General features: G+C 53.5%; 1 protein-coding gene and 2 long non-coding RNA genes across 26 annotated transcripts; 1 reads left to right on the plus strand and 2 right to left on the minus strand.

The window, feature by feature from the left end:
* Positions 1-18,962: 18,962 nt before the first annotated feature.
* Positions 18,963-26,376, minus strand: LOC126077394 (uncharacterized). 10 transcript variants are annotated; one of them, XR_007517730.1, is made up of 5 exons: positions 25,388-26,376; positions 22,651-22,794; positions 22,075-22,410; positions 19,624-22,026; positions 18,963-19,287 (listed from the first exon to the last, which is right to left on the minus strand). It is a non-coding gene; the product is annotated as an uncharacterized LOC126077394 (long non-coding RNA). The 10 variants fall into 10 exon arrangements; XR_007517729.1 differs by having other exon boundaries at positions 22,075-22,314; positions 22,507-22,794; XR_007517726.1 differs by having other exon boundaries at positions 18,964-19,287; positions 22,075-22,794; positions 25,388-25,531; positions 25,628-26,376.
* On the minus strand, positions 23,497-25,043 carry LOC126077398 (uncharacterized). The gene is made up of 3 exons (XR_007517733.1): positions 24,331-25,043; positions 23,707-23,754; positions 23,497-23,562 (listed from the first exon to the last, which is right to left on the minus strand). It is a non-coding gene; the product is annotated as an uncharacterized LOC126077398 (long non-coding RNA).
* Positions 26,377-51,017: 24,641 nt separating the features above from the next.
* ABLIM2 (actin binding LIM protein family member 2) lies at positions 51,018-230,913 on the plus strand. Of its 15 annotated transcripts, XM_049886718.1 has the most exons (21): positions 74,914-75,279; positions 92,316-92,459; positions 104,571-104,754; positions 112,453-112,568; positions 118,384-118,510; positions 123,328-123,421; positions 143,837-143,924; positions 151,686-151,744; positions 158,432-158,509; positions 164,217-164,363; positions 171,046-171,166; positions 173,264-173,362; positions 178,522-178,623; positions 179,103-179,156; positions 187,414-187,466; positions 191,506-191,644; positions 201,818-201,864; positions 209,143-209,197; positions 210,483-210,490; positions 210,691-210,771; positions 228,921-230,913. In XM_049886718.1, the coding sequence occupies exons 1-21, from the start codon at positions 75,267-75,269 to the stop codon at positions 229,032-229,034; spliced, it is 1,923 nt and encodes a 640-aa protein (XP_049742675.1). In that variant the 5' UTR covers positions 74,914-75,266; the 3' UTR covers positions 229,035-230,913. The 15 variants fall into 15 exon arrangements, 12 of the variants coding, with proteins under 12 accessions (XP_049742665.1, XP_049742667.1, XP_049742675.1 ...); XM_049886708.1 differs by lacking the exons at positions 74,914-75,279; positions 209,143-209,197; positions 210,483-210,490 and adding an exon at positions 51,018-51,200; XR_007517717.1 differs by lacking the exons at positions 210,483-210,490; positions 210,691-210,771; positions 228,921-230,913 and adding an exon at positions 204,671-204,842 and having other exon boundaries at positions 74,913-75,279.
* Positions 230,914-234,866: the final 3,953 nt, after the last annotated feature.

Consider the following 234,866-nt stretch of genomic DNA (forward strand, 5'->3'; position numbering starts at 1 on the left):
TGCATGCTCGTCCTCTCCCTGCCACTCCGCTCTATCACAGGGCTCATGGGGAGCCTCCTCCTTCCTCAGCCCCCAGCACTCTGCACAGCCACCCCCAAAGTCACACCCCCCCAACAACAGGGCCAGGTGGATGGGGAGCAGATGTAGATGCTGGGGTCCCCACCCCATCCAAAGCCCACATCGAGGGCCACCAATAACACCACAGGAGCCCTTGCCCTTTGACTAGTCTCCCAGGAGCCAGGAGGCCTCAGCCCAACTCCACACCTTCCCGTCCTGGCCCCTTCCCACAGCACCGTGGAGATCGGGCTTTCCCACTCTTCCCCTTAAAGTGGGGGCTCCTCTGCTCAGCCCTGTTTCCCCAAATGACCTGCCACCCCACACCCAGGCACCGGAGAGGCAGGTGCTCGAGTCTCCCCCACACGTGGCTCACAGAGGCCCTGCTGCACCCGACGCCGTCCCTCCTGCCACCATGCCCCCCCCCCGCCCCCTCTGTCCCACCCTGGGCTTCCGATCGCACCTCCACGGGGAGCACCCGCCACCTGAGGATTGTATTCCGCACCTATGTCCTACCAGCCCTGACACGGAGGTGCTCAGTAACGGGACAGCCCTGACACGGGGTGCTCAGTAACAGGACAGCCCTGATACAGGGGGTGCTCAGTAACTGGACAGCCCTGACACAGGGGGTGCTCAGTAACGGGACAGACCTGACACGGGGGTGCTCAGTAATGGGACAGCCCTGACACGGGGGTGCTCAGTAACAGGACAGCCCTGACACGGGGGTGCTCAGTAACGGAAGAGCCCTGATACAGGGCGTGCTCAGTCACTGGACAGACCTGACATGGGGGTGCTCAGTAATGGGACAGCCCTGACACAGGGGTGCTCAGTAACGGGACAGCCACGCCCTTTGCCACCAACACCGCACTGAGGGCCAGCTCTGCTGGTCGCCCTGCTGCACTGCGTCCAGGCTCCAAAGGGAGGATGGGGTGGAGTGGGGGGGTTGGGTACCTTGTTCTGGGCCATTCATCTGAGGATAGAATGAGATGGCTGGGTGTGGTACAGCCAGGTGGGATGTGCGTGTCCCCTTGGCCTGCCATGGGCACAACTGATGGGCAGGTAGAGAGACAGCAATGTTTCCAGAGGCTCAGCGGTCCCCTGCCCAGCCCCTGGCCCACCCCGAGGCAGCCACACACAGGGCAGGGGTCCGTTGCCAGCTTAGGTGAGGACCAGGGGCTCTGGTGAGAAGTCGGGAGCGGACCCCAAGACCTGGCCTCCCTGACTGGCTACCTGCCCCCTGGCCTCAGCCTCCCCTCCATGGGTGGCCCTGGGGTGGGGGCCCCCAATACCCAGCCTGTGTGCAGCCCAGGGTTCTTAGCTGCCGACTCCCTGGAGCCCAGGCTAGGCAGGGCCCCAGAGAGGCTTGGCACCACCACCATCTGTTTTTCTGGAAGCCGTGTTGACAGAGGCCCTCGCCGGGCTCATGTCCCTAAAAGGCCTGGAGACATTTCCTCTCCTGGCCATTGTCCCCCTCAGCAGCCCAGACCCTATATCCTGTTTTTCTTCTCTGCAGCTGTGCTCTCAGGCCAAGGTTGGGGGTGTTTCCAACAGTCACTCCAGCTCCGCACAGCGCCACTGTGGCCTTCCAGGACAGGGGTCTTTCCAAGCTGGGGACCTCCTGGGGGACATAGGGCCCGGGTGGAACCACAAGGCCTGCCCGCAAGCAGTCCAGCCCAAATGCTGGCCCAGCCTGTGGCTCCTGGGACGGTCTCACATCCCAGGACTCAGTTTCCCCACCTTTTAAAGGCAGAGCAGAGCTTGGAGAGCCCTCTCGGCTCAGGAGACGGCGGTGGCTGTGCTCGGCTCAGACTGCCTTGGGCCAGGTCCCTTAGCTTACTGTGCTTCCAGTGAGTACTTACAGAGCAAATGAGTTTCTCACTCAAAAAGGTATACACAAATTGTTTTGTGACATTGGTTGCAAGTCCCACAATGTGTCAGCACTCTCCTCCTTCCCGCCCCAGTTTCCCCGTGTCCATTCGTCCAGTTTTCCTGTCCCTTCCTGCCTTCTCATCTTTGCGTTTGTGCAGGCTTTTCTCATTTGGTCTCGTAGACTTGAGTGAACTAAGAAGCGCATTCCTCACGTGTGTTTTTTGTTTTATAGGCCTGTCTAATCTTTGGCTGAAAGGTGGACTTTGGTAGTGGCTTCAGGTCAGAGTTAGCAGGGTGTTGCGGGGCCATCATCTCAGGGGTTCCTCCAGTCTCTCTCAGACCAGTAAGTGTGGCCTTTTTTTTTTTTATGAATTTCAATTTTGTTCTACATTTTTCTCCCACTTTGTCTGGGACCATCTATTGTGATCCTTTAGAGTGGTCAGTGGTGGTAGCCGGTCACCATCTAGTTCTTCTGGGCTAATTCCTTTCTACCTTCATGGTCAGGGAATCCTCACCATTGCCCACCCAGAGCACGCCTGGCCTGGCCCAGCCACACAGCTCCCAGCAGCTGAACCGGAGCCCAGTTCATGCAGCCCCCAGCCACGTGCCTCCCCTCCTGCTGGTCCACCTCCGCAGCGGCCTCCCTGATGCACAAAAGTTCTCATTTTGATGACGTCCAGCTTATCTACTTTTCCCTCTCGTCTCTTGTGTGTTTCGTATTGTCTAAGAGCCCATGGCTACCCCTGGGTGATGCAAACATTGAACGCATTCAGCTGCTTGCTGGGAGACTGGAGATTCGAGTCCACCTGGAGGCTCCTAAGAAGAAAAGCCTGGCAATCCGCTTCCAAAAAATCAGCCGCTGAGAACTCCACGGAGCACAGTTCTGCTCTGACACACCTGGGGTTGCCATGAGTGAGGGTCGACTTGACGGCAATGGGTTTGGTTTTTTTAACCCTTTGGTGACCCAATTATTTCCTGGTTGAATTTTTTAATTTTTTGATGCATGTGTTTTCATTATTGGAATGCGTGCTTACTAATTGAGTATTTTTAAATTTTTGGTTGGTAATATGGATTTTGAGAAATATGATGCAGGCACCATGAAAATCTAGGGGCCATGACTGGTGGGTGCCCATCTGTCTCACTGCACATAGGTGGCAGGATTTATTACAGGTGCCTTCTATTTGGTTACATTGGGCACGTTTGGTTTTCTAAATATGACAGACAAACAAAAAACAGACCCACTAGGACTCCCTAAGTATCACACTAAACCCCTTGCTATTGAGTCAATTCTGACTCATAGTGACCCTATAAGACAGAATAGAACTACCCCATAGGGTTTCCAAGGAGTGGCTGGGGAATTCGAACTGCTGACTTCTTGGTTAGTAACCAAACTCTTAACCACTGTGTCACCAGGGCTCCAACTATCACACGGAAATCATAAATATGCTTACAATGCTCATCTAGCAGTACAAAAGCCAAAAGAGACAAGAGTTTTACTCACTCATGCTTTCTGGATACACTACTGCACATTTAACCCTTCTCCCCCAGCTACTTTGCACCAAAGAACATTACTTTCACCTTTTACCATTACACAACTGTCCACTTGAGGCTGGAAAATACTTTTAGTGGGAAATGTAGAGTAACAAGAAACCTGAGAGGTGGAAAATGTGGGTGGGCAACCCTATATCCCACTGGGCACAAATTAAGAGGCCACCGCTTATCTCTAGGCCGTGAGGTCTTGCTCTGATGTTTTCTTCTAAGACTTTTACAGTTTTAGCTCTGACGTTTAGTTCCATCAAGCCCATTTTGAGTTAATGTCTCAACTCTACAGTTAAGACAAGCAGCCAGAGACAAAGGCAGGGACGTACCCAATTCCCAGGAACCTCTGGAAAGCAAGTCCATCCCATTCCAGAGTTTTCCATGTAACCAAGCATCTGTGCCTTCCAGCCCTGGAATCTGGCTGCCATTCTTTCAGGTGGCAATTGAAGAATTAGTGACTCCCCTTCGCCCTTTGTCCTCAATCACCGAGATCAGTGGGTATTTTACTGAATGGTAACGTGCAGCCTCATCAGCTGACACGAGCCTGTGGGTGGCTTGCCCCTGCCCCCATCAGTGGTCCAGACCCCCCTGAATTGCAGTGGTTGTTATAACTCTTCTCCTCTCTCCGCCTGCCTCTTACATCAGCCCTCCCCACCCTATCTGCTGCGAAGCCATGTGAAAATAAAGATGTCAATTTGATTAGAGAGCAGAGGGGCTGCTCCCGCAGAGAGGAGTGCCTAGTTTTAGGATGTGGTCATGTACCCTACAGTTTGCCTGCCCACGGGTCTTGGCTGACATGGCACAAGTCTACATTTTCTAGAGAATATAGGTGTGATTTTATCCAAGCTGTCGCCTTGCCACCTTTCCTGGTGTTGAAGATGAAAATTAGTAACAGGCATCTTGTTGTTGTTAGGTGCTGTCGAGTCACAGAGACTCATAGAAACCCTGTGTACAATGGAACGAAACACTGCCTGGTACTGTGCCATCTTCACAACCATTGCTATGTTTGAGCCCATCATTGCAGCCACTGTATCAGTCCATCCCTTTGAAGGTCTTCCTCTCTTTCACTGACCCTTTACTTTATCAAGCATGATGTCCTTCTTCAGGGGCTGGTCCCTCCTGATTACATGTCCAAAGTACATAAGACAAAGTCTCACCATCCTTGCTTCAAGGGAGAATTCTGGCTGTATTTCTTTAAAGACACTGCAGTCCCAGGCACATTCAATATTTTTCACCAACACCGCAATTCAAAGGCATCAATTCTTCAGTCTTCCTTATTCATGGTCCAGATTTCCTGTGCATATGGGGCAATTGGAAACACCATGGCTTGGGTCAGGCACACCTTAGTCCTCAGAGTGACATCTTTGCCCGGTGCAATGCATCTCCTGATTTCTTGACTGCTGCTTCCATGGCTGTTGATTGTGGATCCAAGTCAAATGAAATCCTTGACAACTTCAATCTTTTCCCCGTTTATCATGATGTTGCTCATTGGTCCAGTTGTGAGGCTTTTTGTTTTCTTTATGTTGAGGTGTAATCCATACTGAAGGCTGTGGTCTTTGATCTTCATCAGTAAGTGCTTCAAGTCCTCTTCACTTTCAGCAAGAAAAGTTGTATCATCTGCGTATCGTAGGTTGTTATTGATTCTTCCTCTGATCCTGATGCCCCGTTCTTCTTCATATAGTCCAGTTTCTCGGATTATTTGCTCAGCATGCAGATTCAATGAGTATGGTGAAAAGATACAACACTGAGGCACATCTTTCCTGATTTTAAACCAGGTAGTACCCTCTTGTTCTGTTCGAATGACTGCCTCTTGGTCTATGTACAGGTTCCACATGAGGCTGGAATTTTTTCTTCAGTTCTTTCAGCTTGAGGAATGTCAAGTGTGTTCTTCCCTTTGGGTTATCTAACTCCAGGTCTTTGCACATTTCATTATAAGACTTTGTGTTTTCCAGCTGCCTTTTGAAATCTTCTGTTCGGCTGTTTTACTTTATCATTTCTTCTCTTTACTTCAGCTGCTCTATGTTCTAAGCAAGTTTCAGAGTCTCCTCTGACATTCATTTTGGTCTTTTTTTTTTTTTCCTGTTTTTTTAATGACCTTTTGCTTTCTTCATGTATGATGTCCTTGATGTCATCCCACAGCTTATCTGGTCTCCAGTCATTAGTGTTCAACACAGCAAATCTATTCTTGAGATGGTCTCCAAATTTAGGTGGGATATACTCAAGGTCATACTTTGGATCTCATAGACTTGTTTTAATTTTCTTTACCTTCAGTTTGAACTTGCATATGAGCAATTGATGGTCTGTTCCACAGTCAGCCCCTGGCCTTGTTCTGACTGATGATATTGAGCTTTTCCAACATCTCTTTCCACAGATGTGGTCAATTTGATTCATGTGTGTTCCATCCGACGAGGTCCATGTGTATAGTCACCATTTATGTTTGTGCAAAAGGTATTTGCAATGAAGAAGTCGTTGGTCTTGCAAAATTCTATCATTCAATCTCTGGCATTGTTTCTATCACCAAAGCCATATTTTCCAACTACCTGTCCTTTGTTTCCAAATTTCACATTCCAATAACAAGTAATTATCAATGCATCTTGATTGCATGTTTGATCAATATAATCAGACATCTTACTTTGGTTTTAAGGTTTTTCTTATCCACAAAATCAAACACAGTAAAACCTGCCAAAGCCAGAACTTGTGTAAGGTGAGGGAAGAGAAACTGAGCAAAAACGAGTGTGGAGGGCCCCCAGGGCCAGGGCAGGACAAGGGCCCAGCCTTCAGCCCAGACAACTCTGCTCCAGCTACGCAGTCTCTGAGGGCTGCCCCTTCAGAAGGCTGAGACACTGGAAGCCAAGGAGCTGCCCCAGCCACACCCCGACCCCCACACTGGCTCTAAGGGTTAGTCCACAGCTGACTTTTACTGGATAACCTCAGGAATGCAGGGGCCCTGAGGGGCCTCGGAGACTGCCCACACCCCTCCTTGGACTCTGACCTCTCCAACTGCCCTGCCCCAGGAACAAAACACCCTGGGGCCACAGCAGCTATTTCAATGTTCTTGTAGCCTCACTGAAATGTAGAAATCAGCAGGTGAGATTAATTTTAGTACACATTAACTTGCCATTCCTCACCCACCTGTCCTCCCGTGGTGGCTTGACCATTGCTGTGATGCTGGTGGCTACACCACCAGTATTTCAAATACCTGCGGGGTGACCCATGGTGGACAGGTTTCGGCAGAGCTTGCAGACTAAGACAGACTAAGAGGAAAGGCCTGGCATTCTGTGTACGAAAATCAGCCAGTGAAAACCCTGTGGGTCACAATGAATATTGTCTGATATAGTGCTGGAAGATAGCCCCTGGCTTGGAAGGCACTCGGAATACACAGTGGCTGCAGCGATGGACTCGAGCCCACCAAGGACCGTAAAGACGGTGCAGGACAGTCCTGTTCTGTCATGCATGGGGACGCCATGAGTCAGAACTGACTGGACACAACTAACAACAACAGTAACAGTAGCAATCAGCTATTTACAAAATATCACCACTTCAATGTGTAATTGTGATGAAAAACCATTAGCGAGGTTATTTACATTGATGAGACACTCCGTTTGCTGTGTGGAGCCCTGCCTGCTGCCATGTGTACTTCGCACATACAACACCTCTCTCCAGGTGGCTGGTGGCTACTGCATCGGGCTGTGCGTTCCAACAACCCGTCAGCCTCCCATCTGCTAGCCGAGGGGGTGGATATTCGGTGCTCAGCGTGGAACACAAGCAGCAACTTAGCCGTTGGCCATGTGACCTCGGCCCAGACTTGCCTCAGTTTCCCCACCTAGACCAGAGGTCAGTAGTGTTTTCTGTAAAGGGCCAGAGAGTAAATATTTTAAGCTTCACGGGCCGTGTGATCTCTGCTGACCCTACTTAACTCTGCCCTTGTGGCATGAAAGTGGACATAGACATAGCTAAACAGCTGAAAAGGGGCCCCCATGACGCAGTGGTTAAGAGCTTGGCTGCTCACCAAAAGCTTAGCAGTTTGAATCCACCAGTCGCTGCTTGGAAACCCTATGGCGCAGTTCTACTCTGTCCTGTAGGGTCGCTATGAGTCGGAACTGAATCCATGGCAATGGGTTGGGTTTAAACAGCTGGGTGTGGCTGCTTTCCTATCAAACAGGCCAGTGGGATTTGGGCCACAGGCCTCAGTTTGATGACCCCACAATGGACAGAATGGGGGCAGTAAGGAGCTACTGGGAGAAAAGCTTAGGAGCACGCTGGCAATGTAGGGGAACCCTGTGCCCAAAGATGCTTGCCGTAAGGCTGCCGCTGCAAGTACCGGGTCCCCAGCTTAGGACGATTCGAGTTAGAACGCACCGCACCAAAGACAGGCTTTTTTATTGTACGTCTTATCGTCAGTAATGTATACTGCGTAGAGTGTCGCAGCTCGTAATTTCCTGATGTTATCCTTCTCAGATGTTCCCTCGCAGGTGTTCAGTGCTATGTTTACTGTTTGAGACACTTCCGTATAGCAAGCCATGGTAATAATAATGAAAACTTTAAAAAAAAAAAAGATGCATTCCACTTACATCACAGCCAATTTATGATGGAGCCCTCAGACAGAACCCCATCGTAAGTCGGGGACTATCTATGTTGTTGGTGCCACTGAGCCGATTCCAGCACTCACACTGACCCCACGTGACAGAGTAGAACTGCCCCATAAGGCTTTCTTGGCTGTAACCTTTACGTAGGAGACCTGGTGGTGCAGTGGTTAAGAGACAGGCCACTAGTGGAAAGGTTTCTGTGTGAACCCCCCAGCTGTTCCACGGGAGACAGATGTGGCGGTCTGAGTCTGTAAAGCTTACGGCCTTGGAAACCCCATAGGGCAGTTCTACTCTGTCTTACAGCCTTGGAAACCCCATAGGGCAGCTCTACTCTGTCTGACAGGGTCACTAGGCGACTATGAGTCAGAACTGACAGCAATGGCTTAATCTTTATGGGAGCAGATCCCCAGGTCTTTTTCCCACTGAGCTGCTGGGTAGGTTTGAAAGGCCGAGCTGTTTGCCACCAGAGCTCCTTATTGCCCATATAAAGGTTCAAAATTAGGAGAAAAAGTCTAACAGGGAGTGGTAAGGCCAGCCTGGTCACGGGACATCATGGGATGGCAATAATAACCAGAGAGCTGAAGACCACTCTGCGCTGTAGAACAGGCTCTGGATACAATCCGTAAACGTTCGCCCTCCCTCCGGCCTGCCCACCGGCTGCAGCTGTGACGGTATGTTTACATGAACCCAGCACTATCATGACCCAAAACCTGGAGTAAGACAGAAGCTCCAGGTAAAGGCCGGCACAAATAACATCTCACGGGCTTGCTAATGAGGAAACTGGGGCTCTGGAGGGGCAGGGCCTTCACCCAAGGTCACAGGAGTGTCCTGGCATCCACGTGGTCCTTTCATTTTAAGAGAATCCCTAGGAATCCCATATCCCCCAGTGCCTCCTTGAGGAATTAAAGTCTTCTGGGCCCAGACCATCGTCCTGGAAACGGGCCAAGGTCCCTGCTCCCAGGCGGGAGAGGGAACACAGCCAGGGCTCAGGGTGCGGGGTGCCACCCACTCCTGGGCAGCCCACGAGGTACAGGGGGTACAGAGATTATAGCCACCCCTTTAATCATTCTGCTCATGTCTCTGCTGTCTGCAAATGGTTAACACGCTCATCTGCTAACCGAAAAGTTGGAGGTTTGGGTCCACCCAGAGACACCTTGGAAGAAAGACTTGGGGATTTCTGAAAAATCAGCCGTGGATCTCAGGGGACTCCACACCATCTGAGGTCAGGCTCGACGGGTCCCAGCCCCACCCTCTCCTGCCTGATGCGGGCAGCCACTGGTGAGGGTGCCTGCAGCTGACTCAGCCCCCTAAGTGGCATCTACCCTGGGCCCTGGCCTCAGATTCAGCATCTGTGAAATGGAGATGGACAGGCTTACAAAGCTTTCCAGAAAGAGAAGACAAACACCCCAGCCCAGACCTCCAGAGGTGGTGGTTTAGACCAGCACATTCCCGAGCCCCACCCGCAGGCAGGGATCGGTGGGAGGGGCAGGGCAGAAGCCCCCTCCAGACAGGCCCCAGGCAGCTTCTCCTCCACACACAAACCCTTGCCAGGTCTGCCAGCCCGGAGCCAGGCCCCTAGTGGGGTCGGAATGGCAGCGTGGTGAGCAGGTCTGAGCGGATCTGAGCAGATTGACCTCGGAAAGGCCTATGGGAGCCACATGGCAGGCAGCCAGCTCTGCATCTTGCCTGATACCGGCCTCTGCCCTCAGCTGCCGAATGGCCCTGACTGAAGATGAGCAGGCTCCCCCTTGCAGGAACTGCACTTTGCAAAACAAAGACATCACTCCCAACAGGCTTCCCAGAGGGACAGGCTGCCTCCCGGATGGGTGGCCTTGGGGGCCGGGGCTGCAGGAAGTGGTCAGCAGTTCCAGAGCTTCGGCCGGCTCCTGCCTGGCCGGAAAGGGCTCCGCCACATCCCATGAAGCCCAAGCCTCGTGCACAGGGACAGCGTCGCTGGCTCTGTCCTGGGTGGGTATCACCCTTGGGCCCCAGGGATCGCTGACTCCTTGGACCAGAAACGAGCTGGCCAGATGCTGGAGTATATTTGTGAGGGGGGCTCCTGGGAGTCCCTGGGTGGCGCAAATGATGAACGCGCTCAGCTGCTAATGAAAGGTTGGAGGTTCAAGTCCACCCAGAGACACCTCAGAAGAAAGGCCTGGCAATCTACTTCTGAAAAGTCAGCCATTGAAAACCATGTGGAGCACAGTTCTACCTACTACAACACTCACGGGGCCGCAGGGAGTCGGATTAGACTCCCCGGCAACCGGGCCTCCTCCAAACCGTGCCCGTTGTCTGGGGAGCCAGATCCACACATTTCTTCAGCACCCCAAATGATAGGACTAGTGCTGGGAGGAAGATGGTCAGAAAGGCGTGAAGGTTCCTTTTCCCCCACATAGGGAGTGATGCTGGGGCACCTTGTCGCAGCCTCACCGCAGCCCAGCCAGTTCCGGGACTTTCTAAGTAGCCCCTCCTTAAACACCCAGGAGGCAGGGGCCCTGAGAGGTTACGGTCACTCTGCTAGGAAAAGGCCAGCCTCAGGGGCACCTCTGCTTCTCCTGTGATTCAACAGGAATTTCCCATCCCCCAGGCCATGGGAGGGGGTGTACAGAGGGGGTGCGGGGTGCAGATGTCCAGGCTGCAGGGTGGGGGGGCATGTGGTCTGTGGCTGCCGACACTGCTGAATCAGGGTGTGGGGGCTCCCCAGGAATCCAAAGTCCTCAAAACCCAGACTCCCAGGGATCGACCTGGAACTTGGCTGTCAAAACGTTAACCCCACCCAGGGCCCACATCCCCCAGCGCCTGAAGAATGAAAGTCCTCCGGGCCCAGACCATTGTCCTGGAAACAGGCCAAGGTCCCTGCTCCTGGGCAGAGGAGGAGACAGAGACGAGGTTCAGAGTGTGGGGTGCTACCCACTCCCGGGCAGCCCACGAGACATAGGGCGTACAGGGGTTACAGCCACCCCTTTACCCATTCCACTCCTGTCTCTGCTGTCTGTCCCCCCGACCCCCACCCCACCCCATCATCTCTACGGCTTCCCTTCCAGGCCTGGCCTCTACCCACCCTTCCCCACTGCTTTCCAAAATGCCCTTGTCCCGGTCATCAACATGCTCCCTGTCTCTAAAGCCAAAGGTCACTCCCACCCTCCCCTTCTTCATCTCTGCACCAAGCGCCTCTGTCCCCCTCTTACCTCTCTGCCCCCACCTTCTCCTCCCCTCTATCCACTCCTGCCTCTGCCCTACCTTCTCTTCCCCTCCATCCCCCCCTTGCCTCTGCCCCCACCTTCTTTCCCCTCCACACCCCTCTTGCCTCTGCCCACACCTTCTCTGTCCCTTCCTTCCCAGATGTGCCTACAGATCTGTGGCCCTGGGACACCCAGGGGGAGTCATAGGACTGGGCGTGTGACACACCAGGCAGCCCAGCCCCACCCACCTGGCAGCCCAGCCCCACCTGCCTGGCCTCGATGCTGGAGGAGATGAGAACCCCATGGCACATCCCTACCTGCAGGATTCCCATGCCCTGTGTTCAGCTGTGATATTTCACATGCGGTACCTTGGCACACGGCCTGGGTATGAGTCCCAGCACCCTTACAGCCACGGCACAACCAGGGCCTGCACCCCTTCCTCTGGCGGAGCCTGCCCATCCAAACTGGCCCAGCATGCCGTGATCCAGTGCCCTGTGGTCCAGCACTGCCCACACTGGCCTCTGTTAACCACAGGGACCCGCACGGACCAGCTCTGGTGTACCCAGAGAGTCAGTGCTCGATTCTGGCTTCTAATGCCGGCTCTGTTCCCAAAAAGCTGAGGGACCCCAGGCAAGCAGCTCTGCAGCTCTGCCTGTTTCCCCACCTGTAGGGTGGGAGTCACAGCCACTCCTACCTACCAAGCGGGCCGCTGTCCCATTTCACAGACATGTAAACCGAGGCCCAGAGACCTCACCAGGAAGTGAGTGGTAGATGGAAGGAGACCAATGACAACAAATACTAACTGTTGGAGACCGGCCGGGCGGTGGGTGGGTTTGGAACTTGGTGGCTCCTGGTGGTTGTCCTGGCACCTTGTCTGGAGGGGCAGACACAAGGTCAGCAGTCCTGAGCTGCAGTGAGGTCCCACACGCCTGCCTGGCACATAAGATTCTGCTCACCTGCGTGCGCACCACTCACCTGCACCGAACCCTCCTGCCCAGAGCCATTTCTTAAAGTGGGCTTGTCCTGCAGGGCCGCCCCAGTTCTGTGGGGAGGAAGGAATGCGGGCTCCATGGGGAACACGGGGCTGGGGAGAGGGCTGAACTTTCCACGGAGCCTGGGATTCAGCAGAGTCCAACTGCTGGGACAACTGACTGACCACCACACAGGTTGGCTCCAAAGGGCCATCGAGCACTGGCCGTCGGGTCCAGGGGTAGCGCCAGGAATGCCAGGGCTGATCCCAGATGGTAACAACAAGGGCACCCCCCAAGAAGGGGTCTTGGCCTCACTGACCCCTGGGCTGGCTGAGACCCCTGACATAGCCCACAGGCATCGGGCCCTGCACCCACCAGCAGGCAGAAGGTGGTCCCTCCAAGGAGAACAATGACCATCATTACTCAGTGGGCAGGAAGGGTGGGCAGCATTCCTGGCCCCAGCCCAGCCAGTGCTATGCTGTGTCAGGACAGGGATGGACCCCGTCCAGGGGTAAAGACAGCAAAGGACACAGATGGAGACAAGGCAGCTCAGCCAATGTGGCTGTGATGGGGGCTAGGAGCAGAGAGGCTGGGGCATGCAACAGCCCCTGACCTGGCCTGGAGACATCATCAGTGGAGGCTGTCTGGAGGAGGTGGCTGAACCAGGCCTCGCTTGTGAAATAGATGCAAAATATCTTCACAGGCAGGAAATACACAGGGGCACCTTGTAGTTACAGAAAGTAAGGACATGTTTCAGATAGAAGGATGGATGGATGGATGAGTGGGGTCGGTGGGTAAGTCAATGGATGACAGAGACAGACGGACAGACAGATAGGTAAATGATCAGTTCCCACAATGACAGGTGTAAGTCAAAAGGACACAGGGAGTGGAATGAAAGAGCTCCCAGTCACCAAGGCTGAACAATTACTGCAACTAAATAAATAAAATGGCATTGGATTGTAACCCAAGGTATAAAATAAATACCGGTGAGTTCATTCTGATACACTGACAACGATAAAGGAAGACCAAAGTAGACCTGATGCATTTAAACTGTGGTGTCGGCGAAGAGCATTGAATAAACCATGGACTGCCAGAAGAACAAACCAATCTGTCTCAGAAGAAGTACAGCCAGAACGCACCTTAGAAGCAAAAATGGAGAAACTTCATCTCACGTACTTTGGACACGTCACCAGGAGGGACCAACTGCTGGAGAAAGACAGCATGCTTGGTAAAATAGAAGAAAGACCCTCCATGAGATGGACTGGCCCAGCGGCTGCAACAATGGGCTCAGACATAGCAACGATTGCGAGCATGGCACAGGACCCGGCAGAGTTTCGTTCTGTTGTACACAGGGTCACTCTGAGTTCAAACCACCTCGATGGCACCCAAAAACAGCAACAATCCTGACATGAAGAAATGATTGAATCAATAAATAAATGGGGAGAGGAGACAAATCTCCTGTTCAGAGGGTCCCCCCGTAATTGATGCAGACCCTTTGCCCTCGGGGAGAGGGTGTGCACAGTGGGTCCTTCTACAGCGCTGAGCGTGGAAAGAGAGGAAAAGAGTACGTTCTAGTGGAGAAACTGGCAAACACAACCTCGGCCAGGTGACCAAGGTCAACATCAGCAGCGAGAAGCCACGTTGGTAGCAAGTAACCTGAACACAAAGTGATGAGGACACTTCACCTCCGTGGTCTTCCTCCCCAAGACCTGTCGCCCCAGTCTGACCACAAGAAAAATGTCAGGCATATCTCCCTTCAGGGCCCTAGAAAAGCTGGTAAACGGGTAAGGGTGGTGTTTGAACATGAAGAACATGACTGATGTCACTGAATTGTATGTATGAAGAATGTGGAAATGACAAATGGTTTGTTACGTACGCATTTACCACCACCCCCCCCCCCGACACGCATGCATGCAAACCCAACAGATGCTGTGTAACAGGGGTGGAGTAGGCACGAGGGGTGAAGAGTGAGGAGATCAGCCTCTAGGTGGCCGGTAGGAGTGGAAGAGACTGTCAGGGAAGGCTTCCCAGAGGCAGTGACGTTTGAGCAGGACCTTGAAGGGTGAGCAGATGCCAGAGTGGAAGAGGCAGTCAGGGGAGCTTCCTGGAGGCAGTGATGTTTGAGCAGGACCTTGAAGGGTGAGCAGATGTCAGAGAGGAAGAGGCAGTCAGGGGAGCTTCCTGGAGGCAGTGATGTTTGAGCAGGACCTTGAAGGGTGAGCAGATGCCAGAGTGGAAGAGGCAGTCAGGGGAGCTTCCTGGAGGCAGTGATGTTTGAGCAGAGCCTGGAAGGGTGAGCAGATGCCAGAGTGGAAGAGGCAGTCAGGGGAGCTTCCTGGAGGCAGTGATGTTTGAGCAGAGCCTGGAAGGGTGAGCGGATGCCAGAGTGGAAGGGGCAGTCAGGGGAGCTTCCTGGAGGTGGTGACATTTGAGCAGGGCCTTGAAGGGGGACAGATGTCAGAGAGGACAGGGTACGCTTAGGCAGAAGTCAGAGCACCAGAGAAGGAACAGAGAGTAGGGCTGGGAAAGGAGCGGGGAGGGAGGACAGGCTGGGCCCGCGAGAAGCTGAAAAGATAGCAGAGAGTTCTCCCGTGCCCCACTTCCAGTCTCAGTGCCCCTCTTATTTACATTTTACACTAGTGTGGCCCATTTGTCACCATTAGTGACCTAATATTGGTACATAATTATGAACTAATGGCCATATTTTATTTAAGAGTCCCTGGGTGGTACAAATGGTTAAGTGCTCTACTACTAGCCCAAAGGTTTGCGGTTCAAACCCACTCAGAGGCACGTCAGAAGAAAGGCCTGGCAATTTGCTTCCGCAAGGTCACAGCCTTGAAAACCCTGTGGAGTGGTTCTGCTCTGCACACGTGGGGCCACTGTGAGTCAGAATCCACTGGACGGCAGCTAACAGCACCAACAGTGCGCTTCGCTCAGACTCCTCAGTTTTTCCCTGATGTCGCCTGCAGCCCCAGGGCCCACGTCACGTTTAGTCATCGTGTCTTCCGAGGTGCCTCTGGACTCTGCCTCTTTCTCAGGCCTCCCGTGTCCCCGTGACCTCGACACTTGAGGAGGACGGCCAGGTGCTCTGCAGACCGCTCCTCCGTTGGCATTTGTCTGATGTTTTTCTCAGGCCGTTTACTATTTTTAACAAACACATTTGTTGCTGGTTTTGATTCAAAGAGTTGGGTTAGACCTGGTCACTGCATTGAATTGAACCACAGGCGACAACCAGGCCCCCTTCCAGGGCTGGGAAGAGACGAGCAACTCCACAGCAACGTAGTGACAAGCGGGGATGAACAAGCCCCATCTCCGTACCACCTCACCTGTGTAAAGCAGTGCTCAATGCCCCCTAACCAGAAAACGGCAAAATTACCCTCAGGGTCCCTTTGTCCCCTAGCAAAGCAGCCACACCCAGACGTGGTAGGCACCGAGAGCAGGGTTGCCAACACCCACAGAACCACAATGGTGTCCCCCTGTGGCCAGAAGCCCCACTTCTGGGAATTCACGCTGCGGACTGACACCTGCCTCAGAAATGGCAGGTGCGTGAGGTTACTCACTGCAGGTGTGTTTATGACACAACACCTTGGAAGTGACCCAGGTGTCAAGCAAATCGCACTCGCTCCACACCCTGCAGATGTCACCCTGGGGAAAGCTGGCAGCACTGCCCCGGCCAGGTGATCGAGGCCAACATCCAGCGATAAGGCGCGTTGACAGCCCGGGCCTTTGATAAGGTGGGACGAGAAGGGCTTCGTGATCAGAGCCGGGATGTTCTCTGTGCACCCACAGGGCGATACATTAGGGGCAAGAATCAGGAAGCAGAACAATACGAATATATTTGTTGTTCTCCATAGCTGCTGTCCCGACTCCTGGCGACTGCAGGTGTTACAGAATAGAACTGCTTCACAGGATTTTCCTGGCTGTCATCTTTATGGAGAGCCCTGGTGGTGCAGCGGTTAAGAGCTCAGCTGCTAATCAAAAGGCTGGCAGTTCGAATCTACCAGCTGCTCTTTGGAAACCCTATGGGGCAGTTCTACTCTGTCCTACAGGGCCACTAGGAGTCAAAACCAACTTGATGGCAACAGATTTGATTTGGTTTTGGTCGTCTTTACAGAAGTAGATTGCCAGCCCTTTTCTTCAGAGGTACCACTGGGCGGGTTCAAATTGCCAACCTTTAGGGTAGCAGTTGAGGGCAAACTGTGCCACCATGGACCTTGTACCGCTATTATGTTGCCATTTATGCATTTTTTTGGCGGGGGAGCACCAAGAATACATTCACAGTTGCTTGCATTCTCAGAAAGAACTTTGGAAGGATGAATAAATCAACATCAGTGGCGGGTCGATTAGAGGAAGCACAGGGGATTCTCAGGCCAGCGAAGCCCCTCTGCGTAATGCTGTAACGAGGGGTAAGTGGCGCTCTGCGTTTGTCAAAACACACGGAACTTCACGGCACAAAGACAGCCTTCATGTGTGCACATTAAAACAAAACCATTCAGGAGGTGGGGAATCCCAGGATGGAAATGCAGAAAGTGACAAGACAATCGAACTGTATTAGTTGCAGATGTATGAAACAACCTTGCTGAGGGGCCTGGGGGTCAAAGTGCTGACCTTAGTAACTTCGGGAATAAATGGAGCCTATGGGACTGAAAGCTAAGGAAATGGCCTATCTTAGTTATCTAGTGCTGCTATAACAGAAATACCACAAGTAGGTGGCTTTAACAAACAGAAGTTTATTCTCTCACAGTCTACAAAAAAAAAAAAAAAAAAACATTGCCACTGAGACGATTCTGACTATATTGACCCTATAGGACAGAGTAGAACCGCCTCATAGGGTTTCCAAGGAGTGCCTGCTGGATTTGAGCTGCCGACCTTATGGTTAGCAGCCAAGCTCTTAACCACTATGCCACCAGTGTCCATCTCACAGTCTAGGAGGCTAGAAGTTCAAATTTAGGGTGCCAGTTCCAGGGGAAGGCTTTCTCTCTCTCTGTTGGCTCTGGGGGAAGGTCCTTGTCATCAGTTTTCCCTTGGTCTGGGAGCTTCTCTGTGCAGGGACCCCAGGTCTAAAGGATGCACTCTGCTCCTGGCACTACTTTCTTGGTGGTATGAGGTCCTTCTCTCTCTCTCTGCATGCTTCTCTCTTTTATATCTCAAAAGAAATTGACTCAAGATACAACCTGATCTTATAGATTTAGTCCTGCTTCATTAACATAACTGCCTCTAATCCTGCCTCTTTTACATCGTAGAAAACTAAAACCGTAGAGGTAGGATTTATAACACAGAAGATAATCACCTCAGATGACAAAATTGTGGACAGCCACACAGCACTGGGAATCATGGTTAGCTTAATACGGATGCAGAATGCTACACGTAGAAATAGTCATAAAACTAAAGCCAAACCCATTACTGCCGAGTTGATTCTGACTCATACCAACCCTATAGGACAGGGCAGAACTGCCCCATAGGGTTTTCAAGGCTGTAATCTTTACAGAAGCAGATTGCCAGGTCTTTTCTCCCATGGAGCAGCTGTTGAATTCAAACAGCCAACCTTTCAGTTGACAGCCGAGCACTTCACCACAGCACCACCAGGGCTCCTTAGAAATATACACAGGTACGTGTGTACTAACATAGGTTAGTACGCAGACAAATATCTCCTTGCTCTATCAGCTGAGAAGCCCTAAAAGAAATAGCATCCCGTAGCAGTGAGCACACCCAGTGTCCAGATCTTGGTTTCTAACACCATTCTCCAACAAAAGGAGCCAGGGCTTTCTAGGACTGGAGCAGGAAATATACAAGAGGAGCCTGGAGCATCTTGTAGTTCCATGTAACCATATCTATGTCTACGTCCCCACAATGATGGGGGCACATCAAAGGGACACGGAAGTTAACCGAAGGGGCTCTCAAGGGCCAAGGATGAAGCAATTTAAACAGCAAAATAAATTATATAGTATTGAATTATAACCCAAAGCAGAAAGTAAATATTCATGAGTCCGTACTGATGTAAACAAATGAATTTATCAATAAAATGGGGAGAAGAGACTAACCTCCCACACAGAATTCCACGTAACTGGTGTAGATGTTCCAACCTCAAGGACTGGCACGTAATTCCAACTCCTTAAGTGTGGGTGCACACAGTGGCTCCCCCCACAGAGCACAGTATGGAAACGGGGGAAAGGAGTCACTTTAGAGAGGAGAAAACTGGCAGGCTCTCCCTTAGCCTGTGCTCCAGGTTCACAACAACAGTCATAAATCCTGTTGACAGGTGGTGCCTTTGCTATGATGAAGTAAAAAGGGCGGGCACTTTATCTGTCTGGTCCTCCTCCCCAAACCCATAACTCCAGCCTAATCATGGAAGAAAACAAAAATCACGAAAATCCAACTTGAAGGACATTCTGCAAAATAACTGACTAGTACTGCTCAGAAAGTACTAGTATTTTTTTTTTTGTTTAGTACTGCTCAGAAAGTTATCACACACAAGGAAAGTCTGAGAAACCACCCTGGCTCAGAGTTGCCTAAGGAGACATGATGGCTAACCGTGACATGGGTCCACAAAAAGATATTAGGGAAAAACTAAGGAAATCTGAATCAAGTTGGGACCTTAGTTAATACTAACGTATCAGTATTGATTCACTAAGTGTGACAAATTGTCTTAGTCACCTGCTGCTGCTGTAACAGAAATGTCACACTGGATGGTATCTCAGTCATCAAGTGCTGCTATAACAGAAATACCACAGTGGATGGTGTCTCACTCACCTAGTGCTGCTATAAGAGAAATACCACAGTGGATGGTATCTTAGTCACCTAGTGCTCCTATAACAGAAATACCACAGAGGATGGTGTCTTAGTCACCTAGTGCTGCTGTAACAGAAATACCACAGTGGATGGTGTCTCAGTCACCTAGTGCTGCTGTAACAGAAATACCACAGTGGATGGTGTCTCAGTCACCTAGTGCTGCTGTAACAGAAATACCACAGTGGATGGTGTCTCAGTCACCTAGTGCTGCTGTAACAGAAATACCACAGGGGAGGGTGTCTCAGTCACCTAGTGCTGCTGTAACAGAAATACCACAGGGGAGGGTGTCTCAGTCACCTAGTGCTGCTGTAACAGAAATACCACAGTGGATGGTGACTCAGTCACCTAGTGCTGCCGTAACAGAAATACCACAGTGGATGGTGTCTCAGTCACCTAGTGCTGCTGTAACAGAAATACCACAGGGGAGGGTGTCTCAGTCACCTAGGGCTGCTGTAACAGAAATACCACAGTGGATGGTGTCTCAGTCACCTAGTGCTGCCGTAACAGAAATACCACAGTGGATGGTGTCTCAGTCACCTAGTGCTGCTGTAACAGAAATACCACAGGGGAGGGTGTCTCAGTCACCTAGTGCTACTGTAACAGAAATACCACAGGGGAGGGTGTCTCAGTCACCTAGGGCTGCTATAACAGAAATACCACAGTGGATGGTGTCTCAGTCACCTAGTGCTGCTGTAACAGAAATACCACAGGGGAGGGTGTCTCAGTCACCTAGTGCTGCTATAACAGAAATACCACAGGGGAGGGTGTCTCAGTCACCTAGGGCTGCTATAACAGAAATACCACAGGGGATGGTGTCTCAGTCACCTAGGGCTGCTATAACAGAAATACCACAGGGGATGGTGTCTCAGTCACCTAGTGCTGCTGTAACAGAAATAAAACAGTGGACGGTGTCTCAGTCACCTAGTGCTGCTATAACAGAAATACCACAGTGGATGGTGTCTCAGTCACCTAGTGCTGCTATAATAGAAATGCCACAGTGGATGGTGTCTTAGTCACCTAGTGCTGCTGTAACAGAAATACCACAGTGGATGGTGTCTCACTCACCTAGTGCTGCTGTAACAGAAATACCACAGTGGATGGTGTCTCAGTCACCTAGTGCTGCTATAACAGATATACCACAGTGGATGGTGTCTTAGTCACCTAGTGCTGTTATAACAGAAATACCACAGTGGAGGGTGTCTCAGTCACCTAGTGCTGCTATAACAGAAATACCACAGTGGATGGTGTCTTAGTCACCTAGTGCTCCTATAACAGAAATACCACAATGGATGGTGTCTTAGTCACCTAGTGCTGGTATAACAGAAACACCACAGTGGATGGTGTCTTAGTCACCTAGTGCTGCTAGAACAGAAATACCACAAGTGGATGGTGTGTCAGTCACCTAGTGCTGCTGTAACAGAAATACCACAGTGGAGGGTGTCTCAGTCACCTAGTGCTGCTAGAACAGAAATACCACAGTGGATGGTGTGTCAGTCACCTAGTGCTGCTAGAACAGAAATACCACAGTGGATGGTGTGTCAGTCACCTAGTGCTCCTATAACAGAAATACCACAGTGGATGGTGTGTCAGTCACCTAGTGCTGCTAGAACAGAAATACCACAGTGGATGGTGTCTCAGTCACCTAGTGCTGCTGTAACAGAAATACCACAGTGGATGGTGTCTCAGTCACCTAGTGCTGCCGTAATAGAAATACCACAGTGGATGGTGTCTCAGTCACCTAGTGCTGCCGTAACAGAAATACCACAGTGGATGGTGTCTCAGTCACCTAGTGCTGCTATAACAGAAATACCACAGTGGAGGGTGTCTCAGTCACCTAGTGCTGCTATAACAGAAATACCACAGTGGATGGTGTCTCAGTCACCTTGTGCTGCTAGAACAGAAATACCACAGTGGATGGTGTCTCAGTCACCTAGTGCTGCTGTAACAGAAATACCACAGGTGGATGGTGTCTCAGTCACCTAGTGCTGCTATAACAGAAATACCACAGTGGATGGTGTCTCAGTCACCTAGTGCTCCTATAACAGAAATACCACAGTGGATGGTGTCTCAGTCACCTAGTGCTGCTGTAACAGAAATACCACAGTGGAGGGTGCCTCAGTCACCTAGTGCTGCTATAACAGAAATACCACAGTGGACGGTGTCTCAGTCACCTAGTGCTGCTGTAACAGAAATACCACAGGGAGGGTGTCTCAGTCACCTAGTGCTGCTATAACAGAAATACCACAGTGGATGGTGTCTCAGTCACCTAGTGCTCCTATAACAGAAATACCACAGTGGATGGTGTCTCAGTCACCTAGTGCTGCTGTAACAGAAATACCACAGTGGAGGGTGTCTCAGTCACCTAGTGCTCCTATAACAGAAATACCACAGTGGATGGTGTCTCAGTCACCTAGTGCTGCTGTAACAGAAATACCACAGTGGACGGTGTCTCAGTCACCTAGTGCTGCTGTAACAGAAATACCACAGTGGAGGGTACCTCAGTCACCTAGTGCTGCTATAACAGAAATACCACAGTGGATGGTGTCTCAGTCACCTAGTGCTCCTATAACAGAAATACCACAGTGGATGGTGTCTCAGTCACCTAGTGCTGCTGTAACAGAAATACCACAGTGGATGGTGTCTCAGTCACCTAGTGCTGCTATAACAGATATACCACAGTGGATGGTGTCTTAGTCACCTAGTGCTGTTATAACAGAAATACCACAGTGGAGGGTGTCTCAGTCACCTAGTGCTGCCGTAACAGAAATACCACAGTGGATGGTGTCTTGGTCACCTAGTGCTGCTATAACAGAAGTACCACACGTGGATGGTGTCTTAGTCACCTAGTGCTCCTATAACAGAAATATCACAATGGATGGTGTCTTAGTCACCTAGTGCTGGTATAACAGAAACACCACAGTGGATGGTGTCTTAGTCACCTAGTGCTGCTAGAACAGAAATACCACAAGTGGATGGTGTGTCCGTCACCTAGTGCTGCTGTAACAGAAATACCACAGTGGAGGGTGTCTCAGTCACCTAGTGCTCCTATAACAGAAATACCACAGTGGAGGGTGTCTCAGTCACCTAGTGCTGCTGTAACAGAAATACCACAGTGGAGGGTGCCTCAGTCACCTAGTGCTGCTATAACAGAAATACCACAGTGGACGGTGTCTCAGTCACCTAGTGCTGCTGTAACAGAAATACCACAGTGGCTGGTGTCTCAGTCACCTAGTGCTGCTATAACAGAAATACCACAGTGGAGGGTGTCTCAGTCACCTAGTGCTCCTATAACAGAAATACCACAGTGGATGGTGTGTCAGTCACCTAGTGCTGCTATAACAGAAATACCACAGTGGATGGTGTGTCAGTCACCTAGTGCTCCTATAACAGAAATACCACAGTGGATGGTGTGTCAGTCACCTAGTGCTGCTAGAACAGAAATACCACAGTGGATGGTGTCTCAGTCACCTAGTGCTGCTGTAACAGAAATACCACAGTGGATGGTGTGTCAGTCACCTAGTGCTGCTAGAACAGAAATACCACAGTGGATGGTGTCTCAGTCACCTAGTGCTGCTATAACAGAAATACCACAGTGGATGGTGTGTCAGTCACCTAGTGCTGCTATAACAGAAATACCACAGTGGATGGTGTGTCAGTCACCTAGTGCTGCTGTAACAGAAATACCACAGTGGATGGTGTCTCAGTCACCTAGTGCTGCTGTAACAGAAATACCACAGTGGATGGTGTGTCAGTCACCTAGTGCTGCTAGAACAGAAATACCACAGTGGATGGTGTGTCAGTCACCTAGTGCTGCTAGAACAGAAATACCACAGTGGATGGTGTCTCAGTCACCTAGTGCTGCTGTAACAGAAATACCACAGTGGATGGTGTCTCAGTCACCTAGTCCTGCTGTAACAGAAATACCACAGTGGATGGTGTCTCAGTCACCTAGTGCTGCTATAACAGAAATACCACAGTGGAGGGTGTCTCAGTCACCTAGTGCTGCCGTAACAGAAATACTACAGTGGATGGTGTCTCAGTCACCTAGTGCTGCTGTAACAGAAATACCACAGTGGAGGGTGTCTCAGTCACCTAGTGCTGCTATAACAGAAATACCACAGTGGATGGTGTCTCAGTCACCTAGTGCTGCTGTAACAGAAATACCACAGTGGAGGGTGTCTCAGTCACCTAGTGCTGCTGTAACAGAAATACCACAGTGGACGGTGTCTCAGTCACCTAGTGCTCCTATAACAGAAATACCACAGTGGAGGGTGCCTCAGTCACCTAGTGCTGCTATAACAGAAATACCACAGTGGAGGGTGTCTCAGTCACCTAGTGCTGCTGTAACAGAAATACCACAGTGGACGGTGTCTCAGTCACCTAGTGCTGCTGTAACAGAAATACCACAGTGGACGGTGTCTCAGTCACCTAGTGCTGCTGTAACAGAAATACCACAGTGGACGGTGTCTCAGTCACCTAGTGCTGCTGTAACAGAAATACCACAGTGGCTGGTGTCTCAGTCACCTAGTGCTGCTGTAACAGAAATACCACAGTGGATGGTGTCTCAGTCACCTAGTGCTGCTATAACAGAAATACCACAGTGGATGGTGTCTCAGTCACCTATTGCTGCTGTAACAGAAATACCACAGTGGATGGTGTCTCAGTCACCTAGTGCTGCTATAACAGAAATACCACAGTGGATGGTGTCTCAGTCACCTAGTGCTGCTGTAACAGAAATACCACAGTGGATGGTGTCTCAGTCACCTAGTGCTGCTGTAACAGAAATACCACAGTGGATGGTGTCTCAGTCACCTAGTGCTGCTGTAACAGAAATACCACAGTGGAGGGTGTCTCAGTCACCTAGTGCTGCTATAACAGAAATACCACAGTGGATGGTGTCTCAGTCACCTTGTGCTGCTAGAACAGAAATACCACAGTGGATGGTGTCTCAGTCACCTAGTGCTGCTGTAACAGAAATACCACAGGTGGATGGTGTCTCAGTCACCTAGTGCTGCTATAACAGAAATACCACAGTGGATGGTGTCTCAGTCACCTAGTGCTCCTATAACAGAAATACCACAGTGGATGGTGTCTCAGTCACCTAGTGCTGCTGTAACAGAAATACCACAGTGGAGGGTGCCTCAGTCACCTAGTGCTGCTATAACAGAAATACCACAGTGGACGGTGTCTCAGTCACCTAGTGCTGCTGTAACAGAAATACCACAGGGAGGGTGTCTCAGTCACCTAGTGCTGCTATAACAGAAATACCACAGTGGATGGTGTCTCAGTCACCTAGTGCTCCTATAACAGAAATACCACAGTGGATGGTGTCTCAGTCACCTAGTGCTGCTGTAACAGAAATACCACAGTGGAGGGTGTCTCAGTCACCTAGTGCTCCTATAACAGAAATACCACAGTGGATGGTGTCTCAGTCACCTAGTGCTGCTGTAACAGAAATACCACAGTGGACGGTGTCTCAGTCACCTAGTGCTGCTGTAACAGAAATACCACAGTGGAGGGTACCTCAGTCACCTAGTGCTGCTATAACAGAAATACCACAGTGGATGGTGTCTCAGTCACCTAGTGCTCCTATAACAGAAATACCACAGTGGATGGTGTCTCAGTCACCTAGTGCTGCTGTAACAGAAATACCACAGTGGAGGGTGCCTCAGTCACCTAGTGCTGCTATAACAGAAATACCACAGTGGAGGGTGTCTCAGTCACCTAGTGCTGCCGTAACAGAAATACCACAGTGGATGGTGTCTCAGTCACCTAGTGCTGCTATAATAGAAATGCCACAGTGGATGGTGTCTTAGTCACCTAGTGCTGCTGTAACAGAAATACCACAGTGGATGGTGTCTCAGTCACCTAGTGCTGCTGTAACAGAAATACCACAGTGGATGGTGTCTCAGTCACCTAGTGCTGCTATAACAGATATACCACAGTGGATGGTGTCTTAGTCACCTAGTGCTGTTATAACAGAAATACCACAGTGGAGGGTGTCTCAGTCACCTAGTGCTGCCGTAACAGAAACACCACAGTGGATGGTGTCTTAGTCACCTAGTGCTGCTAGAACAGAAATACCACAAGTGGATGGTGTGTCCGTCACCTAGTGCTGCTGTAACAGAAATACCACAGTGGAGGGTGTCTCAGTCACCTAGTGCTGCTAGAACAGAAATACCACAGTGGAGGGTGTCTCAGTCACCTAGTGCTGCTGTAACAGAAATACCACAGTGGAGGGTGCCTCAGTCACCTAGTGCTGCTATAACAGAAATACCACAGTGGACGGTGTCTCAGTCACCTAGTGCTGCTGTAACAGAAATACCACAGTGGCTGGTGTCTCAGTCACCTAGTGCTGCTATAACAGAAATACCACAGTGGAGGGTGTCTCAGTCACCTAGTGCTCCTATAACAGAAATACCACAGTGGATGGTGTGTCAGTCACCTAGTGCTGCTATAACAGAAATACCACAGTGGATGGTGTGTCAGTCACCTAGTGCTCCTATAACAGAAATACCACAGTGGATGGTGTGTCAGTCACCTAGTGCTGCTGTAACAGAAATACCACAGTGGATGGTGTCTCAGTCACCTAGTGCTGCTGTAACAGAAATACCACAGTGGATGGTGTGTCAGTCACCTAGTGCTGCTAGAACAGAAATACCACAGTGGATGGTGTCTCAGTCACCTAGTGCTGCTATAACAGAAATACCACAGTGGATGGTGTGTCAGTCACCTAGTGCTGCTATAACAGAAATACCACAGTGGATGGTGTGTCAGTCACCTAGTGCTGCTGTAACAGAAATACCACAGTGGATGGTGTCTCAGTCACCTAGTGCTGCTGTAACAGAAATACCACAGTGGATGGTGTGTCAGTCACCTAGTGCTGCTAGAACAGAAATACCACAGTGGATGGTGTGTCAGTCACCTAGTGCTGCTAGAACAGAAATACCACAGTGGATGGTGTCTCAGTCACCTAGTGCTGCTGTAACAGAAATACCACAGTGGCTGGTGTCTCAGTCACCTAGTGCTGCTGTAACAGAAATACCACAGTGGATGGTGTCTCAGTCACCTAGTGCTGCTGTAACAGAAATACCACAGTGGATGGTGTCTCAGTCACCTATTGCTGCTGTAACAGAAATACCACAGTGGATGGTGTCTCAGTCACCTAGTGCTGCTATAACAGAAATACCACAGTGGATGGTGTCTCAGTCACCTAGTGCTGCTGTAACAGAAATACCACAGTGGATGGTGTCTCAGTCACCTAGTGCTGCTGTAACAGAAATACCACAGTGGATGGTGTCTCAGTCACCTAGTGCTGCTGTAACAGAAATACCACAGTGGATGGTGTCTCAGTCACCTAGTGCTGCTGTAACAGAAATACTACAGGCAGATGGTGTCCTAGTCACCTAGTGGTGTAAGAGAAATACCAGAAGTGGATGTCTTTAACAAGGAGAAATTTATTGTCTCAGAGTCTAGGAGGCTAGAAGTCCAAATTCAGGGTGTCGGCTCCAGGGGAAGGCTTTTTCCTTCTGCTGGCTCTAGATGAAGGTCCTTGTCATCAATCTCCCCCAGGCCCTGAGGACCCACTCTGTTCCCAGCTCTGGTTTCTTGGCAGTAGGTGGTCCCTCTCCTCTCTGCTCTCTTCTTTCTTTTATATCTCCGAAGAGATTGACTCAAAATATAACCTAATCTTGTAGATTGAGTCCTGTCTCGTTAATATAACTGCCTCCATCCCCGCCTCATCAACACAGAGGTAGGATTGACAACACATAGGAAAATCACATCAGATGACAAAATGGCAGACAATCACACAATACCGGAAATCATGGCCTAGCCAGTTGATACACATTTTGGGGGGACACAATTCAATCCGTAACACTAATGTAAAATGTTGCCTCTGCGTGGTGGGAACAGCTCAGGCACTCAGCTGCTAATGAAACGGTTGGAGGTCCAAGTCCACCCAGAGGTGCGTCGGGAGAAGCCCTGACGATCTGCTTCCAACCCCAGCCATCGAACACCCTGTGGAGTCCAGCTCTGCTCCGACGCACATGGGGCGCCATGAACCCAAGAGCAGCTGGTATACCAGCCAGCCCATGTTTTAACACACAATCTGCTCACCTGTCTATCTATCTGTCTACCTGTCTGTCTGTCTGTCTGTCTGTCTGTCTGTCTGTCTGTCTGTCTGTCTGTCTGTGTATGTATGTATGTATGTATCTATCTATCGGAAACCCTGGTGGCATAGTGGTTAAGTGCTACGGCTGCTAACCAAAAGGTCGGCAGTTCAAATCTACCAGGTGCTCCTTGGAAACCCTATGGGCAGTTCTACCCCGTCCTACAGGGTCGCTATGAGTCAGAATTGACTTGATGGCAATGGGTTTGGTTTGGTTTGGTTTTACCTATCTATCTATCATTCATCTATCTGGAATCCCAAGCAAACAAATAAACAAAAAACACATTGCCGTTGAGTCGATTCTGACTCATAGTGACCCTTCAAATGGTGAAGGCACTCGGCTCCTGTAACTGAAAGGTTGGAGGTACAAGTCCAGTCAGAGGCACCTCAGAAGAAAGGCCTGGCAACCTACTTTCGAAAAACCAGCCACCGAAAACCGCACGAAGCGCAGTTCTGTTCTGACACGTGTGGGGTCGCCACAGGTCGAAGGCGGCTGACACGTGTGGGGTCACCACAGGTCAGAGGCGGCTTCAGGGCGTGGGGCGTGGGGAACCCTGTGTGCTCCCCAGGACCTCCGACCGGCTCAGCCCCTGCCTGCCGAGAGTTTGAACTCCCACCCTAGAGATACCGAATCAGAGCCTACAGTGTAACAAGGTCCCAGGTGATTCTGTGCGCTGTAAACTGGAGAGCCACCGCTCTACCAGGGGGCTTTTTGGTTTTGGCTCTACCAGTGGTCTCAGATTTGGTCCCTCACCAGCAGCGTTAGCTTCACCTGGGAACTTGTTAGAAACGTAAATGTGAACCCGTTAGATGCCTGGGTAGTATCGTCACCATTTCCCTGTAAATCTCAAACTGTTTAAAGAAATCAAGTCTATTAGAAAAAAAAGTCCCAACCGGTTGCCGACGAGTCGATTCCGACTCACAGCGACCCTACAGGACAGAACGGAACTGCCCCATGGGGTTCCCAAGGAGCGGCTGGTGGATTTGAACTGCCAGCTTTTTTTGGTTAGCAGCTGAGCTCTTAACCGCTGCACCACCAGGGCTCCAGAAAAAGTCCTGGCAGGTGCAAACGCTTGCTGTGTGTGGAGGGAGAAGGCTCAAGGAGCAAAGATAAAGTGAACCAGCAGCGGTGTGGGGCCCCGCGGCAGGGCGACACCCTGAGCTGACGACAGAGTAATGTGCCCGGTCCGCTTCCCGTGTGGCCTGGGCGGCCGGGGCCTGCCCTCTCCCAGCGCGAGAAAGCCTTTGGGTCGGTGTCCCAGCTCCAGCGCCTTCCTGCTGGGTGGTCTCAGGCCTCGTAAAACAAGAAGGACTAGGTTCCTGAGTGGGGTCATGGCGAGGATGGAACGTGGCTGCTGCTGCTGCTGCCCTCAGCCCTCCCAGCCATAGGGGATGGGTGGCAACGTCAAGTTTATCGTACACATGGGGAAACTGAGGCTCAGAGAGGCCTCAGAGGCCCCAGAGGCTGCCTCAGCCCATGCAGTCAGCGACGCCCTTTCCATGCTGGCCCTGCTGCCCATAGCCGGCCTTAGAACCCCAGGGGCACACGGCCAAGGGGGTCCAGCACCCGCCTTCCAGTCCTCCCACCCTCTTGCTCTGCCCCCTTCTCAGTCAAAACCCGGAGGGAAGGAGAGGTTGTCCCCAGGGCCCAAGGGGACGTTGGTCCTCAGGAAGGGCCTGAGGCTTCAGGGAGGAAGGGCTGCGATGAGGGATGGGGTGGGGGTGGGAGCGGCTGGAATCCCCAGGCCCTTGGTGACCCTCGAAGCTGACGTCCAGGTTGGGAGGGGCAGCAAGTTAGAGCACGGTGACGCGGAGACCCTGGCACCCTGCCGAGCGTGTGTGAGCACGGTGCTGGGGGCCCAACACTAATGTGCTCATCTTACAGATGGGGAAACTAAGGCCTGGAGAGGCAGACTCGCCCAGCAGGAAGTGGGGAGTGGGCACTGGACCCACTGGCTACTTCCCGGGCCCTCACTGGTGGGTCTTTCCACATCACCCTAATACCTGGCTTAGCTGCCCTTGGCCCCTCCCCTCTGAGGGCAGCTAAGCCCCACCCAGCCAGGCTCCCACACCCATTTCTCAAACCTGGGGAGACCAGGTGGCCTGGCCTCAGCCCTGATACGCCACCCAAGATGATCTGAGCCTTGCTGCTCTCTGGCCAGGCCAGTTTCAGGGTGCACACCCCACCCCTGTGCAAACCCCACCCCACCTCTCCAGGCAGGTGGGCCTGAGCTGGAGGGCGGCAGCTCGTCTAGAATGGTCTAGAACTTACCCCAGCCAGGAGGATGGACACAGCCCTGCAAGGGAGGGCGGAGGGGGAGGGACAGCTCCTGGTGCTCACCTGCCCTGCCACAGTTGTCCCTGTGGTCCAGTAGTGGCCCCTCGGGTCCGCCAGCCGGCAGGAAGGCGCACACATTCTCAGGGCGCCCTGCCCTCCTGCTCCAGCAGCCCTCCTGGGCCATTGGCTCTGTCGGTGGCCCGCCCCGTGGGAAGAGGCCAAGTCTCCTGACCTTCCTCCTCCTTATCGGCCATCAGACATCGGAAGTGTCAGCAGCATTCCCGGGCAGGGCGGGGAGGCAACCTCGGAATGCAGGCCTGGCTCTGGGCTGCCTGATCTGCTGGGGGCTTTGGGGACACCAGGGCGCAGGTACCACCTCCTGGTCCCCACACTTCAGACAGGAGGAGGGGAGCCCTTGGGACATTGCCACCTCTTGGCTGGGCTGGGGAGCTTGGCTTCTCTGCTGGGGCCTGGTTTCTGTGGCTGGGCTCTGGCAGCCATCTGGGGAGTTTGGTATTCATTGAGCACCTACTGTGCGCCCAGCCCAGTGAGGCAGCGGGCAGCAAAGGAGGGCAGGATCTTTCCTGCAGGGCCCAGAGACAGTGTGGTGTCGTCAAAGTGGCAGAATCTTGGGCACACAGCTGCCAACTCCTGGTCTCTCGGCCGGCCTGGACATCTGGGCTCTTTAACCCGGGCCCCAGTGACCCTTGCAATGCGGGGACTGTGGTCCTGAAGGGCAAGTCTACTGGCACACATTCAGACAGGTGGGGCAGAGTCAGTTACTGGGGCCGTCGAGGTACCTCTGCTCCCCTCCCTGTCCCTCTGAAGACAGGCTGATGGGCCCTCTGAAGACAGGCTGATGGGCCCCCTGAAGAGCGGACCACTGCCTCCATTGCCAGCTGTGTGACTCGGCAAGTTTCTTTTCTTTCTTTTGTTTAACTGTAAGGGAAAGTTTACAGTTCAAGTTATTTTCTCATACAAAAATTTATACACACTTGTTATGTGACCCTAGTTACTCCCCCTATAATGTGACAGCACACTTCTCCTTTCCATCCTGGATTTCCTGTGTCCATTCAGCCAGCTCCTGTCCTTTCTGCCCTCTCATCTCGCCTCCAGACAGGAGCTGCCCACTTAGTCTCATGTATCTACTTGAGCTAAGAAGCACACTCTTCCCGAGTATCATTTTATGTCTTACAGTCCAGTCTAATCTTTGTCTGAAGAGTTGGCTTCGGGAGTGGTTTCGGTTCTGGGCTAACAGAGTCTGAGGGCTGCGGCTTCTGCGGTCCCTCCAGTCTCAGTTAGACCATTAAGTCTGGTCTTTTTACTAGAATTTGAGCTCTGTACCCTCCGCCCCCGCATTTTCTCCTGCTCAGTCAGGGGTTCTCTGTTGTGTTCCCTGTCAGGACAGTCACTGGTGGTAGCCGGGCACCATCTAGTTCCTCTGCTGTCAGGCTGATGTAGTCTCTGGTTCATGTGGCCCTTTCTGTCTCTTGGGCTCATAATTACCTTGTGTCCTTGGTGCTCTTCCTTCTCCTTTACTCCAAGTGGGTTGGGACCAATTGATGCATCTTAGATGGCCACTTCCTAGCTTTTATGACCCCAGATGCCACTCACCAAAGTGGGATATGGGACATTTTCTTAATAAACTTTGTTATGCCAGTTGACCTAGATGTCCCCTGAAACCATGGTCCCCAGGCCCCCGCCCCTGCTACTCTGTCCCTCGAAGTGTTTGGTTGTGTTCATGAAACTTCTTTGCTTTTGGTTTAGTCCAGTTGTGCTGAGTTCCCCTGTATTGTGTGTTGTCCTTCCCTTCACCTAAGATACTTCTTGTCTGCAATCTGGTCAGTGAATATCCCTCTCTCTCCAGCCCCACCCTCGTAACCATCAAAGAATGTTTTCTTCTGTGTTTAAACCTTTTCTTGAGATCTTATAATAGTGGTCTCTTACAATATTTGTCCTTTTGCGACTGACTAATTTCACTCAGCATAATGCCTTCCAGGTTCCTCCATGTTATGAAATGTTTCACAGATTCCTCACTGTTCTTTATCGATGTGTAGTATTCCATTGCGTGAATATACCATAACTTATTTATCCATTCATCCCTTGATGGGCACCTCGATGGGCTTCCATCTTTTTGCTATTGTAAACAGTGTTGCAATGAACATGGGTGTGCACATATCTGTTCATGTAAAGGCTCTTATTTCTCTAGGATATATTCCAAGGAGTGGGATTGCTGGATCGTATGGTAGTTCTATTTCTAACTTTTAAGGAAGCACCAAATCGATTCCAAAGTGGTTGTTCCATTTTACATTCCCACCAGCAGTGTAGAAGTGTTCCAGTCTCTCCACAGCCTCTCCAACATTTATTATTTTGTGTTTTTTGAATTAATACTAGCCATCTTGGGGTTGGCAAGTTTCTTAACCTCTCTGTGCCTCACCTTCCTCATCTTTGAAATGGTGTCACAGCAAGTCCTTGGCCAACCTCACGAGGATTACGGGGAATACAGGAGTGAATAAGTGTTGAGGGTATGCAACAGTGCCCCACCTACACACACATGCATGTGCACATGGACTCACACACATGAACACACAACACAAACATGTACTCACACATACACATGAATTCTCACACAAACACATGTGCACACACATGGACTCACATGTACACACCAACACACATGGACTCACAAGCATGCACAAACATGAACACACAAACACATGGACTAACACATACACGTACACACATGGACTCACACGCTATGAACACGCATTCCCAAACATACACATACACATGAATTCTCATACAAACACATGTGCGCACACATGGACTGACATATATGGACTCACATGTACACATATGGACTCAAGCATGCACAAACATGAACACACAAACACGTGCACACACATGAACTCACACATAGACATGCACACATGGGCTCACACATGAATACACGTGCACACACATGGACTCATACACACACACGGACTCGCATGGACTCACGTGTACACACACGAACACGCACACACTCGGACTCACACACATGAACACACACACGCACCCAACCAGGTCCACCCCTCCGCAATCTGAGCGCAGGTCCGGCACCAGCAGCCCCTTCCACACAAGGCGCTCTGTGCCTGCTGTCCTGGGAAGCTCGTCTCCTGCTGCCTTGGCCTAGGCTGACCCTGAGGATCTACAAGGTGGCTGGGGAGGGGGCTGTGGTTCCTGATGCCAGCAGAGGCCAGCAGGAGGCGCCAGAGGTGGCCTCTCAGGGGTGGCTCCAGGTGAGGGCACCTGGCTGGGGATCCCTGGGTCCTCTGAGGTGGGGCACAGTGAGCTCTGCCGGCCGTCCCAGCCTACTGGTGTGGAGACTGAGGCTGGGAGCCGTCTGCGACTCAGACAGTGCTCTCTAGGGTCCCCATGCCACACAGTGCTCTTGGGCTAGGGGCCTGGTCCTCACCTCCCCTGGCCTGGAGGGTCATCTCTGGGACCCTTTTTAGTCTAGCCCAGCTCTACTGCAGACAATAAACACCTCTCTGTGGGCCTCAGTTTCTCCATTTGCAAACAGGAAGGGGCGGGGCTGGGAGCTCTGGAACACCCTTCCAGCTAGGGCACTGGGATGACATTTAGCAGAGCAGGCACCTTTCCGGGGGTGAGGCAGACTGGGGGGCCTCACCCTGTGGCAGGGGAGCTGAGGGTGCCCACGCGTTTGTGAGTGAGTGTGTGAGCTCTGAGAATGCTCTCCACGAAAGAGTTCCACACAGCTGTCCCCACCCCCATTCAACGCAAGGCCCATGGGCCCGGAGCTCACACAGGAAGAACGGCCGTTTCAAGGGTGTGTGTAAGATGTGTGCAATCCTCTTGCTGTGGGGACTGATGCTGCAGAGCCCAAAGCTAAACCAAACCAAACTGGTTGCCTTCCAGTGGACTCCTGGCGACCCACGTGTATAGGAGCAGAGCTGCCCTGTGGGATTTTCAATGGCTGATGTTTTGGAAGTAAATTGCCAGGACGTTCTTCGGCTGTGGAGCCCAGAGCTCACTTCAACAAAACAGCCCAAGCTCTAAATTCATGGTCTCATCTTTTTAAAGACCATTTTAGGAATCTCGCTTAGAAAACTAAGAGCCAAGATTACCTTCCTTTCACCAACCTTGGTCTTAAAAGGCCCAAAGGGCCGCCCCCAAGGCAGCTTCCCCATTGCGGGGACCACAGCTTGCCTGGAGCCGTGAAATTATGTTTCTACAATGGGGGGAGCCCATGGTGGTGAGGGATGTGGTGAGGGTGAGAGGTTGGGCCAAAGAGCCCACTGAGAAGCACAAAGACCCGAGAAACGGATGAGTACCCACGGACAGATGCCAAGCAGGGAACCCGCAGCTCCTGTTCTTTCTGGGGTAAGGAAAGCTCCAGAGCTAGGCTTTAACAACAGCAGAAAAAGTGGGCAGCCTGCAGGGAGGGTGGGGTGGGGTGACCCACCAGCTCCAATCCTAATTTACAGGAGAAAGCAGGCCTGGAGGGTGGGGAACTCTCCCAGGTCCGGAATCTGGACTCCTGTCTTCTGACTTCTCCTGGGGGCTCTGCCCTCACCACACCCTGCTTGCACACACCCCAGGTGAGGTGGCCCAAGGCTCTGGCCCCCCCAAGGCCAGAACTGCGCTGTGGCTCCAGGGGTCTCCCAGCCCAGGAGGAGCAGGGGAAAGGCTGAGAAGGACGGCTGACATTGCGGCAGATATTCTGTGAGTGCGTGGAAAATCACCGTGCCTCTCCAAGGACACCACAGATGACTGGACCCCACTTTTGCTTTTCAAATGCTCTTTAGAGGAAACAGTTTGGCAGAAAAACAGTAAAATGTTCTCTGTGGGTCGTCAGGGAGATGCGTGTGGGGTGATTAAAGGTCTCATACGCTCTTCCTGGCTTTTCCAGGTGTGTTACTTATAGAATCAGAAAATCATCGTTTTTGTCATCAGAAAAAAATGCAACCAGTGCAAGGATAATGACCATTTGTTGGAAGCAAGTTGATAAACAAGTGTTTATAAACAACTTTCTAAGCAAAAGCCCTGTGGCTCCGCAAGGGGGCCACAGCCCCAGCAAGGCAAGAGCCCCAGGGGCAGGTCTGTTGTAAGGAGAAAACATCACAAAGTTTAGTAAAGCAAGACAAAAGAAGTTTTATTCAGCATACATTAAAAAAGGCAAAAGTAGGAAGCGGACAAGCCTGCGGCCAGGGCCGCGTCTGCCCAAGTCCAAGGAGCCTTAGAGAGTCCTCAGTATTTATTAGCATTACAAATGGGCAAAAACACTGAAAGCTTCACCTTTTCACAGGCTGGCTAGAAACTGTGATTCTAGTCGCTGTAGAAGGACGTCATGCTTGGCAGAGTACAGGGTCAGGTGAAAGAGGAAGACCCTCAACGAGGTGGATTGACACAGCGGCTGCAACAATGGGCTCAAGTATGACAACGATTGTGAGGACGGCCCAGGACTGGGCAGCGTTTGGTTCTGTTGTCCACAGAGGTCGCTATGGGTCGGAGCCGAGTGGATGGCACCTGACGACAACAACATTTTGAATTGCCTTTCTTAACAACCATTGGTACAGGTTTCAGTAACAACAGTCAAGAGAGTCTTTCACCGATCCAACAAATTTTCTGCTCACTGAATGCTAACAGGAAAAGATGAGTGAAAGGTCTTTCCTGTTCTGGTTTTTGCAAAAGGTTCCCTAACAGATATTTTCGAAGATTATCCTAGCAATTGTCTTTATACCTCAGGGCCAAGTTGATGTGTCCTTGTGAGTCCTTGTGAGCCCAGCTCCAGCTGGGTCACATTCTCTATGCTCACAAGGACAGGGAAGAACAACCCCAATATTATCTCCTAAATCAGGTCCAAAGTCCTTGCCACAGGGACCTTCCCAGTTTGTGAGTTTCAGGGTTGTCACCTTCTGCTCACGGTGTGTGCGTGTATGTGTGGTGTGTGAGTGGGGGTGTGAGTATGTGGTGTGTGCTGTCTGTATGTGGCATATGCTGTGTATACGTGTGCATGTGTTTACTATGTGCGAATGTGGGGGTGTGTGTGCAGTGTGTGGTGTGTGCTTGAGGTGTACGCGGTATGCGCTGTGTATATGTGTGTATGGTGTGTGTATGTGTATATACATGTGTGGTGTGTGCTGTGTATATGTGTGCTGTGTGCACACTGTACGTATAAGTGTGTGGCGCGTGTGTGTGTGGTGTGTGTGTGCGTGGTGTGTCCCCTGTATATGCAATGTATGGGTGTATGTGGTGTGTGGTGTGTGTATGCGTGGTGTGTGCTGTGTCCCCCCCACCTTCATTGTAAATCAGCAGGTGGTTGAGCCCCAGGGAGCTGGGATGTTCTCTTCCCAAGTGGCTTTGAACGGGTCTCCCCTCTGAGCCTTGGTTTCCCCACCTCTAGACTGGGTGTCAGCCCTGCTCCCCCAGGCCCTCTGAGTTTCAGGGCTTAGTCTCAGCCCCAGATCCCAGCCAGGAAGGGACGTCCCTGCCCACCACTGCCCTCTGGTGGGTACCCTGAAGATTGACAGCCCCCAGGCCCTGAGCACCAGGGCTCACCCCTGATGGCCACCACCCCCCCCACCCGAGGGCACCCTCTCATGGTCCCCCCATTCCACAGATGGGAAACTGAGTGGTGAGCTGGTCTGTCCTGGGTTCTCAGTCACATAATAGCATGGATCATTTAAAAACAGACACATGCTGATTGCTGGCTGCTGCCCCCACTGCCCGGGCTCTGCTGGCTTGGTCCTGTCCTGTAGATCAGCACCCCTGGTCACTGGGAAAGCCCTTCTTTAGTGTGATGACAAGCTAGGAGATCACAGCAGGGTCCAAGGTCACACGCTGGTGGTGGGCTGCACTGGTCCCACATCCTAGACTTGAAAGGAGCCTCCGTTGTCCCCTGCCTCGGTGGGGAGGCCCCTGCCCTCCAATGCCATACCTGTGGTCACTGCCAGCCTGCCAAGGTGGGCTCTGGCACTGAGTGTCTGCTCCTCAAGAAGAAGAAGACAGAACAGGGGCTTCCAGCTGCAGCCCTGGTTTGGGTCCTGCCTCCACCAGACACCAGAGCGTGATCTTGGACAGGTGAGCCTCACCTGTACCCAGGTGACAGGTGTGGAATTTGGGTGGAAACACAGATACCCACAGCCAGGACTCAGTGAGTTCATATCTGTAGAATGCAGATATGGCCCCACCCTCGGAAGCTCCTGGACCTATAGTCTTTCCCCACAGGTTGCCCCTTAAGGCACCCACCTTTAGAGGGGGTGTGGGGGAGAGTACGGGCCCTGACACTTCAGGCTGTATCTCCTTGAGTTGGACACTCATCCTCTCTTAGCCTCAGTTTCTCCATCTGAAAAACGGGCTCACACCTGAGTGAGCCTAGACCTGAAATCTTCCCTGTGGGCCTTCCCCGTGAACCTGCAGCCCCGCTGACACCCATGACCTCAGAAGAGACCTGGAGCCAGAGGCGCCCTGATTCCTGGCCCTTGAACACCATGAGGCGCGCCCTCCAGCCCCCATACACCCCGGGAAGATGACATGTGGGTAATGAGGGACCCAGGCGGTGAGGGCCAGAGACTTTGGCACAGGCCCTTGCAAGTTCTCTGGGTCTGCTCTGCCTTTTGCTGGCTGCTGGTCGGCCTCGGGGAGGACACATCATCTCTGTACATAGGTTTCTTGTCTGCGAATTGCAGCTTGAAACCTCAGGGGCTGCTGGAGGGATTAAACGAGGTGGTCACGCAGAGTGAACGCAAACCCTCCCGTCGCTGCCGTGCTGTGGAGGCTGCGTGTCGCAGTGGTTCGGCAGCTCTGTCACCAGTATTTCACACACCAGCAGGGCCACCTGTGGTAGGCAGGTTTCAGCGGAGCTTTCAGGCTAAGAGAGATTAGGAAGAAGGGCCTGGTGATCGACGCCCACAAATCAGGCAATGAAAGCCCCAGGGTCTGATCCACAATCCATCATGGGGAGGACGCAGGACTGGGCGGCGTTTTGTTCCACTGGGGTCTCCGTGAGTTGAGGGCTGACTTGACGGTGGCTACAACAACAACAGGAACACCAGTGCACGTACACATAAAGCGCTTGGTGACATTAGCAGGCCCTGGAGAGCCGCTCCTTCTCTGAGGAAGGAGACGCAGGACAGCCTCCGGCCTGTCTGTCCACAACTTGGGAGAGCAGATGACAAGCAGGACCAGATTTTCCGGAAGAACAAGGACCAGCGTGATTGAAAAACTGCTGCGGCAGGCCCCCTCTGTCCCAGCAGCTCACCGAAAGCCCCTGAGATCAGGGATCACAGACTTGAGGTGCTCCCACCCTGCGGATGGTGGGCTGTGCAGCCATGGGGGGCCATGCCTTCCCTGTGCCTGGGGTCCCAGCCGTGGATAACACTTGTCACCTCAGCGGGCCATGGCCCTGGCCTCATGTCCCCCCCAGCTCCTCCACCTGAGTGGAGGTGACCACCATGTCCCGGCATTATGGAATCAATCAATCAGTCAATCGGTCAATGCGTACAAAACCTCTGGCTCCTCCTTCAAGGAGCTTATCACCTGACTACCTCCAGGTCCTCCTCCCTGTCTGCACACCTTCCAGGCTGATATTATCACCCCCTGTCATGGGGCAGGAGAAGCCTAGCCACACTGCCGGCCAGGGGACCAGCTGGGCTGGAGCTAGGGTCTCTGACCCTGCCCAGTGCCCTCTCTTCAGGGGACCCAGGACACCCATTGTGGGCAGGGCTGTCTCCAGGTGGGGGCCCATGGGAGCCGGAGCCAGGCAAGGGTGGCGGCAGGGCTGGGCTGGCCAGGGTGTGATAGCCGCTGTCCCTCGCCTCTGGCTAGCCCCTGGGCACCTCTGCTCAGCCTCAGCTCTGCAGGCACAGGTGTGGGCTCCTTGCATTCCAGACCAGCCCTGCAGGGCACGTCAGCACCTCCTGCCCTCCTGCGCACACACTGTACTCCAGATGTGCCATGCTCCTAGGACACGGGGTGTGGACGGGGGCTGAGATGGGGTCCCAGCTCCGGGAGCCAGGCCAGGCCCCGCCCCGGCCACGGGGAGCACTCAGTTGTTGTCCTTGTTTTCAGTATTTTAAAAAAGAATTAATGTGCAGTGAACTTTACCGTTTTGTTGTGCAGGTCTGAGTTTTCACACCTGCACTGATTCGTGGAATTACACCACAAAATACAAGACAGTCCACCACACCCCCCAAGGCCTCAGCTGTGAACTCAGGGTCTTTGGTGGCAGGTGGCAGGCTGGTGAGGGTCAGGCCCCAGTCCTGATGGTTTCACACCGGCAGGTCAAGGCGGGTCCGCTCCTGACAGCTCTGGGCTGGCCAGCTCCAGGTGGGTCCAGCGTGGCCCCTTTGCCTGGTACCCCCATGTTCTCAGGGCCAGTCCTGGCGAGCAGCTGGGGGCGAGCCTGGGTGTCCAGGCCCCTTTCTCGAGAGCCCTCTCCTGTGTCTCCCTGACACCCAAAGGGTCCCACAAGGGCCCCTGTGACCAGTGTCAGCGATAGGGGAGGGATGAGGCCTGTGGCCTTCAAGACACTGAGAGCACTTGACAGGGGCAGGACTATTTCTGTGCCTTCCTGTGTGTCACCCCACTGATCTTCACGGCCACTGTGGGCTGCCTACAATGACCCCACTTAAGGGTGAGAAGAGGCCCAGAGAGGGAAGGGGAGCCCGCAGTGACACCTCGGGCCCCCGCCCAGCCCTGAAAACCCACCTGCTGATTCAACACAAAGCTCAAGACTCCAGGCCCATTAGTCTCAGTTTTCTGTCTCTGTCTCTCTATCTCTCTCCTTCCCTCCTTATCTCTCTCTCTCGGTCACCTAGTGCTGCCATAACAGAAACAGCACAAGTGGATGGCTTTAACAAAGAAAAGCTTATTCTCTCACAGTCTAGGAGGCTAGAAGTTCTAATTCAGGGCACCAGGTCCAGGGGAAGGCTATCTCTCTCTGTCAGCTCTGGGGGAAGGTCCTTATCATCAATTTTCCCTTGACCTGGGAGCTTCTTTGTGCTGGAAGCCCAGGTCCAAACGACATGCTCCACTCCTGGCACTGCTTTCTTGGTGAATGAGGCCCCTAACTCTCTGCTGGCTTCCCTTTCCTTTTATCTCTTGTAAGATAAAAAGTGGCGCAGGCCACACCTCAGGGAAACTCCCTTTACATTGATGTGACCTTAGTGAGCGTGTTACAATCCGATCCTAATCCTCTTTACTATAAAATTACAGTCACAAAATGGAGGACAACCACACAATACTGTGAATCATAGCCTAACCAAGTTGACACGTATTTTGGGGGGACACAATTCAATCCATGACACTGTGTCTCAATATCTCTCTCTGTCTGTCTTTTTCTGTCTCTCTAGCTCTGCCTCAATATCTCTCTGTGTCTATTTCTTTGTCTCTCTCTCTATTTCTCTGTATGTCTCTCTCTCTGTTTTTGTGTCTCAGTATTTCTCCCTGTGCCTGTCTCATTCTATGTGTCTCTGTCTCTGTCCCTCTCTCTGTCTGTCTCTCTTACTGAGTGCAAGAAGGCAGATACGATGCTGTTTGGAGAGTAGGTCAGGTTACCCTCTATCACCAAGGATCCCCCCAGACCCTCCCATTGCCCATTCACAGCCTGGGAAGGGCTTCCAGAAAGGAACCACTGCGTTACCTGCTGTCCGGGACACCTGGAACGGTCCTAGTGCTGAGCACCCGGGAGCATCGGGGAAAGAGCCCCGGGTGCGAGGCTGGGCATCACAGCTAGCACCTGTTTCCCTCTCCCGTCCCCCCAGCCCCTTCTTCTCCCATCGTCACAGCCTCTGACCCCTAGACCTCAGAAGCCAAGGAGCGAAGTCATGTCATTAAAGTCCTTGTTGAAATTGCCACTTCCTTTCCATCGCTTTGTGTTGGATGTCAGCCAAGAGCAATGTCTGCCCACCTGTTATTGTTGTTGCTGTTAGGTACTGTCAAGTCAGTTCCTACTCATAGAGACCCTGTGTACAGCAGAACGAAAAACTGTCCTGTCCTGCACCATCCTCACAATGGCTACGAGGATTGTTGGAGCCCATTGTTGCAGCCACTGGGTCAGTCCATCTCTTTGAGGGTCTACCTCTCTTTCACTGGCCCTTTATTTTACCAAGCTTGATGTCCTCCAGGGACTGGTCCTCCTGACGCGTCCAAAGTATATGAGATGAAGCCTCACCATTGTTGCGTCTAAGGCTCGCTGTTGCAGGCTGATGTAAAGGCTGGGGTGGGAGGAGGGTTAGCGCTTCCTTAGTAGTATGCTTGCAATTAGGTACGCCGCCACCAGGGGGCAGTGATGTAAAGAGAATGGTTGGCCTTGTCTTTGCACCTATAAGCCTGCCTTCCCTGAAGCACAGAATTCTGAAAAGTGTGGATGATGGCATATTTTCCCAAATACTACACTTTACTTTTCTGTTTTAAATATACCTCTTCACTAATATGACCAAGTTCCTTTTATGAAATCGTTGTTCATCACCTACTATGTGCCAGGCCTTCAGCATGTTCACAAGCACAAAAGGACAGAAGAGACGGCTGTGAGAAGCAGCCCTTTGGGACACACAGCCGTGATCGCTGTGGTTTGCACAGGACCCAGAGCAGCAGGTTTCCCAAGTCTCAGGTTGGGAACATCCAGCGCCTTCTCAGCAATTTGTTTTTTAATCCTGTGGACTCAGAAAGTTATGCAGTCAAACTTGTTCCTCTCTCTGCTTGAGCTGCTGGGATGCCCAGAGACGAGGAGGGGCTGGCCTGCTCACTGTCACAGCTGCAGGGGTGGCACTGACTTGGAGTGTGACCCGGCCCTGGCCGCCTCCTGTTCCTTTCCACATATTTTCCCTTAACCCAATTTCGTATCTACCACACGTCTGTCTGTCTGTCTCACTGTGGCGGCTTGCGCGTTGCTAGGATGCTGGGAGCTGTACCCCTGGCATTTCGAACACCAGCAGGGTCACCCGTGGTGGACAGGTTTCAGCACAGCTTCCAGAGTGAAGACAGACAGGCGAGGAAGAGCGGCCTGGCGATCTGCTTCTGAAAATCAGCCAGCGAAAACCCTGTGGATCACAACATAGTACCGTTCAGTACAGCTCTGGCTTTCTCTGTCTCTCTCTGTCCCTCCCTCTCTCTGTCTCTCCTTGACTTTCTGTCTCCCTCTCTCTGTCTCTCTTCATTTCTCTCTCTCACTTTCTTTCTCTCTTTTTCTCCCCCTTCCCCCTTCATTTCTCTGTCTCACACTCTCAGTGTCCCTTTCTCTCTGTCTCTCCTTGTCTTTCTTTTGGTCTCTCTGTCACTCTCTCCCTCTCTTCATTTTTCTCTCTCTCTCTGTCTCCCTCCATCTCTCTGTCTCCCTCCACCTCTCTGTCTCTCTTCATTTCCTTGTCTCTCTCTCTCTGATTCCTGTTTCTGCTTCACAGGTAGAAACTTTAATTCCAGGAAAGGCTCTTTGATCATCAAAAACTAAAAAAACCAAATCCATTTTGGCAAGTCGATCCTGGCTCATAGCAGCCCTATAGCACAGAGTAGAACTGCCCCCTAGGGTTTCCAAGGCTGTAATCTTTATGGAAGCAGACTGTCACATTTTTCCACTGTGGGTATGAACCACTGACCTCTCAGTTAACAGCCGAGTACTTAACCACTGCGCTACAAGGCCAAGCCCTGGAAGTGTGAGTCACTCCGAAATCAGGCCTGGACATTCCATTTCATTCCATCACTTTTCATGAACCATCTCTTGTGATTTTTCTGCGATGATGAAATGTTGCCAAGTCTCCAAGCCACTCAGTGTTAGCTGGACAGTTAAAGCTTTGGAAGACGCTTGGCTGTTATAGGGAATCAATGTGGGCAGAATTCAGGCCAGCACTGTCCCCTCCTCCCACCTGTCCAGGTCATCCAGGAGAGCCACAGGCATGAGGCTCAATGGGGCCTGCAGTGGCTGGAACACCCGGAGTGTGACTGGCCTCGGGGAGGGGTGGGCTCCAGAAGTAACCTCGCCCTCTTTTTTTCACCTGGTTTTATATGGTGTGGCTTTAAATTATTGGGCAGTCGGAGCAATCCCACAAGGAAATCATCCTTCTGACTGTGAAGTGGATCAATACCTGGGCTGTGTTTAGAGGTGAGGCAAGGACAGAGGAGGCTCCCCACTGCCGAGGCGGGCTGTCCGCCTTGGCACGTGTCTCTGTTCCCGTTTTCCACATCTGTTCTGGGCTGCAGGAGTTCTTACAACTGGTGGTCAGAGCAGATGCCTCCTTCAAGGTGGGCCCACCTTTCCAGGGAAACAATTTGGGCAGAAGCCTCTGGTGACCTGGGGAAGATCAGAAACTTGGGGCCCGGGCTCAGAAAGAAGGGTGCTGCTTTTGGGGTGGTGTGTTGTGTTGAGAGGGGGTTCGTCCCTGGTTGCTTGCTGAGTCTCTCCTGGGCCCAGACACCCCCATGAGCTGGACCTTGGCTTCCCTGGAGGCCTGAGGTTTGGGGAGGGAGCGAGACCTAGAGTGATGTGGCCAAAAAGGACTTGGGACCAGGGTGTAGGGAGGCCCTGGCTTAGCCTGGGACAGGGGTGGGGGTCTCGAAGGAGGAAATATCCAGCAGAAACCCTGAGGATGGGCTTGGCCATCAGGTGAGAATGGGGAGTGGCATGCTGGGGCAGGGACAGCGTTCTCAACAGCCTGAGGGGCAGTGACCAGGCCAGGTTTGGGGTCAGCAGGCCAGTAGGCATGTCCCTCAAGCCACGCATGCCATGCCTGAGACCAGGGGCCTCCCTAATACCCCTTGGAGGGGGTGTCAGATTCAGGAAGGCACTGGGCCTAAGGCATGGCTCCCTCTCCACCGGGTTGGGGTCTCAGCTCCCCTACTCAGCAATGATGTGTGATTGGGTTAGCTATTTACACTCTGTGCCTCAGTTTCCCCATCTGGAAGATGGATTGGATAATAAGCTGGGGCTTTGGAAAACTTATCCTGTAAGACCTGGGCTGGTGCTTCCCTCTCCAAGCTTGCAGGGTGGTGGACCGCAGTCCTGCTTCAGGGTCCTGGGAGGATTGAATCGATGGCTCATGTGAGTCCTTGGTCAGGAATAATGGGCAGAAGGTTTGGGTGGGTGAAGAGGTGTGATTGTTACGTTATGTGCCAACTTGGCCAGGCTCTGATTCTCAGTGGTTTGAAAGACACAATGTAATCATCCTCCATTTTGTGATCTGATGTGAGCAGTCAATCAGCTGAAAGGGGAGTTTCCTTGGGGGTGGTCTGCACTCAATATATATGGATGTTCTGGCAAAGCTCACCCTCTCTTGATCCTGCATCCAACTTGTCATCTTCTGACCTCTGGTTCTTGGGACGTGAGCCAAGCAGCTGCTGTCTGACCTGCCAATTTTGGGTTCGTCAGCTCCTAGAACCACATGGTTCAGAAGAAGCCTCCAGCCTGATACCCGACCCACAGATTTAGGACTTGCCAGCCTCCACAACTGCGTGAGGCATTTCCTTGAAATAAATTTCTCTCTATAAATATTTATATATGCATACACTTCGCTGGTTTGCGAAGACAATGGGGCAACAGGGCCACTGCCTGGGCACCCACCTGGAAGGGGCCTCCAGATGAGCAAGATGGGGGTCCCCTGGGGTCACTTGATAAGCCCTGAGGGGAGGGGCTGGGTCACTGCTGGGGTAGAGGACAACGAAGGGGACGGGGGGGGCGCCAGGGCCCTGCTACCTCCTGCAGCCCTTTGTCACCACCCCACCGAGGCCCACTTCCACAGTATGCACTCTTGTGTGTGTGGTGAAAATGTACACAAGAAAACATACACCATCTCAACAGTTTCTACATGCACTGTTCAGTGACATTGATGACATCCTTCAAATTGTACAACCATTCTCGAGACCCTTTTCCAGATCATTCCACCACCTTGAACATGAACTCAGTGCCTCCAAAGACCCCCCTTCCCTTTCCCCTGCACTTGAGTAACCATTGATAATCTCCGGTCCCTGTGTTGTGGTTGCTATTAGGTGCCATCGAGTTGGTTCCAGCTCATGGTGACCCTATGAACAACAGAACGAAACACTGCCCAGTCCTGAGCCATCCTTACAATTGTTGTTATGCTTGAGCTCATTGTTGCAGCCCCTGTGTCAATCCACCTCATTGAGGGTCTTCCTCTTTTCCACTGACCCTGTACTCTGCCAAGCATGATGTCCTTCTCCAGGGACTGATCCCTCCTGACAACATGTCCAAAGTATGTAAGACGCAGTCTCGCCATCCTTGCTTCTAAGGAGCATTCTGGCTGCACTTCTTCCAAGACAGATTTGTTCATTCTTTTGGCAGTCCATGGTATATTCAACATTCTTCACCAACACCACAATTCAAAGGCATCAGTTTTTTTTGGTCTTCCTTATTCATTGTGCAGCTTTCACGTGCATATGATGTGATTGAAGATACCATGGCTTGGGTCAGGTGCACCTTAGTCTTCAGGGTGACATTTTTGCTCAACACTTTAAAGAGGTCCTTTGCAGCAGATTTACCCAATGCAATGTGTCTTTTGATTTCTTGACTGCTGCTTCCATGGCTGTTGATTGTGGATCCAAATGAAATGAAATCTTTGACAACTTCAATCTTTTCTCTGTTTATCATGATGTTACTCATTGGTCCAGTTGTGAGGATTTTTATTTTCTTTATGTTGAGGTGCAATCCGTACTGAAGGCTGTGGTCTTTGATCTTCATCAGTAAGTGCTTCAAGTCCTTTTCACTTTCAGCAAGCAAGGTTGTGTTATCTGCATAATGTAGGTTGTTAATGACTTCCTCCAATCCCCATGCCCTGTTCTTCTTCATACAGTCCACCTTCTCGTATTATTTGCCCAGCATACAGATTGAAGGTATGGTGGTAGAATACAACCCTGACACACACCTTTCCTGACTTTAAACCAATCCCCTTGTTCTGCCTGGACAACTGCCTCTTGATCTATGTAAAGGTTCCCCAGGAGCACAATTAGTTCGTCTGGAATTCCCATTTTTCGCAGTGTTATCCATAATTTGTTATGATCCACACAGTCGAATGCCTTTGCATACTCAATAAAACCCAGGTAAACTTTAAACATCCTTCTGGTATTCTCTGCTTTCAGCCAGGATCCATCTGACATCAGCAATGATATCCCGGGTTCCATGTCCTCTTCTGAAACCTGCCTGAATTTCTGGCAGTTCCCTGTTGGTATACTGCTGCAGCCGTTTTTGAATGATCTTCAGCAAAATTTTGCTTGCGTGTGATATTAATGATATTGTTCTATAATTTCCACATTTGGTTGGATCACCTTTTTGGGGAATAGGGATAAATATGGATCTTTTCCAGTCAGTTGGCCAGGAAGCTGTCTTCCATATTTCTTGACATAGACAAGCGAGCACCTCCAGTGCTGCATCCATTTGTTGAAACATCTCAATTGATATTCCATCAATTTCTGGAGCCTTGTTTTTCGCCAATGGCTTCAGAGCAGCTTGGACTTCTTCCTTCAGTACCATCAGTTCCTGATCATATGCCACCTCTTGAAATGGCTGAACATCGACTAATTCTTTTTGGTATAATGACTCTGTGTATTCCTTCTGTCTTCTTTTGAGGCTTTCTGCATCATCGTTTAATATTTTCCCCATAGAATCCTTCACTTTTGCAACTCTGGGCTTGAATTTTTCTTCAGTTCTTTCAGCTTGAGAAACGCTGAGCGCGTTCTTCCTTTTGGTTTTCAATCTCCAGCTCTTTGCACATGTCATTATAATACTTTAATTTGTCTTCTCGAGAGGCCCTTTGAAATCTTCTGTTTAGCTCTTTTACTACTTCAATTCTTCCTTTTGCTTTAGCTGCTCAACATTCAAGAGCATGTTTCAGAGTCTCCTCTGACATCCACCTTGGTCTTTTCTTTCTTTCCTGTCTTTTCAGTGACCTCTTGCTTTCTTCATGGATGATGTCCTTGATGTCATTCCACAACTCATCTGGTCTTGGATCACCAGTGTTCAGTGTGTCAAATCCATTCTTGAGATGGTCTCTAAATTCAGGTGGGATAAACTCAAGGTCATATTTTGGCTCTGGTGGACTTGCTCTGATTTTCTTCAGTTTCAGCTTGAACTTCCATATGAGCAATTGATGGTCTGTTCCACAGTTGGCCCCTGGCCTTGTTCTAACTGATGATATTGAGCTTTTTATCGTCTCTTTCCACAGATGTAGTCAATTTGATTTCTGTGTGTTCCATCTGGTGAGGTCCGTGCATATGGTCACCGTTTATGTTGGTGAAAGAAGGTATTTGCAATGAAGAAGTCGTTGGTCTTGCAAAATTCTATCATTCTATCTCCAGCATTGTTTCTATCACCAAGGCCATATTTTCCAACTACTGATCCTTCTTCTTTGTTTCCAACTTTCGCATTAAAATCACCAGTAATTATCAATGCATCTTGATTGCATGTTCAGTCAATTTCAGACTGCAGCAGCTGATAAAAATCTTCTATTTCTTCATCTTTGGCCCTAGTGGCTGGTGCATAAATTTGAATAATAGTCGTATTAACTGGTCTTCCTTGTAGGCGTATGGGTATTATCCTATCACTGACGGCATTGTACTTCAGGATACATCTTGAAATGTTCTTTTTGATGATGAATGCAACACCATTCCTCTTCAAGGTGTCATTCCCAGCATAGCAGACTATATGATTGTCTGATTCAAAATGGCCAACACCAGTCCATTTCAGCTCACTAATGCCTAGGATATCGATGTTTATGTGTTCCATTTCATTTTCGACGATTCCCAATTTTCCTAGATTCATACTTTGTACATTTCAGGTTCCGATTATTAATAAATGTTTGCAGCTGTTTCTTCTCATTTTGAGTCGTGCCACATCAGCAAATGAAGGTCCCGAAAGCTTGACTCCATCCACGTCATTAAGGTCGACTCTACTTTGAGGAGGCAGCTCTTCCCCTGTCATCTTTTGAGTGCCTTCCAACCTGGGGGGCTCATCTTTCAGCACTATATCAGACAATGTTCTGCTGCTATTCATAAGGTTTTCACTGGCTAATGCTTGTTCCTGTGTGTTTGCTTATTTCAAATATGTGAGATCACACACTGTCTGTCCTTTGGTGTAGGACCTCTTCACTAGGAACCAGTTTTTCAAGGTTCATCCCTGTCGTAGCCTGTGCCACGACTTCATTTCTCTTGATGGCTGAGCTGTATCGCATTGTGTAGATGCTACCACATCTGTTTATCCATTCATCTGCTGATGGGCACTGGGGCTGTTTCTATCTTTCCATCTTTTGGTTCTGGTGAAAAGTGTTGCAATGAACACTGGCGTACGGGTTTCTGCTGGCGTTCCTGCTTTCACTTGTTCTGAGCGTGTACCTAGAATTGGGATTGCTGGGTCCTCAAGGTGCACTTTTAATCAACATGTAAAGGGCCTTGGTTTGCCTGTTGGCCTTTCCGGGGCCTCCTGTGCCAAGGAACCCCACACTCAAAGCCCTCTGACACCCTCGACCTCAGGACTCAGTGACACTGTGGCCCCTCGACCACCAGGCCTGAGGGAAAGGCAGGTGGCAGCATGTTTCTATGATGAACCGCATGTATGTTTTCCTCAGTAGAACAGTGCTGGCTCATTAAAGGGTGGTCGAATGAATGAATAACAAAGGAAATGCACATGAAAAAAGGCAGGAGGCTCCAAGGGGAGGGGATGGCATATCATCCTCCCAGTCTGTTTCAGGAGCAGTGATTACAACCAGAAGCATCACTGCCTTTGTGCCAGGCACTCTGCTGTGCTTCACTTGTGTGAACTCACCACCTCTACCAACAGCCTTGTGGGATGGGCTGTGCTGTTTGAAGGAGGGGGAAGCTGAGGCACAGAGAAGGTAAGCAAGGCACCCAGGGACACACGCCCCCACAGGTGGCTGGAGCATGAGGGGGACTGTGAACAAAAGCCTGTCTCAATCAATCCAAATCAACCAGCACCTCTTCCTTGAGTGTTATCTCCATAAGCACCAAGCCAGAAGGGAAGGCCCCCCTGCCCTGCCCCACCTGCCTCACCCACCTGGAGTTAACCTTCTTGGGCAATCAATGGGGCGAGAATAGGAGGAAGTGGTGGGCAAGGCCACAGGGGACCTGGGCCAAGCCCCACTGTGGCCACCAGCTTGCTGGGTAGCTTTGGGCAGGGTCTCCTGGGCCTTAGTTCCTCCCTCTCCCATGAGAAGAGGTCTGGAACCATGACCCAGAGTCCTTTCAGGCTGAGAACTGCAGTGATTCCATCTGCAGGGCCCACTCAGTGGCAGGCTGGCTCCACAGGAGGCCTGGGGTGGCCACAGCCTGTGGACCAGCAGGATACAGGATGCCACCTGACTCTCAGGGACACGCAGGGAGCAAGTGCCCCATGAACCTTGGTTTCTCCTCGGCCCCTCTGCCCTCCTTTGCAGATGGAGCAAAGGAAATCATGGAGCAGCTCAGCAGGCCGCCTTAGGACCCTGGGGATGTGGTGGACGTGGGGGTTCATGCTGCTGCCCAGGAAGAAGGAGAGGGTGGGAGGGGGAGCTGGTCAGCTTCACCCAGAGCTCCACCATTGGGGGTGTCACTGCCTCACAGGGTGGCAGCCCAGAGAGGCCTGTGGTCAGGGTCAGCATGAAGCTCAATGTCCCCCAGCTGGCCCCCCGCTTCTTTTCTCCATTTAGCCCACAGGTATCTGTGGAGTGGCTGCTCTGTGCCACGCCCTGTGTAGGGCACTGAGAATATTGATGATAATAATAGTATCAAAGACACAGTCTTAGTCTCTCGGTGCTGCTAGTGCAGAAATACCACAAGTGGGTGGCTTTAAAGAACAGAAGTTTATTTCCTCACAGTTCAGAAGGTTAGAACTCAGGGTACCAGCTGTTGACGTCAGCTCTGAGAAAGGTCTTTGTCTCTTCAGCTCCTGCTCCTCAGTTCTTTGCAACATCCACCTGGGGTTCATCTCCCCCTCTGTTCCTGCTTCCTTCTCTGTGCCTCATCTGCTCTTTTATATTTCAAAGGTGATTGGCTTAAAACACACCCTACACTGATGTGGTCTCATTAACATAACAAAGAGAGTCCTATCCCCAAATGGGATCACATCCACAGCTACGGGGGTTTAAGATTTACAACACATATTTTGGGGGACACAATTCGATCTGTAACAGACACATATCAATTGCTGACGAATACCAGGCCAGGGCACCCATCAGCTTATGCCATCCTGGGAGCCATCCTAGCAGGTGGGGACCGCTGTTGGGTCTTTCCAATGACAAAGACTGAGGCACCCGGGCTAAGTACTTGCACCACCAAAAGGAGAAGCCAGGTGCCCAGGGGCAGGCAGACCCCGGGCCCACTATGCCCCACTACTGCCGGGCGGTGGGCATGGCAGGGAGGTCTCTGCCCTCACCAGGACCAAGGGTTCAGATTGAAGGCTCCCAGACAATGGGAACTCCTTCAGAAGGGAGGGACTTATCACTCCACTGGGACGGAAGGGGGAGCTGGGTTGGACAGGCCATGGCCCCCACAAGTGCTCTGTGGGTTACATCACACTGTGTTCTGGGCAGAGGGCCCCAGGGGGCAGGCATCGGGGCTCTGCAGGTGCAGACATCACCGGCCCGACCAGCCTCCCCGGGTCCCCAGGTGCAGGCCAGGGTGAGCGGCCTCGAGTGGCTGGTTCTGCAGAGTTTGGCCATCCCCAGAGCCATGGTGTCTCTGGTCTCGGGTTCCCGCCCCTCTCCTGCTAGATGGTTGCTGAGGCCCAAGGAGAACACGGCTCCTGGCTCTGCTCCTGGGTCACGTATCCCATGTTCTGTGCCCTGCCTCCTGCTGACAGCACCCTGAAAACAGCCAAGCCTCAGAGCTCCCACGCAGCGCCAGGTCCCGGAGGCTCGGCCCCCTAAATGCTCCTCCAGGCCCCAACCCTCTGCATCCCCCTCGCCTGCTCTCCCCTGTTCAGGCCTCGGCCACCTGTCACCCCCGGGCGTAGTGGGGTCGCCAGCCCCTTCGCCCCTGACCCCCACCCCGGGGCCTTCCCTCTGTACCCGGATCCACCCTCCGTGCCAGCGCTTGACGTCAGCGGGGAGTCGGGCACCGCGGGGCTGGGCCCTGGACCGCGACGCCGAGCGCCACCCCCTCCCCGGCCGGTCGCCAGGAGCCTCGGCCCAGGCCCCACCTGTGCCACCGGGTCGCGCGCTGCCGCGAATCCTGCCCGCCCTCGGCCTCAGTTTCCCCCTCTGTAAGCGGGGACAAAGGGCGTTGACCCCGGCGGCCTCCAAGGCCCCCGGCAGCCCCACGAGAGCGGCACAAGCTCGCTTCTCCCTCCGCCGCCCCCTCGCGAGGCCCGAGCCCGGGGAGCGGCCACAGCCAGGCCGCGGTGACAGCTCTGCCGAGACGCGGGAGCGCGGGCGCAAGGCCGCAGCGGGCGCCGGCCTCCTGCGCCTGCGCGGGCCGCGGGGCCTGCTGGGACTCGTAGTCCTGGGGGGCGGACGGCCGCGAGCCCCAGGCGGAGCTGCGGGGGCGCGGTGCCTACACTTCCCAGGGTGGCCCGCCAGGGCTCCTCGGGGCGTGGCCGGCAGGGGGCGTGGCCGGTCGGCGGGGGCGTGGCCGGCGGGCGGGCGGGGCGTGGCCTCGGCCTGGCTGCTGCGGGATGCGGGGCGCGCGCGGATGCTGCGGGGAGCCGGCGGGCAGACCCCGGGACGGACGGACGGACTGGCCGACCTGCGGGCTCGGCGCCTGGGGCCTGGGGCGGCGGGCGGGCGGACGGCTGCGACGCTGAGGCCGGCGCCGCGATGAGCGCAGGTGAGCGCGGGTCCCTGGCTGCGGGGGCGGGGGCGCGGGGCGCACCTGCGGGGCGGGGAGCTGGCTCCACCGGCCTCGGCCCCGGGGCTCCACCGGCCTCGGCCCCGGGGCTCCTCCACCTGGGCCCCGGGGCTCCTCCACCTGGGCCCCGGGGCTCCACCGGCCTCGGCCCCGGGGCTCCACCGGCCTCGGCCCCGGGGCTCCTCCACCTGGGCCCCGGGGCTCCACCGGCCTCGGCCCCGGGGCTCCACCGGCCTCGGCCCCGGGGCTCCTCCACCTGGGCCCCGGGGCTCCTCCACCTGGGCCCCGGGGCTCCACCGGCCTCGGCCCCGGGGCTTCGCCGCCCGAGGCTCCGCGCAGCCCGAGACCCTGCCCCCGGGCACCCGCTCCGCGCCGGCTGTCTGCACCGGGCTCGGGAGGCCGGGCGCCCCGCTGCAGAGAGCGCCCGTGGGCCGGGCTAGGGTCCCGGGACCGCCGCGCCGTCGCCAACCGAGGCGTCCTGACCTGCGGGCTTTGAGGCTCACGCGGCGCTGGGCTGGGGGCGTCGCCCGCGGCAGATTTGGGGGCGCGGGGCCGTGTGTGTGTCAGGGCGGCCCGCGGCTCCGCGCTGCCGCTCCAGCCCTCCCTGAGCTCCCCACCGCCTCTCCCTCCGCGCCCGGGTCCTGGGGCTGCTGTATGACGCCTGCAAATCCCACGTCGCCGCCGCCCAGCCGCGCCAGCTCTGTTGGGGAAACTGAGTCCTGGCCTGGGAGGCGCCGCGAACCCGAGCCTGAAGCGCAGCCTGAGGGTCCCCCGTATCCGGAGCCTCCCTGGGCCGGGCACTGGGCCTAGAGCGTGTGGGCCCATTCCCTGGCAGGGAGGGGCCACTACCGCATTTTCCAGGTCGCGACAGGCGCTCAAGGGGCTGGAGTCACTTGCTGGGCGCAGCATCGGGCCGGGGAGTCAAGCCGACTCCTGTGCTCTTGCCTCTGGGCCTGTCCCCCACTGACTGCAGTATGGCCCTCGGCCACGGTGCAGAAACAAATCGGGGACAGCGATTCCCTGGGGGGCTGGGGAGGGAGTGCATTTAGACGGTGCTTAGTGTGCGCTCTGGGCCTGGGGGAGGGGGCGTGTTCTGGGGCCTCCTCCCAAGGGGTCAGTTCCCTCCCCCTCCTGGACCAAGGGAGGAGGGACAGTGCTTGCGGTCAGGGTTGGGAGTGTGGTGAGAGCAAGTGGCAGGTGGTCGGAGGAGGATTCCTCCGGAAGAGTCTTCTGAAATGGCCAACCTGTTATCTGGGGGTGGCTGGAAGCTGGGCACCCCAGGCTTGGCAGAACCTCCACCCCATGTATTTCACGGTAGGTGGGGATAATGGGTGGGTGCACACAGGGTAATTTTATGTTTTCCGTGACAGTAATTGATGCCCTTGGTAATCAGGAAAAGCTGCTGTGGTGGCAGCCCCCGTCTCTGGCATTTGTGGCTAGGCTTGTCCAGGGAGAAGGGTGTGGGCACTGGGGGCCGTTGGGGTCCTGGGTGGAAAGTGCAGGGGGACTGGAGGTTGGGGCATAGTGTCTGCCTGGTGGTCTTGGCCAATCATGGCACTTCCGGAGCTTGGCCGTGTAAAATGGGCATGGTGACGGTGAATACCCAGAGGATGTGAGATATGAGTGCTCAGAAGCTTGCGATGGTCCTGTAAGATGTACAAGTCTACCTTGTGCGTTAACCCACCCCTTGACACCGGCAGTGAGGTATTCTTCCCACCTTCCCACCTGTCACTAACGCTCCAGACAACCCCCGGCATACAGTAATTTCCACCCCTAATCTCATTGTGTGACTCTGAAGTCATCTGGCAGGTCAGAGCTTCCATCACGAACAAGGGCAGGTCCCTGCGGTGTCCCCAGGGACAACTGCCATCATTGCAGAGCTCTGGGCTTTGCTTGGTCCTGCCAGCAGCTGTGCAGATGGGACTGCAGGTGCCCGGGGCTCCTGTTCAAGGCCCTCTGTCAATGCCATGAGGGCTGAGGATGCCATCCGTCGGGTAATGTGGGGTGCTTCTGAGGCAGCCAGGAAGTGGCAGCCGGGCCGTGTGGTTGCTTCTGGGCTCTTGTCGTGTGTTGATTTCTGGTGCCCTGGAAACTTGTTTAGATTGTACCCTGGCAAGGTGGAGAGAGATGGTGCCCTGCATTACACAGGCTTGGATTCAAATCCAGCTGTCCAGCTGTGGGGCCATGGGCAGGAGGACTTAACCGCCTGTGCCTCAGTTTCCCCTTCAGCTCTTAGCCGGTGGTACACAGTGAGGCTCAGTCAGTGGCGATGACTGTGGAGGCTTCGTCACACCACTCCTAATGTGGCCAGACTGGGCCAGGCAGGGTCGGGGACAAGGCAGGAACTGGAAGGGGTTTCAGCGCTGGCTGCGGGTCCTTGAGCAAAGCTGTCCTGTCTCTGAGCCTCCATGCTCTGCCCAGGCGGTCACAGATCTGGCAGGTAGGGTGCCTCTGCAGGTCAGGGGCTCATGGGGGTACAGGACCCAGCTGGGGGCTGGGTGCTAGCTCAGTGTCCTCTATTGCCATGACACCGTGTTAGAATCATGGGGCTGGAAGTCACCTGGGCATGCTCCAGTCCAAATCCATCCACCTTACAGGGGAAACCGACTCTCAGAGGAGGAAAAGCAACTGTCCAGGGCCAAGGAGAGTCGCGGCAGAGCCAGAGCCCTACCCAGGCCCTCTGGTCCCTGGTGGGTGTGTGTCCCAGTGTTTGGAACAGAGAGAGACACATTCTTCACCCAACCCAATGTGTGAGCAAAGACCTAGCCTCAAAGATGATCAAATCAGCATTATTAACGACAGCAAAAAGTTAGAAACACTAAATGTCCAACAAGAGAGGAGTGTTGGCATATGATTTTTTTTGGTTATGTTTATCATATTGTTCAATCATTAATATTATCCGTTTCCAAACTCTTCCTTTGCCCTTGAATGCTGGAATAGTAGTGGGCCATTCGTTCAACAAACATTACCAAATGTCTGCTCTGCACCAAGAAGTCCCCGTACAATGGTGAACATGCTCAGCGGCTGACCTGAGGTCGGTGGTTCGAGTCCACCCAGAGGCACCTCAGAAGAAAGGCCTGGTGGGCTACTTCAGAAAGATCAGCCACTGAAAACCCCGTGGAGCGCAATTCTTCTCTGACACACGTGGGGTCACCGTGAGTTGGGGTTGACTTGATGGCAACTAGTTTGGTACTGTGCGCCCAGCCAGCGCTGCTCCAGGTGCTGGGAGTCCAGAGTGGACAGCAATGAACAGAAATCCCTGCCCTCCTGAAAGGTACACTCGTGTGTGCGTGTGTGAGTGTGTGTGTGAGAGAGAGAACGTTCTAGTTAAGTATATGTGTGAAGAATTTGTAATGTTAGGAGACAATGCTGGAGATAAGCTTAATGTACAGAACAGCTGGGGACAAAACTGTGCCTCACATATGATCTCAGCTCCACAAAAACAACGAAGAAGGAAATCCACCAGAGTGCCACGGAGGTTGTCTGTAGGTGGTGCGAGGAAAAGCAAGTTTCTCTCCCATGTGCATCTTCAGACTTCCCCTGGAGTTTCCAAGCCTTCTTTGTCGTGGGTGCTTTTCTTCTGTGATGAGAAAAGAAGAAAGAAGACTGCAGGGGGGACACCGAGTGTTTGTGGAGGGTGGTGGGAAAATATGGGGGTGGTTAATGGGCATTGCTGCAGCTCCAAGGAGGTGACCCTGGTTGGAATCCCTTACTTGGTAAGAAGTCCAGACGACTGAGCTCTGCCGGCTCCCTGCCCGTCTGCGTGGACGAGACGGCGTCTCCCAGTCAGGGGCATTAGTGGAGTCGGCAGAGGCGGCCACACTGCTGCCTGAGTCCCTGCGTGAGTCCTTTCTGAATTAGGTGCAACGAACAGAAGCCATCCTGACCCAGAAATCAGCTGCTTTGCATCTATAAAGGCTGTCATGGCCCGAGAGAGCTGACTAGCACTCTCCCACTGTTCAGTGTGGAAATCACCAAGCTCTGAAATGTTTCCCTTGATGTTTTAGGACGACTTGCCACCGGCTACCCCAGGCCCTTTGATTCTTTATGGTTTCTGTCAGTGGGAGTTTGGGGGTGTCATCGTGGTTAGTTGCCTTCGGGTCGGCCCTGACTCACGGTGACCCCATGTACAACAGAATAAAATGTGGCCCAGTCCTGCGCCATCTTCACGATCGTCGGCCTGCTCGAGTCCCCTGTTGAGGCCCCTGTGTATTTTGAGTGCCTTCCGACCAGCACTGTGTTAGACAATATTACATTGTGACCCATAGGATTTTCATGAGCTGATTTTCAGATGTAGATCTCCAGGCCTTTCTTCCTAGTCTGTTCTAGTCTGGAAGCTCCACTGAAACCTGTCCACCCTGGGTGACCCCGCTGGAATTTGAAATACTGGTAGCATAGTGCCCAGCATCCCAGCAACATGCAAGCCACCACAGGAAGACAAAGGGAGCTCCTTCTTGTTCGGGAGTAGTCTGGTGTCTTTTCTAAGATCAAGAGTCCTGAGTTTGGTGGGCTCTTGGAACATCCAGTCTTACTGTCCTGGAAAAGGGAGTGTGGCCCACACTAAGAAGTCTCCTGTCCAACACCCTCAGCCTCCTGAGCATCGCTGGCGGGAGAGCTGTGAGCCAGGAGAGGGATTGGCACACTGGGGAGGAAGCCGCCCCATGGAAGGGCCTTCCTGTTGCTGGTCCTTTAAATGGGTGCCTGCCAGCCCCAGGGCTGCACCAGGGTCGCTGACACCAGCAGCTGCTGGGCTCTGGGCTGCTGGCCGGATGCCTGGCCTGGAGCCTGGATTCCAGGCCCCTTCTCTGCACAGACACTCGGGGGCCCCCCTTGCTCCCCATCTCTGCCCCTGCTTTGCTGGCACTTGGTGAGGCCTACTCTGAAGTCAGATGTCTTGGGTTCAAATAGAGCGACTACAGAGCCTTCCAGGTCTACCTCCCCGGGGTGTTGTGGTAAAGATTGGAGTGTAAGTGTTAAGCACCCAGCACATGGCAAGTGGTTAACAAAAAAGAAAAAGAAAAAAAAACACCTGTTGTGTTGAGTCGACTCTGACTCGTGGGACCCTGTGTGACAGAGTGGAAGTGCAGCCTAGGGTTTTCTTGGCTGCAGTCTTTACAGACGCAGACTGCCAGGCCTTTCTTCCGTGGCACCTCTGGGGGGTTCAAACTGCCAACTTTTAGGTTAGTAGCTGGGTGCAAACCATTTGTGCCATCTGGGGGCTGGCAGGTGCTGAGGCTCACAGAAGGCAGAGAACAGCTGCAGCGTGGAAGCTGATGGATGCTGACCCCGGGTCCTGCGGGCTGCCGGAATGAGTGCATCCCCTGCCCCGGAAGCCTCGCAGCAGATCCGCAGGTTGCCGTGTCCAGGGCCGGGGCAACCCGAGTTGAGCGGTCTTTGTTTTTCCATCACCAGCTGCTAGGGTGTCTAGGGTGTCAGGAGGCTTGTGTGTCACAGCAGCCAGGCACACTGGTGTTCCCCTGGGCTGGGCACAGGGCCAGGTGCTCATATACATTTTCTCCCATGATGCTCACAATGTGTCTCAACGCTGCTGACGGTGTCTGGTTTGCATCACTGAGACATGCCCAGCAGGCTCGGGCATTGCTGGTGCCACCCCACTTCCAAAGGCAGAGCCGGGATTTGAACCCTAGTGCACTTGGCTTGGAGTCCCTGGGTGGTCCGATCAGTTAATGCTCTCGGCTACTATCCAAAGGTTGGAGGTTCAAGTCCACCTAGAGGTGCCTCAGAAGAAGGGCCTGGTGATCTACTTCTGAAAACCCAGTCACTGAAGACCCTGTGGAGCACAGTCCTGTTCTGCACACACGGGGCTGCCATGAGTCGGGGCAACTCCATGACAACTGGCTGGCTGGTGCCTGGCTCAGCCTCTCCCCGTCCGGGTGGGCTCCGTCTGTCCGTCTGTTCCCCCTCACTGCAGCCAGCTGCCGTGGGCAGTGAGCTGCTCCCTTGGTAAGGTGTGGTTGATTGCTTTGACTAGACCAGGCGTGGCCCATTGGCAGAGCCTTACAGCACTATGTTCTACGGAGCCTTACACAACCCGTCTTCTCACTCAAGAAGGAAGCATTCCTCCTGTTCCCCAGGTGTGGCACCTGCCGGCACACGGCCAGGTAGGCAGAGTTTGTGCCCGATCCCAGCCCTGTCTGGCTCTGGAATGCACACTCTTCCACTGCCTTCTGCAGGGTTCCTGTGGGGTCTTTGTGCAGCCTAAGGGATGGGGTGATCAGAGGCAGCCTTCTCCACCCCAAGACAGCCGCGGCTGTACGAGCTCTACATGCGTCCCTGATGGGGTCCCTGGTGGTGCAAAAGGTTAAACTCTCGACTACTCACTGAAAGGTTAGCAACTTGAGCCCACTCAGAGGTGCCTTGGAAGAAAGGCCTGGCAATCTACTTCCAAAAGATCGCGGCCTTGAAAACCCTGTGGAGTTCAGCTCTACTCGGCACACACAGGGTTGCTGAGTCAGACTCCACTCGACGGCAACTAACAGCTAACAACAGCGTGCCTCCCTGTCACCTTGGCCCCCTGTTCCCAGCTCTGCACGCCCACCTGTCCCCTCTGGGAGGTGGCCGTCTTGCTGTCCAGGGGGTTCCGTTCCAGCCCACAAAGCCATGCTCCCCCAGAACTCCCCGGCTCGGGTTTCTGCTGGGCCACCCCAGACTTCCAGCCCACCTGCTGGGCCGCCATGGGACCTGAGACAGTCACCTTCTCCGTGCCTTAGTGTAAAAAACCCAGCTTTGCTGAGCCAACTCTGACTCCTAGCGACCTCGTGTGTGTCAGGGAAGAACTGCGCTCCACGGGGTTTTCAGTGGCTGATTTTTCGGAAACAAACCTCCAGGCCTCTCTTCTGAGGTGCCTCCGGTGGAATCAAACTGCCAGCCTTTCAGTTAGCAGCCAAGCGTGTTAGCTGTTTGCACCACTCAGGCAGCCATGTCTCAGTGTACCCCTCCATAAAAACAGGGCCACTGCTGTCTTGGGCCTGTGACCCCACCTTCTGACAGTCCCCACCCTCCTGTGTCCCCAGAGTGATGCTCTGAGGGGTGAGGCAAGTGGCCATCCAGGAAGCATGTGGGGAGCCCTGGGGTCTTTTCACAGATGCCCTGTGGTGCAGACCCTCCCCAGCCTTTACACAGTGCCCTCTGCTGTGTGGGAGGGACTGGCTTTTATGCTGAGGTTCCCTGTGTCAATGGGGCTTCCTGGCAGGCTGTCCGTGGCAGGGTGTCTGCAGATACCTGAGCTGGGGCCCTGCTGAGCCCTGGATCTGCAGGGGGGAGTGGGGAGGGGAACAGAGGAGCTGACGGTGTACCTCTCTCTGCTCTTCCTTAGGCTGATTCAGCACTGTGAGCCCCGACTGTGCTGGGCTGGCTCCAGAAGGTTCCTGCCCTCAGCAGGCTGGTGAACCAGGCACATAAGACACAGTTTCTATTGCCAAACTGTGGGTGTGATGGCTCCATGCCCCACTTTCCCTGCCTCCCCCTCCTGCCTGCCCCTCCGCCCCCTCGACTCTTCCAGTGTCTTCCCATCCAGCCCCTCCTGCCAGCTGTTGGGAGACAGCGGGTGTGGAGCTGCACTGTTCCACTCCTGGCTGCTGAGAGACTGTCTCTGAGATGCCTCGTCTCAGACGGTGTGGCAGCTGAATAACAGCCCAAAGATGTCCCCGTAGCCTCAGAGGTGCCCATCACCCCCATGCACCCAACCACCCCACCCTTGCTGGCACCTTCTCTGGCCAGGCTGTCCCCGTGCTGGGCACTGGGGACATGGAGTAACTCAGACAGCTGCAGCTGGGAGGATCATGCCTGGTGGGGTGGTCAGGCAGATGACACCCCAACATGTTCAATGCTGTGAGGGACAGATGCCCAGGGGGCCGGAAACCAGCTGGGAGGGGGAGGGGTGTACTAGGCTGACTAGTGTCTCCCCAAAATTCACATCCACTCACAACCTCAGAATGTGACATCGTCTGGAAATTGAGTCTCTGCAGACGTCACTAGTTAAGATGAGGTCGCAGTGGATGAGGGTGGGCTGCAAATCCAGGGACTGGTGTCTCTGTAGGAAGGGAGGGGACACAGAGACAGACCACAGAGGAGACACCCTGTGAGGACGAGCAGAGACTGGAGCCATGCAGCCACCAGCCAAGGGGCACCCGGGGCCACCTGGAGCTGGAGAGACGAGGAAGGGTTCTCCCAGTCTTAGGTGTCTAGTCTCCTATAGCAGAAATACAAGTGAGTGGCTTTAGCAAACAGAAATTTATTTTCTCACGGTTTGGGACACTAGAAGTCCAAATTCAGAGCACCAGCTCTAGGGAAAGGTTTTCTCTCAGTCGGCTCAGGAGGAAGGTCCTTGTCTCTTCAGCTTGTTTCCTTGCTCCTTGGAGATCTCCGTGTGACTTGGCATCTGTCATCCCCCATCTCGGCTGGCTTAATTGGCTTCTTTTATATTTTATAGGAGATTGACTCAAGACACACCCTACACTAATCCTGCCTCAGTAATATAACAAAGACAACCCATTCCCAAATGGGATCATACCCATCGGCATAAAACAAAACAAAAACAAAACCCACTGTCCTCCTGTCCATTCTAACTCACAGCGACCCTGTAGGACGGAGTAGATCTGCCGCATGGGGTTTCCAGTGGTGTAGTCTTTACGGAAGCAGACTACCACAGCTTTCTCTCGTGGAGCGGCTGGTGGGTTTGAACGCCTGACCTTTTGGTTTGCAGCAGAGCGCTTTAACCACTGTGCCACCAGGGCTCAATTACCACAGGCATAGAAGTTAGGGTTTACAACTTTAAGGGGGCACAATCCATAACACTCCGCTAGAGTCTCAGAGGGAGTGTGGCCCTGCCGGCATCTTGATTTCGGACTCCAGCCTCCAGAACTGTGAGGGAATGCATATCTGTTATTGTTAACAGCCCCAGTGTCTGGTCCTTTGTTATCACAGCCCCGGGACGCCAGTCCAGGTGGCTCCTGCTGACCAGAAGACTTGAAAGTCGAGCTGCAGTTTGCCAGGCAGAGGAGGAGGTGACGCCATCCTGGCTGGGGCTGTGAGCAGACACCCACGCACCAGGGGTGAGTCTGCCTCTCAGGCACCCCTACTTGGGTCTCCAGGAATTCGTAAGTATAGGTCGGCGCTTTTTTGCTGGGCCTAACCTTGCTCCCCTCTTCTGGAATGTTACGGCCAAGGCTGGCATTTCTCGGTGAAGGGGTAACCCACCCTGTGAAGGAAGGTGTGACTTCAGGTCAGCGCCTCTCCAGCTGGCACCCTTGGTAATGTGGAGACCCGAGGAGCATCCAACCTCTGTGAAGAAAAGGCAGTGAGTGAGGGTCCTGCAGCTGCCATCACCAATGACCACGTGGCAGGGGGTGGTCTCAGAGCAACAGAAATGTACCCTCTCACTGTGTGGAGGCTGGGAGTCAGAAATCAAGGTGTGCACAGGGCTGTACTCCCTTTGCGGGCTCTAGGGGAGGGCCCTTCCTGTCTCTCCCAGCTCCTGGTAGCTCCAGGCATTCCTAGGCTTGTGAACACATCACTCCATCTTTAAGGCCAGAATTTCCAAGTCGCCCTCTGCTACATCTTCACACAGCTGTCTCCTCTGTGTCAAATCTCCCTGACTCTCTCTTCTAAGGGCACTGAGGGCCCACCCAGACAGTCCAGGTCTTCGCCATCTCAAGACCCTTCACGACATCACTTCTGCAAAGTCCCCTTTGCAGCAGAGAAGGCTGCACTCACAGGTTCCGGGGACTGGGACATGGACATTTTTGGGGGGTCATTTTGTGTCTGGACCGACACCCTTTCTCTCCCTGCCGGGCCTTGAGAAGGGCTGAGAGTGTGAGAGAATGACTTCTCATAGGATAACCGTTACTCTGAGTTCAGCTAAATGTGAACACCCAGATCCCGTGAGCTCAGTGCTGTCAGTCTTTAGGGGAGAGGTTGGGCAAAGTGGGCTGAGCCTTAAATGCCTTTATGCCTTTTGGTACGGTGACCCCACTCTTGGAGTCTCTTCTGCAACGCAGACATGGGATTGTGCAGAGCAAGCTGCTTCCTACTGGGTTCCTGCTGTTGAGAGCAGGTCACCATCCACCTCAAGCACCTCTCAGTCTTCCAGGGCTCAGGACACCTTAGCTCAGCATTATTGGGGGCCCCAAAGAGCTCTTGTTTAAGTGGGTGATGTTAATATTTAGCCAGAATGCTCTTAGTAAGGATGGTGATACTTTGGCTCACTCACTTTGGACGGGTCATCAGGAAAGACCAATCGCTAGAAAAGGACATCATGGCTGGTAAAGTGGAGGGTCAGCGAATACGAGGGAACCCCTCATGAGATGGATTGACACAGGAGCCACAGTGAACTCAGACACATACTGTGAAGATGGCACAGGACTGGGCAAAGCTGTGTTTTGTTACACAGGAGGTCTCTGTGAGTCGGAGCTGACTGGATGGCAACGAACAACGACATTGTGTTAGAAATTAAACTGGAGAAATTTAAAAACATGTATCCATTCACTGAAGAGAAATGCACCCACTGTATGTTAACATGGTAGCAGCTCCAGGGAACACAGTGGCCTTGTTTTGCAGTCTTGCAAATCTCGTTAGTAGCTGGCTGAGCCGGAGATGGGTGTCTGTGTTCCGTCCACTGTGAGGTCATACTGAGGAGCCTCTGGAAAACTCCATCGGACACCCGGAGAGAGTGAGTGGAAAGGAGGATCATGTCTTGGTCTTATTATGAAAACAGTTTGGACCCCACTGAGCTCCCGATAGGATCTTGGGGACCCCCAAAGGCTCCAGACCTTACTTAGAGAGCTTCGGATAAAGGGTGGGATATTACACAGCCATTAAAAGGATTATGAAGGATTAGGAAGAGATACGGTTAATGCTGGTGAGAGAAGATTACAGGATACAAAATGTTACAGTTTGATCTCGGTGAGATACACAGAAAAGAAGCTAGAAAATGTAGCAAAATGTGATGGGGTACTGGGCAGTTTTTCTTTTTTCCTAATGCTTTGTTGTTTTATTTATTTTTATTGTAGTAGAAAATATATATGTGTATTCGTGTGAGTATATATATATATACATACACAAACACAATTTTCCATTTTCACCATTTTTAAGTGTCTAACTCAGTGGCGTTAATTACATTCACCCTGTAGCACTGCTGTTACCACGATCTATTTCCAAAGCAACTTTTTTATCTCCCCAGCAACAGCTCAGCCCCCGTTAAGCAACGGCTCCCCTGTTGCCTCTCCCCAGGCCCAGTTACCCGCTGACTTCTTTTATCTCTAACCATTTGTCAGTTGTGGGTATTTCACGTAAATGGGATCAGACAATATTTGTCCTCTTTTTGTCTGACTTACTTCACTCAGTATGACGTTTTCAAGGTTAGTCTATGCTGTCGCACGTATCACAGCTTCACTTCTCTTTATGGCTGAGTGATACTCTGTCACGTGTTTGGACCACCCTGTGTGTGTGCATTTGTCTGTTGATGGGCACATAGGTGGGCACGTGGGTGGGCACGTGGGTTGTCCCACCGTTTGGCTGCCGTGGGTGAAGCTGCGGTGAACAGAGGTGCACAAGCGTCTGTTGGAGTCCCTGCTTTCCGGTCTTGGGCGGATATACCTAGGAGTATTGTGTGATGTTTTTACACTTATCCACTTTGAGAAAATGCCCATGGCAGGACTTTGCTGGCTCCCGAGAAGGAGGCCTGGTTACAGCACAGCCGTCAGAGCCGGCACCTGCCCCTGCTTGCTCTAGACATGACACTCTCTATTTTGGGAGGTGGACTTCCACCTTGGAATTAGGGCTGTGAGCAGCATCAACACGTTACGAGCACAGAAATTTAAAATATGTGCATGTGTGCTTGTGAGAAATTAGTCTACAGTTATAAGGGGGTGGAAGGCTCTGCTCCTGAGCAAATTCCACAGTTGTCCATGAGGAATTAGGAACCAGTCTAAAGTTCCCCATCCCCGGCCGGAATATCTGCCTGGCAGAGCACCAGCAGAGAGCTAAACACAGCTTGGGTGTGTGCTGCTGACCAGAGGGCAGACGCATGGGGACTGGTGGATTTGTCTAATAAAAATCAATGCCCGACATTATGGAGTGTCTATTAATGTCAGACCGGGTTGAGCGATCGTACAGGCTCCACCTCCAATCCACAAAGCCCTGTGGGCGGGCACTGTTGCTCTCGGTTACAGATGAGGGCAAAGGCGGGGTGTGGCTCCCCCACAGTCACAGGCCAGCAAAGGGGAGAGGTGGGCTTCAGGCTCGCCTGCCTGGCTTTCAGAATACCCCCCCATGCCCCCTCACCCGGGAGCAGGTGTCTCCCTGCCAGAATCTTCCAAATTCCAGGGCAAAAAAGGTCAGTAGCTTCTGTGCCTGACAGGAAGAACCCCTCTCATTGGCAGTGGAGTCCCTGGGTGGTGCAAATGGCCGACACACTCGGCTGATAATCGAAAGGTCGGAGGTTTGAGACCTCAGAGGTGCCCTGGAGATCTGCTTCTGAACAGTCGGCCGTTGAAAACCCTGTGCAGCGTGGTCCTGTTTGGACTCACGCAGGGTCGCCTGAGTCAGAGTCGGGGCCGCGGCAGCTGGCTGGCTTGCCTTTCCTCACAGCCACACCCTGTCCCTCCACAGCCAGCTCCGGACACGCCCCTGCAGCCCACCCACAGCCGCTCCTCAGCAGGGGCCGTTTCCTTAAGGGTAACAGAGGGCTGGGGACAGAAGCACCTCTAAGGCTTTGACACGTTTTACTAAGCCTGGCGGTTCTGGGAAGCCCTGGTGGCTGCTTAGTGGTTAAGTGCTACGGCAGCTAACCAAGAGGTCGGCAGTTCGAATCCACCAGGTGCTCCTTGGAAACTCCATGGGGGCAGTTCTCCTCTGCCCTATAGGGTTGCTATGAGTCGGAATTGACTGGATGGCAGTGGGTTTGGGGTTTTTTTTTTTTTTTTTTTTTTGGTTTGGTGGTGCAGTGTTCTGGAATGGGGAGGGCGGCCCCTAGAGGTGAGAGTGGGGATGTGTGCCCTCTGCCTGCCTCAGAAGCAAAGGGGCAGAACGTGTCATTCAGACATAGGGCTGTCTGAGCAGCTGGCTGGGCAGTGCCCTGTGCACTTGGGGAGTGGGGTCCAGTGGAGGGACAGACCTGGGAACAGATGGCGGGGCCTCAGGCCCTCATGGATAGCAGGACCCAGAGACTCAGGTTCTCGAGCGGCCTGGCCCTTGCTGTCCCAGTTCTGGGAAAGAGGACTATGCCAGGAATAGAACCTTCTATTTCCCACAGCACTGCCACCTCTTGGGGCCACAGCGATTCACGGAAAGCGGCACTGGGGGCTGGGATCTGCAGCCTGCAGGAGGCGGACAGACAGCCAGTGGTGGGGGCAGTGCCGGGACCACGTTAAACCAGTTTCCATCAAGTTGACTCCAACTCATGGTGACCCCGTGTTTGCTCTGGGCAAAGGTCCCTGGGTGGTACACAGTACGCACTCAACTGCCAACCTAAAGAAGCCCCGGTGGTGCGGTGGTTAAGAACTCAGGCTGCTAACCCAAAGGTCGGCAGTTCAGATCCACCAGCCGCTTCTTGGAAACCCCATGGGGCAGTTCTGCTCTGTTCTACAGGGTCTCTATGAGTCCTAATCGACTTGACAGCAACGGATATTAACCCAAAGGTTGGCAGTTAGAACCAACCCCATAGTGTCGCAGAAGAAAGACCCGGTCTGCTTCTGTCAAGATCATAGCCAAGAAAACCCTATAGATCAGTTCTATTCTGTAACACGTGGGGTCGCTATGAGTTGAAATCAACTTGATGGCAAGGAATTGCACAGAGCCCAGTACGTCTCGGAGCCCTGGACATCCATGGTCTTGTTGGAGCGTCCCCAGAATCGTCAGAAATACTCAGGGCTCCAAGGGTCCGAGTGGGCTGGGAGTGGCCAAGGTCACACAGCCAGAAAGAGACAAGGCTGAGATTTAAGCTCAGGGGTGGTGTCCCCCAAGCCCAGGCCCTTTCTTCCACCTCAAGATGTTTTGTGGGTGATTAGGTGTGTGCACCCGGGGACGAGGCTGGGGTAGGGAAAGGGCTGCGAAGCTCAGGGCAGTGGTGTCTCAGCCTCCTAGAGCTGCTGGAACACAGACACCGCAACGAATCTCTTTTCTCACGGTTCAGGGGGCTGAAGTCCGAATTCAGGGTGTGGTTATATGGGGAGGTCCTTCTGTGTCCATTTCAGCTTCTAGTAGCTTCCAGCAATCCTTGTAGGTGCATCTGTCTCCATCTCTGTCTTCCTCCCCCCCCCCCCCCCCCCGCCCGCCCCTACTGTGTTTACTCTGCTCCTTTTATAACTCAGCAGGGATTAGGTTTAGGGCACACCCTACTAGGATATGACCTAATTAAATAAAACAAAACCCCTGTTTCCAAACAGGGTCATGTTTACAGGTATAAAAAACAGTTGCCACGGAGTCGACTCCAGCTCCTGGCGACCCCACGTGTGTCAGAGTAGAGCTGTGCTCCACAGGGTTTTCAGTAGTTGATTTTTCAGAAGTAGATTGCCAGGCCTTTCTTCCGAGACACCTGTGGCTGGACTTGAACCCCTGGTTAGCAGCCAAGGGCGTTCACTGTTTGTACCACCCAGGGACCCCTTTACAGGTACAGGGGCAGGAGCTATACCTATTTAGAGGGGTGTGATTTTTTTTTTTTTATTCCATCCATACCTAGAGCAGATGCTCAGCTGATCAGGAGATCCATAGCTGGCCTTGGGGGACAAGCTGAAAGGCAGCAGGTGTGGCCACTGATTGATTCTAATGAGAAAAGGCCTTTCAGAGGCACTGTTCCCGCTGCCCACCTCCCCTGCACCTACTCAGAGCTGACTCATTTCTTCCCCTGCCATCCCCTAATTAAAAAGCTGGAAGAGATGCATTGCCTTTCTCCAGACTTGGTACCCAGCCCTTCTCTTTCCTTCCACACGCCCGGGCACCCTGCCTCTGCTGGCTGCAGGAGACCCAGCCACTCCTGGGGGGCTGTTCTCGCATCCTTCCAGCAGCAGTGGGACTGAGTCTTAAATAACATGCATGTCCGTGTTTGAAAAGGCTGGGGAGCAGAAGGGTCATTGGGGATCCCCCAACACACAGAAAGGTGGCTGCCACTGACCCTGCCACGTGTGCTCTGGTCCCCCCCTCACCTGCACACCCCACCTCACAAAGCCAGCATGGGGGGGCATGCTTCCTTGCTTTCCTTCCTGCATACCACCCTGGGTGCCCCACGGCATTAGATATTGTCCTGCGGCATACTTGACGGCGGTGTGTGGTTACCCGGGCGCGAGTGTGTGCGTGTGTGTTGGTATATGAATATGTATACGTGTGTGTGCGTGTTGGTATATGCATGTGTGTGCATGTGTGATATGTTGATTGCGTGTGTGCGTGTTTGTGTGAGTGTGTTGATGCATATGTGCTGATATATTTGTGTTTGTTCATTGTGTTTACTGATATGTGTGTGAGATGTGTACATATGTGTGAGAGAGTGGGTTGGGAAGGAAGGCAGGGGCATATTTCTCTGGGGGGGCCAGGCTGCTGGAATTTGTGGGGGGTGCATGGGGCCCTGCAGCGTGTCAGCACCTGCCAGCTGCCAGGGGACCCGTGTCGGCTGGTTGGGGGCAGAGCTGGCCCCGCTCTGAACCTGGGCTGTCTGACCGGCACTGGGAGCATGCTGCACCCGTGTCGGTGGGCTCGCAGTCAACCATCTTGAAGGCCTGTGGACCCCGTCCTGTGGACGGTGGGGTGCAAGGGTGGGCGGAGACCAGGTGGAGATACTTCTGCTCCCTGAAGGCTCTTGGCACTAGGTCCGGGCCCTGAACCCATGTCCCTGCTCCACAGGCCCTTCCCTCCTTCTCACTAACAGACCCTGCTGGTGTCGGGGTGGCTCTGGCAAGTGTTCTGAGGGTGGGTGGTCTCACCTGGCACACAGAGGAGCTCCTTTAGGCACACTCCCCTTGAATTTTTCAAGCCCCTCAGCCCAGTAGCCTCAGGTGGACAGAGGTAAAGAAGGTCCCGGGATGGTATTTCCACTCCCTGCAGTGGGGGATCAGGGTCCCTGAGGTCTGGCCTTGAGGAAGGGCCTTGAAAAATGTCCAGCTCTGGGTCCAGGACCTAGGTGGGAGCCAGCAAGGACCATCTGGGGGATGAACTGTTATCCCCACTAAGACCTGGACATGCACTGCCGGGCTGCGGCTCCAGCTTGGCTCAGGGTAAACCCACGGTTTTCAATCTGGCACCCCAAGGGGGGCCCGCCGGGTGCCCCAGCACCACCATGCCCTGACCCCGCCCATCTCCAGGCCCCACCCATGCCATGAACTCGCCCATGCCCTGACCTTGCCCTGTGCCCTGACTCCGCCCTGTGCCCCTGGCTGCACCACACCCCCCTCAATCCTCACAAGGCTGCAGTGGGCCCTTTCTAGGCCTCCTCTTCATTCCTCATACACACTGTTCCATCGGCCTCCTGCCCTTCGCCACTCTGAGTGCTAGCAGCCCCTGACCTCGCATCTCCATCACAGCCATCTCCTCCAGGGCAAGCCCACCACCCCTACCTCAGGCCGGTCTTGGTGCCCTGGAGCCCCTTCCCTGCTGGGGTGTCAGGAGAGGCGGTGCCATGGCTTACGGCCCCTCCCCTGCTGGGCTCGCAGGCTCAAAGGCTGGACCCTCTCTTGTCCCAGAGCTGGCTCCGCCCCACCTGTCCCTTAGGGCCTCTTTCCTCATCAGGAATTAGGGATACACAGGACCTGCCTCCCGGGTGGCAGCGGTGATGGTCAGATGTGGAACTCACTGAGGGCTCAGGGGCAGCTGCCCTCAGCGTCAGTGTCGTGGTCTCCGCGGGGGGCTGGGGGCAGGGAGGGTGACCTGGCAGGGACGGGGTGCTGGGCGGATTGCTACGAATAAGCGCGTGGCAAAAGTTTTCTCATTCGTAAGCGATGAGGGATGATATTCATTGCCTTGACCACAGTGTGTCCATCGCCAGCAGGCCCTGGTGGTGCCGTAGACAGTCCCTCGGCGTTTCCTGCGGACTCACCAATCCTCCGCGGTCACGGGGCGGGCAGACAGGGCTGTCCACTCACCTGACTGATGGGCCTCAGAACCGCAGGCAGCAGACAGGTCCCCTGCACAGCCCCGCTGCTCCTGGTCTGATCAGCTGTTCCTGCTGGGGCTGTGAAGGGATCACGCAGCCAACCAGAGCCTTGGGGGAGACACTGTGAGATGTGACTGTGCCGTGGGGTGCTGGCCAGCAGCCTCCTCACCGCGGAGACTTGGCCCCCCGCTCCCCAGTGATGGGTCTGCACAGACGATGTGCACCGTTAGCCGGGATAACACGCTCCCCCTGCCACCCTTCTTGGACCCCGGGCAGACTCAGAAGCTACCCCACTGCTGGGTCCAAATAGAGCTACTACAGAGATTTTAAAGTGACAAGCTCTGCAGGGGCGCCAAGGGGTCACCTAGCGGGACTGCACAGTCGACCGCCCACGGCTGACGTGCACCACCTGGGGGCCCTCCAAAGGTCACTGAGCTTTCTGAGCCTCAGTTTCCCCTCTGGTACATTGGGTTGTAGCCCCCAGCACACAGGGCTGTTGGGAGGAGTCTGAGTCTCGGAGTGCTGCTGTAACAGCACCCGTGGGTGGCTTTAAGGAAAACAGACATTTATTTTCTCACAGTTCAGGAAGCTAGAAGTCGGAATCCAGGCCCCAGCTCCAGGGGAAGGCTGTCTTGGTCGGCTCTGGGGGTAGGTCCTTAACTCTCTCGGTTTGTCTTTCTTGGTCCCTTGGAGGTCTCTCTGTTTGCTTTTGTGTCTGTTCTGTTCTTTTCATAACTTAAAAGCATTTGGTTTAAAACACACCCTGCACTGAGCCCTGGTGGCACAGTGGTTAACAGCTTAGCTGCTAACCAAAAGGTCGGCAGTTCAAATCCACCTGCCGATCCTTGGAAACCCTTTGGAGCAGCTCTACTGTGTCCTGTAGGGTCACTGTCAGGTTTGTTTGTTTTACACTGATGTGGCCTCATTAACATAATAAAGAAAACCCTATTCCCAAATGGGATTACATCCACAGCTATAGGAGTGAGAATTCCAACACATATTTGGGTGGGGGGGGGGGGGGCCCAATTCAGTGCATAAACTAAAAGCCAAACCTGTTGCCGTCAATTCTATTCTGACTCACAGTGACCCTCCAGGAGAGAGCAGAACTGCCCCATAGGGTTTCCAAGGCTGTCAGTCTCTACAGAAGCAGACTGTCACATCTTTCTCCCGCCGGCAGCCGGTGGATTCAAACTGCTGACTTTTCAGATAGCAGCTGAGTGCTTTAACCACTCCACCACATGGGCTCCTCAATCCAATCCATAAAAGAAGGATTTTGTGAGCTCATTAGTGTCAATGACCGATCTCCCCCAACCATGAGGTGCCCTTCCGGAGACCTCTTCCTGGATGCCGGCGAACAGGTGGCTCTCTGGAGCCTGGTGGGAGTCTATTTTGGTGTGCCGGGAAGGGGCTGGCCCTGCGCCTCCTCGGGCACGAGGTGCCAGCTGCCTTGTGACCCTCTGGCTGGCTGTTGGGACCTGCCGCTGGCTGCAGACCTCTCCCACTCTGCTGCTGCAGCCTCCAGGAGCACTGGCCCAGCTGCTTGGAGAGCAAGGGCCGGCCCCAAGAGGAGCCACGCCATGGGGATGCCCGGAGAGACAGGTAGAGCCCCACTGCTCTTGAGCTCAGACCTTGGCCAGGGGTGGGGGCCGTGCTTTCCTTGCCTGGGTGTGAGTGCTGTGGACCTTGGGTGAAGGCAGATGCCCTCAGGGAGTGGGCCATGTTGTCAGGGAGAGTTGCTTGTACGGGCACCAACTGTGTGCAGGGCTTCATGGACTTGCTCCCGTGGGGTGAGGGTGTTGAGTGACCCCACTTTACAGGCAAGTAACTGAGCCTTGGCAAGTGAAGGGTGTGGTCCAATGTCACACAGCAGGGGCGCCCTCCGACCCCAGTGTCTGGGCCCTCTAGGTCCACAGCCCCTCTCTCTGTCCCTCCCTCTCTGCCCTTCCCCTCCTTCCTTCCCTGTCTTCCTCCCCATTGCCCCCCGCTCCTTTCTTTTCTGCTAAGGCAGTAGTTCTCCAGCTGACATGGGTTTGCCCCCCAGGGGACATTTGTTGATGTCTGGAGACGCTTGGTTGTCACAATAGGGCAGATGCTCCTGGCATCAGGCGAGTGGGGGCAGGGATGCTGCTTAGCCCTCATGGTACACAGGACCCCCACCCCCAGAATTGTCCACAGCAGAACATCAGCAGTGCCGAGGCTGGGAAACCCTGCTTGAAGGATATTGTGAAGATTTCGGTTCTCCTGGTGGTTGATATAAACACAGGGCATATTAAGCCAACTAGATCAAAACCAGAAAAAACATTTTCCGATACGCTCAGATTCCACACATGAACAAGGTGGCTGCGGTGAGGCTGGCCAGAGCAGGGAGTTCTGAGAGGACTGGAGAGAGGGGAAAAGTGGGACAGGGGAGGAGATGGAGGCAGGGAGGTAGGGGAAGGAGCCTGGACCCCAGAGAGAGACCGGTCGGGGTGCATGGGTGAGAGTCAGTGAACCTGAGGTCACGGGGGTGCCCGGGCGGGTCTTGTGTCCTGTGGCTTCACCTCCATCCTGCAATGCTGTCAGCCTGTGGGTCCCCAAGGGCCATCAGGAGGGGTGAGAGGCTTGGTGTCCCGCAGGTGCCTCCTCTCTGGGGACCAGAGTCTGCCCCGCCCTGGTGGCTTCCTTTCTGGTGGCAGGGACTAGGAACCCATTGTCTCTACATCCCCCACCAGTGCCTCACGTGCTGGGATGCTCTGTGGGTGTTTGTTGGAGGGAGCAGCCCTGGGCTGGGGCAGTGGGCAATGGCCGTGGCCTCGAAGCTGGGCTGACGTGTGGTATGGTCAGTGTGGGATGGTCAGGCCCTCCTCTGCTTTCTGCAAATGGGGCTAGCTTTGGCATCTCCCGCCAGGGTGCTTTGAGCACACAGAGCAGAAGCTTGACTCAGCCCAAGGTGGTTGCTCTCACCCCCAGCCTGGAGGGTGAGCTGGCTTGGGGTCAGGTAGCACCTGGCCTGGTTTGTCTCCTGGATCATTCTGAAGGTTCCAGTGGGCACCAAGAGCTGTGAGCACACGCTGGTGTCCATGGCCTGGCTGGCCTGGCATGCGCCGGTGTCCGTGGCCCAGCATGCGCCAGTGTCTGTGGTTCAGTGGGGTTTCCATGGCTGACGTCGGGGGTCTTCCTGCTCAGCTGAGTACATGGTGTCCCCTCATGCCTTGGTGATGCTGGTGACAAAGAACAATGGTGACATGAAAAATGGCGCCAGGCAGCGAGGCCTCCAACTCGTCACAGGTGGAAAAACACATCTCATGATAAAAATGGCAGTGAGGTATTTCGTTTGCCGCAAAACGAGGAAAACCCTCCATGAGATGGATTGACTCAGAAGCCGCAACAATGGGTTCAGATACACCAATGATTTGAGGATGGCGCAGGACCGGGCAGCCTTTGGCTCTGTTGTGCATGAGGTCACCATGAGTGGGAGCCGACTCAGCGGCAGCTGACGACGGCAGTATAAGTGATTCTGGGGGTTCAGTGGTAGAATTCTCACCTCCCAGCTGGGAGACCGGGGTTCCAGTCCCTACCGATGCACCTCACGCGCAGCCACCGCCCACCTGTCCGTGGAGGCTGCGTGTTGCTGGGATGCTGAACAGGTCTCGGCAGGGCTTCCAGACTAAGATGGACTAGGAAGAAAGGCCTGCTGGTCTACTTCCAAAAATCCGCCATCGAGAACCCTGTGGATCGCAACAGCCCTAACTACAGCTTATCACCGGGATGGTGCAGGGCTGGGCGGCATTTCAAACTGTTGGGAGTGGGGTCACCATGAATCAGGGCCGACTTGACGACAGCTGACGGCAACAACATTATTTAATATTTAGGAGAAGTTTTACAGATATAACTATAAAACTCTTAGAAGAAAACGTAGGGATAACTATTTGTGACCTTGGATTAGGCCATGGTTTCTTAGAAAAAATAAACAAATTGGACTTCATCAAAACTAAAAACGTTTGTGCTGCGAAAGAGACCCATCAAGAAAGTGAAAAGACCCCCCACAGAATGGCCGGAAATATTTGCAAATCACGTGCCTGAGAAAGGGCAGAGTCTGGGATGGAGAAACAACTCTTGTGACTCGTTCTGTTGCACGCAGGGTCGCTGTGAGTCGGAACCAACTCCACGGCACCTAACAGCAACTTATGGCTCAGCTGGGAAATAACAAATACGCAAACTTAAAAATTGGCAAAATCTTCATAGAAGATGTAAAAGCGGTCAGCAAGCATGTAAAGAGGGCTTCATCTCATTAGCCACCAGGCAAACGCAGGCGGACCACAGTGAGGCAGCACTCACCCTAGGACAGCGGTGATCAAAGACAGACAGCAACAAGTGCTGCTGGGGGCGTGGGAACGTCAGAACCCCCATCGCTCCCCACAGGACTGTAAAACGTGTGGCCACGTGGGCAAAGATTTTGGCAAACCTTCCTCAAACGATTTAACAGACTTACCTCGTTGTTGTTGTCATTAGGTGCCATTGACTTGGTTCCCAACAGAGCTCCCCCCAGCCATTTGGACTTTTTGAAGGAGCCAGGGGTCAGCTGGACCCCCTCATGCTGAGGCCTGGGTGGGGGGCAGCTGGCGACTTTGCCTCCCTGCCCTCTGGGCCCCCACAAAGATGCCCTCCTGCACCGGAGGGTCTGGGCAGTGAGGGACTCTGCAGGGTGAATGCAGCCCTTGAGGATCCTCTTGGGGCGAGGGTGAGCCGGCCCTGGGACCAAGGAGACCTGGGTTGGACTCCTAGCTGTGCAGGTTGTCTCAGCCAGCGCTGGGGCCAGTTGAACGGTCTTGGGTAGGAACCACTGGGTGCGGTGCCTGGCCCCCAGCCTGGGCTCGGGACCTAGAAGACACTGTAGTCATTCAGATCATTAATTACCCCTACCCCACCCATGCATACGGAGCCCTACAGTCACTGAATGGCTTCCTGTGTTCCGTTGGACTTGAGGGTCCCTCTTGGGGTATCTGTTGTGTGCCAGGCCCAGAGGGAGATACCTGAAGGCTCAGGTGAGGTCGCTGTAGGTCCAGTGGTGCTGCCCTCGCCCGAGGCAGTGTGACGTTGGGACAAGCACCCTCCTGGGAGCCTGCCCTGCCGCAGACTGGCCCGCCCCTCTGGGTACTGTGGTTTCCTTTGCGTGGTGTGTGTGTGTGGATGGTCGGCCCAGATGCCTGCTGAGCCCTGGTGTTCCGGGATGCCACCTGCAAGAGTCCTTGGATGCCCCTCCAGCCAGGAAGATCTGGGCTCTTCCAGAGACAGAATAACACCCCCCGGGATGTGGGGTGGCTGAGCAGGAAGAGCCCTGGGAGTTACCTAAAGCTTGCGCTGACGTGGACCACGTTTTGGGGAGTCCACCTGGCCACCCTGCATGGGTGGAGGCCTGCCCCCATGAACACACAGGGACCACCCAGCTCTGTGGTCCTCTTCACCTCAGGACATTCTCTGTGGCCTCCTGGGCTCCCTTGGAGTCTCTGAGTGGCACAAGAGGTGAACATGCTCAGCTGAAAACTGAAAGGTTGGAGGTTTGAGGCCACCCAGAGGTGCCTCAGAAGAAAAGCCTGGCAATCAACTTCAGAAAAACCAGCCATTGCTAACCCTACAGAGTTCAGTTCTACTCTGATACACGTGGGGTCACCATGAGCAGGGGTCAACTCGATGACAACTGGTTCGGGGCTTTCCTTGCTTCCTCCGTCTGTGGCTGCTTTCCTTGCCTACCTCCCGAGTAAGGAGCTCGCTACAGCCCAAGCCCCTACGTGTAGCTGTTGCCGCCAGCACCTGGCCTTCTGTGACTGAGCGTGCTGCGTGGCCGAGGGTGACTGCCTTGCAGATGTGGACCTTGAACAATGAGCACAGACCCGCAGGTGGAGGTGGGCATGACCAGCACTCCCTGGAGAGGGAGGCGGGAGCCAAGGTTGGGGTTTGGGGTCATGGAGCAGTAAGAGGTGAGCTGGGGACTTGGTGGGCACAGTGCTCAGAGGGCTTGGGGAAGGGCCAGGCAGAGATGTGTTCAGCTGACTGTGGGAGCCATGGAAGTCTACCGAGCAGGGAAGGTGCCTGAACAGAGGTGCTGTGTGTGCTTGGGGATCGTGTCTGGGGCCACCATCGTGCTGCTGTCCCCTTGCTGTGAGCTCTGTGGGGCTCGAGGGGATACTGCCCTGCTGGGTCAGAACAGAGAACTCTCCGGACATTCAAAACCTCAGAAACCGGGCCGGTGGGTGAGGGGCTGACCCAGGGCTGTCCATCGAGGGAGCAGCCTCCCTCAGACAGCAGGACAAGACTCCCATGGCCAGCACTTGCCTCCGGCCATGACTGTTGGAACAGCTGACTGTAGCTGTGCTAGCATGTTTCGGGGCTGGCTGGCATCAGGCAGTGCCTGTCCAAGGACCCCCCCAACCCTCAGCCCCCTCCTGCTGTGCGCTGGCTTTGTCCCCTTTGATTTCTTATGTCCCTGAGAGCTCAGCATCTCTGTGGCCACCCTGGCACAGATGACAGGCTTGGGGTGGTGGCCTGCCCTTGAGCATGAAGCTTAGTGCTGGCAGCATGGTCCCTATGGCCCTTGTGGCCTCTCAGAAGTGACCGAAGCCCGTCCTCCTGGTTGCTGTGGGGCCAGCGTGTTTCTGAGTGGAACTCAGGGCTTTCGCCCTTTGGCTCGTCCTGTTGGTGACTGGGCCACAGGGACAGTGTGCTTCAGTGGACTTGTGCTTGCTGCCAAGGCCAGGCTGTTCCCGGATGTGGGGGAGGGCTCAGGGGAGGTGCCTGCCCAGGAATTGGTGGGGCCTGCCCTGGCTGGATTGGAAGCAGGCAGGACCCCCTCCTGGAGCCAGCCCAGAAGGCGGTAAACTCACCCCAGTGCCCAGAGTGCAGGGCTGCTGGCCGTGGGAGCGGAAGGAGCCAGCCGCCTTTGGGGTCAGGCCCTGCTGAGGACCCCTGGAATGGGAGCTGGTGGTGAGTGGGGCCATTATGGGTGGGGCCGTGGTGGTAGGTGGGGGCAGAAAATTGCTGGAGCTGCCTTGGACCCTGGATGGTCCGTGGGAGGAAAACAGATCTCCTGGGACTGAATCTTGGCTCTTCACCTCCTGGCTGAGTGACTTCGGGCTGCTCAGTTAACCTCCGGAGCCTTGGTTTCTAGCTTGGCCAAGTGGGCACGAGAATATCTGCCTCCCTGCCTCCCCGGGTGCCTGTAAAGACTCCGGACAACATCTCGCTAGACTTTGGGTATTTCCTTCCTGGGTCAAGATGTAGCAGACGTCTTCTCTGGGGCTTCTGGCTCTGGAGGTGGTCATTTCACTGCCTCTGGAGGGGGCCTCAGGAAGACCGTGTAGGGAGGGGAGTGGGATGGAGGGAGCCCGTGCAGGGAGGAGGGGAAAGGACCAGGAGTCGCCCCTGAGCCGCCACACCTGCCCTGTTGACACCATGAGTGGTTTACAGGAGAAGGATGAGAATACATGAAGGGCTCTGTAAACTGCACAGTGCTGTTTCAGAGAACCTGACTTTTCGCTTGGTAGGGAAGTTCCAGAAATTAGATCCAGAGCAAGCTGAAACCAGACATTTCTTCTGAGAATCAGGGTTTCTGAGCTTTTTTCCCAGAGCAGGGAAGGGGCCGTGGTTCCCACTGTGGTCCCCTAACCTTTTAGAGAGTGGAGATCCTTCTTCGGGGTCCGGAGTAAACATGCACCCTACTACTTGCAGCTGATCGTCTGCTTGAGAGAATATTCAGTAAGGAGAGCAACCGGGAATTTCCTAAGCTCGAAAGTCAGCTTCCACCTTTTTCATTTTTATTTTTTTGTACTTTCGATGAAGGTATACAGAACAAACTAGCTTCTCATTAAACAGGTAGTACGCATATTGTTTTATGACATTGGTTAACAACCCCACAACATGTCAGCACTCCCCCTTCTCCACCTTGGGTTCCCTATCACCAGCTTTCCTGTTCCCCCCCACCGCCTTCTCATCCTTGTCCCTGGGCTGGTGCGCCCCTTTAGTCTCGTTTTGTTTCATGGGCCTGTCTAATCTTTGGCTGAAGGGTGAACCTCAGGAGTGACTTCATTACTGAGCTAAAAGGATGTCCGGGGGCCATACTCTCAGGGTTTCTTCAGTCTCTGTCAAGCCAGTAAGTCTGGTCTCTTATTTTTATTTTTATTGTGCTTTACGTGAAAGTTTACAAATCAAGTCAGTCTCTCATACAAAAATTTATATATACCTTCCTGTGTACTCCTAGTTGCCCTCCCCCTAATGAGACAGCACACTCCTTCTCTCCACCCTGTATTTCCACGTCCATTCAGCCAGCTTCTGCTCCCCTCTGCCTTCTCTTCTCCCCTCCAGACAGGAGCTGCCCACAAAGTCTCATGTGTCTACTTGAGCCAAGAAGCTCACTCCTCACCAGTATCATTTTCTATCTTATAGTCCATTCCAATCCCTGTCTGAAGAGTTGGCTTTGGGAATGGTTCCTGTCTTGGGCTAACAGAAGGCCTGGGGGCCATGACCACTGGGATCCTTCTAATTTCAGTCAGACCATTGAGTCTGGTATTTTTATGAGAATTTGGGGTCTGCATCCCACTGCTCTCCTGCTCCATCAGGGATTCTCTGTTGTGTTCCCTGTCAGGGCACCATCTAGTTCTTTTGGTCTCAGGATGATGTAGTCTCTGGTTCATGTGGCCCTTTCTGTCTCTTGGGCTCATAATTACCTTCTGTCTTTGGTGTTCTTTATTCTCCTTTGCTCCAAGTGGGTTGAGACCAATTGATGCATCTTTGATGGCCGCTTGCATTTAAGACCCCAGACGCCACTCACCAAAGTGGAGTGTTTTCTCAATAGATTTTATTATGCCAATTGACCTAGATGTCCCCTGAAACCATGGTCCCCAGACCCCCGCCCCTGCTACTCTGGCCTTCAAAGTGTTCGGTTTATTCAGGAAACTTCTTTGCTTTTGGTTTAGTTCAGTTGTGCTGACTTTCCCTGTATTGTGTGTTGTCTTTCCCTTGGCATAATTGGTGAATGCCCCCTCTTTCCCTCCCCAGCCTCGCAACCATCAAAGAATGTTTTCTTCTGTGTTTAAACCTTTTTTTGAGTTTGTATAATAGTGGTCTCATACAACATTTGTCCTTTTGCAACTGACTAATTTCACTCAGCATAAAGCCTTCCAGGTTCCTCCATGTTATGAAATGTTTCACAGATTCCTCACCGTTCTTTATCGATGCGTAGTATTCCATTGTGTGAATATACCATAATTTATTTATCCATTCATCCCTTGATGGGCACCTTGGTTGCTTCCCTCTTTTTGCTATTGTAAACAGTGCTACAGTGAACATGGGTGTGCGTATATCTGTTCGTGTGAAGGCTCTTATTTCTCTAGGATATATTCCAAGGAGTGGGATTGCTGGTTTTTTAAGGAAGCTCCAAATCGATATCCAAAGTGGTTGTACCATTTTCCATTCCCGCCAGCTGTGTATAAGTGTATAAGTGTTCTAGTCTCTCTGCAGCCTTTCCAACATTTATTATTTTGTGTTTTTTGGATTAATGCCAGCCTTGTTGGAGTGAGATAGAATCTCATTATAGTTTTGATTTGCATTTCTCTAAGGGCTAATGATTGTGAGCATTTCCTCCTGTATCTGTTAGCTACCTGAATGTCTTCTTTGGTGAAGTGTCTGTTCATATTCTTCACCCATTTTTTAATTGGGTTATTTGTCTGTCTGTTGTTGAGGCTTCGAAGTATCTTGTAGATTTTAGAGATTAGATGCTGACTGGGTCTGTAGTAGCCAAATTTTTTTTTTTCCAGCCTGTAGGTTGTCATTTTACTCTTTTGATGAACAGAAGTGTTTGATTTTTAGGAGGTCCAGGTTGTCTAGTTCTTCTTCCGGTGTTTGTGCATTGTTAGTGATGGTTTGTATTTTGTTTATGCCACATATTAGTGTTCCTAGTGTTGTCCCTATTTTTTCTTCCATGATCGTTACTGTTTTAGGTTTTATATTTAGGTCTCTGATCAATTTTGAGTTAGTTGTTGTGCATGGCGTGAGGTATGGGTCTTGTTTCATTTTTCTACAGATGGATATCCAGTTATGCCAGCACCATTTGTTAAACGGGCTGTGTTTTCCCCATTTAACAGACTTTGGGCCTTTGTCAAGTATCAGCTGCTCGTATGTGGATGGATTTATGTCTGGATTCTCAATTCTGTTCCATTGGTCTATATATCTGTTGTAGTAGCAGTACTAGGCTGTTTTGACTACTGTGGCGGTATCGTAGGTTCTGAAATCAGATTGAGTGAAGCCTCCCACTTTGTCCTTCTTTTTCAGTAATGCTTGGTCTTTATCTGTGAGTTGGAATTTTGTTCTACATTTTTCTCCAGCTCTGTCCGGGACCCTCCCTGTCAGAGCAGTTGGTGGTAGTAGCCGGGCACCATCTAGTTGTGCTGGACACTTCCATCTTTTAAAATTGTGTGTGCCTCTATACTCAACTGCACAATCATAGTCCCTGTACAGGCAGTCTGCAGGACACGGAGGAGAGCCGTTCCCAAGTCTGCTCTAAGTCGAATTTTGGGTAAGTCAGAATAGGTAGATATGGTTCTTATTTAGCGTCAGTTAGTCAAGCCTATGTTTTAGTATGTAACATATATTTTACCTTTCCGTGCACATAAAACACTTATGAAGCCCTTCCAAACCACGCAGTGTTTTCATGAGCTTCACAGAGAGGTGCCTACACTCATTATTATGAACCATTGCATGTGTTTAACTTACAGGCTTTATGGCAGTTGGTTTCTAAGTACCATTGCCTCATGTTTAACTGGAGGGCTGCCTGTATACCAGATGTTGCTGGGTGCCATCCAGTCGATTTCTGACTCACTGTGACCCCACGTAACAGTAGAACTGCCCCGTAGGTTTTCCTAGGCTATAATCTTTATGGAGGCAGATTGCCAGGTCTTTCTCCTGGGGAGCCACTGAGAGGGTTTGAACCATCAACCTTTTGGTTAGCTGCCAAGTGCTTAACCATTGCATCATCAGGGCTCCTTATATACAAGACAGATTATGGAATTCACCTGCAGACAGTCATGGTATGCAAATGAATTTGCAGACTCCTCACGGAAACTCAGAGTCCCCCGGGGTGGAGAGCCAGGGACTTGGGTCACGTGTTCTTGTGAAATTGGATGTGGGTGGCAGGAGTCTGGATCCTGGTGGAACTGGGGTTGGGGAGGAGGTAGGCCAACCTCAGGGTCGGAGGGCAGGCTCTCAGCGGGGCATGATGGTGGCCCCTGGAGCTCACAGAGGTGGGCAGCAAGGAATTTGCAAAGTGGTTGTCTTAGTCATCTACTGCTGCTGCAACAGGAATACCACAAGTGGATGGCTTTAACAAAGTCCAAATGCAGGGCGCCAGTTCCAGGGGAAGGCTCTCTCTGTCGGCTGTGGAGGAAGGTCCTCGTCATCAGTCTCCCTTGGTCTGGGAGCATCTCAGTGCAGGAACCCTAGGTCCAAAGGAAGGGCTCTGCTGCCAGCACTGCTTTCTTGGTGGCATGAGGTCTCCATGTCTCTCTGCTCGAGTCTCTCTTTTATATCTCAAAAAAGATTGGTTTAAGACACTATCTAACCTTGTAGACCTCATCAATATAACTGCTGCTAATCCATCTTATTACGTCATAGTGATAGGATTTACAACACATAGAGAAATCACATAAAATGGTGGACAATCACACAATACTGGGACTCATGGCCCAGCTAAGTTGACAGGTATTTTGGGGGGATATAATTCAATCCATGACAGTGGTGTTCACATGTCACCACTGAAGTGACCTTCCAGCTTCCTATGGCTGCATGACGAGCCACCCCAGACTTCATGGCATAAAACAGCCATTCTGTTACGCTCACAAGTTCTGCAGGTTGGAAAGTCAGAGGGGACACAATGGGGTGGGTTGGTTTGTCTCTCCATAATGTCTGGGTTGCATTGGGGGTGACCAGAGGCTGGGAGTGACAATCACCTGCGGCAGCTTGGCTGGAGTCATCTGGAGGCACCTCAGGTGGTTGATGCTGGCCATCAGCAGGCATTGGCTGGCTTACCAGCCAGAACACCTCCATGTGGCCTCAGCCTGTGTTCACTCCACGTGGCTAGCTTGGGCTTCCTCACAACGTGGCAGCTGGGTTCCAAGAATGCTCGTCCTAAGAAAGTGAGGCAGAAGTGTGTGGCATTTTGTAGAAGTCACAGGGTGTCATTTCTACCATATTCTGTTGGTCAAGGCAGTCACGATGTCCACCCACATTCGGGGGAGGGGTCTCAGGTCCCCTACTCGATGGGAGCCATGTCAGTGTCATATTGTAAGAACACACGAGTAGGGAGCTGTTGCAGTGGCCATGGGTGGTTGTTGAGACAACCCTGTGAGGCACTCAGAGGGACAGGGTTTGGGGTTCCAGAAGTAGGAGGGCCACACCGTGAGATGCTGAGATGTGTGGATAAAGGTGTGCATGCCTCAGGAGGGGGGAGCAAACACGTACAAAAAGTAACAACCCAGTGTACCATGTGCTGGAGAAGACGTGCACACAGAGGGCTGTGTGCTGGTTCAACCTGCTTATTGAGTGCCTACTGGGTCACTCCAAGGACTGAGGTGCTCCTGACCCAAGCCATGGTGTTTTCAATCACCTCATATGCAGGCAAAAGCTGGACAATGGATAAGGATGATCGAAGAATTGATGCCTTTGAATGATGGTGTTGGTGAAGAATATTAAATATACCGTGGACTGCCAGAAGAATGAACAAATCTGTTTGGAAGAAATATAACCAGAATGCTCCTTAGAAGTGAGGATGGCAAGACTTCGACTCACTTTGAATACATCATCAGGAAAGACCAATTTCTAGAAAAGGACATCACGTTTGGTAAGGTAGAGGGTTAGCAAAAAAGAGGAAGACCCTCAATGAGATGGGTTGACACAGTGGCTGCAACAATGGGCTCAAGCATAGCAGTGATTGTGAGCATGGCACAGGACCAGGCAGTGTTTCATTCTGTTATACGTAGGTCACTATGAGTTGGAACCGACTCGACAGCACCTAACTGGGTGCTGGGCCTCTGGGGGGAGCCAGGAGTGAACCACCTACAGCCGCTTCAGAGGGGACAGATGCCGGGGGGATGTTCAGTGCAGGGGTGAGTGTGGGAGGTGGGTGGACTCATCCCCCAGCAGCCATTTGCTGCTGTCCCCTGTGGGCCAGCCCTGGGTGGGGCCCAGTTTGGCAATATGAGGGGAAAGTTGTCGTATAATCAGTTCCATTCTGCACACATTTGTGCCCGAGACCCTTGTCCAGTTCTTAGGACCCCAAGACAGAGCAGGGCTGACCACCGTCCCTAGGGGGAGGGGCCTACCCCCAGGACAGGCCCAGGGCACAGATGAGTGTGCTCAGAGGCTGGACACTCTCAGCTGGGCTGCGGGCAGGGAGGAAACAGCCTCACCTGGTGGTTGCCTCTTGGGGGTTTGGTGTGTAGTTGTTGGGGCGGGGGTGGGGCAGACCCTGGAAGGGGTGTCCCTGGGCCTGGAGCTCACATGCTGACAGGTGGAGTGGTTTTCCTAGGTGTGATGGTGTCCATGTTTGTCCCCAGCCCACTTGACCAGGAGCTACTTGGGGGCAGGCACTGCATTTGCGACATCGGTGGCCCAGAGCCAGCCCAACACTCAACACAGAGTGGGTCCCTGTGCCTCTTGGCTGAGTGAAGGACTGAATGAATTCCGTGCTGAGGCCTCAGGATGGCTGATCTTCAGTGTGGGAGCAGTTGGTTCTCAGAGCCCACGCTGCCCATGGCCACTGCGAGAATGGGGCCACTCCAGAGAGCAGCTGCCTGGGCTCATGGTTATATTTAGCAGGCAGCCTTTAAGTAGGCTAGGGAGGAAGCTGGTCTCACCCACGTGGTTTGGTGTGACTTTCCAACAGGTGACGCTGGGGGAGGGTGGGAGGAGGGGCCGGACTGTTCTGAAACCCAGGTCCATCTGTAAGAAGAGTGTTCCCAGGATGGGGAGACACGCCCAGCGGGTGCGTGTAAATGGATCGTTTGCTGGTACCCCTGAAATTCTAAGCGCACCTGGCCCCTTGAGCCTGATAATTCCATATCTAGAAAATTAGCCTCAAGAAGCCCGTGCGAGAGGCTGAACTGACTGCGGGAGCAGGGCCCATGGTGTGGGGGTCATGCAGTCTCCAGCGAGGAGACCAGGCAGAGACCACCCGGCCACCCACGGAATCAAGGTGGGTGTTCCAGGGCTTTAGACATGGAAGGCGGCTGGAACTTTTAGTTTTTTTTTTTAAGGTACTAGGTTAAAAAACAAAGCCAGATGAACATATAAATATATTCCAAATTTTGTTTAAAAATGATTTTTGTTAGGTACCACTGAGTTGGTTCCAGCTCATAGCGACCCTATGTACCATGGAACGAAACACCGCCCAGCCCTGCACCATCCTCACTATCATTATGTGTGAGCCCATTGCTGCAGCCATTGTGTCAATCCATCTCCTTAAAGGTCTTTCTCTTTTTCACTGACCTTCTACTTCACCAAGCGTGATGTCCTTCTCCAGGGACCGGTCCCTTCTGATAACATGTCCAAAGTATATGAGACGCAGTCTCACCATCCTCACTTCCAAGGAGCACTCTGGCTGTACTTCTTCCAAAACAGATTTGTTTGTTCTTCTGGCAGTCCATGGTATATTCAATATTCTTCTCCAATACCATAAGTCAAAGGCATCAATTCTTCTTTGGTCTTCCTTGTTCTTTGTCCAGCTCTTGCATGGAATTGAAGCAATTGAAAAGATCACGGCTTGGGTCAGGCGCACCTTAGTATCCAAACTGACGTCTTTGCTTTTTAACACTTTGAAGGTCTTTTGCAGCAGATTTGCCCAGTGCAATGCATCATTTGATTTCTTGACTGCTGCCTCCATGGGCGTTGATTAAAAAGTAAGTTGTGCATATTTACATAATCACGTGTGTACATGTATGCGTGTCTGTTGTGAACAGAAGGTGCAGGGACACCCCATCTGTGAGCCCTGAGCAGTGTCATGGGGGCAGGGCCTTCATTCCTGATTCTCCACACTTCTGCATTCTTTGGATTGTGGTCTGTGTTTGACTTTAGTCATAAGAAATCAACGGAGCAAGTGAATGAATTTCAATGGTTATCCCAAAATATAGTAAAGGAACTGAGCGTCAGGCAGTGAGGGAGGTTGGGGTGTCTGAGGGCCGCCCCCTCTTTGGGACCCCAGGTGGTGCAAATGGTGAACTGCACTGAGATGTTAACCAAAAGGTGGGAGGTCCGAGTCCACCCAGAGGCACCTTGGAAGAAAGCCCTGATGGCCTGCTTCTGAGAAATCAGCCACTGAAAACCCTGTGGAGCACAGTTCTACTCCGCACGGGGTCGCCATGAGTCGGTGTCGGCTGGATGGCACACGGGGTCGTCATGCGTCAGTGTCGGCTGAATGGCAGCTGGTGGGCAGGAAGTTGAATAGAATTGAGGGCTGGGAGAGGTGGTGAAGAGAGGAGAGTGGAAGGGGTGGGAGCTGTTGGCCCCTGGGCTTCCTGGCCCTGGTGCCCACCCCCTTCTGTGGAGCTGGGCCCCTTGTGGCCCTGGAGGTACAGCCTCAGCCTTCCTGGGGTCCCTGAGATGGCCCTGGGCACAGGACCAGTGCCACTGTGGAAGAAAGGGGGGGCTACGTGGTGGCCCCTGAGAAGGTGTATGCACATCCTAGGACCTGTGAACGTGACCTGATTTGGAAAAAGAGTTTTTGCCGATGTGATGAAGTGAGGGGTCTCGAAATGAGACTGTCCTGGGTCATTTGGGGGTCCAAGTCCAACAGCTTTGTTCTGTTGTATAGAGGGTCGCTGTGAGTCTTAATCGACTTGATGGCAACTAACAAGAAGTCCAACGGCCAGTGTCCTTATATGGGTGGGGGTATTCTGATCATTTGGAAACCTGTTTATGATACAATGTTACCTAAAGCATGAACCAACTGTGTTCAGGTGAGCCGAGGACACAGGTGCCTGGGGGCTGTTGTTCACATTTGTCACCATGCTGTCCTGTGGACTGGCCATAACCACCAGGTCAGTCCCATTTTCTTGCACACAGGCCATTCTGTCACACAGCTGCAGCAGGCGGTGGATCCAGCCCTGGCCTTGCCGGCTCCTGTCCTAGCGCTTTGCAGCACGCAGCTTCTCCTGGGCCCTGGGCCCTGGGCCCGAGGGAGAGCCACGCCCCTGTGTCTGGAAGGCCAAGCTCCATGTTGATGTCACACTCCTCTCCTTCCCCCAGGCCTGCTGAGCTGGGGTTGCATTCTCGGGGAGGTTGAGTAACGACAGCCCCTATGAGTGATGGATTCCCGCCGCTCGAGTGTACGGTTCATGTTATTATCCCAGAGGCTTGTTAAACCCAGGCTTAGAGCTTATTTCAACATGGTGGTGAAACTAACCTACTGTGTTTGGGTTAGGTCTCTGGTGTGGTCGGCTCATTTTATGTAACATCTGTACCTGGCAGGCTTTGAGCCAGGCCCTGGGGGGAGGCCTGAGATAAATCCCACCTGGCCCCTCCCTCCCATTCTGGGGCTAGGTGGCCATGCCCAGCCAACTCAGACCTCGAGCATGATGCATCCCACGTGTGGTCAGAGACGTCAGAGAAGAAGAGGAGGAGGAGACTTCTTGTTGGCCTGGGGAATATCCCAAAGGACTTCCTGGAGGCAGTGACACTCCTCAGGTGCCAGATTGCCAAGATGGGAGGGCCTTCTGCATGGATGCACCAGCATGTGTGAAGACTCCAAGGCACACAGGAGCCGTGTCTGTGACCATCAACAGGTCTGAGGGTCTGGCACCAACAGCTTCTCTCTAAGCACCTTCCTGGGTGCTGCTCAGAGCTTAGGCTGGTCTGCTGAGCCTGATCTCCGCCTCCCAGGCTCTGACTGCCCAAGGTAGGGGAGGAGGGGCTCTGGCCCGCTTTGCTCAGTCTTGATCTGTTATTTTGGAAGGCCTGTTTTCTTCAGAGGAGCCCTGGTGGTGTGGTGGCTAAGCACTTGGTTGCTAACCAAAAAGTTGGTAGTATGAACCCACTAGTAGGTCTGCAGGAGAAAGATGTGGCAGTCTGCCTCCGTAAAGATTGTTGTTGTTGTTGTTGTTAGGTGCCGCCGAGTCGGATCTGACTCATAGTGACCCTGTGCACAACAGAACGAAACACTGCCTGGTCCTACGCCATCCTTAAAATTGTTGTTATGCTTGAGCTCATTGTTGCAGCCCCTGTGTCAATCCACCTCGTGGAGGGTCTTCCTCTTTTCCGCTGACCCTGTACTCTGCCAAGCATGATGTCCTTCTCCAGGGACTGACCCCTCCTGACAACATGTCCAAAGTATGTAAGACGCAGTCTCACCATCCTTGCTTCTACGGATCATTCTGGTTGTACTTCTTCTAAGACAGATTTGTTCGTTCTTTTGGCAGTCCATGGCATATTCAATATTCTTTGCCAACACCACAATTCAAAGGCGTCAATTTTTCTTTGTTCTTCCTTATTCATTACCCAGCTTTCACGTGCACCGTGTGTCTGTCAGTTTGTCGTACTCTGGGGGCTTGTGTGTTGCTGTGATGCTGGAAGCTATGCCATGGGTATTCAGATACCAGCAGGGTCACCCATGGAGGACAGGTTTCAGCTGAGCTTCCAGACTAAGACTAGGAAGAAGGACCCGGAAGTCTACTTCTGAAAAGCATTAGCCAGTGAAAACTGTAAAGATTACATCCTAGGAAACCCGATGGGGCAGTTCTACTCTGTCCTGTAAAGTCGCTTTGTGTCGGAATTGACTCTATGGCAATGGATTTGGTCTGGTGTTGGTTTTCATCAGCAGCTATGCAGGCCTGGCTCCCTGGCTTCATGCTGGCTTGCTGGGCGTCACAGCAAAGCCTTGAGCTCCAGGGGTCTGGGGCAGTGGGGAGGGAGGCTGTGTGGGCTGGAACGAACCGCTGTCTGACCCTGCAGTCCTTGGGACCCCTTCTCCAGGGAGCGGGCTCTGCCGCTGGAGCCTCTGTGCCACGCAGGCCTCGGGCTGTACCCACAGCCGGTGACACTGCTTCCTGTCCAGGTCAACCCGTGCAGCCAGCACAGACCCGCCCTGGCCAGAAACGAGGCTGTGCAGACCAGCTGCAGGGAAAAAACCCAGGCTGGGGTGGTGCAATGTGCTGGTCCTGGCTCCCCGGCACAGCTTGTGGCGAATCCAATCGTGTCTCCCAAACGGGTATGCAGAAGTCCCCACCACTGAGCCTGAGTGGTACCTTGTTTAGAAATAGGGTTTTGCTTTGAAGGTGAGATTAGCTGAGACATATCACAGCAGGGTGGGTCCTAGTCCTAACCCCTTGTGAGTGGGTTCGGATGAAAAAGGAGAGCAGATGTGGAGACAGGGTCCCACATGGGGGAGACACATGTGAGGGTCTGCTACAAGCCAAGAAGCTCCCAGGGCTACAGAAGCTGGAAGAGACAAGGGAGCTCCTCTCCCAGCATGGGCAGAGAGAGCCCGGCCCCACCGACACCCTGAATTTGGGCTACCGGCCTCCAGAACTGTGGGAGAATACATTTCTGTTTTTACAGCCCCTGAGCTGGTGGTACTTTGTCATGACGGAGCAGGACACTCAGCCGTGGCTGCCTGCACCAGCCGGGCACGCTCCAAGCCTGAGTTGGCTGGTCAGCCCCACGCAGTGCTCACTGTGCGGAGGAGCCATCCTGTGTGAGAAGAATGTTGTTAGGTGCTGTGGAATCAGCCCCCTGCTCGTGGCGATCCCGTGCACAATGGAAGACGCCACGAAAGTGCTGCCCTGTCCTGGGCCATCCCCATGGTCAGTTGTGGATCCGACCATTGGAGTCCATAGGTCCTCACTGGCTGATTTTCAGAAGTAGACTGCCAGGCCTTGCTTCCTAGTCTTAGTCTGGAAGCTCTGCTGAAACCTGTTCAGCTTCACGGGAACAACGCACAAGGCTCCGCTGACAGATGCGGGAGGCAGCTGCACATGAGGTGCTCAGCCGGGAGTCGAACCTGCATCTGCTGTGTGGAAGGCGAGAATTCAACCACTGCCCCACTGCTGCCTCGTCTGAGCTATAGGATAAAAAAAAAAGTTGACATTAAGTTGATTCTCACTCATAGTGACCTGATAGGACAGAGTAGAACTACCCCATAGGGTTTCCAAAGTTGTAACCTTTACGGGAGCAGACTGCCAACATCTTTCTTCTGTGGAATGGCTGGTGGGTTCGAACCCCCAACCTTTCATTTAGCAGCTATGCTGTAGTGAATGACTTAATATGGCCCTTTTAGCCAGTCTTTGTGACTTCCACGCAATGATTGGGTGTGGCTATGCAAATAAGGTGTATGGAACCCGTGATGGTTAAGGTTGTGTGTCAACTTGGCTGGGGTGCCATTTTCAGTGGTTTGACAGTTATGTAATGATGTAATTTGGCAGTTATGTAATGAAGTAGTCATTTTCCATTTTGTGATCTGATGTAATTATCTTCCATTTTGTGATATGTTTTAAATTCTAGCCTCTGTGCCTGTGGTTATGGTCCATTTGGGAATGTGTTGTCTGTTACATTAACGGGATGTGTCATGAGTCACCGCCCTCCTATAGAAATGACTGAAGTCACCACCCTCACCCTGGTCACCACCCTTACCCAGTCACCACACTTACCCCGGTCACCACCCTTACCACCTTTATTCAAGTTACCCTCTTACTTGAATCATACCTTTTATCTTACAAGAGAAAAAAGAAGAGAGAAATAAGCAGGGGTAGGGGTGACCCACTACTACCGAGAAGAAGAGCTTGGAGCAGAGCACATCCTTTGGACCTGAGATACCTGTGCTGAGAACCTCCTAGACCTAGGAGACAGAGAGCTGTAACACCAGAGACAGCACAGGATGGTGAGAAGCAGCAGCAGCAGAACAAGGAGGCTGGCATGAGACAGTGAGGTGGGCTTCCCAGCCCACAGAGCAAGGCGGCTACAGTGTGTATGCTGACCCACAGAGCAAGAGAGTCGAGTGCCTTTGAGCAGGAGGTTTCTTGGTGAAGTGGGGTGCCTCCGGGCACTTATTAAAGGAGCTAAAAAGATCTATAACATTCACCGAGCAGGGCAGACACTGGACCAAGGGACCAAGGGGCCGAGGGCCAGAGAGAGAGGCCTGCCTGCCGGCACGGCTGGGAAAAAGCTATCCTGATGGAAGAACTGTATCCTGGGTCATTCCTGATCCTGAATTGTAGCCTGTTACTTCCCTAATAAACCCCATAATCATGAATGTTGTCTGTGAGTTCTGTGTGGCCATTGCAATGAGATATCGAACCAAGCAGAGAAGTAGAGGATGCTGTGGGAGGGACAGCTGGCGTCAGAATTAGTAAAGGTGGTGGAGAGAGGAGGTGTGTCTGACCTCTCCTCATAGGAATCAGCTTTGGGCTGCTGCTGATGGTTATTCTCTCTCCCCCTCGTGAAGTTAGAGGAGGTCAAACGCTGCCCCCACACCATTTTTATAGTTGGTGTCAGGAGTGGGATCATTGCAATGGCTCCAGGCTCATGGAGATATGGGACTTTGTCAGAGAAAGAAGGAAAGGGTGTGGGAAGTGAAACTTGATTCTTAGGTGGTTACTTTGGTTTTTACCTGTAAAGGCTGGAAGGAAAGTGAAGATGAAATGCTGCAGCTGAGGGGAGAAAAGCCACATCTGGAGCGACTGGGGCAAGGGCTGGGCTGGTTAAATGGGATGACTGACAGAGGGTCAGGGTCTTCTGGTCCCACCCAGTCAGAGGCCTGGGGCCATATGCGTATGAATGGGAAGATAGTCAAGGGGTTGGGAAGATGAAACTGGAATGTTTTAAAAGAGCTTAGATGTCTATCCGAATGTGCTATGGATATTGAATGTTTCTTCTACCTAGTGTCGTAAGACAGACCTAGATGCATGTCTGACCTCCACGGCACTGGAATCAACCTTGGGCTGTTGATGCTGATAATGGCTTTCCACCTCCCATAAAGCTAGGTGAGGAGGCCTGACACCGCCCGGCCTTGCACTGGGTTGCGTTGTTGTCGTTGTTAGGTGCCGTCAAGTCTGTTCTAACTCATAGCAAGCCCATGTACAATGGAACGAAACACTGCCTGGTCCTGCTCCATCCTCACACTCGTTATGCTTAACCCCATTGTTGCAGCCACTTTGTCAATTCATCTCATTGAAGGTTGTCTTAGTCATCTAGTGCTTCTATAACAGAAATACCACAGGTGGATGGCTTTAACAAAGAGAAGCTTATTCTCTCACAGTCTAATAGACTAGAAGTCTGAATTCAGGGCATCAGCTCCAGGGGAAGACTTTCTCTCTCTGTCAGCTCTGGAGGAGGGCCCTTGCCATCAATCTTCCCTTGGTCTAGGAGCTTCTCTGTGCAAGAACACCAGGTCCAAAGGATGCACTCTGTTCCCAGCACTGCTTTCTTGGTGGTACGAGGTCCCCATGTCTCTCTGCTCATTTCTCTCTTTTATATCTCAAAAGTGATTGGATTAAAACCTAATCTTGTAGATTGAGTGCCTCCTGCCTCATTAACATAACTGCCATGAATCCCTCCTCATTAGCATCACAGAGGTTAGGATTTACAACACTTAGGAAAATCGCATCAGATGACAAAATGATGGACAGTCACACAATACTGGGAATCATGGCCCAGCCAAGTTGACACGTATTTTGGAGGGACACAACTCAATCCATGGCAAGGGTCTTCCTCTTTTTCGCTGACCCTCTACCAAGCATGATGTCCTTCTCCAGGGACTGGGCCCTCCTGATAACATGTCCAAAGTACATGAGACGAAGTCTCGCCATCCTCGCTTCTAGGGGGCACTCTGGCTGTACCTCTTCTAAGACAGACTTGTTTGTTCTTCTGGCAGTCCATGGTGTATTCAATATTCTTTGGCCATACCGTAATTCAGAGGCATCAAGTTTTCGGTCGTCCTTATTCATTGTCCAGCTTTCCCATGCATTGCGCTATAGAGTACCAAAGCCAAACCTGTTGCCGTCGAGTCAATTCAACTCGTAGCAACCCTACAGGACAGGGTAGAACTGCCTCATAGGGTTTCCAAGGTTGTAATCTTTACAGAAGCAGACTGCCACAGTTTTCTTTTGCGTGGCGGCTGGTGGTTTCAAACTGCCGACCTTTTGGCTAGCAGCCGAGCACTTTAACCACTGGGCTATGCACCACCAGGGCTATGAACTGACCTGAGCACACGGACCTGCCAGCGATGGGAACAGGGGTGGGGACGGAACACTGGAGAGGGGGCAGGGGCGGGGCTTGCCATCGCTGCCCTGGCGTTCCTCGTTCCTCGCAGTGGGTGGGGGGATGTACAGGGGGTGGGGGAAGGGGTTCAGCCTGGGAGGTAGAAAATCCCCAGCCACAAACCCAGAACTGCTCGCCAGACCTACGGGGCCATTGGCCATGCGTGCAGACTTGAGCCGGAGAGAGCACCAGCCTCTGGCTGTACCTGCCCGAAGATGCGGTGTTCTCAGCCTAGTGATGGCTGCAGTGTCTGTTCCACGCCACAAGAGGACAGCAGCACGGCGGCTGGCCCCTCTGCCTGAACCCCAGAAAATGTTGGGGCTGCTTGCCCCCCCTCCCCAAAAAAGTAAACCGTTGCCTTTGAGTGAACTCTGACTCATGGTGACCCCGTGTGTGTTCATGTGGAACTGCTCCATGGGGTTTTCTTGGCTGTAATTGAGCCAGGGTGGTGCAGTGGTTAAAGCGCTCAACTGCTAACCAAAAGGTCGGCTGTTTGAAACCACCAGGGGCTCTGTGGGAGAAAGATGTGGCAGTCTGCTTCCATAAAGATTCACAGCCTTGGAAACCCTATGGGGCCGTTATACCCTGTCCTATAGGGTGCTATGAGTCTATGAGTCAGAATCGACCCGATGGCAGTGGGTTTGGTTTTCTGGTTAACCTTTACAGAAACAGACGGCCCGGCCTCCCTTCCGTGGCACAGCTGGGTGTGTTCACACTGCCAACCGTGAAGTTAGTAGTTGAGTGCAAACCACTTGGGCCACGCAGGGACTTCGGGGCTGCCCCAGGAGGCGGAATTGGGTGGAAAGACCAGGTCCTCCGAGCAGAAAGAGGGTCCTGAGTTGTTCTCCCCAAAAGAGGGACTTCCAGGAACCAGGAGCTGGTGATGGTACGCTGTGTTTTTGGACAGAATGGCAACTATTGTTTACTGGGCACGTTGTCTGTGCTGGCCCGGGGGTTGCTAGGCAATGCGTTTGCTTGTTGTCAGAGCATCCAGGTTGTGGGGACTGTGAGACAACAGGTGGAGGACACACGTTGGCTGGGGTTCTAGTCTTGCTGCAGTCACAGCCTGGACGTGGTGACCCCGAGCCCATGTTGCCCGGGAACCTGCAGCTACAGCAGTGAATGGCTGGGCATTTCTCTCGTCCTGGATTCCAGCCGGAGTCCAGCATTGTGCAAACTCATTTAAACAGGGTCTTGTTCCTGAAGTTCCTCATCTGTGAGAACAGGACAGCTTTGGGGAGCTACACCCCCACCTCGACACCCACTCTCTGAGTTAGCCCCCAGATGTGGACCAGCTGTGAGCAGGGGCCGGCTGGGGTCTCCAGCTGCAATACCAGAGCCTTGCTCTGCACCAGGCTCACCTCCCAGCCCAGAGAACGCTTGCTTCCTGCCCCTTCCCCGCGGTTTTATTAAGTAACAGGGGAGGTGGCTTCAGTGTGGGGCGAGCACCACATGGGTCCTAGGGAGAGCACCCCGCAGGGCAGCCACCATTGCTCATTACTATTATTGTTGCTGCCGATGTTGTTGTCTCTGGGGGGCAGCTGCCTTGTCCTGCTGCGTCTGCCCGCCGCCCGTCTGCCGGGAAGATTGAGTTAGCCACGGCTGCTGTAACAGGCGACCACAGGTCTTGTGGCTGGAACAGCATTTACTACTGCCTGGCTCTGGAAGCCAGGTGGGTCTCAGGGGGCTACTGTTAAGGTCCCTAACTTGCCTCCTTCTTTCCATAGTGTCGCAGCCGCAGGCGGCCCCTGGCGCCCTGGAGAAGCCGCCCAGCACGTCCGTCCTGTGCACCACCTGCGGGAACGTGTGCAAGGGAGAGGTGCTGCGTGTGCAGAACAAATACTTCCACATCAAGTGCTTTGTCTGCAAGGGTGAGTGTCCCGTGGTGAGCCTGGGCCTCCGGGGTGCCTCGGGGGAGCGCCAGTCAGGTCAGGGACTCTGCAAGGGTGAGTGTCCCATGGTGAGGCTGGGCTTCTGGGGTACCTCAGAGGAGCTCCGGTCAGGTCAGGGACTCTGCAAGGGTGAATGCTGCGCTGTGAGCCTGGGCCTCTGGGGTGCCTCAGGGGAGCCCTGGTCAGGTCAGGGTCTCTGCAGGGCAGCCCACAGTGTCCGCAGTGAGGCTGGGCCTCTGTAGTACCTGTGGGGAACTATGGTCAAGTCAGGGACTCTGCAACATTCTTGGGGAGTCCAGAACCTTGATGCATCATGTGAGCTTTTCAACGTAGCCTGCGTCCCTTGTGGGTGTGATGAAGGAGTCTGCCTGGATGGGGGATTAGGGGACAAGGGTCCCAAGGGAGGACCTTGTATGCTGTGCCCAGGAACTCAGAGCCTATGACAAGAGCCAAGTGGCCACCTGGGCGCCATAGCAAAGAAGGCAAAATCAGTGTCAGGGAGGGTGGGGGAGACAAAGGCTCAATGGTGAGGGGTACACAGGACCCACACTCGACCACAGAATGGGCCTCACCAGAGGGAAAGGGAAAATCTCAGCCTTTGTTCCAAACAAGACCTGGTCTGTCTTACAGTCCTAGTGCTGCCGGACACCGGTGCCACACATGAGTAGTTTGAACGAAAAGAAACTTACGTTCTCACAGTGCTGGAGGCTAGAGGTCCAAATTCAGGGTGCCGGCTCTGAGGGAAGGCTCTCTGTGGGCTCTGGAGAAGGCTCTCTATGGGCTCTGGGGAAGGTTCTCTCTGTGGGCTCTGGGGAAGGTCCTCTCTGTGGGCTCTGGGGAAGGCTCTCTCTGTGGGCTCTGGGGAAGGTTCTCTCTGTGGGCTCTGGGGAAGGCTCTCTGTGGGCTCTGGGGAAGGCTCTCTGTGGGCTCTGGGGAAGGTTCTCTCTGTGGGCTCTGGGGAAGGCTCTCTGTGGGCTCTGGGGAAGGCTCTCTGTGGGCTCTGGGGAAGGTTCTCTCTGTGGGCTCTGGGGAAGGCTCTCTGTGGGCTCTGGGGAAGGTTCTCTCTGTGGGCTCTGGGGAAGGTTCTCTCTGGGCTCTGGGGAAGGCTCTCTGTGGGCTCTGGGGAAGGTTCTCTCTGTGGACTCTGGGGAAGGTTCTCTCTGTGGGCTCTGGGGAAGGTTCTCTCTGTGGGCTCTAGGGACAGTTCTCTCTATGGGCTCTGGGGAAGGCTCTCTGTGGGCTCTGGGGAAGGCTCTCTGTGGGCTCTGGGGAAGGTTCTCTCTGTGGGCTCTGGGGAAGGCTCTCTGTGGGCTCTGGGGAAGGCTCTCTGTGGGCTCTGGGGAAGGTTCTCTCTGTGGGCTCTGGAGAAGGCTCTCTCTGTGGGCTCTGGGGAAGGCTCTCTGTGGGCTCTGGGGAAGGTTCTCTCTGTGGGCTCTGGGGAAGGTTCTCTCTGTGGGCTCTGGGGAAGGTTCTCTCTGTGGGCTCTAGGGACGGTTCTCTCTATGGGCTCTGGGGAAGGCTCTCTGTGGGCTCTGGGGAAGGCTCTCTGTGGGCTCTGGGGAAGGTTCTCTGTGGGCTCTGGAGAAAGTTCTCTGTGGGCTCTGGGGAAGGTTCTCTCTGTGGGCTCTGGGGAAGGTTCTCTGTGGGCTCTGGGGAAGGTTCTCTCTGTGGGCTCTGGGGAAGGTTCTCTGTGGGCTCTGGGGAAAGCTCTCTCTGTCGGTTCTGTGGGAGGTCTTGCCTCAACTTCTCCAGCCATCTCCACTCAGTGTGTATCTTCCCTTCCATTTGTGCCTCTTTTTACATCTCAAAAGTGATCAATTTAAGACGTGCCCTACACTGAGGGGACCTCACTAACAAAACACAGAAAACCCAAACCTCAAATGGTATTATACCCACAGGTATAGAGTTAGGGTTTCAACACAAATTTTGGGTAAGTAATTCAGTCTATCCAAAACTCAAAACCGTACCCGTTGCTGTTGAGTTGATATGACTCACAGCAACCCTGTAGGACAGAGTAGAGCTGCCCCATAGGGTTTCCAGGGAGTGCCTGGTGGATTCAAACTTCTGACCTTTTAGTTAGCAGCCAAGCACTTAACCATTGTGCCACTTAGTGACCTACATATATGCCTTTGCCTCACAGAGGGTGTGAGGGAGGATTGGGATGTCTGGGGCAGAGTACACAGAGGAGGTGGTGGTGGGCTGTCCCCTGAAGACAGGAGGACTCCACCAGCCAGAGAGGGGGAGCATCTGTCCCAGGGGGGCCAGGTGTGCGGAAGCCTGGCCCCTGGGATGGCAGGAGCTGGGATTGGAGAGTGGAGCAGAGATGGTGGAGGTGGGCCGGGCCAGTGAGCAAGAGAGTACTGGGACTGTGCCGAGGGCTCTTGGGACAGCAACTGGAAGGTGGGGCAGCAACGCCTTGTCTTTGTCTTACCTGTACTGGGCTCAGAATGTGTGCTCAGCTCTTTACATGGAGGGGACGGGGTGAGTGGATGAGGTGGGCGAATGGTTGTGAGTGGATGAGGGCGGACAGGGCCAGGTGGATGGGATAGAGAGGGGTGGGTGGTTGGGGAGTGGACAGGTGGAAGCTTACACTAATGAGCAGATGGAGAGTGGGCAGTTGGACAGATGGCCGGATGGACAGTGGTGCTGTCTGTGGTGTTCTGGCCCACCTCCAGCTTTGTCCTCTACCCCTGCCAAGCCTCCTGGGGTGGAGAGCCAGGGCCGCGGACAGAGACCCACAGCAGCTCTGCTTGTGTCCAGTTAACACACAGGCCCGGTTCAGAGACCACGTGAGGGGTCCCCATGTGTGAAGAGAAACACAGGAGCCACGACCGGGATGACTGCACCAAGGAGGGGGCTCAGAGCTGACCCTGCTGCCTTGGCCCTGGGGGGCCTGAGTCCAGCAGGGAGGCCACAGAGGCTGGTGAGCCCAGCCACCTCTTGGCTGAACTGGGGGCCCCTGGGAGGGTAACTTCACTTCTGGGCTGGGGGGAGGAGCTCCATGGGACCTTTGGCCTGAGGCTGACCCTCGAGGAACCAAGGTTCCGTCCATGGTGTGGGCACTGTTGGTAACATCACAGAGGACCTCTGACACCTGAGAATGACCTGGCTCCGGGACCCTGCGGATGTGATCCTGTTTGGAATTAGTGTTTTCTTTGTTATGTTGATCAGAATATGATCTCTTCTGAGGTATAAAAAGAGCAGATTAGGCACAGAGACTGCACTCAGGGAAGACAGATGCCATGTGAGGATCGTCTACAAGGGAAGAGGAACATGCAGGGCTGCTGTCAAGGACAAGATCTACACAGCCGAGACACTGATTTGGACTTCTGGCCTCCAGAAAACCAAAAAAACCAAACCCACTGCCATCGAGTCGATTCTGACTCATAGCGACCCTGTAGGACAGAGTAGAACTGCCCTGTAGAGTTTCCAAGGAGTGCCTGGTGGATTTGAACTGCAGACCGCTTGGTTAACAGCCGTAGCACTTAACCACTACGCCACCAGGGCCTCCAGAAGTGTGAGACAATACATCTCTGTTCCTTAAAGCCACCACTCGTGTCTCTGTGTTAGAGCAGCAGTTGGAGACTAAGACAGGTGGACATGGCCAGCTCCAGCGCTCCCGTCAACTACCACACGGTGCCCCTGGCCTTTCCCAGGACCATGCGCCCACCCTCCCCCCCGGGGCGCCAGGGTTCAGGGCACCCCCCCATCAGCACAGGAGGAAAGAAGTGACTCGCCCCATGAGCTCCCGTGACCCACCCGGTCACCCTGCGTCCCCAGCTCTGGGCCTGCTTCCCCTGGCCTTGGTGCGGAGATGAGACCCACTCTGACTGGCGCTCTTCTCTGTTTTCATTTAGGCTTTCCGAGGCATACTGGGGTTTTCTGGCTTAACCTCTTCTTCTGTTTGTGAAGATACATTTGGTGCTTTTCAGAAAAGCAAAAATCATTAGATTGCCCTTTCTAAAAGACAAAGGGCAGAGTGTACTTTATTTAAAAGGATTTCTGTAAGCCCAGGCTGTGGAGAGCCATAAAGTGCATCGGGCTTAGCCAATCCAGCCTGTCACCTTGTGTGACCCACAGAAGGGCTGTGGGGTGGGCACTGCCGGGGTCCCCCTCCTCCGAGTGCCACCCCGGGAATGTCACTGTGTCCTCTGAGCTGCAGTCCCCTGAGAACTCAGTGGCAACAGCTGTCACCCCTTCCTCGCTGGTGGGTGAGTGGCTAAGATGGGACAGGGCAGCTGCCGTCCCACCTGGGACTCACAGTGACCAGGGCTGCTGAGTTCAGTATTAACAGTAGTGTTGGTGAGGGTGTGAGTCTGTAGGCACGAGGCCCTGTTCCAAGCCCCTCTCGCCCTGTGCCAGGCACTGGGTCGGCCCTGGGGACGCCACAGGGAACTGGCCCTCGGTGGGCAGCAGCTCTGCCTCTCCCACTGAGAAGTGATGAGGACCAGCCAAGTCTTCTCCCAAGCTCTGAGAAAGCCTGCATCTGTGTGAGCCTGAGGATTTCATAGTCTTGGATTGGACTCTTATCCCCGCGCTCATGAAAAGACCGAGTCTCTGAGTCACCACCCCATGTGTCCGTTTGTTCCACTGTGGTACCTTGCGTGTTGCTATGAGCCTGGAAGCTCTGCCACCAGTATTTCAAACAACAGCAGGGTCACCCATGGTGGACAGGTTCCAGCACAGCTTGCGGACTCACACAGACTAGGAAGAAAGAGCTGGTGACCTGCTTCCAAAAATCAGCTGATGAAACCCCGTGGATTGCAACAGATCATCGTCGATATAGCGCTGGAAGATGAGCCAGCTGAGCTGGAAGGCACTCAAAATACTTAGTGGCCATAACAATGAACTTGAGCTTAGCAACGATCATGAAGGTGGTGCAGGACTGGGCACCATTTTGTTCTGTTGTACGAGGGGTCGCCATGAGTTGGAGCCGACTGGACGGCAGCTAACAGCAACATGAATCATTGAGGGTGTCTTTGGATGCAAAAATAAACAAAAACAAAAAAGTCAAAACAGAAGATACAGTTTTTGGGGGATTACAATTAAACCCACTACAGGTAATCAGAGTGGGCCTCATGGAGAAGGTGACCTTTGGGTGAAGACTAGGAGAAGGGGAGGGAGTTGGTCTTGCAGGTATCTTTGGAAAGAACATTCCAGCCAGGGGAAAGAGCCCAAAGCCAGGAAGGAGCCTGGCGTGTTCAGGGACCAACAGGGGAGCTGTGTGACTGGAGTGAGTGAGTAAGGTGGAGGATGGGCAGAGAAAGGGGAAAGGGCGGCGGTGGAGGGGTCAGCGTCGAACTGAGCAAGGGCCAAGAAAACTGCAGCATGGGGTCGAAGTGTGGGCCGCAGATGAAGGACCACAGGTAGCCAGGTAACATCCACCTGCGGGGTATTACTGATACTGTTAATAACAAACCCGCTGCCGCTGAGTCAATTCCGACTTATAGTGACCCTGTAGGACAGAGTAGAACTCCCTCACTGAGTTTCCAAGGAGTGGCTGGTGGATTCAAATTGCTGACCTTTTGATTAACAGCCAAGTTCTTAACCACTGTACCACCAAGGCTCCAGGCTATTAATAGCTGTATTAATAAACAGCCACACTGAGCTGCCCAGGCGAGCCAAGTGGATGACAGTGACTGGCAGAAAGCCTACCCACTTATCTTCCAGAATGTTCCCAGGCATTTACAAGAAACCGGCCAAGGACTTCCAGATTCAGAGGACTGTTGGGACAGGTGTGCCCCATCCCAGCTCCGGCCACGGCCTCCCCAGGCACACACTGTCCTTGCCTGGTCTGGGGGGTTGCAGGGCACACGGGGGTGGCAGGATCACATGGCAGAAAAACAAAAAGTCACAGCAGGAAGGAGTCTTAGGTGGACACCTGCTGCTGTCATTTACAAACCGGGAGTCTGAGTGAGCGGTCACGCGGGGACCTCGCTGCTCCAGGCTGAGGTGCACAGATAGGCGGGGTGTCTGGCTTTGGTTTGTGCTTTAATGTGAATTGGGCTCCCCTCCTCCCGCCCAGCAGTACAGCAACATACAGAGAAGGGGCTGGAAACACCGCTCCCTCCCGCCCAGCAGTACAGCAATGTACAGAGAAGGGGCTGGAAACACCGCTTCCTCCCGCCCAGCAGTACAGCAACATACAGAGAAGGGGCTGGAAACACAGCTGGTCTAACCCGTGCGGTCACTACTGACTTGGAATGTATCTTTCTAATCTTTTCCTTGGTCTAAGACTTTTTTTAACTTGAAAGCAGGCAGTACACATAATTTTGTACCCTGATTTGCTTACTTAAAACGACCACATAGCACTTCCCCATCCTGTAAATTTTTCAACACCAGTGTCAACGTCTGCCCGCATCCCCTGGGATGCCTGGACCACAGCCAGCCCCTCGACCCCTCCACCGCGGCGGGATGTTGACGCCACACCCAGCCAGGCCCCGAGCAAAGCAGTTTTCGAAGCTCATCTCATTTATTTCTGTGGCAGCCGTGGGAGACTGGTATTTGTAAACCCTGTTTCATAGAATCAGAAGAAGTAGAGGGTGGCCGAAGAGTGGAAGACCCTCAGTGAGATGGACTGACACAGTGGCTGCAACAACGGGCTCGCGCTTTAACGACAATCGCGAGGATGGCGCAGGACCGGGCAGTGTTTCGTTCTGTTGTACACAGGGTCACTGTGAGTCAGAGCTGACTCAATGGCCCCTAACGACAACGACAACATAGAATCAAATCCTGAGGTTCACAAATGTTCAGTTACTTGCCCAAGGTCATAGAGCAAGTAAGGGGCAAAGCCAGACTTAGAACCCAGGCTGCCTGACTCCAAGGCCCGGGTTTATTTGGTGCGTTACATTGTAGCCATGCCACTGGAGACATAGCAGCATCTCCATTCTGTCCCTGTTCCTGCCCTTTCCTTGGGGTGGGTTCCCAGAATAGGGATGGCTGGGTCAAACGGTCAGAGCACTTTAATGTTCCATAGAGTCTGTGCCAAGTGGTCTCCAGAAAGTGTTGCCCCTCACTCTTCCCACCATTCCTCCCACCCCTCTGGACTATCAGTAAATGACCCTACCAAACACCCTGAGAGATGGGTGCGGGGTGCCCTGCCCAGGCCAGCTCTATCTCCCATTTGTTGTTGTCCTTAACTACCATTGAGTTGGCCCCCAACTCATGGCGATCCCATGCACAATGGGATCATTGCGATCCACAGGGTTTTCACTGGCTGATTTTTGGAAGGAGATGGCCAGGCCTTTCTTCCTACTCTGTCTTAGTTTGGAAGCTCCGCTGAAACCTGCTCAGCATCACGGCAACACGCAGCCTCCACTGACGACGGGTGGTGGCTGCACATTGGCTCGAATGGAAGGTGAGAGTCCTACCGCCGAACCACCACTGCAAAATACAGCATAATAACAATATATTCTTTTCATTGGCATTTTTAAAATTGTTGGTCCATTTGAACTTTTTAAGTAGCTCTGGTGGTGCAGCAGTTAAGGTGCTTGGCCATGAACCGAAAGGTCAGTGGCTCAAACCCACCAGCCCGTCCGCAGGAGAAGGATGTGGCATAAAGGCTTCCGTAAAGATCACAGCCTTGGAAACCCGCTGGGGCAGTTCTCTGCCTACAGGATTGCTCTGAGTTGGAACTGACCCGATGGCAATGGGTTTGGTTTTAGATTTTTACATTCGGGAGACGGAGGTCTGCCATGACTGTGGCACACTCTGACCAGCAGCAGAGAGAACAGAGGAAATGGGTGCCGGCCAGTGATGGCCCGAGGGGTAGGCTGTGGCTGGAAAGTTATTTCCATGAGCTTTCTGGTGGATGGAGCCCTGCTGGCGCGGTGGTTAAGAGCTGGGCTGCCGACCAAAACATGGGCAGTTTGAACCCACCAGCCGCTCCTTGGAAACCCTATGGGACAGTTCTACCCTGTCCTGTAGGGTCAGGATTTTTCTAGTGAACAGCTAGGAAACTACTGAAACCCCTCTCCCTGTCGCAGTGGGGCCCCAGCCCCGCAGCCGCCTCCCTCTCCTTCGAGGATAGTCAGTGCCGTCGTGTCTTTTCTGGGGCCAGAGCGCTAGCCAGGACCCGAGCCCACATGCTGTCTCCTCACTCGGCCTGGCCTGGCTACAGAGCAGTGTTGAGATAAAGTACACCCACTCTCCTAAGTCGAGCCCCAAACAGCCTATTCTTCCCAAGTCAGGATAAATTTGCTTTGTCTGACTCAAGGTACAAAATTAATTTAAACGAGGATTTTCATTCTCGGATGGGGTGTTGAGTGAGAATTCAGAGAATTCAGAGCCAGCTCGGTGCTGGATTCCAGCGTCTCGGGGCATGAGTAATGGGGAGGGGGTGCAGGAAAGGGAGTGACTCAGGCCTTACCCAGCCAGTACTAGCTCCAAGAATGCCCAGGATGCCGCTGTTTACATCACTGAAATAGGTCCTATGTTCCAGGCAAGGAAGCGGAGGCACAGAGAGGTTAAGGCACTTGCCCAGGGGCACACAGCGAGGCAGGTAGGTGGAGCTGGACTCCCACCCAGGCGGTCTCGACATCTGGGCTCTTGGCTGCCCAGCTGTTCCTTTCCCTTGTCTGCAGAGCTCACTCCTGCTCGAAGGAGGAGTCCCAGGGATCTGGTGGTTGCAACCAGCACACAGCAATTTGACCCTCTGGGCCAGGCCTGCCCACCTCGCCTGGGCAGGGGGCTGAGCTGTGTGAGTATTCACTTGCGGGGCTGCTCGGAGCCCTGAGGTCACAGGTAGGGGGGTGAGGGTGGGTGATGGGCACTGCAGTAGAGGCCACCTGCCTGCCCCCTGCTCCTCTCAACCGTGTTCTATGGGACGAGGCTTCCCTAGTCCCAGAGGGGCCCGGGTAGGCGGCTTCCCCTTTGTGTCACCAGCAGCTCCCCTGGAGGGCACAGCACCGAGTGGACCGTATCCCTGGGGTACCCCGACACTCTTGGAGATTCAGCTTCCAGATTCCAAACTTACACAGGAGTGGATCTGTCCAAGATCTGTCCCCCCTTGCCCAAATTCCCCATCTGCCCTGGCTCACAGCACTCCCGGGGCACCAAGCAAAAGTGCAGTTCAAAACTTGGGGCTCCTCTGATCAGAGGCCGGGAATGTCCCCAACTCCATTGTCCATGTCTGCATTGCAAAAATTTTACTTGGAACGTTTAATAATTATTTATCAAAAAGTGTAATAGATGTGTTGTTTTCATAGCTTCGTGCTAAAAATTTAATGATCACCCTACTCTAGAACAGTTTATCAAATATTCAGAAATCGTGGTCCCAGGAATCCTTCATAAATCAATTTCAACATGTATTTGCATTTTTGTTACAGAGAACGTGAGACCTGTTGCCACAGAGTTGTTTCCAACTCATAGCAACCCTGTAGGACAGAGTAGAACTGCCTCATAGGGTTTCCAAGGAGCGGCTGCTGGATTCAAACTGCTCTCCTTCTGGTTAGCAGCCGAGCTCTTAACCACTGTGCCGCCAGGGCTCCAGAGAACATGATAGAGTGATCAATGAGAGACTTCTAGTCTGTAAAATGCTCTACGTTTGTATACGGTTCTGTGGAGGAAGTAGAACGGAAATATGATTTCAAGTCGTAAAAGGGAAAGATGTAAAATTTTTTGCTTGTTGCAAAGAGCTGGTCTTGCCTTCTGTGAACTGCTGTGGCGGTCTCACAGGCATTTGCATTCCGTTGAATACACTTACAAGAACGATGTTACATTTCAAGACTCTAATATTTACAGTGTTTGCAGTCAGTAAACACTGTGATAAAAACTTTTCGATGTCAATTTTAAAAGGTGCAAGGGCTTCGTGGTTTTTCAAAATGCTGGCTTGGGGTCTGCTGGGCTGTGGCTCCCCACTGGGGCGGGGGCTGCCGGCTTCCTCCTGAGTCCAGCAAGGAGGGGTTCTCCCTCTAAAAGTGTACGTGGCTCTCATGTGCTCCCAGGGGTGGGCGGTGGGGGGCGGCTAGAGAGCCATGGAAAGGGGAAGAGCATGTGACTCGGCAACAACCCGAGCTGGACTTCCACCTCTGCAGGGGACTCAGTCAGTCACAAAGTGCACATTCCATTTGCCATGGGGGCACTACAGGGGCAAGGCTTGGTTTCTACCCCACAATACACCCCCTGGTGGAAAAGACAGACCCCGTGATCAGATGGGGCACAGAACCCCTGGGCTACGGAGCACTTAGGAGGCCTGGCTCAGCCTGGGAGTCTGGGAGAGGAGCCACCTTTCTGGCACCGCTTGGAAGACAAAGAAGAGAACAGACTTCTAGAGGGAGGGGGCAGCAGGGGCACCAAGGCGTCGCTGAGCCAGGTGGGAGAGGCTCACCAGGTAGCTCTGACAGGGAGAGGAGCCCCAGAGAGGCCAACAGTGGAGGGGCCATTCTGAGCTGCTGGAATTTGCCAGCTCACCTGGGTGGCCTCCTGGGGCAGCCCAGGCCCTGGCTCCTTGTCCTGTGAGGCCCTTGCTCCCTTGGGGCAGAGGGAGGATAGGGCAGGCCCTCCCACCCTGGTCTTCATCCTTGAATGGCCAGGGCAGATGGGGGCACCTCAGGGATGGCTTTCAGTCTCCTTGGGCTGCATAACAAACATACCACCAGCAGGTGGCTTTAAAGGACAGGCATTTAAGGGATAAGGTTTAGGACCTACCCTACTTGGTATGACCTCACTAACATAACAAACATACCACCAGCAGGTGGCCTTATAGGACAGGTATTTAAGGGATAAGGTTTAGGACCCACCCTACTTGGTATGACCTCATTAACATAACTCAGGAAATCCCTATTTCCAAATAGGGTCATATGCGTAGGTGCAGGGGCTCAGAGTTCAACTCATTTGGGGGGATACAATTCAATCCCTAACAATGGCCTTCAGTGGTTTGCCTGGGGGAGAGGCCAAGGCCATGGTGGGGGGCTGCAACTTGGGGCCCACTGGGAACAAGGGGCTCCAGTCCTCCTGGCCTTGGGCCTCTTGCTCCCTCCCACCTCTGGAACAGCCTTAAGGGCAGGACCCTGGCTGGAGGCCCTACATCCAGTTGCTGCTCGGCCCTGAGCCCGGCTGTACTGGGGGCTGCCTGGCAGGGTGTGGGAGGATAGAACCAGATGGTTCAGAGCACCTGGTGGGGGACCTGAAAAACAACTCAGGAGAGTTATCAGTAATTTATAGCTGGTCAAGCGTGTAGGAATAGGAAATATGGCCCCTTATCTTGCCAAAGCCCTAGTTTCTTAATTACAAGCAGTTCTCTGGTGCCAGCAGCAAGAGTTTTATGGTGGTCTGCATGTAGGTTTAGATTCCAAGAATACTGGGTCAGAGGCATGCAGCCAGCCCTATCTCCTGCCTGTCTCACAGGCACTGATGTCCTGTAGCCCAGGAGCTGAGGAGGGCCCATGAGGCCAGCGGTCTTTGGGGCTCAGAACAATACGGGCCTTTCTGGTGGATGGGAGGGAGGCCAGGAAAGAGGGGTGAGTCTCTGGGCCTCCCGGGGCAAGATCCCCCTGAGCAAGAGGGCTGACTAGGACACCTGTGGGTGACAGGGGTATGGGCTTCGCTACAGAGGGGACGTTCGCACCACCCAGGCCATGTGGGTCCAGTAGGGCAGGGCTTGTGTCCTCTGTGGGAACAGGGCCTAGCACTGCCGGGGGCCTGGGGGTTGAGGTGAGGAGCTTGGAGCCTAGGCCAGGGGCTGCTGGGGGCCTGGGGAAGCAGTTAACGGGCTTGGCACCTGGGCTGAGGTCAGGTCCCTGGGCACGTGGAGGTAGGCTTTCACCTGGGGTCCCTCCTCCTCCAGTTCCCAGTTGCTTCACCTCTCAGGACCTCAGATTTCTCACAAGACTGTAGACAAAACTGGGCCCAGGAGATGGTAGTTTAGGGCCCTTGGCTGGTTCCTGGAGCCCCAGGTCCAAGTCTGCGCCTGGAGCCTGGTCTCCTGGGATCAGGGGTGCCCCCTACCCTGAGTTTGTACCGAGGCCGAGGCCGTGAGGCCTGTGTCTGGTGGGGGTGTACGCGTGGAGGGGTCCGCCCGGGGCTGTGGGGAAAGTTAGAGGCCTGTGGTGCCCCATGCTCACGCAGCCTTGACCTCTGTGCTGTCCCCAGAGTGCGGCTGTGACCTGGCTGAGGGCGGGTTCTTTGTGCGGCAAGGTGAGTACATCTGCACGCAGGACTACCAGAGGCTCTATGGCACCCGCTGCTTCCGCTGCGACCAGTTCATCGAGGGCGAGGTGGTGTCAGCGCTGGGCAGGACCTACCACCCCGACTGCTTCGTGTGCGCCGTGTGCCGGTGAGTCGGAGGTCCCTGCTCCCCCACCTCCTCCTTCCTCTCTTCCTTCTTGCCTTTCTTCCTTGCCTCCCTCCCTCCCCCATCCTGTTTCCTCCCTCCCTGCTTCCCTCCTTCCCTGCTTTTCTCCCTCCTTCCTTCTTCCTTCCCTACTTCCCTCCCTTCCTTCCTTTTTCCCTTCCTCCTTGGGTCAGCAAGGGCTGGGGAGGGGAGGTGGGGCTCAGCTGGGAGATGGCTGGTGGACCCTGAGTGCCTGCGTACCAGTCACCCCTATAGCTCCTCCCCTGAAGGCCCCTGCACCCTGCCTCCTTGTCGGCAGGGGAGCGTCTGTGGGAGCCACTTATTTCCTGGAGGACATAGAGGCCTGTCTGGTCCCAATCCTGGGAACTTCCCTCGGATGCTCCCATGTAACCCCCTAAGTGAGGGGCTTCTCCTTCTGTCCCAGCTGGGCTCTGGGTCCCTCACCCTGTTTATTACAGCAGCTTCTCTTTGTCATGCCTGAGCCCCCTGCCATGGCCAGGCTCTCACTGGGCAGCTCAGCACTGGGGACAGCTGTGCCCTCGGCCATATTTCAGGGGCCAACTCAGGGGGCCCCACAGCCTGTCCAGGTCACACAGCCGGCTGGAGGCCGAGGTGGAAGTTAACGAGAACGCTGGGGGGTTCTGTGAATTCCCCAGTGGGTCCCCAGCTGTCCCTCTCCATCCTCACCTTCTGTCTCACCACCTCCTCAGCCCCTCCGCCGAGCCCGAAATACCCCATAAGTCTCCTGGGCCATCTCCTGGCCTTGGTCCACTGCCTCCCTCCCCCACCTCCTGCATGCACTTACTTAGGTCACCCCCGTCCCCAACTTCCCACGGCCTCTTCCCGGTCACTTTCTGCTCAGCACTCCGTAGGTTCTGGTGCTGCCACCATGCGGCCTCCTTCCCACTGCCTCCTCGTCCTCAGCACAGGGCTGCTCTCCTCACTCTGCTGCTCCTCCATGGTCCTGGCAGTCCCGCTCTCACACCCCGCCCCCTGAACTGTGGGAGGTGCCACCACCCCCTCTCCAGCCACATGAGATCCAAGTGTGGGCATCTTCAAGGTTCCTCCCTCCTCACCCCTGACATCCTGTCCATCCTCACACCCTGCCCCTCTGCCTCCTCAGTGACTTCCAAACCACCCCTCCTCTCCGTCCACCCAGCTGCTCCCTCACTTGAGCCTCACAAAGCACCTGCTGGGATGGGACCCTTGCCTCAGCTTCCATGCTGAACACCTGCCTCTGCCTCCCCTCTGAACTCTGACCTCTGACATCTTCCACGTGGCCTCCATGGCCTCCAAGAGGAAATCCAAGCTCCTTAGCCTGGCTGAAAGGATCCTTGCAGTCTGCTCCAGTTCATTCATTTGCTCACTCACTCATTCATTCATTCAACCTCCTACACGTGCCCAGCTTGATAGAGGGTCAGTGAAAAAGAGGGAGACCCTCAATGGGATGGATTGACACAGCGGCTGCAACAGTGGGCTCAAGCATAGCAATGACTGTGAGATGGTGCGGGACTGGGCAGTGTTTCGTTCTGTTGTACACAGGGTCGCTATGAGCCAGAATCAGCTTGATGGCACCTAACAACAACAGCAATGAGTGCCCAGCCCAGGACTGGCACTACTGACTCGGGGCTGCGTCAGCCGAGACCCACGGGGTGGGAGTGGGGGGCTCAGCATCTAGATTCATTGTGGTGTGATCAGAGACCTTCTTCCAGCTCCCTTCCCACCCTGGAGAACAGCTTTCCCCCGACCCTCCTCAGACCCAACCTTATCCTCCGTCCCTTTCTGGGTACCACTTCATGGGGAACTCCATGAGGGCAGGCGCTGTCTGACTCCTCTCCCATCCCAGGGCCTGGCACAGACCATGTGTGACCCTCACCCGTGGCGACATGACCAGCGTGGTTCCCCTCTGCCCTGTGCCTCTGGGATCTTAGCAGGGAAATCAGCAGGCATTCTTCCCCAGTGGACGTCCTCCCTCCCTGCCTCCCTCTCTCCACAGCCCCAGACGCTTTCTTCCCAAGGGGAAGTTCCATTTCTAGAGAACAGAATGTTAAACACACACACAGAGTTTATTTGTGCTCTGTTCTCCCTGTCCTGCCACACCCAGGTTAAAGGGGATGTTTTCAGTGTTGTTTCCAAAGCAGCTCTCTGTGGTTATAGCATGTGTACAGGCAGAAACGGATTGTCATGGGGATGCTAGGGGAGGAAGCAACGATGACAAAAGACACCGCTGATGAGTGAGTCACTGTGTGCTGCTGGAACGTGCTGAGTGGCCCGGGCCACAGGGCTCCCGAGGATTATGTGAATGTTAGATTTCTGTGTGTGCAACTTAGAGATGAGGGTTGACATCATCACAGATGGTCGAAAGAGCACCTCTGGATACTCTGCTATTTAAAAGACAATGGCAGATGGACAGCCTCTGGTCATGCTGGAGTGACCAGGACTGGGCCCATCTGGCCACCATAAGCAACTAGAAAACAGCAAAATGTACGAAACAACTGCTTTCAGACATGGGACCACAGGCAGCTCAGTATTGAGAGAAGGGAGCAAATGAAACGAGTTCATGGTGCCCCAGCTTGCTGCCTGAAGACAACTTCTGGACCATAGACAGGGAGGGAGTACCGTGTAGAACGGTATTCTCACTGAGTTGAGGAGACAAGGAGCAGAGAGGCAGAGGCAGCTGGAATTTGTAAGGCAGAGTATCAGAAAAGAGAGCTATGCAGAGAGTTACAGAGGCCCTGGGTGGTGGAAACGGTTCACGTGCTCTAACTGAAAGGTTGGTGGTTTGAGTCTACCCAGAGGTGCCTTGGGAGAAAGGCTTGATGATCTAATTCTGAAAAACTAGCCATGGAAAATCCTGGAGCACAGTCCTACTCTGACACACATGGCTTGCCATGTGTTGGGATTGACTTGATGGCAACTGGCTTATGCAGAGAAATAGCTCCAGAAACCTGCACAGGGATATCTTTGACTAGATACTGAGCCACCTAGACCGAGGGAATTTCACACTGCACCTGACGACAACAATCTTGACAGAAGCAAACTGCCACATCTCTCTACTGTGAAGTGGCTGGTGGGTTCAAAGTGCTGACATTCTGGTTAAGCCAAACACATAACCGTTACACCACCAAGGCTCCTTCAGGAATGCGGTAGAGCCCCAAAATGATAATGCCTTATTAGCAGGACTAGACTAGCCCTAGAGTGAAAGATACTACAGATCTGCTTTAACCAAATATAAAAACAAGCCTCAAAAAGATTATGCTGATCCATAAATAGGTTGCTGGCCAAAGCAAAGTCCAACACTCTTTAAAGGAAGATAAGAAAATCCAGCATTCATCAACATAAAATTTACAATGTCCAATGTCCGATAAAAAAATTACTAGTCATGAGGAGAAGCTGCATAATATCACTCATATCCAGAAGAAAAATCAGTGAATAGAAATAGACCCAGGAATGACAGCAATGGTGAAATTGGATGACAGTTACCTTAAAATAAAATAGCCATTGTAAATATATTTAAGTATTTAAAGGAGAACAGAAACATAAGCAGGAGAGATATGGAACACATACAAGAAACCAGACAGAACTTCTAGAGATTACATATACCATGCTTGAGATGAAAACTTCACTAGAAGGTGTTAGCAGTTTGCCATCAAGTTGATTCTGACTCATAGCAACCCTATAGGACAGAGTAGAACTGTCCCATAGGGTTTCCAAGGAGCAGCTGGTGGATTCAAACTGTCAACTTTTTGGTTAGCAGCCAAGCTCTTAACCACTACCCCACCAGAACTCTGTTGTAAATATGTTTAAGTATTTAAAGGAGAACATAAACATAAGTAGGAGAGATATGGAACATATAAAAGAAACCAGATGAAACTTCTAGAGATTACATATACCATTCTTGAGATGAAAACTTCACTAGAAGGAATTAGCAGGAGATTAGGTACTGCAGAAGATCAGAGAACTTAAACAGATAACAATAGAAACCATTCAAACTGAAGCATAAAAAAAAATAGTGAGAAAAAAGAAACAAAGAGCCTTGGCAATTTGTGGTGTGAGATAGTTGATTGACAGACAGATAGATACCAACGCATAAAGGGGATGGGGAAGAGGACTGAAAAATATTTGAGGAAATAATGGCTGAAATTTTCCCAAATTTAAAAATGAAAACTACAAACCCCCAATTTCAGCAAACTCAGTGAACCCTAAGCAGTATAAGCACAGTGAAATCTACCAAGTCCATCATAATAAAACTGCTTAAAGCCAGTGATAAAAAAGAAAATCTTGAAAGAAGCAAGAGAAATAAAACACATTATGTACATAGGAATGAAAGAATGACTACAGACTTTTTATCAGGAACTATGCAAGCCAATTTTTTTTTTTTATGCAAGCCAAAGACAGTAGAACAACTTTTAAACGCTGAAAGAAAACTGTCAAACAAGAATTCTACACCCAGCAAAAATTATTTTAAAAAGTGAAGGCAAGACTGCTAATGGGTATGGGGTTCACTTGTCCCTGACCTCCAAAAGCAGAAATTAGCACAGATGGGGGACCAACCACACACCTGCTGAATTAACCAAGGACCCTTGAATGCCAGCACCCAAAAGTGGGGGCTACGGCAGGGTTTTATCAGGGGAAGGCATAGCAGCCTGTGCTTCACGAACTCTCTGTGTCTGCTGATCAGGAGCTGGACTGGAGCTGGTATGACCAGGCAATAGCCCAGGCAGGAGAGAGCAGCCTGAGCTAGGCCTCCCAGGGGCAAGGAAGAGGGGCCACACATGCTGGAACTTCAGTCCTTCACTTGTACTTTTGTTTGTTCATTCACTTAACAATGATCTACTAGTGCTTGGTATGTGCCAAGCATTGCGCAGCCCAAAGAGGGCAGAGGGGAGTCAGTGAAGTATTTAAGCCACAGGGAACAGTCATGTCCCAGTCCAGATAATTCTCCACAAAGCACCAGGTCCTCTGGCCGGGGTGAGCTCAGGAAGGAAAGAGGCTCAGTGGCTGTCGGGAGCCAAGAGCTCAGTAGCACCAGGTGATGGGGACGGGCAATGACCATGCTTCCCGCCACTGTCAGCAAGTGGCTTGGGCTTAGCTCACCAGGCAGCTTAGCCACCTATCAGCTGGCCAAGGGAAAGGTCTTAGGGCCGGCAGGTAGGTGGGCTGGCTCTGTGCTGCCTCCCATCCAGCCTGGTCTAGGCAGCCTCAGAGTGATAAATAGCCCTTACATTGTACTGTGACCGGGGCAATGCGGGTGCAGAATTTAAGGAGTGCCAGAAAACTCAGTAATCAAGATAAATCACATTTTAAAGCAATTCTTTAAAAAATCAAAATTAGTGCAAAAAATTCATGATGAACAAAATGCAAAGTTTTAAAATAATTTTTATTGTGCTTTAAGTGAAAGTTTATAAATCAAGTCAGTCTCTCACATAAAAACTTATATACACCTTGCTACACACTCCCAATTACTCTCCCCCTAATGAGACAGCCCGCTCCCTCCCTCCACTCTCTCTTTTTGTGTCCATTTCACCAGCTTCTAACCCCCTCTATCCTCTCACCTACCCTCCAGGCAGGAGATGCCAACATAGTCTCAAGCGTCCACCTGATCCAAGAAGCTCACTCCTCACCAGCATCCCTCTCCAACCCATTGTCCAGTCCAATCCATGTCTGAAGAGTTGGCCTCGGGAATGGGTCCCATCCTGGGCCAACAGGAGGACTGGGGGCCATGACCACCAGGCTCCTTCCAGTCTCAGTCAGGCTATTAAGTCTGGTCTTTTTATGAGAATTTGGGGTCTGCATCCCATTGCTCTCCTGCTCCCTCAGGGGTTCTCTGTTGTGCTCCCTGTCAGGGCAGTCATCGGTTGTGGCCGGGCACCATCTAGTTCTTCTGGTCTCAGGATGATGTAGTCGCTGGTTCATGTGACCCTTTCTGTCTCTTGGGCTTGTAATCACCTTGTGTCCTTGGTGTTCTTCATTCTCCTTTGATCCAGGTGGGTTGAGACCAAATGATGCATCTTAGATGGCTGCTTGCTAGCGTTTAAGACCCCAGACACCACTCTTCAAAGTGGGATGCAGAATGTTTTCTTAATAGATTTTATTATGCCAATTAACTTAGATGTCCCCTGACACCATGGTCCCCAGACCCCTGCCCCTGCTACGCTGGCCTTCAAAGCATTCAGTTTATTCAGGAAACTCCTTTGCTTTTGGTTTAGTCCAGTTCAAAATGCAAAATTTTAAGTAAAGACAGGATTTGGTTGTTCAGCGTCTTGGAATCACTCTTAATGACCAGCACTGCTTGCCCTGGGAGTTGATTCTGACCCGTGACAACCTCACACGTCAACATAGAATTGTGCTCCATACGATTTTCAAGAGCTGATTTTTCAGAAGTAGATTGCCAGGCCTTTCTGCCTCCTTAAATATCCAAGTAGGTGAATGTAAAAATGGCATGGGGGCAGTGTCTGACCTGCAACTTGACAAGGGGAAAGGAGAATCAAGACCAACAGCCCCAGGCTGATTCCTGTGAGATGGAGGTCAGACATGCCTTCTCTCTCTGACAATTACCCACCCTGACACCAACCATCCCTCCCACGGCACTATCCGCTTCTCTCCTGGGTTGAATGGTTCATTGCAATGGCTCCACACAACTCACAGACCATACTCACGATTATGGGGTTCATTAGTGAAGTAACAGGCTACAATCCAGGATCAGGAACACTCAGGATACAGTTCTTCCATCAGGACAGCCTCTTCCCAGCTGTGCTTGCAGGCACACCTCTCCCTGGCCCTCAGCCTCTCCCCAGAGGCACTCAGCTTTCTCTCTCCGTGGGCCAGGAAGCCCACTGTACTGTTTCCTGCTGCCGGGTCTCTGCTGCCAGGTCTCTACCTTCAGTGTTACAGCTCTCACTTGGTCTCCTGGTTCCGGGAACTTCTCAGTGCAGGGATCCCAGGTCCAAAGGACATGCGGGCTCCTGGGTGTTCTTCCTTGGTGATGGTCTGATCTTTTCTTTCCTGCCTCTGGTGTGGCTCATTTCAAGCCCCACAGATAGCAAAGCTGACCAATCCCCTTGGAGAGCTAGAATTACCTTACCTGCACAGTCCTGCCCACTCACCTGGGTGGGAGTTACAAGACCATGGCGAGGAAGACCACACAAAAGCAATCCGTCACACCACAGTAAATCATGGAACTTTGCAGCCAGCTCTTGATTTGAATCTGGTTCCAACACACATCAGCTGTGTGTCCTTGGAAAAGTTAATGACCTTCTCCGAACTTCAGTTTTCTCCACTATAGGAGAAGCGAATCCTAACTTGGACAAAATGCCCTAAAGTTATTAAATGAGGCATGCCGTAAGGCATCCATCCTAGGACCTGGCACAGCAGGTGTTCAGTAAGCAGGGGACATTGCCACTGTCCCTGGAGGGAAGTGGCAGAGCATCACGGTGGTCAGAGGAGGCAGGGTTGACTCAAGGTTGGAGGAGGCTTGTGGCTGCAGGTGAGGAAACTGAGGCTGAGCATCACACAGCAGGAGCGTGGCAGCAGCCAGGTGGGGAGGCCCCCATCCTCGCCCTGCGGTGCCCGCTCCCTGAGAAGAGGAGGCAGTGGTGTGGGCGTCAGTGCACTTGGTGGGGCTCCCCCTGGAGAGAAGAGCCGGACGGGGGTCCCAGCTGTACTGCCCTCTCGTTCCAGGCTGCCGTTTCCACCCGGGGACCGAGTGACCTTCAACGGGAAAGAATGCCTGTGCCAGAAGTGCTCCCTGCCCACGTCGCTGGGCAGCAGCGCCCACCCGTCCCAGGGCCTCCGGAGTAAGTGGACACTGATCAACGTGGTGGGGGACAGTGGCCTTGGCAGTGCCTGGCAGGGCTGACCACACTCCGTCCCAAAGCCTGAATCCAGGAAAAGTATCGGTGGCTACGCAGGAAACGAACCCGAGCAGAAGTCTCGGGCTCCATGTGCTGCCAAACCTTCGCATAGGCTGTCCCCTCCCTTCTCTCCCCTCCCCGCCTCCTGCATGCCTCTCCTGTTTCTGCCTCCGATTTCCACACATACATTAAGGCCCAGCTCTCACCTGCCTCCTCCAGGAAGCCTTCCTGGACTCCTCCTGGGCCTCCAGCACACACATGCGGCAGCACACACATGCGGCAGCACACACATGCGGCAGCACACACATGCGGCAGCACACACATGCGGCAGCACACACATGCGGCAGCACACACATGTATGTCCACCCTGTAACTCCAGGGTACCCCATAGCCCTTCAGGGATGTCTTAGAAGAGCCCTGAGTAGTGACCTGTGGGTTCCGTGGGGCAGGGGCTCTGGGCTTCCCTGCAGCATCACCCAGGAGCTAGACCAGGTGTCAGCAGACGGAGCCAGTTAGCAGATGTGGGGCAAGGCGGAAGCTGGGTGGGAGCAGCGGTGCCGGTGGTCCCCAGTCCCAGCAGCTGTGACATAACCAGTGCAGGGGCCGCGTGCTTGGGACAGACCTGGGCTAATACTGATTTCCAGAGGCAGCCTCTTTCTCAGGGTTGGTTTCCTAAGTGCTGTCTGCATGTGGACAGGCTCTAAAGAAGGGCTTCCCCTCCAGCCTTCGGGAGTTGTGAGGTGGCATCGTTTCACTCTGGAATGGAGTGGTGGCTTCACCCCCAGGGGGCAAGCTTACAGCAGCTGAAGGAAAGTCCTCCGTCCAAACACTTCCCTCCAGTTGACACCCGAACGGGGCTGGGGCTGGCTGAGTTTTTTAGAATTTATTTAAAAATAGTACCAGTATCAGCTGCCGCCAAGTCAGTCCTGACTCCTGGGGACCCCATGTATGCAGCTAGAACTGAGCTCCATAGGGTTTTCAGTGGCTGCTTTTTCAGAAGTAGATTGCCAGGCTTTTCTTTTGAGGCACCTCTGGATGAGCTGAAACTTCCAACCTTTCAGTTAACAGCCAAGCACGTTAACTGTTCGCACTACCCAGTAGCACCATTAAAATTAATCCCGAAAGAACAACCACAAGATCTACAGCAAAAAAAGGAGGTGCAGCGGCATTCGTTTGCACGGTTTGTCCAAAGGCTTCCTGGCAGCAAAACCAAAAAGGGAAACAGGCTGAACTAGACTCATTACCTGGGATTTCTTAAAATGTTGGCAGAAACATTCTGCCAATGTAAATTCATTTTATAATGGCAAACTTGCCTTTTGGGAAAACAAGTGTCCCCATGACCACCAGGGAAACTTCCCCTCCTACCTCCTCCAGGAAGCCCTCCTGGCCTCCTCCCAGTCCTCCCCTCCAGCAGACACACACATCTCCACCCAGGTGATCCCATTTCTATGCCTGGAAAAGGCTAAACCATATTCCCCAGCTTGTGGCCCCTGTATCAATGTCTGCAGACTCCTGTCTCCTGCCTCCTTTCATCCCGAGCAACCTTGCAGGCAGGACTTTTCTTCTTTTCCAGGTGCAGAAGGGTCCTGAGCCCAGGGGCGTGGGCATGTCTGGACTGCATGTCCAGCTCAGGGTGGTGGGGCTGAGGCTCCAGCCAAGGTCTGTAAACTGTCTGGACTCCGCCCTCCCGCCAGGAGCCCCACTGCTGTGACCAGACAGGCCTCTGAAGGTGCCTGTGCTCTGAAACTCCACACACGGAGTTCTAGTAGGTGGGGCCAGTGGAGATGCTCACAGCCCCGTGTGAGTGGGCAGGAGGGCTGCTGGGAGGAGGGGCAGGGAACAGGAGTGAAGCTGGGGAGGCTGAGGCCTGAGGGCAGTGCTCCTCTAAAGCCACACCTGGAGCTGATGGAGAGCCACAGATGGCTATTAAGTGAGGAAGTGCTGACTGAGGTCAGTCCTGTTAGGAAGATGAACCTGAGTGGTCCGGTTGGCCCGGCAAGCATGCGGGCCTGGGGGCGGGGCTGGAGCTCGTTTCCTGTGAGTGGATGGAAAGCTTCAGGTGGTTGCCTCCATCAAAGGCGTGGGCTGCCGTTCCCTGGGGGAGTGGAGAGTGACTGGCTGTTCAGGTAAGAGTGAAGCTTGGATCTGGAGGCTCTGAGCTTTGCTCTGTCACATGGTGGTGGCTGGACCTGTTGCTTAGGAATAGGAGAAACTCAGGCTGGGTCGCCCACACCGTCTCCTGAGAGGGCCCCCTCCAACCTCCACCCCAGCTCCGGCACCTCTCTTCATGCCTGGCGTTTCCCACAGTCCTTCCCGACCTGACCTACCCACTGGCACTCTGGGTGGGGGTCTTTGCCTCTGTCCTTAAAGCACAGCCCTGCTGTGCTCCCCTCCCCCCAGCTCTCCCTTCCGGCCCCCTGCCAGAGCCCCTCTGGCTCCCCAGCCCCGAACTTGCTGCTGGCCGGAGCCTCCTAGAAGCCCGATATTGTGCCGATTGAGGCAGCTCCGAGCCCAGCACCCGTGCTGGAGCCCCTCACCCATTGTCTGTGCGGCCTGGCACAGGGGTAAGCAGTGGGCAGGCAGGGTGGCATGGAGGGGAAGCTGGAGGTGGGAAAGATCGGGGCTTGGACCAGGGCTGGAAGGAAAGAAGCTCTGTCCAAGCTGAGGAGCCCCGGAGCCTGTTCTCTGTGGCTCCATCCACTGGGGGCCTGGCCTGGCTGCGGCATGGGCAGTCTTGGCACACCGGGGACCCCAGGGATGCGCAGACGTGGGGTCCTGTAGCCAAGGACGGGGCTGGGGTTCTCAGCTCCCAGAGACTTGGGGGTGCTGAGTTCTGTGGTGTGAGGCTGTACCGCACCCATGTGCTCAGGGCACAGGTGATGGGAGTGGAGGCCCAGACCCCCTGCTGGCCCAGGAGCTGAGTCCACAGCTGCCTGGGAAATAGGAGAAGCCCCCTCCTGCTGTGTGGCGGTGAGAATGAAGGAGACAGAGATGCGTGAAAAGACACCAGGGTGGGCCGGGGGCTCATGGCAACCTGGTATGTTGCGGCTTGGCCTGTCAGACGCCCCCTCACTGCCCCCAGCCCTGCACACCCACCTGTGGTACAGTTGTGGGTCTCTGTCCCTGGTTTAATGGGGGGCCCAGCCTGCTGGAGCATGGACCTGACCTGGCTACTTCTCTCCCAGGGGGCCCGCCCCCTCTCGTTCCATAGTGAAGTCACATGCTGGGTCCACTACTTCTCAGTCACTTCCAGTTTATACCCAGTCTGGTTCCTTCAGACCCAGCTTGGCCCATTTTCAAAGGTGAACCCCAGGCTTGGTTCTAAGCTAACCCCCTCTCCCCTGAGCTGAGAGTCCTGGGCTCCCACCTTGGGAGAAGTGGGAGGTCTGACTCGTACCCAGCCGCCTCTGAATCTAGCAGAGACCCAGGGTGACTGCCAGGCACCCTCAGGTCCCACGGTGAGTCAGTGGCCCAGCTGAGCTTAACCCAGTCCTTGCTTTCTGCATGACCACGCCTTCTGGAAGAGCAGGGATTGTGGGAAACCAGGAAATTGCTTGGAAGGTTCTAGAAGGGTCACTGGGGGAAATAGGCCCAAGCCCGCCTGTGGCTGTTGATGACAGAGCCAGGCCAGGGTGGGCAGCAGCCTCTGGCCCAAGAGAGAAAGCCCTTCCCAGTGACCTACTCCTGACACTGGGGACCCTGAGCCACACCCTCTCAGGGACACCCCCGTGCTGACAGACTTTCCCAGCAGGATTGTCACAAACACCTCGTGCAGCCATTTGCAAAGCCACACAGAGCTTCTTTGAGCTCCAGAGCCACAGGGAAGGATGCTTGCTGTTTCCATGGTGATGCTGGGTTCACTCCTGCACGGTGCTCTGGTCTCTTCCTGCGTTGGCTGCTCACTGTGGCGCCCGCCTTCTGTACCCCCAGTTTACAGGGAAGAGTGGGTGGTGGGCTGGGCGGGAGGCCCGATTCCCTCCTACAAATCACAGGCACAGGGCAGCTGGGACTTCGGGTCCACCACAGGCAGATGGGCCCTCCCTTGGCCTGCGCCCCATCCTGGGGTGCAGAGAAGTTGAGACAGACCCTCCCTGGGGGTGTGCAAGACCAGGTGGGGCGGGGAGGCCAGCAGCTGTCAGGACACCCCCAGGGTGTCACACAAGTCCGATGATGCTCAGAGCAGAGCAGGGCTACGTCAGGTACAGCCCCTCCCTGCGTGGTTCACTGACAAAGCCCCAATTTCCGGGGCCTGTACTGTGTGAGCTTCTGTAAGCTTCTTCACAACTCCCAGAGGCCAGCACGATATTATCCCAACACATGTGCCCGTTTCACTCCTGGGGAGGGGCTGAGCGCCTATCCCTGTCCCTCACCCACCACACTCTGCTGGCGCACACAGGGGCCACCTGGGCTCCCAGCAGGCCCACCTGGCCCTACCCACTCTCTGATCCCCACAGTAGGGGGCCCTGTGCACATGTGGAGCGGCACCCCGGCCTCTGCCCCCTGGCCAAGTTGTGATAACGAAACCTGTCTGCAGACCTCACCACATGTCTCAGGGGGTGGGGGCAAAATGGCCACCAGATCAGAACCCTGGGGTAGAACTGGCAAAAGGTACCTACGATCACCTGTGACATGAGCAAGAGCTGAGAGTCAGCAAGGCCAGGTGAACCCAGACCAGGGACCAGCTGAACACCCTGGCCTGCGGGGCCTGGAGGGGAGCAGGGAGGGGCTGTGCCCCGAACTTAAGAAGAGGGGGGTCCTCTTACCTGCTTCCCAGTCCTCCTCCCTCCATCTCTACCTTCCCTGCCTCCCTCCTTCCCCTGACTCTGGAGTGTGAGTCCGCTCTTGGATCGTTTTTCAAAGTGGCGTGTGAGAATTTAGGAAACCTAGAGCTTGACCAACACTTCTGTGGGTGTTAAATTTGTTTTTCTTAAAAAAAAAAGCGGACCCTGGCCTCTGCTAAAGAGGAGACTGAAGCTCACTTGCAAACTGTTTGCTGAGCCCCGTTTGCAGGGCCCACGGGTGGCTCACAGGGGCCTCCCATCTGCCGCGGGGAGACGTGGCCCCAGAGCCCACCTCCTCCTTCCCATCCTGGGCAGAGGCTCCCTTGGGCCCCGCTGGCTGGGAGCCTTGGCCCAGCCCAGAGCCATCAGTGGCTCAGGGGCTTCTGCAGGCTTGACGCTTCACCGGCCTGAGCGCTGCCCCCTGTCTGCTCATCTCCACCAGGCTGAGGTGGGCACGGGGGCCGGGCGGGGCCCAGACTGGGCTGGGTGCAGAGCAGAGCTGCAGGTCACTTCGGGGAGAGTGTGTGGTGCGCCAGCTGGATTGTGGAGGGAGGAACCCCTGCTGGCCCCCGGGCCTGTCAGACAGGCCTACAGGGACTGGGCTGTGTGTCCAGTGTCTTGTGTGTGGGCCTGGCTCAGACATCCAAAGACAGAGCCCACCCAGGCAGGCAGGAGGACTTCCTGGAGGGGCATCCTGGGCAGACGGGAGCAGAGGGGTCTCAGCCCTCTCTCACGAGGTGCATGGCTCTTAGGTGGGCATACCGGGACACGGTTAGTTTCAAAGTTCTACCTTCCAACAGAGGATGGGGGCCTCCAGGCCACAGGGACCCTTCCTGAGGCCCCCTCCTCCACCTTCCCCCACCCCCCACCTCCTGCCTACGAGGGCCTTGCCCCCAGGGCACCTGATGCTGGGTCTGCTCCCTGCCCTCTGCTGCAGTGGCCCCGGCCCTGCACTGAGCGTGCCTTCTCTCTTCCAGACTGTGGGGGCTGCGGCTCAGAGATCAGGAACGGCCAGTCCCTGGTGGCTCTGGACAAACACTGGCATTTGGGCTGTTTTACATGCAAGGCCTGTGGGAAGCTCCTGAGCGCCGAGTACATCAGCAAGTAAGTGGGTGGGGCATCCCAATATTGCAGGCCAGCTCCTTGTCCAGGCCATGAGGGGGGGACACGGAGTACATTAGCAAGTAAGTGGGGTATGGTCACCCCAACATTGTGTGCCCCCCTCCTTGTCCAGGCAGTAGTAGGAGGACAGGGAGTACGTCAGCAAGTATGTGAGGTTAACTCACCCCGACAGCGTGGCCCCGCTGACCAGGCGGTGGAAGGCTCGGCCTTTGTGATCCTCCTGCAGGCTGGGACTGGCCTTGGCCAGGGGAGGAGCCGCACCAGGGCCTGGGTACTGGGGGGCCCGGCCTGTGTCCTCCCACTCTTCCTTGCTCCCAGCACAGTTTGCAGAGAGACCCCAGTTCCCTTTTTTGTTGATTTAAAAGAAAACGGTGTCAACGCCTGCTCTTCTGACAGTAAAATGCCCCTGGCCCTGCCCCAGGCAGCCCCGCCCCCAGGCAGCCCCAGTGGGGAGAGTTCGTGAACCAGGAAGGCAGGTGGTCTGTGCATGGAGTGGGCTAAGAGGTGCTCGGCAGCTTGGCTGTGCCGGTGTGAGGGTTCTTGGTGGCCTGAGGGGCTGAGCCATGGCCGTCAGTGGTCGGTTAACGTCCTGGGAAAGAGCTGCATAGAGCTGAACATGTAACGCACACACGTGCACATATAGACCACACGCTCTGACATCCACACGCAGTGATGTGCACACCCAAGCACATGGACACATGCTCATGCACACACACGTGCACATACAGACCACATGCACTGACATCCACACCCACGCACATGGACACACACTCACACACACACGTACACATACAGACCACACGCACTGACATCCACACACTGACGTGTACACCCATGCACCACACGCAGTGATACATGCATGCACACACAGATGCATGCACACACAGATACATGCCCATACACATTCACACATGCACTCACACACGCACACAGGCTTACATACATATGCGTGAACACAGACACAGATGCACACACACACATAGGCACAAGCATACACCAGACACACATGCACGTGCGTGCACAGACACACACGTTCACACAAAAACCACATGTACTGACACATGCCCACACACATTCACACATGCACAGACACACACAATGCACGTATATAGACCCAGATGCACACAGCACACACATGTACATGCACACAGCACACACATGCACCTACCCACGCAGACTCACACATGCACACACACTCACACACACACGAATGCCTGTGAAACTGGGGAAATCTGCATAAACATTCTAGCTCACAAGGTTACCGCTGGGGACTCTGGGGAGAGGTGCACCCACTCTCTTACGGCTGCATGTGAATCTACAGTGATCTCAAAATCAAACGTTTTAAACCAAAGTCCTCAAACCAAGGTGAGCTCACAGCCAGGCTGGGACAAACTGCAGGGAAGGGTGAGCCCCGGCCGTTCCACTGGGTGCTGCTGCCACGTTGCGGTAAGGGAGGGAGGGGTGAGCGAGTCAGGGGACGCATCCCAGGGACAGAGTGTTTTAGACACGGTGCCCAGCCCATTAAAGCGAAGCTGGCCCCGAGGTGCAAGCTCACCCACACCATCCCTGCCCGTGGGTTACCTAGCAGCCTCCAGGACCATCCCAGCATCAGCAAGAGGGCAACAGTGTTGCCATGGAGATGTGTCCCTGAACCTCCTGGGTTGGCTGCAGGGGCCCTGTTAGTGGTGTGCCCTGAGATCAGTGGGTTTTCAAGTAGACCCTAGGTCCTGAGTGCTGTCCTGTCCTCCTCCCTGAGAGAAGACCCATCTGAGAGCCGTGAGTGGGTCTCGGCCTTGGTCAGAGGGGCGCCCCGTCAGCCTCTGCAGCCCAGCATGCCTGGCCCCACAGGGCCTCCCCTTGAGTGGGTGGTGTCCCTGTGACCAAGCAGAGGTCAGAGATTCGAGGGAAAGAGGGCAACACCCACTCAGACTCTGGAGAGAAACCTCACCTTCTGTCCACACCTGGGTGATCCCAGAGCGTCTTCAGCAATGCTGGGGGGAGACACACTGGAGTGGTGGGTGCATACCTCTGACCTCAGCCACCCTTCGGCCAGTGCTTGCCGTGCCAGGGCCTGGCCACATCTTCTCTTGTGTAATGCTTACAGAAGCACCCACTCCATAGAAGGGGAAGCGGAGGCTTAGAGAAGTTAAGGGACTTGCCCAGGGTCACACAGCCAGCCAGGACATGGCATTGAGTCTGTCTCAACCTCCTGTTATTGTTAAAAGTTAGGTGCCGTCAAGTCGGTTCTGACCCATAGTGACCCTATATACAACAGACCAAAACACTGTCCAATCCCACACCATCCGCACAATCATTGCTATGCTTGAGCCCATCGTTGCAGCCACTGTGTCAGTCCATCTCTTTAAGGGTCTTCCTCTTCTTTGCTGACCCTCTGCTTTACCAAGCATGAGGTCCTTCTCCAGGGACTGGTCCCTCCTGATAATACGTCCAAAGTACGTGGGTCAAAGTCTCACCATCTCGCTTCTAAGGAGCATTCTGGCTGTACTTCTTCCAAGACAAATTCGTTTGTTCTTTTGGCAGTCCATGTATTTTCAATATTCTTCGCCAACACCACAATTTGAAGGCGCCAATTCTTCTTCGGTCTTCCTTATTCACTGTCCAGCTCTGCATGCCTCCTGGTGCTACCATAACAGAAATGCCACAAGCAGGAGAATTTAAAGAACGAGAATTTATTGTCTCATAGTTTTGGAGGCTGGGGGTACAAATCTGGTCAGCTTTAGGGAGGTTTCTCACTTGTCGGTAGCCCCAGGATTTTCTTGGGTCTGTCTTCCCCTGTGTGTCTCTGTATCTATTCTCCTGTTTTTATAACTCAGAAATGATTAGGTTTAGGACCCACCCTACTCTAGTACCATCTCACGAATGGAACGAAAGAAAAACCCTATCTCTGTACAAGGTCACGTTCACAAGTACAAGGGTCAGGACTTCCACGTAACTTTCTGGGGGACACATTTCAGTCTATGATGAAGTACAAGCCTGTTCACTTAGCCGCGCCCATAGCACTTCCCCACACTGAGCATGGAACCCCGGTACCTCAGTGCCACTCCAACCCTCCTTCCCCCATTTGCACTGCCGTGGGACCTATAGTACCGTCCTCAGGATGAGCGTAACTGCTGTTACCTTAGCTCCTGCCAGACGCTGTGCCGACCCTCCCATCAACAGCCCTGCAAATGAGCTTGCCCAGCCTCCGATGGCCCAGCCCTTCGGGACCAGCGCCCGGAGAGACCACCTCATTTGTCACTAATCCTAATGCCCTGAACTGCACCTGGCACAAAGCAGGCACACTGCAGATACAGGTTTTTTGAAGTAGATGGTCAGGCCTTTCTTCCTAGTCTGTTTTAGTCTGGAAGCTCCACTAAAACCCATTCAGCATCACAGCAACACGCGTGCCTCCACTGACAGATGGGGGTGGCTGCATTTGAGGGGTGCTGGCTCCTTGATGTGGGACTCCTTCCTACTCAGCAGGGCTGGGCCCTCCCTGTGGGGCAGAGTGGCCATCACCTTGAGTGTTCCTAAGAGCAAGAAGTCAGGCCGTGCCCAGGGGTCAGGAAGGTCTGGTCCCACTCTTCCATGCCTGTCACATGGGCATCTTGCCCCCCTTGGCCCTGCCCCCTATGTGGACCCTCTCTGCCTGCACCCTTTGGGCTCCCATTTTTCTCAGAGCTTGGGGTCCCTTTTGGAAGACATGGGTGAGTGACAGACCTTCCCCACAGATGTGGAATGTTTGCTGGAGCCAGGAGGGAGAACCACGTCAGGGGAAATGCGTTGATTCCCTGGTTCGGGCCCTGGCCGGCCCCAGCCCCTCCACTCACCTTCTGGGCATGTGTGTGCCTCAGTTTCCCCCTCTGTGAGGTGGAGGTGACCTGGGTGGCCATGTCTCATGGGGCCAGTGTGATGGTGAATGAGGTGGTACGGGCACGTGTAAGCCCTTAACAAGCGCTACCTATCAGAGATGTGGGACTGCCACCCAAAAGGTTGGTGGTTCAAACCCACCAGCGTCTCCCCGGGAGGAAAGACCTGGCGACCTGCTCCTGTGAAGATTACAGCCCAGGAAACCCTGTGGAGCAGCTCTACTCGGTCACATGGGGTCTCTGTGAGTGAGAAGCAGCAACAATGTATGAATGTCCAAAGGTGGGACAGGTTATCCAGCAGGTCGCAGACTCGTGTGGCCCCAAGCCCGGCTTAGGAGCAGCTCCCGGCCCTGCTCCCAAGCCCGACTTAGGAGCAGCTCCCGGCCCTGCTCCCGTTCAGAATGCCTTCACTGAACAGCTCCTGTGCGTTCTCTCGTCCAGCAGAGAACAGGAGGCAGCGGGGGGTCAGGGGAAGGATTCTCACATCTCGCTTGGGAGACCCAGGTTCAATTCCCGGCCAGCACACCTCATATGCAGCCGCCACCCCTCTGTCAGTGGAGGCCTGGGTGTTGCTGTGATGCTGGACAGGTTTCAGTGGAGTTTCCAGACTAAGACAGACTAGGAAGAAAAGCCAGGCTGTCTGCTTCTGCAAACCAGCTGGTGAAACCCTGCGGATCACAGTGGTCTGGTCTGCAACCAGTCAGGGGCTGGCGCAGGACTGGGCAGTGTTTTGTCCCCTTGTGCCTGGGGCTGCCGTGATTGGGGCCGACTTGATGACAGCTGACAGCATTGCAGGCGTTGTTATTCGGGGCAGGAAGCTGGGGTTGATGGTGGTTTCCTCCTGCTTGCCAGCATCTCCACAGTCATTGCAGCCCCTCTCGTTGGGTGGGGGCGCTGTCCTGGCCCCTCCTGACGCCGCTGTCTTTGCAGGGACGGGCTGCCCTACTGCGAGGCTGACTACCACTCCAAGTTCGGCATTCGGTGCGACAGCTGTGGGAAGTTCATCACTGGGCCGGTGCTGGAGGTAAGCGAGGCCGCCGGCTTGCAGGACATGAGCAGGCCCAGCAGGGCCCCTGCCAGGCCAAGTTCCCGCTCTGGGCACTCCACAGGGCATGGCTGGTAGTTGTGAGCAGTGGGATTAGGAAGGCCTCTTGGGTGCCCGGCATTCATGTCTGTTTAAGAGTCTGCACTCCAGCCACCCCACCTTCCTCAGCCTTCCAGGGCTGCTTGGTGCTGCCACCTCCAGGCAGCCTTCCCTGCTTCACTTTACACATCAACAGGATTAAGAGGTGGGAAGGACTCTGAGATCTCTGGGTTCAGTCCTTACCTTTCTAGATTGGGGCTCCGGGGCCTGGAGGGTTTGAAGGGACCCTGGAAGGGGCGATGTGCTCATGGCCACATGGCAGGACTGTGCCAGTGCCCAGAGAAGCACTGAGAGATCAGGGGCAGGCCAGATTAAACCACAGAGATGGCAGGGTTTCTGGGCCCGGTGCTGCTGAGCTTCGTGACCCAGGTGGTGGTCCCATGGCCTGTCACCTTATGAAAAGGTCACGTGCACATGTGCCTGCCTGCCCTGTTCTCAGGAAGATGGACCACAGCAGCCAGGCTCACACCCTGCACTGCCCACCTCAACACCCTCCTTGGCCATGTACAGACCTGGAAGGGGACATGAGGGGGTCATGGGGGGCCTCGTGGAGTGGGGTGAGGGCTGAGCCCTGGGGAGGGAGCCTGGCCTGGCTGAGGGGCACGGGAGCCTGAGAAACAAGCTCTGTAGGGTTTGCTATAGGAAAGCAGGGGTGTGAGGGTAGGCTGGGGTCCGGATGATGCTGCTGGGCCACTTGCCACTATCTGAGGGGACAAGGACCCGTGGGGGGCTTTGGGGCAAGGCAGGGCCTGCCGTGTCCGTCAGACTGGCATAGAGCTGGCTCTGGGGGCCTCAGAGGCAGCTGGGGGCATTCCCCGGATCACCAAGGATTCCCGCCTCCCCCTTCCCCCCAGTGCCTGCAGGTCCTGAGGGTTCAGAACGCTTACGTGGAATCTGAAGTCGAGGTGCCTTCCTCACAATTACAGTTCACATCCCAGGCAGCTGGGGCAGAGTTGCAGCCCCTGCCTCATCCTCCGCCCCCTCCCCAGCCTGGGGGGGCGGGAGGTCACACCCAGAGTCAGCGTAGGCCCTCCCTGTCACATCACCTGTTTCCCCAGTTGGAAAATCCAGTGGGCTGGACACCACCTTGGGAACCATCCCTGGCTCTGTCCTCTTCTCCTGACCGGACTCTGGTTATCGTTGTGACTGACCACATGCTCATTGTAGGAAGTGCGGAGGGTACAGAACGGAACCAAGGAGAAAACATTACTGATAATCCAGTTAGTTACCTTAACTTTTTGGCCAGTTTCCTTTTTTTTTTTTTTTTCTATCCATGTAGTCGTAGTTTTTTTTAGTCGTAGTTGGATGTTGTTGTTGGGTGCTGTCGAGTCAGTTCCGACTCATAGCGATCCTGTGTACAGCAGAGGGAAACACTGCTCAGCCCTGCGCCATCCTCGCAATCGTTGTTATGCTTGAGCCCATCGTTACAGCCACTGTGTCAGTCCACCTCATTGAGGGTCTTCCTCGTTTCCGCTGACCCTGTACTTTACCAAGCATGATGTCCTTCTTCAGGGACTGATCCCTCCTGACAACATGTCCAAAGTACCTGAGACAAGGTCTCGCCATCCTTGCTTCTAAGGAGCCTTCTGGTTATACTTCCTCCAAGACAGATTTGTTTGCTCTTCTTTTCTGGCAGTCCATGGGATAGTCAGTATTCTTCACCAACACCTTGATTTTCAAAGGCATCAATTCTTTCATCTCCCTATTCCTTGTCCAGCTTTCACATGCACATGAGGCAACAGAAAATACCGTGGCTTGGGCCAGGCGCACCTTAGTCATCAAAGTGACGTCTTTGCTTTTTTTAACACTTTAAAGAGGTCCTTTGCAGCAGATTTGCCCAATGCAGTGTGTCATTTGATTTCTTAACTGCTGCTTCCATGGGTGTTGATTGTGGATCCAAGTGAGATGGAATCCTTGACAACTTCAATCTTTTCTCTGTTTATCATGTTGTCGCTAATTGGTACAGTTGTGAGGATTTTTGTTTTCTTTACGTTGAGGTATAATTCTTACTGAAATCTATAGTCTTTGCTCTTCATCAGTGCTTCAAGTAACCGCTTCAGGTCCTCTTCACTTTCAGCAAGCAAGGTTGCACAGCCCAGGTTATTAATGAGTCTTCCTCCAGTCCCGATACCCTGTTCTTCTTCACGCTTTCTAGCTTTTTGGATTATTTGCTCAGCATACGGATTGAATAGCTATGGTGAAAGGATACTACTCTGAAGGATATCTTTTGTGGTTTTAAGCCACGCCGTATCCCCTTGTTCTGTCCGAACAACTGCCTCTCAATCTATGTACAGGTTCCTCATGAGCACGATGAAGTGTCCTAGAATTCCTGTTCTCTGCAATGTTATCCATAATTTGTTATGATCCACACAGTCAAATGCCTTTGCAGAGTCAATAAAACACAGGTAAACATCTTTCTGGTATTCTCTGCTTGCTGCCAAGATCTGATGTCAGCAAGGATATCCCCGGTTCCACGTCCTCTTCTGAATCCGGCCTGAATTTCTGGCAGTTCTCTGTCAATATACTGCTGCAGCCACTTTTGAATGATCTTCAGCAAAATTTTACTTGCATATGGTATTGTTTGATAATTTCCACATTCTGTTGGATCACCTTTCTTTGGAATAGGTATAAATACCTGTCTCTTCCAGTCAGTTGACTGGGCAGCTGTCTTCTGAATTTCTTGACATAGAAATGAGTGAGCACCTCCAGCGCTGCATCCGTTTGTTGAAACATCTCAGTTGGTATTCTGAAAATTCCTGAAGCCTTGTTTTTTTTTTTTTTTTTTTTTGCCAATGCCTGTAGTGCAGCTTGGACTTCTTCCTTCGGTATTGTTGATTCTTGATCATACGCTACCTCCTGAAATGGTTGAATGTTGACCAATTCTTTTCGCTACAGTGACTCTGTGTATTCCTTCCATCTTCTTTTGACGCTTCCTGCATTGTTTAATATTTTTCCCATAAAATCCTTCAGTATTGCAACTTAAGCCTTGAATTTTTTCTTCAGTTCTTTCAGCTTGAGAAACGCCGAGTGTGTTCTTCCCTTTTGGTTTTCTATCTCCAGGTCTTTGCACATGTCACCATAATACTTTACTTTGTCTTCTAGAGCCGCCCTTTGAAATCTTCTGTTCAGCTCTTTGACTTCATCATTTCTTCTGTTCTCTTTAGCTACTCTGTGTTCAAGAGCAAAGTTTCAAAAGCCTCTTCTGACATCCATTTTGGTCTGTCCTTTCTTTCCTCTCTTTTTAATAACCTTTTGGTTTCTTCATGTATGATGTCCTTGATGTCATCCCACAACTCATCTGGTCTTTAATCATTAGTGTTCAATACATCAAGTCTATTCTTGAGGCGGTCTCTAAATTCAGGTGGGATATACAACATTATAACCTGCTTTTTTTTTTTTTCTAGTCACATTTCCATTTTAGCAGATTTCATTTCATTATAGACTCCTCAAAAGCATGTTTTAATGTTCCATCATATTTCATCATAGGGCTGTACCAGAATTTATTAAAGTGATCATTTAATGGTGGACATAGTGATTGTGCCCAGCTTTTCATGTAATAAATGACACTGTGGTGAACATCTTTTTTTCTAGTTTCCTTAGATTCACAGAAATGTAGCAACTCGGTCAAAAACGATGAACCTTTTAATGGTTCTTGATATTTATTGTGATGTGCTTTCCAGAAAGATTGTCCTAGCGTGCACGATGATCTCGCTCAGCTCCTAGCGGGATGTGAATGCCATCTTCCTGAAAAACCTTGGCCAATCTGATGGGTGGAAACCGCTGTCTCCTTTTCATTTGCCTTTCTTTGGTCCCTTGTGGAACAGAGTGTTTTTTGTCATTTTTAGCCATTTGTAGTTCTTGTATTTCGGTTTATCTTTCATGAACTTTGCCTGTTTATGCACTGGGACCGTCAGGTTTTTCTTACAGGTTTTTCCGAGAGGTCGTATGATGGGCCGTTAACCCGTCTGGCATGTGTCTGGCGCTCGTTTTCCCCAAGTGGCTGTCGTATCTGACAACTGTACCCAATTTCTGTGTGTCAGGGGTGAGGGATGCATCCATTCCCGGTGCCCCAAGGGTGGGCGTCTCACCTGGCCCCTCCTTTTTCCCAGCCTCACACCATTGCCCCTCTCCACCTCTCTCCTCCCCCGGCACTTGCTGGTAAACCCCAGCTCTGGGGGGTCAGCTTTCTGTGCCCCCCAGTGCAGGAAGCTTCTGCAAGCACTCAAGGACAGAGTATGAGCCCTTCAGGGCAACCCGGGCCTTCTCCGCAGCCCTCCCGCACTCTGCCGGGCTGGCCCCACAGCGTGACCTCATCCGCAGCCCTCCCGCACTCTGCCGGGCTGGCCCCACAGCGTGACCTCATCTGCAACTGGACAGAGACGTAGGGGCCCAGACACTGGCCAGGCCTGTCCTGTCGGCTCTCTGTGGGCCACCCAGGACTCTGCCCCACCTTTTCTGACAAAGGAGGACTCCCCCCACCCCTACACCCCTCTGGGCTTGGCCCCTTCCCTCACTTGCACCCGCTGGGCTGGGCTCCTCCCCTCCCCCCTACCTCCTAGACTTGGCCCCCCGCATACCCCCTGGGCTGGGCCCCTCCCCTCACCTGCACCCCCTTGAACTTGGCCCCCCTCTCCTCTATGCCCCCCTGGGCTAGGTCCCTCCCCTCCCCTACACCTCCCTGGTTTCGCCCTCCCTCTCCCCTACATCCCCCGGGGCTTGGCCCCCCTCTCACCTATACCCCCTGGGCTCGGCCCCCCTCTCACCTATACCCCCTGGGCTTGGCTCCTCCCCTCACCTGTGTCCCTCTGGGCTCTGCCCCTCCCCTCAACTGCACCCCCCTGGGCTCAGCCCCTCCCCTCACCTGCACCCCCTGGGCTCATGCCCCCTCACCTGCACCCCCCTGGGCTCAGCCCCCACTCAGCTGCACCCTCCTGGCTGCATTCACTGCCTGGTGCTCCTGGACTCTCCCATCCTGGGCTGTACTGGTTGCCTGACTCTCTGAACTCTCCCCACCCTCACCCGTGCCTGGTCCTTCCAAGCTGGTTTCTCCTCTGAAACGAAAGGGCTGCAAAGCTCGGTGAAGCCAAACCCAAATTCGGGAACCCCCATACACCCCTGGCTCCTCCCTGAACTGTCTCTCTATGAAGGGACAGCCTCACACCAGACCCCTGGGTGCTGGGCTGATTCCTCCCAGGGCCTGAGAGCAGATGGCAGAGCCAGGGTGGAAGCCAGGGGGTCCAGGCTCCCAGTTCACGCTCTTAGCCACCATCACTCAGCCTCTCCCAGTGCCCAGACGTTGGTTTTCATTGTTTAACAGAGTATCCGTGTTGTGGGGACAGTGTTGGTTCGGTGGCAGAATGCTCGCCTTCCATGCAGGGGACCCAGGTTCCATTCCCGACCAGTGTACCTCACGTGCAGCCACCACCTGTCTGTCCATGGAGGCTGGTGTGATACTATGGTGCTGGACGGGCTTCAGCAGAGCTTCAAGACTAAGACAGACTAGGAAGAGATGCCTGGCAATCTACGGCAGAAAATCAGTCAGTGAAAGCCCTGCTGATCACAGCCCTCTGAGCCTCAGCTGATCACAGGGATGGTGCGGGACCGCGAAGCTTCTCGTTCCTTTGTGCGTGGGGTTGCTGTGAGTTGGGGCTAACCGCCACCCTTGTTGTGACACTCAGGGGACTGAAGTACAGGCCATCTTAGCCCCAGGTGTGCTGACGCCCTTGCCGCTGCAGGTATGGGAATCTCACCTGTCCTGCCTCCCTGACCTCATGCCCCAGGGAGGCCAGGCCTTGGGCACAGACCTGTCCCAGCCCTGGCGGCTCTGCCCTCCCTGGCCCTGAGCAGGCGCAGCACCTCTGAGCCCCCTGGAACTGGCTGGAGTGGAGCCTCTGGGTTGGAGGAGACTTCCTCTGCCTGGCCCCCAGCATACTGCCCCGACCCAGGTCACTGCCACCCTTGGGCACCTGGCGAGTCTCTCTGCTGGTGGGTCAGGAGGGCTGGCAGGGGACCTGTGGCTGCGGCATAAGCCTCCCTGACAGTAATGCTGGGGGAGCGCTGGGCTTGGGGTCCATGCACTGCGCCACGCCCTGTGCCTCTGGTCTACAGGAGGACCCTCTTCACCCCAGGAAGAAGCAGGTCTGGTTTCTCCTGTCTGTGGTGGAGGCTGAAGGGCCCCGGGAAGATTGATGCTCTTGTTTTCCCGCTGCCTGCCTGGGCTCGCGGAGGCTGAGCCAGCTCAGGGAGCGAGCATCCTCCTGGGCGCGGGCGGCGCCGTAGGCAGGAGGGAGCGAGCCGTGGAGGGCGCAGCGGCTCGGTCTGCCGTCCTTGGGCTCCTCTGGCAGCGCCCACCTGCGCTGGGCCCCAAAGCTCCTGCCCAGCTGACCAGGGGCTGGAGGGCCAGGGAGAGGAGAAGGACCCAGAGGCTGGTTGAGGGTGAGAGGCCCGTTGTCCCTGCCCTGGCCCCGCGGCCTGTCCTGCCAGCACCAAGACGGTTTGGCTCTGGTCCAGACGCCTTGCAGGTAGGATGCCCTGGGCTGACCTGGAAGTTGGGGAGCTGTGTGAGCTGCGGGTGGGTGGTTTGCAGGGAGTGGGGACCAAGAGACGTGTGGGACCCCTGGAGCACCTGTCACCCCTGTTGTGCCCCAAGAGGCAGGGAGCCCTGTGCCACCACACTCCTGCCCGGCATGCTGCCAGCCCGGCCTGTGAAGCGTGGGGGCTGTGGGGCTCCCTCTCCCTCTCCCCCAGCTGCACCTCAGTGCTGAGCACCCCTGCTGGCCAACTGAATGTCTGAGGAGCCTACTGGAGCTGGGGTGGGTGAAAGTGCAGGTGGGCCCCTGGGGGGGCCGGGGGGCTGGTGCATATCAGCCTCCACCCCCTGTGGCCTGGGCATGGGGAGGATCTGGGACTTGGGGGCACAGGTGGGAGGTTCTGAGAGCAGTCCCCTGCAGGGTGTCCCCTCTGACCCAGAGCAGAGATGGGGTTGGAGTCACAGCAACAGCCTGGTACCAGCAACGAGGTTCACAGGGGGAGGGGGCACGTGGGACCAGTGCACCTGAAGCCTGAGCCTTCCTTTCACCCCATGCCTGCCTTCTTCTCTCTTTTCTCACCAGTGTTAGCTGGAAGCTTCCCTGCAAAGATGGGAGTGAGCAGGTGGGGGAGGGGTGCTTCTCAGCCCGGCCCTCTGTTAACCCTGACAGAGCCACCTCCCAGCCGGCTTCCCTGGTGCAGCACGTGCACCAGGTCTGTCACCATGGTGACGGGAAGCCTGGTCCCTGGGGCTGCTAATTGGTTTTTCCCTCCCTCTTCCTCCCTCCTTCTCCTCCTCCTCCTTTCCCTTCTCCTTCCTCCCCATCCTCCCCCTCCTCCCCCTCCTTCTTCCCCCTCCTTCTGTCCCTCCTCCTTTCCTCCTTCTTCCCCCTTCTCCTTCCTCCCCCTCCTACCTCTCCATCCTCCCTCCTCTCCTTCCTCCCCTTCCCTCCTTTCTCCCCTTCTTCCTCCCCCTCCTCTCCCTTCTCTCATCCCCCTCCTCCTCCCACTCCTCCTTCTCTCCCTCCTCCCCCTCCTTCCTCCATTCACTTTCCAGACCTTTCCTGAACACCCACTGTGTATCCCACCCAGGCCCTTTAGAGGCTCCAGGGGAGGGGGTAGGAGAGGGGACCACCTGGCATTTACCTCCCTGCCACAGGTGGCCAGTCAAACATTTTTCCATTTCAATAAACACATCCTGAGACTAGGGAACACTTGTGTGTGGGTTTGTTTCCTCTTCTTTCTGGGAGTCCCTGGGTGGTGCAGAGGGTTCACTGGTTCCAGCACTCAGCTGCTAACCAAGAAGCTGAGGGTTCGAGTCTACCCAGAGGCTCCTTGGAAGAAAGGCCTGGCAATCTACTTCCAAAAAACCCAGCTGTTGAGAGCCCTATGGAGCGCAGTTCTGTTCTGAGACACGTGGGGGCGCCATAAGTTGGAATCACCTCCAGGATGACCGGTGGTTCTTCTCTTTCCCATCTTATCCCATCAGCATTGTGACTCTTATCACTGCAAGAAAATGAACCCTGTGGTTTGGACCTGTAAGAGCGTTTCCTAAGGACAGGGGTGATGTCTACCTGCCCAGCCTGCAACTTCTCTTTGCTTATTTCAGTAAATATGCTTATATAAAAACAGACACACACTCAAAAGGAATACCAGTTTATTGTGAAGTAAACCCCACCCCACCCGTCAGCACCCAGAGCGACCCGTTATCACGAGAAGCGCTCCTTTGAGATCACACGTGCGGATACACGCCCACGCCTTCTTTGCATCACCGCGTGCCTGCTTTTGCCCCCAGTAGCATCAGCCCTTACCCTGAGATCTCTGTCCCCCTCACCCTCACCGGTTCACCACCTTCCTGTCAGTGTGTCTGATGGAGAGAACGCTGGCTACGGGACTCTTCAGAGCCTTGATATGCTGATACATATGGGGATATCCAAGGCAGCCCTGGTGGCCCAACGGTGAAGCATTTGGCTGCTAAATAAAAGGTTGGCAGTTCAAACCCACCAGCCGCTCCTCAGGACAATGGCCTGGCGATCTGCTCCCATAAAGATTACCGCCTAGATTGCCCTGTGGGGCAGTTCTGGTCTGTCACACGGAGTCTCTGTGAGTCAGAATCGATTTGACTGTGTGACTATCCCAAGGTAGGAGCAGGTTCACTAGCAGGTGGAAGACTCGTGTGGCCAGAAACCCCACTTAGGAGCAGCTCCCGGGTACTGTTCCCGTTCAGAACACCTTCAGTGAACACCTCCTGTGTGAGAGGCAGCGGTGGGTCAGAGGGAGGATTCTCGCCTTCCATGCAGGAGACCTGGGTTCATTTCCCAGCCAGTGCACCTCACACATAGCCCAGGAGAGAACAGCAGGCAGCGGTGGGTCAGAGGGAGGATTCTTGCCCTCCATGCAGGAGACCTGGGTTCGTTTCCCAGCCAGTGCACCTCACACATAGCCCAGGAGAGAACAGCAGGCAGTGGTGGGTCAGAGGGAGGATTCTTGCCCTCCATGCAGGAGACCTGGGTTCGTTTCCCAGCCAGTGCACCTCACGCATAGCCCAGGAGAGAACAGCAGGCAGCGGTGGGTCAGGGGGAGGATTCTTGCCCTCCATGCAGGAGACCTGGGTTCGTTTCCCAGCCAGTGCACCTCCCGTATAGCCCAGGAGAGAACAGCAGGCAGTGGTGCATCAGGGGGAGGATTCTCGCCCTCCATGCAGGAGACCTGGGTTTTATTCCGGTCCACACACCTCGTGTGAAGCCAGCACCCGTCGTCAGGGGAGACCTGCGTGTTGCTGTGATGCTGAACAGGTTTCAGTGGAGCTTCCAGACTCAGACTAGGAAGAAAGGCCTGGCCATTTACTGCTGAAAACCCTCTGATTCACAGCAGTCGGATCCCTAACTGGTCACGGGGGTGGCACAAGATGGGGCAGCAACTCGTTCTGTTGTGCAGGGGGTCGCCCTGAGTCAGGCAACTCGAAGGCAGCCGACAATAACAGTAACAACACTTGGCTCCTCGCGATCTCCAGGAAGACGTCAGGTTCCAGGTGTGACACTTAGGCTGGGTGAAGAGTGCTCTGGGCCGAGGGGACAGCAGACAGGAGGATCAGAGGGGACAGTAAGCAGGTTCTGGAGTCCGCTCAGAGCTGGGGTGCATGGCAGGGGTCGAGGTCTGGGTCTGAGGGGACGCGGCAGAGGCATGGGGCTGCAGAAGGCCTGGAGAGGCGTTTGCGCTTGTTTTCAGGGTAAAGCAGCCCCTGGGGGACGCTGAGGGGTGGCAGACGGCCCACAGGGTACTTGGAAGGTCTGGTTGGCCACTTGCTGCATTGAGCCCTTGGAGGCTGTGTCGGTGGTGTCTAAGGAGCCTTCTTTCATCCTATGAAAGAGAACGGCCTCTTGTCGGGAGGCACACATACCTTTTTACACTGTGCACTGCACTCATGGGCTTTTGATACATTTTTCATCTGAGCCATCCTGGCCCCATACATGTGGCGGCTGGGCCGTCTGCGTGGTGGAGGGGGCTCTGCTAGGTCTTTCTATGGTGGTAGGTGGTAGGACGTGGCCTTCAGAGAATGCGGAGCATGGCCCCTGGGCCTGGTGACACAGTGCACCCACATGCTGGTCCCGTCGACAGTGACCATTGGAATTGGTTTGAGCAGCACAGACACTTGTATTTCTTGATCCAAAAGGGTCCTCCGTGGCCTCCTAAAACCTGCCTATTCCCAGCAGGAAGTGTGGGGTGGGGATGGGCCCACGGTGGCTGTCAGCTGTGCCAGGCCTTATAGTTCAACGCCACCCCTGGAGTCAGTTGTTGTTGTTAGATGCCCTCGAGTCCCCTCGGACTCACAGGTGACCCTCTACCAACCATGATGTCCTTTACTAACCATTGGTCTTTCCTGATGATGTGTTCTAAGGAGCATTCTGGTTGTACTTCCAAGACAGATTTGTTTGTTCTTTTGGCAGTCCATGTTATTGTTAGGTGCCATCGAGTCAGCTCCAACTCATAGCGACCCTATGCACAACAGAACTAAACACTGCCCGGTCCTGCGCCATCCTTACAATTGTTGTTATCCTTGAGCTCATTGTTGCAGCCACTGTGTCAATCCACCTCGTTGAGGGTCTTCCTCTTTTCCGCTGACCCTGTACTCTGCCAAGCATGATGTCCTTCTCCAGGGACTGATCCCTCCTGATAACATGTCCAAAGTATGTAAGACGTAGTCTCGCCATCCTTGCCTCTAAGAAGCATTCTGGCTGTACTTCTAAGACAGATTTGTTCCATCTTTTGGCAGTCCATGGTGTATTCAATATTCTTCGCCAACACCACAATTCAAAGGTGTCAACTCTTCTTCGGTCTTCCTTATTCATTGTCCAGCTTTCACATGCATATGATGTGATTGAAAATACCATGGCTTGGGTCAGGCGCACCTTAGTCTTCAGGGTGACATCTTTGCAGATTTGCCCAATGCATTGCGTCTGTTGATTTCTTGACTGCTGCTTCCACGGCTGTTGATTGTGGATCCAAGTAAAATGAAATCCTTGACAACTTCAACCTTTTCTCCGTTTACCATGATGTTGCTTATTGGTCCAGTTGTGAGGATTTTTGTTTTCTTTATGTTGAGGTGCAATCCATGGTGAAGGCTGTTGTCTTTGATCTTCATTAGTAAGTGCTTCAAGTCCTCTTCACTTTCAACAAGCAAGGTTGTGTCATCTGCATAATGCAGGTTGTTAATGAGTCTTCCTCCAATCCTGATGCCCCGTTCGTCTTCATATAGTCCAGCTTCTTGGATTATTTGTTCAGCATACAGATTAAATAGGTAATGGTGAAAGGATACAACCCTGATGCACACCTTTCCTGACTTGAAACCACATAGTATCCCCTTGTTCTGTCCAAACAACTGCCTCTTGATCTATGTACAGGTTCTGCATGAGCACAATTAAGTGTTCTGGAATTCCCACTCTTCACAATGTTATCCATAATTTCTTATGATCCACACAGTCAAATGCCTTTGCATAATCAATAAAACACAGGTAAACATCCTTCTGGTATTCTCTGCTTTCAGCCAGGATCCATCTGACAACAGCAATGATATTCCTCGTTCCATGTCCTCTTCTGAATCGGCCTGAATTTCAGGCAGTTCCCTGTCAATATACTGCTACAGCCGTTTTTGAATGATCTTCAGTAAAATTTTGCTTGCGTGTGATATTAATGATATTGTTCTATAATTTCCACAGTCGGTGGGATCACCTTTCTTGGGAATAGGCATAAATATGGATCTCTTTCAGTCAGCTGGCCAGGAAGCTGTCTTCCACATTTCTTGGCATAGACGAGTGAGCACGTCCAGAGCTGCATCTGTTTGTTGAAACATCTCAATTGATATTCCATCAATTCCTGGAGCCTTGTTTTTCGCCAATGCCTTCAGAGCAGCTTGGACTTCCTCCTTCAGTACCATCGGTTCCTGATCATGTGCCACCTCTTGAAATGGTTGAATATTGACTAATTCTTTTTGGTATAATGACTCTGTGTATTCCTTCCATCTTCTTTTGATGCTTCCTGCGTCGTTTAATATCTTCCCCATAGAATCCTTCACTATTGCAACTTGAGGCTTGAATTTTTTCTTCAGTTCTTTCATTTTGAGAAACGCTGAGCATGTTCTTCCCTTTTGGTTTTCCATCTCCTGATCTTTGCACGTCATTATAATACTTTACTTTGTCTTCTCCAGAGGCCGTTTGAAATCTTGTGTTCAGTTCTTTTACTTCATCAATTCTTCCTTTTGCTTTAGCTGCTCAATGTTCGTGAGCAAGTTTCAGAGTCTCCTCTGACATCCACCTTGGTCTTTTCTTTCTTTCCTATCTTTTCAGTGACCTCTTGCTATCTTCATGGATGATGTCCTTGATGTCATTCCACAACTCATCTGGCCTTCGGTCACTAGTGTTTAATGCGTCAAATCTATTCTTGAGATGATCTCTAAATTCAGGTGGGAGGTACTCAAGGTCATATTTTGGCTCTTGTGGACTTGCTCTGATTTTCTTCACTTTCAGCCTGAACTTGCATATGAGCAATTGATGGTCTCTTCAGTTGGCCCCTGACCTTTTTCTGACTGATGATATTGAGCTTTTCCATCGTCTCTTCCCACAGAAGTAGTCAATTTGATTTCTGTGTGTTCCATCTGGTGAGGTCCACGTGTATAGTTGCCGTTTATGTTGGTGAAAGAAGGTATTTGCAATGAAGAAGTCGTTGGTCTTGCAAAATTCTATCATTTGATCTCCAGCATTGTTTCTATCACCAAGGCCATATTTTCCAACTACTGATCCTTCTTCTTTGTTTCCAACTTTTGCATTCCAATTGCCAGTAATTATCAATGCATCTCGATTGCATGTTTGATCAATGATATCATTGTATAATTTCTGCATTCGGTGGGATCACCTTTCTTGGGAATAGGCATAAATATGGATCTCTTCTAGTCATTTGGCCAGGAAGCTGTCTTCCATATTTCTTGGCATAGATGAGTGAGCACCTCCAGCGTTGCATCTGTTTGTCGAAACATCTCAGTTGATATTCCATCAATTCCTGGAGCCTCGTTTTTCGCCAATGCCTTCGGAGCAGCTTGGACTTCTTCCTTCAGTACCGTTGGTTTGTGATCATATGCCACCTCTTGAAGTGGTTGAACATTGACTAATTCTTTTTGGTGTAACGACTCTGTGTATTCCTTCCATCTTCTTTTGATACTTCCTGCATCGTTTAATATTTTCCCCCATAGAACCCTTCACTATTGCAACTTGAGGCCTGGATTTTTTTCTTCAGTTCTTTCAGTTTGAGAAATGCTGTTCTTCCTTTTTGGTTTTCCATCTCCACCTCTTTGCACATGTCATTATAATACTTTACTTTGTCTTCTCAAGCCGCCCTTTGAAATCTTGTGTTCAGTTCTTTTACTTCCTCATTTCTTCCTTTTTGGCAGTCCATGGTATATTCAATATTCTTTGCCAACACCACAATTCAAAGACATCAGTTCTTCTTTGGTCTTCCTTATTCATTGTCCAGCTTTCACATGCATATGAGGTGATTGAAACAGGGTCTTGAGTCAGGGGCACCTTAGTTTTCAAGGTGACATCTTTGCTTTTTAACACTTTAAAGAGGTCTTTTGTAGCAGATTTGCTCAATGCAGTGCATCGTCTGATTCTTTTTTTATTATTATTTGTATTGTGCTTTAAGTGAAAGTTTACAAATCAAGTCAGTCTCTCATCCAAAAATTTATATACACCCTGCTATGTACTCCTAGTTGCTCTCCCCCAGTGAGACAGCCCGTTCCTTCTCTCCACGCTGCCGTTGTCCGATCCTTGACTGCTGCTTCCGTGGGTGCTAACTGTGGATCTGAGTAGCCTGGAGTCAGAGAGCAGCATTATTTCCTACTATAACCCTGAGAGGGGGAAGAGTCCCCCTATTTTACAGACAGGGACGCTGTACCACAAGACAGCGTGACTCCCCAGTGTCAAAGAAAAAAAAGGCAGTGACCAGTGTTACACAGGCAAAAATACAAAAAACCCATTGCTGTCAAGTTGATTCCGACTCATAGAGACCGGATAGGCAAGAGTAGAACTGCCCCATGGAGTTTCCAAGGAGCACCTGGTGGATTTGAACTGCCGACCTTTCGGTTAGCAGATATAGCACTCAACCACTACACTACCAGGGTTTCCTAAACAGGCAAGGGTGACTTTTATTCAAAAGGATTATCGTGAGGGAGGGGAAGGGGTGCGGGAGGGAGGAGGAGACAGCAGAACTGAGCCTGAGTTGGGTCCTCTGCTGACGAAGAACTGCAGCTCTGGACGCGGAGGGCTGACACCGGGATGAGCCGGGGATAGTTGTTAAGGTTGCTGCTGGGCCCGTTTGGTGGGAACGTTTTCTTTTCTCACAGTAAGGCCACCGGGACCCTGAGGGTCCAGGGGAGGGAGTGGGGGGGTAAGGATTAGGCTGAGGGAGAGACAAAGGTTGGGGAGGAAGGAAGGGAAACGTCTATTCCAGCGGGTGCTGGTGGTTCAGCGGCAGAATTCTCACCCTCCATGTGGGAGACCCGGGTGCGGTTCCTGGCCAGCACACCTCATGCCCGGCCACCACCCGTCTTCAGTGGAGGCTTGTGTGTTGTTGGACAGGTTTCAGTGGAGCTTCCTGACTAAGAGGGACTAGGAAGAAAGGCCTGGTGATCTGCTTCCCAAAATCAGCCACTGAAAATGCTATGGATCACAACAGCCAGATCCACAACCAATCAAGGGGATGGCACAGGACTGGGCAGTGTTTCGGCGTGTTGTGTGTAGGGTCGCCATGAGTTGGGGTTGACCCAGCGGCAGCTGTCAAAGCACGGGGTGCAGTAACCTGAACACACACAGAGTGAGGGGTTTTCTTTAACAAAGGGCTCAGGTAAAATTCAGCTTTGTCACCAAGGGCTCCCACCCAGGAAGTGAGGGTCCCAGGACAGGCCAAGCAGGCACATACTGACCACTGGACTCGGGGATGGCCTGAGTGTTCACTCGTGTGGCCTGAGGAGCAGACACGCCAGTCCTGTGTCTCCACGATGGAGGGATGGTTCTGGAACTTTCTATTTGGTGTTGGTGTTGCCCTTTGCATTTACAGATAAGCGGCCCAAGCTGTGAGTGAGGTGCTCCCTCCTCCAGCCACGTGGTGGTCCAGGGAAGGGGACTGAGATGAGGCGGCCTGGGTTCAGGCTTGGCTCTAACTCTCTGTATTGTGGGCCCAGCTCCGGCCTCAGTGCCGTGAGCAGAAGGAGCTGTGGGTCCTGCGGGGGCTTCCTTCTCCACGCTGACACACAGTGGCTGCCCTAGTCAGTGCCTTTCCCTGCGTCCTCGCCCAGTGTCCCTGTTCACAGGGGGGCGTAGGAGGAGGACTGTCTGCAGTGATGATGAGCTTGCGGGGGAGTAATCCCAAGCCGCCAGCCACCAGGGCCTGCAGGGGCTTAGCTACCACTGGCTCCTCCTGCCCCCCAAGGCAGCAGGCATCTTCCCAGAGCAGGGAATCAGGGAGCACAGGCCGGGAGTCTGTCTGAGGGCAGGTGTGAATCCCGGCTCCGTCTTTGTCAGTGTGGTGGGCTTGGGTGGGTCTCCTTACCTCCCGGAACCTCGGTTTCCTCATCTGCAAAATGGGGACAGATGACAGTGCCTGTCCCCAGGGTTGTTGTGAGGATGGAATTCAGTGAAATAAGGCGTGCAAAACACTTGGCACGCTTCTCGGCGCACGGCTGGTAATAAAAAGTCAGCCATTAGTACTGTCTTGGAATCAGAGTTTTAAGGTAGAAAAGAGCCTCCAGGGGGTCATTTCTGTTGCCTTCATTTTATAGACGAAGCACCAGAGACCCACCTTTTAGGGAAAACACTTTTTTTTTTTTAATTGAAATGACCTTCACATACCATTCAACTAACTGTTTTCAGGCGGCATTCTGTGCGTTCACAGCGTTGAGCAACCACTGCCTGTCTCTAGTTTTTCACCCCAAAACGCGGCCTGCGTCTCTGAAGCAGTCACTCCCCCCGCACCCCCTCCAGCCCCTGGCCACCTCTAATCTGCTTTCTGGGTTTACCTGTCCTGGACATTTCATGTCACAGGACCATACAGTGTGTGGCCTTTTGTGTCTGTCTACTTTCTTACTCAGCGTAATATTTTCTAATTTCATCAAAGTTCAGCCTGTGTCAGAACTTCAACCCTTTCTATGGCTGAGCAATACTCCAAAGGACAGACAGAGTGCTCCTTAGAAGCAAGGGTGGAGAGACTGCGTCTCACATACCTTAGACATGTTGTCAGGAGGGATCGGTCCCTGGAGAAAGACATCATGCTAGGTAGAGTAAAGGGTCAGTGAAAGAGAGAAAGACACTCAATGAGATGGATTGACACAGTGGCTGCAACAACGGGCTCAAACATAGCAACGTGCGTGAGGATGGTGCAGGACCGGGCAATGTTTAGTTCTGTTGTGCATGGGGTCACTATGAGCCACTGTATGGCCGGACCACTTTTTGTTTATCCAGCGTCTGTTGATGGACACCTGGGTTGTTTCCACCTTTTGGCCATCCTGAATAGTGCTGTTCCAAACCTTTGTGCACAAGTCTCTGTGTGGACGTATGTTTTCCTTTCTCTTGGGTCCACACCTAGGAGTGGAATTGGTAGATCTGCTGTGCATAGGGTCGCTATGAATCGGAGCCGACTCGATGGCATCTAACAACAACAACGACAATAAGGAGCCCTGGTGGCGCAAAGGTTAGAGTGCTTGGCTGCTAACTGGAAGGTCAGTGGGTGAACCCACCGTTGCTCTGCAGGAGAAAGCTGTGGCAGTCTGCTCCCCTAAAGATTACGGCCTTGGAAACCCTATGGGGCAGTTCTACCCTGTCCTGCGGGGTCGCTGTGAGTCAGAATCGACTCGGTGGCCACGGGTTTGGAACGAGTAATGACGCTGAGCATCTTGTTGTGTTCTTGTTGGCCATTTGTGTATCTTCTTTGGAGAAATGTCTAAACAAGCCCTTTGCCCATTTTTATCGGGTTGTCTTTTTGCTGTTGAGTTTTGAGAGTTCTTCATCTATTTTGGATATTAAACCTTATCAGCATGTGATTGGCACGTATTTTCTCCCATTCTGTAGGCTGTCTTTTCACTTTCTTGTTAATAACCTTTGATGCACAGAACTTTTAAGATTTTGATGAAGTTCGATTTGTTTTTCTTGTGTTGCTTGCGATTCTGGTTCCTGGTCTAAGGATCCGTTGCCAAGTCTGACGCTTTACTCCTCTGTTTTCCTCTAGCGGTTTATATTTAGGTCTTATATTTAGGTCGTTGATCCATTTTGTGGGAAAACTTTTTTTTTTGACATGTAAGCTGCACCCAGAACACATGTAGAGAAAGGTGCTCCCACCACAGTGGGCAGTCGATAAATCCCCACGCGTGGGCTCACCCTGTCCGGCGGCACCCTGATCCAGGAACAGACACGCCCTGCCCCCAGAGCCCCCTCAGGCCCCTTGCGCTCGCTCCTCCCGAGGGGCCCCTCCCTGACTCTAAAGCGTGGGTTTCGAGCTTGGTAAGAGCGGAGGCTGTACTTGCAGGCTGGCCTTCGGTTTGTGGGGTTCCTCCGTGTTGTTTGTGTGGGGTGTGGGGAGTGGGCCAGGTGAGGATGGAGCCCACACCCAGGGGTCGAGGGCCGCCACGCCAGGCTTGAGACCACAGGATGGGGCTTCAAGGGCCGGACTGACGCTCGGCTGCCTGGGCTCCGACCTGGCCCCACCCTCCAGCTGTGTACTTCGGGCTTCTCACAAAAAATAAAGCCAAAAAAACCTTGCTGCTACCGTGTCGATCCTGACTCGTGGCGGCCCCAGTTGCTACAAAGAGCTGCTCCGTAGGGTTCACCTGGCTGTAGTCTTAACAGGAGCAGGTTGCCACGTCTTCCTTCTGCAGAGCCGCTCGGTGTCAACCTTTTGGTTAGTAGTTGAGTGCAAACTGTTTGGGACACCCAGGGACCTTATACGCACACACACACACAAACACACACAAAATGCACACATACACACACTAACACACACACAAATACACACACGCTCCAAACAGCAAATGGCTTTCCCGTGATAATCGGTTAACTGGTTACTGTTGAGTTGACCCTGACTCAGGGCGACTTCCGTGTATGAGAACTGCCCCATAGGGTTTTCTTGGCTATAATCTTTAAGGAAGTAGGTTGCCAGACCTTTCTTCCGTGGCACTGCTGGCTGGATTTGAAACCACCCGCGTTTTGGTTAGTAGTTGGTCACAAACCATTTGAGTCACCCAGGGTCTGTGAACGAGGGTCGTGATTTACCGATGAGAATTGTCCTCAGGGTCCAGACATGTCCATGTGGGTGAAGTTATTTATTGGCCACACTACAGAGATGCCGCTGCTGCGGCTGCCATTACCGGGGACTGAAAGGGAGTTTGCTTTGGTCGGGGAGGGGCGCTGTCCAGGCTCAGGGACAGCGAGGTGCCATTGGCTCTTCTCGGCTCAGCGTACCTGGGCTGGATGTAACACCTGTCCTCTTAAAACCCTCCCCATGCGTTCTCTCTCGTCCTGACCTGCCAGGCCACCAGGCCAGGGAGAAGGCCAGGCTGCTTTCTCCCTGGATTTCTGCTGTTTGAAATCATGCCCCTTGTGAAAGCAGGGTGCCCTGGGCCAGCTGGGCGTGAGGGCAGCTCCAAGACTGTGAACTCAGGGGACACATCCATTCATTCCACATGCATTCATTCATCAGGGACTGTTAGAAACGTGGTGAGGCCATAAGGACAGCTGTGATGCTGTTACCCAGTGATTTTTACTCACAAAAACATAGAACTGTTCCTGTCTTTAATTCGTCTCAGAAAAAAAGTCACGAAAATGACGGTTTTACACTCATTCCTTTTGGGAGAATGCTGTGGTGTGCCCTCCTTCCAAACAGACCCTGCAATGACTGCCTCCTGAAGTGGTCAGCTTGGGGGATGCCCCTGCCCTCAAGGGGCTCACTGTCCCCCAGGCAGAGTAATGACCAGCCCCAATGTGACCGTGGGGTTTCCAGGGCTCAAGATGGCAGAGCCTTAGGGAGGGCTTCCTGGAGGAGGCGGTGTTTGGGATGAGCAGAAGGACGTACAGGCGGGGGAAGCAGGGTACGGAGGCCGGGTGTGGGGCTGGGGCTCACTGTCCGCCTCCCCCCAGGATAGTGGGTGGTGTGGATTTGTCTGGAAGTCTGGCAGAGACGGTGACAGGCAGGCCCCTTGTCTAGAGGAGCTTGTTCTGGACTCTTCCTCCTGCTGGGCATGAAGACCTTGGGCTGGTGGTCATCATGGGGAAGGAAAGGAGAGGGAGGTGCTCGTGAAGTGAGTTTACCCACTATTGACGTTCCTTGCTTGCTCAGGACCAGTGAGCGATGCAAGGGGGCCCTGGTGGTGCAGTGGTTAAAGTACTTGGCTGCTAATGGAATGGTCGGTGGTTCGAGCCCCCAGCCGCTCCGCAGGAGAAGGTGTGCAGTCTGCTTCCTTAAAGATGACAGCCTGGGGAACCCTGTGGGGCAGTTCTAGTCTGTCCTGTGTGGTTGCTATGAGTCAGAATCAGGCTTTGATTAATTCAAGTTTGGGTTCAGGAGGTGACTAGTAAGCTTCTCATTTTGGGAAAGAGTGAAATGTGGGCATCTACCTCCACTTTTCGGCAACGAGTTTGGTTTTTTCGTTTGTACCTCTGCCTTTAGCGACAGAGTGCAGCCCCTCAACCTCAGGTCAGGACACGTTCCCCATACAGAAGCCAAATAAAACATCCACCTCCCTCCTCTCCTTCTCCCCCTCCAACTACTTCCCTCACAGCCCCCACCCCGTTCCCTGCTTTCCCTCCTCCTCTCATCTCTCCTCCCCCTGTCCCCTCCCCTTACCAGTGGAAATGGGGACACATGGACGAGACCTGGCCCTCCCTCAGTGCCCTTCTGAGTATGAAGAGGCAGACCCTGTCAACCAAGCCCCTGGCTCTGCCAACATCGTGCCTGGTGGAGGTTGGGTGGGTCTCTACTCCTGGGCAGTAGCTCCTCCAGGCGGAGGTGAGGAGGGGCAGAACCCCTGGATTCAGACACAGCTCCCTGGACAGTCATGGGGACCCCACCACACGGGGCTCTGTGCAGGGGTTGGTGGTCCAGTCTGAGCCCTGTGTTGCCGGCCCTTTTCTGCAGCCTACCTTCCACGTCCTTGATTCCCTCGCAGGTAAGGCTGCTGGCTCTGTGGGCAGGATACCTTCGGTAGACACACCTGTCTGTTCTCTCTCACAGGCGGGTGAGAAGCACTACCACCCTGCGTGCGCACTATGTGTCAGGTGTGGCCGGATGTTTGCAGAGGGCGAGGAGATGTATCTCCAAGGTAAGACAACCATGCGCCGCTTGGACCGCAGGCCAGAAGCTGGTGCTTGTCAGGTTCCGACAACACGGTGGGCATGAGCGGGGCACACCATGTGGGTCATCTCACGGGTACAGAAGGTGCTAGCCACGTGGCCAGGAGCTGGCGGGGTGGGCCTGAGCCCCGCCCTCCCACAGGGAAAACGCCCCCGGGATTGTGTGGAAAACGAGAGGTTCGCTGTGCAGGCCAGCTCAAGAGACGTTTGTCCGTCTTGATGACACTGGTGAGGCTGAGATGAATGAGAGACCAAGAGGGCTGAACTGAAGATAAAGAGCCAGGCGGTCCCAGTAGCAAAACTTTGATGAGGCAGTGTGGTTCAGTGGTAGAATTCTCCCCTTCCATGCAGGAGACCCAGGTTTGACCCCCACCCAGCGCTCCTCACGTGCAGCCATCGCCCGTCTTTCCATGGAGGCTTGTGTGCTGCTGAGATGCTGTACAGGTTTCAGCAGAGCTTTCAGACTAAGACAGACTAGGAAGAAAGGCCTGGCAATCTACTTCCAAAAATCAGCCAATGAAAACCCTGTGGACCACAACAGTCCAATCCACAGCCAATCATAGGGCGGTACAGGACCGGGCAGTGTTCCAGTCTGTTGTGTATGGGGTTGCCATGAGACTGGGTGACTCCGTGGCCGGTAACAACGACAACAAGCAAAACCTAAAAGCAAGCAAATGCAGCCTGCTAGACCCATCGTCACCTCAGGGTCAGCTGTTTCCTGGCCCTGTGCCCCTGACCTGCTGCTGCTGGAGACGGGGCCTCTCCCCTCAAAGGGGGTTGTGTAGGGGGCTGAAGAGGGGTTGAAGAGCCCCACACCCAGGTGAGGCTTTCTGATAAAGGAGAGCTTGGGAGAAAAACCAGACAGCCTCCCACAGTGTTCCATGGTGCTTGGTGGGAAGCACCCAATCCCTGTGTCACAGTAAAACGGCTCCATAGGACTTACAAGGCTTTCAGAAGCAGATTGCCAGGCCTTTCTTCCAGGTGCCTCTGGGGGGGTTGAACCTCCAACCTTTTGGCTGGTAGTCGAGCATGTTTACCATTTGTGCCACCCGGGGACTCTGCATCAATGGGGGGAGGGACAAAAGGCTATTCTTTGGATGTAGAGGGTCACACTTACTCTTCCCACTTTGGTGACTCCCCCCCTGCCCCTCGTTCGTTCTTGAGCCCTGTCAGGGATATGCCTTCGGTGAGTGCTGGGAGTAAATCAGTGAAGTGGGCAGACATGTCTGCAGTGACACTGCCCCAGCACGTGTGTGCCCACCTAGGCCAGGAGGACTGTCTGGAGGAGGTGCCCCTGTGAGGGGATGGGCAGGACTCCACCAGGTTAGCAGAGGCCCAGAGACTGGAGGCTCTGGCTCCTTGGAAAGAGTGTGCTCTTCAGCTGCAGGAGGAGCTGGGAGGCATGAAGGTGAGGTGCAGAAGGGCTGGGCTGGAGGCACAGAGGAGGATGAGCTGGGTGGGACAGGAGGGGGCTTTGAAGCCCACCTGGGGGGCAGACACTGCATGGAGTGAGGAGGTGTGGGGCTGTGCCTGGTCTAGGGAGGGAGCCGGCGGGGAGTGGGCAAGGCGGCCTGGACCCGGACCCGGGGAGGGGACCATGGAGAAGCCAGGCATGGGGAGAGGACCTGACACTGCTGGGTCCCTCTCCCCAGACGGCTGGGGAGGGGGCTGGTCTCAGGCCCCAGCTCTGCCACCATCTCTTCCCCAGCTCTGTGTCTCAGGTCCTGAGGGGCCACAGTGAAGGGCTGTGCTCCCCCTACCCCACTGTCCCCAGTGTTGGGTGACCCAGAGGCCGTGGACTGTCCTGCAGACAGGCCTCCCTTTCTGAGGCTGAGCCAGGGCAGTGATGTCAGACGGGTGGCCTCTCTCGGGTCCCCTCTATGATCCCATGAAAGGACCCTTTGGGGCCATCCCCAGCAGGCACAGGGCAGTCCTGGGGGGAGGGTTCCCCTACCTGGGGCATCCCCCCCACAAGGACATAGGGCCCTTCTCACTCCAACGAGCTGCTTTCTGCTACTCGGGGATGAAAGTGTCACCCTGGAGCCATCAGGGTACCCCAGCTGGGGGACAAAGCCACTCTTCAGGACACTGGGCTGAGGCAGCCTGATTTCTAGGCAGGTCTTCCAGAACCTGGTGGGACATTTGGGTATGTCCCCCCTGCCCTAAGACTTTCCACCTATACAGGGAAGGCAGGCAAAGCCAGGGCTTTCAAACTCTGTCCCAGGGGGCGCCAGAGTGCTGTGGTAAGGGGCCTCTAGGGTTCTCAGGTGAGGAGGGGTGCATGGACCCCATCTTACTGGTCACTCGAGATCCTCTGCTTGCCCTCCCTGGGTGTAAGGGCTCCACAGAGGTGTCATTGACCAGTGGACCCCACTGCAGCAAGAGCTCTGAGAAGCAGGGGTTCCTGGTTTTTCCCTCTGCCTGATGCTACAGGGACCACCCCTGCCTCTCTTTATTCCCTTGAGCACCTCCGAGGATTGGAGCCTTGGCTCAAAGGCTGTGCACATTTTTAGGGCTCTGAGGCTTTTTGGCAATTTCCCCATTTTCATCCCCACCCAGCAAACACAAGGCCCGTGTCCCCGCCCTCACCACCATGGGGGTTCGCCCTTCCTTGTCATCTCTGTGGTTGTGGACTCTTTCAAATAATATGGCAGGTGTTGGGGAAATATAATTAAAAACAACATCTACTCCCAAACCAGAAGACCTCTCCACAAAAGTAGAAGAGAAAGAAAAGTTTTCATATTGAAAAATGGTTAAACCGGAGCATGATGCTTCCCAGGCAAGCCACCAAAGAGTTTGCATGGATGGAAAGAAGCTTCACTCTTTATGCACCACAGCGCAGCTGCCTTCAAGTGGTCTCAGACTCCTGGCGACCCTATGTTATCAGAGTAGAGCTGTGCTCCATGGGGTTTTCAATGGCTGGCTTTTTTAGAAGTAAATTGCCAGCTCTTTCCTCTGAGGCACCTCTGGGTGAACTCGGACCTCCAAACTTTCAGGTAGCTGATCAGATAAACAATGCATTGCATTGGGCAAATCTGCTGCAAAAAAGCTCTTCAAAGTGTTAAAAAGCAAAGATGTCCCTTTAAGGACCAAGGCTGACTGACCCAAGCCATGGTGTATTCAATCGCCTCATAGGCATGTGAAAGCTGGATGATGAATAAGAAAGACTGAAGAATTGATGCCTTTGAAATACGGTGTTAGCAAAGAATAGTGAATATACCATGGACTGCCAAAAGAAAAAACAAGGTTGTCTTGGAAGAAGTACAACCAGAATGCTCCTTAGAAGCAAAGATGGCGAGACTATGTCTCACATACTTTGGATGAGACTATGTCTCACATACTTTGGACGTGTTGTCAGGAGGGATCAGTCCCTGGAGAAGGACATTCTGCTTGGTAAAGTAGAGGGTCAGCAAAAAAGAGGAAGACCCTCAAGGAGATGGATTGACCCAGCGGCTGCAACAATGGGCTCAAGCGTAACAATGATTATGAGGATGGTGCAGGACTGGGCAGTGTTCTGTTCTGTTGTACATGGGTTCACTATGAGTCAGAACCAAGCTGATGGCACCTAACAACAGCAACAAGCAGATACAACCCACTACATTGACATCTTTGTGGCAGGATACCTGAAGTTATGCTCATCTCCTTCTGGGAACCTGGGAGGTAGGGGCGTCTTAGTCACCTAGTGCTGCTGTAGCAGAGATACCACACTTGGGGAGCTTTAACAAGCAGAAATCTATTTTCTCACAGTTTAGGAGGCTGGAACTCTGAATTCAGGGTGCCGCTGTAGGGAGGGAGTTCTCTCTCTGTAGCTCTGGGGGAAGCTCCTTGTCCTTTGGCTCCTAGGTGATCTTCATATGCATAGCATCTCTCTTCCCCCATCTCTGCTTTCTTTCTTGCTTGTTTAATCTCTTTTTATCTCAAAAGAAATGGCCTAAGACACACCCCACACTAATACTGCCTTATTAACATAACAAAGAAAACCTATTTCCAACTGGGATTATAACCACAGTTATTCCAGTTGCGCATAGCAACCCTATAGAACAGAGTAGAACTGCCCCATGGGGTTTCCAAGGAGTGGCTGGGAGATTTGAACTGCTAATCTTTTGATTAACAGCTGAGCTCTTAACCACTGTACCACCAGGGCTCCTAACCACAGGTATAAGGGGTTAGGATTTGTACCATATTTTGGGCAGACTCAGTTCAGTACACAACAAGGGGTAAGATCTGCCTTGATGGTTTAATTTCTAAAGAGATGGCTTCCAGACAGCACACAATACAGGGGAAGTCAGCACAACTTGACTAAACCAAAAGCTAAGAAGTTTCCTGAATAAACCAAACACTTTGAGGGACACAGTAGCAAGGGTGGGGTCTGGGGACCATGGTTTAGGGGACATCTAGGTAAATTGGCATAACAGAGCATATTAAGAAAATGTTCTGCATCCCACTTTGGCGAGTGGTGTCTGGGGTCTTAAAAGCTAGCGAACGGCCATCTAAGATGCATCAATTGGCCCCAACCCACCTGGAGCAAAGGAGAGTGAAGAACACCAAAGACACAAGGAAAATATTAGCCCGAGAAACAAAAAGGGCCACATAAACCGGAGACTCCATCAGCCTGAGACCAGAAGAACTAGATGGTGTCCAGATACCACCAATGACCACCCTGACAGGGAACACAACAGAGAGTCCCTGGCAGAGCAGGGAAAAAGTAGGGTGCAGAACTCAAATTCTAGTAAAAAGACCTGCCTTAATGATCTTGAACTGGAAGAACCCCAGAAGACATGGCTCCTGGACTTTCTGTTAACCCGGAACTAAAACCACTCCCGAAGCCAACGCTTCAGACAAAGATTAGACAGGACTATAAGACATAAAATGATACTCGTAAAGAGTGTGCTTCTTAGTTCAAGCAGATACACAAGACTAAGTGTACAGGTCCTGTCTGGAGGTGAGATGAGAGGGCAGAAGGGACAGGAGCTGGCTGAACGGACACAGGAAATTTGGGGTGGAAAGGAGGAGTGTGCTGACATATTACAGGGAGAGCAACTAGGGTCACATAATAATGTGTGTATAAGTTTTCATATGAGAAACTGGCTTGAACTGGAAACTTTCACTTAAAACACAACAACAACAAAAGAGATGGCTTCCAGGTCTTGAGGAACATCCTTGATTCAAAAACTTTTCAAAGAGGCAGAGGAAGAATTTGCGGAAACAATTCTGAAATTTTTAATTGGTGTTTGTCCTCACATAGGTGGGGGTGGGGGTGCTGCCTCTTGATAATTATCTGGGAGACCTGGATTAGGGTTTCCAGGGGCGGCCAGTGGCTTTGAACTGCTGACCTTTCAGTTAGCAGCCAAGCTCCTAACCACTGTATCGCCAGAGCTCCAAAATAACGAGCAGGAACATTTTTCTCCGTTGAGTCCACAGTGATGACAAGGAAGGGTGAACCCCCATGGTGGCGAAGGTGGGGACACAGGCCTCGTGTTCACTGGGTGGGGATGAAAATGGGGAAATTGCTGAGAAGCCTCAGAGCCCCAAACACGTGCACAGCCGTTGAGCCAAGGCTCCATTCCTGGGAGGTGCGCAAGGGAACAGAGAGAGACAGGGGTGGTCCCGCAGCATCACGTAGACGGAAAAACCAGGAACCCACAGGAGAGGAGCGGACACACATGTTCTCCTCTCCCCACCCAATGGAGTGACGCAGAGCCCCTGAAGTTCTCGTTATAATTTCCAATTATACGAGAAAATGCTCAATGTAATTTTAAGCTAAAATTGCTGGATCTGAAACTACCTGTACAGCGGGGTCCCTATTTCATCTAAAATGCGTGTGTGTTCTGGAAGGCGCCAGATGAGAAGGGGGTGGGAATCACGGCTGGTTTTCATTCCTTGTTTGGCCTTCCGTATGGAGACCGGGGTTTGATTCCTGGCCGATGCGCCCCATGCACAGCTGCCACCCGTTCGTCCGCGGAGGCCGCGTGTTGCTGTGATGCTGAACAGGTTTCAGCAGAGCTTCCAGACTAGGACGGGCAAGGAAGAAATGCCTGGTGACCATCTTCTGAAAATCAGCCAGTGGAAACCCTGTGGATCACAACACTCTGATCTACAACCGATCACGGGGATGGCACAGGACCAGGCAGCATTTTGTTCCTTGTCACGGGGTCACCATGCATCGGGGCCCGACCCCACAGTAGCTAGCAACAGCATAATTTTAATCAGGAGCACCTTTTACCTTTATAGTTATAAAAATGAGAAAACAATAAATACCTTACACGTACACACGTCTAACCGTGGTCGCTCCAGGAGTCGGTGTTGATACAGAAGCTGTCTAGAGGGGAGGTAATAAACCACCTTCCAGATGTTAGTGCACGGGGGGAACTGGAAGGCTCTGTCCATGCTTTTGAAGCCCCTAATTGGGGGTTTCGGGGTGTGTGTGGGTGGACGCAGCCCCACTTCTTGCAGGGCGCAGCCTGGTTGGGATAGGTGGTCAAGAGGAGGACCCTAAACCATATGCAGATGGCTGGGGCAGGTGGCAGTGCCAGCCCTCTTTGAGTTTATTAAATTCCCCCAACTGCCTGATGAGGTGGGATATTCTTAGCCAGTTTTTAGGTGGGAAAAATGGAGACTTGGGCAGGTTGAGGGTGACTTAGGAAAAAACCATCCTGCCAGCAGCTGGAACCATGTGACCGTGTCGTGTTAATGGTGCTGGCTGTTGACTGGGTGACTGGGCGGAGCTGATGGTGCTGGCTGTTGACTGGGCAATGGGGTGGAGCTGATGGTGCTGGCTGTTGACTGGGCAACGGGGCGGAGCTGATGGTGCTGACTGTTAACTGGGTGACGGGGCAGAGCTGACGATGCTGGCTGTTGACTGGGTGACGGGGCAGGGCTGACGATGCTGGCTGTTGACTGGGCGACTGGGAGGAGCTGACGGTGCTGGCTGTTGACTGGGTGATGGGGCGGAGCTGACGGTGCTGGCTGTTGACTGGGTGACAGGGCGGGGCTGATGGTGCTAGCTGTTGACTGGGCAGAGCTGATGGTGCTGGCTGTTGACTGGGTGACGAAGCGGGGCTGACGATGCTGGCTGTTGACTGGGCGACTGGGCAGAGCTGATGGGAGAAGAAACTGAGTCATACAAACACCCAGAGACCCAGCAAGCTAGTGATGTGGTTGGGCCCAGCATTAGAGCTTTGTGTCTACCCACCCACCCCCTGACCTGCTCCCCACACTCTACAAAACAGACCCCCTCGCACTCTGAAGTTCCCCATCTTGTCACTCGCTAAGAGCTCTCACCCCAAAGCCATCATTCAGGCTGGTTCCACCTGTTTCAGCCACTGATGTCCGGCCTGTCCACACTTGTGGGGGGAGGGCAGGGTGGGCTTACACTGGCTGAGCCCCACTGAGGTTGGCAGTGGCCCAGGGGACCCTTTCTCTCCACTGCCCCTAAACTCAAAGCACCTCAAATGCCTTACTCTCCAAGGGCCATTCTCTGGGTGCCCCAGGCTCGGAGAGCCGCCACCTTGGGCCTCGGGACCCTGTGCTGCCACCTGTCTGAGTGCTTAGCCCACCTCCCAGGGGTGCATTTGCCTGTTGACTTTATGCCCCTCCCCCTGGGCTGTGAGCCACGGGGCCAGGACTGTGATGTATACGTGGTCATAGGCACCCTTGTTCCCACGCTAGCCTCTACACGGCCTCTGTGTCTCAGGAACACACTAACCGCCTCCTTCTCGGGTCTGTCACAGGTTCTTCCATCTGGCACCCTGCATGCCGGCAAGTGGCGAGGACTGAGGACAAAACCAAGGTGGGTGGCCTCGCTCTTTTTTCCCTGGTTGCTCCTCACACTCGGGGCATCTTTGCACAATCAAGGGGATTCTCGGCCGTTTCTGCGGCCCTTGCTCAGCCCCCTGAAGCTGCCCAGGCCAGGCTGCAGGCAGGGGCAGCCAGGGGCTCCAGGAGGTTGTCTTAGGCTGAGTTCTCTAGAACAGCAAAACCGATGAAGCGCGTCTATGTATAAAATACATATATATACACAGAATCGACTCGACGGCACCTGACAACACATACATATAAAGAGAGGTTTATTTCAAGGAAATGGCTGACGCAGTTGTGGAGACTGGCAAGTCCCAAATCCATGGGTCAGGTGTCAGGCTGGAGGCTCCTAGTGACTCACATGGTTGCAGGGGCTGACAACCCCAAGATCGTCCCATGAACCAGAGGTCAGAGGATGACGAGTTGGATGCAGGATAAAGCAAGAGAAAGAGAGGGCTTTGCCAGAATGTCCATATATTGGATGCAGGCCACACCCCCAAGGAAATTCCCCTTATGTCAGATCACAAAAAGAAGGAAAATTACGTAATACTGAGAATAATGGCCTAGCCAAGTTGACACATAACGTCAGCCATCACAGAGGTGTTAGGATGTAACAGGTGGGTCAGCTAGGTGCTGATGTGAGGTGCACAAGGGGGGACAGGGCTTCCGTGGACAGGCCCTACTGACCTTCACATGCCAGTTGGTACTGGCGGAGGTTTCCGTGGGCGCCGGGCATGGGGGTGCAGCCAGGGACAAAGCCGGCGTGATCTCAGAGCAGAAACCAGCCCGTACCCAGGAGAACAGTGTAGAAATGGCTGGTGGTAGCCAGTGCATCCAGGGAGACCAGTGGCTGCTGAAGGAGAGCGGTGAGGGACTGCTGACTTCAGATGGACAGGCAGGGAAGCCTCCAGAGAAAACGAGATTTGAACTAAGACCAGAAAGATGAGAAGGAGCGGGCCACGTAGAGCAGAGGGAGGAGGCTGGGCACGGGGCAGGGAGGGAGGGGCGGGCGACTTGCCCCGTGGTCTCGGCCACCCTGGAGGTAATTCATCTGCAGGGCCTGGCATCTCCTTGTCCCTGCTGCCCATCACGTGTGGGCTCAGTAATACCATGCCAGCCTGGTTAGCTGCGGTGAGCTGCGACCTGTGACAAACGTAGCCTGGGTGGAGTCGGGGGCTCTGACTCCCTGTGACCCTCCCTGAGGCGGAAGTGGTGCCAGGCCCTGGCCAGGCCACTGTGCTGCCCGCCATTGGACATGCGGATGGCCCACATCTTGGGCCTGTGCCCATTGTCACTGACCAAGGGCCCTGTGCCAGGTGCTGGGCGGGCTCTGGACCCTCAGGGCCAGTTTGTTCCCTGCCTCAGGCTGCTGTCAGGTGAGAAGCCAGCAGTGGGGCTGGGGACTTGCACAGAGAAGGGGACTCATGCTCACCCACCTGGAAGGTCTCCTTGATGGGTGTCCCCATGTGGAGGGGCTCCCGCAGGACATGGAGGCACGTTAGCTGCTCCTAGGCATCTGCTGAGGGTGGCCTAGTGGCAGGCCATCCAGAAGGTCCTACCTGCCGAGTCCCTAATGCACCCTTGGGCATTTGCTCCTATAGTCACAAGCACACCTATGAATTGCCAACTGTGTGTATCAGAGTTGGGCCCAGGGACACAGAGGACGAGCCCAGGGGGCCCTGGTGGGAATGGCGGACCTGTGGGGAGCAGGCTCCACGTGCCAGGGACTGTTGCCGGCTCGGCAGAGGGCAAGGTAGGGGGGAACAGCGGCTCCCAGAGCTGAGACCTGGTGGGTGAGGTAGAAGGTGGGGAATGAATGAGGGTAGTGAGTTCTAGAACGTGGGAGGAGGCAGCTCTGTCTGAACGTGTCCTGGGTGGACCGAGGACCCTGCTGCGCCCCTTTCATAGTACTAATGCTGGTGACGGGGCTGGCACCGGACCGCTGGGGCTGGGATAGCTCTGGAGTTGCAGGATATTCCTCAGTGGCCCAGGATAGCCCTCTCGGGCTGCTGTGGGTATGTGCTCAGCTGAGGGGCCTTTTCTTTTCAGACACCCAGTGCTGTTGTGTTATTCTGCTTTGGAAGAAGGGCCTTCTCTGTCAGGTCCCCCGACGGGCCCGATGTGAAGTGAAATCTCAGTCTGATCCTTGTCTGTGCTGAGCACTTAGTCCTGACTTCATCCTCAGGCCGTCAGAATCCCACGCCGACAAAGGGTTTGTTAATGTGTAAAACGTGGACACACAGTGTCTGAGTCTCCTGGGGCGGCCGGAACAAAGTACCACAAGGCGGGGCGTATAGGAACAGAAAGGTATCCTCTCACAGCCTGGAGGTGGGGGTCCGCCGTGTGTCGGCCGTGTTGGCTTCGGAGGCTCTGAGGGAGACTGGTCCTGCCTCTCTTCTGGCTCCTGGTGGCTCCCGGCGTTCCTGGGCTGCAGCTGCAGCGTCACATGGCGTCTTTGCTCTGTCTCCGTCTCTGTGTTTCTCCTCTTTTATAGGGACACTGCTCATGTAGGATTAGGACCCACCCTGCATGGGTATGACATCACGTTAACTTTACTGATAACATCTCCAAGGACTGTATTTCCAAACAAGGTCATGTTCACAGACACTGGCGTTAGGATGTCAGCATATGTTTTTGGAGACACAATTCCATCCATAATATATCATCTTCCTTCTTTTCTTTTTGTTTCCTTTTATTTCCCTTCCTTTCTTTCTCTTTCTTCCCTGTCTTTCTTTCCCATTCCCTTTCTTTCTCTCCCTTTCTTTTACTCCCTTTCTCTCTCTCCCTCCCTTTCTTTCTCTCTCTCTCTGACTCTCTCAGTCTCTCCCTTTCTCTGTCCCTGTCTCTCTCTCTGTCTCTCCCTCCACCTTCCTTCCTGCTGACATGCTGGGCCCTGTGTGTCACGTTTCACATACTCTGCCCTGCTTACTTTTCACGGTGACCCCGTGGAATCGACCGTGCTGTTACTCTTATGTCACAGATATGGAAACTGAGGCACAGAGTGTCAGGGACCTGCCCAGCATCACAACCAGGCTGCGGGGGAGCTGGGAGGCAGGGCAGAGTGGCAACCTATTTTCCACATTATAAAAACGAGGCAATATTTTTTTGGATATGTGCTATTAATTTAATTTAATTAAAAAAAATTGTTGTTGTTGAAGATATACACAGCAGAACGTATGCCAATTCAACAGTTTCAACATGTACAAGCCAGTGACACTGAGTACATTCTTCAAGTTGTGCAGCCATGCTCACCCTACTTTTCTGAGTTGTTCCTTCCCCATTAACAAAACTCACTGCTCTCTAAGGTTCTCATCTAATCTTATGAGTTGCTGTTGTCAGTTTATTGGAGCCATGGCGGTGCAGTGGTTAAAGCGCTTGGCTGCTAACCGAAAGGTGGTTCGAACCCACCAGCCGTCCAGTGGGAGAAAGATGTGGCAGTCTGCTTCTGTAAAGATTTACAGCCTTGGAATCCTTATGGGGCAGTTCTACGCTGCCCTATAGGGTACTATGAGTTGGAATTGACTCCACCGCAGTCGGGTTTTGGTTGTCAATTTGATCCCATACACGTGGATCTTAAAAGAGCGTAATTCTCAAGATAGACATTCTTTACTGGTTAAGCTAAACTATTGTTTGGTTTTGAGAAGACTTCAGGGGGTATTTTTGGTTTAAGGTTTAAAGATTATCTCAGGGCAATAGTTTCAAGGGCTCATCCAGCCTCCATGGCTCCAGAAAGTCTGGAGTCCATGCAAATTTGAAATTCTGTTCCTCATTTTCCCCCTTTTGGTCAGGATTCTTCCATAGAATCTTTGATCAAAACATTTGGTGATGGTAGCCGGGCACCATCCAGTTCTTCTGGCAAAATGAGGCAATACTTAACCATCCCGTCCCACACACAAAGGATGTCTGTCACAGCACCTCCAGCCCACTTCAGCAGGTCTGGGGATTCCAGAAGTGGGTCCAGAGCTGAGGTGACCAAGGTACCTTTATGCCAGTGAACTGGGAGCTGGTGTGGGTGCTGGCTCTGGGCATGGAGGCACAGGAGGGAGGGGCTGGTTGTAGCCATTACCTACAGAAATGCTGGGGGTGTCCTGTCCCAGGAAGGGCCCGTCTGCTGAGGTTTTCCCAGTCCAGCCTCAGTGGCCCTCCCCACAGACTCTTGGCCGCCTGCCCCTCGCTCATCTCCAGCCCTTGCTGCAGCAGCCCTGGGTCTTTGGGCAGTGAGACCCCAACAGGAAGTGATTCCATCTGGAAGTTTCTATGAGAGATTATAAGTCAGGTCGAAAGTTCTCCTCTGGCCCAGAGAGCCCAGAGCCATGTGTGTGGGAGGTACAGGCGCCAGTCCTTTTTGGGGCTTTTGCCCACTGAGACCAGGTGCTGTGTGTGGTTAGCCTGCAGCCAACCCAGGCTTTGCCCTGGCTGGGAGCTGGCTGGTGGCTTCATATCTGAGATTCTGGCACAGGTTCCGTCTTTCAGAAGCCCTGCGTGTCCCTGTCTTCACTGTGTCCTGCTAGGACTGCAGGCGCTTTGTGTTCCCACACTGCCAACAGCTCAGGGCACCATTCCACATGGCCCGCCCTGGCTGCCGGCTTCAGTGGGTGGGCTGGACAGAGTCACTGGGTGGGGGGAGGGGGGAGGGGATAGAGAGGACAGAAGGAGCCTGCCTAGAAAACGAGAGACAGAGTGGTGGAGGGCCCAGGCAGGGGGAGAGTGTCCCCACGGAGGAGGACATGGGGGCTGTAGGAAGGGGATGTCTGAGGTCAAGGCTGAGAGGCTGGGGGCCCTTTGTGGAGGTGGGGTGGGGGACAGTGTGGGTCCTGCCCACCTGGGGACCGTGGACGCCACGTGCAGGGAGGAGTGGGAGCTGAAAGAGGAGCGTCTGAGGGCCAGGTAGATGGTCAGGAACCGTCAGGGCGGGCGGAGCCGAGAGGAAGACACAGGCCACAGGAGACAGGATTCAGGGCTGCAGTGGCAATTGTGGTCTGCGGTGGCCTCCCAGGGGCTATTTCTAAGATGTCTGGGGGAGTGGGAGCAAAACTGGGATTGTTACAGGTGCTGGGGGGAGGGGCAGCACAAGGAACTTTGTTTGGGGGAAAGGGGGGTTGGTTTGGGGCACGAGGGGTCAGTCAGGATGAAGTGTGGTCTTTGGGGTGACTGTGACCATCGCAAAGGTTGATAGCAGGGACCAGCCCCATGAGACATCTGGGCTGGGGGATAAGGTGCAACAAAAGCCAGATGTCGATGAGTCGAGCCCGATGTGCGCCAGCAGGGCTGCGCTCCACAGGGGTTTTAGTGGCTGAATTTCTGGAAATAGATCACCAGGCCCTTCTTCCAAGGCCCCTCTTGATGGGCTTGAACCTCTAATCTTTCTGTCAGCAGCCGAGCACATTCACCATTTGTCACCCTGGAACTCCAGATAGATAGACGGATAGATGGACGGATGGATAGATGGATGGATAGACAGACAGAGACAGACAGATCGCGTGTGTGTTGCACGGGTTGGTCGGTACACCAGTTGCTGTCGAGGTGACCCTGACCTGCGGTGGCTCCATTCGTGTCAGATAGAACTGTGCTCCACAGGGTTTTCAGTGGCTTTTTTTTGAGGTAGATTGCCAGGCTTTTCTTCTGAGGTACCTCTGGGTGGACTTGAACCTCCAACTGTTCGGTTAGCAGCCGAGCACTTAACTGTTTACACAACCAGGGACTCCAAGTGAAACAAGGCCAACGCCCCCTCCCCCGCCCCACAATCCAGGTGGAAATAACACCCCTGGGCAGTTCAGCGGGGAGCACACGAGGACAGCCTCTGTCTCTGGATCTCGCAGAATCACTTGCTCCGCTCACTCCGAGACCACCTAGGGGTCTTTGGGGTGTTTCCAGCTGGCACTGAGCACATGACCGTTTGGCTTGTAGCCCGTGTTACCTATCGTGTCTGTCTGATGATAGCTTTTGTTGCAGAGAAAAACATGAATGCCAGTTCAGGTTAAAACAGAGAGGCGTATTAAGGTTTAAAGCAATGGCAATAGGGGAAACACGTCGCCCATTGAAAATGGAACCAGGTAGTCCCGGGGCAGTTTCGTTATACAAGTGTCCTTAAGGGCACACAGAGGAACCAGACCACGGGGAGGGCAACAGCAGGAGAAGCAACGAGCGCTGCAGTAATCACTCCGACTGGTTACTGATCAGCAGTATAGCTGTGACCACAGAGTTTCACAGGACGCCTCCATCAGGGTCACGAGAGGCTTACGTGTATTCCCTTTGTCTGTCTTGCGACAGTACCTTGTTGGCAACAGCACCCAGACGGTTCTCTTCCCGAGTACCTGTGTTCTGAGCGGTGCAGATGGTCACTTGGTCAAGATGCCTCGGGGCATATGGTTTCACATCCTGGTTTTGACCATTTTTTTCTCAGAACTGTAGCTGTTAGTCTAGAAATCCGGATAAGAATTAGATAGCGTGGTCAGCCTAGTATGCCTCTGTCCCCCTGACCGCACTGACAGCCGTCTTTCCTGAGACACTTTCTAGTCGTTCTCTGAGTCTGTGTGTTTAAGAATTCTTTCAACCTGAAAATTCAGCAAAGCACCTCGTGGGCTGGCGTTCCCAGTGGACGTGACCTGTGGTGACTACTCTCGGGAGGTTCTTGACGTTGACCCTTGTATTGGGTCTCCTCCTCTGTCTCCTTTTCCAGGAAACCAGAACCTCCTTGGAGAGCATCATCTCTATGCCTGCGTCCAGCACCTCGGGGTCCCCCAGCCGCGTGATTTACGTGAGTAGCGTCCTCTCCACCCACAGTGGGCAGGTGGGTGGTGGAGCCCTGGGGCTGGGGCCAGCTGGTAGCTCTGTCATCCCCTCGGCTCAGGGTGTGGGACAGCTGCTCCAGCTGCCTTCCGGCAGAAGTGAGGCACGGTCTCGGAGGCTGGAGTAAGGCCTTCCCTGTGGGCACACGTGTCTGCAGCAAACGCAGCCCCAGCTGCTCGATATACAGGTTGCTGTTGTCGTTAGGTGCTGTCGAGTCGGTTCCGACTCATAGCGACTCTGTACGACAGAAGAAAACACTACCCGGTCCTGCCCCATCCTCGCAATTGTTATGTTTGAGCCCATTGTTGCAGCCACTGTGTCAATCAATCTCCTTTAGGGTCTTTCTCTTTTTTGCTGGCCCTCTACTTTACCAAACATGATGTCCTTCTCCAGGGACTGGTCTCTCCTGACGACATGTCCAAAATATGTGAGACCAAGTCTCGCCATCCTTGCTCCTAAGGAGCATTCTATTCTGGCTAAGACAGATCTGTTTGTTCTTCTGGCAGTCCATGACATATTCAATATTCTTCGCCAACACCACAATTCAAAGGCGTCAATTCTTCAGTCCTCCTTTTCATCGTCCAGCTTTCACGTGCATCTACGGGAGCTGAAAACACTAGTGAGGTGTTGAACCCCGGAATTTGTATCCAGCGCTGTGACCTTCGTTAACGTGGAAAGCCCTCTTGGGCCCGCCTGCTCTTCACATGGTCCACCTCATGTGTGCGGCACACACAGGCCTCAGCGGGACCCCGCAGAGTCAGCTCCCCTGATCCTCACCACCAGGGGTTAGATCAAACCTCACAGTTCAGACACAGTCCCCTACAGATGCCAGATGGCAGGTCGGGGGTCCCCAGGGGCACCTGCACTTCCGACCTGCTGGATACAAATTCAGGGGTTCTGCAGCTCACCAGCACAGCTGGAAGGAGAGCGCTGAACTTACCATTAGTCTTACTATAAAGGATACGACTCAGGACCAACATGAAGAAGAGATGTGCAGGGTGAATCTGGGAGGGTCCTCAACATGGAGCTTCCGTGTCCCCAGGGATGTCATCGCCCGTGCCCCTGCGCCTGTCCCCAACCAGGACGCTCCCCTGAGCTTCAGTGTCCAGAGCTGGTATCAGGGTTCATTATGTGGGAGTCATGACGAAGCCATGGCCCACGTGGGTGCGCTCAGCCTCCTGCCCCCTCCACTGAGGCTGGGCTGACGTCATGTGGCAGATCTTTCTGGAGTGACCAGACCCATCCCATCTATCAGTGTAAACTCTCAGGTGCGGTCACATTAGTGTAAACTCTCAGGTGTGCTCTGACACCCTATATGAATCACAAACCAAAAAAAAACGTTGCTTTTGAGTTGATTCTGAATCATAGTGACCCTATAGGACAGAGTCAAACTGCCCCACAGGGTTTCCAAGGAGCAGCTGGTGGATTCAAACTGCCAACCTTTTGGTTAGCAGCCAAGCTCTTAACCACTGCACCACCAGGGCTCCATATGAATCACGGAGACACTCCAGTCACTCCAGGAGTTCCAAGGGTTTAGAGGTCACCTCCCGGGAACCAGGACAAGGGCCAGGCTTCTCACCCCCAGACCATGCATAGCTCAGGGCTGCTGTAAAGAACTCTGGCACCCAGCACCTGCCTGCATGCCAGGGGGGCCATTGAGGGCAGCGTCCTCCTCCCCCTGCCAGGAAGGGGCGCCTCCATGATGTCCTCATGCATGAGGGCCTATGGGACTCATAAGGGGCTACGTCTCCTCCAGGTTGAGAGCACCTGATGGGCAGGGGCCTGGCTGCGTGCATCTCAGCATCAGGGATAAGGTGTGCACACAGCCAGTGCTCAGTACAGTGGGCTTTAAAAAAATAATAGGTTTTACTGTCTATATTTCTTATCACAAAAGTGATTCACACCCGTCTAAAAACAGCACAAAGGAGAAAATTAATGCCATTTGCTATCCCACCAGCTGGAGGAGCCGCTCGTAGTGTTGGGGGCATGTGCTTTAGGTCTGTTTTCTCTCTGTGTGTGAGTGTGCGCGTGTGTGTGTATATGGGAGTGTGAGTGTGTATATGTGAGTGTATGTGAGCGTGTATGTGTGTGTGTGTGGGGGGAGTGTGTATGTGTGAATGTCAGTGTGTGTGGGAGTGAGTGTGAGCATGTGTATGTGAGTGTGTCTAAGTGTGTATTGAGTGTGAGCGTGTGTATATGGCAAAAAGCAATGAGTGGGCGTAACATGAGGGCAGTGTGGCTCAGTGGTGGAACCCTCACCCTCCGTGCTGGAGCCCGAGGTTCCATCTCGGCCAACACGCCCCGTGCGCAGCCACCACCCCTCTGTCCGTGGAGGCTTGTGTGTTGCCGTGATGCTGAACCGGTTTCGGCAGAGCTTCCAGACTAAGACTAGGAAGAAAGGCCTGGCCATCTACTTTTGTAAATCAGCGAGTGAAAGCTCTTTGGATCACAATGGTTCCATCCGCAGCCAGTCGTGGGGATGGCGAAGGACCGGGCTGCGTTCCATCATGCACGGGGTCGCCGTGAGTCAGGGCTGACTCGACGCAGTGACAACAACAGGATAGCATACCAGGAACCGTGTTGGATGAGGATACATTGCTGTTGGTAGATTGTATTGTAATTGTCTTGTAATATGTGGCCACGTCGTTGTTATTAGTTATCCTGGGTGGAGTGTGGGAGAGAAGAAAGCATAGAGAAAAAGCATTGCTACGAGCACACTCTCCAGTGGCCTTCTGCTCACGAGCCACCTGTGTCCACAGCCCTGCCCTGAGCACTTGGCCTCAGGACAACAGACGATGGAGCCGCTCGGGCAGGGCAGATGCCAAGGGGCCTGAGCACGGTCACTTAGCACCTCTCTGGGTGTTTTCCAGGAGGTGCTGGAGGGTGGTCAGCTCTCGGCAGGGCGGCATCCAAAGAAGCCTGAGGAGAACCGTGGGTGTCACGGTGGAGCTGAGTTCTCTGGGGCCACCCGAGGGGCCAGCTCTGCCCATGGCAGCCGTAGCAGGCCGTGCTGGGTCTGCGTCAGAGGGGGACACATTGGACGGGTGGGAGGGGACCCCACAGGCAGCTCCAGCAGGGATGGGGGCCCATGTTGACAATTGGTGAGAACCCATGTCTACTCACCCTGCAGGGTCATGTGCACCCAGGAGCTCAGACGCTTTGGGGGCACGAGACCAAGTGTATGGGTGTTGGGTCTTCTCACTCGAGCAGGAGCTCAGATGGGCCTGGGGCGGCAGTGCCAAGGCCAGTGCTCGGTGGGAGACTGCCCCAGTGGTGCCTCTGACTGGCCTCTGTCCTGTGCTCAGTGTGGGGGTGCCCCCTGCGCCCCTTGGGAGCTCACAGAGCTGGGAGAAGGGGACAGGTGGCCATGGCCATGAGCAGGGGCCATGCAGGGAGAGGCTGAGCAGGGTTAGAGAGGGTGACAGTGCGGCCGGGGGCACTCCCAGGATGCTGCACACCTGGACGGCACAGCACCTACAGGCGGCATGCGCCCGCCAGCACAAGGGAGCACCCAGGGCAGGTGGCACGGCACAGGAGGCCTCCACCCCACGGGAGCCACACCCCAGCCAGCCTGTGAGATGGGCACTGTGCTCAGAAGTGCTCAGTGTGGGTGCTTGAGTGTACAAATATGTGTACTAGTGTGTGAGAATGTGGGGAGCGTTGTGAGTGTATGTAAGTGTTGAGTGGGTGAGTGTGGGCTAAGTGTGTGCAAGTGTGTGTGTACTAGTGTGGGTGGTGAGTGTATGGTTGGGTGGGTGTGCCAGTGTGTGAGTGAGTGGGTGGGGCAGGTGAGTGGACATGGGTGTGAGTGTAAGTACCTACTCCTCCAGCCCCAGGCAAGTGTGTGTATGTATGTGTTTACACGTGTGTGTATTTACACGTGTGTATTTCCACGTGTATGTATTTACACATATGGACACACAGTCACAGTCATGGTAGTATATTTCCAGCCATGGTCCCCAGGCCCTGTCCCAGGTGCGTCCTGGGCCTGACTTCTTGCCCCTAGAGCTGTCCTGTGTGATCACACCCCTACTTTGCAGAGAAGGAGGCTGAGGCTGGGAGGGCACTTTCTCAGGCCATGTGGCTCTTCAGTAGCTGGGCCCTTGGACACAACCCATCTGACTTCTGAGCCCGTCTCTCCCCAGCTGCGAGTTTGGGGTGCACTCCCACCCACCCCTGGGTGGTGTGACCTGGGTCCTCCTCGAGGCTGGCCACGTCACAGCTGCCCTCCCCTCGGGGAACCTGCCTGACCCTGTCCTCACCTCTGCCCTCTCCTTGGGGACCCTGCCTAACCCTGCCCTCCCCTCAGGGACCCTACCTAACACTGTCCCCCTCCTTGGGGACCCTGCCTGACCCTGTCCTCACCTCTGCCCTCTCCTTGGGGACCCTGCCTAACCCTGCCCTCCCCTCGGGGACCCTACCTAACACTGTCCCCCCCCACCTCCTCCTTGGGGACCCTGTTCTCCCCTCTGCCCTCCCCTCAGGGACCCTGTCTAACGCTGTCTTCCCCTCCACCCTCTCCTTGGGGATCCTGACTAAGCCTGTCCTCCCCTCAGGGACCCTGTCTAACCCTGTCTAACCCTGCCTTCCCCTTGGGGACCCTACCTGACCCTGCCCTCCCCTTGGGGACCCTACCTAACCCTCTCCCCCACTCTGCTCTCTCCTTGGGGACCCTACCTAACCCTGCCCTCCCCTGGGGGACTCTACCTGACCCTGTCCTCCCCTTGGGGACCCTGCCTAACCCTGCCCTCCCCTGGGGGACCCTACCTGACCTTGTGCCCCCTCTGCCCTCCCCTGGGCCCCCCACCTGACCCTGTCCCCCCTCTGCCCTCCCCTTGGGGCCCCCACCTGACCCTGTCACCCCCTCTGCCCTCCCCTGGGGGACCCCACATGACCCTGTCCCCCCACCCCCACCCTCCCTGCTCCCCAGGCCAAGCTTGGCAATGAGACCCTGGACTATGGGGACCTGGCCGTCCTCTGCTCTCCCCTGGGGGCCCCCACCTGACCCCACCCCCCGCCCTCCCCTGGGGGACCCCACCTGACCCTATCCCCCCTGTGCCCTCCCCTGGCAGCCTCCACCTGACCCTGTCCCCCTCTGCCCTCCCTGCTCCCTAGGCCAAGCTTGGCAATTAGACCCTGGACTACAGGGACCTGGCTGCCCTCTGCTCTCCCCTGGTGGCCTCCACCTGACCCTGTCCCTCCCACCCTCCCCTGGGGGACCCCACCTGACCCTATCCCCCCGTGCCCTCCCCTGGCAGCCTCCACCTGACCCTGTCCCCCTCTGCCCTCCCTGCTCCCCAGGCCAAGCTTGGCGATGAGACCCTGGACTATGAGGACCTGGCCGCCCTCTGCTCTCCCCTGGGGGCCCCCACCTGACCCTGACCCCCCCACCCTCCCCTGGGGGAACCCACCTGACCCTATCCCCCCTGTGCCCTCCCCTGGTGGCCTCCACCTGACCCTGTCCCCCTCTGCCCTCCCTGCTCCCCAGGCCAAGCTTGGCGATGAGACCCTGGACTACGGGGACCTGGCCGCCCTCTGCTCTCCCCTGGGGGCCCCCAAATGACCCCACCCCCCCCGCCCTCCCCTGGGGGACCCCACCTGACCCTATCCCCCCTGTGCCCTCCCCTGGCAGCCTCCACCTGACCCTGTCCCCCTCTGCCCTCTCTGCTTCCCAGGCCAAGCTTGGCGATGAGACCCTGGACTACAGGGACCTGGCTGCCCTGCCAAAGAACAAGGCTATCTACGACATTGACCGCCCGGACATGATCTCCTACACGCCCTACGTCAGCCACTCCACGGGTGACCGGCAGAGCTACGGCGAGGTGCGTGGAGCCCACCAGCCCTGGCCCGCAGGGTGGGGGCATGCCTAGCGGGTATACGCAGGGCAGATTAACCAGTGAGCACCAGCTTGCGCTGAGCAAGGAACCCACAGGCTTAACTGTGTTTACCTGCTAATCCCTGGGCACCGCAGATTGGTGGGAAGGGACAGTTGGGCCCGTGTGCCTTGCTTATTGGGTACTCTAGGCCTGGGTATCGGGCATGGAAACCCAGAGTCCCCTCCCAGGATGTTTGCCTTCTTCCTACCTCTTCAGACAACCTCACACAGGTCTTATTTAATCACCCAGAGGTCCCAGATGTGAAAGTGGTTTGCACTGGGCTGCACACCTACAGGTTGGTGGTTCAGACCCAGCCAGTAGTACCACAGATGAAAGGCCTGGCGACCTGCTTTCGTTAATATTGCAGCCAGTAAAACCACAGGGAGCATAGTTGTGTTCTTCAACAACATATTTCCACTAACAACAGGCCCCAAATTCCCCTCACAGGTGCCCCCCACACTGAAGGGGTTCTGGACGAGCCACGGTGAGGGGGTGAAAAGTGGGGAGCATGGTGGTTATAGGGAGGAGATGAGCACTCAGGGAAAATCCCAGCGCTCTTACACGTTGGGTGGTTTCCTGATGCCCAGAGTGTATTGTGTTCCTTGATCCAGAACGTTCTAGGCCATGTTCCCCTCACTTGCTGCCAGCAGTCCCCTCAGTCCAGGGTCCCTTGAGCCCTCTGAACCCTTGTTGAAGCACACACTGTATCCCTCAGTGCCCCTGTGGGCCATGTCCATAATACTGGGTGACTTCATAGGAGTCCCTGGTGGTGTTGACGGTGAACACTCAGCTGCTAACTGAAAGATTGGAGGTTCCAGAGGTGCCTGGGAAGAAAGGCCTGGCAACCTTCTGAAAAATCAGCTGGTGAAAACCCTGTGGTTCACAGTTCTACTTTGACACACCCGTTGTCACCATGGTTTGGTTTTTAGTTTGGCTTCTTACTCAGAACTGCTCTTCTCCAATTAACGTTGAATTGGTTGTTGGCTTTTGTGTTTCTGAGAGTCCCATGTAACCGTGGGTGCCTGGGAGAGGAGGCCTGTGGCCCAGGGTGTGTGTGGTTTGCATGTATGTGGCCAGGCACTGGGGTGCAGCCTAGAGCAGGGAGACCCCAGCGCTTCAGAGTGGTTTCCTCGGACTTTCTCCTTCTGGGATCCACTGCAGGGGCTCTTGGGAAGTGAGGGCGGAGGCTCCGGGGAGCCATGATTGATGGGGGCACCGTGTAGGCGCAGATAGCCAGCCACCCATGCCCCGCTGCCGCCCACAGAGCCAGACTGAACCCCAACTCTGAGACTCTGAATCACCACCCCTTTCTGCTGAGCCCCCTTACCCCTCCTTTCTGGGGGGACCTGGGGGTGATGGTCTCTCAGGATGTTGTTGCCCCTGCCCCGCAAGAACTGTCTTCCTTTTGGAAAAACATGCCTAGGCCCTGGGTGATGCAAATGGTTAACACGCTGGATTACTAACTAAAATGTTGGCGGTCCAGCTCCACCCAGGGCTGCCTCAGAGAAGGGCATGGCGATCTACTTCCAAAAAATAGCCGTTGAAAACCCTACGGAGCCCAGTTCTGCTCTGACACGCATGGGGGCGCCATGAGTCAGAATCAACGACCGTTGGGTGGGGAAGGACGGGGACAAGCCCCAGGGTCCTCAGCCTCAAAGACATTTCTATGGGACCTCATTCTCTGGGTGTCACTGGCCGTATTGCTCAAAAAACAAGGTTCTGGGAGCTTGTTTGTGTGTCTCGTGGTGGTTGAGGGCCAGGCCTCTGAAGTGTGACTATGTCCGAGTCCTGTGTTGCCAGCCAGTGGTGGCCACTAAACGGTCCCCTCCCAGCACGTGCACGGGGCCACAGCACTAACAGCCACTCTGCATTGTGGCCACAGCCCCTTCAGTTGCTCTCACCAACACCTACTGAGGTTACACCCCCCACCTGCCTCCCTGTTTGCCTCACACCGCCCAGGTTATAAAGATAACAGCTGAGGGCACCCCAAGCAGGGCCCCCCAGCTCCTGGCAAGTGGCTGGGGCCCTCCTTGGTGCTGGTTATTTTTATAATCCCATCTCATCTGCATGCTGCTAGCGCGGATGCCTGGGATCCTGGGTCCGGCCCGAGCCGGTGGTGCCTGGCCGTGGTTTTACTTAGAGAAGAAATTTGGGACCGAGGCCAGCTGGCCCCCCCACCCCCACCCTGGGCCTCTCCAGGTGGCGCACACGGACGTGCCCAGTCCTCAGGAGAAACACTCTGGAATCACTCCTGCATCAAAAACATTTGCTGTTAGCCAATTTTTCTCTCATTTTTCAAAATGAGTCTGCCATGTCAATAGCTGCCATTCAGGCCTCAGTTTCCCTTTTAGGTCCAGGAGGTGCAGTCTAGGTTTCACCGTAGCCAGCACTGAGGGACAGCGACTGCAGCTGCCCTCTCGAGGCCTTCTCTGTGCTCAGCGTGGTTTTGAGAGCTTCACTGGTATTTGCTCACCGAATACCAACCCTGCCTCAGTCTTGAGTGCTGCGGTAATGGAGGTACCACACATGGGGCCTGAAAGAGCAGAAATTTGTTCTCTCACAGTCTAGGAGGCTGGAAGTCTGAACTTAGGGCGCCGGCTCTAGGGGAAGGCTTTCTCTCTCTGTCGGTTCTGGGAAAGGTCCTTGTCTCTTTGAGCTTCTGTTCCTCCGTTCCTTGGCAATCTCCACGTGACATCTCTTCCCTCACCTCTGCTTGCTTGCTTAATCTGCTGTTTTATACCTCAGGGGAGATGGACTTAAGACACCCTACACTGATACAGCCACGTTAACGTAACAAAGAAAACCCGTTCCCAAATGAAATTGTAACCACAAGAGTGTTATTGTTAGGCGTCATGGAGTCACCTCCGACTCATAGTGACCCCATGTACAACAAAACCAAACACTGCCGGGTCCTGCACCATGCCCACAATCGTTGTCATGCTTGAGCCCATTGTTGCAGCCACTGTGTCAGTCCATCTCATTGAGGGTCGTCCTCTTTTTCTCTGAGCCTCTACTTTACCGAGCATGGTGTCCTTCTCCAGGGACTGAACCCTCCTGATAACATGTCCAAAGTGTGGGAGATGTAGTCTCACTATCTTTGCTTCTAAGGAGCATTCTGGTTGTACTTCTTCCAAGACAAATTTGTTCATTCTCCTGGCAGCCCAGGATATAGTCAGTACTCTTCTCCAGCACCACAATTCAAAGGCATCAATTCTTCTTCAGTCTTCCTTATTCATTGCCCAGCTTTTGCATACATACGAGGCAATTAAAAGCACTGTGGTGTACCTTAGTCCTTATAGGGATATCTTTGCTTTTTAACATGTTAAAGAGGTCTTTTGCAGCAGATTTGCCCAATGCAATGTGTCTTTTGATTTCTTGACTGCTGCTTCCATGGGTATTGATTGTGGATCCAAGTAAAATGAAATCCTTGACAACTTCAATCTTTTCTCTGTTTATTGATCCAGTTGGAGGATTTTTGTTTTCTTTATGTTGAGGTGCAATCCATACTGAAGGCTGTGGTCTTTGATCTTCATCACTAAGTGCTTCCAGTCCTCTTCACTTTCAGCAAGCAAGGTTGTGTCATCTGCATAATGTAGGTTGTTAATGAGTCTTCCTCCAATCCTGATGCCCCGTTCTTCTTCATATAGTCCAGCTTCTCAGATTATTTGCTCAGCATACAGATTGAATAGGTATGGTGAAAGAATACAACCCTGACGCACACCTTTCCTGACTTTAAACCAATCAGTATCCCCTTGTTCTGTCTGAACAACTGCCTCTTGATCTATGTAAAGGTTCCTCATGAGCACAATTAAGTGTTCTGGAACTCCCATTCTCCACAATGTTATCCATAATTTGTTATGATCCACACAGTCGAATGCCTTTGCATAGTCAATAAAACACAGGTAAACATCTTCCTGGTGTTTTCTGTTTTCAGCCAAGAGCCGTCTGACATCAGCAATGATACCTCTCGTTTCTAGTCTTCTTCTGAATTGGCCTGAACTTCTGGCAGTTTCCTTTCGATACACTGCTGCAGCCACTTTTGAATGATCTTCAGAAAAATTTCACTTGTTTGTGATATTAGTGATATTGTTGATGATTTCCACATTCGGTTGGGTCACCTTTCTTGGGAACAGGCATAAATATGGATCTCTTCCAGTCCGTTGGCCAGGAAGCTGTCTTCCATATTTCTTGGCATAGACGAGTGAGCACCTCCAGCGCTGCATCTGTTTGTTGAAACATCTCAATTGATATTCCATCAATTCCTGGAGCCTTGTTTTTCACCAATGCCTTCAGAGCAGCTTGGACTTCTTCCTTCAGTACCATCGGTTCCTGATCACATGCCACTTCTTGAAATTATTAAACATCGACCAATTCTTTTTGGTATTCCTTCGTTCTTTTGATGCTTCGTGCGTTGTTCAATATTTTCACCATAGAATCCTTCACTATTGCAACTCGAGGCTTGAATTTTTTCTTCAGTTCTTTCAGCTTGAGAAATGTCGAGTGTGTTCATCCCTTCTGGTTTTCTGTCTCCAGCTTTTTGCACATGTCATTATAATACTTTACTTTGCCTTCTCGAGCCGGCCTTTGAAATCTTCTGTTCAGTTCTTCTACTTCATCATTTCTTCCTTTTGCTTTAGCGGCTCAATGTAAAAAGAACAAGTTTCAGGGTCTCCTCTGACATCCATCTTGATCTTTTCTTTCTTTCCTATCTTTTTAGTGACCTCTTGCTTTCTCCATGGATGATGTCCTTGATGTCATTCCACAACCGGTCTGGTCTTCAATCATTAGTATTCAATGCATCAAATCTGTTCTTGAAGTTGTCTCTAAATTCAGGACGACAAGTACAGGAGTTAGGATTTACGACACATAATTGTGGGGGAACACAATTCGTTCTATAACAGACCCCCAGAGCTACGTTCTTGGATTTTACCCTGCTTATGGTTGAGGAAACTGAGGCACAGAGAAGTGAGATAACTTTCCCAAAGTCTCGCCCCACCAGGCCCTGCTGGCTCTCAGCCCAGAAGACCTAAGGCAGAGGGCCTGGGTGGCCTCGTGAATGGCCGCACGAATTACCCCATATATGAGTAACCTCTGGCATGTGGGCCCTGGAGCCAGCACCCTGATCCACCAGCTCACTGGCACGGTGGCTCCACAGGAGGACTCTGGCTCTATCCACAGGGTAGGTTGTGGGTTTTCCCCAGGCACTCTTTTAGTGAGGGTCTGCTCCAATCACAAAGCACTCTCTTGGGGCCATGGACCTGGAGCTGGGGCTGTGGGGGCCATGAAGTGCCAGCCGTCAAGACCCCTGAGGTCACATGGCACCAGGACCCCAGCACTGCCCTCCTGACCCCTGTCCTGGCCCTCAGTGGGGAATCCCACTCCAGCTCTGGATGATCCCAGGAGACCCGTAGCCTTCAGCAGGGCCCCTGCCCAGATTCTCCACTGACTCCCTAACATTCCCGCCTTAGAAGCAAGGCAGGGATGGGGGTGGAGGCAGCACCATTTCTGCCCCACTAGTGCTGTTCTGCTGGGAGCAGCCTGCCATCTAAAGAACCAGGGCTAGCTGGCCATCAGACACTGGGACCAGGGGCCCAGCCACTAAACCATGCAAGTGGCCAGCTGGCTCCAGCTCCCACAACCATGTGTCAGCCAGTGACCCAGGTACAACCTGTAAGGTGCAGACAGAACCCTGAGAGGTGACCTAGCTTCCAGCGCTGTGCAGAGGACACCCCAGAGATGGGGGTGGACAACCAGGGCTCCAGATACCCCAGGAGGGGGACCACCGCTGTGAGGGATGGCCAGAGAGCCCAGGGGAAGCACAGGCAGGATTGGCCGGTGGCATTGCCAGTGGGGGCCTGGTGTGGGCAAGACAAAGAGTGGGTGTCCAGCGTGCTCAGGGACAGTGGCCAGGTCCATCTGGCTGGGGATGGGCCCTGGGGAGGAGGAAGCCAGAGAGGCTGAGGGACCTCACACTGCTTGTCACTGGCCCTGGCCCGGGGGATGAACAGCTGAGGGTCACTGCTTGGGGAGAGGCCAGGTGGGCTCATCACTGTCATGCCAGCCCGCCAGGTAGTGGGGCCCAGGCAGCTGCCCTCCCAGGCCATGCCACATCCATCTCACGCCACCCCCGCCAACCCTGCCCACTCCCTGTGGAATGCCATCTGCACTGTCAGTGCTGTGTGTCCGCCTCTGTCAACTCTGTTTCTGGGCCCAGGAGGGGCACCCCTGCCCTGAATGTACCTCTGGGGTCCTGGAGTCCCCCTCCACACACAGAGACCCTCCTTGGACTACAGAACCTCAGTGGCTCTCAAAATGTGTTCCAAGGAGCCCTGGCACTGGGGAGGGCTGGGCAGGAGGAGTGCTAGAGGAGGCAGGTAGAGCCAGAAGTTTCTACCACCTCTGTGGAGGCTGAGCCCACAGAAAGGGTAGGAGGAGGAGTGGGGCAGGACCCTGTCAACAGGGAACTGTTGATGTCAGCACCTAGCCCGCCACACCTGACTCTTCAGGTGGGCCTGGCAGGTGTGGGGGTTACTCTCAGGCCAGGTGGAGTCAGCCACCTGGGGGCGTGGAGGGGAGGGGCGGGCGGAGCTCTGAGCGGGGTGTTCACAGGCTGTGTCTTTCCTCTCAGGGGGACCAGGACGACCGGTCCTACAAGCAGTGCCGGACCTCCAGCCCGAGCTCTGCAGGGTCAGTCAGCCTCGGGCGCTACACCCCACCCTCGCGGTCCCCGCAGCACTACAGCCGTCCAGGTACTTGGTCTCCACAGCCCCTTCACCTCCAATGCAGTAGCATGGCTTCCGCCTCTTCCTTTATGGAGTGGGCTCTCTGTGAGAACCGGGAAAGTGGGGGAAGGGGAAGGGATTGGCAGTGGATGGCTGAGGGGCTCCTCGTGTGAGCAAGGGAGGTTAGCTGAAGAGGCAGTTGGTCAGCCTGTCAGTGGAGGTGCAGTCAGCCTGTCAGTGGAGGCGTGGTCCCCTGGAAGGCGCATGAGGCAGCACTGAGCACTGGAACCAGCAACTGTTTCATGGACGAGAGATGTGGGAGGCTAAGCCGTGTAAGCAGTAGGAGACCAGAGTGGGTTAGTTATGAGCTCGTGTGGCCAGGTAGACCTAAGCCAGGAAATAGAGTTGGGATACCTATTAGTGACTCCCCTAGATCACCTCAGTGGCTGTAAAGACACCGTCCCCATGGAGAAATTGGTGGGAAGCCACTGCCAGCCACTCAGAGCAGGAAAAGAGCCTGAGGCAGGTCCTCTCTGCCCCATCTCATGCCATTTACCACCCAGTGCCCAGCTGTCTTGCTCCCCCTTAGCTTTTACATTCCTTGCCCCCCTTAGTGTGTCAAAGCCACACAAACGCTGCCTTTTTGAGGGATTTTTCAAAGCCCCTTCCTCCTTGGCCAGCAGTTGCATGAATCCTTTTTCGCACCCAAGGGATATAGCTCTTGTTTATGCAGCCTTCATGGGAGAATCAAGACTCACTCATTTGCAAAGTTATTTTTCTTTGCTCCCTGCAATGTACCTGGTACATGCTGCTCAGTAAAGGTTGAGAAAGTGCACTGATGAATGAGTAAATGAGATAATGGGTGTGCAAGTGAGAGAATGATTCAATGAATGAATAAATGAGGGAGCGAATGAGTGAATGTGTAAGTTAATGAGTGAAAAAGTGAGTAGATGAGTGAGTGAATGAGTGAGTGAGTGGGTGAGTGAGTGAGTAGATGAGTGAGTGAGTAGATAAGTGAGTAGGTGAGTGAGTGAGTAGATGAGTGAGTGAGTAGATGAGTGAGTAGATGAGTGAGTGAATGAGTAGATGAGTGAGTGAGTGAATGAGTGGGTGAGTGAGTAGATGAGTGAGTGAGTAGATGAGTGAGTAGATGAGTGAGTGAATGAGTGAGTGAATGAGTGGGTGAGTGAGTAGATGAGTGAGTAGAAAAGTGAGTGGGTGAGTGAGTAGATGAGTGAGTAGAAAAGTGAGTAGATGAGTGAGTGAATGAGTGAGTGAGTGAGCAGATGAGTGAGTGAGTAGATGAGTGGGTGAATGAGTGGGTGAGTGAGTGAGTAGATGAGTGAGTAGATGAGTGAGTGAATGAGTGAGTGAGCAGATGAGTGAGTGAATGAGTGAGTGAATGAGTGAGTGAATGAGTGGGTGAGTGAGTAGATGAGTGAGTAGAAAAGTGAGTAGATGAGTGAGTGAATGAGTGAGTGAGTGAGCAGATGAGTGAGTGAGTAGATGAGTGAGTGAATGAGTGGGTGAATGAGTGGGTGAGTGAGTGAGTAGATGAGTGAGTAGATGAGTGAGTGAATGAGTGAGTGAGCAGATGAGTGAGTGAGTGAGTGATGAAGAGGTGGTGGGTGAGTTGGCGGGTGAGCATCAGTTGACTTCTTTGAGCACCTTCCCTGGTGGCCCCTTTTTGGCCCGTTGGCCAGCCTACTGACACAACCTGGGCTGCTTGAGCTCCTGTGCTTGGCTCCATGGTAACTCCAGAGAGCCAAGGCTTGGATCTCAACTAGGTGTCAAACCAGGCCCTTGATCCCAGGGACATCCCAAAGAGAGCACCGGGCAGGGTCAGGGAGGTCGCCCTGGCTCTGGCATCTAGCAAAGACTCTCGCCCAGCAGCCCTGGGGCCACCGCCCTCCACCCTGGCCAGAGCTGTCCTACTTCCTACCTGCAGCAACAGCAGTGTGGTCTACCACTGGTTGGGTGACCCTTCCAGGTGCCTCAAAAAGGTGTGCACTCCTCAAAGAGGAAGCAAAAATGTTCCTAGCAGCATGGGGGCTAGGAATATTTTGTGGCTTTGTGGTCCGCGAGCCCAGCGTTGACTCTGACTTGCTCTTTGTTGCCCCATAGCTGGTACTGTGAGTGTTGGTACCAGTAGCTGCCTCTCCCTGTCCCAACACCCAAGCCCTACCTCCGTGTTCCGACATCATTACGTCCCCTACTTCAGAGGTAAGGCACACAGGGCGTGGGCTGTGAGTGCGTCCCAGCGTCTTGTGTGGCCGCTGTCCCGTGTTGCCGCATGGCTTCAGAGCCCTCTGTCCCACATCCCTCACTCCCTTGCTGTGTGTGTCTTGTGTATCTGGCTCTGTTCCTGTCGGCGTCTCAATGTTCTAGAAGGAAGACATAGGTCGCTTGTAATGTCAGGGAGCAAATGGAGAGGATTGTGTCTGAACAGCTGTGGGAAGAGGGAAGGAGGACCTGCTGTGGACCACAGCTGGGCTCTGGTCTAGGTGCTGCACCTGAGTCATCTATGTTATAGCCCACGTAAGCTTGGTGAGGTGTGGAACTGTTAGCCTCAGGTTCAGGAAGAAACTGAGGCAGAGAGAGGGGCAGGGGCCACACCAGGCCAGCATGGCTCTTGAGTCCTGGCTTTTCCCAGGATGCAGACCCACCCACAACCACCCTTTCTCCACATCTGTGTGCATGTGAACTGCACCCAGGAAAATGGCGAGCGTGTGCTCATGTGGAAAGGTGCTCGGAGCGTTAGAGGATGAGGCACTCGTGTTCTTGATGACTCCTTGGGGGTGTGTCAAGTCCCCCTTTCCTTACAGCTACGGAGTGGAAAATGGCTCCTGAAGACCCTCCCACAGGCGTGGCAGTCCTAAGAGTATGATGGTCACAAGTCCACTCTCACATCCATCTCTTTCATGTGCACGGTGATCCCTTGCCTGGACCGCTAAGCAACATCATGATAAACGGAGAAAAGATTGACGTTGTCAAGGATTTCAGTCTACTAGGATCAACCACCAACACCCATGGAAGCAGCAGTCAAGAAATCAAATGACATACTGCATTGGGCAAATCTACTGCAAAAGACCTCTTTAAAGTGTTGAAAAGCAGAGATGTCACCTTGAAGACTAAGGTGCGTCTTTCCCAAGCCATGGTATTTTCAATCGCATCGTATGCATGTGAGGGCTGGACGATGAATAAGGAAGACAGAGGAAGAATTGACGTCTTTAAATTGTGCTGTTGGAGAAGAACACTAACTATCCCATGGACTGCCAGGAGAACAAACAAATCTGTCTTAGAAAAAGTGCAGCCAGGATATTCCTTAGAAGCGAGGATGGTGAGACTTTGTCTCCCTTGCTTTGGACATGTTATCAGGAAGGACCAATCACTAAAAAGAAAAGCATGTAGAGGGTCAGCAAAAACAAGGGAAGCCTTCCATGAGATGGGTTGACACAACGGCCACAACGGCCCCAACAATGGAAGCAAACACCCCAACGATGGTGAAGATGGCACAGGCCTGGGCGATGTTCCCTTCTGATGTACGTAAGGTCGCCGTGAGTCAGAGCCGGCCCGACAGCACCTGAGAACAGCAACCTCTTGCCTCGAGTGGCCCGTCGTCCTGCTGAGAAGAGTCACGTCACAGACACGGACATCCTCACCTCCTCGTGGCCTCCCCTCACAGCTCATGGTCCATTCTGGGCTGTCGATGTTTGCGAGCAGTAGGGAAGCTGGTAGAGGCCTTGCTGCACATACCCAGTGCCTGGGAGTCACCAGCCTGTGTGGCTCTGCCGGGACAGAGTCAGGTGGTGGGACGTGCACTCCCCAGACAGCTCCTGGGAGCTGGCTGGATGACGGCATGGTCCTGGCAGCCCTTACCCACAGCCATCTCTGAGCCCCAGCACTTACTTCTTCCAGGTGAGGGGAGTTCTTACCTTTCCCAGGTGAGGGGGGGCAGGCTGAGCTCTCAGCCTAGAGCTATGCTCTGGTGGGGGAGGAGAGTGTAGGTGGGGGGCAGGGAGCCCAGCTTTCCCCCAGCTGGAGAGCCCAGCCCTCCCTCCATCCCTGGATGTGGGAAGAGAGTACAGAGAGGCCCCCACTCCACCCTCCTGCCTCCCAGAACGTGGCTCCGTAACTGGCTGTGTGTCGCCCATCTCCCAGGGGTAGGGGTGTACCCCTGTGCTCGGCTCTGGGGAGTGCTGGCCCATGGGGATTGCTGCCTTCAATGCCATCCTGCCCTATTCCTTCCTGCCTGCTGGACACAGTTTTATGCCCCTCCACTTGAGTGCAGGGAGTCTGGCACCCACTCTGACCCTGCCTGGCCCCCAGGCTGTCCAGGATCCTTCATGGGCCATGAGAGCACTCAGCCCCAATCAGACTGGCTGAAGCCTGGCCCTCAGCCCCAATGAGACTGAGGCTCCCAAGTCCAGCTCCCAGCTCTGGTCTCACTCACAATTTGTGCCCTGGGGTCCCCCTCAGAGGCCACGCCAGACCAACCCTTTGCCCGATACCAATAACCCAGCCTGACCCTGGCATATTCTGGCCGGTGTATGGCTGGCTTGCACCAAGGGCTGGCTGCCCTTCTTAGCTGGATGCAGGCCCAGCCATCCATCCACCCTCTTTGTGGAGCAGTTCTGCCAGGGGACCCATTCTGTCTGGTCCCGAGGAGAGGTGTTGGTTGTGGTGAACGTTAAGATAGCACCAGTCAGGGCTCTCCAGAGCAACAGCCGACAGGAGTGCTCCATGTACACAGAGTGTGTTTATTTCAAGGAGTTGGCTCACTAGATTGTGAGTCTGGCGAGTCTGAAATCTGTGGGCCACGTGACAGGCTAGGAACTCTAGCAGGAAGTCCATGTTGCAGGCTGGAGGCAGAATTCTGTCTCTGGAAACCTCAGTGTTTGCTCATGAGGCCTTCAACTGATTGGATCAGGCCCACCGCACTGTGGAGCGTGATCTGCTTTACACAAAGTAACTGACTGGAGTGTTAACCACATACAACCCTTCACAACAGCAGCTAGTCTCAAGTTTGACCAAATGCCTGGGCACCCAGCCCAGCAGGGCAGGCAGATGAAGTTCACCGTCACAGACAACGCCCACACGTGCTAGCGTGGACCCAAACCCCCGCACGTGGATGTGAGTGGGTCTTGCTTTGGGGCCACCATCTAAAGAGCCCCCTGTTGCCAGAGCTGGAGCAATTTGTTTTACAAAATAAACCAAGTCATACTGGGTGGTAGCCCAGAGTGTAAGATAAACATTCAAACAGATGTAAATAAATGACTGAATAAATGAAGAAGTGGGGAGAGGAGACAAATCCCCCTCCCAGAAGAGCCCCCATAATGTGTGGAGATGCTCTGCCCTCAAGGCAGTGTCTCCCCTCAGTCCCCTGAGAATGGGCAGTGGGGATGCCAGCCAGCACCACCCGGCCAGGTGACAGGGCCACCACGGTTGTGGACGTCATGTTGAGGGCGTGTGAGAAGTGGCCGTGGTTCTCATTTGGGGACCAGGACCCCAGAGTGCACCTTCCCCTGGGCCCTGGTCCTGCGGAGTGTCTCCTTGGATGAGTGCACCTCCACAGAGCCCAGTCTGCAGCTCTGGGGGGCCTGCATACCCGGCTCCGAGTCCTGAGATGTGCTGGACTCTTCCACCGAGTGGGTGAGACCAAGTGGATGGGAGCCGCAACGATGCAGAGAGAGGAGCCATCGCAGCCCCCCAAGCGAGCAGGCTGTGTGGAGAGCTTGGTGACGACCCCCAAGGTGACTGTCTCTGCCCCCCTGGACTCACGTGGATGGGTGGTGTAATGCCAGGGTCCACCATTCTTGCTGTCCTTGGGGTGGACCAGGCATAGCTTCCGCATGTGAACTGATGTCTGACTTCCTTCTCCTGCGAGTGGGAGTGGGCTCCCCAGGGGTGCACGCCCTGCTCTGTGAGTCTCGTGAAATTCCCTGGAGGGGAAGCTATGAGAAAGCAGGGCTCATGCGTGAGGGGCAGTGATGGGCCTGAAGCCCCATTGGTTAGCGGGGGTGAATTAGCACCCCGTTGTTACGTGGCCGTGAGGAAGAGACAACGAGGCTGTGGGTGGAAATGTTAGTGATGCATCTTTACTCCCGCACCCACCAAGATGCTGGAGCCAGCCGTCCCCTCTGTGGGTGCACAGAGCCAAGCCCACCCTGCCACCTGTGTGTTCTCACTCAGGTCCTGCTCCTGGAGATGCACTCTCCGAGCAAGGTCTAAACACCTTCCTCCCAGCCCCACCCACCCATCCACTCCTAGCTCTGGCACAGCCCTTGTGTGAAGACCAAAGTGTCACTCGGTGTCCTGTGGTTCCAAACTGCTCCAATTCAAATGGGATGCTTGCAAGTCAAGAGTGCCCCTTTTCCCTTCAGCAGGCTGTCGCCTGATGCCACGGGTGTCCCCTGGATACCTGGAGAGGAAACAGGCTGTGCTGTGTGTGTGTGTTCCCCTAAAATGAGACATGTGTGTCGTCATCAGAACGTCCCTGCCACCTCATCTGTCCATCCTGTCATCCCTTAAGTGGCCATGGGGGGAGGGGCTCACCCCGTTCACTGTGACCATCTGGAAGTTCAACTTGATGATTCAACCTTGTATGGAAACAGGAATCCCAGATGCAGCTGCGGTAAGATGGGGAAGCCAGAGCCGGGGTCCACCCGTTTAACACGCTGAGAAATCGCGAGATTTCTTTAGGAGTGCAGGGCACTGAGCGCTTACTGGCCTGGAGCTGGTAGGATTTCCCTGAGGGCTTCTAAGCATAGCTGTCAATGAATTTCTGAGCCTTAATCCTATTCTGAGTGGCTAATTTGGGGGCTCTCAAAGAAAGCAGCATCTTTATAAAAAAGGATGAGTAGGAAGGGGAGTCCCCAGGTAGTGCAAAGGATTAAACGCTCAGCCGCTCATGGAAAAGTTGGAAGTTCGAGTCCACCCAGGGGTGCCTCGGAAGAAAGGCCTGGTGACCTACTTCGGAAAAATCAGCCACTGAAAACCTTGTGGGGCACAGTTCTACCCTGACACACACCGGGTCGCCAGGAGTCAGGGTTGGTTCCACGGCAACTGGATTTTTTGGTGAATTTGTGATCTGTCAGATTCTGCCGGCCACAGCAGGTACAGGGAGCAGACCAGGTGTGTGCCCCCAGGGCAGGGGGTGCTGCCAGGGAGCCCCGGCCACCCGCTTGGTGACCAAGGCCCCCACCAAGCCCTTTGTGCCCTGGGGCCACTGCAAGGCACTGGACTCAAGCGTTGGATTAGCAAATCAGAAGGTCTGGGCTCCGAGGGCAGGAGAGGGGCTCGCCGGGGCAGCTTCGGTGCTTGAAACGCTCTCCTCTGCTCCGTCTCCCTCGGGTCCGCTGTCCCTGCTCTTCCGCCTGGAGGCAGTGAAAGTGGCCGCAGCACCCCCAGCCTCTCCGTGTACTCAGACAGCCGGCCTCCTCCCTCCACCTACCAGCAGGCGCCGCGCCACTTCCACGTCCCAGGTAGGACTGTGTGCCCACCGCCATGCTCGCCTGAATTGTGGGGCACTCGCCTTGACCCCCAGATGCCGTGAGAATCCCCAAGCCTCCACATTTCTCCCCCAAATTCTGATACTCTTTAAAATACGCAAAATGGATTTGAGCACCCCCAACATGCCCTGGGTTTTGATTTCTCCCAAAGCCCCTCAAACCCCAGAGAGGCGTATTCTTCCTCTGGGAACAGGCTGGGGAGAAGGCTGTCTGAGTCGGCTGTGTTGCTGGGGGGGCCCGGGGTTCTTGCTTGCTGCCCCCTTTAGCTGCCTGTTCTCTTCCATTTGGGGGTACTAAGAGCAGTGGCGTGTCTGGCCTGGGGGACGCTTGGTCTGTGGGGCCGGGTGCCGGCCATGCTGTGACAAGCGGGATGAGCGGACTGTCATGGATAGCAGCCACCACGATCTGCTTGCTCACCTTCCTTTTCCCCCCTGTTCTTTCTTCTTTCCCAGACACTGGCGTCAAAGATAACATCTATAGGAAGCCCCCCATCTACAAACAGCACGGTACGCCGGGGCCCTGGCTGCCATGTGTCTGCATGCCTGTCGAGCCCGTGGCTTCTGAATGCATCCTTGCTCTCGCTGGGGTGGCACCAGAGGCCTTGGCAGCCTGGAGATCAAATGCAAGCTCACTGGTCCTGGGGCTGGTGGGTACTGAGCCCTTACTGGCCTGGGGCTGGTAGGATTTCCCTGAGGGCTTCTGAGCATAGCTGTCGATGAATTTCTGAGCCTTAATCCTAGTCTGAGTGGCTAATTTGGGGGCTCTCAAAGAAAGCAGCATCTTTATAGAAAAGGATGAGCAGGAAGGGGGAGGCCCCAGGTGGGCAAAGGGGTAAGCATTCAGCTGCTCACCGAAAGGTTGGAGGTTCAAGTCCACCCAGGGGTGCCTCGGAAGAAAGGCCTGGTGGCCTGCTTGTGAAAAACCAGCCACTGAAAAGCCTGTGGGGCAGCTCTACCCTGACACACATGGGGTTGATGCCAAGTCAGTTGGGTTTTTAGGAAGGAAGGCCCTTTTCCTAAATGACAACCGCGGCAGGTCACGGGTGTGTCTCAGTGCCTCTGTGTGCCACAACCCCAGAGCTCCCAGACGGCTGGGCTGGGCGGGGTTCTGACGGGGCCTGGCTTTGGGGCGCTGACGCTGCTGCTTTGAAGGGAACAGTCAGGCTGGTCAGCCAAGGTGCTGAGGGCCGGGGTCTTCCCAGACCACAACGTGACCGGGGCCTGGCCTTGGGGGGCGGACCCAGCCGGACTCAGTCCCTTATTCCTTAGTGGGAATTCAGAGTTCTGCATCTCCAGACCGTTTCTGACGGTAGAATGAGCGGCCTTGTCGTCAGCTAAAAGGAGTTGCTGCAAACAGGGGCTGGGGCTATTGGGCAGTGAGGGCGTCCCTCGGCCCCCTGGCTTCCCTCACAGAGGCAACCACCCACCTCTGCCCACCTGAGCTTACCTGGGACAGGTGCCCAGGGAGCAGAAGGCCAAGGACTCTGTTTCTTCGCAGAATTTCTGGGTGACCTGAAGCATACTGCTTCACCGTTCTGAGCCTCTGTTTCCTCCTCTGTAAAATGGGACCCACACCCTCCCCTAGGAGCCCTGGATGGTGCAAATGGTTAAGTGTTTGACCACTAACCAAAAGGTTGGCAGTTTGAACCCACCCAGAGGGGCCCCAGAAGAAAAGCCTGGCAATCTGCTTCCAAAAGGTCGCAGCCATCGAAAGCCCTACGGAGCAGTCACCGCAAGTCGGGGTCGATTTGACGGCAACTGGTTTGGTTTGTTTGGTTTTTTTACCTCCCCAACCCAAACCTGTTGCCGTTGAGTAGATTCTGACTCATAGCGACCCTATAGGACAGAGTAGAACTGCCCAGTGGGGTTTCCAAGGCTGTAATCTTTATGGGGAGCCCTGGAGGCTCAGTGGTTAAGAGCTTGGCTGCTAACGAAAAGGTCAGCAGTTGGAATCCACCAGCTGCTCCTTGGAAACCCTGGGGAGCAGATCTACTCCGTCCTATAGGGTCACTAAGAGTCAGAATCAACTTGATGGCAACAGGTTTGTTTTCTCTTTTTTTGGTTTAATCTTTATGGAAGCAGGCTGTCACACCTTTCTCCTGTGGAGCGGCCAGTGGCTTCGAACCACCACCCTTTCGGTTAGCAGCTGAGCACTTAACCACTGTGTCACCAGGGCTCCTTTTTTACGATCCCCCCCCCCCCGCCCACTTGCCCGTTTCCTCGCCTGGTTGTGAGGATGGGGTGGAACAATGAGTGTGAGACACGTTCTAAACTGTAAAGTGCAGTGCACCTGGTAGGGCTCGTTATCAGGCCGCGGAGGAGATGGTGAGAGAGTTGTCCATACTTCCTAGTTCAGGAAGCGGCCACGCCCCACGTTGCCAATGGGGTGCAGACTTTGAGGTGGAGTCCTAGAAAAGTGTGCTTTCTGTGGCTTGCTGGCAAAGCAGCGGTCTGGTTATGCACACAGCGCTGTCTTCTTTCCTCCTTGGTCGCAGTTGGCCCTGTGATTTGGGTACTTCTTTCTTTCCCCAAGAAATGAAACGTTAAGCGAAATCTCTCGGAAGTCCAGGAGGTGGTGATTTCTATCACCACCTCTCAACTGGAGACGTTCTGAGCAGGACCCTCCAGAGGTGTCAGGTGAGGGGGCTAGTTAGACTCCCGAGGCCTCCGAGAGTGTCCAGACCAGCTCCCTGTTATGAGTGGGGAAACTGAGGCCCATCCTGGGAGAGGGGCAGCTGTGTTCAGTGGCGCTCATGTGATGCCCTGCATGGGGGCTGTGTGGTCTCTGCTTGTCCCTCGTGGGACTGACTGCCTCAGATTCGCCACTGCCATATTTCTGTGTCTCAGGCCAGAGCCGTCAAATGGAGGGTCAGCCCCTGGGAAGACGGTAAATCCGATTAGGACTGAGCCAGATCTAAGCAGCAAAGGGCTTCCAGCGTTACGTCCTTTAATGGAATTGCCCAGAGAGATTAGATTTTGTTGTTACCAGGGCATTATCTGTGACATTTTTTAATCGGGGTATAAACGACCCTCCTAGCCAGAGGCAAGTTAATTCCTAATTGACTGACCCCAAGCGATTACAAAAACCCTTTGATCGTTCCAGAATTTTGTGATCTTGATTCTTTAATGAAATAGACGTGTCCGTTGTTGCTACCCGCCAGGCCTGTGGCCTCCTCCTGGGGGTGCACACAGACAAGCTCTGCCCCTGACTTCCATCACATGGGCCACGGACTGAGGCTTCAGCAAGACCTGGGCTTGTCTTATCCAGGGTTCTTAGATCTCCCCAGAAACGGTGGGTGCAGAGCGGATTTGGCTTCCAGTGCAGCTGAGGTGGTTTTGTTTTTTTCACGAGTTTTCTCCCTGCCCAAGTAGAGTATGCTCTGTTGGAAATGCTTGAGTATGGGTGTGTATGTGTGTGCAACACACGTGAGCAAGGGTGCACATGCAGTGTGTGCGTGAGTGTGTGTGTGCGTGAGTGTGCATGTGTGTGCGTTTGCACACGTGTGTGTTCCAGGCCTGCCATGTGCAGCCCTGCCCCATCTCAGCAAACCACCCACCAGCTGTGTCCGAGACGTGAGGAGCGTGGCCCAGTCTTGAGGACCCACCCTTTAATCTCTACACTTTCCTGAGCCAAACCAGGGTGTTGACAAGGAGTGACGGGACAGTTTAATTTGTTCAAGATAATATGGTCCAAGCGTTTAAAAAAAAAATCCCGCTTATTAATTAATGCACTTACGTTCGACTTCATTTTTAACTCATGAAAACTTTTTTCAAAAAGTAAGCAGCACCCTTTTTTGATGCTCAAGTCTTGTTCCTGCTTGGGGTCATGGGCCTCGGGCGTGAGGGTGGCCAGGCCTGCTGCACCCTGACGGGCAACAGGTGGAGGCCTCAGCGTTGAGACAAACGAGGGTGAAGACGGGTCGGGGGGTGATTACCTTCCTGTAGCTGCCGTTCCATGTGTCACTGCTCCGTGCTGGGCACTTGGCAAATGGTACCTCATGAATCTTCACACACCTCTGAGGTCGGTGTTGTTACAGATAAGGAGACTGAGGCAGGAGTGACATGGCCTGTCACCGGCCAGGCTGGTATTCGCCTGACCCTGTGATCTTCCCACTTACTTTTTACAACATATGGGGCCCAACGGTACTTTTTCATACTGCATTATTTCCCACTCAGTCATTATTTAATGCCTGATTTAAAAAACTGAAAGAAGGGAGAGGAGACGGACAGATAAGAAGCAGGACAGGTTGTAGGGCTGTGAGCGTCTGGAGCCATGGGGCCACCCACCCAGCACGAGGACAGAGGACGGCTCCAGACCACAGGTTCAGGACGATGAGCGGTTTAGCTGCAGCTGCGGCTCGTTGTGTTTTCTCTGTCATTGCAACTCAGTTTGAATGCAGAGCTGGGACTGCTTCTGGGAAGATGAAATGGGGCTGATGGGTCTACGCCTTCGCTGCCAAGGCTGGAGGGTAAAGGAAATAAAAAGGCCACCTGTCCAGGGCCTGGGGGAGGAAGAAGAGGGAGAGGAGGGTCTTCCTTTGGCCTATAGAGTGAGGCTTCTGGGTGCTTCCCGGTCCCCCAAGCCTCCTTCCCCCGTTGAAGCATCTGGCAGGAGTGGCTGGTTCCTGGCTGCGGAGGCTGGACTCACTCAGGCTTTTGTGGATGGAGCAGTAGTGAGTCTGTACCCTCCACACAGGATCCCAGGCCTCTGTAGGAGCAGCAGTGAGTCTGCAGCTTCCACACAGGATCCCAGGCCTCTGTAGGGGCAGCAGTGAGTCTGCAGCTTCCACACAGGATCCCAGACCTCTGTAGGGGCAGGAGTGAGTCTGCAGCTTCCACACAGGATCCCAGGCCTCTGTAGGAGCAGCAGTGAGTCTGTACCCTCCACACAGGATCCCAGGCCTCTGTAGGGGCAGCAGTGAGTCTGTACCCTCCACGCAGGATCCCAGGCCTCTGTAGGGGCAGCAGTGAGTCTGCACTTTCCACGCAGGATCCCAGGCCTCTGTAGGGGCAGCAGTGAGTCTGTACGCTCCACGCAGGATCCCAGGCCTCTGTAGGGGCAGGAGTGAGCCTGTGCCCTCCATGCAGGATCCCAGGCCTCTGTAGGGGCAGTGGCTGAGCTATCTGCTGGCCCCGAAGCTAGGGGAGCACACCCCATGTTGGAGACGGCTCCCTCCACTGGCCCCTGAAGACCAGCAAAGACCCTGGGAAGTCAGAGCTGTCAGAAATCTGGGGGACTCCCTTGGAGACAGGGGCCTACTGTGTGTGTCCATCCCGTCCACTTCCTCAGTGCCCCTGCTGTGTGCAATCACAATGTCAGGCACCCAGGAGGGACAAGGCAGCTCAGACTGCCTGGTCTGGAGGCATTTGCTGTCAGCTGATTGGGGAATAGATTTGTGCCAGGTCACAGTGATAGAATCAGCCGTGGGCAGTCCTGGGCCTCAATGAACAGGCAGTCCCGGGCCTCAGTGGACAGGCAGTCCTGGGCTTCAGTGGACAGGCAGTCCCAGGCCTCAGTGGACAGGCAGTCCCGGGCCTCAGTGGACAAGCAGAACAGAGTGATTCCGGCTCAGGCCTCAGGGCTAGACCCCGCAAGGTGCTAATGAACATCTGCACAGCTGTGCAGCCTTGGCTCTGTGAAATGGGGTCATAACATCTGCTGGTCTCTATGGGTGCATCTAACATGTTTGTGGAGCCTCAGCACACAGCCAGCCCAGTAGGAATTTAAGATGCTGGTGATTGCTCAAGTAGAAATTCAGTAAGTGCTCACCACACACATGTTCTCGCGTGCTGACTTTGCTCCCCACATCAGGGGTCTTGTTGTAATGCATATAATCCCCTTCCTACCTCCACTCCCTCAGCCCATGAACTCCCGGAAGATAAGGGCCAGGCCTGAGGTATGTCTGCTTCCCCCAAGCTTAGGACAATACAGGTGCACCCTAGGCCCTCGTTGAAGGGAGGCAGGCATAAAGGTTGAAGGGCTAACTGGAGAGTGGATAGTGGATGAGGGAGGGGTAGATGGATAAAGGGCTGGATGGGCAAACACATGCATGAACAGGCAAAGGGGAGGGAGGGGTGGATGGTTGGGTAGATGCATAGATGGATGATGGGTGGATGGTGGAGGGGTGGGTGGGTGGATGGATGATGGACAGACAAGCTGATGGATGGATGACAGGATGGATAATACTAGGTGGGGGTGGGTGGATGGATGGTTGGATAGATGGATGGAAGGAAGGAAAGGTAGATGGATGGATGATAGGTGGGGGTGGATGGATGGAGGAAAGTAGGACGGGAAAGAGGAATGGTGGGGATGGGTGGGTGGATGGATGGATGGACGGACGGACGGACGGACGGACGGACGGACGGACGGACGGACGGACGGATGGATGGATGGATGGGTAAGTGGGTGGATGGGTAGTAGATGGATGGAGGGAGGGAGGGATGGGTGGGCGGGTGGGTGGATGGATGGGTGGATGGATGGATGGATGTAAATAGATAAAACTGAGTACTTAAAGGGCTGTATGCACATATGGGCATTCAGATAGGAGTGAATTGAAAGATGGGGTGTGGGAAGGAGGAAAGGCAGGCGGGCAGGCAGGCAGGCTCTGTATCCAAAAAGAAATCAGAGATCCCTCAATTTTATTGGGATGCTTCCAGCTAAGGTTTCCCAGTGACACACATCTCAGGGCTCAGACCAGCTGTCTTCTATGGTTGCCTGGAATTGAGCATCTCAAAGAAGCATGCCACAGATTAGCCTAGGAATCGTCTTGTTATTTACTCCTAAATTTTACAACCTACAAGCTGAGCTCCCCATTATATTCTTGTGTCTCGTGTAAACCTCACAGCTTAGAAGGGGAGATGCTGTGTGCCCATTCTACAGGTTAGGAAACTGAGGCTCAGCCCTGTTGAGGAAGCAAAGCAATAATGGCAAATGCCTGATTCCTACACTCCTGTGCAGGAATTCTCAAGACAATCAGCTGTGTGTTTTGCAGGCTTGCCAAAGACCTTGCTGGACCTCTTGGCTTCTGCCGAGGAAAAGTGATCAAATTTTGAAGAAAACCCCTCTCGTCAGACCTCAGGGCCATGTTTGATCCCCGCAGCAGCTCTACAGCCAGAATGTCCAGCCCACCCTGCCATCCTTGAGCCCAGGGTGACCTCCAGATTCCCTGAGCTCCAGGGGCTGGGACCTCAGGTCCCAAACAGCCCTCTTGTTGGAGGCACCTGACGGGGTTGTGCTTGCAAATTATCCCAAGGGTGCCATTTTCTCTCAGGCCTCCAAGGGCTTTTCAGGGAGGTGGTTTGTTTACCTTTCCTGGCAGACTCGGCCGTGGGAGCCACCCTTGGGTGGACGGTGGCAGTGGTCTTGGAGCTCCACATAGCAGTGACCCTGCTTGTCCCAGAACCACAGCTGAGGAATGGCCATACAGACCCTCAAGGGCTCTGCTGCCCAGCAACGGCCAGTTGTCCAGGCAACCGGCAAGCATGCGCCCCGCTTCTCCATCCCTGCTCTTCCTGGGGCCTGCCATTCATTGCCACGGCGCAGGGAGAGACCAGCGACAGTTTTCCCAGTGGAAATCACCGTCTCCCGGATGAAGGAGACGCAGGTAGCCACTGAGCGTAACAAGATGTCGGCATCTCCAGGACCCAACTACTCAGTCTTCCATTTTGGCCCCGTCAAGGTCCGGTAGCCCAGTCCCAAATATCCAAGCTCTCGGGCCTGGTGTCCGTCTTGTCCTTGGTGGTACAGGAGGCAGGGTGCTCGAAAAGACCGAGAGGTCCCAGCCCTCCACCCGCTGCAGGTAAGAGCCCCTCTCTGCGCACCTGACACCGGAAACTGAGGGGCCCTGTGACATGCAAAGAAGGACACAGATGGGTTCCAGTTAATCGCTCAGTGCATGGGGTCGTTCTCATTTGAGGCGCACAGGACAGGGCTTTATGAACCCAGGGATGCCGAGAAAGGCCAGCCTTTCATTCCTTATCATTTCATGATCATTGTCGGTTGGAAATGATGTTCCCAGCCAGGTGACAACTCCCGGAGAAAGGCGGCTGGGGGAGACAGACACCGTGTTCCTCAGCTCCAGGGATCCGTGGCAAGCGAGCGTTTGCCAGCCCCATTTCTTAGAGTTTCTTTAGGCTTGTATTTTGTAACTGCTTTCCCGCTCCTGGCAGACGTTTTCCAGCGGGTTTTGTGTTCTGTGAGCTGCAGGCAGTGAGCTGTGACAGAGAGAGGAAGTTCTCTGGAGTCAGACTGCCTAGGTTCAAGGCCGGCCTCTACCACCTACAACCCATGACTGAAGGCAGGGCCCTTGGCCTCTCTGAGCCTCAGTTTCCTGATCTGTGAAATGGGTGGGTGGGGTCTGCAGCCATGCCCCAGAGGCCCCCACCCCGTACCTTACTTGGAGCGGGGGCCTCTGCAACTGTGAGGTTAAACTCGGAAGGTAGAACATGTGTCCTTCACAATGCTGGTGACTAAGTCAAAAAATACTCCTGGGGGGCTGGCGTACACTTTGCTGGAGCTTAAATAGGCCCCCCTTCACTACCTGTGTTTGATCTTAGGAAACTTTTAAGGTGCCGGGGCAAATGCCCCTCCTCCAGAAGGAGTTCCCAGGAACCTTTTCCAGCTGTTTCCTCTGCTCCTAAAAAGTGCCTGTCCTGGTTAGCTTTTTTCCTTGGTTATTTTCTATTTTTGAGCGTGATTGTAAAGTGCGAGACTGTGCCCAGGCTACGTGGGGGTTCCTTTTACAATCGGATTTTTCCCTTCTAGCAGCGAGGCGGTCAGACGGAGAGGATGCGAGTTTCGACCAGGACAACAGGAAGGTAAGGACGCAGGCCGGTAGGCCAGGAAACCATCTGGTCCAGGAGGAACCCTGGGCGGAGGGCCTTCTCCGATTTGAAGCTTCAGGCTCTGTGCTCTCGGGTCTGTTCCTCAAGGGGCTTCGCGGCCACGTGAGGAAGGGGCCACTTTAGAAGGCGGCTTTGCCAGCTTTCTTCTGATTTTGAGGACAATGACCAGAATGCTAGTTATGTGGTGGTAACTTGCTGCATGTGCCGTAACTGAGACGTCTGGGAGGAATGGGTCGTCAGTCAAAACGTGTGCTCAGGGCATTCGGGATGGTTGTTTTTACCTGTTCCCGTGGAGTCAATTCTAACACATAGTGATGCTCTAGGACGAAGTAGAACTGCCCCATAGGGTTTCCAAGGAGTGGCTGGTGAATTTGAACTGCAGACCTTCTGGTTAGCAGCCGAGCTCTTAACCACCACCCCACCAGGGCTCCACGATTGTTCTAGAACCGGTAAAAAACCGGCCGCTGTTGAGTCGACTCCAACTCATGGCGAACTCAGAGTAGACCACTGTGATTCATGCGGTTTTCACTGGCTAATTTTTTTTGCAATCAAGGCCTTTCTCCCTGGTCTGTCTTAGCCTGGAGGCTCTGCCGAACCCGTCCAGCGTCACAGCGGCACACAAGTGTCCACGGACAGAGGTGGTGGTTGTGTGCGAGGTGCGTTGGCGGGGACTCAAACCCAGGTCTCCCCCGCGGAAGGCGAGCACCTGCCTCTCAGCCACCACTGCCCTCATCCACAGCTGCCAGCAGCCGACTCCTGGCGGCCACCTGTGTGTCAGTGCAGGGCTGTGCTCCACAGGTTTCCAGTGACTGAGTTTTCAGAAGTAGGTTGCCAGGCCTTTCTTCTGAGGTGCCTCTGGGTGGACTTGAACCTCCAGCTTTTCAGTTAACAGAGGAGCATGTGAACCGGTTGCACCACTCTGGGACACCTGTTCTAGACCCCAAAAAACCCAAACCCATTGCTGTTGAGTCGATTCGGACTCAGCAATGCTATTATAATACTGAGTAGAACTGCCCCATAGGGTTTCCCAGGAGCAACTGGGGTGGATTTGAACTGCTGACCTTATGGTTAGCAGCCAAACACTTAACTACTGCGCCACCAGGGCTCCTGTTCTAGAGCAGGACTCGGCAAAGGTTTTCTACGAAGGCCCAGAGGGTGAGTATTTCAGGCTTTGTGGCCACACAACCCTGTTGCAGCTGCTCCTCGCCTCTGCAGAGCAGCCACTGAAGATCCGTGAACGAGCAGGCGTGGCTGTGTCCAGCAAAGCCTGAATTACAAAAGCAGGCTGTGGGCCATCTGGCCGCAGCCGTAGGTCACCTACCTGTACCTTAGAGCCCTGAGGGGGCAGTGTGGCTCAGGGGTAGAATCCTCACCTTCCATGCTGGAGACCTGGGATTAATTCCCGGTCAACACGCCTCATGCACGGCCACCACCCGTCTGTCCGTGGAGGCTTGTGCGTTGCTGTGATGCTGAACAGGTCTCAGTGGAGCTTCCAGACTGAGACAGACTAGGAAGAAAGGCCTGGTGACCCACTTCCAAAAATCAGCCAGTGAGGACTCTGTGGATCATAAGATGGGGTTGGGGCAGGACCGGGCAGTGTTTTGTTCCGTGGTGCACGGAGCCGCAGTGAGTTAGGATCCATCTTGATGGCATCTAGCACCAACAATTTTAGAACCGAGGCCGCCATCACTAGTCTTTAAGGAAGGCAGAAGGGTGGGGAGGCACCCATGGCCGTCTGCTCCGGCTGAGCTCACCTCTTTCCCACTGTCGTCTGCTCCGGCTGAGCTCACCTCTTTCTCCATCTGCTCCGGCTGAGCTCACCTCTCTCCCATTGTCGTCTGCTCCGGCTGAGCTCACCTCCTTCTCCATCTGCTCTGGCTGAGCTCACCTCTCTCCCACTGTCGTCTGCTCCGGCTGAGCTCACCTCTTTCTCCATCTGCTCCGGCTGAGCTCACCTCTTTCCCACTGTCGTCTGCTCCGGCTGAGCTCACCTCTTTCTCCATCTGCTCCGGCTGAGCTCACCTCTTTCCCACTGTCGTCTGCTCCAGCTGAGCTCACCTCTTTCCCACTGTCATCTGCTCCAGCTGAGCTCACCTCTTTCCCATGGCCATCTGCTCCGGCTGAGCTCACCTCTTTCCCATGGCCATCTGCTCCGGCTGAGCTCACCTCTTTCCCACTGTCATCTGCTCCAGCTGTGCTCACCTCTTTCCCATGGCCATCTGCTCCGGCTGAGCTCACCTCTTTCCCATGGCCATCTGCTCCGGCTGAGCTCACCTCTTTCCCATGGCCATCTGCTCCGGCTGAGCTCACCTCTCTCCCACTGTCGTCTGCTCCGGCTGAGCTCACCTCTTTCTCCATCTGCTCCAGCTGAGCTCACCTCTTTCCCACTGTCGTCTGCTCCGGCTGAGCTCACCTCTTTCTCCATCTGCTCTGGCTGAGCTCACCTCTTTCCCACTGTCGTCTGCTCCGGCTGAGCTCACCTCTTTCCCACTGTCATCTGCTCCGGCTGAGCTCACCTCTTTCCCATGGCCGTCTGCTCCGGCTGAGCTCACCTCTTTCCCATGGCCATCTGCTCCGGCTGAGCTCACCTCTTTCCCATTGTCGTCTGCTCCAGCTGAGCTCACCTCTTTCCCACTGTCGTCTGCTCCAGCTGAGCTCACCTCTTTCTCCATCTGCTCCGGCTGAGCTCACCTCTTTCCCACTGCCGTCTGCTCCAGCTGAGCTCACCTCTTTCCCACTGTCGTCTGCTCCGGCTGAGTTCACCTCTTTCCCATGGCCGTCTGCTCCGGCTGAGCTCACCTCTTTCCCACTGTCATCTGCTCCGGCTGAGCTCACCTCTTTCTCCATCTGGTCTGGCTGAGCTCACCTCTTTCCCACGGCTGCCTGGTCCAGCTAAGCTCATCTCCTTCCAAAGGCCATCTGGTCTGGCTGAGCTCACCTCTTTCCCACAGCCGTCTGGTCCCGCTGAGCTCGCCTCTTTCCCACTGTCATCTGCTCCGGCTGAGCTCACCTCTTTCTCCATCTGCTCTGGCTGAGCTCACCTCTTTCCCACTGCCGTCTGCTCCAGCTGAGCTCACCTCTTTCCCACTGTCGTCTGCTCCGGCTGAGTTCACCTCTTTCCCATGGCCGTCTGCTCCGGCTGAGCTCACCTCTTTCCCACTGTCATCTGCTCCGGCTGAGCTCACCTCTTTCTCCATCTGGTCTGGCTGAGCTCACCTCTTTCCCACGGCTGCCTGGTCCAGCTAAGCTCATCTCCTTCCAAAGGCCATCTGGTCTGGCTGAGCTCACCTCTTTCCCACAGCCGTCTGGTCCCGCTGAGCTCGCCTCTTTCCCACGGCCATCTGGTCTAGCTGAGCTCACCTCTTTCCCACTGTCATCTGCTCCGGCTGAGCTCACCTCTTTCTCCATCTGCTCTGGCTGAGCTCACCTCTTTCCCACAGCCGTCTGGTCCGGCTGAGCTCACCTCTTTCCCACAGCCATCTGGTCTGGCTGAGGTCACCTGTTTCCCATGGCTGTCTGCTCCGGCTGAGCTCACCTCTTTCCCACGGCCATCTGGTCTAGCTGAGCTCACCTCTTTCCCGCAGCCGTCTGGTCTAGCTGAGTTCACCTGTTTCCCATGGCTGTCTGCTCCGGCTGAGCTTACCTCCACCCCACAGCTGTCTGCTCTGGTTGAGCTCACTTCTTTCCCACGGCTGTCTGCTCCTGCTGAGCTCACCTCTTTCTCCCTGTGAGAAGCGCTTTGGGTCTCTTAGTGTCCCTGAATGCTGTTCCCTCCCCTGTAAGGTGTGGAGAGACCATTTCCCCCCGTAACCCACAAGCCCAGAAAGAATCTGAATCAGCTACACTGGATTCTGGAGCTTTTTACTTAAACCTGGATTCTTCACACACTGGGTTATTCTGCCGTGGGGTGGCCTGTACATTAGAAGTTGGTAGCAGCCAGAGGGGTGGTGAGATGTTTCCACCGTTGCAAATGGCCTCCCAATTCACGTGGCACTTTGTTTTTCCTCCACAGAAGACCAGCTGGCTGATTCTCAAGGGAGACGCAGACACAAGGACAAACTCCCCAGACCTGGACAGCCAGTCTCTGTCACAGAGTAGTGGGACAGACAGAGACCCTCTCCAGAGAATGCCAGGCGACAGCTTTTACTCACGTGAGTGGTTCTTTAGAGCACGGAGCTGTCACGTGGCATGTAAAGGGGCCCCACAGCTCTGAGCCAACCCCCCAAAATCTAAGCCTTGCTTGTAAGAAAATCTAAGAGCAAGCCAACCAAGATAAGAGCAAACCAAACATAAGCCCAAACCCTCTTGGCATTTGGCAATTTCCTGGGACTGACATTAGCTGCTGTTGAAAGCTGGTGGTCACCATGTGTCTCCTTATATACTCCCAGGGCTGCAAGAAAGCAGCTGAGCCAACCTGGCTCTTGAGCCATTCTAGAAAAATGCCTCCCAGACCTGCTGGCTTAGATGTGCAGGCCGCTTCCCCTGAAGCACAACCCTGAGCATGGTCCAGGTGGGCAAGACCAGACTTGGTGTTGATGACAGGGCATGGTCCCGCCTCCCAGTGGCTCACCCAGGCCAGGGACATGATTGTTTGGGCCTTGATATCCTCATGCCATACGGGAGACAAAGGTAACGTCTGCCTGGCTCCTGGGGTGTCGTGAAGACTGAACTAGGCTTGATTTTCAAACGTAGAGCAGATATCCCCATAATGTTGTTTGTTTCAAGATGAGATAAACTGTAGGTGGTAACCAACAGCAAACAGCAGCCAGACTCACTCCGCATTTCCTGGAAATGGACTTGGGGCTCTCAACTGTGTGTGGGGGGGGGGATTTCCGTGGGCAAAGCTGGAGGCTTAGCTGGCAGCAGAGGCTGAGAGGGAATGAACGTGGGTATGAGTAAGCAGAGGCAGGATGGTGGCTTTGCAGTGGGGCAGACTTGAGGTCAAAGCCGGGCTCCAACACTGACCATCCGCCATTGATGGATGGTGGGGTGACGCTGGTAGGCTTGCTGGGTTGTTAATAGCCTTGAAAGCTGTGATACCACCTGCGCACAGTGGTGCCCTGCCTGGTCCGTAGCAGACGCTCAGTGAACAGTCGTGTCTGCCGTCCGCATCATCATTCTCATGGCAGTACCCTGTAAGCGCTCTTGCACGTGAAAGTTGAGCAGATTCCAGTGTGGCTCTACTTCTCCACGTGAGGGTAAAGAGAGAAGATGTAAGAGGCTTGCAAGTTGTGATTTGTTTGAAAAATAACACGAAACGTAGAAAGGTGTGTTGTTTTGTCTGCAGTCTTTGAAAGCAGTTGCTTCTTTGCCCCAGCACCTCCACCACTGCCAGGGTCTCAATGTTGGGATCTCAGAGCTGGTACACACGGTCACACCAATAAAAGAACCCCAGAGGGGCTGTCCAAGATGGCGGCCTGTCCAAGATGGCGGCTTGCTCATTCTGGAATAGTTGGGATGGGTGTGGAAGGCCCCTCTTCTCACCTACAGGCAGAGTTGGGGGCTGTTGGGGCTGGGCTGCAGGAGACTCACCAGGCAAGACGTTGCTGCCAGCCTGTGTCTTCCAGCCTGCTATCGGGCAGCAACAAGCCAGTCTTCACCCCTCCACCTGCTCCCAGTACCCATTGCCACAAGCAGACCACACCTGCATGTGGTTGGGGCCATTGTCTGTAGTAATGGGCCTTTCTGCTTTGCACTCACTTTTTCCTAATGAATGGTCGCTGTATTTGGAAGGTTGCACACATCATGACACAACGATTAAGCGCTTGGCTGCTAACCAGAAAGTTGGTGGTTCGAACCCAACCAGCGGCTCCATGGGAGAAAGACCTGTAGATCTGCTTTCGTAAAGATTACAGCCTAGGAAACCCTATGGGGCAGTTCTGTTCTGTCATGTGGAGTCACTATGAGTCGAAATAGGCTCTGTGGCACCTGACAACAGTAATAACAGGCTCTTGTCACACCAGCTTAACAGCATCTCAGTCTCTCCCCAACTTGGTTAGTGTCCTGGCCTGGGGGCCTTAGTGGCGGGGTCCAAGAGCTCTTGGGAAATGAGTACCCAGGGCACTGTCTCCAACTTGCAGGCCTTCCTTGCTGGGTAGTGGGCAGGCCTGCTCCTGCAAGGCTGGTGCAATCCCTCCACCTGTCCCTGGACCCCCTCAGGGAGGCTGGCAGCACACCCAGGACACCTGCTCAGTCTGTGGCCACCTTGGACATTGGAGGGGAGCATGGTGTGAGGAAGCTAAACTGGAGACAGGCTGGCCTGTGAGGACCTACCTGCCACCGCCGTGTGTTCGTGTGTGTGATCTTCACCTCTGTGCTCCACTTCCTCACCCGCAAATGCTGGGAATAAGGACAACCTGGGCCTGACAGGTGGCTGACCTCAGGGGCTGGAGGCTGTGCCAAATGATTTCATTGGCCGGTCACACACTGGCTTGGGCTTACTGGTCAACTTCATTCCTGACTGCCACATCCCTATCATGACTACAGGTGGGCATGTGAGCACAGGTGGGCATGTGAGTGCTTCCATAGGGTGCGTCCAGCCTGCTGGAGTCCCTGACTTAACCAGGGATCTTCCCCCAAAGCACACACATCATGTAGTGTGTGTCCTTTCCCATTACTGATGTTTATGATGACTGTGATTCTGATTCTGTCTTTCCTTCACTTTTTCCTGGTATTCGACATTGGTTCCTCTGAGCAGGAGGCCCACTGTGCCTAACCATTGCAACGGTGCCGTTGTTTCTTCCTGACGCAGCTAGCCTGCTTCCCATGTGCCTGGAGACAGCAGCAAGGACCTGGGCTGCTGGCGGTGCATGGGGCCAGGCACGCCCTGCTCTGTGCAGCCTGTAGGAATCCAGGCAGGATGGGCAGCTCTCAGGATCAAGTTTATCCACTCTCTTTTCTCAGGGTTCCTTTGGATATCACCCAGGAGTCCCCAGTGTGTGTCTATTGACACCATCCCATTTGCACACAGCTTTTAGTGAGCAAAGTGGTTGCACAGAGCGAGACGCACCCACTGCACCCCCAGAATGTTCTTCTGTACAAGGAAGGTAGGACTGTGACATTCAACACCGTGGGCACTCAATAAATGTTTGTTGAATTGAGATGCATTGAATTCAACGGGTATTTATCGAGCACCCACTCTGTGCCAGACTCTGTACTAGGTGCCAAGGGGGAGACGGAGACTACGAGAGCAGCCCCAGGCCTGGAGGGGTATTCAGGGAGCTGGGAGAGGAAGATATGCTGATAGAAGTGAGCACATGTGTGTCCCGCTGCCTGCCACTCACCCACCTGGGCTCTCAGTGGAACAGGGCTGCCAGTCTCCTCCATGTGCTCACAGAGGGCCTTGTCATAACGTCATTCCCACTTTTGACACCAATCTTATCCCACTCATGACACCATCAGCATATCTCACCAGGGCCTGAATTCTTTTTTCAGTCATTTATCCATTCCTCCACCAGTATTTATTGAGCAGCTACTATGTGCTGGACAGAGCGCTAGGCAGTGGAGAGGCAGTGGTGGGCATGGCACAGTCCCCATTCCCCAGTGGGGAAGCCAGATGACTAAACAGCAGTGAGAAACCAGTGTAACACTTGCCAATGGTTCTCAGCTGGGCAGCACTACCCTCTCCAAAACAGTTCTCATACTGAAATGCTTATTATAGACTACTCTTTCATTTCCGCGTTATACTATACATGGGGCATGATTTGGACTATGTGCTTAGTAAGTTACACTATTGATTACCTGATTTATACACAGGAAAGGGGGATAATATTGATTATTTTGCTATAAGAAGAGGCAGGATTCAGGCTTGTTGCCCCAGCGGATGGCCTCAAGGTGGTATGTCCACCCTTCCCCACCTAGCCTGGATGCTACAGACAGGTCTGACGCTCTGGGCCCCCCTTTTTATCACTGGTCTTTAAGGATGAGAAAAGGTAGTCCTTACACTTTTTAACTCATGGTTGAAAGAAAGAGACACTCTGGTTTGCCACCTGTCAGCCTCACAAGAATGTTAGACAGAGTGGGCAGTGCCCCTGGTCTGGACTGTATGACCTGAGAGCCCGTAGGGGTGAACCCACAAATATCAGGACCAGATAAGGAACATCAGTGCCATCTCCTCATTTTCCAATGGAGAGAACAAGACCCAGAGAGAGGGCATGACCTGCCCATCAGCCAACACATATGTAATGAGCATTCTCTACATTCCTGGCCCTGTTCTGGGCAGTGTGCTATGGCAGAGGACAAAGCTGGCAAAGCTCCCCACTCCATGGAGGTGACATTCTAATGGGGGTGGGGAGATGGGCGCAAACAAACTTAGAAAGTAGATTATGTTGGCACTGCAGGTAAGGAGGGCTAGTAGGATGTGGGGGTGAGAGGAGGCACAGCTTTAAATATGGTGGTCAGGGAGGGGAGACAGGATTTGAGCAAGACTTGAAGGGAGCTGTAGTGGGTTGAATTGCATCCCCCAAAAAGATATATCCAAGTCCTAACGCCTAGTACCCAGGAAGTGACCCTGTTTGGAAAAGGGGTCTCTGCAGATGTGATTGCGTTAAGGGTGGTAACGGGAGACCATCCTGGATTACTCGGGTGGGCCCTAAATCCAACGACAAGTGTCCTTATAAGAGACAGAAAAGAAGAGACACACGGAGGGCAGAGGCCACATGAAGACAGAGACAGAGATGGAGCGATGCAGCCACAAGCCCAGAAATGCCGGAGGCTGCCAGGAGCAGGAAGAGACCCAGAAGGATCCTTGCGTAGAGCTCCAGAGGGCACATGGCCCTGTCCACATCTTGGTTTCAGACTCCTGGCCTCCAGAACTGTGGGAGAGTACATTCCTGTGGCCTTAAGCCAAGCCTGTGGTACTTTAAGGAGCCCTGGTGGCACAGTGGTTAAAGTGCTCGGCTCCTAACCAAAAGGCCAGCAGTTAAATCTACCAGCTGCTCAGCAGAAGAAGGATGTGGCAGTCACTTCAGTGAAGATTTACAGCAGCTCTACCACCGCGGTTCCCCTCTGTCCTACAGGGTCGCTGTGAGTCGGGATCGACTCCACAGCAGAGGGTTTGGTGATGTTTTGGTTTGTGGTACTTTGTTATGGCAGCTCCATGCCACTCACCCAAGGGTGCCTGCCTGAACATGCGGATATTTGGTGGGTTTAGGGAGCAGCAAGGGAGCCAGTGTGGCTGCAGTGGAGTGGAGGAAAGTTTACGAGAGGGCTCCAAGCTGGCCTCCACCTGCTCGGGCTCAGGTGTTCCAAGAGGCAACTGCAGGAACCCAGGTCAGGGAAGAATGTTCTAGAAGTACAAGCTGCACATACACAGGTGGGAGGCAAGAAATGGGAGGAGGGGCAGTTGGGAGACAGGCAGACGACAAGGTGGTGGGTGAGGGACAGCCAGCACCGAGGCTAGAAGTGCACAGTGGTCTAAGGAATTTCTTCAGATTGGGGCTTTGCGGCAGGGCTGTGAGCAGGAAGGGGAAGGCGTCCAGCGTACACACATGGCTCTTCCTCAGACCCAGATAAGGGGAGCTCCACGGTGTGATTCTTCCATTTCCCCATCTCTACAACATGCTGGAGTGAAAGAGAGAGCAGGACTGGGGGTGGGAAGGGTGGGGGCAGAAGCTGGCAGGAGACCAAGGAGGGGCTGACAGGGATGGAAGAAGCCATGGAGAGTCCTGGGGCTGAGGAGCCGGGGCCACCTTGGGCCCGGCTTGCTTGCTTCTGTCAAGAGGACTGAAGCTCAGACAATTCAAGGGGTGTCCCATTCACAACTCCCTTCTTTCCTCAGACATGGACACTGAGGCTTAGAGTGGGGACCCCAACCTGTACAGGCCACACAGCTGCAAAGCCACATGTCCAGAGGCAGTGCACCCAAAACTGGCATATCACTGGTGGGATGGGCAAAGGCCTGCCCAGGGGAATGGCTTTCTGGTCAACTGCCCACAGAGCTAGGCTGTCGTAATGAGCCATGTGTCCCATAGCTGTGTCTGGGGTAGTCCTCACCTGGGAGTGATTTGATTGAACCCCTGACAAGTTAGACCAGGAGAGAGACACACTCAAGGAGCCCTCAGGCAGAGTGCCAAGGGAAGGGGACCATGCAGGGTTCTGAAAGGAGGCTACCAGGAGCCTGGTTATGCTGAGCTTGGTCATTGGAGCAGCCAGGTGTCTAGAGTTCATGGGGCCTGGTGCAACTTGATCAAATAATTTCAATAATAAGAATCAGCACAAAGCTAGTTCTTAGGAGGCAGAGGTCACATGCATCTTGACTGTCCAACTTCCCTGTTGTCTGTGTCCCCAGCCTTCTTCTTCCCCACGGAACTCTGTCTCCTTCTCTACTGAGTTTGGTAATTCGCTGCAACATCACACACAACTCACAGGCTCTACTGGTGGTGATGTGGCTTATTAGGGCAAAAAATACAACTTGGAAGTAGCTTGGGAGTAACACGTAAAAGTAGTTGGTAAGGTTTGGAAAGGTCGCTGAAGTCCATGGACCAGGAAGCTCTCCTTCCATATTCTTTCCCTCAGGAAGTTTCCCTGAGCCTGGGTTTGGGGCTCTTTTCAGTCTGTCCACACACTCATTATTGGCTTCCAGGTGGGCTCCCAGACGCTCTCCCTCGTCAAGACAAACCCTCAGGTGTGGTCAGTGTAGCCCAACTGCTCTGAGAATTATTTTGCAGAGGCCAGGGACAGTGATCAAACAGCTTGAGGTAAAGTAACTCTCAACCTCACACAGGGCCTGGTGCAAATCAGGTCACAACTGAAGGCCACAGTGACCCACAACCTGTCCCAGGTCCTCTCCAGCTTGCCTTCTCCATGTGGGCTTTCTCTCTCTTTCTGTCCACAACACACACACCCACTGCCTCACACTCTCGAAGGTTATCTGATTCCATCAGCCATGTGGGTCCCTAGAAGACCACCATTCCCAGAAAACCCACCCTAGGACAGGCTGCCGGGAAGTGGGTGGGGTTACTGTTTCCCAAAGTCAGAAGCCCTGGGCTCTCATCTCAGCCTCTCTGGTTAGTAATCATCTGACCTTCTCTGAGTTCCTTAATCTCACCCAGGCTCAGCTTCCTCATCTGTTAAATGGGCTCATGCTCTCTACCGGCTTATGAGGGTCAGGAGGAATCTCTGATTGTGTGAAGGGACTTTATAGCCAGGGGTTCCCAACCCTGGGTGTACATGGAGATCACCCAGGACCTTTAAAATCTACTGATGCTGGTCCCACCCCAAGAGAGTCTAATTTCAACTGTTCTAGATGGTAACCTACAAAACAACATAATGTAGACTCACCTCTCCCCACTCTTCCCTGCTCCTTTGCCGTTGTTGCTAGTTGCCGTCGAGTTGCCTCTGACTCATGGCAAGCTTATGTACAACAGAGTGAAATGTTTCTCAGCTCTTGGCCATCTCCAGCACTATACTGGACAATGTTCTGTTGTAATCTGAAAGATTTTTACTGACTGACTTTTAGAAGTAAATTGCCAGGCCTTTCTTCCTAGTCTGTCTTAGCCTGGAAGCTCTGCTGTAACCTGTCCACTATGGTGACCCTGCTGGTATTTGAAATATCAGTAGTATCACTTCCAGCATCACAGCAACACACAGCCACTGCAGTACGACAAAATGACACATGGACGGCGGTTCCCACTTTGAGTACAATGAGAAGACCTGGAAGTAATACAGCAGACAATCACAGAAAAACCCTGAAGGAGAGAAAGAGGAAAGTAGGCTGGCCAGGGATCTCAGGACTTGAGTGTTTCCCGAACTCCCACCCAGGGCCAGAAGATGACTACACAGATATTTCCCTCCCCCGGCCATCCCAGAAGAGGAACCTCTGATACCCGGCAGAAGCCCTGCTGGCACCAGGTGGCCCAGAGAGTGGGCCTGGAGAAACACCGCCGTGTGCTGTGGCCTGTGCCTCCCACCCCACCACGCAACATGGGAGAGCCCAGAAAGTGCATTTCGCCCCCGCACATGGTACCAGCAGGGGGGGAGTGGGAAGGCCTCCGGTGCGGGGAGGCCGAGAGAAGGGCTTTCTGCCCCAAGTTTTAGCATGCCCCGCCACCACTTCCCCATGGGTGGTCACAGGCGTCAGTCCCCTGGAGAGCCAGCAGCGCCAGGTGAACTTCGTGGAGCAGAATGTCAGCGCACAGATTCTGAAAACTGAGTTGTCATTGGAACCGCAACTTGCTGTGTATACTAAACCTAAAGAGGGCGACAGCTTGCTAAAACAGGTGATTTAAATAGGATCCAGAGTTGCCTAACGTGATATCCAAGATGTCCGGGATACAACAAATAGTCATGACCATACCAGGAATTATAAAAGGAACTTGAATGAGGAACGGCCACCAACAAACACCAACATGGAGACAGGTCTGATGTCGGGGTTACTGACCAGGGTTTTAAAGGAACCATCACAAAAACGCTTCAACAAGCTGTCACAAATACTCCTGAGACAAATGGAAAAAACAGAAAATACCACCAAAGAAATAGAAAAGCACAAGGAAAAGAATCAGATGTAAATTATGAAGCTGAAAACACAGTGGACACAGTGGCCCAAGTTTAAACGTCGCTGGGTAGTCTCGGTATCAGCACACACAGTGGCCCAAGTTTAAACGTCGCTGGGTAGTCTCGGTATCAGCACACACAGTGGCCCAAGTTTAAACGTCGCTGGGTAGTCTCGGTATCAGCACACACAGTGGCCCAAGTTTAAACGTCGCTGGGTAGTCTCGGTATCAGCACACACAGTGGCCCAAGTTTAAACGTCGCTGGGTAGTCTCGGTATCAGCACAGCAGGAGACAAAGACGACGGAAGTCGGCAAACTTGATGATAGAACAATAAACAGTATTTCGTCTGAACAACGGAGAGAAAATAGACAGGGGAAAAATATGAACAGAGCCTCAGGGACCGGTGGGCCAGCATTTGTATCATCAGAGTACCGGAAAGAGAGGAGAGAGTGGAGCTACGAATGTTCAAAGAAATAATTGGTGAAAACTGCACAAATTTGGTGAAACACAAAAACCTACAGACTCAGTAAGCTGAGTCAACCTCAAATGGGATAAACCTAAAGAAATCCACACCAAGGCACATCATAATTAACCTTCCGAAAACTAAAGACAAAGAAAAAATCCTGAAAGCAGCCAGACAGGAAAGACACGCTACCTATGGGGGACTTTGATCCGAGTGATAGCATGTTTCTCATGTGAAACCACGGAAGTCACAAGCAAGTGGATAGAAAAGAACTGTCAACTGTGAATTCTATATCTGATGAAAATACCCTTCAGGAATGGAGGGGAAATAAACACTTCCTCAGGCAAAGGAAAGCTGAGCATATTAGGTGCTGGCAGACCTACCCGTAACGAATGGCTAAAGGAAGTTCTCCAAACAGAAGAAGGCCTGGATCTTCAGAAAGGAAAGAAGAGCCTCGGACTAGGTAAAAATAAGGGTAAATATAATAGACCATCCTTCTCTTCATGAGTTTCTTAAATCATACTTGAGGTTTAAGCAAAATTTATAACACTATCAGATTTGAGTGCTCAATGCAGATAGAAAAAACACTTAAGACAATTGTGTTTAAAAAGTGCCCTCGATGGAGGTGAGGTTTCTGGACTTGAAGTGGTAAGATGTTGGTTCCAGTAGACACGGCAGCTGGGCATTGGGATTTTCGGAAGCTTCCCGGGTGATTGCAGTGTGCAGCCAGGGCGGAGAGTCACTCATTCAGAGGTGGTACAAGGATACCAGCGAGGGTGTTTGCTGCCTTAAACTCCTAGGGCAGCAGTTCCCAAACCTCAGCGTGCATCAAAACGATCTTGAGGGCTTGTGAAAACACAGCTCACTAGGCCTTGGCCCCAGAATCCTGATGCAGTTGTCTGGGATGGGGCCAACGAATTCCCCCAACACCCTGTGTGACCTTCCTCTGGGCCTCTGGCTCCTGGCCCAGAAAAGGGGGAGCTTGGCTGGAGATAGGTGACGCCAGGGGCTTGGCCTGTCCCTGAACACGGGGGCCAGCAGGACTGAGTGTCAGGCTCTGGGGGTCCGTGAACAATGGGCCAGTATGGGGCTGTCACCCCCTCTGGGGGCCTTGTCCTCAGTCAGCATTCAGGGAACAGGGGCCATGTCCAGGCTGGGCATGGACGTGGCTGTGGCTGCAGGGAAAGTGGTTCATGGCCTTGCTTTTCTGGTGCTCTGTGTCACCTGCCCTCAGCCCACCTGCCTTGGTCTGTCACCTGCCCCCCCGGCCCCGCCTGCCTGGGTCACAGCCCCCAGTCCAGGCCTCGGCCACCCTGCCTGCATGCTCCCCGCCTGCGCGTGTGACAAAGCTGTGCTGTGTCTGTTTCAGGATTCCCCTATTCCAAATCTGAAGGGAAGAATGGCCTGGACCACCGGGTAGGTACTTGCCCCCCAGCGCGTGCTGCTAGCGTTGCCGGGGCCTGTGCACACATCCTCTGCAGCTTCCTGAGCCCACAGCCGGGAGCGGGGGGCCGGGGGGACCCCCAGCCACCCCACCCTGCCTGACCACCCAGCACACGTTAGCATCACCAGGGCCTGTGCACGGTGTCCCCCATGGCTTCCTGACCACACAGCCGGGAGCGGGGGGCCGTGGGGACCCCCAGCCACCCCACCCTGCCTGACCACCCAGCACACGTTAGCATCACCAGGGCCTGTGCACGGTGTCCCCCGTGGCTTCCTGACCACACAGCCGGGAGCGGGGGGCCATGGGGACTCCCCATCTGATGTCCCATCAAGGACTGCCACCTCCAGTACTTTTTGCATAGCAGGACCAGAACCAGAACCAGGGACACCGTCTCTCCCATTCCCTCCCCACCTCCAGCTGCAGAAGAGCTCAGCGAGGGGGCGGGGAGCACCCAGCACCACCAGGCCCCTCCAGGAGGCCCTTCCTGTCTGAGTTCCTCCCTCTGATGCAGGGCAGCGTAATAAGAACCCTCAGGGGCTGCTGTGTTCATTGCAGTGATGTGAGCTGGCATCCACGTCCCCCATGAAGTCTCCTCTCCAGCACTAGTACCATCATTTAAAAAACACGAAAAACCAAATCCATTGCTGTCGAGTCAGTTCCGACTCATATCGACCCTGCAGGGCAGAGTAGAACTGTCCCACAGGGTCTCCAAGGCTGTCATCTTTGCGGAAGCAGACTGCCATACCTTCTTCCGCCATCACTACTACTCCTGACAGCATCGTTACCCCAGGAGTATTAGAGAAGCGCAGAGCTTCACAACACGCAGGAAGCTTCCCTCTGCTGCCCTCAGCCCAAAACTGGTTTGGCTGCCCGCCCTGAGGGTTCCGAATCTCAAGGTGTCCGAATCTGAGCCCCAGGAGTTGGATCCCTGACATGTCCTCCCTCACCGCACCCTCGGGATGAGGCCCTGGCACTGGGACAGTCAGCTCCTGAGGAAGCCTTGTTCCTTTCGTTCCTCTTCCTGTGGCTCAGCTAGCTCTCCAGTGAGTGTCCCTAGGGGGGTGGTGTGATGGCAGCAGACACCCCCACCCAGCCCAGGAGACCCACCATCGCCCCCCCAGCCCCAGGAGACCTGCCATCACCGCTCCCCACCCCGCCCAGCCCAGGAGACCCTCGGTCACCCCAGACAACCTGTTTCCAGCCTGAGGAAGTTTGTCCCAAAGTTGGGCAGTTCACCCCCAGGGGGAGCCACTAGAAACAGGATCCCGTGGGCTACACTGGGGCAGTCCTGGCAGTGAGTGAGTAGCCCAGGGGCAGCCTCGGCCAGGTGTATCTGTCCCTGGCATCAAAACCACTGAGACATCTTCGAGAGGGTGTGTCGCCTGTAGCCACGGGGCATCCTCCTGGCCTGCATTTTCCTCCATCTTCTCCAGCCTCCGTCCTACCAGGGCGTGGCCTCCTGGGGTCCCCCGGCTGTTGCCTCTGCATGGTTTTATCCTAGTGTCTCAGCCACCACCCCACTAACTGCTCTACCCTTCCAGAATGGCCGAGTCCCTAACAAGCATGCGCGGCCTGGGTCTTTCAGTGCCCTCAGGGGCTTCTCCACCTTCTTCCTCCACATGGAAAGTGGGGGAGGGGGTACAGACCAATGCCGCCAGGATTCCAGGAAATGTGAGTCCCTTAAGCTCAGGGAGATGGGACAGCAGAAGGTGTCTAGGACGTTCTCTCTTCACCTGGACCAGCTCTCCTCTAACTCACGGGGTGGTGAGCTCAGTGCTTACGAGGGGGGCCAAGTCCGGGTGCTCCACCAACCAGATCAAGTCCAGGGGGCTTTCTCCGTTGTCGTTAGGTGCTGTTGAGCCTGTTCTGACTCACAGTGACCCTATGTACACCAGAATGAAACACGGCCTGGTCCTGCACCACACTCACAACCGTTGTGTGTGAGCCCGTGGTTGCAGCCGCTGGGCCATTTCTCGCACACGGAGGGCGACTAAGAGAAGAGCATTGCCTGCGTTTCCAGCCTGCTGTGTGTCCCCTTGCCATTAGCTGCTGTCGAGTCGGCTCTGACTCACGGCGACCGACCGTACGTACCACTGGAAGATTTGTTGCCGGGTCCTGAGCCATCTTCAGCACATCTCTGGGGGGTTCTCTTCTTGGTCCTTGTGCTAGAGTGACATGGATGCTGCCCCCAACAGACTGCGGGGGCCGTGCCCTCCGGATGCCCACTGCCTGAGTGCATTTGGGAACAGCTGGTCCCAGCAGTCTGCACCCCTCACCTAGACGATTGGGAGCAGGACCCTTAGCTGCACAGAATCAAGAACCAAGTGCTAGAACCTTTGTGAAAGCATTCCTCCCCGTGGCCTCAAGACTGGGGAGGAGAGTGTTACCCCAACCTGTGTCTGGCATTTCCCTGGGGAGTCTAAAACGCTGAATTTATCACCACCTGACAATTTTGAGCTTTTCACATTACTTATGTGGGTGCCTGGTGAATAGTATTGATGACTTGAAGGCCTGGTGGTGCAGTGGTTAAGAGCTTGGTTGCTAACCTAAAGGTCAGCAGTTTGAATCCACCAGCTGCTCCTTGGAAACCCTGTGGGGTAGTTCTGCTCTGTCCTATAGAGTCCCTGTGAGTGGGAATTGACTCGGAGGCAATGGGTCTTGGTATTGATGACTTTGCTTTGGGGTTCTTTTTCTCCCTGATGACATTCTCTTCTTCTTCTTTTTTTTTTTTTTTTACTCTTTCTAAGATTCTTATGTAATTGTATACTCATTTCTCAGTGCGAAGGCCAGACACCTGATTGTTCTAATGGCCACGCCTGGCACCTGGACCCTTGCCCTTCACCTTGGAAGTTTGCGGTGAATACTTGTCGGCTGACCATTCCCAGTGGGAAATAGATACTGAAATCACAAATAGGAAGAAAGCAGGAGTGTAATATTAATATCAGATAAGGTAAAATGTAAGATTAAAAGGAATTAATAGTATGAAGAGGGGCAACTAGTTAACGATAAAGACACAACTTATAAAGCAACTACGTTGTTATTAGGTGCCGTCGAGTCGGTTCCAACTCGTAGCAACCCTGTGCGCCACAGAGCGAAGCACCGCCCAGTCCTGCGCCATCCTCACAATCCTTGTTATGCTTGAGCCCATTGTTGCAGCCACTGTGTCAATCCACCTCGTTGAGGGTCTTCCTCTTTTCCGCTGACCCTGTACTCTGCCAAGCATGATGTCCTTCTCCAGGGACTGATCCCTCCTGACAACATGTCCAAAGTATGTAAGACGCAGTCTCGCCATCCTTGCTTCTAAGGAGCATTCTGGTTGTACTTCTTCTAAGACAAATGAGTTCGTTCTTTTGGCAGTCCACGGTATATTCAATATTCTTCGCCAACACCACAATTCAAAGGTGTCAACTCTTCTTCGGTCTTCCTTATTCATTGTCCAGCTTTCACGTGCATATAATGTGATTGAAAATACCATGGCTTGGGTCAGGCGCACTTTAGTCTTCAAGGTGACATCTTTGCTCTTCAACACTCTAAAGAGGTCCTTTGCAGCAGATTTGCCCAATGCAACGCGTCTTTTGATTTCTTGACTGCTGCTTCCATGGCTGTTGATTGTGGATCCAAGTAAAATGAAATCCTTGACAACTTCAACCTCTTCTCCATTTATCATGATATTGTTCATTGGTCCAGTTGTGAGGATTTTTGTTTTATGTTGAGGTGTAATCCATACTGAAGGCTGTGGTCTTTGATCTTCATTAGTAAGTGCTTCAAGGCCTCTTCACTTTCAGCAAGCAAGGTTGTGTCATCTGCATAACGCAGGTTGTTAATGAGTCTTCCTCCAATCCTGATGCCCCGTTCTTCTTCATATAGTCCAGCTTCTCGTATTATTTGCTCAGCATACAGGTTGAATAGATGTGGTGAAAGGATACAACCCTGACACACACCTTTCTTGACTTTAAACCACTTAGTGTCCCCTTGTTCTGTCCAAACGACTGCCTCTTGGTCTATGTAAAGTTTCCTCATGAGCACAATTAAGTCTTCTGGAATTCCCATTCTTCGCAATGTTATCCATAATTTGTTATGATCCACACAGTCAAATGCCTTTACACAGTCAGTCAAGCACAGGTAAACATCCTTCTTGTATCCTTTGCTATCAGCCAGGATCCATCTGGCATCGGCAGTGATATTGCGCCTTGCAATTGTATCGCTCATAAACTTAAATGCACCAAGTAACGTGGAAATGCCAGAGACCGTGATAAAATACAAGTACGGTAGGTGATTTGAATATGCCTCTTTTGAAGTCAGATAGATCTAGTGAACAAATAATAATAAGAAGAAGAATTACAAGTACAGTAATAATAAATAGTTCAAACAGCAAACTGAATTTAATGGGCATGTGAAGGAAACTTAACTTTGGAAGCAGGTTTCCATAAAACGTCTGCAAAAATGATCATGTGCTTGACTGCAAAGAAAATGTTAACTAAGAGCCTGATACTTTCAAACTGGAACAACACATGCTTTAGCATCAAACGCTCCCTGAGTTCAAATCCCAGCTTTACCACTGACTGGGTGTATGTCTTTGGGCAAGCTACATTAAAAAAAAAAAAAAAATCCAGACCTGTTGAGGTTATCGGAAGGACAGATAGCCTGATAGTTGTGCATTCTTTCCATAAGCTCTGTAGCGTGGTTTCCGCCCCCCTTCACTCCACACCATCGACCACCAGTGAAGCGACACAGTCCAGTACGTGCTTTTGTGAGAGAAAAGCAGCCGTGAACGGCCACTACCTCACCCCACTATCAGCCATCCCAGAATACTTCGTGGAAGAGAAAACACATGGCTTCAAACTTCTACAGTTCCAGCTATTAGCTGTGTCATCTTGGGCAAGCTGCTTAACGTCTTTACCATACAGCGGTGACAACAGTGCCCCCTCCTCGGCTCGCAGTGAAGATTAGAGGGTGTGTGTGCAGCACCTGGCTGGTAACAAGCCTGGCACGTGGGAGGGTAAAGGACATGTTGCTTTTAAAATCTCTGGCCCCTCCGTTGTGGTCTGCGGGTGAACCCTCAGGGATCTGCTGGGGAGCTGCCTTTGCGGTACCCCCGGCCTCTCTAGCTGTCCTTCCTGTCCACACATTCAAGCAGGAACCCCAGGCTGCCCTTGGGCCTGTGAGGTCTTGCAGATTCCACCCCTACTTTGGACTTAAAAAACCAGTTGCTGTGGATGGAGTCAACCCTGACTTGTGGCGACCCCGTGTGTGTCAGGGTAGAGCTGTGCTCCAGGGGGTTTTCAGCGGCTGATTTTTCAGAAGTGGGTCATGAGGCCTTTCCTCCGAGGCGCCTCTGGGTAGACTTGAACAAGCATTTGCACCACCGAGGGACTCCACTTTGAGCTTAGAAGACTAGTAATAGACTCCACTTGCCTTGCTCTGGGCTGGTCCTGTTCCTCTACACACACACCCCCGCCTGAAGACGCCTCACTCCCACCCTTCCTGGCAGCCCCACCTTGTCTCGGAGACTGGAGGACCCCAGGAAGCTGATTTTGCTGCTAGAAAGTGGGCTTCGACACCGTCCGAGGTGGCCGAGGCGGCCCTGGTGGCGGGGAGTCTGACCGCCTGCGATGTGGCATAACGGGCACTAGGAGGCAGCATTTCTCTTCTGCATCTCGGACAGGCTGGCGGGGCTGGCTTTCCACAGAGAAGTCCCCTGAGCAAGGCAGGTGCCCCAGGGAGTGCTCTCCAATGGACTGGGGAAACCTTGGGGAAAAACGTCTCTGAAGGCTCCCACTGGGAAGAATTATTCTGTGCCACGGAGGATCCCTGGGTCCCAAGGCCGGTCTAGGGTGAGGCGAGCGAGACACTCTTCTTGGACGCAAAATTAAATAGAGTGTTCGAAAACTCAGTCATCAAGATAAGTAATATCTTAATGCAGAATTTTTAAAAATCCAAATTAATGCAAAAAATGAACAAAATATAAAAATTTTATATACGGTCAGGCCCCAGTTGTGCGGCTTACCTCACCATCTAGCCCTCATCCCAGCTGACGGGGCCCAGCTTTTCTGCCCTCGGCTCCCGGCCTCAGTTTCCTGTAGTTAAGGTGAAGGTGCAGCACGCGATGCTGCCTGCGGGGCACACCTGCCCATGACAGGACCTCTGGGCCGAGAGCTGACCTCCCCTGAAGCTGCAGCTCTTGCTCTGATGAAGTTTAACCCTGTACCCAGGAGCCCTGACCCTGCTCTGGGCGTGTACTAGGAGCTGGGCTCGGGGTGGAGGGGACGTTTTCTGCCAGGGGCTCAGGCCACACAGGTGGCAGGTGCACAGCACAGTGGGGCTTGGAAGCAAACAGCTGGCGTGGCCAGATACAGGGTCGGCCTGGGCGACAGACTGACCACCTCAGGGTGCAGCCAGGTGCAGAGGCTGGCCTGGGCGACAGGCTGACCACCTGTGGGGCCTCAGGAGTCAGAGCTCACTTCACAGGGTGGTGAGGGGGGACCACATGGAGGCTTGCAGGGGGCAGACAGGAGGCTTTGGGTCGACATTATCAGGTTCAGCAACTGCACCGGCAGAGCTGGGTGATGGATGTTGGAACAGACCCGGGGGCACATGGGGCAGGTGGCTGGGCCCTCAGGCTCTCGTCCCCCCGAGTGTCCCCTCTGGGGTCTCGGCTGCCCCGTGTGGGGTGTTCACATCGTGCTGGACACTGCACAGGTGCTTACAGAGTTTGGCGTGTTCCTCAAAATAGCACACATGAGTGGCTCCCGGAGGAGGTGGGGGGACTGACACATAGACAGGGCTCTGTGCGTCAGTGTAGGTGGCACCTGGGGCTGGGGGATGAAGTCCCGAAAGGGGGCCCAGACCCAGGAAAGGGGCTTGTGCCACCTGGATGTCTCCCAGGCAAAGGGCCCAACTGGCCCAAGCTTCTGGGACAGCAGGATCTGGGCCCTCTAGATCATTCCTAGGTGACCAGAGGTCCCTAGAGACAGCCTCGGGGCCACACCTAAGGCCGTGGGGTGATGTACCACCCTCCAACCTGTGCCAGCCTCAGGTGGAGGGGCCCAGGCTCCAGCGCCATCTTGCAGGCAAAGTCAGTTGGAACATGGGTGCAGGGCTCCAGGGTCGCCTTCTAGGTCCAAGTGTTAGAAGCTCCCACATTGCTGACCTCTCCTCTCTCCAAACCGAGTGAGGACTGAGGCTCAGGAGGGACACCGCCTGCTGGCCTGCTCACTCTCCCCGCTGCCGTCTCTCTCTTTCTCTTCCAGAATGCCAATCTGGTCCCTCTCGGAGCAGACCTGGATGCCAGCTGGGGCACACGAGGTACAGGCCAGGGTCACTCACGCACTACCCATGGGGCTGCTAGCAGAGGGTCCGCGTGTCGGGAGGCTCCTTCCCCACCTCTGCTGGTCAGGGATTAGTTTACTCTGACACCTGAGTGGCTCTCCTCTGCCTTCCTGGGGAGCAGCCGGCCCCCTGCTGACACGTGTGTCACCTGTGTGAGGAGGCAGAGCTGTGTTTGCAAAGCGCCCCTCACAGGGCAGAGCCGAGCTAAACACACTGCTCTTAAAGTGTGTGGCAGTGGAAAGGTGGCAGAGCTGTACGCAGAAAGCCCCAAGGTTGGAGCCAAGTGGAGCTGGGCATGAGCTCTCCAGGTGCAGACCAGTGGACCGTGGGGATGGACACCACCTGGCACCTGGCAGCTGCTGGCCAGTGTCTGCACTCGTGGCTCTGAGCAGGGTCCTGCTCCTGGGCAGCGTGTACCCTTGTTGCCCTGAGGATGATGAGCAGCCCTGAGAGGGACGTGGGGTGTCACCTGGCTGGTTCGCACGTGAGCGGCAGAACGCTGGGGTGTTGCATCCTGCCTTCTGTGTGGCTTTCCAGTCCCTGGGCTCACAGCTGGCATGCCTAGGGTGGCACATGGGAACTCAGGACTGCCTCCCTGAGCAATGTCCCCCCATGTCGTGGGAGACCCCTTCCCTGGACCTCCCCTCCAAGACAGTCTAGAGGGGCAGGCTCTTGAGATACCGCTTCTCATGGGGTCTGTGTGTGATAGGGGCTCATGCGACTTTATCTCTCGAGGAAATGCCGTGTCTGGAAGGAATCACTCTAAGACACTAGAATGCTGAGCTCAGCACTTTCAAGAGGAGGAACTGAAGGGTTAGAAAGGAAAGGCAGTAAGAGCTTTGGGGGGCAGATGACAGTGAGGGTGTCAGTCTCCACAACACCCATTTTGCAGGTGGGTAAACTGAGGCAAGCAGTGTTCTCAGGGTGGCCTGGACCACCAGGGAAGGCAGTGTCACCACTGAGGACACAGTGCCACTGTCCGGCTCCCAGTCTGGCCCCGCCCACCTGGCCATGCCTCATGCTCGGGGTGCTCCCCATAGCTCTCAGAATCCCCCCCGGAGCCCTAGACTTCAGTTCCGGGGGTGGGGGGCAGGCCTCTCGGGGACCGGGGGACTGGCCTGTACCTGGGCTCAGCTGACTGCATGGGCCAGGCAAGGGTCCCCCAAGCACAGGGATGGCATCCATGGGCAGAGCTCTCACTGTGGACCCCCAGCCATGCTCTCTAAGCAGCCACATGTGGTCTCCCCTCTTTCTCTTTCAGAATACAAGGTAAGGGGCTGCTGCGCCCACCTGACCTCCGCACGGCGCGCCCACCTGCCCAGGTCACAGGTTCCTTTTCGTTGTGCTTTCTGTGCAATATGTGTGTCCCTTGCAGCCGCAAGTATGTGCTCTCGTGGGCCTGTTCCTCACCCCGGGACCCAGTGTGCACACTCTTCTGGGGGTGACTCTGATCTCTACCCCTCCAACAGATCTACCCTTATGACACCCTCATCGTCACAAACCGGATTCGCGTGAAACTACCCAAAGATGTGGACAGGACGCGCCTGGAGGTGAGAAGGGCCGTGGGGGAGGCTTGGCAGGGGCTTCTTTTGACTGAGTCACCCTCAGCAAATGTCTCCTCCGGTGGCTGCAGGCAGGACGATGCCAGCTCCTGGGACTAATGGCCCAGGCCAAGGCCCGCCTTGCTCTGAAGTCAGAGGACCAGGTTGCATGCCCGAAAGATGGTTGTACCAAGAGGAACACGTTTGTGTGTGGATCAGAGTGGGAAGGGAGGCTTTGTAGCAATGGTCAGCTCAGCCTCATTAGACTTTTCCACGAGCACCGCCGTTGGGAAAATGGCCCTAGCTTCAAAATAATTCATGGCTTCTCAGGTTTCTCCTCCTCTGGGCACATCCATGCGGATCTAGAATAATAAAGTGATCACTGGAAAGCAAGCCTGGGTTTAGAAGGTCCTGCAGGTGTTGGTACAAAGCAGGAGTTGGGTGATACTTGTTGAGCAGAAGAACCAGGCTTGCTGAGCCCCTCCTGTGAGCCAAGGTACCCTCTGAGCAATGCTTCACTCATCCTCGTGACTGTCCTGCACTCAGCAGCAGCCGACCTTCCCCACTGCCTGAGCCTTTTCAGGAGTGTTTTGTTTTCTTTCAATGAATATTTCTCCCATGTGGCGGGGGGATGGGGGAGAGGGTAGGGAGCTCCTGAAGGACAGGAGCCACGCTGCCTTGTTCATGCCCCAGGGCTGGGAGCACAGTAGGTGCTGTGAGTGTGTGAGGCTCAGTGTTGTCAGGCCAGCTGCCAGACCAGCCCACCTAGGCAGTGGCAGGTTGGGGGCATGGAGCACCCAAGGGGTACTTAACAATGCATGAGGGCTTGGGTGGAGGCTGGGCACAGAACACCTGACCATCAAAGGGTAGCCCCTCCTGGGGCCTCAGGGAAGCCCTCTAGTCAGCCTTGGACTCTCCTTGGCAGAGCAGGGAGTGGGGAGAGTGTAGAAGGGCATTCCAGGACAAGGGGCACCAAGAGTATAAGGGGCACTGCAGGACGTGTCCCTGGACACGAAGGGAGCTCTGACTGGTCACACCCAACAGGCCCCATCTGGAGCTTTGAGTCATGGTCCCAAAGTGAGGACATTGATCTCACTTCATTACCACCCCAGAGCTGCTGTGACAAAGCACCATAGTTGGGTGACTTAAAGCAACAGAAGTGCACTCTCGCACAGTTCTGGAGGCCAGAAGCCCAAATACAAAACATGCGGGCCCTGCTACCCTCAGGGACTCTATGGAGAGATCCTTCCTTGTCTCTTCTCTCTCCCAGCTTCTGGAGGCTCCCAGGAATCTGTGGCATTCCTTAGCTTGTGGCCACATCACTCCCATCTCTGCCTCCATCATCACGTGGTGTTGTCCCTGTGTGTTTGTGTGTCTCTGGGTCTCTTCTTACAAAGACACACTTCGGATCAGATTAGACCCACCCTATTATCATCTGGGGGCCCTGGTGGCATAGTGGTTAAGAGCTTGGCTGCTAACCAAAAGATCAGCAGTTCAAATCCACCAGCTGCTCCTTGGAAACTCTATGGGGCAGTTCTACTCTGTCCTATAGGGTCGCTATGAGTCAGAACCAACTCAATGACAGCCAACTAATAACAACAATAACTTTCCCATTTGACCTCATTTTAATTAGTTACTTCTGTAAAGGCCATGTTTCCACATAAGGTCGCACGAACAGGTTCTTTGTGGACACGAATTTTGGGGGAGCACTATTCAGTCTACTATATCCCTTAAGAGGGTTGCTGTGCAGATGAAAGACCATATCAAGTAGTCACAGCACAGGGGTAGTGGTGATAAGGAGATGAGGGTTGAGGACACCAAATTGTTGTCGTTGGATGCCGTCAAGTCAATTCTGACTCATAGTGACCCCATGTGACAGAATAGAACCACTCCATAGCGTTTTCTAGGCTGTATTCTTTACAGGAGCAGATCTGCAAGTCCTTCTCCCACAGAGCCTCTGGGTTGGTTCAAATCACCAACCTTTCAGTGAGCAGCCAAGCACTTAACCACTGCACCACCAGGGCTCCTCCTATGGCATTGGGGGATGGGGAAGCGTATCCATCCTGACCCTTTTTATTGCAAATGTTAGGAACCTGACCCAAAACGACTTAAGCAGAAAGGGAATTTACTAGCTCACATGACTAAAGAGCACCTTCAGGTATGGCTTGATCAAGGCATCTGTGGGACTAGTTTCTTTGTCTGTGTCCCTTGCCTTTGTGGCCTCTGTGTTGGCCCTGTTAGAGACAGTTTTGATCTCACCTCTCCCAGCTCACTGTGTGCAGGGAAGATACCTGTCTTGCCCCAGTAGAAGCTTCATCACCAGCTCTGCATGAGTGATATGACCATCCCTAAGCCAACCAGCTGACCCAGGGAACACAATGCCCCAGCCAGACAGGCTCGGCCACAAGCCCACCTGGGAGCTAAGGGGGCAGCCGCCACCCCCTGAGCTGAATGGACTACTGAGGGGAGGCTCCAAGAGGAAAACCTGGCACCTGGAGATGGGAGGATGCTGGGAACCCTACAGGCAGCAAGTGTCCACCTGTGGGAGGTGGCCAACAAGGTGGGGAGGAGAGGGGAGCACTGCTAGGTGGGCCCTGGACACAGTGATGGGTCAACGCAGTCCAACCTGGTTAGTGCAGTCACCTGGTCAGTGGTTGGTCAGTGCAGACTAACCTGGTCAGTGCAATCAATGTTCAGTGCAGTTACAAGGTCATCAGTCAGCTGTTAGTGGTTGGTCAGTGTAGTCCAACCTGCTGACGTGTGCAAGATACAGGATTTGGCAGGGGTAGGGGGTTGCACCACCAAGCAAGGGACCACAGAGCTGAGTAAGACAAGGGCCCTTTGCTCGGGAGGCTGGCAGCTTACCAGGATGTTGGACTTGACTTTGCCTTAGTCTCCTGGTGTCACTGTGACAGAAACCACAAGTGGGTACAGTAGTCTTACAAGAATGGAAATTCATTTTCTCACGAGTCAGTTGGCTACAGTCCCAAACTTAGGGCACCAGCTCTAGGGGAAGGCTCTCTGTCGGCTTTGGGGCAAGATCTTGGTCTCTTTGAGCTTCTGTTCCTCGGTCGTTGGAGATCTTCACGTGGCACCTGTCTTCCTCGGATCCTTGGAGATCTTCACGTGAGCCTGTCTTCCTCGGTCCTTGGAAATCTTCATGTGGCACCTGTCTTCCTTGAATCCTTGGAGATCTTCACGTGGACCTGTCTTCCTCATCCTTGGAGATCTTCACGTGCACCTGTCTTCCTCATCCTTGGAGATCTTTGTGTGGACCTGTCTTCCTCATCCTTGGAGATCTTCACGTGGACCTGTCTTCCTCATCCTTGGAGATCTTCACGTGGACCTGTCTTCCTCATCCTTGGAGATCTTCATGTGGACCTGTCTTCCTCATCCTTGGAGATCTTTGTGTGGACCTGTCTTCCTCGTCCTTGGAGATCTTTGTGTGGACCTGTCTTCCTCATCCTTGGAGATCTTCACGTGGACCCGTCTTCCTCATCCTTGGAGATCTTCACGTGCACCTGTCTTCCTCATCCTTGGAGATCTTTGTGTGGACCTGTCTTCCTCGGTCCTTGGAGATATTCACGTGGACCTGTCTTCCCCCATCTGTGCTTCCTGCTTCTCTGCCTGATCTGCTCCTTTTATGTCTCAAAAGTATTTGGTTTAAGACACACCCTATGCTGATATGGCCTCACCAGCTTAACAAAGAAACCCCTGTTCTCCAACGGGATCACACCCACAAGTACAGGGGCTAGGATTCCAGCACATATTTTGGGGAGATGTGACTCAATCCATAACAGCCTTGTAGAAAGGAAAGGCCACTGAGAAGTTCTGAACTGTCTGAATGTATGTGGGCATCGGTGGGAAGGGTGGCCACCCAGCAGGGCTGCTGGGAGCTGGCGTGGGAGCCAAGGAGGATGGAGCTGCTCTGTGTTGCCCAGTGCTGGACCCTCTAGCCCTGGCATACATTCCGGGCCCATGGAGGAGCCCTGAGAGTGTGGTTGAAAGCATGCACAGTGGGGGCCCACACTGAGCCATGTTGTGTTGAGACTAGATCTCAGGCTCCATGTGAGAGCACTCGGTGCTGGAGACTGTTCTCAGGCTGAGAGCAGGTCACCCGCCCTGGCACTCTCTGCATCCACAACCTCAATTCACATGGGGTACAGTCCTTGTGATCGGTATGCTCCAGTCCAAACACGAAGCTGTGAACTGGCTGCTTCCGGTGGGTGGGAGGCGTTGAGTTTGCTGTGTGTCTTTGTTCGTGAGAGGGGCTTACCCGGGGCATTAGAGGTGCTGGGAGCTTGTTGCTGTCACCACAGAAGTGAGGTCAGGGGCCTGCCCAGACTCGCTGCTCCTCTGGGAGGCTGACCTCCTCTAATTCACAAGGGGAAGGAGAACCAAGATCAACAGCCCAAGGCTGATTCCTATGAGGCAGAGGTCAGACGTGTCTCCTCTCTTCGCCATCCTTAACTAATTCTGACACCAACCGTCCCTCCCGTGGCACTCTCTATCTCTCTGCTGCACTCAATAATTCATTGCAAAGGCCACAGAGAACTCACAGACAATACTTGCAATTATGGGGTTTATTAGGGAAGTAGCACAATTCAGGCTCAGGAGTGCTTAGGATACAGTTCTTCCATCAGGAGAGCCTCTTCCCAGCTGTGCTCACAGGCACGCCTCTCCCTGGCCCTCAGTCTCTGCCCGCAGGCACTCAGCTTTCTCTGTCCGCTGTCTCCTGCCGTTAGGTCTCTGCTGCCTTCAGAAGTGTTACATATTCTCTCTCTCTCTCTGTTTCTCTCTCTCCTGGTTCCAGGAACTTCTCAGCAGGGGGATCCTAGGTGGTCGTGGCAGGATTCTCTCTTTCCCACCTCTGGGGTGGCTCATTTCAAGCCCAGCAGGATGGCAAAACTAACCAATCCTTTTGGCGGGCCACAAATACCCTAACACACAACCTCAACCAATCACTTCGGGGAGTTGCAAGATCATGGCTAAAAAAAGCCACACAAAAGTGATCCGTCACACTGCAGGCCACCCCCTGGCTTTTCTAGCCATGGTTCTTTCATACTTGGAGGATACCTTCCCTCTCCCAATCATTTTACCAGTCCAAAACCGTCATTAGCAATTAGTCTGTCAATAGGGCAAAGAGTCCACAGGGTGAGGTTACACAGGTACCAGCCATTCAGGTCTGCTGCAGGTGTCCATCTAATCTGGTCAGGTTCTCCAAGCTGCCTCGTCTTTAGCCTTTCTGCCCTCTAATAAAATTAACTGAGAGAAGATTATTCCCTTGTTCTGATCCTCCTGAGTTATCAGCAGAGCAAAACCTTTAAGGGGCTTTAGGTACGGCCGCTGTGCTCAAGTCCAGCAGTGCCTCCCCCTTAGTCCACACTCTCGCACTCAGATTCTACAATTACAGGTTTTACGATCACAGTTAACCTGTTCACAATCAACACTCAGGGCTGATTCCTATAATCCTATCCGCATTTCCCCCTCCCACCCCCCTTCCCCAGACCCATCAGGAAAACAGGAATCTATTTAGTGAAGATCCTCCCTTGTCCCCTTGTTTAATGTAAGCACACTCATGAAATCGTGTAAGCCAGCCACTTCACGCCTTTACCTGCCCCCTGTTTTAGGTAGTCAATGTTTAAATTGCCCATCCCTATCCAACCAGTGTACCAAAAAGAATTGGTCAACATTCAGCCATTTCAGGAGGTGGCATATGATCAGGAACCAATGGTACTGAAGGAAGAAGTCCAAGCTGCTCTGAAGGCATTGGCGAAAAACAAGACTCTGGGAATTGAGGGAATATCATTTGAGATGTTTCAACAAATGGATGCAAATGCTGGAGGTGCTCACTTGTCTGTGCCAAGAAATATGGAAGACAGCTACCTGGCCAACTCACTGGAAGAGATCCAGATTTATGCCTATTCCCAGGAAAGGTAATCCGAATGTGGAAATTATTGAATAATATCGTATGTAAGTAAAATTTTGCTGAAGATCATTCAAAAGTGTTTGCAGAACTACCAGAAATTCAGGCAGGTTTCAGAAGAGGACGTGGAACCAGGGGTATCATTGCTCATGTCAGATGGATCCTGGCTGAAAGCAGAGAATACCAGAAGGATGTTTACCTGTGTTTTATTGACTATGCAAAGGCATTTGACTGTGTGGATCATAACAAAATATGGATAACACTGAGAAGGATGGGAATTCCAGGACACTTACTTGTGCTCATGAGAAACCTTTACATAGATCAAGAGGCAGTTGTTCAGACAGAACAAGGGGATACTGATTGGTTCAAAGCCAGGAAAGGTGTGCGTCAGGGTTTTATTCTTTCACCATACCTGTTCAGTCTGTATGGACTGGGTAAAGTCCAATAACCCTGCAGCTTACCTTAGTAATAAATATTTTGAAGAATTTAATTTAAATGAGAGTCCCTGGGTAATGTAAACGGTTAATGCACTCGGCTGCTAACCACCCAGAGGTGCCTCAGTAAAAAGGCCAGGTGACCTACTTCAGAGAAATCAGCCATTGAAAGCCCGACAGCGCACAGCTCTACTCTGACACTTGTGAGGTTGTCACGGGTCAGAATCGACTTGATGGCAACTGGTTACATGCAGTGTGGGCCCTATTTATCCAGCGATGAATTCTGTCACCCTGGGTATATGTGCACAGGGAGATTTCTGGGAGCACGCTCCCGCAGAATCAGCAGGCGGGACCGTTCCATGGGATTTGTACGTGCTCCTTTAAATTTTTCTGGACGTTTATAACAGCTATGAGTTGTTTTTATGTCAAAAAATAAAGCTGAAATAGAAACACCAGGATCCCTTCCCTCCTGCTGGGCATGGCCCCTTCTGAGTCCCTTCTGGCTCATGTCCCGGCTCCAAGCTTGCAGGTGGGGCCCCAGTTGCTAAAAAGTGGGGGTGTGCTCCGTTGTGGTGAACATTCCAGTGTGCCTGCTGGCCCCGCTGAGCTCAAGGAGGAAGAATGAGTAGAGAGACGCACCCTCGGGCGTGTTCTTGGAGATTCCATGATGAATCCGTGACCAGGTCCTCCAGGGGCGACGTGTGCGTTCACTGCTGTTGCTGCTAGCTGCCCTCGAGTTGATTCCGACTCCTTGTGTAGAACCACCCCATAGGGCTTTCAAGGTTGTGAGCTTTCAGGAGCAGATGACCAGGCCTGTCTTTTGAGGCTCCTCTGGGTAGTTTGAACCTCCAACCATTTGGTTAGCGGCTGAGCGCTTAACTCTTTGCATCACCCCAAATCCAGAATTCACTGCTGTCCGGTTGATTCCAACTCACAGCAGCCCTGTAGGACAGGGTACAGCAGTCCCGTAGGACAGGGTAGAGCAGCCCCGTAGGACAGGGTAGAGCAGCCCCGTAGGACAGGGTAGAGCAGCCCCGTAGGACAGGGTAGAGCAGCCCCGTAGGACAGGGTAGAGCAGCCCCGTAGGACAGGGTAGAGCAGCCCCGTAGGACAGGGTAGAGCAGCCCCGTAGGACAGGGTAGAGCAGCCCCGTAGGACAGGGTAGAGCAGCCCCGTAGGACAGGGTAGAGCAGCCCCGTAGGACAGGGTAGAGCAGCCCCGTAGGACAGGGTAGAGCAGCCCCGTAGGACAGGGTAGAGCAGCCCCGTAGGACAGGGTAGAGCAGCCCCGTAGGACAGGGTAGAGCAGCCCCGTAGGACAGGGTAGAGCAGCCCCGTAGGACAGGGTAGAGCAGCCCCGTAGGACAGGGTAGAGCAGTCCCCACAGGGTTTCCGAGGCTGTCATCTTTACGGAAGCGGAATGCCACGTCTTTCTCCCACAGAGTCGCTGGTGAGTTGGAGCCAACGGCCTTTAGGTTAGCAGCCGAGCACTTAACCACTGCACCACCAGGGCTCCTTTGCACCATTCTCATATCATTATATTATATTAGGAGCCCTGGTGGCACAATGGTTTAGAGCTCGAGTACTAACCAAAAGATCAGCAGTTCAAATCCACCAGCTGCTCCTTGGAAATCCTATGAAGGCAGTTCTACTCTGTCCTATAGAGTCGATGTGTGTCATAATCAACTCAACGACAATGAATTTATACATATATATAATGTTATGCTATGCTATATTATATTAACCACTTGACATTTTGCACTGTTCACTCTGTCTGTAGCACAGGAAGGGAAGCCAGAAACACTTCCAGCCGCGCTGTCTGACCTCTGCCTCATAGGAATCAGCCTTGGGCTGTTGTTCTTGATTCTCCTTCCCTCTCGTGAAGTTAGAAGAGGCCAGACACTGTCTTCAGGCTGTTTTTACAGTTGGCATCAGAAGTGAGATTCTTTGCAGTGGCTCCAGAGTCATGAAAGCATGGAATTTAGAAAGAGAAAGAAGAAGGGGCCTGGGAAGTGAAACTTTTGACTCCGGGATGGCTGCTTTGGTTGTTGTTGCCTGTAATGGCTGCAGGGGGGTAATGGCTGAAGGGACGTAAAGCCACAGCTGTGGGTAGCAAAGCCCCACCTGGAGAGGCCTGGGGCAAAAGCCAGTCCAGATAAGCAGGATGATTTATAGGAGAACACGGTCTACTGGTTCCACCCAGCCCGAGGTGCATGGCCGTATGCCTGTGCGTGGAAAGATAGCTAAAGGATGGAGAAAAGATGCAATTAGAATGTTTTAGAAAAGGGTTATGTGGTTAGGATTATGTGTCGAGTTGAATGTACTATGGATATTGAATGCTTCTCCTACCTGCTGTTGTGAAAAAAAGCAGACCTAAATGTATGGTAGAAATGAATATTGGGAATTAAGGATCACAGAGAGGGTGTGACTCCACCTTCAGCCAATACTCAACTGAATGTGCTAAAAGAGGAACTAGGACTTGCCCTAGGGAAACAGGCTGTTTGAATGCAGTAGCTCTGTGTTTAGAGTGAAGTCTAAGGTTGAAAACCTGAGCCCCACTCAGATTTGCATTTGAAAGACCATCCAGAGCCACCCAGACCTGCTGAGAGAGCAGGAGATTTGAAGGGGGGGCGGGGGGTGTGATAGTTTCGTTGTTTGAATTTCAAGCCAAAGACATAGTGCCAGAAGATGAGCCCCTCAGGTTAGAAGTCACTCAAAAGACAACTGGAGAAGAGCTGCCTCCTCAAAGTAGCATAGACCTTGATGGTATGGGTGGAGTCAAGCTTTTGGGACTTTCATTTGCTGATGTGGCATGACTCAAAATGAGAAGAAACAGCTGCAAACACCCATCAATAATTGGGACCTGGAATGTACGAAGTATGAGTCTAGGAAAATTAGACATAGACAAAAATGAAATGGAACACATAAACATCGATATCGTAGGCACTAGTGAGCTGAAACGGACTGCTATTGGTCATTTTGAATCAGACAGTCATATGGTCTGCTACACTGGGAATGACAAGTTGAAGAGGAATGGCATTGCATTCAACGTCAAAAAGAACATTTCAAGATCTATCCTGAAGTACAATACTGTCAGTGATAAGATAATATCCATACGCCTATAAGGAAGACCAGTTAGTACAACTATTATTCAAATTCACACACCAACCACTAAGGCCAAAGATGAAGAAACTGAAGATTTTTACCATCTTCTGCAGTCTGAAATTCATCCAGCATGCAATCAGGATGCATTGATAATTAGCCGTGATTGGAATGCGAAAGTTGGAAATAAAGAAGGATCGGTAGTTGGAAAATATGGCCTTGGTAACAGAAACGATGCTGGAGATCACACGATTGAGTTTTGCAAGACCAACAACTTCTTCATTTCAAATAACTTTTTTCACCGACATAAACAGTGACTATACACATGGATTTTGCCAGATAGAATACACAGGAGTCAAATCAACTACATCCGTGGAAAGAGACGATGGAAAAGCTCAGTATCATCAGTCAGAACAAGGCCGGGGCTGACTGCAGATCAGACCATCAATTACTCATATGCAAGTTCAAGTTGAAACTGAAGAAAATTAGAACAAGTCCACAAGAGCTAAAGTATGACCTTGAGTATATCCCACCTGAATTTAGAGACCATGTGAAGAATAGATTTGACACATTGAACACTAGCAATCGCAGACCAGACAAGTTGTGGAATGACATCAAGGACATCATACATGAAAAAAGCAAGAGGACACTGAAAAGACAGGAAAGAAAGAAAAAGACCTAAATGGATGTCAGAAGAGACTCTGAAACTTGCTCTTGAAAGCAAAAGGAAAAAATGATGAAATAAACAAGCCGAACAGGAGATTTGAAATGGCAGCTCAAGAAGACAAAGTAAAGTATTATAATGACATGTGCAAAGAGCTGGAGATGGAAAACCAAAAGGGAAGAACACACCCAGCATTGCTCAAGCTGAAAGAGCTGAAGAAAAAAATTCAAGCCTCAAGTTGTAATACTGAAGGATTCCATGGGGAAAATATTAAACAACGCAGGAAGCATCAAAAGAAGGTGGAAGGAATACACAGAGTCATTATACCAAAAAGAATTAGTCAATATTCAACCATTTCAAGAGGTGGCACATGATCAGGAACCGATGGTACTGAAGGAAGAAGTCCAAGCTGCTCTGAAGGCATTGGCGAAAAACAAGGTTCCAGGAATTGATGGAATATCAATTGAGATGTTTCAACAAACAGATGCAGCACTGGAGGTGCTCACTCGTCTATGCCAAGAAATATGGAAGACAGCCTCCTGGCCAACTGACTGGAAGAGATCCATATTTATGCCTATTCCCAAGAAAGGTGATCCAAACGGATGTGGAAATTATCGAGCAATATCATTAATATCACACTCAAGCAAAATTTTGCTGAAGATCATTCAAAACCGGCTGCAGCAGTATGTCGACAGGGAACTGCCAGAAATTCAGGCCGGTTTCAGAAGAGGACGTGGAACCAGGGATATAACTGCTGATATCAGATGGATCCTGGCTGAAAGCAGAGAAAACCAGAAGGAGGTTTACCTGTGTTTTATTGACTGTGTAAAGGCATTTGACTGTGTGGATCATAATCAACTATGGATAACATTGCGAAGAATGGTAATTCCAGAACACTTAATTGTGCTCCTGAGGAACCTTTACATAGATCAAGAGGCAGTCATTTGGACAGAACAAGGGGATACTGATTGGTTTAAAGTCAGGAAAGGTGTGCGTCAGGGTTGTATTCTTTCACCACACCTATCCAATCTGTATGCTGAGCAAATAATCCAAAAGGCTGGACTATATGAAGAAGAACGGGACATCAGGATGGGAGAAAGACTCATTAACCTGCGTTACGCAGAAGACCCAACCTTGCTTGCTGAAAGTGAAGAGGACTTGAAGCACTTAGTGATGAAGATCAAAGACCACAGCCTTCAGTATGGATTACACCTCAACATAAAGAAAACAAAAATCCTCACAACTGGACCAGTAAGCAACATTATGATAAACAGAGAAAAGATTGAAGTTGTCAAGGATTTCATTTTACTTGGATCCATAAACAATACCCATGGAGGCAGCAGTCAAGAAATCAAAAGACACGTTGCATTAGGCAAATCTATTGCAAAAGACCTCTTTAAAGTGTTAAAAAGCAAATGTGTGTCCTTGAGGACATAGGTGCTCCTGATCCAAGCCATGGAGTTTTCAGTCACCTTATATGCGTGCGAAAACTGCACAATGAATAAGGAAGACGAAAGAAGGATTGACGCCTTTGAATTGTGGTGTTGGTGAAGAATATTGAATAAACCATGGACTGCCAAAAGGATGAACAAACCTGTCTTGCTAAAAGTACAACCAGAATGCTCCTTAGAAGCAAGGATGGCGAGACTTTGTCTCACATACTTTGTACGTGTTATCAGGAGGGACAAGTCTGTGGAGAAGGACATCCTATTTGGTAAAGCAGGGGGTCGTTGTAAAAGAGGAAGACCCTCAACGAGATAGGCTGACACAGTGGCTGCAACAATGGGCTCAAACATGACAACAATCGTGAGGATGGTGCAGGACCGGGCAGTGTTTTGTTCTGTTGTACACGGGGTCACTATGAGTCGGAACTGACTCGATGGCACCTAACCAACATGAGTCAGAATTGATACGACGGCAACAGGTTTGGTTTTTTGGTTTAAGGAGGCCGGGGTGGCTGGACCTGAGCAGGGTGCAGATGCAGACGGGCCAGGTTTTGCAGGGCTCTGGGCTGCGTTAAAGGGGTTGGGATTTGGCCTGAGAGCAATGCCTTTCAGGTGGATGTAGGTGTGTGATGTGATGTGTGGTGTGAACTGTGTGGAGTCTGGGCTGGCTGTGTGGGTGTAGGGGACTCTTTAGAGGGCAGTGTGGTCATCTAGACAAGAAGTGATGGCCTCTGGGGCTTGCGTGCAGGAGCCAGAAGCAGGTGGACTCAGCAGCGTGTGGGGAGTCAAGTCAGTAGGATTTGACAAAGGACGGTGCCTCCATGGTGGGGGCTGTGCCTCGGTGGTGGGGGCTGTGCCTCGGTGGTGGGGGCTGTGCCTCGGTGGTGGGGGGCTGTGCCTCCATGGTGGGGGCTGTGCCTTTGTGGTGGGGGGGCTGTGCCTTCATGGCGGACTGTGACTCTGTGGTGGGGGACCATGCCTTCTGGCTGGGGCAGTGGGCATCATGCGGTCATGGGCAGGGGAGGACATCAGATTCGTGCTGACTGGTACTGTGGCCTAGAAGGCAGGGCCGAGAGAGCCAGGGTGGTCCCCCAGAGCAAGGCCCCTGATCAGCATACAGCAGGTACTCAGTAAGTGCAGGTGACTTAGCGCTGAGGGGGCACAGTGCTTCTCCTTGACCCTGGAAGGGTCGACCTGGGGCAGTGAGGGCAGGTTGGGGTATGATCCACAGGTAGGGCACAGGCCAGCAAGGGTTCTCCGGGAGGCCCATCCTAGGCAGGGTTTGAAGCCCTTCCTGTGGTCTTATGCTCTCTGTTCTGGGAGTGGGCAGCACCCCAGGACCCCCCACCTTGGGATCTCAGCTACCCTCTGGGACCTGCTCTGTGGGAGGCCCAGTCTGAGGAGGAGGCACCCTTGGCCCCTTTAGAGTGTTGACAGTGAGTTTCTAGTGGCTTCCTGTGCCTGGCTTTCAGCATACACATCTTCGCTCTCGGCGGCGAGAGAGCAAGGGGGGCTGATGGCTCGGTGAGCAGGACCCTCATGTCTGGCCAAGGCTGAAGGCACCATCCAGATGAGCCCCTCGAGGCAGCCACTCCCTAACCCCGTGCTCAGGAATTTTCCAGGGGGCTTGGCCACAGGATTGCAGAACGGAAGGAGAGAGAGGTGGCTGAGGTGGGGCTGTCTTGGGGTGGAGTTTCCAGAGCTGCCTCCACCAGGCCCCTGAGGCTGGACACACACCTGCGGCCGTCGAGCAGGAAGAGCCCAGGTGGAAGGTGTCTGGCAAGGGCCCTAGTGAAGAAGGCTGCCTTTGTCTGGACCTGCCCGCCTGTCTGAGGGACCCGAGCCCTGCCCTACCAGCCTCTGCCGCAGCCGCTCACTGTCTGCAGTTGGATGGGGACCAGTGCTGACAAGGCAGGGGTCCAAGCTGCATCCATGTGGCCCAGCGATGGGTCTGTACCAGAACCAGGACCTCCCAGTCAAGCCCAAATGAGCTGAGGGATGGGGAACCCCAAGCAATTCTGTGTGGTGGAGAATAGCCTTTGATACTGGGAGAGCACAGGGGGAAGGGCCAGGTGGGGCAGCCTCAAAGGCCAGGCCTGGGGCTCTGGGGCCCTGATGGGGCTGCAGAGGAGAGTGTGCATGGGCCGCGGGGTCAGCAGGAGGGAGGGAGGCTGGGACGTGTTGATTAGGCCTGGGAGTCACCGTACTCCAGGGATGTAACTGATTACCTCGCCAAAGAAGGACTTAGGTTCTCCAATGTCACATTCACAGGTACAGGAGCTAGAACTTAACACACCTTTCTGGGGAGACACAACCCATAACAGCCTGCAGTGGAGCAAACCAGTAACAATCGCTGTCGATTCAGCCCCGACTCATAGCAACCCATATGTGTCAGTAGGACTGTGCCCCACAGGGTTTTCAGGGACTGGTTTTTTGGAAGTACATTGCCAGGCCTTTCTTCTGCAGTGTCTCTGGGTGGACAGGAACTGCCAATCTTTCAATTAGCAGCTGAACATGTTAACCCTTTCACCACCCAAGGACTCCCCAGTGGAGCAAAGCACTTCACATTCCTTCTCTCTCCTAATCCTACAACCTGCTCCCTCGCTCGCTCGGTGAGGTTGGGGCACATTTCCGCAGCTCCCACCAGTTGTCTCAGGCAGGTCACTGGTCCTACAGAGGTCCTGGAGGCCAGCCCTGCCCTGGAGGTGCTCCCAGCCCAGTGAGGGACCCCAACACCACAGACCCTCAGTGTCTGCTGGGGCTGTTCCTAAGGTCTCACAAGAGCTGTTAACTCTTCAGGAAGTTTTCCAACTCATCGTTAAACCCAGCCATTACTAAACATTAAATTATGTACTTACAATTAAATAAATTATATTTCAAACAACAACAACGTTTCAAACAAAGGTAATACTCAGACTTATCCCTTGCTCATTATTTACTGCACTGTGCTGTCATCTGTGGACCTAAGGTTTTGTGTGTCTTTTGTATCTAAACATTAAAAAATTGTAAACACAGTGAGCAATTTTGTATCTGAATGTTTGAAACAATGTATCGTGTGAGCTCCTGCATCTCTTCCTAACTCCACCTTCGGGTTGGCAGCTTGAGGTCGGCTATGTGCAAGTATTTACACCATGTTGTTGTTGTTGATAGGTGCCATCTAGTCAGTTCCGACTCATAGGGACCCTATGTACAACAGAGCAAAACACTGCCAGGTCCTGCGCCATCCTCCCAGTCATTGTTATGTTGATCCCATTGTTGCAGCCACTGTGTCAATCCATCTTGTTCAGGGTCTTCCTCTTTTTCGCGGACCCTCTACCAAGCATGATGTCCTTCTCCAGGGACTGGTCCCTCCTGATAACATGTCCAAAGTATTTGAGACAACGTTTCACCATCCTTGCTTCTAAGGAGCATTCTGGTTGTACTTCAAGACAGATTTGTTCATTCTCCTGGTAGTTTGTGGTATATTCCACATTCTTCGCCAACACCATGGGAATTACCAAGCACGACACATCAGGGCATTTTCCCTCAGAGAGGTAGTTGTCAAATATTTTCTAACACACGGCTGATTTTGACACTGGGAGACCCAAGGCAAGCCAAGAAGCTAGGAGGGGCTTCCTAGAGGAGCTGGGACCCAAGCCCAGGTAGAAGGATGAGTGGGACTCACCTGAGCAGCTGGTGGAGTGGCGATCTCAGCAGAGGGACGGTGGGTGAAAGCAGAGAGTCAGTGTGAATATTCCCATTTAACAGACAGAGAAATTGAGGTCCAGTTGCTCAGCACAGCCGGGCGGGGATGGAGCCAGGACTGGAATCCTGATGTGTCCGGCTCCTGGGCCTGGGGCGTTTGCAGCATGCTGCCCTGCCAGGGTGCGTGTGTGGACAGGCAGACAGCCCCTGGCAAACACGTGGGACCCCTACCAGGCTGCACAGCCAGCATCCTGGGGGAGGGTGACTGAGGAATGAGGCTGTCGGGAAAGCAGCCGCCGCCCTCCACAAAGGCCATGCCCTGGGCTTCCTTCCTGCGCTCAGGAAGAGCTCTGCTGCTGGCCTTGGCAGGCACCTGGGGTGAGGTTGCCCCACTCCTGGGAGACTTCAGGGGATGGGTGAATGCCAGCCATGTCTGCCTGCTGTGGCCAGCACGTGGGGCAGCGAGAAGAGCCCCCTAGGGGAAGGGACCCTGACTGTCATGTGGCCTGGGGCAAAGGAATTTTTTTTTCTGGTGATAAAAATATACATAACAGGACACAAAACATTCACGAATCCAACAGTTTCTACGTGTGCAATTCAGTGACATTGATTTCATTCTTCTTCTTGTGCTACCTTTCTCCCCATCCTTTTCCAGATTGTCCCACCACCGTGAACGTGAACGTACTGCCCCCAAGCTAAACTCTTCTCCCCCGCCCCTCACCTGGGAACCACTAGTCACCTTGACTTCTATATATTTGCCTATTTCCTATCAGTGAGCTCATACAGCAATTGTCCTTTCGTGACTTACTTGGCTCAGCACGTGATCAAGGTACATCCGTGCTGTGGCGTGCATCGGGACCTCATTTCTCCTTATGGCTGCGTAGTAGTCTGTTGTGGGTGTGTGTCACGTTGTGGGTGTGTGCCATGTTTTGTGTATCCGTTCTGCTGTTGGACACCCAACTGTGGAACGTGGCCATGGCGAACGGTGCTGAGGTGAACACTGCTGCCCACGTGCGAGGGGGCTGATGTTGGCATCAGCTCCTCTGGGGCACAGAGCAGATGCCTGAAGCCCTTCTCACCAGCGGGCAGTGGAGACTTGGAGGCTGGGGGAGGGGGTGCTGAAGCCCACACCGCTGAAGCCAGGGGAGATGAACAGGTCCCTCTGGGGGGTGTGCACTCACCTGACCAAGCATCCCCTAGCTGACTCAGGCAGCGAGTTCTGTTCTCACTTCATGGTGGCAGGGGGCCAGCACCCCTGGCTAGCATGCCTGGCTGCTATCAGCTGTTCCATGAGGCTTGTGACAAATAAGATGCTGGGCCCCTCCACACAGCCTGCCTTGGTGGGTTTCGGATGGGCCCAGCAGTTCTGGGGTCTGAAAAGCAGCGGGGGTCATTGCGAGTGGCCTCAGGGTAACAAGCCACAGCTGGGACCCCATGCGGCCCTCCTTCTGTCCCTCCCCCCTGGCCCTCCCAGCAGCACAAGGGGGCTCCTATGGGTGGGGGAACATGTAGGGCTGCTTGGCTGGAGGGTTGGGATGCAGGCCTGAGTGAGTCCCTGGGGCTGAGCCTGTAGACCCTGTGGGTCCTGGAAAGGAGAGAGCCAGCCCCGGCTGGTTCATGGAGGGCCCATGTCTGAGTCTCCTGGCATTGCTATAACAGAAACACCACGTGGGGGGGGGGGGTCACAGGCCAGGAGGCTAGAAGTCTGAATTCAGGGTGTAGCTCTAAGGGAAGGCTCTCTCTGTCAGCTCTGGGGGAAAATCCTGGTCCCAGCTCCCCTAGCCCTGGTGTTCCTCAGTTCCTCAGCGATGTCCACATGGCATCTGTCTGCCCCGTTTGTGCTTGCTTGTCTCTGTGTCTGTGCTGGCCTTTATATGGCTCAGAAGGGATTGGGTTTAAGACACACCCTGTGCGGATATGACCTCATTAACCTAATGAAAAAAACCCTATTCCCAAATGGGATCACAGCCACAGATGCCGGGCTTAGGATCATAGCCTGTGTTTCGGGGGACACAATTCAGTCTGTAACAGCCTGGGTGTGGCCTCCTTTCCCAGGGGTGGGCAGTGCCTCTCCTGCACTGATTGTGTTCAGGGGCTGGGGACAGGCACTCTTCAGCTGGCTCTCCTCTTCCTCCTCTTCCTGGGTGGTGCCTCCTCTCCTCCTGCTGCTCCCTGACATGACCCCTTTTACGGCTGAGAAGTATTCCACGTGGAAACCCTCGTGGTCTAGTGGTTAAGAGCTATAGGCGCTCCTTAGAAACCCTATGGGGCAGTTCTACTCTGTCCTACAGGGTCGCTATGAGACAGAATTGACTCAGCGGCAGGGGGTTTAGTATTCCATGTGCACGCGGACGACATTCTTTTCATCCGTCATCTGTTGATGGATACTTGGGTTGTTCTCACGTTTCACTACACGGGTAGTGCTGCCATGGACGTCCGTTGACATGTTTTGTTTGAGCACCTGTCTTCAGTGTGCCTGGGAGTGAGATTATGGGTCCTGTGGTGACCCTGTGTTCAGCTGACTGAGGAGCCACCACACTGTTCCCCACAGCGGCCACATGGGGACCACACTCACACTCTGTGTCCCCAGCCACCAGTGACCCCTGTCCCCAACCAGGGGTCATTCTGTGTTCCCAGCCACAGTCACTGCGTCCTCAACCATGGGTCACTCCATGTCCCCAACCACCAGTCATTCTGTGTCCCCAGCCACTGGTCACAGAGTTTAACAGAGTCTGTTTCCTCCGGGCTTGGTTCCTTGTCTGCACACCAGGAACGATGAGGACGCAGAAGGAATCTGGGCATCCAGAGATCCCCCGCACGTGGAGGGATCTGCCCCTGCCCTGGATGCGTGGCTGTGGTGCAGCCAAGCACTAACTGTCCCCTCTGGTTTTTCCTTTGTTTAAGAGACACTTGTCACCGGAGGAGTTTCAGGAAGTATTTGGGATGAGCATGGAGGAGTTTGACCGCCTGGCCCTCTGGAAGAGGAATGACCTCAAGAAGAAGGCCCTGCTGTTCTGACAGCCGCCAACACGCCTCTGCACACGTGTACTGGCGGCAGAGACACGGGACGCCTGTCCAGAGCCACGCTAAAGCCCTCCTATTGCACTTTCCTGGCTTCTTTGTTGATAAGGGCAGGTGGTGGGCGCCTGGAGGGCTGGGCTGGGGGCCACGGGGTAGCCCTGTGTCTGCCGGTGACACTCCTGCCCGTAGCTCAGGACCCAGGCACCTCACTCAACATGGCTCTTCCCACTGTTTGCACCAATAGAGCTGCCTCCACAGCTGTCCCAGGAGATAGACAGGCACCTCTCCGGCCCTGGCACTGCCCAGTCTCAGGGCTAGTGTGACTGGGACTTGGGATTTCAGGACCCAGTCACGTGCAGGTGGGCGCACAGCTTCTGGGTGTCTACTCACCCCCTCCCCCCCAATTCAGCACTTACCTCCTGCCTATAGCAGGCACAGGAGCTGTGCATGGCCGGGAGAGGGATGCGGGCACCCAGGGTGGCAGAGCCTGGAGCAAGTGTGCGATTTTTGGTCTTGTTTTGGGGATGAAAGTTAGCCAACAGCGCCCTTCCTCCAGAGCCCCACCCGTGCACGGCAACTTTCTCACAGAACATCCCCTAGCTGCCTCAATGATATCTTTAAAGTCACATGAAAGTTTTTATTTTATTAAAAAGTATAGCCTAGTTAGACATAAGACGACATATATAAAGAGTTTAATTTTATGGAGTGCCTCCAGCCTTATCCCCACTGCTCGTGTCTGTGTGGCTTCTCGGAGTCTTCCTCGTACATAGGCCTCCTCGTCTGTTGTTCCTGTTCTCGTTTTTCTTTTTTACATGTCACACAGGGAACCTTAGGGAGAGACCCCTCCCAAGTAGTGCTGTTTGTAAATACGCATGGGGTGTAGCCCCCGCTGTGTTCTGAGCAGTTATTTTTCAAGCCTTGGAGAGAAAGCATCCAACTCTGATGGCAAAGCTTGGGGATAAAGGGTTTCCCTGTACCCAGCCTTGATGCTGTGCAGCTTTTGGCGCACTCTCCTTGTGACGTCGCCAGGGTGGTAACACGCGCCCCCCACACACACCCCAGGGATGATACACTCGTGTCTTCCCCAAGCAGACCACCAACCCCTCGAGGGGAGAGAAGGGTAGAGGCATCGTCCTCTCGTGAAGTCTGCAGGGTGCTAGGCGCAGAGGCGACCAGGTTCCCCGCTGAGGGATGTTAACAGCACAGGTCTGTGTTTGCAGTTGGTTGTGGTTCATTGTGGTAGAGTCAGCCTGATTCGTGGTGACCCCATGCTCAACAGAACAAAACGCCACCCGGTCCTGTGCCATCCCCACGCTTGGTTGCGGATTGGGCCATTGTGATCCACGGGGTTTTCACTGACTGACTTTTGTTAGTCCAGAAGCTCGGCTGAGACCTGCTCAGCTGATAGCAACATGCGAGCCTCCACTGACAGATGACTGGTGGCTGTGCACAAGGTGCATCGGCGGGAATCGAACCCGGGTCTCCCACATGGAAGGCGAGAATTCTGCCACAAACCACCATTGCCCCTGTGTCTGTACTTAGGTGGGGATGACAATACAGTATCTCTCACAGCGTTTTTAGGGTGTGTTGAGAGGTTGGTGAAGTCATGACACCTGTCTCCCCCGCTTCACATGCGAGGCTGCTCTCTGCCGTCTGTCCTGATGCTGCTGTCTGTGAGCTTCCTGCAGCCCCGAAACACGTCTGCTCTGCACCAGCCTCTCAGTAGCCCAGCCTGGCCAGGGAGGGGGCTCTAGCACCTTATATGCTTCCTTTGTTTAGCAACCTGAGCCTGAGCCACTGGAAACCCCCTTTCCCCACTTACGCAATGTTCTTTCCGATCCCAAGGAAGCCTGGAAAATAAAAAACTGATGAAAGTATGGAACCGCTTGTTGTGAGCGTGTGTCATTTCTGTTTGCGCGGGCCCCATTCTTCAAAGTGTTTGGGGAGAGGTCTGTGGAGGTGCACCCTGGGCGTGTCCAGGGAGCAAGGGAGATGTCAACAGAGGGAAACTGAGGGTCCACAGGAGCAAGGTCATAGGAACCCACGAGGCAGTGGCTAAGGGTTAGTACCTCTGCCTGCTCAGGGACGTCTTTTTCACCCATACTAAGGGCTGGCACAGGGCTGGGATGGATAATACATGGTAGCTGCCCCCAAGTCAGGAGGGGAGACCAGTGGCCGTCAAGCCAGCTCCACCCGTGGCGACCCTATGTGTGTCAGAGTAGCACTGTGCTCCATGGAGTTTTCAGTGGCTGGTTTTTTGGAAGTAGATTGCAAGGCCTTTCTTCTGAGGTACCCCTGGGTGGACTTGAACCTCCAACCTCTCAGTTAGCAGCTGAATGCTTAATGATTTGCACCACCAGGGACTCTTGCTCAGTTTCTAAGTCTTAATAACGCCAACCTTCCCTTTTGCTGCCCCCCCATCCTAGTTGCTTCCTGCCATTGCCGCCTCCAGGACACCGTAGAATTCTTTCTACCCTTTCAGTCACCTGTTAGTGACTTTACACCTCGTGAATAATTCTTCATGTTGAATGCTCTGCTCTAACAACCCTGGAGGTTTTGTGTGATGCAGACACCAACCCCCACAGGGCAGGCAGGGAAGAGGGGGGATTTACAAAGGGGCCTGGCAAGGACCATGGAGTGTGATGTCATGGAGTTACAGGGGTGGTCTCATGAGAAGAAGGTGGTCAGTGGGCCACTTGCCGGTCAGGCCAGGCCCAAGAAGCAGTCACTGGCTTTGGAGACACGTCGGCCACTGGAGCCCAGACAGAGCACGAGCAAATGAACTGTGGGAAAATTGAGGCAGGGAGCTTAGGCAACTCTCAAGGCACTGAGCTGTGACATAGACCAGATACCAACGACAGATGGATGATGGTGGGGAGAGGGGTTAAAAAAAAAATCTTTTTGTTAGTCCCTTTTCTACAGAACGTGTGAACAAGTTTATGTGCTTGGGTAGAGAAGGAGAGGTCAGAGTTTTGGAGCCAGAGGGTGACTGCGGTGGTGCTAAGGAAGAGGCAGGAGGATGCTGAGCTGGAGAGAAACCTTGGACAATGGAACCCTGCTCATGCCCATCGGGGGCTGGAGGGAAAGGGGCTCACCTGTGAATACACTCAGGGCAGGAGCCGGGAAGTCTAGGCTGGTCTCACCTGTCCTCTGTGGAAAAATGGGGTGGGGCAGGGTGGGGGCCGGGGCATAAGGGGACAGCATGAAACTTTGGAATGGCCACTTGGGAGGGAAATGAAGGGGTAGGCAGGCAGTGTGGAGCACTCCAGGAGGCCCAGCTGAGGTTCAAGGCCAGTGGACCTCCACCCCACCAGCCCTCTGCCTCCATGTACCTGATGAAGGTGTGGCTACAAGCATGGAGTGTGCTCAGTGCCTGTGACCTCCAGAGGGCTTAAGAACTGAGGGCAACAGGCAGCAGCCCCAGTACCACATGGGCAACCTCCCTGCCTAGGACCGGAAACACCCTTCTCCACTGTCCACTGAAAACCATGTGGGGCACAGTTCTGCTCTGACACACATGGGGTCATCAGGAGACAAGGTCAACCTGACGGCAACAGGTTTGGGTTGTTTTTTTAGAAACTGAGCAGAGGGGCCCAGACCTCCAAGGAGGGTGATGCTTGGCTGGGCCTGGTATCTTGGAGATGGAGCACCTTGAAGTTTCTTCTGCAAGTGTTGGGAAACGGAAAACTGGGTCCAGCTCTTGCTACCAGAAGGTGTTGCTGCTGCTGCCCAGGAAGAAGCATGGGAGGGGTGGCAATCACAGGAACAGGAACTGCCTACTCCCTCCAATACCCTCATGGGCAGAGTTTGGCAGGGCCAGCCGGCCAGGCAGAGATGTTTGCCCAGTCTCCACTCAGCATCCAAGGTAGTGAAACATGGCAATGTGGAAATGCCAGAAGTAACTACGTGTCTTTGTGTAAACACTAGGCCAATACTCTGATTAAAACAAAAACATAATTGAGGGAATAATTTCCCTCCATGGATTGGCAAAAACATGTAATATCCAAAAAAGGCTGCTGCACACAGTCTGCTTTGCAGGCAGAACAATGAGGTATTTCACAGTCAGGGTAAACAAATGCAAAAGAGTTCACATCAAAGCAGTTTCAAGAGAAGGAAGGAAAATTTACAAGAGGCAATTAAACTACAAAATTTCTTAACATCAATTTCTAGCCTAACACAAATCTATTGTTCTTGATACAATTTGATTAAGGCAATATTTCTAAAGCGAAACATATAAACATTCTTGATGTGGAGTTTTAGCGATGTATTGCAGGCTGAGTCAACTTAATTGGAGTCCTTGAAAAGAGTGAAGATTAAATCAGCTCTAAATCTATTGTCTTTTAAAATGTAACAATTACTTATTCAGTTAAGGAGGAGTAAGATAGAGCCCAAGCATCCCTGGTGAAATTCCTGACAGTATTAAGATGGCAAGTTTATTTACATAAGTTAAAGCCCAAATCTCTGCACTCTTACAGTCTTAGAGTCAAAGCTTTTACAGCTGTGATCTGCCTCCTTATTCTAAAAAATTTAGTTTCTACCTAGTTACCAATTTACAAAGACCTAGCGGAGTGCTGGAAAAATCCCAATAAGTAAAAATGAATTAGGAAGTCAGAACAGGGATAAGGCTTGTTATATGCCTATCTTGACTATAAAGTTATTTATACATTCTGACTTCATTTATCAGAAACCCTTGTGGTGTAGCCGTTAAGAGCTACAGCTGCTAACCAAAAGGTCAGCAGGTCAAATCCACCAGGTGCTCCTTGGGAACGCTATGGGGCAGTTCTACTCTGTCCTTTAAGGTCACTCTGAGTCAGAATTGACTCAACGGCAATGGGTAGCTTCGTTTACCACCACTCATCTGTCAGTTTGTCATATTGTGGTGGCTTGTGTGTTGTTGTAATGCTGGAAGCTATACTACCAGCATTTCAAATACCAGCAGGGTCACCTGTGGTGGACAGCTGTCAGAGCTGAGCTTTCAGACTAAGACAGACTAGGGAGAAGGACCCGGCAGTCTACTTCTGAAAAAATTAGCCGTGAAAACCTTATGAATAGTAGTGGAACATTGTCTGATATAGTGCTGGAGGATGAGCTGCTCAGGTTGGAAGGCACTCAAGCATACTTGCGATTGCAAGGATGGTGCAGGACTGGGCAGGGTTTCATTCTGTTGTACATAGGGTCTCTGTGAGTCAGAGCTGACTTGACGGCACCTAACAACAGTAAGGACTTCATTTAACATATCAGTAAGGCACCTTATTTGGGGCCAGCTTCATAAACATTCTCAAGAGGCACTGGACTTTTGTTTTTCAAGCATTAAAACTTGACAAAAGGCCAAGTGTTTTCTTAAACCTATTACCATCGAGATGATTCCAATTCACAGCAACCCTACAGGACAGAGTAGAAGTGCCCCATAGGGTTTTCAAGGAGTGGCTGGTGGATTTGAACTGCGAACGTTTTGGTTAGCAACCATAGCCCATAACCACTGCAGAATGTTTTCTTAGAAGAGTAGAAATGAAATTCTCAGTTTAATTCACAATGAAGTTTGAAATTTTAGGTTTGAAGCCACTTAATTCAGACATGCCAGTACCTCAGATTCTAAAATTTGCATACACATCAGTACCTGGTGCTGTGTCAAGTCTGGATCCAGGCTTATCCATTTTTCCAAAAGCACACACAAAGAAGGAAATGCACAAGGGAAGGAATAATGGCAGGCATCATCCATTTTCTTCTAAGGAGCCTTGGTGGCATGACGGCTGCTAACCGGAAGATTGGTAGTTCAGCCCGCCCACTGACTCCGTGGGAGAAATACCTGGAGATCTGCTCCCATAAAGG

The sequence above is a fragment of the Elephas maximus genome, chromosome 5 (assembly GCF_024166365.1).
Source record: "Elephas maximus indicus isolate mEleMax1 chromosome 5, mEleMax1 primary haplotype, whole genome shotgun sequence".
NCBI classification, from domain to species: domain Eukaryota; kingdom Metazoa; phylum Chordata; class Mammalia; order Proboscidea; family Elephantidae; genus Elephas; species Elephas maximus.

Coding starts and splice junctions, on each gene's coding strand:
- ABLIM2 (XM_049886718.1), top strand. Junction 171,167..173,263: donor GCAGCACTACAGCCGTCCAG/GTACTTGGTCTC, acceptor GTTGCCCCATAG/CTGGTACTGTGAGTGTTGGT. Junction 187,467..191,505: donor TCGACCAGGACAACAGGAAG/GTAAGGACGCAG, acceptor TTTCCTCCACAG/AAGACCAGCTGGCTGATTCT.